The 288,358-nt window shown below is 36.5% G+C and overlaps 2 protein-coding genes across 14 annotated transcripts; one reads left to right on the top strand and one right to left on the bottom strand.

Annotated features, from left to right (window-relative positions):
- Window positions 1-47,694: 47,694 nt before the first annotated feature.
- On the bottom strand, window positions 47,695-126,369 carry PUDP (pseudouridine 5'-phosphatase). Its single transcript, XM_068921607.1, has 4 exons — window positions 126,079-126,369; window positions 98,077-98,295; window positions 81,218-81,447; window positions 47,695-48,702 (listed from the first exon to the last, which is right to left on the bottom strand). Exons 1-4 carry the CDS (start codon window positions 126,164-126,166, stop codon window positions 48,526-48,528), a joined length of 714 nt encoding a protein of 237 aa, XP_068777708.1. The 5' UTR covers window positions 126,167-126,369; the 3' UTR covers window positions 47,695-48,525.
- STS (steroid sulfatase) lies at window positions 125,872-241,077 on the top strand. 13 transcript variants are annotated; one of them, XM_068921491.1, is made up of 14 exons: window positions 125,872-126,109; window positions 126,751-126,789; window positions 126,912-127,059; window positions 137,170-137,278; window positions 147,845-147,991; window positions 150,976-151,128; window positions 153,101-153,222; window positions 155,877-155,999; window positions 161,737-162,160; window positions 170,649-170,785; window positions 194,913-195,050; window positions 206,226-206,385; window positions 209,304-209,425; window positions 237,568-241,077. In XM_068921491.1, the coding sequence occupies exons 5-14, from the start codon at window positions 147,945-147,947 to the stop codon at window positions 237,948-237,950; spliced, it is 1,809 nt and encodes a 602-aa protein (XP_068777592.1). In that variant the 5' UTR covers window positions 125,872-126,109; window positions 126,751-126,789; window positions 126,912-127,059; window positions 137,170-137,278; window positions 147,845-147,944; the 3' UTR covers window positions 237,951-241,077. The 13 variants fall into 13 exon arrangements, with proteins under 13 accessions (XP_068777592.1, XP_068777628.1, XP_068777635.1 ...); XM_068921527.1 differs by lacking the exon at window positions 126,751-126,789 and adding an exon at window positions 148,631-148,708 and having other exon boundaries at window positions 125,921-126,109; XM_068921534.1 differs by lacking the exons at window positions 126,751-126,789; window positions 147,845-147,991 and adding an exon at window positions 148,631-148,708 and having other exon boundaries at window positions 125,921-126,109.
- The last annotated feature ends 47,281 nt before the right edge of the window (window positions 241,078-288,358 follow it).

Genomic DNA, 288,358 nt, shown 5'->3' with positions numbered 1-288,358 from the left:
GATGCATCTTATTAACTTATAATTTGTTGTTTTAATGCACTTTGCTAAATCTTGGTAACTAGAATTACTTCCGATCATATTCTTAGCCATGGTGAACTCTGTATGAGAATCAAAGATAACTTGAGTTCTCAAAGTCAGATAAATGAAGGAACAGCTACTTCATACACTCATAATATTACAGGTTGCTCAAAGAGTTAGGAAGAAAAGAAAAAGAAAGATAACCTTATCCCATTCACTTCAAGATAAGGTGCTCTGGAATGCAGTATGTTTCTCTGGCCTCCATTTAAGCTTTAAGAGTACTCACCATTCAGAAAGTAGCTCTGTTTCAGACATGTAATAATAATTAAAATAGCTAGTGCCCTTGTAATACACATCAGATAATTTGCATGTTTTCACTTTTTGATCCAAATCTTTATCTGATGTAAACTCGTACAGATAATAGAATTGATTGACTTCCTTTGACCTTGGACTTGCTTGTCACCATGGACCTGTCCAGGGATCACTGGACTGTGGTTGACCCTGGTTATCATTAGTGGCCCTGCTCTGCTTTTTTTCGCTTGAGTACGGCTGGGGGCTTGTTGCTGAGACCACTGCCCTGCCTGCCTTGCTGTTGCCCTCAGCTCTCCATTCACTTTCCCCTGTGGCCCTCACTGCTTTCTGGCAGAGATCCACAGAGGAAGCCCTCGCAGAACTGCAACTAGGAATTGTACTAGTGAGAGTTAGTTGAAGCAGGCCAAGACAGCAACAGGAAATAACAACCGGGTAGTGTGGGTAATCACCATTCAAGTAATCCAGCTCATTCCCTGGCCCTCTTTTGTACAGCAAGGCTTCACGGTGTGTGACTCTGCCTTGCTTCACATCAGAGAGCCCTTCGAGCCCTCCAGCAGGAGCTCTCTGCAGCACAGACAGCACTGGCAGCTTGCAACTCCTTATTGTGCTGGCTCCAGCCACAGCAGTTTCCATCTCCACAGCAAATAACCTGGAAATGCTAGGCCCATGCCTTGAACACACACAAGAGAGGTGTCTCCCTAGACCTTGCCTGAAGCCCTCCAGGGCAGAGACCTGGCCTGAATGTGGCATCTCCTGTCTGGACCAGATTTTCTGAGAAAACTAGAATGCAGGAATAAAGGAGTTGATAGTGTGGATTAAATCTCACCTTGACATAGGGTTAAGATGCCGCTAGTCTTATCTATGTCTAGCATTTTCAAGCTATCAGTTCCTGGATGTACACCAAGGAACCTAGGAGCCACGAGAGCCCAGATCTGCATTAGGGCTTTCAGGGCTTCTAATTTTTAATTGTTAATTTGGAGACCTGTGGGTCTAGATTCCCAAGGGTCGAAGGTTTTCCAAATAATTGTGGAGCCCCAAACTATTCATCTCCAGTGCTTCTTCATTTTGCTAGTGCTGACATTGAGACAGGAGTCTGGAAAGTTGTGAATGAACTGAAAACTACTCTGAGAACTTCCCTGGTACCCACTGAATGCTTCCTTGTAATACAGAAGACAGCTTGTACAAAGAAAAACGCTGGATGAATGCCACACATCAGGGTATCTTATCATCATACGTGATTGCTAGATAGGTAAAATTGGGTTTGACTGTATAGGGCTGTGGATGATCTAGGAATAAATGCATAAAATAGCATGCCAATTTGTTTCTTAAATAAAAAGTGATTAATTCTTTTAAAAAAAAATTGGAAAACATTATTCCTACATTTCTAGATAAAGTTATAGAGATTTTTCAGTGAACTATTTCTTTCTTTTTGGCTAATGGGTATTTTTATTCAGATGAGAATAATTTTGGTTTGAAAACTTAAAAAAAATGAAAATAGATAGGAACAGCTCACAGGGTCTCAAATTAAAATGTTTTAAAGTTGAAATCTAAAATCTGCTTTTTGTTCCCCAATAACAGAGCACGAGAAAACATTTCATAACACATCTTTGAGGACTTCTGCATTATTTAATGTTTAATTTACAAAAGCTGTAGAAATGTTCAGCATCGTATTTCTGTTTTTAAGTGTGTTTGATTTCGAAAACTACAATTACTAATTGTCTCACCACAAGTTTTCTTAATTGGCATGTAAGTAACACTTTAATAATAGTAATTTAATTTAAAATGACATTTTTAAACAGTTACTAGAAGGCACCCTATCATTCAAAGAAATTTTTTTAAAGCCTGGCACATATAATTCCAGCTACAGTAAAGAAGCAATTGGCTAATGAGCTAATACTAGCAACCTTCATGGTGAATAGTCTTGAGTGTCCTGAATATATGCTGAAGTAATACGCTGAGTAAAGATACCTGCAGTTTAACCAGGTAGCTAAACTAATTGCATGTTTCTGGATTTGACACTGACATGATTATGGGTACAATCTGATGATAACGAAGGCTTAATCTTTATTTTTCTATCAGTCTAAAAGAATACTGAAAAGCAAAAGATGAGGAACAGAATTCACTTAACAGTTCAACAGATAGTGAGGCTTATGCAGGAGTCTTGCTGATGCTGATGACAACTTTCAGTGGGGTTGATTGTTGGGCATCAGGGTTATCAGGAGTTCGACTGATGGTGTTTTTAAGGGCTTTCCAAGATGCATCAACCAGAATGCTCTATAATGATCCTTATTGTATGGAGGTCTATATATTTTTCATTTTATTTGCAATACACAGAAAAGCAAAGATTTATAATGTATTAGGCCCATTGCCCCTCTGTACTCGGAATAAAGCATCTCTATTTCCATTTTTAGGCAACAAAGTAAAAAAAAGTGGTGAAAATAACAGGATAGTATTATATCCCAGGCACCTTAACGTGGTTAAAAGCCATACAGTAATGGATAACATTTACAATTTGTGGAAAGTGCTTGAAATTTAACAAGGGGAGAACAGAAGTGCTACCTTTCAGCCTTGGATCAGGCTACAGCTTTTTGCAGAATGAACCTACTTTGCTTGTTGCTAGTTCCCACTCAATATTTTATTCCCCTTCAGTTCATTAGCTGGCTATAGATGTTGCATGCTCTGGTCTAAGCAAACCTCTAGAAAATGGACGGTGAGGAAGCTACGGTTCTCAACTCTGGAGGCCAAAGTAGGCTTATTTCACTATATTTCTTTGGTTCCTTTTCCTGTGAACAGGATGCATGATAGCAAAGGATATCTGGTTTAAGGACAACTGACCAGATGGTAGGAAGATTTTTTCCCTGTCCATGAACATTTTTGAATACATGACTAATATCACAGCACTAGGGGAAAGGCCAGGAAGTAGGGCCCTTTTCTGACACATAATTTTTATTTATAGCTGAAGCAATGTTTCTGTATCAAACGAGAAAAAGACTTTATAGCTGGAAATTTCAGGGACTTTTTTGTCCTGACAAAGAATTGTGAAAAAACTCCTAGGAGGTTATAGATATTTTAGGACGAGCATCACATTAGCATCAGTTCAGTAGCTGAACTGACACAGGAAAAATGTTTGGCTACTGCCATATTTAATTGACAAAGTAGAAGAGATGGACCATGATGTTGGCAATTAGTATGAGGTTAATTAACAAAAACTTTCTTTCTATTATTTCTTCGCCTTCATGTAGCATATGTGTTTCCTGTCCTTTGAAAATTACTGTTTAAGTTAACATGGCAACTTTCTATAGATGATCTGGGGCAATAAATGTAACTTAGTACAGAAAGTGGTAGTTAAAGAAAAGGGTTTGCAGATAGGGGACCTTAAAGTTTTCTTCCGGAGTGCCTGGTTTTTGTTTTCTTGTTTTATCTTTTCATAGGAAAAGGAATAGCATTCATTTTTTTTTAGGAATTACAGGGGAATCCACTAGGAAAGAAATGGAGAAAATAATGTGAAAAAATTTTTTTTTCTTCCCTTCCTCTCTTTTCAGAACCCCTCCTGGAAGTAATGAATTGTCCAGAATATTGTCTAGGACATTTGTGGTGCTTCAAACTAAGATTTTCCTTTGTCAACATACACAAAAAAAGAACACTAGTTATATGGAGGGGGGGGGAGATTAAAGAGGGGGAGAGTATTTACATGTTTGCATGTGTATGCAAGTGCAAATATCCCTGTCTTCTTCAGTAGTAGTTGAAATCATAGTTCTTTCAGATGAAATTAGAAAAAAGTAAGATGTCTCAGTGGTATTAATTTCCTTTAGATTTCATTAAAATAGACAAAGGGCAAAAGATCTGTTACTGGCAGCACTGAGAAAAAGACTCCAGGAAGAGCATAATAACTTCCAGGTTCAAGAGAATCTTTTTGCAGAGGGGGAGACCTCAAATACAGATCCATAGGAAATCAGGTTTCTTAGTTTTGCTGCTTACAGAGTGTTTTAAAGAATGAAACCTGTCTAAAAGAATTCTACACAGTACAAAGCCAGAAATGATTTGACAGTCCAAGGATGATCTACCTATAAATAAAGAAAAATAGATTATAAGACTATATAATGAACCATTATTTCTTCATCAAATAAAGACACTTCAATACAATTTGTAGTCCACCTGCAAAAGATCCATGCCTCCACCTTGGCAAAGACAGCATAGCTGAGTGTCTCTTCTGTCAGCCAAAAGGATCACTAGCAGCAATGAAAGATCCTATCAGTATTTAAGAAGGGAAGCAGAAGAATGTGACTTTATACTTGGCATGTCACGGAAAACTTCCAAGATCAGAGGACTGAAAGTATATGGCTGCTTTTGGGGTGCAACATTTCATATATATCTGGCCTAAGTTTAAGTCTAGTTCACTGTGGATTGTATGTGTCAGTTGGTGAAAATCCTTACAGCAGAGATAAGATGCTACAGAGGTGATTCACAAAAAGGTCTATGTGGATACCATAAATGCTGACACCTTGAACACAGACAGCCTTAAGTAATGAGTGGCAGAGGGTAGCAAAAACATAACACTTGTAATTGAACAAACCTAGCTATACTTGCAGTCTTCCAAATGATGGTGAAAGTAGCTGTGTGAAAGATGCATGTTTCAGAAGTATGAAAGTGTGTTAATAATATCAGCAAACCGCTTAGGAAATTGGACAATATGTCAGGCAATCTAAAGCAAGTAGCTTGAGAAAGAGGGGAACCTGGGTTTATAGCCTCCAGGCTTCCAAGTGCTTGCAGCTATGTTTCACACGTTGCTGTCTACCCAGCACCACTTGCCAGACAGAAAAAAGGCAACCTGAGTGACAATTCTGGCACCAAATCAAATTCACATCTAGTGATCTTGGGGTCAGTGTCCTCTTTGGTGCATGAGGGACACTTGCAAGAAGAGAAATGAGATAGGTAATAAAGAGAAGCAAAACAACACTCTAAAGTAAAAAGTCTCTGTGGATATAACCTGAAAACTACTGGAGTATACAATTACGGTGGTTTAGTCAAGTTCCCCTAAATAAAGGAGTCATAATATATTAAAATACACCACCTCAAATTAAGATTTAACTTTGAAAGGGCTAATTTCTCAGAAAGTAATGGGCGTATGCACCAGGATTTCTCTTTACCATGTGATATATAAACTTTTCCAGGCTCCTCAAAACTGGCACAAAGTAATTTGTTTCTTGGTTAAAGATTTCAAATGGAAAGCGTGTAAAAAGGCAGTACAAGGAACTTCAGTACTGTTGTTCATACTGGTAATTAAACACTGTTTCAAGATCCCTGGACAGTTTTCTAGCCCTATTGATTTCTGGTTCCCTCTCCTTTTTTTTCTCAGTGGAGATGTAGACAATTTCAGAAGTTTTATGTGTAGACTGCATCACATTTATGAATTTGCTTTTCTCAATCACCTTTCATGGAACCCTTTGAAAGAGTCTATACAAACCCTAGATTTAAAATCACTGAATATTAAGCAAATATTCACTGAAGGCAACAGTAATGTACTCCATAAACAACTCTTTTTACAGGTTTTGCTATTTTCCTTAGAATGTGAGCTTTCATATAAAAATAAATTCTCACATCCTCTGGCTGTGGAAATAGCCTTCAGTCTCTAAATCAACAGATTTCTGTCTTGTTCATCCTGCAGTCAAGACACACCAAACAATTTAACACCTGGAGAGGTGTGGATGTCTTTCATTTCGGTAGGATTTTAACCTCAGTCTTTCGCTCTTCAGATTAGGGCTGAATTTTCAGTTTGTTATAAAAGTGGAGACAGCTTGTGACTAAGTTACAGTATAGTTTCCCATTACCCCTGTTCCAGCAGGAGTGAGCCTCGTTGCTTCCCCATGTACTTGTAGGGGACCACAGGTTAGCTGTCTTTGCTAATAGGCCACCTCGATAAGCAATAGCCTCAGGGAGCTGCTTTCTGCACAGTGTGCGCTGCAACTTCGGTGTGGACAGTCTGCCAGGGGAGAAAGCGGGTTACTCCCACCTCTTTGTTGTGCAAGTCTCTTGAGGGTGTTTCAGCCTTGCCCCAAGGTACGCAAGGGAATTTAATAAACATGGCCGTTCTGCAAACCTTCATTTTTTCACATGACATCCGACACAAACATAGGATATTATACAATCTCACTCGGGGGAACTGGAAGAACAAATGGCAGAATGTCTTTTGTTGCTTTACACGGGTATATAAATGAAAACTAAATGAAAGAACTGCATGCAGACAAATTTTGTCCTTTGTTATGTGAAATCTTTACGTCTCAGCCATAATTACAAACATTTTTATAGTGTTAAGGACTCTCTGACTTCTCATGGAAAATATTGACAAACATTCATTCCACTTTCCCCTGGTGGAAATACTGATCAAAACAATTTTGCTTATGTTTCACAATTAGGAAAAAATCATTTGTATGGATTTTCTTGTAAAAGAAGAGAAGTTATATTGACAGACATATGAGTGTATCTAATATTATTGGAAGACATTGAAAGCAGATTAGGCGCTTAAATTTTTTTTATGTAAAAAACATGTGAGGAAAAAAAACAACTAAACATAGTACTAAACTATAAGGAAACTTTCTGAAAACATTGCAAAAGAAGATAAAGGTGAGTTTGTCTCTTGGATTCCCAATGATTCATGTTAAATACCTCAAGTGTAATCCAACACCGCAAAACTTAGCATATGCTGATATGTAAGTGCTTTCTCATTTATTCCTTTTCCATTGCTCATGTCTCATGGCACGTAAGTTCTTTGAACACCCCTATTTAACCTGACAATAAACTGGCCTCATCATCCAGGCAGACTCAGAGTGCTCCTGCTCTAAGGAGACAGCCATGTACCTCCTCATTACAATACTCATACGGGTCAGCTTGCTGAAGCCTCTGAGGAAATGTTAGATGCAGGGGTACTTTCACACAGGATATGAGCAACCTGAGCACTAGATTTTGCTTAGCCTGAGGAGGACTGAACACGCATTTCCAAAGGACCACCAGACTATGAGTTATCCTTGGCAAAGACAGAAAGAGCCACTTTTTGGTCAAGATAGATATTTCTGTAACTGTGAAATGTGTTATTTAGCTTTTTCACCCTTTATACAATGCGAGAAACCATAAAGTAGGACTGTAACACTTTTTAAAAACATGTAACTTAAATAAAAATGGATATTTAACATATATTTCTGAGTAACTTCCAAAAATTACCTCCTAAACTTCACTAGAAGCCTTATAAAGTCCTCAGAAGGATAATGTCTGTTAATTAAATTCACCCGTTTATTTAAGTGTGATTAGCAACCATTTCAGGAGGGTCTCGGTATCAGACAGGAAGTACAGAATAGGACAATAAGGCTGTATGAATACAGCCTGATATCAAAGCATTTCAGCTTAAATCTACAGCAAGAAATGAATACTGCAAAATTTCATGCCTGTGATTTGATCACTGTGATTGAAATAGCACTCTTCTAATTAGCAATTTGAACAGCTTGAGTATTTTATATATAAAAATTCATATAAAATAATGCATTTCATAATAGTAATAGAACTAGTCTTCACAGAAGATGATGCTTTCAGCTAAATGAAGGTATTTTTGTTTCAAGAATTTCATAGCAGGTATGTGCTTTTTTGAAAAAATCTATTTTTGTTGCAAAAAAATCTGACACCTCCTTCCCAAAAAATATAATCTAGTTTTCAACTAACATTTTCACTTATTCAGTGCAAAAAATTCAAAGAAATAAGTGAGCTGTTTCTATATTACAGTGAAACTTTCCTCCCCCCTTGCGTTTTAATGCTCACAAGATTGCCTTTTTATTTCTCCATTTGCCAAAAAAAAGGCAGATGTTTTCCTGTCTCTGATTAAAAGGAGCATAAAATCATAGCTTTAAAAAATTCATGAGTTCTAATTGTATTCTGCAACTGTTTCTAGTTAATTTACTGGCTAAAGAGGTGAGGTACGTATTAATAAAAGATATGGCCTTTTTGTCATTGTTTTCTTAATTAGAGGTCAGAAATCTTTGCAATAATACCAAATCAGAATCTAATGTACAGGACTTGCACTCAAGGTGCAAGAAGCATAAAATTCATAGCCATTGGATCTTATGGGTGTCAAAAATCTACATTATTTTTTTTTAAAATGGATTCATAAAAGAAAAGATTATTAGAGGCTATTAGAAACAACAATGCAATTTCTGGCTCTATCAGCACAATTCTAGTGGCACATAACTCCTTTTCTCTAAGTACAAGAACAATTAATAGCTTAAGATAGAACAGAAAATGAAGAGTACCTTCCCTTTCCCTCCCTTGGCAAGCAATCAACTCTATTACCTCCTGGGTAGATTAACTATGGTGCTGGTTTGCTTATTCCTGTGACACCTGTAACTCCACAAGTAAGCCATCTTTGCAACGCCATAACTCTGGTACACACTGTGTTGCTATTTGAGTAATTAGTACAACTAATCTCAGTAGAAAATGATTCCAAAACTAACTGTTCTCCAGAACAGGAAGAAGGAAGAGCAAATGTATTCATCAGGAACAGAAAAGTAGGGACTGGTGAGGGAAGAGTTTAAAAATGACAGACACGTGTAAAAAAAATCACCCTGCTGTCTTTTCCTGTGCCTGATGGTGCGTTTCAGGTTGTGTGTTCAGAGGTGAAGAGTTGCAGCAGTTGACCCTGAAGACCTAAAGAAAAGCCGTATCAGTTTTCCCTTCAACCATGTGTCAGATAGGATCAGTTCCTAATTCCAGACAAGGTGAGAAAGTTTTTTTGGTATACAGAGAGTCAGTTATTTGGGAAGAAATGATATCATTTGTTCTTTATTTTTAGAATATCTGGAAGACTGCACAAAGGAGCCCAAGACTATTGCTGCAGCCCCTTCCGTAATAATGCAGCTAATTAATAGCAATCTATTATATCATTTATACTATATAAAACTTAACTTTTCTTTCAGGAACCAGATGCGCCGCCGTTCAGTACTCACTCCGCAAAAAGGTTTTACATTTTTAAATCACAATGCCTGAGTTCTAGCTGATCAGCATTGTATGACTTCAACATCTGTGCACTCCAACTGGTTCCAAATGCATCATGAAAAAGCCTTCTTAAAAAGGTTGACTTTTTCTAACTGTGTTTATTTAATTGGACTTCTTGAGGCAATTTAGCAGCAACATTATGCTGCTACTTTTAGTCCTACTTTAGATTAAAACTAACCTCCTTGCTCATTCAAGCAAAACTACATCACTAGATTGATTATAAATTGGATTGGTGACAGTAGTCACTGTTTTACTGGCAGTGCTGAAGAACTAGGAAGGCACAAAGGGCAAGATTTACAAAGTGTGCTCGGACATGCAGTTGTCTTGTTAGGTGCCACTGGCAATTACAAAATCCAGATTGTCTGTCACCTGCAGTCCTAAATTTCTGTTCACATGGTGAATAATACCGAACGAATTTCATGATTAGCTTACAGCTAAGTCTGAAAGTGATTTACAAAACCATTCTTATTTCACTTATATACATAGCCTGATTCAGCAGGTTCGCTCAGAGTTTCTGACTCTGCATCAATAACAACAAGAAAATACTTCTTGATAAGTAATTAGGTTTTGAATCTGAAATATGGAAGATCAGATGAAATTCCTTTCTATAATATGGACTAGTAATTCATACTTTGATTTCCCACTTGCAAAGCACTCCCCTTCCTTGTAGGTAGGGCAGCACAGGTGGTAGGTTCCTTATTTCTTCTTCTTACTCTGATTCACTTTATGCATGCTAAAATACTTCCTTTACTAGAAAATAACAGTGACTCTGTAGACAGATGATTAGGACAATCACCAGGCTCCAGTTCTTTATCAACATCCTCCTCGTTGCAGAGAAGTTTAACAAGAAAGACTTACCCATGCTGTAATATACCTCAAAGAGACGTCTAGAGTCAACCCAGGCATGAAATCACGCTTTTCCAGCTCAAGAGGGGATTAAATTAACAGACTATGGTAAATAAAATTTTTATTTAGGAGAAAGGTCTGGCTTGGCTGTCTAGCTTCAGGAGCAGGAGTACTGTTATGTTGTCAGAAAGACTGCTGTCTAAAAGTTAGATGTCTAGTTATTTAAGTAATCAAACTCTGTCCCTGGTATTTATTAGTTGTTAGCTTAGGTGACTCCCTAGTAAACACATTGATTTACTTGAGCCTCATATTAGATGTCTACTTCCTCCCATGCTCATCCCTGGATATTTAGGGACCTTACACATGCATCCTTAAACACATATCATCCAGGCCCTGAGGGCGCTAATAGGCCTTACCGTCCCTGGCCACCTCCCTGGGTGGAGGGCCTGGGCCACCCCTGCCCAGCCCCAGCCCCCCTTTTTGGCCCAGCCCGGGGCCACCAATCCCTGCCCCATGACACCACATCCGTGCCACAGTCCTGCCTCTTGGGGGGACCTTGGCCCTATGCCCTCAGCAGCTTGTCTCCTGGATGGACTTTAGATAGTTTGCTGTAGCTCGTCTCCAGCCCTATCCCTGGTCGCCTCCTCTTACCCCTGGCTGGAGCCCCTGGAGTGATACTGTACCCAATTCATCGCTCATGGTGTGTGTTAATGAACCCCACTACCAGCCCCGGCTCTGTCACCGTGTGCAAACCCTGAGGGACTGAACTCCATTGGCGAGGGCATGGCCTGCACTGTGGGCACTCTCACTTCCCACTTCCCCATCCTTGGGGAGCAGCTGGACCTCACTGAACCCTGACATATACAGCCTATGAGCTTAATTCAGGATTGTGTATTTCACGAAGTACATGAGCGTGGTGCAATGACACTTAGTAACCTCAGACTAAATTCCTGTTTGAAACATAGATCCAGTTACCTGCAGAGCAGTAAGTACACTGATGTTCCTCAGAGAGGGCAGAAGAAATCAAGAGTGAACCCAGGCTTTGGGAAAGAGGGTAGCAGGAAGCAGATGTTTGATATCTGAAATGAAATTCTTAGGAGCTTATGGGAACAATTCACCAACGCGGAACATGTCAGCGAATCCTCATTTGGAGAAAACTGAGATAAAAAAGTCCTCAGTCTTGAACTGACAGAGAAAAGCTTGGTATCCAAAGAGGATTGTTTGCATACTCCTGAAACATATTTATAAAAGATAGGCAGTTCTAGGCTGCTTTCAGAGTGTACAGAAACTTGTTCACTGTATTTCCTCACTTCTTAGGTACCTGAATATTTTAAAGCTATCACTGACTTATCCCCAAATTGCTTCTTGCCTACACTTTTATGACTGAAAAGAGCATTTTGGGGAAAAAAAAAACTGTATGCGTGAACATTAGTCTTCAGCTGAATTTGGGATTTGTAGTCAGCTAACAATAGCCAGGGCTCAGGGGTTCTGCATCCTGAGTTCACCTAAAGAACCACTGTGGGGTTCCTATAGCTGTTGCTGAAGCCTGGCAGCCAACTCTGAAAATCTTTTTGTTTTATATTCCCCCAGGAGTTGATAGTCAATCATACGCTTCACACAACCTATTTTTATTTTCAGATGTGGCATTAAAATGGTTCTTTTAGAATAATGACTTGGACTGATCATTCTGATTTTCTAAGCCTCTATTTCATGAAATGTGCATTCTTCTTCAGTACAGGCAGCAGAATTGCCTGTTAAACAAGCAGCCATTTCTACTGTACTTGGTTGTTCTGTGAATAAGTAACTTATATCAGCATATTCACTGAGTAAGGCAACAACCTCCCTTATAAACTCTGTAGCAATATCAATCAAGTCCCTAGAAGTACCAAAAAGCACCAAGTTAGAGAAAATATCGCCCAAGGACTAGAATTTCGGAAGTACTCAGATATATGCCCAACTGCATGAGTATCAAGTTTCTACTAAGATACCTAAAATCAGTGCCACTTACTTCTACCTTAAATCATGTTTCTGCTGCTGGACGTATGCAGAACTAGTTCTCCTTTTAAGTCAATAAGCTGCTCAGAGCCCTACCCCAATTTGAAGCTTACAGGATCCTCCAAAACACTTTGGCAAAAGTGGCCTGAATCTATAGCTTTGAATACCCCTGAAGATAGAACCTGTCTAAAGGATTGCTGGACATCTGTTTGCCTTACCCCAGCAAAGTTTTATAGTTTAAAATAGTCTACATATTTGGGGGAGGGGATATAAATGAAAGCATAATGATCTTCGATGGTAATTGTAAAACACAAGGGCAGAGGAAGGCTTCTGTCTAAGCCAACCTAGATATGTGAGACTTGTTCTTTCCCCTGCAATTGAACCCTGCCTTGCCGAAGGCTGTTGCCTTTTCAGTCGCATTCTGAAAATCCTTTGCTAAGGCATACGCCTCATGGCAGGACGACGCCTAGGAAATGGGCATTGCAAAGACAAAATGCTTGTAAGGACTTGGGTCTATGAAATTATTTCCCTTAGATTTCTTATCTTCTTTAGAAATGCATTTCAGTATCCCCTGATGGATTTCTGAGTTTCAGTTGGGAGTACACGAAATTTCCATTCTCAGTGATTGTTTGGACTTACCTTTGATACAATCTGGACCACTATGTTTTTCATAAATACTCTCTGTGCCCTCCATTGGTCATAAATTGTACTCTGCCTGACAAATGGAATAGCTGCTTATTCAAAATGTTTTAAAAGTCTCTATCATTCTGCTTTTGCAGTTTGAGCAGGCCTGCAGATCTGTCTTTTGGTTCAGAGCAACTCCCCTTCTACTCAAATACAAAACTTGATAAGTATTTCCTGATGCTAAAGCATATTGTAGGTTAATATACCACTCCAATAAGGTAGAGTGATCCTTTTTCACATCTATTGCTATTTCTTTGAAAGTCTCCTGGCATTTTACAGGCAATAAAGAGAGAAATGAAGCTTCTTTTTTGACAGATGTGTGGTTTCAGGGGCTTTGTTTGTTTAAAATAAAGGTTTGTCCTTTGGAAAATAAATTAGAATTACACTCCTTTCCTATTCTTTTCTGGCTGTTGATTCTAATACGCACAGTGAAGAATCCAGACCCTTGGCAGAATCTTGCAAGCGACTAAGATTTTTCTTTACCTTTAAACCTTGCATTTTAATAGATCTCTCCTTGATGAAACTCAGGAACTGCTGGCCAGTTCATAAATCTATCATATCAAACATCACTATAGAGAACAGGAAAAGTTTTAGGCAATTCTATACATTATTATAGGAAAAGTTTCCAAAAGGGATCTGGACCAGAAAAAAAAAAATGCTGTTCTCCAACCAAGTGTTAAAACAGTCTTAACTTTTCTACCAGATGTCCTCCAAGATTCCTGGATATTTAAAACTCCTTTAGAAACAAAGGTTTGTTCAACAGGAAACTGATGATGATGTCTTCAGTGTACGATATGATCAGACAATTCCATCTTTTAAAAATTATTTGGTAAACTGACAATCACAAATTGGAAAATACTTTGCCTCAAAACTGGAAGAAAACACATTTGCTTAAAAAGGCAGAGAATATCAGAAAAGGGAGTGGAAGAGTGACAAAGCTAACCAGGTACAGTTCAGTTTTGATGCTGTGTTAAATAGCACTATCAGCTATTAAATTCTGGCAACCAAAGTATCTACATATAAGTCAATTGTGATCTTCAGCATTAGCAAATATAAATAGGACAAGGTCTAAGTTCAAAAGTAGATCATTACTGTTTACTTGGAGCCAGCAGAAAATGGCATCAATAAATTTTATACTTCAGTTGACTTAGAATGATGGCTTTCTTTGTGTCAAAATGAAATGAGCTTTGTGCGCTACTTGGGTTTTAAGGTATTTGAACATAATTTTTTTTTTCCTCTTGTTGTTTTGTCTTGAAAAAGAAATTTTATTGTGTGTGTGAGTGTCTCCATATGAATCTAGTCAGGCAGAAAGAACAAGCCAGTGACTCTGAAACAGCAGCAGCCTCTCCTGAAAATGACAGGATATGGGAACATATAGGTTTCTAAAGACACACAGGTATCTTTAAGCACTGCACAGAATTCTTTAATGATTGTTCACCGCAGTTATCTACTTGATATGATTACTCAAAAGAATGAGCTGGTGAATGGCAGAATAGACTCGTTCAACAGAATGATAACATCAAAAAATCATAAGAAGTTCCAAGGCAGCATATCTAAAACCAGCTAGAGAGTTATTTGACATGGTTTCTATACACTCATGTCAGTTATTAAAGAAATTAAAACAGGGAGGATAATTCATAAAATAGATTGTGAGTTAAAAAAAATCACAGAGTGGTTGGGATGCTTGACATTGTGGAATCAATGTAAGCTATTTCAACCTCAGAACTGCCCCAAACCTTTCAAACTCAGGCTTTTTTGTGGGTGTTCCTAGAGCATTCAATGAGTTTTTCTCTCCCAATAAATTGGAATGTTGTCAGAGCTACACTAATTATCTGCATACTTTCACTTGCATGTGATTATATTCTTATAAGCAAAACAGCGAGAAGGATGCTTTGCTGCGTCAAGGTAATAAAGTCTTTATTGCACTGAACTCTAGTCCAATTTTTCTTCTTCCTCTTTTTTTTTTTTTTTTTTTAATGAGGAAAGCTATAGCAATCTTTGCTCATGTTAATAGGTAGCTGAGAGACTTAAAATGAGTATATACCCTACAGATATGCATTAAAGAACAAGCTCGTGCATTTTTTTACCCTGGAGGAGGTGTTAAGTTTGTGGGTCACCAATTCAGTGAGACTGAGATAGAAGCAGGTGACCTCAACACTGACTCTTGCAATAGCTGGAGAGATAGGTTAAAGTCAAGTTGGTTAACCTTTACAACACTAACTACTAAATACAAATTGCTTTAACAAAACTCTGTCTCCTATTCCTAATAGCATTCAGTGCCTCTCCCATACTAGGGCATTCTCCTTCCCTGAAAAGCTGGGATTTTGGTCTCTAACAATGACTCAGACCTATTTCTTTTTTTTCTGCCTGAGGGCTGGTTGAAAAGGCTAACAAGAGAGAACAACTGCCACAGCACTGCCGAGAATATTAATTGACTTCCTGGGGCTGCAGCAAGCAGTGGGGGCTTCATGTCCCGGGAATACTTCCCACATCTATCCACTGTTCCCTAGGGGAAAATGTGGGGTTGTATTCACAAATGCTTCCAGCACTTCTTCAGATTCCAGTGAGCGATCTTTCTGCCCCCTTTTAAGTTAAGTTGCCTTTCCATTTTGGAAATTGGCATTTCTTCCCTTGTCCATTAACTTCCTCAGGTTTCTGAAAAGTTGCTAGTGGAAATAGCAATAGTGGAAATAAGCTCTTATTCCATTCCCTTACGGCCTCATGCGATACGTAAGCAAGGATGTGGTTGGTCTTGTGAGATATTCCTTCCTTAAAAACTCTGTTTTAGGGACAGGCAGCCAATAAAGAAAATCCAAAGCTATTTATAGCTGTTGCAGGTTCCTGGAGCCTCCGGATCAAGATATGTAATGATCTAGCCAATGTTTTTTAAATAGAATAAAAATGGGCTACTTACTCCTTATGATGTTCATTTTTTCAGAGGGGAAAAATGGCAGAAAAATGAATGAAGCAAAAACTTCCTGTCATTTTCTGATCTTGTCATCATGCTACTGGGGGTGGTAACTTACCTCTTCCATAGTAAAAAACAATGGTGAAGGTAGCATTTCAGATCTTATTCTGAAAGGTATTGAAATTTTCTTTAAAGAATCAATAGGCCTGAGACTCAGAAGCTCTTAAGAACAGTGATCAGTAACTTACTGGCAGGGTGTATACTGGAAAAAGTGAAATTCTGCTGGTTATGAAGAATTCAAGCATTAGTTTTGGATGACTATAAGATGAAAGGGAAAAAATGAAATATTGGAACAGTTTGCTAGGGTGGTTCCAAAACAGAGTTCATTCGTGTAGGAGTTAAATGATGCTGATAAACAGAATTATCCCTAGAAAATCTAGTTAGGCATTCCAGTCTCATCCACTCAAACATGTCATTTGACCAACTTTTATCACTATCTATCTATCTCATTGACTTTTAATTTATTATGCTGTAAATAATTTTACATGAAGTAAATCAGTTTCAAAATAAGAGATGGCAAACAACTCAGTATCTCCTATAGCCCAGCTGGTAATTGCTGTACGAAAGGAGGAAGCTTCAGAGATTGAGTCAGGAATGTAAAATTTGTACGGAGTCTCCCGTATCCCGTTCTAATACTGTAACCTCTTGGCTGAAGGTGGAAAGGGAGATCAGCTGGTATTTCTGGAATATGTTGGAAGTCTAGAGCACGAAAACTTAACCATGTGGATCTAACTTTTTGCTTTTGCTATAAATGCCTAAAAAATAAATGTATAGCAAACCACTAGTTTTTAAATGAGATGATAATTAAGAAAAAAAGGTTGGAGTGAACATGAATTGGCCAATTGTTTTTCATTTCATTCTCTTTGGGACTTCTTGAAAATTTTTTACCACAAAAGCAATTTATATCACCAATAGTCTCCATTCGTGTTTTCCAGAGGGAAGTTTACATAATTTTCCTTAGAAAATTAACATATTTTAAATCTGATTTTTTATATTGCTTTTATTTAAGCATTGATATACCTTGAACTTGTTTGAGTGTAGGGAAGCTCAGAGCACTGGGCTTTGTATTTGGACTAGAAAGTCTCATGGTCTTTCTCAGTTCTTTCAAGCAGTGAATTCTATTGTCTCATTCTAAGCTCTAAAATGTGATGTCTCTCTGCCTTTATTATGGAGACACGTAGTTACATTCTGAAGGTCACAGTAATCCAGGCCCTGCTCAATCAGTGACTGGAAAATAAAAAGTGAAACATTAAATGTGACTCAGTGTGCTGTAAGAAGCTAGTGCAGATAGCAGAACAGTGGGTGCAAGTACTTACTGTATTCAGGCATCAGTAAGCTTCATCATGATAATTAATTCGTGAGGTAAGGAAGTTATACATGATTAAGGTCATTTTGTCACCAAACAAATAATGAGAAGTCTTTTAGTCCCAGTGTTCTTGTATAGGTTGCTATTTTTAAGTTCAGGTTCAGAGAGGAGTCTAGAAACTAAGGCTGTTCTGATGATTTGTGCGACATGTCTTCAAATGAAGAGGAGAATATGATGGAAAGCTCCCCAGGGGTTTTCTTCTGCCTACAGGCATAACCTCTGTCTTACCTGGATTTAGTTTGAATTAACTCCTCATCAGCTATTGCTGATCTCAGTCAGGCACCAGATCAGAGACCCTGATAAGGGACAAACAAACCAATTTGTATATAATCTGCCTCTGTTCCTGAGTCCATAATATATCTCAGCCTTTCTTGGATATTTGGTAACTAACTGTAGTACCTTGATTCATCATTACTCTGCATTTTTTCTGCAGTTTTTTATACTCCAACACGGCGGCTGTAAAGAGCTACCTTTTCTCATCTGATCATATTTTGCATCTTTTTTTGCAGTGGCAATGAATGGATCTTTAGACATTTTGTTTATAAGTGTTTATGGCCTACATTGTTTTACTTTTTACCTGTCTTTAGATCTGTCAAGTAGCATCTAAATCAGTGTATCCCCAAAACATGTAAATCACCAGTAAAGTCAGCAACTACATCTATATTTATTATAGTAAAAAGGCTTCACCCAGGTGAGCAATTTAAATGCAACCGCAAAAAAATGTATATCCAGAACAAGCTACGCCTTATATATACTTTATGCTTTTGAAAACTGCGTGCAAACGGACCTGACAAAAGGAACTTCTTTAAATGTTACCTTCTGGTCACGAGCAGGTATTAAAATACCTTTTATTTACTACTACTTGAAAGCCAGCTTCTGCTTTACTTTCATAGGGTTGTTTGGCATGTCAGAAACTGTGATAAAAGACACTGCCTAGTTTGTCTGACAAAAAATTCAGTGTCTCTTTCAGGAGGAGCATGATGCTGAGATAAAAAAATAAGTCCAACACACTAATCATGTGAGCACTTTGGTAAACCAGACTGATTCCAGCTGCTTAATGAAGTGGGAACCTAGAGAGAGATTCATAGCGCAGGAAAGAGTTCTGTCCCAGAAATTATTTCAGAAGTCCTTGAATATACCTAGCATATTCCTAAGGATAATGTCTGTTCATAAATGTTGCATAATCTTCCATAAATCTAGGATAAGTCATTACAGAATCCCTCAGTAAATGTAGGCTTGTTTTTCTTTTACTGTGTAACATAGGAGAAAATCATAACGAAACTAAGTGGTGTCCAGTTTCTGTTTACTTATGGAATATGATGCAGGCAAGCTGCTGAGATAGTTGCAGCGGCCTTAGCATACAAAAAATAGTTCTCAGGAAAATCAGAATGGGAGATAAGAATAATATCTCTTCATCCAACAACCCCTTTATTTTGGTAAGTAGTCTAAGATAACTTTTTCCTCCAATTGGTATATTCTTCTTGCTGTACTTATTACAGAAATTAATATCAACCTAGTATTGTAATATTGCTAACCATCTCCATATAGGAAAAACATTAAGCGTGTTAATGCTACAAGCAGCATTTTGCACCTTCCTGGGTTTTACAGAAGAACATAAAAGAGTGAGGACTGAGTTCTTTATTAGCTTTTGTCTGGCACAGAAGTGAGGATATAGACTGATGAAATGTGGTTTAGGAAGTCAGTAAAGCAAGTACTGAATTTTTTGGCTTCTCTTGGAGAATCCATACAGATGAGGGGACATCCCAGATGCCTGGACAAAGCTCCAAGCCTAAAAGGAGGATCCCCATTGATATCCCCAGATAATGATTAAATGGTCAATTTGTAAGCACTGTGTTATGATGTAGCCAGACCATCATGTAGCCAGAACACTATCAATGAAAGTTGAAGGACACCTCCAAGAAGGAAATGAACAAGTTTTAGATCTGCATGCAATTCTTACCTGAATGATGAGTCATGCTGAATCTAGCAGGGACACAGGAAGAGGATGCAGAGAGAGAGAAAGTATGTTTGAGTCCTGAGTTCATTCACTCCCATGATGAAAGGAATAAAACAACCCCTTTTCAACAAATTAAAAAAGAGATTCTTACAAAGGTAGGAGCAATAAAAGCCATTTGCTTCCTTATATCAGCTTGGTCACATAGTAAGATAACTCACCTGATCTTTTTAATTCAGAGGAAGACTGATTCACACTGTCCTAGAAAATTTTGCTGTTACCTCTTTTTAAGTTTCTACATATCAAAAAAGAGAATAATTTGATTACAGTTACTTTGCTAATACTTGTAAAATATTTTCTATAGTGATTTGAATGTTGCTTTAAATAGATTCCAATGTATTTATAACGCAGGGACAATGAAAAAGTTTGCGTTCCACTATTCTGATATCTATACCACTGACTTACTTATTCCAAAAGACGTATAGTGCAAGTCGTAGGGTATTTGTTGCATAAAACTAGGCTGCTGAATAAAGAGATAGGTGAAATGACCATCAAAAGGTAAGACATGAAAGAAATTATCATAAACTCAAGAGAAAAGAGAACAGAAGATCTGAGTAGTAAATGGCTGTCACGAGAACTCTGCAGAGGTGAGGTTAGAAGCATCTAGTATTTCTACCTCAGTTACTTCAGATAGGAATGTATATTCAGGTTACAGGAAAGGAAGACTCGTCAACATAATGAAAGGAAGAGAAAGTATTCAGGTAATATAACTAAGTATGAGACTTATGGAAGTTAGCATCACAATAATTGCAAGATAAAAAACATGACAAGCGAATATACATTCTCTCAAATGTGAGCAGATCAGCAAAAAATCACAAATCTAGGGAAGAATGTTAATGCGTTCCATGGGCATATGAACTAAAATATTTTCCATAATCTATCCAAACCACAGAAGATAATATAAAGTATTCACTTATACATTGCATAAACTGAAGTCAGTGGCAATTCTCCCTTCTTCTCTAACAAAAGGCTATTAAAGCCTCATGTGGAATATAGTACTCAATTTCCATTTTCCTGCATTAAAAATGACAAAGATATCCTCCAGTTAAAGCATCCCGAATGATCTGGATAGTCTAAGAGCTTACAGTCTAAGAGCTTACTTAGACCGAGAGTTCAGAGAAATTGTAGGCTTGAATTCTACGACTGAAAAATTTATAGGGTTAAAAAAAAAATCAGGAACAGAAATCTCTGTATTTGGAAAGTCAGGACCTGAATAAATTTGGGAAGAATACTTACATCATGTGGAACACTGCTGAAAACACTGGCATTCAGAGAAGTGAGTGAAACAATACAGAAAGTAGACAAGCACAAGTACTTTGAGTTCAACAGTACTCTGAACATTAGACAGTGTAGGCTGACAGGTGTCATTAAAGCTATGATAATTTATAAGACCACTTTAAATATTTTCCATATCACATTGGCAAGTATAACTATAAGGAAATAGACAGTCCCTACCATGATCTACCTCTGAATAAATAATAATAATAAAAAAAAATCTTGATTAAAAAAAATCTATGATTAATATCATAGTTTGAAATCATTGGATAAAACTTTTTAAAATCTATTTTGAATTTGTTTCCCAGATACATACTACTCACAATTCATACTTTGGAAAAAAAACACCCTGAAATAACAGAAACTAAACTGATAATGCTTCTGTTACTTAACTACATTTTGTGAAATACAGTCTTTGTAACTTTTTCTCCTCTGATGGGGTGCTTGTTTGAGTTCACAGGCCCAGCTTTCCTTTTATCGTGTTATAACTGTGACATTTTAAGGACCGTGTTACATTTTAAGGAACTGTAGCTATGTCTTAACATTCATCGTTCTTTTATCGTTTCAGAAAATAAACCCAATGTAGAGCTTAAATTTTCAGTTGAGCAGAAAGAACTAATTAGTACACACTCAATAAAGAAACAACATCCTCAGAGACATTGCTGCAAACTGCAAAAGGGAAGGAAATTTAGAAAAAAAACGTCCAATTAATTTTGGTTATCCAAATTGAGAAACTGCAGTATGTTGCTAATAAAAAAAGTGCTTGGCACTTTCTGGAACACCTTTTAAAATGTCTTTATTTGAGCATCAAAAAAATACTAATTGCTTTTGAGTTTTGAAAGAAAAACTGACACTTCTCCCTATCAAGTTTAAACACGTTTTATAAGAAGTCCTTGAGGACCCATCTACAACACCATAGCATTTCATCTATATGAGCTGAGTTCATCAGTTTACCTTGATTTCAGAAGTCTCATCGATTTACACCAACTCAGCTCCAGAAAATAATTTAAATACACTTAAACAAACCACAATCGTGCATTTTTTTATTTCTACTGTAAAATCTTGTATTTTTTATTTATTCTACCTATTACTAGGACTAGATCACCACTGTTACTCCCCTGACAAGCTATACATTATAAACTGGAAGTATTTAAGAGCAATCTGATGCCATTGTTGCTTATTCATACAGGTATTCTGTCAATATGAATTTCAACGTTTCCATGTTCTCAATGTTGTCCTTTCGTTACTTAATATCACTGAAATTCAATACGTAAATGAAAGGTTTTAGCCAGAGGAGAAAAGATGAAATCAGCCAAAGATGAACTTAATGCTTCAAGGAAAGAACAGGAAAAAAATGCATTTTGTGCATCTATAGGGCCTTACATGTTCAAAGTGTTGTATGAACATTCATTAGTGAAAAATGTCTCCTTTCATCCTGCCATGCTAATTACTGCTAGAAGTAGCAAAATGTTTGCAGTGTTAATGTGCACATGCCCTGCACAATATAGTACTCTGTCATGCATTAATTAGCATGAGAGAAGGAAAGGAAACTTTTACCGGAAATACTCCAGAAAAGTAGAAGCAGCAGCAGCAGAAAAACTGTTCCAAAGCATTTGAAGGTAATAAGATATCAAAGATAAAGAAAAAAAGTAAATCTAAAGAAAATAGCTAGCTGTGACGCATTCTTTTAATTGTCATAGTGAAAAAGGAAGTATTTTTTTTAACGATGAATCTCCATTCATTCTCATTCAACTTGCTGCCTGTATTTAGAGAAAAGAGTAACTGTCTGCTGACTCAATTTCAATTAAACATTATTAGTAAGTCATTTTCCAGTATAACTCTGTTTGTCCCCCATAGTGAGCTTCTAAATCACACAAGTTGAGCACTGTGCAGGGTGAGGACTGTGATCTCTGAAACGTTTCTTGGAATTTTCCTCTTCCCCCAGGCAGTGCCTAACTGGAATGCTAATGTATTCCACTGGTTTATTTTATTTTAGAATAAAATCTGTGGTAACCTTTCATTTTCATTTAAATCAATTTTCTTTTAAATAATTTTTTTCACACTAATTTTATTTTTCAGTGAGAAATGCAAAACTTTTAAATATTTTTAAGACTAATATCTGTTCATTTCCATGGGAAAAATCTTATTTTGCCTGTTATTTTCTCATTTCTGTTGGTAACATGGGAGTAAGAAAAATGGTTCTTCTGAGGGGGGAACAAGGATGATTTTTTTTCCTATAGGTATCACTTTAAAAGTTATATAATTGTTCAAATTCTACAAGAAAAATTGTATTTCAATACTTTTGTAAAAAAATGAAACTATGACTGTTCAAAGAAAATAATCTAATTACTGCCAAATATTTTGTTTCAAAACAAACATTTTCATTAACAAAAGATATCAATTTCTGTTCGTCAGCCTTATGTCCTTGAAAGACACAAGTAGAAAATACATATACATTTGTCAATAAATTCACACTCCAGTAGGAGGTGGCTTCCCCCCACCACCTCCTTTGAGGTTTGAAATCTTCATGCATTGGATACTATTAAAAATGTAACTCACATCTGGCTTCTGAATTTTTTACTTACATGAGGAAACACAGAATATCCTAGCAAAAGTCAGAGTTGATTAAGATAAGAATGCAGCCATACGAAAAAATCTTATTCCCACATGTGATTAAAAACATAGATGAGGACTTAACAAAATGGTCTGATAATTTAGTGTTTAGTCACACACAGGCGCAAGGGTATGCCCAACAGTACAAACTGACCTTTTTCATTCAGTGAACTAATATACCATAGACATTAGTCATGCACATTGCGTCTTACTATTTGTCACAATGCTTCCTCCTCGACAAAGAAACTTTCTTTTTTTTTTTCCCCAACAGAGTAATTCGACTTCAACCTCCTTCATGTCTTTGCTGAAAAAAGGGTTATTTGTTGCCAGTTAGTCTGGTATATTTTTTTCCATAAGTACTTCATACTCAGTGTCTTATGGGCTATCCTAACATCACAAACATGTGGTATATATTCGATAACTCAAGAGGTAACAAGCCCAGTCAGTTCTCTCTAAAGCACCATACACATCTATGATACTACATAGACAACCGATAAAAAAAACGAATACCACTAATAAACGGTGCTGACTCCTAATCAATATCTCAATGGGTTTCAAGTGACTGCGTTTAGGATGAAGGACTCTATGTTCTATAATGAATCTCCAGGGCATGGAAATAGCTATGGTAGTTTTACTGTTTGTTTTCCCTGCCAATTATCTGTCTTTCCTAAGGGAACCAAAAATTCATCACCACTGCATAAAAATATCAGATTAAATAGAAAACAATATGATGAATTTATAACTTAATTTTAGGCTTTCCATCACACAAGTCCATACACATTTTGCATTCACTAATTGGAAAAAGAAAAGTTCCATTAAGCACGCTTCTAGCATTGCAGGTGGCAAATACTGAACTATATTTGAATGTAGAACAAAAAATCTCAATACCAAAAAAAATTCAGTTATGTGTCTTTGTTTAATCATTTTTTCCATATAAGTACTTGAAATTGTGATTCAGAATCTTTCTATATTTTACTCTGAGAGTTTAAAAAATAATTATAACCTTCTAAAATCTCAATTTTGTAATTTACCATCTTCTGCTTGCTAAATGTACTGGCATACTGCACTGAGCTCTCCTACTACTGTAGCAGAGTCGTGTTTTGCATGCAAGTGAAATTATTTATTTACAACATTTCACTCACTTTGTCAACAGTGAACACTTAATGAAGAGCTTGGAAGGCAGCAAAAGAAACAAACAAATGGAAATATTTATAGGATAAATTCTTCTGGTTTTATATCATATATCACCTACTCACTTATCTATGCTGCTAGTATGACCAAGCTCCAAATCATTTTCTTGCCTGAAAGAGGACATTAAAATGTGTCAGTCATAAATTTGGTGAAACGCTAAGGATTTCTTTCTTGTTCAGGATATATTCAAATAAGAGGACTATGCAACGCATTTCAGCTAAAGCAACAAATCTTTCTTCTTTTATGGAACAAAACCTGTTGCGGAGTTTTCTTTTTTTTTTCTTTTACTACAAGAACATTATTGCAAAAAAAACTCCTAATGGAATAGTAAAATAGGAAGATACCTTTTCTTCTCTGGCATTTTCAGAAAAGTTTATTTAAAAATATATACATACCGTGAGAATATGCATGCTATTTAAAAAAAGAGAATTCAAGAGACACATTTAGGGCCTTATGCTACTATTAATCTTACCGCCTGAAGTATTAAACATTGGGTACTTTTATCTTTTGAAGGTGGTTTTACTTTTATCATTTCCATACTGAATTTCTTAGACTACAGTACTTACTTATTCTATATGGAAGAGTGTCCAAAATACCACAATTTTAACTAAACATAGATAAGGCATAGATAAGCAGATACAGCAGATGCCATCTAAAACAAGCATCACTCATAAGAAATTGTGTGACAAGATATGCACTGGAAACTCTCATAAGAAAAATTCACATAAATTATATCACAAAGCCTTTGAGATCTTGTGTGCACCAGCCTTGGGTTCCAAGCACTTCAAATAAAGTCAATGAAAAAAAATAGATTCAAATATAATTGATATATTTTCTATTACTGGAGACATTAGCTAGCAGTAACTTTGCTATAGTTCTGTGCTGTGCACGGTGCCACAGTTTCTTAGCTCTGTTTATCAAGGTAGCTACACAGGCAACGTTAACTGTGGCATTGCAATTCTGTTTGGGGCCAGAATTTGGCTGTTCCCTTCAAAAGGCAATGCTAGGAAAGTGGCAGCACACTGATCATCTCTAAATAACTCTCCGTCCAAATTTCCACAAGAAATGCAAGGGGAGGAAGGGAACTTTTCAGCTAATAGCCAATCCTGTGAATCCACCATCAAACCTGATAAAACCAGGCTTTGGTTCAGTTTAGTTCTCATCAACTTTTAACCTGGAGGATTTCTGGGTCCTATGTGATGAGGTGACTAGGAAGCAGCAGCAATGGAAAGCAGCCTGTGCAGTGAGGAGGTGGAGGCGGAAAACAACAAGGAGGCCAGGGTCCTAGAAACAAAACCCTCCATATCTTTGTATCATGCAACTGTGCAGGGGACTAATGGGTTGCTCAGAATCCACTTAATCCACTACAGGCACGAGCAGTAGCTTATTTAGGTTTGCAGAAAGAAACGATACTGGAATGTCATCTAACCCTTTCCCTTGGCTTGGAGGCAGAGCTGATGCTGGCAATATCAAGCTGCAGCCAGCCTAACATGTCGATATCTACTTTGATACAAAGAACATCAAAGGATACAAAGAGACATCAAGGCCTAATCAACAAAAAAAAAATCATTCCTGATTTTCCTATGATCTGTTCCTTCTTCAGAATTCCAGGCTTTTAGTATATTGGTGAAACCCATCCTCATAGCAGTTTATCACTGGTTACATCTGTACTAGCAAATGAAGTCTGGCTAAGGCATGTTCTTAAGTACGGGCATGTGAGAATCCATGCTGTTCATCCATCCATTCTGTTCAGTCGTTAACTGGCTTTCAGGCATGGCTGTGGCTTGATCTTGTGCCAAACAACCTTCTCCCAAACACTGTTCAGGAAAGAGCATAAGCCAGAAACTCTTCCCAACAGACAAACAGAAGGCTGTGTGGAAAAATAAGAGTTTAGTTGCATAGACAAGCTGTCCTGTGCCAGTGCCTTAGAAGAGAATGAGACCTTCCCCCCTCCCCCCCTTTTTTTTTTATAGTAGTGCAGTTCTAGTCACTAGAAAAAGGAGCCACAAATCTAAATTTCCCTCAGCTTTTCTTACTCTTGAAGTGATCAATCACTTTTAGGTTCATTTTTGGCTCAGATCTGCAGATTTCCCATTGCAGAAGCAAGCAAATATATTTTGGCCATCTGCAAATTCATATTTCCAGCATCATATAATTCAGCATTCATGGATTTTCAGTATTGAGACTAGATACAGAGGAAGTCTACAGCAGAACCTGAATCTGGGTCCATATTTTTGAAATTTGGAATTTTGGAATAACTGAACCTCAGGGCTCGCCTTCTTTATGCTGCCTGTCAGCTGTTTACTCCTTGACCCTGGGGAGGAATAACCCCCTGCACCAGTACAGGCTGGGGGCTGACCTGCTATAAAGCAGCTCTGTGGAGAAGGACCCGGGAGTCCTAGTGGATAACAAGTTGACCATGAGTCAGCAATGTGTCCTTGCGGCCAAGAAGGCCAATGGGATCCTGGGGTGCATTAGGTAGAGCATCACCAGCAGGTCGAGAGAGGTGATCCTGCCCCTCTCCTCAGCCCTGGGGAGGCCTCACCCGGAGTATTGTGCTCAGTTCTGGGTTCCCCAGTGCAAGAGAGACATGGAGCTACTGGAGCGAGAGCCACATTCATGGCACTTCACCACCAACTCAAGGCAGCTTGACTGCATGAATTACATGTCAAAAAGGCACAATACCACAATGGGAATACAATAACATTCCCATAATTGAGATAATTAGAGGCAAGTATAGAAAGGTGCTTATTTCTTTTTCAGGGATTGCTTAAGGAACTTGTGTGTTACATTTAGTTGTGCAGTGACTAAATTTTGCAATCATTATTAACCATTTCTATTCTGTTCTGAGCAGTTCCATATCGTGCTTCCTTTGAAGTCTGTCAAAGGCTCTCAGAATACTTCATGATGTTGACTTCTTCCCACTCAACAATCACATGAACCATCCCACTGTCAATCTGCATTTATGTAACATCCCTATGGCAACCACAGCGACTGCTTACATGGAAAATTAATATTAAGAGAATAACATATTTTTAAACATCTTTTAACATAATTTTGCAGCTGGAAATCTCAGGGGAATGGCATTACTATGAGATAGCACAGCTCCTTGTGGAAAATCAACAAGTGCTCCTTGAAACTGCTTTTTGAGAATTGCTGTGTTAAGTGGCCACTTGGAGCCTAATTTACATTTTGACTTAATACCGTTCTAATCTCAGAGCCAAGTCAGATTTGTATTCCAAGGCTTTGGTTCCAAAACAATATATCTAAATGAAATATTCCTTGGCCATCTTCCAACAAGCTGCTAACTGCTAGTTAGCCTCCAAAAAGTAGAAATCAGCATTCAGCAATTCTCAATGGAGAAAAAAAAAAACATACACACACCCCCAATAATAAAGCATAACCTATTCTGTGAGTATATTATCTCTACTCATCTTCATTCACCCATCTGCCTTACTTTATCAGATCATTTGCAAATGTTCTAAATCACTGCAGAAGGACTAGAGAGAGCTGAAGATCTCCAGTAATCCTAATTAAAAAATTCGCTATTTTTTGCAGTGATTTCAAGACCTTAGTCCCCACAGAAAGCGCTGTCAGAGCAAAAAGTTAGATGCTCTAGGTGCTGATTGGGTTGTGTTACGTCATTTTACATCCAGTGATATTTGGTACCTTATATTTTGCAAACTTTAGTTGCAAAGTTCTGTTGAACATTAGCCCTACTTTTGATTAGGCAAATATATGGTCCATGTGTCAAAACTGCTGGCTACCTGCATTATTTTTTTCTTACCTATTAGCTTGATAGGTCAAAAACTTGAGCATCATATCAAAACATATCATATCAAAACAGTTTCTGAATTTGCTACAGTCCCTAGAGGATTTTGGATCTTCTAAACTAATTAAGGACTTTATGAGACATAAATACTGTATTATATCTGTGGCAGGTTAATTTTCTTCCTTAACAATGATCCCTCTGGCCAGTCTAAACACTGAAGAATCCTGTTGGATGAAAAACAGATGTTGCCTGGAGGGAGTTATATCAGAGAGAAATGAGGGAGGACCTTCTCCGTGTGTGGTCATACAAATGTAAAATATACATATGTTTAAATATAATCTAAAAATGTGATTGTGATGGTCTCTTTGTTTTCAATATTATTTGGATTTTAATGAATATTACAGCATTTTATATTCAGTAACTTTCTGTTAACTGCACAGAATTCCATGTTGCACAGAACATGTAAGGAAATAAGAGCTTAAGTTAATAAAAAAGTAGAGTTCCATTGGCATGAATGGAATTGCAGTGGTTTATATCAACTGAGAATCTACCACAAATTGAGATCTGGCTAATAGCTGTAAAGTGCACTTCTTTTTGTAAAGCGTGGAAGACAAAAATGAGGTATTTTTAGGAGCAATATTGTAAGAGACAACTTAAGCATACATGACATTAACGGTATAAGACATTAAGCTCCAAATTATTGCTTTTCTTTGCTTCTGCACCACCGTTTTTTTTTTTTTTAATTTAACTGATATCTCGGGTGGGTATCTGTTCTTTCATCTCCATTATTTATGTAAGACATTTTCTCCTTTTTCTCTTTTTCACACATTTTATTTGTTTGCCTTGATATTTTTAGGGTCTGTGCATTTATTCTGGGAATAGTTTTTGTTTGTCAGGATGAGTCATGCCCACCTACTTTCCCTCATACATACTAACACACAAGCAGACCCTGAAATGTCCTTTATTTCTTCAGAGCAGGAAGCCATTCTCCTGATACCATGTAATTTGTTTCATCTAATAGGCCTCTTCTCATACAGAGTACAATAAGCAAGAGCTACTTCTGACTCCCTTACAGGTATTTTTTTTTAACCACATTGGAGATTGCATCGCTATATTCACATTTCTTTTACGACTTGTGGGCTAATGCAAAACAGTAAAGTAGTGGAATCTTTACTGTTTAGTAAAAAGAAATAAGTACATCTTTTACTGTTCAGTAAATATAATTTTACATAATTTTTCCTCACTTCTCAGACTGACCGAGCTTAATATTCAGTTCATGATCATACATTGCTTTTTAGATAGTGTGTTATGTGTAGGAAAGTTTTTAGTACTATTGAGCATTTATTGTGGACATAAGTAATATTCTGTTCAGTTTTACCTCTTTGTATAAGAACTTGAGCTGAAATGTATGCCTGATCACATAGCATAACTGTAATCCCTCATGTACTTATGACAGTGATGCTTTTGCTTCCTTGATACATATGTGTGCATGTGATTCACACGCTAGTGGACAGGAAAGTGGCAGTTCCTAAAAACAATACATGCATCTTATTTTGTAAGTACATGCAACTGTCTCAATTAGCATTTTTGCTTTTCTTTTCAGAGATATATTTCTAGATAAACCTCAGATAAAAACTGTAGCAGTTGTCTAGAAATAGAAACTAGGTTTCTTTGGATAATTAAATCAGCCACAGTAAACATAACTTACTATATTTTTCTGTTTCAGTTCTGGTCACAATACGTAAGATAGCCTTTTTGTTCCACTTTCAACTCCCACGCTTCACTCAGTTTTTCTTCTTAAATTGGATTAGAATCTCCTGACTGGAAGCAATTACCTTGATTCCTTAAATTCTCTGTCAAAGAAAGGAGGTCTCCGAAACAGAGTGGAAGGAACCATTTTCAGGTTTATCTGTCCTTTGTTGTGCCAATCATTTTCCAGAGAGGACATGAAAGAAAGGAGGAGGAGATGAAGAAGGAAACAAAAACCACGTTAGAGAAAAATACACATACTGTTATCTATATTTTACTTTTTAGCTTCATAGTCACAAGATCAAAACTATAATTATTTTAAATTGGTGTAATTTGCAGTCTTTTAGTTCTTGCAGTTTGTCTGCACTGCTGTTTGACAGACAGACTCACAAGAACATATCTTCAGCTGGCGTAAATCATTGCAGCCCCATAGTGGATCTACGGAGATTGAAATCCATTGTATTTTTAAACCCTCAGAGTCACAGGCATCTACTGAAATCACAGGCATACACTGAAAAGTAACCTGAAGCCATCTAATCATCTCCACACTTGGCAATTGATTCTAACTGAACTTGAGAGACTAAGCTTGCATAAATTACATGTGGAAGGATCAAGAGAGAGAAATGTAGAAGGAAAAGCAAATGTATAATGCATATGCATCAGTTCAATGCACAAAAGTGATCTAATGAATACTTTATAAGTGTACTTTATAAGAGTATCCTGACTCCCTTAGTGCATATTGTTTAAATTCAAAGTTTGCATATCCTGCATGGCATATTCAGATTGGATTAACACTTCTGAATGGTGTCTCTCATTCCTAGCACTGGAATATTTACTATTATAACTTTCTGCAGTGTAAAATCAGCCCAGATGCTAAAGTACACAAAAGAAGAAGTTTGTTTCTATGATCTTACAAAGTATGTTGTCTCATTTCCTTCCATTCTCCTTCTCATTGTTTAAAAGCCTAATATACACAAGATTTTTTTATTAGCTTAGTTAGAATTTTACTGCTAATCACTTGATGAAAAAGTTGCAGATCTCATGCACAGCTGATATAGGTCAAGACAGAGCAACTCAGTTATGAGAATTACAGCAGTGGATCTATTACAATTAACATCTCTGCTGTCTTCTTGAATCGATGTTCCCGGAAAAATAAGCAGAAGGATGGAGCTAAGTTACTTTCCACAAGAAATGACAGCGAGTACATGTCTGTATTGCAGAGTGACACTGCCAAAAGCATGCCATCAAAATAGCTTCCTTGGAAATGATACCTTCTAAACACAGAGGAAGCGATACTTCCTCATTCACAGATTACCTAAACAAAAGTGCATAAATAGTGCCTAAAAGCTTACAGATACAAAACCTTTAGCAGGCATGAAATTCTTCACTGAATCGGCTGAATTAATTCTCAGGTCCAAAGGATTAACTATATGTTGAGAAGGATTCTTGGCTTCTAACATGATAGCTAGCTGATTCCTAGCTACCATGCTCACAAATGCAGAAAATGTTTAAAGTTAAGGATATAAAATATTATGAGCCTACAAGTCTGTGGAACTGCATATGTTTGCCTAATTTCTGATTTTAGCTCTAGACATACGATGAAGGGAAAAAGAACCATAAAAACAAAGAGACTAGCATTAAAGAAGATAAGTAGCATATATGCAAAAACATGAATCCTGATATGTATCATTAATGAAACAAACCTGAAAGAACTACCAACAGAAGATATTCCTTTTTCGAATTGAAAATTTTTTCCCCCATATCTTTTTCAAATCTAATATACTCTTGTAATTTATTTTAGATTTATTTTTTTTTCTTCTTTCAGCTTGGATATATTGAAAAACTAATTTCATTTAGATTTCTAGTCAAATTACTTTAAAAAGTTTTCATGCTTTAGCACTGTCAAGCTTTTGCTGAAAATTCTGCAAGGAAATTGTTATCATTTTTATCTTATGAAAACCCCAAACTCCAGTTTATCATTTTTACATTATTAAAATAACTTTTGCAGCAGTTTTCCCCCCGCCCCCTGGCAATATCTAAGTTTGCACTGAAATTTGGTTTTATGGTCTCTTATTTAAGGATACATGAACAATGCAATGCTTAATGGACAGAGCACTGCAAAGAATTATATAAAATCAAGCTTACATAATTACAATAAGGTATACTTGATTGTAAATCTGTACTGTTTCCGTCGTGAAGCACTTGGACAATTGTCCAGAAAAAAATAATTGAAATGAGGCTGCTAACATTCATGAATCATTTAAAGAGTACAAAATTATGATAGCTATACCAGCTGCTATGTCTTATAAACATAACAATGGTCTTCTATGGCCATTTCTTCCCTTTTAAAAAATGAATAGCATTCCAGCAAAGGGATATGTGATTGCTTACAAAATGTGACATGAGGCTCTGGTATAATGATTTGAATCACTGAAACTCTGTCTAACTGCTGGAGATTTAACTGAAGTTTTAATTAAATTCGAAGCATCAGGATCTACATCCTTCAGTAAAGGTGAATTTAGTGGCAGCATAACTATGGTGCTTTAAGTATATGAGCAGAGTAATATTTGTAGGGAAAATAGACAACAAACAAGAGGCAAACATAAGGACATTTGCTACCAAATTAACACAGCCTATTCAAAGAGAGATTTGATGATACTCTTTAGTCATTTTTTACATAACAGGATGAATGAAATAAATCCAGAGCACCAAGTCTGAAAAACTCATACCCAGTAAAGGCATTGTGTGGATCCTCGTGCACGTGTAGGGTAGCTTACATGATTGTCAGCACTGAGCTTCACATCTCAACTCTATCTCAGTTTAGGGACTTGCCAGCAATGAAAATCATGCAACTGTTTTGGATCTATGAAAATTCAAAGTACACAATCAAGTATCTAAAAAACATGTTCTTGTTGATCTTAGAACATGCACTGCAGAAGATTACATTTTCAGTTTATACTATTAAGGTGAGAAATAATGCTTTCTATTCTCTTAAAATGAGGAGAATAAAATCTCTCTGTAGAATCTTTTGGAGTCTTTTGAGGTTCGTAGCCTGCTGGAGGAGAATGACTTTTTCCATGGAATAACTGTGCTATACTATTAGCAGAACACACAGATTAAAATACACAAGGCAGGTACATATTCAAGGATGTAATATATGCATGATGGAATAAAAGAGAAATGTCACTGCAGCGCAAAGAAGTAAGCAGAGGTGATTCTCATAAAATATGTCAGATCTGGGGGTGGGGGTGAAGGTTTCTTTAATATCAGAAGGTCAATTCGGTTTAGCAGTCTGTGGCTATTCTGCCAGTCAACCTGTTTTGCCCTCTATGTTTCTTCCATTCTTTCAAGTCAATGTCTTTTGCCTTCAAAACCAGGCAGAAAGTAATGTTGACTTTGGAATGTTAACAGAATGGATTATTATTCTTTTTCTAACCAAAAACAAACAAACAAACAAACAAACATGTAAAATAGATATATTATGAACACACACATGTATATAATATGTACAATATACACATGTATGGATATAGCATTTCTGATATTGCATTATGAACTGGTTAAAATGATGATATATTAACTTGATTAGTTTGAATATGACACGGTGAGCTTGATAAAGTTTAGAAATGGTAGTCCATTCATCACACTTTTATACATTATCACATACAAGCTAGACAAAATATGTTCCCCTACTTTTAATCTGTAGCATATGTATGGAATGCATTTTTAAAATCATACCTAGTTTAATAGAAAAAAGAAAAGGTTAAGGGGATTTTTTTTAAACAAAACAAGAAAATTCTCCCTTGAATCCTTGAGGCCTTTTTTCCCCTTCTAGGTTACACTTTTCTCTTTCTGTTAGTATTCTATTAAAAGCAACTGCAAAAGGATTAATATTTTAATGGAGCTTTTACATCAGTGCTTCCAGGAGATCACTATGGGGCTGACCCTTTGATTCACCTTAGGATTTTCGTCTTCAAATTGAAAAACCATATTGTTTGTTTTTCTTGAAGGAAGCAAAGTTGATGGTTATATTGCTACCACTACTTTCAGCATTCTTGGGGGCAGAGCCATTTCTGAAATTCCTGTTAGGTCAAAAAAAAGAAGAAAAAAACTCTTGGCAAATCTTTCTGGAGGCATCTCCTGAGGTACTGTATTTCACATGTTATACTTTCTATCCTAAGAGTTTTAAAGCTGAATCTAATTTGGAAAATGGAGATTTTATTTTAAAGGGAAAAGTTAACAGAGTCAAATGTCTCTAATGCTCATAAAGAACAATGACTGTCCAGCCAGCAATAATTTTTTGTTTTAAATTTCTGAATTGCTCTTGTGATTAATTGGCATATCTGATACTGCATGAAAGAGTATGTCGGTCTGTTTTTTTTGTTACTGACTTCACTTAGCAGACATTGCCATGAGTTAAAAGGATGTTTCAACTCAATGTTTCAATGCCTTGAAAGACTAGCTAAAATTTTCATCAAGGAATAAGCAGCACTTAAAACCCATTTGCACAGACTATAAGGCAGAGTAAAATTATTGTGATCTTCGAATCTGACCTTCTGCTTCACAGAGAGTGAAATATTACCCTGAACTAGTTGTTGCAGGAATTACAGCATATATTTTAGGAAAAATAAATCTATTTAGTTCTGATTTCAATATTTCAAGAAATAGTGGATCCAATACATCCGTTAGTAAGTTGCCCCAGCAACATGCTCTTCCAAACATGCCTCATTTATAAACTTTATTCACCTAGCTTCAAGTTTTAGATTTTTATATTATGAAAACCCTGCCTAATTGAAGAGCTTCTCCAAGTTTCCTTTCTCATTTTTGCATTTTTCACTATGGTCAGGTACTGATTTTAACCTCCCATTTATTAAAGTGAGAACGTTCTTTTAATCTTTTACTAAAAGATGTGTTTTCCAGTACCTTTATCAGCTCCTTCATTTTTCAGCTATGCTCCTTGGGCTGTAGACTGGACATAGTACTGCAATAACAATTGCATCAGTACCAAGTCCAGACTCTATTCTGTACTTTTGCTTGATACTTCTCTGGGTGTGCTCACAAGGCTGGCTCTAATCTTTCTTTTCACAGTGGCTCTGCCTCTCGCAGAAGGAAGAGGTGCATAAGGGTATCCCCAGCACTACCGGTGTCTTTCTGGAGAGTGGGAGAGGGCACGGCAGCTCCAAGTGCTGCATGTCCCTTCCAGCCTGTACCAAGGATGCCCCTCCACAAAAATGACGGCACATGGGACAGTGTGTGCCTGGGCCTTGCCCTAAAACAGAAGCATTGCTGGGTCCCGAAGTTTAGATATGCCCAACTCCTCCCTGGAAATTCATTTTCTGCTCACCCATCCACTGTGATCCCAGGCCTTTTCAGTGCTGTAGCTCACCTGAATAGCGTTCTCCGTCCTGTAGGAATGAACTGCATCCAGAAATGCTTTGTGGAAAGGCCTAACTAGTAACTTGTGGAGATTTTTCTGAACCAGTACCCTTCACTCTTCTGACCCACCTTCATTCTTTTGCTTTCCCTCCTTCTGCAATTTGTGTATTGTTCAAAGATTGTGTCAGTAATTATTTTCCCCAAGTCACCCATAAATACGTTAAATAGCTTACAGTCACAAAATGATCCCAGTGAGTCAACTTCCATAGCCAGGTAACAATGAGTCCTTCTTATAATTACACTGAGCCACCATTTAGATAACTTTTAATTGACTTTATGTATGCCATGTTTCAGGTTATTTATCAAGATGAGGCACAGAACCAGGTCAGTATAGAAATCTAAGAATATTACAACAACAACACCATTATAAGTAAAATTTAGAGTTTTAAGAAAACACCTCAGTTACTTTAATAAGATCTGTTTTCCAGAAAAAAATGTGTTGATTTGCATCAAATTACTCTCCTTTAATTATTTATAAAAAGACTCTCATATTAAATGTTTCATTATTTCTCCTCAGACTGATTTTAAGATGATAGGCTTATTATTAAATGGATTATTCTATTTATTCTTTTTTAAATATTAGCACAACATTCATTTTTCTTTCAGATGTTTCTCAAATGTCCTCCATGTTGCAAGACTTTTGAAAATTAATCCTGATAGTTTACAGAATTCCTCTGACACTTCTGTTATAACTCTTTGATGCAAATTACATAGACTTGCTGATAGTATATATAAGTGAGAGGGAAAAGGAGTTGATCCTTAACATCCTTCTACGTAACTTCTGCAATGGACATTTTGTTATCATCATCTATGATGGGACAATATGATACTAAAGGAACACTTTCACTTTGTCCAATGATAATTATTGTGAATTCATTATAATTCATTTTCTTCCTTGTTTGAACACAAGGAGGCCCTCCCAAAACAGAACTGGCCACATACTTTCTTTGTTGTTTGGCTAACCTGGAATCTATCCACAGCGTGCAAAGACAGCTTTGATTACAGTTACTCTGGCTTTATGTAGGCAAAGTATTGTATTTCCAGCAGTCCCAGTGTACTAGTTTTAATCTTCAAAATGAAAAGTGATTTGGGTTCAGGTTCTAGGGATAACTGTGTCACCACGCTGTGCTGTAAACAGAGAAATCTGAGGATGAGATGCACTGTAAAATAAAGAACTAAGTGGTATTTACCAGAAACACACCATGACGTGGCGACAGATTTTACCTCTTGATCAACAAGGCTAGGTTCTTTTCCTTTTAACTAGTAGAATTCATTTTTTCCCTTTTCACATTTGTCATGGCTTGTGTTCTCCATGGGTATCATTTAAGTCACAACCTGATTTCAAAGATAAGGACTCTGTTTAATGCATACATGCAAACAAACTGTGGTTACTTGGAGTTCTTTAAGTTTTGAATGGGTTGTGTAAAGTTCTGTTAGATATTACTTTGGATGTTTTAGACACCAAATGAACACAACAGGTAAAGACAATACATTTTTACTTTTTATACAGGTATAAACTTCAAATATAAAAATGATTTAATTTGATAAGAGCTAATCAAAATTCTCTAAAAATTATGAAGGTATGTAGGATATTTACTTAAATGGACAACCACACATCTGAAGACAGCACTTATCTTATACTTCTGACTTAATCTTAACAGAAGTGAAAAATAGTGTACCAAGAATGATACTTCAATTGTGGAACCCATAAGGGAAGACGCTATTTAAACACCTGAATAAGAATCATGTCTATATTGACATTTTCTTTCACGCTAATGAAGAATTCATATGGACCACAGTGTTTAATCAAATCAAAAATATTGATCTACTGTTAGGAATTTAAAACTTATATTTTAAACCTTGCATTTAACTTTTAGCACTTTAAAAACAAATATGTGTATATGGCAGGGGGAGGCTAAGAAGAAGGTAAAGGGAGGGAGGGAGATGGACTAGAAAGGAAATTGCCTGCATATACTTTTTTGATATATAACCCATTTAATAGAGGATTTTATGAGCTGCAATTACCTGTACTTCTCATGAGAGATATTTTTCTTTCATTCTAGTCATCACAGTCAAACAAGAAATGTGGCACCCTTTTAGTCTTATTACTACCACTGAATCAGGTAGGAAGATGGTATCATGATTTGTCATAAATCATCATAGTCTGAAGTACTCTTTTTACATTTTCTATAAGATTGCATGAACAATGATACATTACATGTTAATTTACATCAATTAAACGGTGATTAAATTTACCTAGCTTCATGGCATGAGGTGGATTGGACATTCAACTACGGAACAAATTAAATGCAAGCAACATCAGAAGTCTTTCCAGTATGACCTAATTCGTCTGGAGTTAGGCTTGCTTAGTCTCTAATGTTCATTTACTTCTAATTAGGTCTTAGAAAAAGTGTATCTGAGTCAATATACTTTACTGGCACTTCTCTGAAGCTACTACTTTATTCCTCAGCTACTTAGCTGTTATTAAAAAACAAACAAACAAGCAAACAAAAAGGTTCAACTGCTATTATTATGAAACAGACATCTGTAATAAGAACCAACATGGCCAATTTTGGGATGGTAACCACAGATGGGTTAATGGAAGGAAGGTTCTAAGCAGAAAAGGTTTGTAAACTAATGAACTAAGAATGCAGATAATTTTATAAAAGGTCACAGATAGCCTAGAACAAATATCTCTGGTAGTCTCAGATGGATGGTCCCAGCCAGCTTTTTGAGAGAATAGCTCAGCTACTCAGCATGTAATCACTCACAGATACACTCTTTCAACTGTGCAGTCTTTGTTGTGGTCATAATACCAATTAGAATTGGTATTAGAATACCAATTCCGTAATACCATTATAATGCATGTCCAGATTATCTACAGAATAACTGCACTGGGTACCACTACTACCATGGAACCACAGAGGTAAACGTAGTTATAAAGCTTAGATCAGAAATGAGCTAAATATTAATGTCCTTACCTTACTCTGAAAACAAACAAACAAACAAACAAACTACTATATATTAGGCAGTTACTTGCTAACGACTAGGTAGTTTACATATAGTCCAGTATCTTCAGAAAAGGGAATGTAAACCAGGTGCTCAAACTAAGTATTTAGTCCTTTAAACATTTTTTTCTGCCTTTCTCTTAAAAGCAGAATTCTAAAGCATAATTTACGGTGATTAGGTTTTACATCATTTCCTGGGGTAGGCTGGTAACCTAAGTAAATGCCATTTGAGAAATGTCCTCTATTTCTAAACCCCTTGGATTCTTAGCACTGGCGGAGAAGAGTCAAACTGACCTCATAATCAGATATATGTTCCATGTTCAAAGTGATGGCTTGCTTGACTGAGAAGGCTTGGTGGGCAGGGCAGAGCTCCACTCTTCTTTTTGCTTTCTTTCTCATTTTGACCTCTGGATCTGTTATATTTTACTCTTTTTACCTTTGTGACCTCTGTAACTACCAGACAAAATCAGAGTTAAAGAAAATCCAAAGCCACACATTTTTTATTTCTCCAGGATCTCAATGATTAGCAGGTGAGGTTATAAAATGACTGTCACCTCCCTTACTATAAGACTTGTATAAGAGCTAGAGTCACTGTTGCCATACGAATCGATCGTATAAGCAGGCATAATTCTTCCCTCACCTCTTCAGTTCTCTGGAATAGGTACAATCTTATCAGACTTTGAAAAGTAAAGGGTATCTAGGTTCTTATTAGCTAAAGTCTTTGTAATATAGTGCTGCAACATGCTGAAGAAACACAAGAGTCACTCATCCACGTGAGCTTTAGTGGATAGGACAAACACTCTTGAGTCCTGGATCCATCTTTCTTCATGCAGTTATGTTTAGCAATGGGTACGGATAGATTCTATACTCTAATGAATATAAGTAAAACATAGTTGCAGTGACTGGGAGCTGCACATGAGTTTCCTTGCCACTGGAACGCATCAGAAGGTGTACCTTACCTCTCTGGTAGTACGTCCAATAGGCGGGGTGAATTTAGCTCAATTGCTAAATTGCTCACTGCCTTGAACAACTTGGTCAAATTAGTCACTGTAGTCTTCTAACTGATAAACAGAACTTCTAGGAGCAGTTAGTCAGAGCTAATATCCCAACTGAACGCAATATACTCAGTCTTTAAAGAGATTAAAATGAGGTCTCCAATCTGCTTTCCTTCAGACTTGGGTCATAATAGATGAAGGTAGTAAAGAGCAGCTTTATGAGATTGGCGTATTGATGCAATACAACATTATAAACCTGCAGTTTCTCATTTAATTAACAGAATAGTACTGAAGTCAGAGGAAACAAGACAGAATGCTGAGAGTTTTAAACCTGTGCAGTCAGGGTGACAGAAGTGGGTGCTGTTTGTCTCATACAGCCAGTAGTTTTGGCTGTTAGCTTTCTCCAGGAAGATTTCGTACAGGTACGAACTTCACTAAAGATAAAGCACTCTCTTGTGAATTTGTAAGAAGTATTTCACATCAGGCACAGCAATGGTTTTAAGAAGTGCACAGAAGATAGCTGTGCACCAATTCCTTTCCCCTAGATTTCAAGGAGTCCTTCTTATAAGAAGGGCTTGTAAGCTATATTAATGTTAATATGGTTGAGTCTTTACTAGAAAATGCTGAAAGAGAGAGCTGAAAGGCATGCTCTGAAATCAGAGCATACACAGTTTCACAAACCATCTCCCTTCAACCATATCTCAGAAAAATGTATCAATAACTTGATAAGATAGCCATAGATTATATTTAGTGCATTACAGATAATAGATACAGCCACCAACTTCAAAGTTGTTATACATGTCCTATAATTTTGTAAAATAATTATTAATAAGAGTTACATAGGCTAAGGAACTATACCAGGACGAAATTATGATTAACAGATTTCCTTAAAGTCAAATGCGACTCAGAGATGAGAAGAAAACTCGCAATATTTTCCTGCCTCATATTGCGCTGAAAAAATAAAGTTATTTTCTTAATGTGTTTGGTCTGAAGAAAGTGAACGTCATGGGTTTTACAGCGTTTAGGATGCAGTCATCAATAAGAACAACGTTGAGGGCCGTAATCAATAACTTTACAAGCCTGCAGTCATAGGCCACCATGAAATCCATCTTGATTTAATCAGCTTTCCTATTTTTCAGGCAAAATATAGCACTTCTGGATTATATCCAAGCAGTGAAGATACAGCAATAAAATGGTTCAATACAGCTTGCACAGTCTTCACAATTTTTAAATCAAGATGGTATTTTAACAAAGATTAGCATTCAGTTTTCTATTTTCTCCCATCTTATGTATTCCCCTTGCCCCCTCCCTTTTTTTTTTTTGGTACTGCAGTGAAAACTGTGCTCTCCCTAATTAAAACTAGGTTATGAAATCCATGACTATATAGGCAGTTTGCAGCAGGTTAACCATGAAATATTCCTACATGTTAAAACTACTTTTTGCTGATTTTACATTCTGCTACAAAGACATTTCACAAGGTACAATAAAGTTCTGAACTGAATATCTTTCGGATTTTCTGAAAAGGAGAAACATTCTTTTTTTTCCTTAGTGTACCACTTACCTGCTCTTTCTTGAGCTTAACAACCATGGCCCAATGCTTGAGGTGCTGAGTGTCTTAACTGGGTAATTAAAGAGCATAAGAAGCTGCAAGTGGGGCAACCACTGAGAATGGGAATCAAGTTTTTGTATGTTTTGCTAGGTATGTCAAACAGATGCTTGTTTGCACTTCTGGCAATGTATAAAGAGAGTTCTCTGCAAATGAAGCCCAACTGTATTTGACATATTTTTGTTTACTTTTGAAGTCTGCATGCAATTGATAAAGCTGTGAGAATAGAGATAAAAATTGTGTATCTGAAATACTCAGGATATTTGTTTTGCCAAAGCAGTACTTTGGCTAATAGCTAGGATAACTCTATCTCCCTTTTCCTTGGTCTCATGCACCTCCTCCTGGAGAGTCAAAGGAGGCTCAGCACAGTTGATCCATATGTCTCCTCCTCTTGCCTGTTCACATTCCTGCCTTTTTGGAAAAAGCCATTAGGAACAAAACTATTCTGCGAAACTATCATATTTCATTCTTTTCCCAACAAACTGCATCTTGGTATGAGGAACCCATGGTGAGCGTATTTTTATGACAACCAACAATAGCATTACATGATCCCCTACTGAACACTTCCTTATAGAAGGATCACAGTTCACAAGAGGATAAATTGTACAATGAATCACTAGGCTGAAGTTCCTAATTCTCTGAGTTTAAAATATTTGAGTGTCATTTATCAATTTTATCTACCTGCAGTCATTCAATGATTTAGATTGGATAATGCTACTGTTTAAACACACTGCTCATTCTCCAGGTATACAAGCTAGTGATAAACAATTAAATGACTTATAAGATGTCCAGATGATACAGTGAAAACTGCTATGTATGAATCTATAAGTATTCAGTTAAACCTGTATTCTCCAATGTCCAAAGTCCTCTAAACACAGGAGAGTTGCTGGCTATATAGTGGCACTTCTTTTTGTGAAATGAGGAGTAAAAGGCAGCGCAACAATACGCTTTTCAAAGCAACTATGATATCAAAGATGAAAGACAGACAAAAGTGTTATTCTAATATCCTTTTCTACAAGCAAACTGCTCTAGTTGCCATAGGGATGTTGTTAAACTTGAAGAAATGAAGAATTCACCTGATTAATATGCAGTTTGAGCTAAAGATGATGGAGAAGGCTGGTATGCGGCAGTTTTCTTTCAGATGCTGCCTTCAAGCTGATGACATACTCTTTCTTCCATTTTTTACTTGCTCAACCAATTCAAAATGTTATAGTCAAAACTGAAAAGATTTTTCACAGTCTACCTATATCAGAATTGACAAATCTACTGTTATATTTCTATATTTATTTGTGCCTTGATGCTTGTCAAAGTTGATTCATACATCTTTAATTCTAGATTTCAACTGCTTCACTTGCTCTTGAGCTTGGTTCTGAGAAACAAGCTTCAGAAAGTTGCTTCTTATAGTTACAATCACAGGGTCTTATATTACAGTGCCTTTGAATATGTTTTTGACCTCAGTTTTGCTTCTGTTAATGCAAAGATCTTACGTCCATAGATAGTTAACTGCTTTTATATTTTTGCTAAGGATAAATGTGAGGCTTGACTATTCTATGTCCTTTTTGTTTACTTCATTAAAGTCTTCGGTTCTCAATGGTTTACATCATGGGTTACTTCTTTGTCTGTGGGAAGTCTCTAGCTCCTTTCTTATGTAGTTTTATTCTTCTCCATTAAATGATGCTCTCTCTGCTATTTTTTTGAATCTGAAGAACCATGTTTATTCACAATGATCTCTTTTAATATTTGGCTTAATGCTCCAGTTTATATTGCAGATATTCTGAGGAAAGGGCTGTGAAGAGAGGGGTGAGAGCTGAAATCCCTTCTCCAGGCTGAGGCTCTCTGCTTGGTTTAACTGCATGAGAGAGAGCCAACTGCTAACATTTTGGATATGATGGCTTAGAATCTATAAGTCAAAGAGCTGAAGAACAGAAGAGACCAACAGCCTTCCTAAGAATACTTTGATAACCCCTTTCCTTTAAAAGCAATTTTTATGTTGCACTGAAATATCTGGTACGGACATGGACACCAACATACTCAGTGAGCACCTGCTGTTGGTTTAGGATCCTCATCCATTGCAAGTTCTCGTCACATCTTTAGTATAAGTCCTCTCCCCATCTCTATTTTCCAAAAGGATCTCTTCCACCACTTTAGTAAGCAGAGATTAAACTCATAATTTATGAGGCATCTGCCAAAGGAAAGGTTAACATAATGTGAGAATGACAGTCATTTTTTCTTTGGCAGAGAGGAGTGTTCTGAGAGACCTCCTTTTCCTCCATTTCAGTATTTTTTTCTACTAATTCACCACAAATCTGTTCTATCTTATCAATGTCAAAACACAAGAAGTTCATTGAAATTACAAAGTGGCAAATTAGAAACAAATAAATGGAAATATTTTTCACATAGCTCATGGAATTGTGGCATTTACTGCCAAGGGAATGTTCTTGGGGTCCAAACTTATCAAGATTAAAAAAATAAATGAACTTCTATATCGATAACCAATATCTAGAGCTCGTAATAAAGCACTAAATCTTAAGCTTCAGTTAAGCTAATCTCTAATTATTAAAGATAAGTCCTAATACAGTGGAAAATTAGTTCATGTCTTCTTAATACGAAGTTTCTTGCATTTTTCTTCTGATTTATCTAGTTTGGTTTCTACTAAAGACAATGTTTTCAACATGTGGCACAGAAGCTTGATTCTGCACAGAAGTTTCTATGGTTTAACTATAGCATTCTTTAGAAAGACATCTAATCTAAATGAGAATGAACATCTAAAGCCTTTTCTGATCTTTATTTGTAAATGCAAATTCCAAGCTTCACAGAAGTCAGATTATGTTTTGAAATTATTCCCTTTCCAACGCTATGGCTTTTCATCTAAATACATTAAACGAAGCTCCTTTTCAAACCTGTCTTTGTAACCTAGAATGATGAGAAATTTTGCCATGATGAATCCCAGTAGAGTTCAAGTAAACGGAAAACTTACTTAATTCACTTGTGAGAGAGGAGAAAGTTTAAGTTCCAGTACAACACTTCATATATCATTGACCTGCTTTTTTAATTACTTACTTGAATTTGGCTCTTGTTGCACACATCTTATTCTCTGTACTTCGGTGACAAAAACTCGGCCACAAAATTTTGCCTTTAGTCTGTTGAGGCTGGAATTTATTTGTTTAAGTCTACAAGGATTACAAGTAAGAGTTTACACCAAACAGCTGCTTACTGTTCCATTAGCACAATTCAGGAAATATTTGACAATGCCAAAGAAATAGAGAGCATCACTAAGATCCAATAATGATGTATGCGATGCCTCTCATTTACCTGTCATAACTCTTTTCTTCTTTTATTTGTTTGTTCGATACAGAAGCAGAAGTATCCTAAACCCATAATCTGAGAATATGGCCTTCTGGCCACAGTATTAAGTTCTATATTCCAGAGAAATCTTTTCAGGACATGTCTGAAACACAAATCAAATAAAGCTAAATGTATCCTTAAAATTAAGCATGTGCTTATTTGAGACGCTTAATAAAAAATGACTTATCCACGTGCTTAAGTACTCTTCTGGATTGAGTCTTCTTGCTGAATTACAGAGTATAGATTTTGTGCATTACTTTTTAACAGTCCTCTTCATAGAAACACAGATGGAACATTCAAATGTCCTGATTGCTCAGATGTCCTGATGATCTGTAGCCAGGATCTGGTATGGATTTTTTTAGTCCAGTCAAAACAGGACTTCATCTGGAGGGTAGCAGATGGAAGGAAGGGAAAGAATCCAAGTTTTTGATCTTTTTTTGTCCAAACAGATGTTGTTGAGATGACTGAGCTACGGAGCCACAAAATGAACCAAAAAGGGGGTAAAGAAATATATACTAACATATGTTGATATTTGGTATATAGTTAATGAGGCAGACTACAGTCACCTAGGGCTGCCATGAATATCTGCCTCTCATCTGGTGGAGATGACAAGATTTTTCAGATTATTGTAACTGAGCAATTTTATTTTGTTTAATTTTTTTGACTTCTCTTTCAGTCAAGAGAAGAGCTAATTGCAATACAGTACTTGCTTTAGTAAGAGTAAGTTGAGACATGTCCAGGAGGTAGGTAACAAGTAGTAAAACAGCGGAATGGAATTTTACTAAAAGGAGGTGAAGGACATATCATACGGCTCTGTTTGACAGATTTCAGTTTCGGGCAATAACTTCACAAAAAACTGTTAGTTGGGATATTAAATGCAGGAAAGAATACATGTGTGGGACAGGATTTACTGTGGAGCTAAAAGAAAGCTTTCTGACTCTTAATTCTTAGCAAAAAATGAGATTATTATATTAGAACGGAAGGGTACACTGATCACATGATTGGCATGATAACATAATTCTAATATTGTCAGTGACATTTGATATTTATTAGTGCTTCTGAATCTTTAAAAAGCAAATGCAAGACTTTGATGGTGGTTCCTCGGAAGTATACTCTAAATGAGACACATGCTTCATTTTTATTTTCTTGTAGAACTCCCAAGTTAAATTCAATATATGCAAAACTTTGAAAAAGTTCCTAATTACAACTTACTAAAGCTTGTTCTACCTAGTACTTCCCTGCTGGAATTCAGTAATTATGAACGAAGGGGATCCCAACAGGCACTTGTTTTACACTTGAAAGCTCAGAATTATTGCTCTACGGTAACACTTTGTGTTACGGAACTTAAGTTACGGAAGGAATTACATAGCAGCAAATCTTGATTGGAAGAAACAGAAATGGAATTTACAGTAGGTGGGCTGTTTTTTTTTGCCACTGTATGAATACTGGGGCTACAACCTTCATGGGCTTAAAGAAATTATGGAATATGCAAAAAAACTACACAGAAACAATGTTTACCCTTTCAAAAAATTGTATGTGCTAAAAATCTTCTGGTACCATATAGATCATATTCGGCTGACAGGAGGGAATAAAATTTTCTTAATTTTTTGAGGCAGGAATAGATTACAGTAGCAGAAAACAGTAAATCTACTTCTAAGATGAAAAAGCAATTGTTTCTTTTCTTTTTTTTTTTTTTTACTTTTGGAGGAAAAAATATCACAAGGAAACTCATGCACAATACTGAAGCCTCTAAGATTCACTTATTTTTGTTCCTGATCAAAACAACCATCCATCCAAAATAGTAAACACCAGAAATGCCTGAAAATGATTTTACCTGTAAATTAAAGAATTAATGGAGTTACTATTTGGAATCTTACAGTAGCTCGATCCTAAAAAGCATGGATACCAGCCACTTGACTCTTCTCATACATAACTTATCTTTTGTGAGGATGACCACAGATAAACACACAATATTGAAAACCTACAATGAGTTCAGAGATATCTTCTCATAAAAAATAGAAATTCTCTTACCATCACACTCATTACGGAGGTAGGTATTTTACTGCAATTTTCGTGTACCTTGTAGCCCCTCAAATAGAAATTTATTTTTTAAACGTTGAATGTTGCCATTCGTTTTATAAAATAGTCATGAAGTCTGCACAGTACAGCTTTTCCAGACCTAAAGATTAAGGTAAAACAGGGATATCCAAGTGACGAAAAAATAAGGAAAAGACATTATTTCCACCACTCAATACATACATATATGTGGATTCCACCAAAACCCGCCTAAGTATTTTTGAAAAAGACACTCACCCTTGTCCTGACGAGCTGCTAGAAACAGACGGAGGTAAGAAGGAAAGGCTACAAGATAAATTTTGCGTGATAATTACGGTAGCTGGGCAAAATAAATTTAAGGTACTTACTTAAATACACTATAACTTTTGCTAAAAATCGACAGTAAAACTGTCTACAGGGAACTTTTTAAGAAAAAGGCTTGAGAAAGTGATAACAATGGAAAAGTACGGATGACCCTGTGAGATGGTTCCTCCTCCTCTCCCATAGAATGTGCTGGGTAGACCTGATAGCCTTGGAGCTGCCCTGTGATTGACCCCAATGAGGGAGACTTACTGTTTGATATTTTCCCGCTGACAAGATCAACAGGAATTGGAGGAACGAACTCATGTGAAAAGACTACCTGGTACCTGTCAATTAAGAGAACGCTTGAGACTATGCTGGAACCAACGCAGCCTTGCTGGAGTCATCTCGTAATACTAGATGACCGCACTCCCAATTTGACCGTGACTAGAAAAGCGACCGCAAGCATCCGGGCTTTGAGATTGCCCGAACGGAAGCAGCCAGCGCATGGAAGCGATGGAATACTCCTCTTGGACAGGAACGCCGCCAAGGAACAACCCTGTCAGGATCCAGCTACTGCAGTTTCATCCCATGAGTGGCCTTTAATGTGTCATTCCCTTCGGTATTGGGTGTGTCATTCCCATCGGGTATTCCCTTCCCCACTCCCTTCTCTAGGGTCTCAGACCCGATTCTGATACGTATATCCAGGGCCCCAGACCCGATGTGGGTCTTGGGGGGTCTCTATAAGGGTTTCGTACCCGCCTATGTGCGCAACACAGTAATTTATTTGTCTAACTTTCTGTTGCATAAAATTCATCGGCTATTCCCTTTCGAACTGTGTAATCAGAGCGATCCTATACATTAACTGCAATAGTTGGACTCTGTAAATAGCGCAACTCGCTATTCGTTTGCATTTGTTTACTCGGGTTATTGTATTTGTGCATTCTTGTTACTGTTATCTGTTATTGCAAATCCATCCACTATCAGCAGGAACCCCTACACCGACACCCTCAAACCTGTTTTAGATATTGTTACGGTTAATACATTTTTTGTTATACCTTTCAACTGGTTTGGCCGTGATGATTCAAACCGTGACAGACCAGAGAAAGCAACTTAGATATCAAGGAGTTAAAGCTTTATCAGAAACTTCATCAGAATGAAAACAGGGAGAAAAGATGGATTCATTTCCTAGGAATGAAAGGCAACACAGCAAAATGGAAAACAAGAAGAATATAAAGAGAGGAAAGAATGCAAAGCACTGGTTAAAGGGTAGAATCACACAACCTTGCATAGCTCCTAGCAGGCATTCACCATGGTCAAAAAAGATAATCACAGAATTACAGAATAACATAGGTTTTAAGGGGCCTCTGGAAGTTATCTCATTCAACCCCCAAGAAAATAAAACAAGAAAACACAGCAAGTACAACAAACGAAGAGAATAATTGCCAAAAAAATGACAAGGGAATACAAGGGGGAATACATGGGCAAGTCTAGGAAGAGGAAGTGGATAAACATGTTGATAGCAATAACTGGATCAAAAACTATGTAATGGGACAACAGCCAGCCCAGAACAGATTTCTGGTTAAGAGCTAAACAACAAGGCATTCAAGAGGAAACAGAACAGGAAGCTTCAAGTGCAGTTTCAATAAATTGTCTAAATAGTTTCATAGCATTCCCAGAAAACATTATGACGTGCAGAGAACAAAGCTGGATTCACTTCACAAGAAGAAACACTGCTTTAACTTAGCATGCATCGTGATGACAATTGATAAATGTTACCAATCAACTTTAATTGTACAGTGTGGAAGACTTGGTGTTAACAGGATTTCTGTGCTCTAGTTTTGAGGAATGGAGGGAAAGGTGCAAAACAATCATAACATCTTAACAAGATTTCATTCCACTTTCCCGATCTCCAGTCAAGTGCAAGTTCATAGACTTGAGGCATTAATCATATGCCGGTAAACCAAACAGTTCTGGTCTGAAGTCCTCCATAGAGTTCAGCACCAGAGTTGCTTCCTTTTTAAGATCTGGATTTAAATTTTCATCTGGAATCATAACCACTTGCATTCCTGCAGCCAGTGCTCCTTTGACTCCAAGTGGTGAATCTTCAAACACAAGGCACTGAGAAACAAGGAGGTGAGGGGAATGAAGAAAAAGAAGAATTATGTTATTACAAACTTTTTATTGTTTGTTTTACCAAAGAGAGAATGACCCTGCATACAAGTTAGCAGGAGAGCTAAATTCAATTCCTGGCTCAGACACCACTAATGAGAACAAGTGCAAACCTCTCAATTTGAACATCTGCATGGTAATTAACCTTAAATTCATTTCACTTCAAAAAAAGCATCTACACATGTACTTAAACCCGAACAACTGATTATCCAGATGCTCCTAAGTGATTTGTTTTATTGGGATGGATTTAAGGATAAGTTTAAAATAAACTTATGCATGTGCTGAAATATCTTGATAAGAAGCTAATTTAACCCTTCAAGACCTGTTTTACAACTTGTAAAATGGCAAAAGCAGTGACATTTCTTAAATACGTGAGAGGGAACACGACTACAATATCTAGGTCAATATTAGGATTTTGGTGGAGTGCAGAAAGTAAGACAGAAGTTAATTGTGAGACTAGTGTTGTCAAATTCATGTTCTGATTTGCTTAATTTCTTCCAAAGTCATGCTGACAAAGAAAATTAGCAATTATACCGAAAGGCAGTAGCCTTAGAGATGAGAGAGTTTAATCAGTAAAAGTTCCATGTCCTACATAGTCACAGGCATTCCAAATCTCAGTTTAGAAGCAAGTTTTTAAAAATAATTAATGTTGTATTTATGCAAATTTTGTAGTTTAACAGTATAATATAGAATAATAAATATATAACATACTATTTGTCAAAGACTCCATAGTTTTTCCGTCTTCCAGCATTTAATACTAATGTGGATAAATTATCGTAGTGTTTGATTACAGGACTAGAAATTGATTTTTCTGATCCAAAGAGTTAAAATTAATAATCTATTTAAAAATCTTTATTTAAAAATATTGTTCACTATTCCAGTTTGAGGGCAAATGTAAAAATTGAAATTTTATAAATAAAATCAAAATAGCAGAGGTGTGTCATCCTAACATTTTATATCTATAAGGTATGAATTATTCATGTAGGTATACATTTATAACAAATAAAAAAAGGTTGCAAAAACTTTGAAGAAAACAATCAAAGGAATATTCTTTCTTAGGTGTCTTTTAGGGCTACAAATTACATATATTCATGGGAAAAAAACTATTTATGGATGCTTTGAGAAAATAATCATGAGCTCAGTCGACTACTTAATAAACTTCAGCGCATACAACAGGAAACATTTACTAAAATTAAGTGTGACTATACCAAAGGTAAGGTTAAAATCCCACCTTCAGTAATGTTTGGTTTGCCTAATTCCTGGTGAGTTTTGGAAATCTAGAAAGCTACTTTCAACATCTGGCTTACAGTGAGGCTTGACCCACATCTCTTCTTTATCCTGCCCACTGCTGGAATATTTTATAGCATATCTAAGAGTTCAAATCTGAAAAATATAAACAGATATGAAGAACTAAAATGCTGAGAAAGCTTGCCCTTTTACTACCTCTCAACTTTTATGTATATATTTACATAATACTAGGGCTTGAGCAATTGGGCTGTTCTGTAAATCATTTTACAGAACTGAACTATTCCTTTTTTTTGTAGCTAAGATACATTTCAGTAAAATATAAACATTTTTGAAACATTAAGTAGATTAACTTTATTGCATTGTCAAATAGCATCCTGAGAACGCTTCCAAGGCTGTTATATGTTTCAAGGGGAATAATCTTAAGCAAATTGAAAAGTACAGGTAGGTTTTGTGAATTGTCATTGGTATTAAATTAATCCTTAGAAATTATTATTATTAAATGTTGGTAGCTAAAGCAAAAAAAAATCAAAAAATGAAATGACTTATTTAGTACCCTGGTACTTTTACAGACATGTGACAGACGTAAGTGTTCTCTGTAAGGAGAAGGAGAAAGAAATATAATTGAATCTTCCAGTTTGCATATTTCAGATTGTGTTGCAATGGTAGAGTGAACTTTTTTTTTAATTGGTTAGTTATCAGTAACATTGAAGATAAAATTTTGCTTTTCAACATAAAGAGTATGAAAGATGTCATCAAGCATGCATAGCAAGAAAATGTATCAGTTCTGAGGTAGCACAAGCTGAGGATCAAAGTAAATATATGAAACAGGCCAAAGAGCTGAAGACAGCCACATGGTGAAAACACAAGATCCTAGAAATTTTACAAACACAAACAAATTGCAACTGGATTTTCAACAATTTATATAAAATCAGGCAGATCATCTAGTCTGATCTTTTATATAATATGAGATGAATCTTCCGGAATTCATTCCTGTATAAAATAAAACATCTCTTCTTGACATTACACAGTCTGAAGTTTGAATTTTTGGTCATGGATAATCCAGAGCAACTTTTGGCATGGCCAAGCATCTGAAAATTCTGATGCACACTAAGTGGTTTCTAACACCTCTGCAGTTCAGATTGCAGTTATTATCATTTTTATTAGCTGTGCTACTACTATTCATATTAAGTTTATTAACATAAGTCATTTTGGTAATTCAAAGTAGATTTAGGATGGTTTGTACAATTTTCCTCCCACACTTCAGACAGTGCAGCTTGGCTCTGTCTTATCACACATCTCTCTTATGCATTAGGCCCTTTGCTATAGTCACTATCAATGTGTTAAATCCTTTCCTACACACTCAAGATGAGTTTTCTTGTCCTTTTCTTCACAACGCAATGGACATGGCAACCAATAGCGAATGAGGGTAACAGCAATGAATTGCTAAACTTAGTTTAACTTTTGACTGAATCCAGATGTGAAGCAGTGGGAGAATATACAGCAGAATACTACATCTTTTAGGTTCCCCAACACACAGCTCCTTCACCAGGAAAAACTAGTGATGCACGCACTCATTTTAGTGATTCCCTGTTTGGTTGTTTCTTCTAAGAGAATCATGTTGCAACCTGCCAAAACTTTATTTCATTCAAAGAAAACATTTTTGCAAGACATTTAATGGCTGCACTACATATACTTATTTACATCACAGACTGTAGACTAGAAAGAAGGAACGTATCCTTTCTTCCTGTTTTCTTTTTTTTTTTTTTTTAAAAACGTTCATCAAGATCTCAACTTGGAGTAAGTCAAGGGAAAGTAAGAGGTGCTTTCTACAATGCAACTGCTTTCATGCTTAGAGAACAATGGAAGAAACTAATCTCTCTTGTGCTAATTTCCTTTATTCAGTCAATAAATTGCTTTTTTTCCCCACTCCAATTTTAACACTGACATTTTCAATCTGTTGATCATTATCACTATTACTAACTACAAATACATATCCAGATGATCCTGCAAAGCTTAGAACAATTGCTATCTGAATTGAAGCACAGTGCTGCCTATTGGTTTTGCTCTTAACAATGTATTGCTTTGTGACCTAAATCCCTAGTCTCTAAGCTCTCTGTGCATTTCAAAATAGTAAATGAAACCCTGTCTTGCTCTGCCTTTTAAAGAGTAAGCTTAAACGCTGCACAAACAGCATTATCAAGGCTTTTCAGAAACTTTTTTCTAATCCACTCTGTACAAAGAAATGTACTTCACCGTTCTGCCTTGAAAGACCTAATTGACTTCCGTGATGTCACTAAGCTTGCTGTACGAGAGAAGTCGATGATTATGGAAGGCAATATGCATAATGAAAAGCTTAACTAATTCCCTGGAACTAGAAGCAATTAAAACTCTTAATTACCGAAGAAGCCAGGCAAATGACCCATAATTATAGTAGCTTTAATGTTACAGGAAATAAGTGTACTAGGTCTTCCTCCAGTCTTTCTTGCTACATTGTCAACACCACAGCAACATTTTTAATGGATGACGAAAGGTCACATACAAAATGGATTTATTAACTTGGCTGTACAGAGATGGGCAGAAACTGTCCGCTGCCCACCCACATACTAAATTTAGAGATATGAAAGCAGCCAAGTTCTTCCCTTTTTTGCATAAATATTGCAACATTAGCATCACTCCAATTGAGAGAGACAGATGAGATTTATACAGACTTTAGCTGTGAGATTTTGGCTCCTTCTCTGCATTATTTCTACAACTTGTGTCACTGATCAATACTGCTGACATGAAACCTCTCAAATGGTAATATTAATGTAGGACAGTTTTTAATCTGGAATGAACTAGATGCTTAAAAGAAAATAAAGCAATAAAGCACATTAATTTATATTTCACTGGACATGTATATGAAAAATCGTTTAACTGAAGAAAAAAATATATAGTTTTGATATTAAGACCTTGACAAACCTGTGTAGATAATATGAATGAGCCAGAGGTGAGGAACAAGGAATCCTTATTAAACAAATATCCTCAATCATAGATGGCATTATCATATCAATTCTAAAATAGGAGAAAAATGAGACTAAAGACGGGATCATTTACACACAAGTGACTTGTTCGCAAATTAAACCACTACCTTCTACTCCTCTGTAAAGAATTTTGTATTTTGGTGAGAAAAATGTTCTGTTTGCAGGTTCTGGTCTCAATTTAGGCTCTTTATCTCATAGAACTCAAAATATTTGCAGACACTGGGACTAAAACATACATTTCAGCACTTTGCGTTGGAACCAGGCTCTTGCTGGTAAGAGTATCAAGTATTTCATTTTCCTTTGATTAAAAAGTGAGAAGACCAGGAACTGAGTACTTGTTATCGCCAACCTTTTACTCCCCAAATATCTTCCTTTAATTTATTATTATTACTTTGTATTTACTATATACTCCCTGGGAAACAGCTACTATGGAAAATAATGGGAAAACATTTAACTTCAGTTTTCTTTTTCCTGCTCTCAGTTACTCTTATCTGGCCTTGTGGTCTGTTCAAACTGACACTAACGTGGTTAAGTCTTTCACACTGGGAAATCGTACCTCAGAGATCTTCTATACTGTTGAGGCCTAAACAGAACTAAATTAATATTAGCCTGCCTTCTGAGGGCCTAGTGTCAGAATGACTGTCCCTGTACCCATAAAAACCATGTTATAACCACTGCAGGTCTGGAGAAAAACCGCACTCTGACCAGAAAAAAAAAAAAAAAAGAAAAGGAAAATAAAAAAGATTAATAATTTGATTCCTGCTGAATCAAAGCAAAAGGGGAAAATAGTAGAATTTTGAGGCTTCAAAGTATATAAAGAAAAAATAACTACTGAAATTTCAAAACATCAGTTCACTTGCTAATCTAAATCCTAAATGGGAAGTAGCCTTACAGAGGTCCCATGAAAAGTGAGGTAAAGTGGAAGAGATGATTTCTGCCTCATTAATCAAATGACTGATAAACTATTGCTGCTGTCCTTTTTTTTTTCCCCCCTCACATATGGAACATGCATAGATGACCATATGGCAGCCACAGCTAGAAAAACATTTTAGAGTAACTGAATCATAAAAAAAAAAGGGGGCTAGTAAGACCTTTGAGAGGTTGTCCTATGCCATTCTCAACTTCTAAACAGGATTAGTCTCCTTCTGTGCTTGGTAATAAGGCACCATAGAAGCCTAATACACCTTCTGTCCTCAAATGACACAGAAACAAAAGGTATCAGAACGTGACATGTTACATTTGGTGCTTCTTATGGATTGCATCTTATACTTCTGTAATTTCACTGTTTATCATCACAGATTATTCTCCTTCATTATTAAATCAACTGCACAAAAAGGTGACAAATGCTAGTTGTAAATTTTGCCGTCTGGAAACATTTGGTAATATTATACTGGAAACATTTTCTTCCATAATCTTCTCCACATAATCTGCAGTTTCCCTTTAGAACACCTTGATTCAAAAGTTACTTGATTGGAAAAAAAGTTTAGATAACATTATAAACACCAACAGTTGTTTGTTTTGGTTTGGTTTGTTTTTTCTGTTTCTGTTTTGGAGAGCTCTGTGAAGATCCTACTACTGTACAAAATCTCAGACTATTATTCACCTTACAACTTTATCTGTGTGCTTTTCATTGGTTTTACAGGGTTTACTGGAGACATTCTAAACACAAACACTGTAGCTTTCAAGCACCTTTGTGTACCCACACTTCCGTCTCTGAGCCAAAAATATATAGGTCAATTGTGATGTTACATTCATTTATGTATACATGCAAAATGAAATCTTCTGTAAATATGAAAATTCAAATCCCATCATATCACCAAAAAAAAAAAAAATCCGCATTGACTTCACTGGGCTTTGAAGTGAGCCCACCAAAGAGCCTCAGGAAGAAATCCAACAAGCACAGCTAGCTCAGGATTTTTAAATCTTCATGATTTTGGTTACCAAATTGCTTTCAGAATTAGGTTTTTCATCTCTAAAAGGCTGTTGTTTAACTATTCAGGCCTTTCATTTTTAAATATAACTCCTAGACTTTTCTATGCCAAACATGTATTTTTATTTACTCTAGCTCATAGCCTGTGGTCACAATTCAGAACTAAGTAGCATCTAAGAAATAAATTATTAGTCTGAAAGGTATACTAGTGTCATTACACCTTTTGTTTTGTTCAACAATTTTTAATTCTCTTCCTTGCTGACTCAACTTCTTCCAACTTCTAAAAGAGCTCCCCTACTGATGAACTGTTACCAGTGTGAGTGATCTAGAGATTTCTGTCAACCACAGCATAATGCAGAAGACACTGCAGACCCATCTACATCCCTTACTAAATGGTGGGATGCTGAAAAGTCTGTTTATCATTTATGCTTGGTGGTGGAAACTCACAAAAAGAGAGAAAGAGCACAGCAACTTCACTAATATGTCATAGCATAGCTGCTGGGCTATTGTTTAGGTTATGAATGTTTTCTTTTTTCCCACTCTTTGTTATACAAAATATCTAGGAACAAGGGAAAACTGGATTTCTGGGTGACGCATTTACCAGAAGATTTATTTAAATATTATTGAATGAATGTATTCTAAGTAGCTATAGGTATTTGCAATTTTGGCCTCCCATTGTGTTAACTGTCTAAATAATTAACCACAAAAATAATGAAATAATTTGATTAATGATTCTATCCTATCTTTTGATTTCTGCTCTTTCCAGAAATACCTGGAAAAAGTTTCAGTAGCAGTAATGAATTAATTACATTTTACTTTAAGGTTATATGCGAATTTAACTAGTCATGGATAACGGAATCATATTAAATATATTGCCTAAAGAAGTTATGCAGCTTACAGTCTCCCAGGTTAGTTCTATTAAGGAAAATAAGCACTACGCTAAGATGCTTTTAAATGTTATACAAATGAACAAACAAGCTGGGAACTTATTTGCAATCAAATGAATTAAGCATCAGAGTATCCAGAATACTAACTACCAGCCACCGTTCTTCATGACTCAAAGATTCATATTAAGAACTGTTTGGAAAATATATAAACATTTTTTTTAATTCAGCTTTTTATTATCTTATTACTAGGAGTGACAGTGCAGGTCAGTACAAGAATCAACTTAGTTACCACAAGAGGTACAAGTTTAAAACAAAAATCACAAGCAGGATTCTAAAGGGGAAAAAAAAACCCAGTGTGTTACATCTACCCATCTTAAATGCCTTTCAGTGGGTTGGTAAAGTACTCCACATTTCTTGTGTAAATGCCAGTTTACCTTTACGCTCACATCAGCAGCTACTCTCTCACAAATCAGCTCATAGGACATTATCCTAAGGTGGGCCAGAAGGAGTAAAACAGTTTGGAAAAGGAAGAACATGGAGAAATTTCAAGTTTCTTGCTTCTATTCAAGATTCAATCAAGGGAAAGAAAGTGCTTCTGTGACTGACAGCTGGACCCAGACACTGCGACTCTGTGAAGCACAGAGAAGGTCACATTTACATGCGGGGTTATTCTGATCATTCCGGATGGCTGGAGCATTCTTTTTATAGAGGATTGTGTGTTTAGAGGACAACACACTAAGAACTTTGTAAGGCATCTTGTGTTACAGGCCTCAAGAAATTCCCAGGCATTTCTGAAACAGTGTCCAATTATCTCAACAGCAGAAATCTAACTCAATCAACTGTAGCTTGGAATAGTAATAGAAGAGTATTGTTCATTTATGGAGGACACAAGGCAAATACTCAACATGCTCTGTATTGAGGGCTACTGATACTATTTAACACACTTTTTTTTAATGTGTCACTTATCTCTAAAAGTAGCCTAATAAAGGAATTCTGTGCAACGAAATAGTTAATATCTATGTTGCCTTTCCTTTCACATAAAAGTACACTTTATAAATTTTTTAAAACCACCGAATTTTTGTGGCAAGTAATACACAAGACATACATGTAACTGCACCTTGAATGCCAAGCTCAGAAACACAGAATAATTTACACTGGAAGGGATCACTGGAGGTCATCTAGTCCTACCCTCTACGCAAAGCATTTCCAGCTAGAGCAGCTGAGTTTTTAGTACCTCCAAGGATGGAGGTTCCACACCCCTGCTCAGCACCCTGCTCCCATATTTCACTGCCCTCTTGATGAAAACAGCTTTCCTAATATTCAACCAGAACTTCCTGTGTTCCAGCTCAGATCTGTTCCTTACTATCGCTATCACTTTGCACCTTTGAGGAGAGTCTGACCTCATCTCCTCTATAACTTCTAATGATAACTGCAGACACCAGTAAGATCTCCCCACAGCCATCTCTTTTTAAGGCTTCCCCATAGCCATTTCTTTTTAAGGCTGAACAAACCCAATTCTCCCAGTCTCTGCTTGAGGCCCCAATCTTATTGGTAGCCTTCCACTTGTGCAGAGCTAGAGCCAGTTACATGCATCATGCCTCATGAACAAACACGTCAGAGATGCAAACCAGGTAAGGTCAAAGAAGGAGCCATTTTGATGAATCCAAACTCTAAGTCTCAAACTGAAGCTGGGAGTAGGTATCGAAAGTATTTCCTGAAAAAACACAAATCTTTTTGTCCTAGAGAATATCTACAAGCTCACAGTCACAGCACAAATGGCTGACAATGACTAGGTACCCTGCTCATTTTCTGTAACTGGACATTACCACTTGTCTACAATAAACCTAGCAGGAGCTGCAGAATTTCTGGCAGCTGATCCACATGGAGCTATCCAGAACTACACCTCATGCAGACTCAGATGATTTCTCCAGAAGGAAGACGCTCAGCTCAGGATGGGAACATTACTCTAAACAAGGGGCAGACAAAGCACTAGTTTGCACCTGTATCCCTTAGATTTCGATTCCTCCTCACATACATACTCAAGTATCTTTTAACAAGTGCATTTGGGACTTTTCTGTGTTTATTGTTGTATTATTCCTATTGCAGAACTTCTGAATAAATAGTTGTGTTGGTTTTGTCTTAAGAGAGCATTATATTCTGTCCTGGCAGATTTCAGTTTTATTACTGAAAAGCTTACTTATTGACCTTTTTTTTTTTGTCTTTAAAAAGGACTGCTCTGCTCTAGCGGTTATTAAATTCTTATTCTGCTTTACAGAGTACTTCTGTTTCATTTCTCACTTCATCTAATTCAAAACCAGTGAGAAACTGTTAAAGCCTTATTTGTAGATGAAAATAATTTGACATGGTGAAAAAACCAGGTAACCCTATATGTATAGCAAACAATAAAATTTCCATCAAAGTAATAATACAACGTATTTAAATTACAGAGAGTCTTTTTTAATGCATGTGAAACAAAAGTGTTTTATTTTTAAGTGGCAACATTCTATGGATGTAAACATGAAGGTAATGCACAAATTAGAAAAAGAAAAAAAAAATCAAAAAGCATGCCAGCATAGGAGCACAAATAAAACTTGTTCAAAACAGCAAACAAGCTCAAGATTTGAAAGAGTAACATATCTGTCAGATGTGTGCTTGGGAAAAGATTTTTCTATCCCAATTTTTTCAAGCTACATATTTTTTTGGCAATAATCTCATTTTGTTTTATGATCTCTTCTTAACTAGTGTTCCCCCCGAAAAATGAGTTTGCATACTGAAATGTACATTAAGGTGATTTAAACATCATCTGTAATGTTTAATTATTCTATAATCTTTGACACAAATTTTAAAAATGACCTGTGAGTACCACGCATGCTTCAAACAAAGTCATTTCCTAATTTCTTCAATAAAGAAAGAAAGGCTGAAAAGAAGCATCCACCTTTAGACAGGCTCATTAGGTGCAGAAAAAGCCACGAAAAAGGACTTCTTTTCCTTTCCAGTACAGCCTTCTCAGTGAACCGTACACTACACAGTGCCAGTGGTCTACAGAGAATCAGGGAGATGTAGCTGTGATACATTTTAATCCTTTGCGCTCCTGAAGAAAATCAGTTTCTTTCAAACTTCAAACATCTTAAAGGAACTTTTAGAGAATATTTAAGCTCAACAGACTAAAGTTCCAAACATGAATACAGCAACTAGCAAAGGGCAGCTCGGTCTGTAAAATAACAAAACACTAATAAAAGTTTAATTACAATTATATATGTGTTTCAATAATAGGAAATAAATAATTTTACTTAAAAGAAGAGTAACAATTGCCTGTTCTGAATATAGATTTTAGAAGAGGAAGGAGGACAAGAAGGAATAAAAATAAATCAAGCTGGAAAAAAAAATGAACTCCCAATTTGTTCAGTTTGGGTAAACACCTTAACATTAAAGATCTTCCATTGGAAACTGGTATCTTTTTAATTTTTTATAGAAGAAACTAAGCCAATTTTTAATGACATTGCTTGCAAGAATAATATAATAGCACTAGTTTCACAACAAACAACAGAATGAATCTAGGAAATTCAAAGCACGTAATCTCCTACTCCAGTACAAACCAACGCAAAAACAACTCCTAAAATCTTAAAAATGCAGTAATATCTTGGAGAGAGTCACCTCTCTTACGAGGATTAGAAAAATGAGATATGGAAAAGCTAAAGAAGAGGAATAAACTTAAGATAATCACCACCTAAATGACATATTAGAATTAGAAATAAACATACAATTTCAAAAAAGAAAAAGAGTTAACACATTAAAGAAACACAAATCTTAAAGTGTCAGAATTTGAAACACAACGGTATGAAGGTTCAACTCTGGGTCATTTGGGGGACATTTGCTGAAACAGAATTACTTCAATGTTTTCTTTGGAAATTAGTTATATTCACAGAACTATTTCTACTAAAGTACTAACTTCCAAAAGAGGAGGAGGAGGAGGAGGAGGAGTAATAATAGTAATAATTGTAGAAGTAGAGTGTTATATCTATGCAAAGGATAACGTAAGTTCCAATTCAATATATTTACATCACACACAATTAGATTAAACTCCATGCGCACGGTTAAAAGAAATGTCAGCAAAGGTCCTTAGACAATTTTCTCCTAGCTACTTCTTGGGAGGTAGTTTCAAAAGTAGCTGAGCCAACCTAATGGTTTGTTGCCAGCAAAAGGTAGAGACATTCCTTCCTTCCTTCTCTTTCTTTAATCTCTGTTAACAGATATGTGTTTCCATCTTTTCCCTTGTGATATATGTTGTGCTTGTGTGCTCTTCTGTATTTTTTTCTCCTTGATCCTACCAGTGAGGATGAGGAATGTGTGGAGGAGTGGAAGGATACCATGAGTCAACAGTTGGCTATGCAGCTGGTGTTGGCAACAGGGCCTTGGTTTCTATGATCATGGGACTCTGAAGATCAACATCTACTTGGGGGAGACAGGATGCACCTCACTAAGCAGAGTATAAGTGTCATTGCCTACAGGATAGCCAACCTGGTAAAGAGGGCTTTAAACTAGGCAAGACAGGGGAAGGGAAGAGTTCTAGGGTCCATGCAATCAGCAAAATAGGGCTTAAGTGGGGGTACCTCAAGTATTTGCATGCAGGCAAGGAAGTGCCTAAAAGACAACACTATGGGGAAACCTCTTCCAACCCTTCTGGGAAATCGTCACGCTCAGATGCTTCTCTGAAGTGCCTGTACACAAAGGGGGGATAAAGAGGAGGAACTGAAGTTCTGTGTGCAGTTGCAGGGCTATGATCTCATTGAGACTACAGAGACATGGTGGGATAGCTCGCATGACTGGAATGCTGTCATGGATGGCTATGTGCTTTTCAGGAAAGACAGGCTGGGAAGGTGAGGAAAGGCAGTTGCCCTTTATGTGAGACAGCAGCTGGAATGTGTAGAGCTCTGCCTAGGGGTGGGCAATGGGCTGGCTGAGAGCTTATGGGTAGGGATTAAGGGGCACACTAACATGGATGACACTGATGTGGCTGTTTGCTGCAGGCCACCTGATCAAGAAAAAGCAGATAAGGCCTTCTACAGACAGTTGAAAGTAGCCTCACAATCACAGGCCCTGGTCCTTTTGGGGGACTTTAACCATGTCGATATCTGCTGGAGGGACCTCACAGCAGGGCACAAGCAATCCAGGAGGTTCCTGCAGAGCATCGATGACGCCTTCCTGATAGAGGTGACAAAGCAGCTAATGAGAAGAGATGCTCTGCTGGACCTTGTACTTACAAACAAGGAAGGGCTAGTTGGAGATGTGAAGGTTGGGGGCAATCTTGGCTGCAGTAAACTCTGTAATATTGCTGAAACTGTTACTGTAAAGCTGCTGCTACATTACTGTGCTGTTATGTTATGGCACACAGATGCTCCTACATAGTGTATGTATACATGAACACACAAAATAGACATGAAACAAAAATCTCCTATGGACTCACTAAAAGGTATCTTGTTTATACCTATTCTTCACCCTTTTCCTATAGCTATTAAGATAATAAAATTCAGCTTAACTATGTACAGACGGTAAGAGAAAAGGGAAGGTGTCTTCAGACTATTCAGGGGCACTGAACTTGCAATGAAGTGTCTTCTTTGGAGAAAATAAAACAAAATAAAGTATAACAGCTATCATGCATATCCTTCTCAAGAGTATAGGATCAATTATTTTCTGCATTTTTCTGTTCAAAAAGTGTGCAGCCACACTCAGTGGTGTAGAAACAGATGGCACTGTAATGGAACTTCCTACATTTACAGGTTAGAATGACAAATGAGCAAAAATAAAGACAAAATATATTGCTAAGTGGCTATTATAGAACCTATGATGAGGGGATAAACCATTCCTTTAGGAAGTGGCTCAATCACCTCAATGCCCATATAAGGACATTACATTTCCTCACAGTTAAGTCAACAGCAAATTCACTTCCCTATAAATTCTTGTGTCAGCCTAACTAAGTATATGAATAAAACTACTGAAGTCAACTGCCAGTTACATCAAGCTGTAGTCGACTTTAAGCAAGCACCTGAATAAAGGTTAACATGACTACAACACGCATGTTTTGAGGGAAAACCTAAGTATTCTCTCTGAGGCCGTGCCAGCCCCCCTTTTTTCCTTTTTATTAAAATCAAATTATGCCCATTTATATACTAGGAAGACTACACTGGCGTACTGCCAACAGTGATTTTATATCATTCTAACGATCGTAACACACGAACTGAAGGGAACCACCTCTATTACAGCAATATGATCAGTCCTGAAATAGACACTGCCACAGGTATTGCCAAGAATCTGGATAAACTGACAGGCAGCTGAGTGGTATGAGCGCCGCATTTTGCTGATAACTTGGAAGCTTCAGTTCTCAGACAGAATATAAGGATTCCCAGGGGAAACCAGACTGCAGCATGTATGTCAAGGTGACAAAGTATCACTGCCACACAAAGAAATGTTCTGGCTACTAGAAAAAAAATAAATGGAGCAACTATAAAAAAAGAGGAGGATAGGCAGTAAAAGAAAATCTCAAACATAGCATGACTCGGTATACATGATATATCTCAAGTGATTTTTTTTCCAATTGCTTCTGATTAGAAGTGGTAGTGTTTGCTCTCTGTCTTATTTTAAAACTTTGCTAATTTATTCCAGCTTTTCTAGTGAGATGCAGGTAAGGTTAATTATTGACTAGAGAAAAATTATAAATCAGATGACAAATATAATACCTAAAGAGTGAGGACTGAAATTTCTCTCACATATGTTATCTTGGAGATACCTGCTTCCGGTCTGTCTCTCCTCAATGACAAGTAAAGGAGTAAGAGTTTTATGGAATATAAAGAGATAATGGATTAAAGCCAGAAAGAAACAATTATACTTTCTAGAATTACATTTCTGATAATCTCACCTAGGTAAAGTTTTAGCCCTGTTACCAAAAGACTCAAAAAGAGAATCTTACAGAATCAAGTGAAAATTCCATCATTCTGAGTTCCTTTAGATCTCCAGGATCTTACATATAGATGGAAAGCAAGAAGTTTGCTCATGACACTCTACTTTTCTCAATCAGATGTTCTTGTTGTGTTAAGCAGCGGCAGTTTCTCATTCCATGTCCACGTACTGCAGAGTGTCAGTTAAAGCGTTCTTCATTCCAGTGTTATTCCCTACTTTCCTTAACCTCTAAAAGAGTTCTTCTCCCTGCTTTGGGTGTCTTCCCAATCATCCTTCCTGGACAGAAGATGCAGAGTTTGGGTGGACAGTTTTTAATTAATGAAAAGCCTTCTTTCCAAATCTTTTATGGTTATGAAACATAACATTACTAACAGCAAGCCCAAAGATGAATTATGGAACATTAAGCAGTCAAAATTGTTCCTACACAGGGAGATATACACATTTTCATATATACAAATATATACGCATACACATATACACACACGTACACTATGTGATGTTAGGCTATGTGATGAAAAGCTTGTCTCCACACATGCAGAGGAGCACAGAGAGACAACAGCAGAAGGGGAACCCAAATAATACCTGGCTCTGGCTACTCCCAGGTCCCTCACAGGAGAGGCACCAGCCCATGAAGGCTCAACAGTGGAGCTCCTCCCAGGGCATCACAGGAACCCCCAGGCCCAGGGGACACTCCTCATCTTGCATCAGTGGGAGAGGCTCTCCCTAAGGTGCTGCACTGAATATCTAAGCCCAGTTACTGGCAGGATCCACATTTCACGCTAATAAGACCTTAATCCTCATCAGCCAGATAGGGGAACAGGAAGAAGCCACAGGTGCTGTTTGCGTTTGCATGGTGCTGTATTTTCTGTTTGTTTTGTTCTGTGTGGCTGGTCATGTGTATGTGTGTATATGACTATTGCAAACATGCATTTGTTTGTGTGACTACTGGGAGCACCTGCTCACCCTCACTGCCAGCTGGACCTGGGGCCATGGAGCTGTAGCAGCCTCACCTTTGCTGGAATATCAGGTTCAGCAGCTCCCTAAAAACACATACTTGTATGTAAAAGGTATATATATTTTATGCTATATACTGAATGTATATATAAAAACATATGTTTTATATATCTAACAAGCAAATGCAATAAGATGCCAATAGTAATAATAATTCAGGAAGGGCTGGGGAGAAAAAGGCTTCTTCTATGATACTTTGTAAGGACTGAAATGAAACCCCAAGGTGACGGGAATTTGGCAGGAACTAAAAATGCTGTTCCTCAGTTTAGTGTAAAAGTACCACCAGGACAGCATCTAGCATTGTTGGGAGGGCATTAGTAAACAGACGTTAGAATGCAAAAAACTTAATTCTACATTATCTAATATTCTCAATATTAGTAAGTTTTCATTGTCACTAAATGTTCAATGTAAGTCAAACATATGCAGTGACACTTTGCCTGCCTGATTGATTTAGAATAGCAAAATGCAATGGGTGAGCTCCCTGACAAATTTCCTAACAGACTCAACAAAGTAAGTAGTAATTCACATTCCATATTTCTGTGCAACAGTGCTGATTCATGCTAGCATGTCTCCAATATGACTGAATTTTATGTATCAGACAAAGTATAGTGTATCAGACAAAATACAGTGATATTTGTACCTGCTGCCTGTTTCTTTCTCCAAATGCTTCCATCCTAGAAACTGTGGCTGAATCTGAAGAGGGTATCCAGGAAAAACTGGCAGATTTCTGCTTTTGTTGTTTTAAGCGTCTTTCCATAGTCTATTAAAATCTATTTCTGAACAATTAACTGAGGAATTGGAGGAATTACTTTGGACCCAAATAATTTTCCACACTTTTTAACTGATGATTACATCAGTAGACAAGCTCTAAATACTTTTACAATGTTGCTTCCTGACCCCTTTATCTAAAAAAATCCTAGTCAATTTTGTTGTTCCAGTTGGAATATAGGGCAGATCTGTTCTGTGTACCTGTGCGTGAAGGTGACAAAACAAACACATTCACAAGATCAACCCAGGTGAGAGTTTGAAAGTGGTAGATTTAAGTTCTCTGAAATTCATAAGCTAATTTATACTAGCAAAAGCTTACGAAGTCAACAGAAGCTTTGGCACTTTACTGTCTGCACCATGAAAACGTGCACTTGCTGAAAAATCACAGCATTTTTAGCTTTTTGCCAATTAAGGTGATTTTTGTTTGTACTGTCCACCAAAAAAAAAAAGTAAACTCTGCAAAAGATCCATAAATAAAGGCATTTGCAAATAAAATGAGAGAGACGCTCAAGTGGAATGGCACTGAGCTCTATGCTGTGTTTATAAATAATTGCAAAAAGGTGAGTTATTTTGTTTTGTTTTGTAAGGCGACACAAGCTTTTAATATCTCTACTCATTCAGACCATCGATTGAGATTTATTAACCTGTCAAACAAAAGCAATTTTACAGCACATACAATTGCAGTTCATTTCAAAACATTTATTGCTCTGTAAACAGAAAATCCAGGATCTCCTTAAATAGTCTGTCCCCTTTTTTCTCCTTGAAACAGAAAGGAAAACGTGTTAGACATAAGGAAATCTTAAGTGACACAGAAACAGAAAGGAAGAAGTATTCATGAATCTATATACATCTTTTAAGATATGAAAAGCATAAAGTTAAAACAGATTTTCATACTGATTACCTCTATTAAGAAAAAAAAAATCTTTGGCATCTATAACTTACGTCAAACAACTCAAACAGGGACAGAGATGTTTATGAGAAATGGTTTAGCTTAAAGGTGGTCACAATACTGAGGAGAGGATGACATCTGCCCCAGCAGGTGATGTAAAACACCCTCCCAGATTGGACAATACCAATGGAAGGGGAAAGGGAGACAGAAAAGGGCTATAGTTCCTTGTTTACTTTGTGTATCCAAGCTATGCAACTCCCTAGCCACGAGTTAAAGCTAAAACAAGTGTTAGGTTTCTGTACATTCTATAAATCTTTAAACACAAAACAAAGTAACTCCTCCAAGGAAATCTAAGTAATTGTGGAAGGCTAGTTGGTTCATAATTCAAGTATACAACATATCTGTTGAGAAAAAGCTTGTTTATGAAATTCTGTTACTATTTAGTATTATAATTGCTAATACTTCTCAAATATGCAAGGAGTACGCTTGAAAAGTTCATCACGCGTTAAAATTATGAAAGAAGAAAACAGAAGAATGTTAATGAACTTCAGCAAGTGCAGTGCAGGGTCACCAAGGGGGCTGGAACACATGCCTTATGAGGAGACGCTGAGAAAGCTAGGCTTGTTCAGCCCAGAGAATGGAAGACTTCAGGAAGCCCTGACAGCAGCTGCCCAATGCCTCTGAAGAGGTTACTGAGAAGACGGAGCCAGGCTCTTTACTGAGGTGCACATTAGGAACATGTAGAGATGGTCACAAATTGAAACAAGAGAGGTCATGACTAGATCGAAGGAAAAATAAATATATAAAGAAATCACAAAGATGGTTAAGCACTGGAACTGGTTGCCCAGAGAAGTCGTGCAGTCCATCCTCCATCCTTGGAGGTCTTTAAGACCTGACTAGACAAAGCACTGAGCAACCTGGTTTGAATTCAGCATTGACCTGCTATTAGGGGGTTGGACTAGACACTTTGTGAGGGCCATTCCAGCCAGAATGACTCTACGGAAGAGTAAAACATAATGTGTTCAGTATCCTTAAGCATCCCTCTGCTTCACTTTCCAACCCCTCAAAGCATTAGAATAATTCCCAGAATAACATCAGTACATTGGATAATGGTCCTTCATATCTATTGTATGTTCGATCAATCAATATCTAAAGAAGGCCTGACTGTAGGCCAAAGGGAAATGCTTTCTTTCTTGTACACTCCATTTCCTGGAATCTCTGCAACACAAGGGGAAAAAAAAATCAATAAATATTTGAAGAACTAAAAGATTTTTCTAGCATAGCTCTATCCTAAAAGAAGACGATCCTATGACATTACAATCAATATTAATTTTAGACATCTTTTGATCTCTTAGTCTATGCCTAGACTGTAGGCACATCCTATTTCCTGAGTCGTGGGGTAGGGAAAGTAGTGATGGTAAGGCGATGCTCCCAGAAGCCAAACGGGGCAAAGACTTGTTTCCAAAGAACTGCATTAGAAAACATGGGAGAAGGTACTGTAGATCAAACCCTATGACCTGCGAGAAAATTGGACTGGCAAACTTAAATGGTTCTGACATGCTTAGAAGGAAGGTTTTTATTAAAAGACTGGATCAGAAGGACTAAGATACCCACAAAGCTTGAACTAGCCATCTAGTCTGTCTTTAGGGATAGAAACATGCAATCCTAGGGAAAGAGCCACTGCATCCTGTGGCAGATCTTTATGATCTATCTAATTCTTTTCAAGTTTAGGTATCAAATGCTGCTTGCTTCCTAACAAGCAAGACCAGGCATTCAAGTAGTTTCTTTCAGAGATCTTTGTGAGACTGGGGCCGTGCACACCATACACTAAATATAGAAATCAACAAAAAAAAAAAAAAAAAAAAAAGAAAGAAAGGTGGGACTCAATTCAGACATCCTATTTTTTCTTTTTTTTCTATGCTGCTGTTGTTCCAATGTTCAGTCTGATCCTAAAGCAATACAGCACAGCACGTCACAAGTGCTATTATATCTTTGTACTGCTGAGTAACTGAAATCCTTTTATTAAAATATAGCATTCTATGATGGATTTCTCCATCCTCAGAGTGACATTGAGCCCAAAGCTCTTACTAGTAATCACTTTACAGAAAGCCAGATCACATATTCAACTCAGACAGGGAAGCTAAGGACTCAATTCACAGATTTTGAAAATGTTGTGAAAGCTGGTGAGACTGACTAGCTCCTTCAAAGAATGGATCCATTTCCAAATTCCTGGGAGAAACTATGTTGAGGGTTTTTTTCTAAATAGCCCACTTACTGAATATTTTAATTTATATTCATCCTTCATTAGTATCATCTTATTAAAACAAAATCAGTCCCAACAACATCAGAGAAACAAAAAGATAGATATTACACACAATTTTAACCATATTAAGGAAATTTAAGGCTAGCAGCACAGTCCTAAGCAGCAGCTGTAAAACAACATAAAAAATTAGGCTTACAACAAAATATCAGTAAAATAGTCTTCCATCAGCTTATTCAAAGTAACCATCATCTTTCAAGCACACTTGCTCTTCATCTGATTTTAAAATAAGATGAAAAATTAAGTGACAGGAGAGAGAGAAAAGGACAGTAATATATTGTCCAAATGCCCTAGAATTACTATTTAAATGCAAGGTAGAGCAGAAGATAAAACTCCAACATCAGTGCTCCTAAAGAAAACCTCTTTGCTTTGAGACATGCCAAAGCATACATTTGCAGCTGACTCTTCTTTCCACTATCTTCATGAGATTTTAAATTTAGACATGTAACAACCTAAATGTTTGAAGAGTTTATCGCTGTGATGTTAGCCCTGTCACATCATCCACCAATCCTCTGGAGACAGAAAGCTTAGCCTCAAAAAAGTCAATGCTTTTACTATTTTAGTATGTACGTCATTAACTCATCTACTGTTTCCTGACTCCTCATCTGCACTCCCTAAAAAATGGTTGGGAAAGCATTAAGAACAAATGGGCTACCGCGCACTATTAACTCTTCATAAATTATAATGAAGCTATATAGATTATTTTAATGCAGTCACAAATTCAAGTTTTTCATTTTCACCTTCAAGGCTCTATATTATCTTACCCACAATTACTGTATGTCTTGCTTTTATTTCCTTCTACTCCCTAGGCATCTTCTATCCTTTCACTTAATTGCGTTCTTTATCTCCTTCTCCCACTTTCAGCTGTGTGTCTTATATCATGCTGACCTCTGGTGCCTCGTACAATCTCCCTGCATACACTCTTCACCCTTCTTCAGCAGTATCTTTAAAAATACACTCTTTCAGGAATCACTGGTACATTCTCTTCTTCCTCCCCCCCTTCTTGTTGCTGAGCTATTAACTGAAATTTGTTTCGCTTAAACCACTTTTGCTCCTTGCTGGACCAGGGCAGCAGAGAACACAGCTGAAAGCTAATGCAGAGCTGGCTGATTCAGTTCTTGATTCTATCAAAAATGACCTCTGTTAACACTTTAACCCTGAGGAAAATTGAGGGACGATACTTGCCTGTCTTCTAAAATAAGAACTTGGAAACTTGTTCACTAAGAAAAGGCGTGAAGTTCATTAAACACATACCAATCAGCAGAAAAAAGTGATTAGCTTCCACAAGCTGCATCTGTACTTCTTATAATCTTATACGATTAGGCATACCATACTGCTCTGCCAAATGACCAGACCAGGTTCCATGACTCTCATTCAGCTTATGTGACCACATTTGCTGTCTTTTTTTTTCTTCACAGGTTAATGTGCACTTAAATATCAATATGACGTGCACAATGCATATCAATACAATAAAGAATCAGTGATCAGGCAGGGTGCAAACAAAAATCAGAAAACTCAGAGGCATTCCCAGGTCTAGTAACGATTACAGTATGATAAGAGTCATGGTATCCTTCCTGGCTTCTAGAACACCTGACTTCAGGACTCCCAGCTTCCCAAATTAAATACCTTCCCTTGTAAATACTTGCTCCACTTGCTCGCTCTCTACATATAAATTATCTGATTACTGTTGTAGTAGTTATTAGCAAAAGTAGAAAAGGTAACTATTTTCTGAGAAAAACATTAACAAATTCAAGTGCTAACACTGTTTTTTTTGCTGAAGATAACCCCTTATCTTTCACTGAAAATTTTATGCCTGAACAATTGAAAGTTGCAACTGAAAGCAGACTCTTCAAAGGATATATCGAAGCTACTCAAAACTGCAAATGCATTCAACGTAAAACACACAATCATTCTTTGTAGAATAAAAGGTTTTGTTGGCATTCTCTTGGGAAAACCACATTATTGCAAGAAGAGAGCAATCAGATAAGTTACATACTATTATATTTTTTGCCCAGGGCACTTTTTTGAATCAGCAATATTTTGAGTCTATAAGAGCTATGAAGCTCAGGACAATAGGATGTAACTTCTAGTGCTTCCACTCTTTAGTCTGGAGCTGCAGGATGGTCACTGTGACCAGATTTCTGTGTAGGAGGAAGAGGACAGTTTCCTAATGGAGGAAGGTATTTTCTGCAGCAGAAGACATTTTCAGTAATGGCTGAAATCTCATCAGCTAGTCTTAGCTAGTCAGGCAGGCCCTGAGGCTTTGAAATAACTTAAGTATGAAGTGAAGGAGTTACTAAAAATTAAAAAACATTTGTCATTAAAATGCAACTGTTTCAGAAAGCAGTTGTAGAAGCATTTTCAAAGGATTCTAGCGTTACCTAGGGAATTATTGACTACTAAGCCTTACATCTATACTTGGTAAGATCTGCTAATGACGCAAAGTTATGTAGGTTAGCTAGGGTAAGAAATGCCTGTAAGAAACATAAAGTGGCAAGGTAGTTTACTGTGCAGTGAAGTGGCAAATGAAATACAATGGTCAATAAATGTAAGTAATATACATTAGCTGGAAAAAAAACGAATTACTTGTACATCTTGTAACATTTGGTTTAAGTACTAGACATCACCTGTAGACAGCTCCGCGAAAATCAGTACTTAATGTAAAAGACAATAACAAATATACAAGATGATATAAATCAGGAAAGTAAATAATATGGTTCATATTGTATACTTCCACAGAGCAATATAATGCAGTCTCATCTGGAATACTCTATGCTGTAAATAGTATTTTATCTTAAAATTCTTTTGTTAGGAAGAGACTAACAAAATGCAGTCAGAATGGGGGGAAAAACCTAAATGCAACTGCTTCATACAGTGACAGTCTGAAAAGACTGCAAAATGTTTACTTATGCAGAAAGAAATAAAAAGGGATGTAATAAGAAGTACTTAAAATACTGAGTGGCAGTTCACTTCTTGTCTTTTTAATCTAGAACATTAAACAAAGTTGAAATGCAAGGAATTTAAAAGGTGAGAAATTCAGAATTTATGTAAAATATATACAGAACTCTTTATCCCAGAAAGTCATCAGTATCCAAAAAACCCCCCAAAGATTATGAAATGTATACTGAAAGTTTGTTTGTTTGTTTGTTTGTTTGTTTTGGCAAAAACTAGTCTCCTGGATAAGAGAATGAGCGAATTCAAGCGGTTAAATTAATCCTCTCTATCTAATAGGGGATTCTTAAACATCTGGTATTAGTTGCTGTCAGCAATGGTCGTGAATAAGACGGACATTGAATCTAAGCATGAACAACAATTTTTATATTCTGTACTATTTTAAGTGACAAGAAACAAAAGATATCTTTGATAGAATAGGAGGACAGCATTTCTACCGTTACTTGGAAGTGCTTGCTACTTCAAATCAGAATCTCTTCAGCCTTACTGAGGCTTAACTTGAACCATTTCCTTCTTGACTTTGAATCGTGCTATTCTTCTAAGATAAAGAGATGCTGGAATGGAAATGTTAAGTATGCTTTTTTAGCAGACAAAGCTGTCACTTCTTCAGCTTCTCTGTGCGCTACAAGGTCTTTTATCTTTATAATACCAGTCTATCACAGTAATAACGATAAAACAAAATTCCCAAACACATTGCTTTACGGGGTACACTTTGTAATCATCTTGTAAGTGCACTTATTTTGCAATACAGCAATCAACCTGAACAAAATACCTCGCCCTATTCAGACCATAAATAATTTGTCAGTGCTAATTGGTGGTCCTGTATGTAGCTTTTCTGCAATCACGCCAAAAAACACAGACTTTTACAAATTCTTTACTGCATAACTGAATAAGCAGAATCCAGCCTCAAATGCTATCTCTGTGAACACTACCTGCAACTGAATCTCCACAAACAGGAAGACAGAAACTTACAGAAGAAAAAGAAACAAATAAACACACTCCCCTCCTCCACCGCTTCCCCAGCTGTAGTGCAATGAAACAACACATACTTAGCCTTTCAAAGGTTTCCAGAGGTCTCTCTATGATAATAAGTTACAAAGAAGCAACAAAAAATGCTGCTAACAATGCAAGTCCTTGTTTCAGTCTTCATTCTTTGTTCTGAAACTGTGGAAAAGCATTGTTACAACAAGCTCTGGGGTGATTACAAAAGTAACTGGAGACACAGAGAGGATCAGTGCACTAGATCTTTTTGAAAGAGGATTTATTCATGCTTGTTATAACCCAAAAGACATTAAAAAAACATTTTTATGAAAATTCTTGTTAATTAAAACCTAATTATTCAATGATTGCTCTGTTTGTCATCTCCAAAAAAAAACCTCAAGGTCTTGAAAGAAAGAAAAGATAACTCAGTGAGTAATTTATCATAAAAGAAGGATTTTTTTACCCCTCTTTTTTGCTACTTACCATACATAATTAACATGTGATAATATCCATAATGAGTTGCCTAAAATAATTCATAATACATCTCCAGTGACCTGCTAATCTGTATATAATGCTTTTAAAATTTGGAGGTGTACCGATCTCTTTTTGCTTACACACTCACCTCACGTAGAAGCAAAGAAGGCTGCAGAACATAATTTATTATTCTGCATCGCATTTCATCAAGTCCCTTAGCAGCTCCTTGATACATTATCAAGACAAATGCAAGGAAAAAAAAAAAAATCCTTCTCCCTTCCCCCACAGGGTACCCCAAAGACTAAGAACCAATTATAATTCTTCTTTCTTCTTCCAGGTACACTAAGTAAAAACAAGCCTTGACCAAGTTATTTTTTCTACAGAGTCTAAATGACTTTCTTCATCTCCGTAAGACAAATATATCCATAAATAAACATGCAGTGCAGTAACAAGGGCAATATCTGGAACACTTAAGAGCTAAATTACTTTCAAGCCACGCAACATCTCATTTTTCTTCTACAAATATATAATAAACACTGGCGGTATAGTGTGTCTGTCTATGAGTACATATGTCTCAGGACAGGGGAAAGGAAGAAAATAAACCCTTGTGAACTGAGGGCATGATGACTGAAAGAAACTTTGTAACTGTTGCTTTCCTTTAATTGCTTTGTAAGTATAAAACACAGTTTTGTTGCATATTTAGGGGAAAGGAGCATGTTTACAGCATATCTTTAGAAGTTCTCCACCGCTAGATGTGCTCAAGTATCTAGCATTCCTCTCCCTATATCCATGCCCGCTGCACTTACAAAACTGGAAAGTGACCTTCATAATCACAGACTTCACCATCTCATCTGGGAGACACAAATAACGGCTACATGCTCAGACTATTTAGAAAGCTGAGGCTGGTACAGGATTCAGTCATCAGGTTGTTCAGCACCATATCACATAAAAAGGGCATACCACGAGGCTGCTGTGATCTTCACATCCCAAGCTGTAAGCTTCCACTAGTATTTCAAGATGGCGGCTTTAACGCACAAAATCCTACATCGTTCAATACCCACTGACTTTAAATTGCCTTCCTTCATGATACAATAATTTGTAGGTAAGTAGAGCATTATAGCTAAAGTTTTTTTCTGATTTCTAACACTGAAAACTGGACATAGGGCTTTCTGTTTGCTTGTTTGGCGGCTTTTTTTTTTGACAAACAGGCATCAGGCTTAGAATTAATTCCCACTAGGACAAGATTAGCACAGTTTAAACAAAACAAAACAGGGTGAGAGGATTTGGGGAAAAAAAGAAGAGAGAGGGAGAGAGGGATGATTCTGCTGGATCTTACTGCCACCTGGAAGACTACATGTTTCTGAGAGATTACAGAAGAAGTAGTAAGTTACATATGTGCCTAGAGCTTTTGATAAACAGAATAAGGACTATGTTTTAATGAAGCATCTTCCATTAACATTTTAAAGGAAGACTAACTGAATCATGAGGAAGAAATAATTACATTTGCTTTATTTCTACCAATTAAACATTTTCAGCTAATACACAGTAACTTCTCTTGTAACCCATTCACAGATATACTCTGACACCTTGTAGGCTAAGTTGAACAGGACAAGAGGCAATGGACAGAAACTGATACACAGGAAGTTCCACCTAAACCTGAGAAAAAACTTCTTCACTGTGAGGGTGACTGAGCATTGGGACAGGTTGCCCAGAGAGGTAGTGGAGTCTCCTTCGCTGGAGATATTCAAACCCCGTCTGGATGTGATCCTGGGCAATATGCTCTAGAGGATCCTGCTTGAGCAGGGAGGTTGGACTAGATGACCTCCAGAGGTCCCTTCCAACCTCAACCATTCTGTGATTCTGTGATTCATCCTACAACCTTGACAGTTAAGCTACCTCCTGCTAGAGTACGGAAGAATCATGCTGTACCGTAGCTTAAATTTAAAAAAAAAAAAAAAAAAAGAAGAAAAAGCAATTCTGCGCCTGTGGACTTCTAGTTCGGGCTTCTGAATGTCATACCCATATGCTTTTCACAGTTCTTGAAACACCAGGTATATCTTGCTCACAAGGTATAAGAAAAGGCCAGTAATTTATTCCTGTAAATTTCTCCAGTGCCTGTCTGAAATCAGTCGCTTCTTTTGAACAGGAATAAAACATTTTAAAGCTATACTACTTATTATGTTAAGTTGCCCGTAACAGAGGAAATTCAAGAGCTACGCCAGCAAAACTTACTCAAACGCTTTCTAGAAATAAGTCTTCAGCCGTACTGCAGAGCAAGAAAAGTACATGAAAAAAGTTCTAATCAAGAGCCTTCCTGAGAAAACATTAGGCAGCTGATGTAATGTGTGATACCTAGGACACTCCTCTGGGACAAGTAAGAACTGAAAGTCTGACCTCAGGTTGAAGAGAGCTAAAAAAGCTGGTTTACCAATTTTTTTGAGCAAGTATTCTATACAATAGACAAGATAAGTACAACCCTCTCCCCTCCAGTCTGCTTTAAAAACAAAACAAAAATCCCAGGTTGCTGCTGCATTCTTTATGGAGTCTATTTTTCTTGATGTTTCAGGAGTGCTCTGGGACTACTTTTCAAATTATTCTTTACAAAAGATTATCCGGAAGAGATGTTTTGTCCCTGAGAAACAGACATAAACTGTTCAGATTGGACAACACTGGACACTCAAGAAAGTAAAGAACTAGTTTCTCAGAACATTTTAAAGTCAGAAAAGGAGGCCTCTACTGAGTTTGGCATCTCCACTTGCTTAGAGGGCAGACAAGTATAAATGTCCTGATCTCAAGTCAATACCCTCTATTTATCATTGTCATCACTAAAGGGTATGTCTGCATGGAACAACTAAACTCATGTGAGTATGCATCAGTAATGTGATGTACTTCGCTCACCTCTCTCACTAACAGTAAAATCTGCCACATGTAAAATAAACTTGCCAAGGGAGTGGACTTGGCTCTCATTACAAACCTGAGCATACCACATGCACAGGACTAGTACAAGGGCTGAGTGCAAGTAGTGATTAAATGATCATCAAATAAAATAAACCAAAAAAATAACCCAAACAAACAAAAAAACACCACTGAACTAGTTTCTTCAGAGACCAGAACCCAGCTGCCCGATACGTTCATTGAATGTACTAACCATCTAGCTACACACGAGTCAGCACCAACAACTCAGATGACACAGTAAGTTCTTTACTAGCTACAACCCATTAATGGTCTAACTTGAATACAATAATGAAACACAATTAGATCAGTACAGAGAGGAAAGACAAATTTCTTCAAAAAAGAAACCCTGCTGAAACCCTGTGATCTACCTCAAAATGTATACTGACAGCTAGGAAGAGTTGTGGAATAATATTGTTCTCTCTCCACTCAGAGCATTTGCTTATGTACAGAACACAATGTATGTAAAGAAAAGCGATCCTTCCTTTACATACAAACTTTGTTTTGTGTGTGCCACGGATTGCAGCCTAACACTTTAAAAATCAGGTGTAACAGGACTACTACGATCACAGGCTATATCACTGGAAAGATGAATATCTAACAATAAAATGAGTGGTAAAAAAGATGAGTTCAAAGAGACAAAATAGCAGAGCACAGGTACATCAAAATTGTTTATACTATGAACACCTGTTTAGAAGAGCGCTTCAGCTAGGTAAAAATCAGTAATGCATGCCAAGAACAGCCTACAGCCAAGGCTGACAAGACTGCCATTGATACAAGTTTGAACCGTAAGTTGAAAAATATCTATGGGTTTTTCCATTTAATGCTTTTGAGATTTCTATAATAAAATGTCTAATTTTTGGATTGTAAACATTCAGGAAAGCGTAGAAGTCAATTTATTTACAAAATGGAAAGGGATAGACTTATGATGACTAAAACGTATGATTTCGACAGCAGGCATTCCAATTCACAGCTCAGTGCATCACTCAGAAAAGTGGTTCATGCCTTTGCAATTTCTGTACCTTATCTAAAGCACTCTTAACAAATATAACCTCCAGGTGTACACAAGGAAGAACAGAAATACCTCCAAAAATAATCGCTTATCTCAAAACCATAAAAAGTACATATAGCACATATATTAAAAGTGGTGAAGCTGGGGGTAGGGGGAGGAGAGGAGAAAAACGTAAAGAAAACTGCATGGAAGAGATTAGAAATAAAAATCAGGTTTTGGCGACCATTTTTACACAAGTTGACAATAATGATGTTCACATTACGTGCTGAATCTGCCTCCTTCGCCTTATCTTTTCAATATAAACTAATATTACCACCTAGTTACAATGTTCTGAATTTCTATTACTCTTTTGCAACATCTTTTGTAGCAAAACGTCTCCAGAAACTCATCTTTGAACTTCTTCTTTTTAATGACACAAAAAGTCCACAAAGACTCATAAATCCTAACATTGTTTATTCACTCCAAAAATTTCTAATGAACTCTCACTAGACTTAGTAGAGAGATTATTTGTAACTATGGGATTCATTAATTAATTAGAAATGGAAGAAACTGTAAAGAGAGAGTTTTAAATTAAGGCAATAACTTAAAATCACTTGGAATTTTTTAAATAGTTATGATAGATCATATAGATTATTTCATATAACAGTAGAGACTATATAGATTATAAAAGTTATAATAGATTTATTATTCATAAGATAATTATAAACATTTGCATTACTGCAACCTTATTTTCTTTTATACAATTGATATAAATGGTATTTGCTTGTTTTTAAAGTCCATCATCAGTCAGGTCCTTTATTTTACAGAAAAGTTATAGGTAAAACCACCAAAATACTGTAAAGAAAGGCCTTGACCCTCTAGATCTTCATGTAGGTATATAATTAACCCACCTGTACATACTGATAAAAGTATATCGGAGGTATATATTTAAAAACTTGCATGTGAATGGCTGAAACTCTCTGGAATAGAACTGTATTTGAAATGCACGTGGCAATATGATGTTTTTGTCACTATGAAACAAAATTGCTTACAGAATGCACTGAAAAGTTACAGTTGATATACATACTTTATATACATGCATACACATACACGCACAGAGCAATTTCTTATGAAATCTTAAAATATGCTCATTAAAAACAAAGATCAACATTCTAAAATCATATTTATAAATTCCTAAAGCATGTTTTAAAATAATTTAAGCCCTTTAATTCAGAATCCAACAGAGAAGTATTATTTGGTGAAAGCACTTTTGTTTCCTTATTTTTTCTACAGATCAGATTTATGAAGCATATAGCTGAATTTATCAAATTTCACAGACACTTCATCAATGAAATTCTGATTCTGCCTTTGCAGCACATTTTAAAGGATCCATTTCACAGCAGGGAAGAGGAATTCCCTTTATAAAAAACTGAAATATAGTAAAATACTAAGTAATTAATTCTAGAAAAATATGAAAAAGCTTACTTTCCAAATTATGATCATATCAAGGCAGGAAAATAACAAAGCATAGGCAAAAATAATAATCTTTGTACTTTTTTTCCCCAATTATCTAAATAAAATACACGAAAAGAACATAATGCTTTCAACATTAGGGAATGAAACCTCAACAATATGCAGGCACAAATTGTTTCTCCAGCTGGTTTTGATAAGAGCTGTGTTTGTGCATCTGAGAGCAGAATTTGGCACATATTTCCCCTCAGAATTGTTAACGTTATTTGAGTTTAAGACAAAACTGCTAGGATTTAAACTACTGATCACATTTTAATTACTTGACTGATTTAATTAATTGCTCATATCACAGTGCAGATATTATTAGTGTTGGAAGCTCATATGAAACTTTGCAGATCATAAGACAATAAGATTTATGCTGAATTTACAGGGTGTATCTCGTTTCAAATTCCTGCTCTCTGATGAGTTTCACCTTTATGCTTACTAAACTTCTAGTTCAACAGATACTGTAAATCAAAAGGTCAATATTTAAGGTATTTCCCAATGGACAATTATGACACCCTTCAATGATTAAAGCAGACATCATAGTCATTTTTATACGATTTTAGAACTGCCCTCCTGTAGATATATGTCTCTGCAGCAAGAGTCAGAGGCTGATAATGCCACTACTGCCAAGTTCTGGATTTGGCCTTCTACGGCTTCATAATATTTTGGTTTGGAGCAGTAGTGAAGTTTTGAAGCAAATGTCCTGACAGTCCTCAGTTGTTACGTGATGGTTTGTTTCACAGAGCAGTTTTGCTGTGCACTTGCCTGTTTTGTAGGAAGCTAAACTGGAAGTCCCCTCCAGGTGCACATCAAACAATCTCCAGCCCTAAAGGGGGCACAGAGATCCAAAGAACCTTCAGCCACTTTTGTTCAGTCCAGGGATCAGACTGAACTTAATGGAAAGAAAAACACCCAAATCATATCCAGCACAGATATATGAGCCTGAGTATCAAATATTTTGATTTAATAATCAGATCCTCTTGAGCTCAACTATCTGCTTATGCAGACGTTGCCTGTACATCCTGGCATACTGCCGCAAACTTGCATGATACTCACTTTCAGCATGAACTCCCAACTCTGCAACTCTGTCAGTTTACCACGTGGAGCTAGACACTGCACGTGGCATCACTAAACTGCAGTTTGGTCATGAATATTTCATGAATGTTTTAGATTGTTTTGCCTGTACTGTTTTGATTCTGTTAGTCTTGGAATTTTGTCCTTATGTAAAATCCCCAAGCTCTGACATTTATGACTTTTGTAGATGTGACCATCAAAAAAAAAAAAATCTGAAAATATCTAAAAAAAAAAAAAAAACTCCAGCTGAATTATTTGCACCGAGGGGAATCTCAGCTGACGGAACTCAACTTCATGTGATGAAGAAGCATAGGTTCAAACATTCAGCCACAGCTTTAATTCTGCTCTTCTTCAAGGAAAGGTTAAAGAAAAAAAAGAACTATACAAAACTACTGCGAACACTTATTTTTTGTTTATCCAACATATTGTTAAAGTTTAAAATCATTGAGAGTAATATAGGTACTACTGCATTTAAATATTTTCACTGTAAACACAGTTATAGCTACTTGCAGCTGAATAAATAAAAATATTCACCACAGCGTTTTTTATGATTTTTGTCCTTTTAAATAATGATCACCTGCTGACTTTTCCGAAATAGAGCCAAATAAACTACGATCTTCAGGAAAGCCGTCCCTCTAGATACTTCTATTAGGATCCCCGCACGAAATAAAAACATTTAATCTGGCACCAATACAATCGACATTCCGTCTCCTTATTCCTTTAGATATGATACCGGATATGACTCAGCTTCTATTAATTCTCAATGCCTTCTGCTCTTGTTTTCTGAATTATAGAACATCTTAGACACACTTATATCAAAATGAAAAGTATACACTAAACATCTCTGTGATCCTGTTTCACCCAAAAACACACCATATAACACTGCATATCCTGGTTTTATATTCCCTGGACATACAGTTACGCAAGAAAGAATAATTTTATATCATAGCAACATTAAACTTCGGTTTCCAGATCGAGCAAAAACAAGCAAACGAATAGTTTAACAAAATCTGCTCCTTGTTTTCTACCATCCTCTCACTCCCCCCAAAACATTCTTCTCCCAATATTTGCTCTAATTAACATAATCAAAATTCATAGTTATTGGACTCAGTAAGCTGAGTTTACCACTCAGTGCTTTGCTACTCAGATTCCTCAACATTTAGAGCGTATCATACAAAGCCTACTCACACAAGAACTTAACACATCTACACAACAGCCATATGCATATGACGATGCAAATTTAGGGTATCTTTTCTGAACATCTAGTGGTGACAAGAAAACGTGACAGCACGCTTCCATAATTTCCCAAGAGTTAAAATAAATCACAACATAGATTTTATATAATCCATTTACACACATTTATGCACATTATTTTTCCCTAGACAAACTTTAGATGATAAATAAGGTACAGATGATAAAAATGGTACAGTTTCTTTATTTCATTGTTCACCTTAAGCGTCTAAGTTTCCAAACAAAGTTGGCGAATACACAAAGAATGACAAGAGGACAACAGAAAAAGAGTAGTTTGCCTAACACTGTTCATACTATGCCAGTCTGCATCAAGCTTACATCACTTCATATTCCCAGCCAACAAAAATACCACATAGATTCAGGATCAGAACTTGAAGAAGTATGAAAGGCTGAAGGATCTTACTGAACCATTCCAGATATATTTGTATATCTATTTTTTCTTGACAAGTGCATTGAGGAAACAATATTTGCAGTTTAATCCACTTAAAGGTGTTGCTTAAAAATTTGTATGTAATGTGTTTCTCTGAAACAATTAAACTCCAAAACTTAAGAACTTCTGTTTCGCACAAGATAAGCAAGAAGTGAAAAAAATATTTCAAGGAGAAAGGGAACTTAATTTAAATAGAAGTGAACTATCAATTTATCTTTCAGATATTCTCTCTACAGATTTCCATCCCAGAAGGAAGTTTTACAAATTATATATCAGAGACAGAAAGAAAACACCTCTACTTGTTTAGAAAGATTTCTCAAACTGATAGGTTTTAAATCAGAAAACAAAAATCATTACCTCAGAGATTTAGAATGCAAGAGGAAAGAGACAGAAAAAATACATGCCCTCTTTATAAAAAAGTTATCTTTAACGTTTAGACAATTAAGAGGTAAATCAGCCACAAATGTAAGAAAAGTGAACTGATCTATGCTTAAATATTTTTTTCTAAACTTTGAGTAGGCAAGTAAAGCTTTCAGATTTACGCATAGAATGGAAATTATTAAACTTTCCTATTACTCCACAGTGGCATATAGTAAATAAGAGCAATCTGCACTACAAACATTGTGTACAGTGAAGGAAAATGATATGTTCAGTGATCTCTTGCTTCAAGAGTATAAATATTTTTGAAAACAGGTTGATGTTTTTTTTAAATGTTGGTATTAATTCCTAACTGAAATAATTATCATGTTAAAAAAATAATTAAATGTAACCTGGACAGTTCATTGATAACTTTTCAGCAAATCTGTTCCCTCCTTACCGTCTCCGGAGGCGCAGGCGGGTCAAACCTCTTTGCACAAACTACAAATGCATCAGGCTGTGGCTTGCCATGCTTCACCTCAGGGTCATCTCCCAACACAATGTGATGAAAAAGACCAAAGAAATCTTTGTGTCTAGCTGTTTTCATCTGAAATGTCACTTCAGCTGAGCTAGTGGCAACAGCCATGGGTATGCTGTGTTTGTGTAAATGTCGGATCAGCTTATCAACCCCTGCAAGAAAAAAATACATATAGATATAGATATATATATACATACACATATACACACACACACATACATACATATACAGATGTATTAATATTTATGCTTACTTACAATACATTTAGCAGTACCTTAACAATGCCATCTTATTGAACATAGCAACATATTTTAATCAGTGTGGAAAAGAATTCTTGTTTTATCTGAAATGTCCCCATTACACACACACACACACACACACACACACACACACACACACACACACACGGTCACAGAATGTTCCTCAAGCTACATCCTTATTCTGGAATTAAATGATACTTATCTCAAAATAAATCAAAATGAGTTCAACATCATTGCATCTGTGCACCTACCAGAAGCTCATTAAGCAATATCTCTAACATCATACATGTTTACTCTTTCAAACTCTCAGTAAGTGGGAATGTTTTATTTTATAAACACATGCACGAAGCTATGCTTCTGCTAGAAAAAAACCAAGATCAAAGAAATATGCTCTTCTCACTGAGAAGTATGGTCTTTAATTTCTATAGAAGGTATCCAAATGCCTTAAAGCAGCCCCTAAGAGAGCTCAGTATCTCTCTTGTGCAATAACCAAATAAAGTAACACTGGGCAGAGAAGGAGAGCTGTCAATCACAGTTAATAGCAGAGCTTTAGCTACTGATGCTATGAACCTAAAGTAATGAACACCTCAAACTTAATGGTTAGAAACCTTCAACCTGATCCAATCTTCTATGGACGGTTAATGCAGGGAGGGAACCGTGAAAACACAGCAGCCTGTGTAAGAAGGAAACACACTTCATTACCCTGTCCAAGTTTGAGCTCCCTATGCAAAGGATTTGATCCTTTTTCACTGCAGCACTCCAAATGCAGGATATCTCTCCCAGACAATAGAGAATGAGAATGGATGCCTGTTCTTTACCGATTCACAGGAGAACACCCCTCCATGTCTGTAACATCGTTTTCAGCTCTATTTTGTAGCATGAATACAGACTGTGTACACAGCACATAGGGTATTGGTTTCAGGTAGATAACCTTCCAACTGACTTTTGTCTCAGTTTTCCAAATTTGCTTAGGAATAGCTGTCAGCAGGCAACAATCAACTAACACTGCATACGTTTTGCTTCTTTTCATTGCTTTTCATTTGCAAGAAAATAAAAAACAATAACGATGATGATTCTTTCCTTAATGGGCTGATTTCACAAAACAAAAATGAACGACAGAAACTCTTTCAAGAGGTCAAAAACTTAGTACTGCATGAGCAAATGCAGCAAATTTTAGTTCAAAGGGAGCAGAATTCCCCCTCTTTTCTTCCCAATGCAATACATTCCATAATAACCTATACAATTCGACACAGACACCAATACTGTGTAATAATTTTTAACTCATAAGTTTTAAAGAGATACCAGAGTTAAGTTTTTTTGTCCAGTCTTGCCTTGTTCCTTTTCTTTACCCTGCACTTGCATATACATGGTGCCACAGAATTCTGCCACGGAATTCCCACGTGATTTAAGGTATACATAGACTCCACAATGAAGCAAAGGAGCAGAGTGAGTTAGCATCGGGAGAGAGCTGTGCTGGTGTGTTTATATTGCTTTTATTAGTAGTAACAGATTTTACAATAATGTTTTGAAGTAATCACGTATACCTGATTTTCTAGGTTGCTAAATTCAGATTTCCAAAATGCAACTAGAAGATAAGAACATGTAAACTGTATTAAACCACTTGAAAAATCAAGTTCCAAATTAGGCATACATAATGAGAAAGCACATAACTTTAATCTCCTGAATCTCACTGCCCACTATGCAATAGGTATAATACTCAATTACCCTAGAGATGTAGCAAAACAATAAGTTATTCCGTTTTTGCAAAACACTCAAATACCATAGCGATCAGCATCTCAGAATAGCACATTACAAAATTAAGAAGCTATTCCAGACTACACACAAGGGGATAATTAAAACCATATCATGATCCCACTTTCCTATTTCTTTACTTTGTACGTGCAGTTTTCTAGAAAAACAAACTAGAAGAAACAAAATCCGTTGCATGACATCCTACAGACTCTCACAAGACCACCAGTAGTTCCAGAATTTTTAAAACATGTAAAATGAAACTACTATAGCTAATGTATCAAAGCTGATAACAGAAGCTAGTTCATTTCTTTCATTTCAACTAATATTAAAGAATGAGAAGACGCAAACTGCTAGTGAGCTTCATGGATATACGCTGACAGCAAAGGAAATGGATTCTTAGTGACAGAAAGTCCCAGAAAGGAGTGTGTCACATACACAAATTCTCTTCTCTGTTCCCCGTTCAGTGTGATGCTTTCCGATTCAAAATCTTGAGCCAAATTTTTATCCCAGTTCCACCTCTTTTTGCTGTCCTAGCTCTAGTCTCATTCTTTCTGGCCACGTAGCGTGACTCTGTTCCTGCCCTTTCCCATACCAGTCCTTGTGCCCTTGCACAGCCATTCCCAATGCCTTAATTGTCATTTTGGTTGCTTACCACAGACTTAAGTACCTTGCAGACATTCTCCTCTACTCCCTCTCTGTGTTTTCAACTGTTTGGCCACTATTCCTAAAATTGTCTATACTGAACACTTAAGCTACTTTTTAAAGCATGTTAGTTAACTCTGATAAAAACTGACTAGCTGCAGTAGCATAGAGTTGCTTGAAGAACCTTGCTTTTCATAAAAATGAAAACGCATTTAGCTTTTACTACCTGAAGCAGCACAAGTGTGTGTCAAGACAGTATCACATCATGTAGTAGAGATAAAAATACAAGTTTGCACATGCTTCGTTCAAGTTGCTATCTCAGTTTCTCTATAATGTGTTCAGTTCTTTGTTCTTATTTTCCAACTGCTTGAATCCTTACCCTACTTTCCATGCCTGGCTACTTTGAAGTAACCTTAGTCCCTGCATCCTGAATACCTGTGTCTGGTCTCCTGTTCCTAAAAAAAAAATTCCTAATCCAACTTTTCTTTGCCACCTCAACTTCTCTGATTTGCATTTTCCACATGAACGCGCCTTTTTGCTCCACTGACTCCAAGCAACGGTCTCAGGCAAATTAGACTCCTTGCTCCAGTGTAGTCACTTCTGGCTCCCATCTCAGAGGAGGAAAAGGCAAAGTAAAAGGCAGACACGTTACTTGTGTCAGTTATAGGTTGTACCAGGACAGAATATCCTACAATATAAATTTAAAGTCCAAGTTACTATAAGCCACAATAACTAAAAGGGTCATATAACGATAGTTTTATCAAGTAGGTAATGGAATTAGGAATAGTAGGATAATATAATAATATAAATTAGGATAATTATGGAATACATGACCGCATGATATAGGCAGTTGACTAACACATTTGTACATACGTACAGTACAAATATACTGCTCAATGTTTAGGCTGAAACATGTTTGGAGGGAAATGTCTGATCACCATAAAAGATGCATTCTAATTAAGTTTTTGCTTATGATTTTTTAATTTGTAACGTATATGAAGCTGGCAATAGCAAGGCTCTATTGTTAGCTAATCTCATGGGAATGTCAAAAAACACTTCTAGCCATTTGACCTTCTCTTCTGCACATGAGAAATATAACCAAACCCTCTACAGTCTACAACTGAAAAAAAATATTAACTAAAACTTGGAAACAGTCAAGCAAACAAACACATTTAATATGGCTTTAATATGTATAATACTGATAACTGCAAGGTCCACTGCTTCAGGCACTCTTAGAGCTGCAGAGAAGTGCTTTGTACACTGCTGGCCAGCAGGGAATCAATTGCTTTCTAATCAGCACAACATTTCTTTTAGTTTGATTCCAACTTTTCTCCTTGTCCTGGCTTTGGTATATTTTTATTATAGTTTCTTTTTTTGCCCTTTTACTAAAATGACACTTTAGTGAAATTGCCAAACATACTCCCCACCTCCAAGGTTAACCTGAGTAACAGGTATGACAGGACAGAAAATATTAAAGAAGAAGAAGAAGAAGAAAAAAGCACAAAGTGCAGAGGAAAAGAATAGCAGGGATAACAGGCTGGCTATGTGAAGAAGTTCCTGCTAGGAAAAAAAGTGGGGTTGTGGAAAAAAGTACTTCATGTATGGGCAACAGCAGCCACTTGACAAATTGCCAGAAATGATAAATACTCTGCTGACCAGTTTTTCTTCTCTAGCAGTAATATATCTCATTGATATTTTATTTGTTTCTTTCAGGAATTAATCTGAATGAATAACTTCATAACAACCAGCTAGGAAACGCTTAAAACACAGGCAGGCTCAAGATACAGATTTAAGGCCAATAACTTATGAAGGATGAGATCAAAAAGTGAGAAATTTTCCAGAGACAAAAATTCATATAATAAGTTTATTTCTAGCTTCAGTCCATAGCCAACTTAATCTTTCAGATATTTTTTCTTAGTACAATTAATAAAATAAAGAGAAGAAGAAAACGTCTTGTATGTTTTTGCTATCGCTTGTATCATTATCTCCAAATATTCCCACACTCATTGACACTGTTAGAATAATAGTTGTTTTACCGTGACTTCAGGTGCAAACATAAAAAAAATGACGTTTTGGCTTTGGAAACTTGCTCTATTTCACCCCACATGCTGAGTTCAGGGATTTTTTTTTCTTTGTGCATCAATATTATTCCTCAATGGACAAGTTTCGACAATGATGTACAATGCAAGAAGTCTGACATATTTTGCTTGTTGCATCTTAACAGAGCATTCACAGCTGTCTCAGCTGTTTTGACAATCTCTGTAAACAGCAGTCTCATGTGTAGTATATTTTTTTCCAAGTGGAGTCACATGCCCAACTTTGAAGAAGTAGAATTATGGCTGCTAATAACATGTGTAGATTAGTGAATAGGTGTATCAACTAACCCATCCATCTGGAACCATGATCAATCTGTAGATGTGCCCCCGCACAGATTTCTGCTCTATTCTGCAGAATCTAGTCAGCCAACTGAAAGCTGAAGTTCCACTATTTTTGAAGACAGTCTTTAAAACGTATACACATGCACTCCTGTCTTGTTACATTTCCAGTTGGACAGCAATACCAGCAGTGTAAACCTCCTTCTCTAATGTCAATGCATCACTCATTTAAAAGCTATCTTATGCCCCCTTAAATGTTTATACTAATAAGCAAGTGCATTTTCCTCCCTAGAAGTGCTAACCCGTTCTATCATTGAAATGAGATTCTAAATACAGGTTAACTTTTTATTCCAGGTAAAAATTTTTTGATTCTGAAAACATCTAAAGTAAGGCCATATTAAACTAATGGAAATACTAAGAGCTGTTAGCATAAAGTAGCAGTTTAAATGTCTTTTTCAATAAAATGCATTCCTTCAAAGGAATTTAATGTAAATAATCTGCAGCATTTAGCAGAAGTAGCATATCATGCGTGAGTAGAAACGTGAAAAAAAGTCTAAAGATTACACAGCTAAGAAGACTTTCCTTATGTATCTCCTATGCCCTTCCTATGATATGGTTAGTTTTCCCGCAAACTGTGCTCTCTTCAAATAGCTTATTTTCTTCAGTACCACTGCATCAGAGCTTCAGTTCATTTGTCACAGGCTATGTTTACTCTAAGTTTTTATTGGAGGTAGCCAGCTATGGAAAAGCACTGTTGTGGAAAGGTTATTTCTTCAGAGTTTTCTCTTATATTCCCCTGGCACATGTCATGATTTCAGTGTGTGAATACTTGTGTGTGTTTGCGTTCTCTTGTCTTTTTGGCTTCCCTAGCTATAAGGGAGCTAGAATGCAGCTATACCTCCAGAGAGCAAAAATTTACATTTTTCAGAAAACTTCCTTTAATATTTATTTTTTAAAATGATTATTTGCATATGTAAAAATGTAGCAAGGTAGGATGGAAAAAACAAATATACATTGTGGAAATCAGCTATGTAGGAAAAAATAAAACTGCATATTGAAAGAAGAGCATGACTTAAGATGCTCAACACACTAGCACTTGAAAAATGTTTTCATTCAAGGGTTTTTTGGTTGTTGTTATTTCTTTGTAAAAGCTCTAGATCAACAAAATCCATTTTCGTTTGAATCATCTACCATCACATTAGCTCTAGAAACTTTGCTACCACATCTGATTACTAATATTTTCCTAATTCTGCATACAGTCCTTTACTAGGAAGACAGTATCTTTCTTGTAATTTTTTCTGGAGAAAAAGACAACAGATGGGGAAGTGAGGAACTGATTTAAAGGAGACCTGGAAGAAGCTTCTACTGAGCTGCGCTTCGTTGTTATATCCTCCACAGCTACAAAGACTTCAATCGAGTGAAGACTTCAATGACATCGAAAACAACCAACTGAAAACACCATAGGCACGAAGATACGCAGTGAAAATCCCTATGAACTCATTAACTTAACTTCTACCTCACTTGCAACTTACCACTGTGTAAGGGATCCAGGCCCACCTCTCACAGAGTGACATACCTGGCAGGCTTATTTGGACCACCCCTCATTCCTCCTACTGAAAGCTAGCCCACACACAGCTTTTTTTTTCTTTTTGTCACGAAGCAGTCATCAATTAAGCAAAAAAAAGAGAAAAAAAAAAAACATCAAAAGAAATTACATTCTCTGTTCTTCCAGCATGAGGATATATTCCTCATGTGGTATACATACAACAGCAGTACATCATCATTTCTTCAGGTAATCATACAAAAATTTAAAAAAATCACGAAAATGAGGAGGAAATAACTAAAATTGCTACATTTTATTTTCAAATGCACTCTATTCAAATAATGAAAAAGGTAAATAATGTTTATTTCCTCCATCTCCTTCAATGTCAAAATTTAAGACAGACAGAAGCTTAGTGCACTCTACATGTACTACATTGCTGGCTAACGGAAAGAAAATTAAGTGAAAAAAATTAAAACTTAAGCTGAATTTAGTTAAGTAAGAAAAAAAAAGGATTAACTTTAAACATCAGCAACTTTAAAACTCGATTAATCACAAATGTCAATGAAGTTAACAACTTTCAAAAGAAAAAGGGAAAAAAAAACTGACTAAACCAACAGAAAACAGTTATTGCTTCTGAGACCACAGAGGCTTTTTCAAGGAAGAGATCAGCGCTTTTGTTCTGAAAGTTTCAGAAAAAAATACACAAAATTAAAAAAAAAAAAAGAAGTATTTTTCTTCCATTATTCTACCAGTGTTCTCCTCATCTTTGGATTCAGGTGAAACCAAGCAGATTAATAAACTGAATCAGCTGACAAACTAAAAGTAAGATTTGTACTTAACAACAAAAACCCTTGTGCTAACTCTGGCCTTTTCTTTTTCATTGACCAATAACAAACATACACAGTAGAAGTTCAGGAAAACAAAAGAATGCTATGCTAAAATAATTTTCTAAAGATAGTCCCTTTCTAATTACTTATGTGCTACTATGACACTGTTTTCTATAGGAATTTTTAAGTTGTCACATTTTATAATCAAATGGCATTATTCATTATGAAGTGAAACTTAATAATTAACATTCAAAACTGCTGAAAGCTTATTATATGTGATAGAAAACAATGGGAATTTTGATTTTCCTTTTTATACTTCAGAATGGTGAACAATGTATGTATGTATGTGTTTTTGCTACATTTTGCTATACTTTCCTATTTTCATGTCTTCATTTTTCCTCTGTTTGCCCATCACTGAGCAGAATACTGTATTCTTAACTTGTACTATTTTGGGAATTTCAGATTCAAACTTATTTCTTGGGGAACGCCTTCAGATTAATACAGAGATAATACTAAAACTGTTCTATTTTTTCTAATGTATGTCACCAACCAAACTTTTACCTTGTAAAGTTTGATTTCATTTGATTTTTCTCTTTAAGTGAAGTTTCTATGAACATGTCATAGTAGACTTTAACAAAGTTGTTCACAATAAAAAATAAAATGATCTCTATATAAAATAGGCAAACATATGAGATAGGGAAGGGGATTTTTTTTTATGCTACTTTGGTAATGAAACCATAATTTCAGTTCTCTCTGTTCACCAACCGAATTATTTCTGGTTTTCACTTTTCTGCTTGCAGTTTATTCATTTCATGGCATATCTATGTAGCGTCAAGTAGCGAAGGAAATCAGGTTATATACTGGGGACTTTTCAAAGATTCTGCCAGCTTGTTTTCAGATTGAGATGAAAGTTAAAGCTAAGTTATTACAAAAAGCTAGAGGTTACATGTATGAAAAATGATAAAAGCTTCAGATTTACTTAAAATGAGCATACTTTTTGTCGTCTTCTTGTTTCTTTTCATAATGCAAATACATGTGAACTCCTAAAAACCCTGAAAGGTCAATGGGTATTTTATAGCTGGTCCGTAGCAGAGCTTCCAAGTCCAAAAGCGTCTCCAAAATTTTTAGTCAGTTCCGTTGATTTAATGAAAGATTACTTCTTCTTTCAAACTTTCTCTTTCATATGTTCCAGATTATGATACAGATAGTAACATCACTGCTATTTACAACCGCCAATTACCCTTTGACAGAGGTTTGAGGACTACAAAAATATTTTAGAAAAAGTGAATTATTTATGACAGTTTACTCATGAAATTGTTTTCTCTCCTTCCTCCCAAAGCAGCTATTGATTATTTCATTATTTATCCAGTTAGCTTCCCTGGCTGCTCTTATCTTCTGTTTGTACTTCCTAATCACAGTATATACCTGTCTCCAGTTGATTGTAATTGTTACAAAAAAGACACCTTCTCCTCACTTCAATAAGCCACACTCATTCAGCCATTTAAGTATGAGTGTTATTAGTCATATCCATTTTACTGTCAACAGTAAGCATAAGCCAAAGGAATTATCCTCTCTCCAAATATTTTGGTAAGAAATGTGCTTCTTTTTACTTTCAAATTGCTTAAACAACTGAAATTTTGGAGGATGAGATACTGAAACAGAAAAAACATCTCACACAGTTCTTTTCAATGGAGGAAAAATTCTTTGTGTCATTGGCAACCAAATATTTTCCTGCGTATGTAATGTTATATCTACACACAATTGGGTTTTCTCACTTTTTTTTTTTTAACCCAAACTACTCATTCTCTTCCAAACATCTTCATTTTCTTTTTCCTTTTTGTGTCATGCTTGACCACTTAATCTACTAGCTCTTTTACCACTTCCTTTTCCCTCACTGGCATATACATCTGCATCTGTTTTGTTCCTTTTTCTCCGCTATACTTTTGGAGTGCGTCTACACAGTGTAGCCTGTGCTAATATAATTATGCTTGCAAAGTCTTGCAGCGGAGATGCAGCATATACTGCAGAAGAAATAGCACACCTACAGACTTTATTCTAGAGAACACTGTCTCAATCAACAGACTTCTGTCTTGTGCATTCGAATTTTTATTGGAAGAACTATGTTGGCCACTATGTGGTTTCTTCCCGGGGCTTGACAGCAAGTTATGAACCCAAATACTCCTCATACTCCTTTCCCAGACTTTCAGTATTCCTTCTAAGGACTTCATACGCATCTGCCACTGTGCTGCTCCTCATTCACTCTGCTTCTCTCCAGTCATACAGCTAGCTTTTTACACGTGCAAAAAGCATGAGAGCAGAGGACACCTGACCCCTGGAACACGAAACCAAGGCTGTTCAGAGACCCGTATTCAAGTTCACTTCATTTTACTATACCAACGTGTTACTTAAAACAAGCAGTGTGTGAGCCTTCTGCGTATATTTGAAAGAAAAGACTTACTGCCGAGAAAAAAACTGAAGGAAACTAAAATACTCCGTGCATTGTTTAAATTAACTACACCCACGTATTATGCATATCTTGTAGGATTTATGTCCAGTTGTGAATAGATGTAAATTATAAGGATAAATATAACCTCCGTATGAAGAGACTGCTCCTCTCTTTCAAAATCATTTATAGTCCCAACATTGAATCTGATGTCAGACCAAACTTAAAGCTCTTCAAGATTTCATCACTCCTTTTAATCAAAGAAAAGCTAACATTAGCATTCGGAGCTTTGTCAACTTGATTAGATTTCTAGCTGATTCTATTATAATCCTTTAAGATCATAAAAGCAATTCTACAGTAAAAACTTTATCAGTTTTTGAACACAGAAAAGTATCCAATAAAGAAAAATAAAATCTCACAACACAAGGAGAAACTGTCTATTCACTTAAGCCACAAACTGATTTCAAAAATATTTCTGATGTAGCCTGGTATGCTACAACACTTGCAAGCCCAGCAGCACAGAGCTATTCATTATCTGCACATGCTCTCAGTCCTCAAGTGAAGTCAGCATTGCTGCTGTGATGGTGACAGAATGACAGAGGTGGGGCCATCTACCACTTGGTGTAATTGCTGAGTCTTGTGAGACCTTAGAAACTCTCGTATCCATCTGTTTCTTTTTTGTTCTGAGATACTGTTTAAAGAAGTTATCTGCAATGGGGTGTTATCTTTCATGGAGCTACAAAAGTGGAGGTGGAAACTAATAACTTACTCCCCAACTTGGAAGATAATTGGCTACTAGCAAAAAATTTAGCTTTCTCACTTTCCTGCTCTAAATTTAGAGTATTCAAGAACTTCCTGGTGGCACAGCACCTGCTTCATTATCGAATCAATAATCCCACCTTTGTCTGGACATCCTGACCCATTTGGCCATGGCAAAAATAAAAGTGCAAAAAGTATTCTGCATAATTCAGAACCTCTGCCAATTGCAATGATAATTTTCTAATAAAATGGGTTGCTATCCTTTATGACTTACTACAGAGGGCAAATGGTTAAAATCAGCCAAACTTGGACAGGAGCATTCCAAGTCTGTAGCTGACTGACTGATCTCTAGGGATTACAGACTCACAGAGCCCAGCATGGATTCACTGGAGTTTCCTTCCATTAAAACAACAATAGCAAGGAATAGTAAAGATAACATGGTAGGAAGTCTTTTTAACTGTTAGGGGCAGAAACATGAATCAAGGAAACAGCAGTTCAAGGGAGTACAAACTAGACTGGTGTTTGACCGGAAAAGCTCAAGAAAAGAATCACAGAATCACAGAGTGGTTTAGGTTGGAAGGGACCTCTGGAGATCATCTAGTCCAACCTCCCTGCTCAAGTAGGGTCCTCTAGAGCATATTGCCCAATATCACATCCAGACGGCTTTTGAATATCTCCAGCGAAGGAGACTCCACTACCTCTCTGGGCAACCTGTTCCAATGCTCTGTCACCCTCACAGTGAAGAAGTTTTTTCTCAGGTTCAGATGGAAATTCCTGTGGTTCAGTTTGTGCCCGTTGCCCCTTGTCCTGTTGCTGGGAACCACGGAGAAGAGGCTGGCCTCATCCTCTTGACACCCTCCCTTCAGATACTTGTACACGTTTATGAGATCGCCTCTCAGTCTTCTCTTCTCCAGGCTGAACAGGCCCAGCTCTCTCAGCCTTTCTTCATGGGAGAGGTGCTCCAGCCCTCTAATCATCTTTGTAGCCCTCTGCTGGACTCTCTCCAGGAGTGCCATGTCTCTCTTGTACTGGGAAGCCCAGAACCGGACACAGGACTCCAGGTGAGGCCTCACCAGGGTTGAGGAGAGGGGCAGGATCACCTCCCTCCACCTGCTGGCAACACTCTGCCTAATGCACCCCAGGAGACCATTGGCCTTCTTGGCCACAAGGGCACACTGCTGGCTCACGGTCAACTTCTTGTCCACCAGCACTCCCAAGTCCTTCTCTGCAGAGCTGCTTCCCAGCAGGTCAACCCCCAGGCTGTCCTGCTCCAGGGGGTTATTCCTCCCTAGGTGCAGGACCCTGCACTTGCCTTTGTGGAACTTCATGAGGTTCCTCTCCGCCCAGCTCTCCAGCCTGTCCAGGTCCCTCTGAAGGGCAGCACAGTCTTCTGGTGTGTCAGCCTCTCCCCCCAGTTTAGGATCATCAGCCAACTTGCTGAGGGTGCACTCTGTCCCTTCCTCCAGGTCAATGATGAATACGTTGAACAAGACTGGACCCAGGACTGACCCCTGGGGAACACCACTAGCCACAGGCCTCCAACTTGACTCTGCGCCACTCACCACAACCCTCTGAGCTCGGCCATCCAGCCAGTTCTCAAGCCACCTCACCGTCCACTCATCTAGCCCACACTTCCTGAGCTTACCTAGGAGGATGTGATGGGAGGCAGTGTCAAAAGCCTTGCTGAAGTCTAGGCAGACAACATCCACTGCTCTGCCCTCATCTACCCAGCCAGTCATTCCGTCAGAGAAGGCTATCAGATTGGTCAAGCATGATTTCCCTTTGGTGAATCCATGCTGACTCCTCCTGATCACCTTCTTGTCCTCCACATGCTTAGTGAGGACCTTCAGGATGAGCTGTTCCATCACCTTTCCAGGGATGGAGGTGAGGCTGACAGGCCTGGAGTTCCCTGGCTCCTCCTTCTTGCCCTTTTGGAAGACTGGGGTGACATTGGCTTTCTTCCAGTCCTCAGGCACCTCTCTTGATCTCCAGGACCTTTCCAAGATGATGGAGAGTGGCCTAGCGATAACATCCACCCCTCAGCACTCGTGGGTGCATCCCGTCAGGGCCCATGGATTTGTGGATGTCAAGTTTGGACAAAAGATCTCTAACCCGATCCTCCTCAACCAAGGGAGAGTCTTCCTTTCTCCAGACCTCCTCTCTTGTCTCCAAGGTCTGGAATTCCTGAGGACTGGCCTTAGCAGTGAAGACTGAAGCAAAGGCAGCATTCAATAACTCTGCCTTCTCTGTATCCTTTGTCACCAGGGCACCCGCCCCATTCAGCAGCGGGCCCACGTTTTCTCTAGTCTTCCTTTTGCTATTGATGTATTGGAAGAACCCCTTCTTGTTGTCCTTGACATCCCTTGCCAGATTTAATTCCAGCTGGGCCTTAGCCTTCCTTGTCGCATCCCTGCACACTCTGACAACGTCCCTGTATTCCTCCCAAGTGGCCTGTCCCCTTTTCCACATTCTGTAGACCTCTTTCCTCTGTTGGAGTTTTGCCCAGGAGTTCCTTGCTCATCCAGGCAGGTCTCCTGTCCACTTTGCTGGACTTCCCACTCAGAGGGATGCACTGCTCTTGAGCCTGGAGGAGGTGATGCTTGAATATTAACCAGCTTTCTTGGACCCCTCTTCCTTCTAGGGCCCTACCCCAGGAGATTCCCCTAAGTAGGTCCCTGAAGAGGCCAAAGTTAGCTCTCCTCAAGTCCAGGGTTGCAATCCTACTCATTGCCCTGCTCCCTCCTCGTAGGATCCTCAACTCCACCATCTCACGGTCACTGCAGCCAAGGCTGCCCCCAACCTTCACATCTCCAACTAGTCCTTCTTTGTTTGTTAGTACAAGGTCTAGCATTGCACCTCTCCTCATTGGCGTCTCCACCACCTGGGTCAAGAAACTATCATCAATGCTCTGCAGGAACCTCTTGGACTGTTTGTGCCTAGCTGTGCTGTCTTGCCAACAGATGTCAGGGTGGTATCATCAAGAAGATATCAAGAAGATATATTATTGTATCAAGAAGATATAAGGCTTTACAGTGAGTTTCCACTGGAACTTCAACTGTTCTTCTTTTTTATCTTTTTCTTAATTTCTGACTGGTTGCAGTTGGTACTAAAATTAAGCTACGACATTACCCTCTTGTGTCTGCAAGAAACAATCAGCAGTACTTGAACTTGAAAACAGCATGCACATCAAATTCTGCGCTGGCTGAACAGGAACTGTGACAATGAAATTTCAGCTATCCCACAGATCTCCCAGGAGTGGAAACTTCTGGAAGGTGCACAGTCCCTGGACCACACGATCCTTAAGCATCTGAGCTCTGTAATGATATGAGTGGAAAAACAGAGACTGCTATGAAAGAATGGCATTAATTTCATAACCCAGACATGATTATAGGAGTTGATGACAGCTGTGTAACTCAACAAGTTTTTTGGGGGCTGTGTGTATATTCTGGATGTTTGTTAACCACAAGCACATCTATACATGCATAGGCAGAGGTACACAGGCAGTTTTCTTATGTTCCACCCTTATTCTTCCTTCCTTTCCAGTCCTCATTCTTCTGACAATCCATTTCATTGCAATGTAACACTTTGCAGAAACAGAAAGCCTGCTACATTATCCTTGCAGATGACAACAACTGTACTCTGAGAGCACTATTTATATAAGCAGCACAAGTGGCAGCCGTGTCACTGGCAGCACTGTCTTGGATAATTCCTTACTACATTGTATCAAACCTAGCCTACCTTATGATTCATTCAGAAACAAAATGAAATCTAATAGTGAAAAACCCTCAAAGAGTTGCTGGAAATTCCAAATGAGAAATAGATATATACTCTTCAAAGATGAAACCTGTATTGTGACCACAGCTTGATGTACTGAAATGTACTGCCAGTCTCTTCAGCCATACAGATATCTTCAAACTTGTGTCTTCAACCACTAAGATCTGAAGTCTGTTGCATAGTAGCCGATACAGCTCCAACACAAGACTCTCAGACGAAGAATTGCTCTCGCAAGTGTATGCTCATGTAACTTCTATCCCATCCTTAACCAGTACTCACATAACAGTCAATTACTTGACTTGGAAATTAACAGAGTTATCAGTGCTGTAACCGGCATGACCATTCATTCTCTGCCCTCCCTGCAAAGAAATAAGTGCTGGTCTGCTTCAGTAACATTTTAAACTTCATTGGTTGTCATTCAGCACTGCTCTACATTAATCCAATTTTGAATCTTATTTTTTGGGAAAACTGTAGAAATTGTTTGAATGTAGAACCTCATCTGCCTATTATCTGTCAAAGGAGGTTTAGCATGTGAAAGTCAGCTTACATCATTAATAAATATATCAAGATAATTAACTTTCACTTTCCTGCCTTTACACACAACTAATCTGAAACATTAGTCTAGTCAGAGAATATTCTAAGCCCAAAATGTTAGCATTGTTTCTTCACATCCTTGGAGGCCTCATGTTTTACACAACCTCTGCTTGAAGTTCATTCTTAATTAAAGAACAACAAAAGGCTGTAGAATAAGTCTACAAAGATTATATTAATCAACATCTGCAGAAGATATGAGAGTCAGGGGAAAGTTATCAAACAAAAAAATCTAGTTATCAGATTTAAGCTTAGGTCAATCACTAAAGAAACTAAATAATAAATAACTAGTGCCATTTCAGATTGCCAGCTGACATCAAGCTGGTTCTCTCAAAATACACGGCAATTCAACTTGTATCTTCTGTGTTACTATCACGTAAAGATCCCATTACTTCAGTGACCAAGGCTGCCTTTGCTGCCCGCAATGGCCAATAAGCATAAAGTGTATAAATTCAAACAAACTCTGCATTAGAAAACAGCCAGAAGAAAATTATTGTACATATTTAGCTGAATTGTAAGGATAATCTGTTGACTAATTCTGGCTATGATAAAAGTGTTTACATGCTTGTCCCAGTAAAAAAATGTTGCTTGCTTCATGCATAGTAGTTCAGCTTCAGCAAGCCTAGAATTCACTTTTTGAAGGCAGTAAAAGTTCAAACTTAATGTTTTATTTGGCTATCCTGTTCTATCACCTCTCTGATTTTCTGCTCAAGTCCGCTCAGCCACTTTATCACAACCTTCAGCAGACACAGGATATCTGCTTAACGACCACTATTATCTGTGCTGTTCCATTACTGTGACTCTTCTCTGTGCTTCATAACACTTCCCCAGTCTGTCCATCTGGCATTTTCTCAGCCCAGACTAAGGTGTTTTGTTTATCTTGCAAAAGAAATATCTGCAAAGTTAATCTCAGAAGTCTGACAGAAAAATGAAAAACAATTCCTCCCATTTTTCTTGCTTCCCTACAGAGTTTAACCAAGCTTACAGCTTTATGCAGATCTGTAAGTAGGAAAGATACAATTTCAAAAAACTAGCCTATAAAAGATAGCAGAGAAATATCTAGATAAGTTGGCTGCACGAGATTCTTGAGTTTTTAAACTGCCTACACAAATTATACCTTTTATTTTTGTTTCTTTTTATTTGTTCCTAGCATATTATATATTTTTAGCTTTCATCCTCTTAATGCATTATGAAACTAGATATAAACACGCATCCAAAAGAATTAAAACATTATCATTAATGCATTGTAGAGATCGCCAGAACAAAAATCTTCAGAAGGTAATCAAGCTCACCTGTCAGGACAACCTGAGCAACCTTCTCCATTGACAAACACCTAGCTCAGATGCCATGCCTAATTTTCAGTGTTCAATTTAAGTCAGATAAATCCCACCTGAAAAAAACATATGCCCACATACATTTGCTTGTACACGTACAGGTGTGCTTGTGCTAAACATAAAGACAGATTACACATGCAACCACAGAAAACTAACTTGCTAAGTTACACAGCTGCCAATAACCATTTCAAAGCATGTCTGGATTATGAAACGAAGGGTAGTCATGCATATTTATCCAGTATTTGTTCTTTTTTTCTTTAAAAGATGTATAAAAAGCAGCTGTTCTTCAAGTGTACTAGAAAAGTTTTCCAATTAACTCCTTAAAGAGTTAGCAAGTAGATTTCAGTAAAAGTTGCTAAACCAAGACTGATAAAACTGAATTTGTAAGAGAAACTTATGTGAAAGGCTGTTTAAAACTTCTACCCTGGATAGTACTTCAGTATCTATAAACTGCTTATGAAATTACTTAAGAGAAGCATACCTGGCATCAATTCAGCAGTATGGAATATTTTCTCCTGCTTCATTTTGCTTTCACATAATAACTCTTCTTTGGTTATTGGAAGATCTAGAACATCTCGAATAATCTGTGCCCCTTCTAGGGCTTTTTTACCCATGACCAAAGATTTCACATCCCAGGTATAGGTCTTTCCAAAGCGCCCACAGATTTCTTGGAACACCACCGTATAGAGCCGTTCAGTATCTGCCAAAGAATAATAATAAAAACAGATCAGAAACATGCAGCCAGCTGAACAGACAATCTTCCAAGGAAGACCACATAAATGGCCACAGGATTATCTACCAAGAGCTAGAGGTTATATCAAAGTAGACAAAACTGCCTCCCCCTATGTGCAGAGGCGAAGGCAGGCTTCCTCAGATTACCTCAGAGGTACCCCGTTTTTCAAGCTGTCACTTCTATGTTAAGAGAAGGCTACTGAAGGTCACAACAAAGAACTATCTGGACGTGTTCTCTTGTCATCTCTGTTTCGCGTTGGCAATGTCTTAATTAAAATATTCTATTTATTCTTTGACTCAGAAAGAAAAGTAGGAAAGAAAATCTAGTACTCGGGAGATGTCATTATATATTCCCACGTAAACTGTAAAAAAAAAAAAAAAAGTTAAATATTTAAGAATGTCTTTGAACAGAAGCTTCACAGTGCCTTCAAAAGACGCTACAGTCATTATTACAGTGCTGCTGGCACTTCTGCATTTACATGTGATTATTTAAACAGAATGCACCCACCTGTATTTCGGGGGGGGAGGGGGGAGCGGGGGGGGTCTGGCAAGACTAAATTTCAGGATGAATTTTGCCAATGAAACTCTCAGTTTTTATGTGAAAGGTGTTTTTGTCTTTTAAATTCATTTAATTTTTAAAAATATAAGCCAACAATCGTTCCTCTCTTCCCAGCAGACAAATCTTTAAATAAGAAGGTCAGTAAAATCTGATTTGATATCAAAAGCGGGGAGGCAAGGGAGAAGTCCTTTCATCTTTGACCTTTCCGTCTGGCTTCATTTTGGCAAATGAACAGTAGCTTTCTCCACCACTATCATTTTTTACGTGGCGTCTCCCTACTGCACTTAACCAACCTAAAGAGGGCATTTTTTTTGCCTTCTGTATCTTTAAAGGTAACAGTAATATTATCACTTTAGCAATAAAAGTAAAAAATGAGGAAACAAGGTAATCTTTCTTAACCGGATCTGTTTAAAGAGATTGGGGACTTAACTTATCAACACATTCCTTTGCCTTGGAAAAATTATTTTATTAGAGGGAAAATAAAAATTGAAATTATACATGAGCATTTCCTGAATACGTAAGAACTATGCAACAGAGGGTTTAAACTGTAAGCTTTAACATAGATACTACAAAGACAAAAGACTGAAGAAAGAAGATTAGAGCCCATGATTACAATGTACGTGAAGATCTTCCCCACACTGACAAACGCTCGTTCCTTAACTGCAGTAATCTGCTTGTCCTCAGATCAGAAGACGGTTCTGATTTGAAATCGCATGAGAAACATATGGGCTGTTTCCCATCATCTCACCTAGCGCTGCGCGAACACACAACGGTGCAGAAGACACACTGCTGCCTGCCAGAACGCTCCTGCCAACGTTCCACTCCAGTAACTAGAAGAGAAGTTGAGCTAAAGCAACTGCTAAAGATCCAACTTACTTGTCTGAACTGTTTAACAGGCCAGCAACCTGGTCACAACAATCAACTTAAAAATGAAAGAAAAAAAATAATAGCACCTGTGCTACTGTTTGCAGATGCTCCTCAAACAGATATACTCAAGAAAAAAAGTTAAGAGTAATCCTGGGGACCTGTAAAGCACAGGAAATGTATCACAGTACTGTTCTGAATCAGCAGAAACACAAGACTTGGCTCTGGAAAATGCCAAGCTGCCAAGAAGAAGAGAAGAGAGGGAGAAAAAAAAAAGCCTGTTTGCTTGACACTGCCAGCTGATACTCTCAGTAAGCTGAGGCGAATTGACAGTGCAATGCTTGAAATTTCACAGTTCTCTCCTTCCTTGTTTCTGATGCATTTTGGATTTCACATTCACTAGGGGAAGGACACAAACCTCTTTTCTGAAGCTGAAAATTAATCCTCATCCTATACAGTAGTAAATATCCAACTAAGTAGAAATAAAACAAAACAAGGAATCAAAAAGCATAATTGTAGAACATGAAACTGCTAGAGTTCTAAAATAATTACTTGTTAATCTATGCAGAAGTGAACGATTCAACTGTGTAGCTAAAGACATTCAACTAAATAGCCTGCTGCATTTTAAATACCACACAGCAGACTTGTGTACTGAGTTTTCCTTTTCTTCTTAAAGAAATGCTTAATAATGTTCAAATTGCTGACAAAAAATAATCTGCTATGTAATGCAGTTTGCAAACTGAACAGCACTCATGAACAATCCTGAGTAAAATCTGTTAAGATAATTAATTTTATTATTATCACATTTACATTGTCTGAACTTAGATCTCAGTGCTGAACAAAAAAAAACTGAATTAAATGTAAGCTCGTCTACTGATACTACTCACGTGCTTAAAATGAGGGAAATGCTTAGAAAAATAAGATCTCAAAATGCTTCTTTCCTTCCCTTTCCTCAATAATTATCTGCTAAAAGCATTTGCTTACAAAAATCAAGATTTTTGTTTCAGAGAGATCACTTTTTCCACTCTGCCTGAACTTCTAACATTTGGACTCCGTACACCAACTGAGTTGCAATGAAAATTATCACCATCCCGAGTTTAATGACCTCCTGCAACATTTTAGGTATTTAATTCTTGAGAAAAAAGAGATTTTCATTCTCGTGATTTGATGATAAAAGATTTTTCGAGCCTTACTGCTCTATTACTAAGGAGTGTGTAACTCTTACTGTGCCTAAAGCTATAGTTTGGAAAAAATCTTCATAGTTATGGAGACTTGCTCGAGCAGACACGTCCCACTACAGCACATCAACAAAAGTAGAAACCAGGGGTGGAGAGGTGGGGTGGACTGAAAAAGCCATGCTTTCTGCATACATGTATAGCAGAAAAGGACCTATATTCCTTTTGGCTAAAGAATAGGTAAAATCCGTATGTTCCCCTTATAGCAGTAGCTAACTACTAAATACCAATATAACTTCAAGATTTCTTATTCCTATTGAAATGGGGGAACTCAAAAAAGTGCTGAACAAGTGAGAGCTAGGCTAGCTTTTTTCCTCCTTGATAATATGAAATAAACTATAGTACAACTGACTATACACTGTTAAGTATAACAAGCAATCATATTTTCAAACTAATATAAAACTGTAATACAAAGAAAAATTAAATCTAACACTCAGAGAAAAATATAAAATATAAAATATAAATATAATAAAACAACCAAGAGGAACTAGAGGCTCAATTCAAATGCCTAAATCTAATGATATCTTAGACACCCTAGTAGGCCCAAGAAATCCACACACAGCTGACATTCAAAATAGGAACTGTGTGAGACCCACACCTTATTGCAGAAGCAGCTGGAGGCTTGGCTGAATGCCCTACAGTATCTCAAATGCTAATAAGCACATACATTTAAGCCTAAAGGTAACTTGGCATCAGATCATAGTGTAAAACTTGAATGTTTAAGATCTGCCCAAAGCACTGCAGTTAGAATTAGAAGTGCAAATCTATCTGGGTTAGGACTACAGCAATCAAAGTCTGAGGTGAGATCTAAATCTCACCTTTATCAACCTCTTGCACATCAAGAAGTTGGCTTAAGATAGAAATTATGATCTTATGAATGAATCAGGAACTTGATTTTTAGTTATTTACATGTCTATTGAATTTATTATGATAAATTTATTATAATTTTAAAATAATTTCCAGCTTATCAAGGACTTGAAGCTAGTAGGCATGAAAGCGCATCTTAGCTATTGCTTCTAAATTCTTCGTTTGAATCATCTACCCTATCTTTACTCCAAGCTTCCCTAAAGAAATATACCAATGATTTAATTCTCTGCTAAAAAATCTAAATAGAATTTCAATCATATGCATTCAGCATTTTCTAAAAAGCCAAAATCAGATCCTGGATGTCTAAAGTCAACAAGATTTTTATTTTGGTGGAGGACAAAGAGATGGTTATATAAGAGAAGATGTTAAAATCAAACAATAGGTTTCTCGCGACTATAGCTCTGAAGCAGATTTCTGTCCAGAAGTGGAAGGGAAATGTCTTTGATATTCAATTCAGAAAATTCAAACACAGTCATTCTTAACAAGATTGTGGCCCAAAAATGAGAAAAATCTCATTAGATTTTGTCACTGTCAATACTGAATCAAACACAGATTACTATGACTTTTTGTTTTATTATCAGTCTCTGACAAAGTTCCTTTAATCCCCTTGGGATATGTAACAGTGTAAGAAGGTACACAAACTATTGAAATGCTCATTTGGGGCACTAAGAGATAAATATGATTATAAACCAGAATATAAATAGATAACTGGATGATTTTGTGTTGCTTTTTGCAATTGAATTGGTGACGTTAAGCATTTCCCACAGGGCGCGTGGGCTCTTCACTTGTTTGATCACACAGAGAGTTGAAAGGTCCATATAACAGAGGACACAAGCAAAGAACAGCACCCTCATCACGTTTCCAAACGGTACGTAGGCTACCACAGACTTTAGGAAATGCCACTGCCAAGATAAAACCCACAAGAATTAGCCACAAAACTCACCATGAGCACCAGCCTCCAGCAGATTCTTGTATGTGGAGAAAACACACAAACAAACAAACAAAGACTGGGAACACAATGGCTTTTCCACAGCAAACTCTGAATGGAAAAAGAACATCTTCTTAACCCAGAAAACTATTCAAGATATTACTATCCAGAAAAAGTGCATCAATTACAGCTCCAACTCAAACAATTAAGTAAAGAAGGGAATTATACATTATGATAAAGTAAAAAATCCAAAAGAGTTGTAAAAAATGGTCACTGAAGGAAAAATAGTCTATTTCATTCAATAAAGCATGGCACATAATTCATTTCCCACTCTTTTTCTATCTTTATGATTTATTTCAGTGAGAATCTGGCATGCTTATCCTATAAAACAATGAGGCCCAGATTAAAGCATTCTGGCATTTGAATATTATCCTCCTTTAACTGTGCTTCTCTTCCAATTTTTAAATATGTAGATAATATATATCATTGATAATATGACCATTCAATAACATTAGGGTCAGATCTGAATACTCATCTACTTATACCAGATATAAACAAATAGCTTCTTCCTTTGACTTCTCTACATATTCCTACAAAACAAATAGGCTTTAGGTATTAGACTACCAGCATGTTTCACCTCCAGAGGCTTAAGCATAGCTTCATGAACTCCTTTTCGGGTTCTAACATACAAGATAATGTCAAACAATGTTGCAAACTTATGATGACATTTCTTGTGCTATTTGCTTTTAGAACAATTATGTAAATAAAAGTTCCAACTGGTGGAATCAAGCTATTGCAAGAGAACTTTGGCATTCATCACAGGCAAAAAAAAAGAAAAAAACAACAAACCTATTCCAATTCAACCGACAAAACGCTGCTGTTTTGACCCTCACAGACAAAATTTGCTGAAAATAGAAACAAATCATAAGAATCTAAGGTTTTTTCTTTAATTGCATTACTTTTAGACTTGTCAGATTAGCTATACTGCACCTTCTTGTGACTAGCTCACCTATATGTGTTCTTAGAACCTTATCCCAGTTAAAAATAAGATAGAAAGACTGGCTAAGAAACGTTTCACATATATGCAAGCACTGCCTGTTCCTACCTTAAAAAAAAAAAAAAAACACTTCTACATTGCCAAATTACAGCCAACTACATAAATAATAACCAAATTTGCATTTTTAACAGGTAAAAGCAAGCAATGAATGCATGCGAGGCTTTTCAAAGTTGTCGAGGTTGTTGTCTATTTGCAATAAGTGAGAGAGAGAACCCTGGGCAGTTAAGGGATCAAAGGTTGTCCATGAAGCACAGAAAAAAGGCACAGCTGGACTAGCCTCTCCACTTAAGATCCCAGCACTCAAACATGACCAACAAAAATAGTGTAAACAATGCAAAACACTATTAAACATCTATATAGCTGTCACTGTAGCAGGTCTGAAACTGCAAAAATAATCCTAAACCACCTAGAACAACTGAAGAATTAGAAGAGAAAGCTTATGAGTTAGCAAAACAATCAGGAAGAGGAAAAGAGAATTTTAAGCCTTTTTGAAATAAGCCATCTTTAGTAGACCACTATCTTGCAGCTTGTGGTAAGAGGTCTTAATCTTGCAGTTCCCTCCTAATACACTCCCATTCACCCTTTCAGTACTCTGAAAGCCAGGTTAAAATTGCATGGCTCTATTAACCTATGACGACTAAGAGCGGAACAAAGCCAGCAGTTTAACAGCTGACCTCAGAATCACTTAAAGCAGTGAGGATGAGGAATCACTTAGAGTGGGGACGAGGAAGAAAGGCAACATAAATTACCTTTTGCAGAATAGCCTAACAGTTACAGCAGCAGTACAGAAAATGATACTTGGCTTCTAATCTCCCTTTAGGGTCTAAGCCTACTTTAACATCCCAAGAGATTTTTTATTCTGCATATGTTTTCTTCTTTTTGTTTTGTATTTTAAATGGACTAGGCAGTCCTTGACACTGGGATGAGTGATGAACAGTGAATCCAAACCAGCCTGGAGATGGCTGGCTTAAGGGCTCACTCCTGAGATGAACTCAAACACCTTAGCAGAGAGGACATCCTGAGATGAGGAACAGGAATGTTATTCTTTGCTACAATATTCTCCCTATTCCTTCCAAATATATTTGCTTATGAAAGAAAATGAATTCTAAATCTGAATACCTTATAGAGACACCCATTTCACTAACTGACAATGACGGCAATCTAGACATATTGCTTATCCATGCTCAAGCAATCTGGTCATACTTCAGTCTCAAGGCATGCGGTGTCTAATGCTGTCTCCAGCCAGGCAGGCTGAACCTATAAGCAGGCCAGTCTATGAAAGCAATCAACTAAAACTCAATTGCAGTATTCATGTTTTCTCTCTTGTACTAACCTACTTTCATAACCTCGACCAAATACATTCATGTTACTCTTACCTGAAAGTTCAGGAAGGTTAAGACTACATTAAAATAATTAGCAAGAACCAAATAATTGCTGCTTCAGAATCATAAGCCAGTTATCAGAGCAAGTTATTTGGTAAATCACTTTATGTGATTGATAAACCATAACTTCTGAAAGGTAAAAAAAACAAAACAAAACAAAACAAAACAAACAAAAAAACCACTATAATTGCTAAAAATTAAAATTACTGCTTACAATTTGAGAAATGATGTTCAAATTGGTCTGATCAATACATATATAAGTATTTGAACAGGTGTCAAGAGGATGGGGCCAGGCTTCTCAGAGGTGCCCAGAAACAGAATGAGAGGCAACAGGCACAAACTAAAACACAGGAAGTTCCCTCTGAACATGAGGAAAAATGTCTTTGCCGTGAGGGTGACCGAGCACTGGAGCAGGTTGCCCAGAGAGGTTGTGGAGTCTCCTTCCCTGGAGATATTCAAAACCCATCTGGACGTGATCCTGGGCAACGTGCTCTAGGTGACCCTTCTCGAGCAGGGCAGTTGGACCAGGTGATCTCCAGAAGCCCTTTAAACCTCAACCATTCTGTGATTCTGTGATATTTTTGACTAGCATTTAGAATAATTTACTAAAATGATCCATTATTCATTTTCGTAAGGAATACGTAGAAGTCTGTTTTGATACTTTAATTTTTGCAAATCTATTTTTTTATCTGTTGTACTAGAATGTTAATATAAGTGCACTCCAAGACATATTAATATGCTATGCAGTGATTACTTTAGAAAGTCCAGAGAAACACTGCCACTGGCTAACACATCCAAAGCACTGTCAGTATGCTTGCTCTTCTCTGATACGAGACATAGTATCACGTATTCCAATTACTGCTAAGAGGCTTAAAAGGAAAAAAAGTTTAGTGCTGAAAAAATAATAGCTGCATAGAATTGTTCCCAAAGGGTCATCACATATTTGCCCCTTTGGGCTTATACTACCAGGAGAACTCTTCTATGGCAGATATATTGGAAGCTGATTTCTCCTTTTATATGCAAAGAAACATTTTACTGCCATGGGGAAGGTGAAGAAGCATCTCAACAAATTCAAATGCCTTCTTCAACCTTCCTTCTCCCTCCAAAAAAGCCCCAAATGAGACTGAAAAGAAAAATCTCTTTAGCACATCATAGTTCTCTTCAAATACTGATTTGTTTAATATTAGCAAGTTTTTGCTTGCCCAGAAGGAGACTACGTGTATATATTTTAAAGACTTAGGTTACATGTTTCTAAACCACTTCCTGGAATACTGTCCAAATAGATCAGTCAGTTTTCTAAACACTGGATATATTTCAAAAGATAGAGTGAGTTTTAAGAGAAAATAGAAATATTATTTTTCCAATGTGGCCTTGGATAATGTTCTAAACTTAATTGCAGTAATCTGTCAAATATTTACTACCACAAAGGAAGCATAAAAAACTAGCGATTAATAGAGCTAATATCCTCCTTCTCTATCAGAAGTGTTTAGAAATTTGAAGTAAATCTGTTGATGCAGTAATTTCTCTGTGGTGGAAGAGAAAATCAAATGTAGGAAGTGCGCACTTGATTTTCTAGGAAAGAGAAAATTGCATGTTGACTGACTGCCTACATTCAGAGGGAAATGTTCAGAAACACTGCAAGACCTTATGACAGTATCTCTTTAATTGTATACTAAGAACTCCTAACTACAACCAAAAAACTAAAACAGTAGAAAGAGTCAGACCTTTCAGGTTCATGGGGCATGTATGATAGAGCAAACTGAAAATTATTTCTTATGAGTGCAATCACCCTTTATGTGAAAGCAGTGTTTAAAATCTCAAAACTATTGGATAGATACCAAATTTAAGGTACTTCCAACACCATATGCTGCGTGTGGACCTTGACCCAGGCAATCCATAGAGCTCTCTGAAGTTAGGTGACCACAACCCTCTCCTCTTACGTGGAGCCGAGTTTCAGAGTATACAGTATTTCCAAAAGGGCAGGGGAAAACCTCACGCTGTGTCAGCGAGGATTCTTCCCCATTCTCCCTTCTCCAGACTCTGCAGGAAGCAATTCAGAACTGACTCCCAGGTCAGATACAGTTGCAGCCTAGAGTGGGACCACTCAAAGCTAAATAATGGACTACCACCTATCATGCCCGAACAGCATATGCTGTGCGCAGGTATCTCTGTGCCTGCTACGGCAGAGAACCACCCTTCCTACTTTCAGGAAACGAAGCCAATCTGTAACTGCTACTCAACAGCAGTCAGACCGTATCAGTAGCAGATCTTTCTGTTAATATTCCCAAATAGACTGCCTCCTACAGAGTCCAGTATGCAACAACAGTTGTTTAATAGGATTCCTTTTATTATCTTCACAAATATTTACACATTAGTTATCAGGACAGCCCGTGCCCTGCTGCTAAACAGCTGTACAGTCTTCTTCCAAATACATATTTAAAATTTTGCAGGAAATCTTCAGAATATCCAGACATATAATGAACTCTACCTACTAATACAGTATTATCCAAATAATACCAGTAATAGAGCCTCTATTAACTGGAAAAATTTACCAGTGTATTTTGAGCTAGGTTTCTGTTGTGAAAGTTTATGCATGAAGTTATGCAACTTGTCCAAGAATTCCATCTCCCATCATACAAAAATCTCTGCTTACTATGGCAGATGACTGCTCAGGGAGCCGGAACAACAAAAGTAAATATAAGGCATCTACTACAACTCCTGTAATACATGGAGGAGACATTTCAAAATAAAACATTTGATCCAAAACACTTGTGAGAGGGAGTCAAACCTCAGTTTGAAATCACCTGAGGGATTTCCATCTGGAGGCCTGAAAAAGTATCAACCTGTCTTCGCTGCCCACAAAAAAGGACTTTATTTTAGGAGGACTGCTAAAAATACCACCTAAAAATTGGGTGCACATCAGATACCTAGAAGTATCTGGTAATGGATCCAGTCCCAATTTTCAAACACATACTTTAGTTTCTCATTCTTTTCCAAGAGTAGCATATCCTGACAGGCAGGCAGGCAGGAGATTGAGAACAGGTCTACCCCTCAGTCCCATGCTTGGATCAAACTAACATAGTATTATTTTGGCGCATTACGACAATTCTACACTAGCGTAAGGCTTTCAACCATCCAAACGCATGTAACCTAAACTACTATCTGTTCAAAACATAGGAAAAACAACAAAATAGTACCGGAGATGTTTTTTAAGACAATATAAAACTTCTCCACACTACAATCCCGAATGATTACAAGAGGTTTAGAAAGAGAACCTCATTTTTGACTTGAAAAAAATTCATGTTAGTGAAACCAAATCACATGAGGATTGCAGGAGAAATACAAAGCTGGAAGACACTCTGACAGTAGCTATTAAGGTTGTATTTTTAGCTATCTCAAAGGGGACAAATTGAGTCTTATTCTGCTAGAGAGCTGTTCTGGACATAATTGAAATGTTATGACTGTGTATTGAATGACAGCTTAGAGGTAGAAGAAACACTGCTGTGTATCCTATTTATGAAATAAAAAATTTTTGTTCAGAGACTCAAAGAGAAAAGAAACTTTATTCCATCATTTCATTCTTCCATGTGATTAGCGTGCTAAAAACAAAAACAGATACTATGAACTAAATCAGGTGTCATTCCCTTTTCACTCAATCTTTCTGCTTACAGAACTAAGGTAGGAAGGAAAAGGTCAAAGTTTACGCCTTGAGACACAAGTGGCTTCCTAAGTCTGACACAGGAGCAACTTTGCTGTGGTGTGCTTAGTTCTTCTGCAACAAGACCTGCAAAGGACTGACTGGTAAAATACATGGTCAATAAGGACATGAAAGCAGCATTTTTGCTTTATTTCCAAAGGAGCCCCAACTTCCTTCCCTCCAATCAAAAGCTAAAGCAACTTATAATAACGGCCAGCGGTCTTTCTCTCACTAGCAAGAATGAGGAACAAATCCACTGAAATCAATTAAGTGACAATGGTGCAAGAAAGATGATCAAGCCCATTGTTTCTAAACATAAATGCGTTTAATAAGATATGCATTACAAAAATTATTTTTGAAGGTGAATCTCAGGCAGCGTCATAGTTGGAGATGGGTGAGAAGCTTCAGGAAATGAGGAAGAAAATTAGTCTCTTTGATGAGCACCTGCTAAGGTGTGGCAGAAGTAACAGCTGCAGACCATTAAAATAATCTATGTAACTTTATAGCATTCTTTCCTTAAAAATTGCCTTTTTGTCATTCCAATGACAAAAACGGAATAACTGCACAGAAAGTTCTTTTAGTTTCTTATTACAGGAAACTTCAGATGGTCTAAAATATATAAGTAAATAAAAAGTGTAATTAATGTTTTCCAGACCTTTTGTATTAGTCTTCTCTACCCACACAGGTAGTAGTTTCCAAATAGCATGGTCTTAAACCTAGTCAGAGTTGCATTATAATTTCCTGTTACAGTACTGAACAGCAGTTCCAAGAAAGATCCGATGTCTGCTATTATAGGCTTGAACCCTGCAGATACGCAACGTATTATCAAATATAAGTGAGCTCCAAGGCCGGGCTATAGATTTCTTATCAATTAAATATTCAGTCTCAAATATCTTTGTGCCTGCTCACCATATAAAGCTTCCTTACTTTAATCTGGAGATAAGAACGCACACTGGCAGTGGCTGTGGAGTAGCTAGCATTTCTAAATCCTAATTAGTTCTAGATATTTGTACTTCTACTCACAGATTTCCTCCAGAACTATCAATTGTTTGTTTGCGTGTTGTCTCCATCTTTTTGTGTTGTTTTCTTCCTCTGTTTTCTAAAAACCTAACAATAACATTCTTTGCATGATTTAAAATCAAGCTTACAATCAACAAAATAAAATGTGGATATTTCATTTGCTGAATAAACTGAACTGCGCTGACGTTCAAAAGAATGAAGGCCGAAGGCTACACCTTTTGACCCACCGTGTTTTGAGACTGTTAAGATACAACTGCATGTCCTAGATATACTCTGATTTAGTCAGGATAACTCACATGTTTTATATTATCAAAGAAAAAAAAAGAATTAGAAAGTATACAAGTTGCAAAAATAATAAAACAGCAGGTCACCAGGGACCTTTTCTGGTTTGAAAAGAGGCAAATCCTATAGGCTATCCCTTTCTGAAGGCCTCTGGATAGGAGTTTTCAGAGAGATGGAAAACTCTGCACAGAAATACAAATCTATTCTTCCATCAACAAGCTGAAATGGCTTTTTTTTTCTTTTTTGTTACTTTTCTGAAGAGCAAATCTAACTATTAATATATTTTACAGAATCCAATTGTATGAAATGTTACCATCAAAGAAAACACAGCTGAACATTGTAAAACATGGCTACAGAGCCCACCCTTTAAGTGACAATTTTAGTCACTGAGCTTGTCATAAGCTAAAAGGTTGGAGGTTTTTTCTTTTAGCAGGTTGACACTTTTCATGCTGGTACTACTGCAGGTCTGTCAGCCTGTCACTGTTTCTATTACAAATTCATTGTATTTTTTAGATCTTTAAAACTTAGCTGGTAGAAAATAAATGAAATGAAACAAATATTAAGTAACTTCCTTTAGAAAGTTGATTTCTTCTGAGAGCACCCTCTTTTTTACTATTATTATTTTTCCTAATTGAAAATCTGGCATATCTCTTGAGAATTTAATTTTCTCCTATCGACCATCAGATGAGCTGAAGCAAGTTCTGAACTGGGAATTGGCAGCAGCTAAATTGTCCCCATTGAAGCTATTAAAACGCATCACCATCAGCTTGCGAAACAGTTTCTCTGGTAGTCTACAGATGTCTAAAAGGCTTCATTATAGGCAATTCAAGTGAATAATATATTTTTCAAATCTAGGCTACTATTAAGTACAGTTATCCAATACCTGCAATCATTGCTGGAAATTGTTTGTTGAATATTTGATTTACCCTTCTGGGCCTATAGTCTCAATTAAAAAAAAAAAAAACCAAACTTTTCATGGCTTGAAAGAAAGGAGCGTGCACTGTCATTTAAACAGAAGCTTAGTATTTTGTAATATGTCTGTCAACTCCTTTACTTCCAGTCAACAAAAAAGTGACCTCTCCGAGGTATACCGTACTACACTTTTGATATGGTACAACACCTATGTATTGGGCACCTTGCAACCACCCTGAGTATAACAGTAATCTTTTTGAACGGTATATTTCCATGCTGTGTGTTAACCTCTGAAAAAGAAAGCAAGAAAGAACAAAGTTTCCGGGGAAAGTTATAAGCACTGTCAAAATCAGCAGTCAAGTCAAGAAGGCTCAGACAGGATGAGGATTTCAAGACTTTAGTGAGAACATGAGTGAAATTTAATTCCCCATATATACAATTAGAATATAAAGCAGAGAATGGAAGCTCGCAATTTCAGTAGGTAAGATACAACGAGAAATGTATGTGAAAGGTAAGCTAAGTATCTACTGAAAAGTAAACAAGGTAATAAATTTATTTTCCTTTCTTTTCTTTATATATAAAAACACAAATGTTTGCCTCAAACAGCAGCACATGTTTTAGTCCTCTCAAAGCTGCAATTATGATGGAAGGAAGAAAAATAACATGTGAATCCATTCTTTATTAGAACTACCATATTAGAGAAAGGTATGAATGAAGAGGAGAATCACTTCCATGGTTTTGCAAGAAAGCTCAGAATATGATTCTTCTTTTTTCTCCACTAAGTAGAAACTTTTTCTAAGAACATACAGCAGTTTGCAATTAACCAGGGTATTGAGAAGGAAAGGAAAAACACTATTTAACACAGTACTTAATCCCCTTGTACAACAACTTAAGGAGGAAAATGCAGAAATTTTCTATGGAGAGCAGATTTTAACACTCTAAGGTAGATGTGACTTGTACCAGGAACACAGATTCTGAAATGTAAACTCTTGAAGCCAAGAGCTATGATTAGTGAAAAATAAAACCTAGTTAATTCATAAACTCATATAATCCAGTTTTATTGTTAACTTTCAATTATGGATAAAACGCTTCTTCATAAAAATCTAAATGTACTTTTAAGGCATTTTCAGAGTTACTGAAAAGCCACTCATTATCTTAATACTTATTCTAAATTGAAGTATTCTCTCTTTTGAACACATACAGGGAATATCTTTTCATGTGTGTATCTCTAAAGCTTTATCTAGGAATTGTACGCTTTTGTAGAAAATTCTGGAAATGTATCTAGTGGAAAAATCTATGTGGAAATTTCAAACCTAAAAAAATGATATTTGAAAGATCAAGTTCATGAAACAAGTTTACAATGGATAGCTATACAAAAACGTACCTAATATGGAAAACCCAAACTCTGAAAAACTATGACGAACACTTCACAGACTTTCTTCTGTTTGTAAAATTAATTTGTGATAAAAGCAATATTGTCATACTTTATCCAAGCAATTCCAATTGTACAGTTCAGAGAACAGTATGGAAGAACATGTTAAACAAAAATAAATATAAAACAAGAAAAATACCAATTTTACGGCACTTCCTAAGATGCCATCAAAACACAAAAGTTTTCTCAGAGCCCAAGTTGTCACATGAAGACCGCTAAACTTCACAAAACATATCTGAAACTATATATATACACACACATACCTGAACTATGGGATGAACTCTCCTGTGCTGTCAACGCTGCCATTACTAACTACAGTTACTCCTATAAGTCCAATGTACACATTTTAAACTCACAGGCTACTTCTAAACTCTGGTGGGCTATTCTAAACCCAGAAGCACTCTGGCCATATCTGACTTCAAGTCTTGTCCCAACGTAGACCATCTCCCCCTCCACCAACCTGCTTTCCATAGGAAAACCATCTCCCTGTGCAGCAACGGCTATGCTGTAGGAGCTTCCAGAAAGACTTCTCATCAGGACAGCTCAGGGACCAGAGTGGGGTGGTCCACCACGGACTATAGCTGCCCTGAAAATCAGTAGTGGTATAACATGAGATTTTTTAGGCATTGCAGCTCTTTCTAAAGGTATGAAGACTCAACTAATAAGCAGCTAAAAAAAAAAAATGCAGTAGAAGTTTCTTAAAACTTGGAATACAAAGAGCAGGTGAAATTAAAAATGTTTTTATGTCTAAGGGAGAACTCAGTTTTTAAAGAAAAAACATTCCTAGAACTTGTATCGATATACCATGAGGTATAAAGAGACTTTTTTTTTTAAATCTAGCCCATCAGACAAAAAAAAAAAAATCAGTAAAAACTGAAAAATCTTTAAAAAGCAAAGCCATAAACAAACTACACAAAATCAATGAGTCAATGGTTAAATATTTCAAAAAATGAAATTTTAAAATATTGTACAATTTACAATTAACTGTTACGTAAAACATTTAGATTTCTAGAACACAAAAATAAATGTAGCAAAACAGCAACACTTCTTCTTGCTCTATTTTTCCTTATATGTCTTCACTCATGCAAAATGAAGCAGCTTAAAAATGGGAGAAGAACAAATATCATAAAAATATGATCTATGACAATAATAACAATGGAAGTTATTAGGCAGTAGAGTAATGACTGGATATATTACAATACCTCAGTGGCCCAAATATTTTCATTTTCCTGACATACGTTTCCCATAAAACATTGTTTTTAATTTTTAAAGACTAGCAGTTTATTGTAATGTGATACACTCTTTGCTGCTCTGTATCCCCTGAACCACAAAGCAATGAACTTTTTGTTGGCCCATTAATAATACAATGCTATAGAGAAGGATTCATTCCTAGTACGAAAAGATCCACAGCCTTATGCAGCGTAACTCTTTGTAACAACGGCCTTGTAGCAGAAACATGACATTATCCAAGGTTATGGCACCTTACAGGCATACAGAGGTCTACTCTCTCACCCTGAAGAGACAGGTCAAGGCAGCTTTCTCTATGTAAATTACAAACACTGTCTTAGTTATCTGTCCAAAAAAAAAAAAAAAAAAAAAAGCCTTTACTGCAAAACAAATTATTTACTGAAATTAAATTATATCTCAGTACACCCATGCTTCATGTTGACAGTGGTAATTTCTCCCACTTCAGCTCTTCTGATAAACTGCAATCCCCACTATTTCACAAAACATACGTCATCTTTAGCTTTCCTCCTCTCCCAATACCAGTGCATAATTTTGTTCTTCCTTAGAAATGTTCTTGAATCAACAGTACCAGTTTCAAATTCGGAAAACAACGGAATCGAATTTCAAATAGGCTTCCTCCGATCAGTAATCAAACAACGATCAGTCTGAATACGTACTCCGCGGCATTTTACGTTACACTCAAATGGAACGATGAAGACGGAGCACAACTTCAAAGCTATGGCAACCCAGAAGGTGCCCAGCGCAAGAGGGCCATTCATAGTGCACAGCCAGGCTCGGAAAGAGAACCTGAACAGGCATATGCACAAATAGCAGAGGGAAAAAACTAAAACGTGAAGTGATTATACATAGCTGGTGCCCAAAGGAATGCTTCCAAGAACAAGAAATAGAGAGTATGGATGCCTGTTCCATCAGAGACAGTAAGTACACTAAGAGTAAGACTTATATGGTGACTTTCACAAAAAATACTTCCAACATCTCAAAAGTGGAGGAGAAAGAAAAATAAAAATGTATTTTTAAAAAGAAACCATCTGTTATATCTGGCAACACCAAAACCAAGTCAGGAAAGCGCAGCCTCCTCTGAGATGTACAGCAGCGAATGCTAAAAGTATCTACACCTTGCAAAAGAAAATTAGCTGTCCATAAGTAAAGCAATAGATAACAAGTTTGGATAAAGAGGATAGTTAGTTTAGTATTTTTTGTGTGGTTATTTATCATAGATACTGGTCTTTAAAAGAGCAAAGATGATCTTGCTAAAACTAAAATCACCATTAAAGGTCGGTTGCCAATCAAAAAAATATCCAAAATAACAACCACCAAATCCTAAAAAAGCACATTCAGAATATGAAAGTAAGTATTTAAGAACAAGATCATCTCCAGGAGAAAGTTTACCAGCAGAACTGAAGAAGCAGAATTTTGCCAGTAAACTGTTCTACACCTAAATTAAGGTGTCCTTAAAAATTCCACTCTCAGGAGTTCAAGTAGACATCTCACAACAAGACTACCTGAACGAATTACAGCTAGTCAGTAACAAAGAGTTGGGCCCAGGACGGATTGCTGTTTAACTATTGCCAGCATGCAGAACAATAAATTCACGGTTGTTAATGCTGTTTTTTCTTTCTTACGTAAAAAGAAAACGGGAATACAGCAGGTGGAAATAGTGTATAATAAGGGAAAATTCTATGCATTTTTTCTCCATGTGAAATTCTGTTCCATTTACAGCACCTTATTCTTTACATTCAAAGCAAAATAATTGCAACTTTACACACAAAACAGTGTGCATAGCTGACACACAAAACCTTATCACCTACCAACAGATTCCAGCATCTCCATTTAGGCACATAAAAAGTCTAAATTTTATAAATCAGCAAACTCCTGTATGCTTCTTTAAAAACATTAAACCAAACCTTTAAACTCTTAGCACCCTCAAAACATACCTCTTGACTTGCTAAAGACCATCTGAATAATTGGATTTGTGCAACAGGCAGAAAACAAAATGATGAGCACTAGAAATCTGAAATTACTTCAGATTCATTTATTTAGCAGATTTTTTCCCCCCTCTCCTTTTTTTTTTTTTTTTTAAATGCTTTGGGTCTGGTGTAATTAATAAATACATAAGCAAGCATCAAAAGTGCATTGTATTTGTGTGTAACTTATGCATAGTATTAAGACTAAATCATGTATCTTTCAGTTTGGGAGCACTGCTCTCTAAATTCCCCAGGGAGAAAAGAACATTGCTAATGCTGCCCACGGCATTTTGAAATGTGTTAACTGTTACAGAAATAAAGAAAATTATTCAACAGATGCTTGAATAAAGTTCCAATTCTGGATTATTCTACCCTCAAACAACAGGATGGACAATTTGCAAACCAGTCAGAGGAACAGTAAAAGCTGGATTGTAGATTACTACAAGTTGTTATTTCCTAGGCAAAATTCTCCTTGTTGTTATATTAAAATGTTAGCTTTCAGGCCTATGACAAATCTTATGTATTCTATTTATGATTAGTTAATTCTCAATGAGGAGCTATTTTACCTATCTCCAAGATTTGCTCTAAAAGCGTATCACAAATATTTTAATCTAATAAAAAATTTAACCTCTTTGTTTCGCGCCAAGATGCAAGTACAGAACACAGGGGCAAGACTATTTTTGTTTCCTCCTTTTTTCCCCCAAATCACATAGAAATGTAGAATGGCAAGAGAGTAAGTTTCCACCACCTAGGAAACAGAAAATGGGCTTACAAGATTGCCACTTTAAAGCCTAAGAAGATTAATTCCTGCACTCAGGCCATAATAGAGGACAATCTAGAGAGGACTGATGTTTAGCTGAATTGGTGCTATTTCCTCTCGTGCAGAAGAAATAGGAGACTGCTTTAACCTCCCGTTCACACTGTAAAATAAAGATAACATGCACAGAAGCAAACTTCAGCATGGAGCTTTCATCAGTTTGCTTTTAACAGCAATCTCCTAGGCAACTTGTGCAATGAAATGAAAATAAGAGTAAATTCTTCAGTCCTGACCTTGTAACAATCAGTAGGTAACACTAGAGAGAAAGAAAACATGCAAAAATGTTTGTGAATCTCACAACACTACAATGAATGTGTTAATTCCTTCCATAATACAGACCAGAGATTCCCTGTGCAACTAGTAATGCATGAGTTGTTCAGAAGTGGCACACAAGAATCCATCTATTCTCTCTACGAAAATGAGATGGTGGCTGCAAATGCACTAAACTTCTGATTCGAGTTGCCCAAACTACTCCTCCTCCGCCTTCAAAGGGCTAGAACAAGCTGGCACTCCTGCACCTGTACAGTACAACATGATCCTCAGTCATGGTGATAGTATCTGGTAAAAATAAGTTTGGAAATTTCTGCTTTATAAACCACTTCTTTAGATCTGCGTCAGATTGACTTATCTGATGTAAAGAAGTCACTTCATAATGCTAAGGGACACAAGCAGAGGTAATAATTTACATAAAACTGTCACTACTCTTAAGAAAATAAACAAAAATAACAAATATAATAAACAATAATAACAAAAATAAATACATTTTCTACATCACAACGTCATTTCTGTGTATGTTAATTTAACTTTAGGTCAGCTTTAAGCATAACACTAAAAAATATCTTATGTTTGAAGTAGTTTTCCTAGGTTGGTTTGTCAGTCAAGAAAGGTTAACGTTACACACTCTCAGTCTATACAGAATACAGTATAACACTACAGCAGTATAATATTAATTTATATATTTCCAGCCTCCTACAAATTTAGACCCATATCAACAAAGGTGACATAAAAACCCATCTATGTTCCGGCATCCCAAAAGTTCAACTCAGAGACCCGCAGGAGCACTCTGCTACTCTTTTCAAGTGCATACACCTGGGTTTCTTTTCTGTTGAAACAGGGCCTGTCAGAGACTGCTGCCAGGTTCCTCTCCAGCACAAGTCATAGCATAGTCCAGGCTTGCAGTTAAGTCTCCCAGCTTAGACGGAGCCAAAGAGATTTCAGGTCTAGAGCATCAGAAATGTCTATACAGAATAGCCAGTATCCACCCAACATTCTCAGGAAGGAGAAAAAGAAGAACTGTGTGTAAAATATCAAGCAGCAGGCATTCTAAAAATCTTTTTCTCCCCCCAAATTAGGCATGTCCACACAGCACCGAAATAGGCATTTCTATGAAATGCAGATTTATAGCCTGAATCTTTCTCTTGAACTTAAGTATCTATTCCATCAGTTCTGATTCCTTTATTCTGAATAAATGTTCACTTTCCACATAATTGAAATGGTTAGAGAACTTGTCTCTAACTATAGAGACAAGTAGAGAACTGACAAGCCTTGAGCTGAAAGCCCTTCCAACTCAAAAGCATTTGCACCTGCATTTCCCTCCCAGGACAGTAGCCAAAGCCCAGGACACCATCTCTTATTTGTTGAACACTGACTAGGAATTCAAGATTCAGAACACAGAAAAGGAGAAGCCTTCTAATCAGGTTATATTGCTTGCATGCGCACATAAACACACACACACACACCCCTCTTCATCATTCACCATTCTCCTCGTTTTCACCTATTTTATTTTGTGTCTTTGTTAAACAAAAACAACAATAAAAACAGCCTGAAATATATCTGCAGGGCTCTACTAAAAACAGGTCCTTAATGACTGCTCTTAACATTTTAAGTCCATAGTGAACTTACATCCTTCAAGCTTATTAATCAAAGTATTGTGAAGTGCCCTGTAACATACCATATAGAAGCATACTGTACGAATCACCTGTTGCATGACATTTTAAATGTTGTCAACAAAACTTGTAATCTCATTTGGGAAAAAAAAGATCAAAATGGTTAGACAAGATCTAGTTTCTGTAATAGCATGTTCATTTGGTATTAATTATATAAACCCCCTTTAATTTTTGATTAATCAAATCCTTTGTCAGTTATTTTATTACCTGGGATTAAAGTCAGGCTCACTATCCTGTGGTTACCTGGCTTTCTGGATGTACATATATACATACAACATTTATTTATTTATTTGAGAAGTAAAGGCTCTGTCAATATTTTTAAGTCTTCTGAAATATGCCCAGTGTGAGTCTGCTACCAAATATCAACGGTTCAGTGATCTCTACTTGCACTTCTTTTAAAGCTCCAGTATTCATATCAGTTGGTCCTAAGCATTTTACAATGTCTATTATAGTCATTGTTAATTATTTTTCTAAATTACTCCTCTAATATGTTTCCTCGTGACTCAATAATAGAGCTACCTCATCTGTTTTTTCCCCAAATGGAGGTAGTAGCATAGCTCTCTTTCGAACTGCCCTAGTAAATGTGTCATTCCTATTTAATTTCAATGTAATTATTACAGTATTTTAGGAACAAAAATAGTACAATTCCTTACTAAGGTAATGTAGATTTCTCCTCATACCTTTTTCTGTTGAATATTAGCTTCTACACGAGGTATAACCATGCATACAGTGGGGTTGGTTGGTTTGGTCATTCTAATCCCAAGTTATCCAATCACAAGGTTTCAGTAATGCTAACTAAATCATATTTATGTTTAAAAGGCAATTTTGATTCCTTTTATTTATTATCAAAGCTTACAGCATTGATGTATTGACAACTAAAGATCTTGCTTGGTGTCTTGCTTATTTTTCCACTCCTAAGCGTCCTGCATTCATTCACGATTTTTTCCAATCTCCCCTATGCCGTTAGTTCAACATTCCTCTAACTCTTCCATGAGCCTGTCTTCCAAAGTGCAACTCGCTTTCCCCTGAAGCAGAGGACCTATACACTCCTTAGCTCCTCTCCACAAGGAAGGTGGGCCAGTGTTCCATGAGAAGAAAACCCGTTAAAACTACTTAGCTAGGCAGTGGTTTATTTCCATAGTCTCTCATGGTCATCCTATGCTTATACGGCAGAAGAGATTTAAAAAAAAAAAAAAAATACAAAACAAAAACAAACACACACCCTTGCAGTTTCTCCTCCTTTTGCACTAAATTCAGGGAAGTTACCTTTCAATTTGAGGTACCTCACAATAAAGTGTTATTACTCGTATGCACGCTATGATCAGCAGGCTCCTGCTTATAAATTTTAAAAGTTCACACAAGGTATCTTTTCCCTTGACAAACATTCTTCCTATTTTTCTTATTAATTAATTCCTAACATGAATAAACTGTTTTGGTTTTTTTTGCGTTACTGAAGACGTTAAGAGTTTTGAAAGACTGTTTACATGCGTGTCCTGCGTAATTTTCCATTCCAAACTGCTAGCTGTGTTTTCAGAACTGTCTGCTTGTGGTTCCCTTAAAATCTAGGTCACCTTAGTTTTTCATTTTACCACAATTCCACATGATGTTCTTCTGTCAGTTAGCTATAGCTAGTCATTTTTGCTTACTTTCAGCAGCATAGAGCAATGTTTTGCCCTCAGATCTGGCAGTTACAGTGCTACGTATTTTCTGACTGTCGCCTTCAAATTCCTCTGCAGCCAAAATAGGGTAATTTTTACCAAACCTGGTTGTCTAAGAACTTTAATTCCTCCTTTATGCCGCATGGCACCTATATTCATTCTTCTACAGGATTTTTTTTTAAAGGTCGCACATGCGTTTCATGCACCACATAGAGAATATCTCTCTGGCATCAGAAAAGAAAAAGGAATAACAAAGCAAACAAAAACACAGCATATAACTAACTTCATTGCTGACAATCATGAGATTTCAGCATAAAACCACATCTGATGAGGAAATTGCTCACATTCCCTTTTGAAATGCTACTTATTGCTCATTAATTTACCCAGCAACTGACTTCCAGCTGAAACATCCTATCTACTAAAAGGGAATGATTAACTACTCAGACTTCAAACAGAATGGTTAATCTAAGACCCATGAGTTGCAGCCATGTAATGCTTCTAAGGACATCAGCAATTTCAGATTATTCAGAGGTGTACACCATTGCTGCACAATACAGATGTAGTGTTACCATTCAAAAACTCACTGATCAAAAATTTCATTCAAGCCCCCCTTCTTTGATTTCCAAACACAGGTTCTGGAGAGGGATTTTCCAAAAACTGTTTTACCGCACCTGTTTCATGCTATGTCTATAGTTCCATCTGTTCAACATTCCAACTAGAAAATCTGTTTTGCCTATCAGCATCACCATAGGACCTATTTCAGTCATTATTCAAGAAGCTCTAATCAAAGGGATGTTTACAGTTCAGGAACTCTATAGAACTATATTGGCCCAATTCTCTTCCCACGTATACCCAAAGGAATTCATGGAAATTCATTAACTTGTGCTGATTAAAACTGGCAATAGAGAGAATCAGACTCTGTGCAGCTGAGAACTGATTCTTCTAAACAAGGATCTTCCAGGAGCTGCTAGAATCCTTTCAGCGTGCATTGTACCTTTATACAGTATTTTCTTTTTAATTAAGTCTACTTTATACTTTAACATAATGCTTTCCCAAACCCTTACCAAACATCCGAGATTGTTGGCCAGTGACTTAAGTAGCCCGAATGACGATTTCACAAAGGTATTTCTAATTGTATTTGGTCACCAAATACACGGGACCAGATGTTAGTTACTTTTCTCGTCATTTTCTTTTATCTGTACATTCAAACATCAAATAATTCTATTAAAAGACAAAACAGTAACAACTCCACTTCAGGTACTGAAGACAGATAATCACACCAGCGAGCTGAAAAACTAATGGGATGGAAGGTGGGGGTGGCAAAAACAGGCAAAATTCTTTTCTCTAACACAGACTAGGCACTCAGTTTTAAGAAATTCCAAATGCATCTTCACCCTTTGGAGTCACTGGATGATAATGAACACTCGACACTGAAAAGCTATCATCTACAATTACAGAACACTTGTCACGGCTCAAAGGACAACATATGAGCTACGTTGAGAATAGATCTTAGATCTTACCCTAGCTGCACATTTTGTACAAACTCAACAATTCTCTCTTTCATACCTTCAGTGCTATTTTTGTATGTTTTTACATACAAAGATGCCAGGATCAAATATGAAACATCATGCTCTCAGTAGTACAACTGTATCAACAGTATTTAGGTATTTAAGATCTCCAGCTTTTTATGTTTATTATTATTATTTAATTTTTATTATTATTTTAACCCTGTACAGTATGTGCAGGGTAAATATATATATATAGGTAGTTTTAATTATACTATAAACTAGCAGTTAGAAAAGTATACTTCTCTAGGCAAAGACTAAAGCATTATAAGAATAAGCTACTATATAAGTTCTGAGCATTTATTGTTAGGATTCAACTCTTTTTCCCTAGGAAAGCATGTAGCAATTTTATACTGTGAAAACACTGGTTAAAAGTGTGTATGTGTATATACACACAAACACATATATACGTATACACATATAAATTTAGCAGCACAAAAAAAAAAATCAAAATTGTTATTCCTGCCTCTCCGGGGTAATACTGTATAGTGAAGTGTGCACCACTTTTAAACTACCTAAGTAAATCTTGCTGCATATGCGTAATATGACAGGATGTTACTGCAATATACTAGCACAGTTTATTCCATTGTAGTTCATGAACTGCGGCGTTTTCAACAAAAAAACCCATCTATTAATTTTACCTGTTCAGTGACAAATCATCTACAGGTGCTGTGTGCGCATTTTATTTACTAAATGAGGGCACTATTTTCCAGTGTGCTGATTTCCTGGCAACTGGAAAGATGGACAAAAAACTCAGATTTCATCCAACAGCTCAAGGGCAAAATGAAGGTAATACAAAAGTGGAAAATTGCAGAGGGGGAACCACATTGCTTTTAAGTGCTGAACAAAAAGGTGTTAGATAACGCTTCAGATAATGATACAGCAGGACTCCAACAGAAAGGGATGAAGCGGTCCCACTGGCAGTTCAGGGGCAAGAACCTCCCCGGTGAGTTTAAGATGATGTATGAAGGTGGAACTCAAGGGCAACTTAATCAGACTCAATTATGTTAAAGAGATGGGGCAAGATAAAGTCACAAGAGATCAGACTCAGCAACACTTTCCTAAGGCCTTAGTTGTATCCACGTGAAGTTTATGGATGTAGGTTCTATAGGATAACACTTAGACCACTTGCAAAGTCAAGAACGTGGTAAGTGCCTCCGCCCTCTTTCAAGGATTTTACACTCACCATGATAAAGTATTCATAAATGCCTTCAAATCTTCTTATGTTATATTTTTAATCAGGAGCAAATATGGCAGCTATGGGGAAAAAGTTCAAAGCACATTACATAAGATCAATTTAAACTTCAGGTTTTCATCATTTATAGATCAATTAATATTTCTTCTACAAAATTGGCAAGGAGAAGGGAAAAACTTTCAAAATCAGTTGCATATATTTTTACACAGTGCTTAGGAGTGAAAATTATCACAATGCCTAAAGGTTCTGATTCTGAAAAATATACCCAGTTATAGAATTACTTTAAAAAGTTATAAAAGCGGGGTTTTAGACATCCACTGCTGAAAACTTAGTTTCTTCTTTCAAAAAAGTAGTTTTATGCAGATTTATATGGCTTATAGAAACACAACTGTAATTCATTTTATCATCTTCCGCAAGCACTATGTGATACATTAAAAAAATTCATAAGAAAATTAAGAATCAGAATAAGAAATTAAGAATCAGAATCTCTAATGGAGGTTTATAGGTTTACATTAATATAAGTATTTGTCCCATTCAGAACATCTACAGCAGATGTGTAGGACAGAAAATACCAGGTACATGTCCCTTATTTCACTCCCTCCCCAAAATTACTGCAAATTTCACAGAGCATTTAGGAATCTAAGGGACTTCCAAACAGTCCCAACAGTCTTTTTTCCTCCCAAGACTCACAAGTTGCCATGAAACAGATTCATCAAAAATGATGTTAAAGTTGTAACACAACTCCAAGCTTTCAGAGGCTGAAACATAGCGCAAGTCCTCCAAAACGAGGTGTACCTTACAAAAGTCATAAGATGGCATCCCTTTATGACCCTGCAGTAGAAGACATTTAAGAGCATTTTAAATTTAATTACATATAATTATGGCTTTCATCACAACTGTAAAATTACTGAAATATAACACTTTCTTTCAATGCAACTTTTTAAATAGAAGAAATCATTTCCATGTTTTAGTATAAGAGTAACCAGGCTAATGGAACTACGACACAACAAATACTTTATCAGTCTCATATATATCAGCCTCATATATAAGGAGAAAAATAAATTACCCTTGCAAGCATAAACTCTTCACTTAAGTACATTTATATATATATCTATATATACATATATATACACACACACACATACAAGTATGTATGTGTGTGTGTGTGTGTGTATATATACGCACATAAAATGTCATAATTTGTGTCTGGTATTTTATTTGAACAAATCCAGAAAGTGACACAGAATTTACCTGTAGCTGTCCTTTACAGTAGATAAATTTAATAATAGCAATGAGTAGGTTTATACCTTGAGTACTGCAATCTTGGCAAGCCTAGGTCCAAGAACTATGGATCCTTTACAGCTACTTGCCGAGCATGATGTACAGTTCATAAGCTAGAGCATTTTTAATGCTCCTTCACTGTATGAACCCCAGGAGTTTGGAGAATTAAACATGACTCAAAATCTACTTTTTTTCTTCCTGTTAAAGTATCTGCTTTAAGTGAACTTATCGCGCACAAGTATGTATTACTACCATCAAGGCCTAAATACTCATGTTGCTCAGTCAGACTCTCCTGCTCACGTCAGTGAGTACTCAGTATGAAGGAGGTTTTCATATTATGCCTACAATATGAGTAGTAACTAAAAAGACTTTCCTGAAAATAGAAAATGTCTAAATAATAATTAAATTAAAATAATTGGCTCTGGATAACCCAGCATAACCTCGGACTATTTGAGACTCCAGTACGGAAACAGAAAATGAAATTGAAAGGAAATAGTTCACCTTAGTATCACTGTTTTGCATAGTGTGTTGAGAGCACAGCTGAAGCAAACAGAAAGAACTCAGAGGCCCCAAATGCTTTAAACTATTCCTGATAACATAGGTAAACCCATTTTTGCTTTAAAATACAGTATCCTAATTTCTTTCACCCTGCTATAGATGTGAATGAGGGAAGAGAACACGTTTCTTAGAAGCAGAATAATTCCCTTACTCCTTTACGCACGTGAAGGAGAGGAAAACAGACGTTTCTTGGAAACAGAATAATTCCTCAGTCTTTACAAGCAGTCTTCCCAGAAAGTGCAACAATCTGAGTTTTGCAGAAGGAAGGCACACACATCAAGTTCACATCTTCTAAGAATTTACCCAAATCAAAAGCTGTTTCTGGTACTAACATACAAGTAGATTATTTCAAAGACCAAGCCACATTAAAAAAAAAATACTTCCTTATACTATAGGAGGCAGGGAGCAGAACGCCCTGGTCCAGCAAATAAGAACAGGCTGAAACACTCCTCTAGTCACACTGACTACTCAGACACCACGATCCAATCTACGTGCAGCACAGGGCAGATGGGTATCAGGATATCCCTGTCAGGATAAAAGTCAAACACAAAAATTGGGAATGACTTTACCAGTTTCCAACCTTCTCAGATGGAAGCTGTACCTCTTTAAAATATTTCAGACCGTCAGATTGTTTCATATACCCCGTATAGCAAAAGCAACCCTCCTGATATCGGACTTCTCTCAGTTGTCTTCCACAGGTCTCCACAGAGCCAGGACAGTCTCATGGCTCACAAACCTCTCATTTCCTGGAAACTTATGCTCTGTACCCAAGTGTTCGGCCTAAATTTTAACAGCGCTCAATCCCCTCTCCTCCCCCCAACGGCCGCCCGCCTCTCATTCACCGCACTACCGCTAAGGGCAAGCCCCTCTTTTAACCTCGTCCCCGGCTCTGTTACTTCAGGCGAGATTTGCCCGCGAATCGGAGGCTGGGGACGGGGGGGAAAGGCGTATTTTCCTGGTGTTTTGTGCCCTTTAGTCCAGCTTAAATAACGTCGCCCCGCGGGGGACCGGCTGGCTGCCAGGGCGCCGCCGCCGAGTGCGCGGCCGGGCCGGTGCGGCCTCCGCTCCCCCGGCCCGGGAGGCGCCTCGGCGGCGGGGCGGCGCGCAGGCACCTTCCTTCCTCCCCGCTCCCCCCCGCCAGCGGCGGCTCCAGCTCCAGCTCCGGCCCCTGCGCCGTGGCCACTCCGTTGCCCTCCCCTCCTCTCCTCTCACAGCGCCGGCGGCGCGGCCAGCACGGGGCAGAGGTGAGGCGAGGCGGCGGAAGAGAAGGCGAAGGCTACACACCCAGCAGCAGGCCGTCCATGTCAAAGATGAGGTGAGTGACCGGCCGCAGCGCGGCCGGGGAAGAGGAGAAGGAGGAGGAAGTGGACATGGCGAGGCGGCCGCAGCCGAGAGCCCCTGTGGCGGCGGCGCAAGCGCGCTCCGCCGCGGCGGCCCCAGCCCAGCGGGAGCCGGGCGGCGGTTGCGAGCGGCGGTTGGTGGCAGGAAGGGCGTTGGGCGGGCCCGGCCCGAGCCAGCCTGGGCGAGGCGGGAGGCCTGGGCAGTCCGCCGTGCGGAGGAGCGCTGTTACGCTGTTTTACTGTTGTTGCTTGTTTCTCTCTCTCCCCTTCCCCCACCCCCCCCCGGCTATTTGCTTCCGTGAGCGTCTTCTTGTGAAGGATTTTTCCTTTTTTTTAAATCCGCTTGCTGCTCTTTATAGGAGTGGGTGTGGAGTTGCTCTCGGTTTAGCATCTTAGGCACCGTTTTCTTCCAATGCTTGGCGTGCCTAGAGTTACTGAGATTTACAAGTATAAAGTTACTGGTGGCGTAGTTGCCTTGTAAGCCATGAACAAAAGGGCTCAAGCCTACGTGAAACGTCTTATGAGGAAGGCATAAAGTAATCCTCTTACCGGTTGTTGAGTGTGTGAATCGTTATGGGTTTTGTTGTTTTTTTCCCCCCCTCCCCCCTCCTCTAAGACTGTTGAAGTTCAAGAAGCAAACGGCGGTGTTCCCGAGGTGAGGGAAATTCTCGCTGCATAGACCCACCTACTGGTTCTTGACTCAGCAGTCCTGAAGAGGCCGAGGTAGCAGCCCTCATCGGTCTTTCCTTTTTTGCTTGTCTCTTTTTTTTCATGCAGGTAACTCGCCTTTGGGCATAGAGACCATCAGTCACGGGCCAAAATGTCAGCTGCAGAAGCAGACACGAAAACAGCTATATCAAGACTCCCAAGGTGACATGGTGACCTGAAGATTTATACGGCTTTGCAGTTCTGTGCAAAACCAGTGGTTAGTTGTGGCTTCTCCTAACTGAAGACCTCTCTCTTTTCTCTGTAGTTGGGCTTCTTCGGCAGTTTGTTTTCTGGCACGTTGCTTTCATTTGAGTTGGCAACGTTTCAATATTTTAGCAAGTTATTGGTATTTTTCAAGGTGTTAAACAATTTATTAGAATTTATATGAGAACTCTAATTTAACCTTCTTATGTATCTTATCTTCCCCCTCCCCCCCAAAAAAAACTTACAATACATTTTTGAGAACTCTCCTGGAGGGAAAATCTTTGTACCTCCTTTAGTCTTGAAAATAAGAAAACAGATAAAACATCTGTGACCTTTACTTTTTTAATAATAAAACTTTTCTTTCAACCAAAATTTTTTGAGTTTGGGGTTTTTCTAATGTAACATGTCTATCACTGCAATGATTGTGTTTGATAGTGCTGCTTAGGCCCTACCTGGCCAGGTTGGGAAAAAGGCTATTCACAATGTCTTAAACGTCTCTAAAAGTGTCATGGATAATTGTTTATTAGTCCTCATACAGAGTTAAGAGAATAGGTCTTATACTTCCAGATCAAGTTTTTCTTTGTAACTGTCTGACCTTACGATATGGATGTTAAGAATACCCACAGCAATTTTGCTTCTGCAGTAAATACTGTGCAACAACATAATGTTCAAACTTTGTTTCGCATTGAACATATGTTAGTTGCTCTAGTAAGTCAGTTAACTGGGAAGTAGAGCTAGAGTCAAAAAAGTGCAAATGCCAAATACAGTATGTCCAAAAGAAGTGCAAGTCTTTTGTGAAGAAAGATTCCTTACAGTCATTTCAATATTTAGAATAGTAGTACTCAGGTAGAGTATCTTTCTGCTGTAAGAGTGTAAGTTGTTGTGGCAAGGGTTTCTTAGACAGTAGGTTGTAGGTCAGTTGTACATGTAGTGGATGCATTCATTTTCAAATTATAAGATATTCTTAAAAACTCTAGCTTAATTGTATTTGTTAGCACAGTAATATCTGTACTTGTTGACAAGAAAAAGCTACATCAGTCAGACAGATATCTTGAGTGACTGGCCTAGTTAGAAAAAAGCACAAAGCTCTTCCTCCTTCCCGCCCCCCAGAAGAGGGGTGACACCATACCATTTTTAGAATGTGAACAACCAATGCATGTATAAAATGTCAGGCACATGCAAAGCTTTTGAGTATTTAAAAGGCAAATAAATCCTGAAGACAGCCTATTTTAAAAAAATGCATACAAAATGGAACTGTCCTACATGACATGAACCCTTTTAGTGTTAAGTGGCCTGTGTTACAAATTGTATTGTGCACATTTGAGCACAGTCAGGTTATCTGACATGCTGATGACCTCATTTGCCTTGCTTTACTCTAGCTCATCAGTCGTCGTCAGTGTAATGCTAGTTTAGTTGATTCTTCAAAGATACATTCAAACACAAGAAAATCTTTCCAATATAGACAAACTGTTTACTTTTATTCAGTGTGCCTAAGTCTACTTACTAAAAGAACAAAATAGAGTGAAAGTCAGAAATTCTAACGCACGGTGGACCATAGTGTCAGATGGACAAATAAGTGACACTGCTGATCTACGTTTTATTGGAGCTCACTTAAATATTTGTCTCAAAGATCTGAGCGGTACTATTTGTTTTTCCTTTTTTAAGAAGGAACGGAAACAAGTTGAAACGTGGGAATGGTGAAATTGCCTTTTATGTTTGCTACTTTGATTTTGTTTATTTTAAACTTTTTCAAGTGATAAGGATCCTATTTTAGTAACTTCTGGGTTGTGGAAAACATTGTGCAGTGGAGGTACAACGACCAGTAAAACCAATAGTAAGTTGTGCCTCTTAACCTGGTATCTGCTGATTGAGGAGGGTGAACCTGGGTTGCTGAATGCAATTATGCATGTAGGCTTGAATTCTGCAAAGTCTGAAGGACACAGTTAAATTCAGGTATGTCTTTTAATGAATCCAACTTTCTCTCTGGGCATATATCAAAGCAGACAAGAAAATCTTTCCTGAGTTTTAAGTTCTATGATGTTAAGTGGTAGGTATGCCTGCTGGATGTTCAGTTCTTTTTAATGACCGAACATTTACTGTTCAGACCCCAAACACCTATTTTATTTGACTTTCTAATAGTATGTTAAAATTATTTTATTTTTATTACTCTTGCATGTGACGTCAGTTGAAAATATTCAGGTGCCTGTTCATGACGTTAGGTATACAACGCAGCATTTTTGGTACACAGTCCAAGTAACTTTTTTTTTAACCATACTATGTTTGTCATTTTCTTTCTCCTGAAGCTAAAAACTTTTCCACATCACTGAAATTTAAGCTAATAAATTCTTTTGCTGGAGAGTAAAAGCTTCAGAATATGCACAAGTGTTTTCCTAAGTAATGTACCTGACTCAAAAATTTCAATTTCCTATTTCAGTACTCTACAGTGTTCCTGGAGCATGGCTTTGCTTAAAATATTCTTTATAGCATTGATAGGAAAAATCATGCATTATATGTTTCATGCTGAAATGACTGATTTTATTTTTCTTATTCTGCAGGCACCTTGGCAAACAGGATAAACAGATTATAGCCCATTTTGATTTGAATATTAAAAAAAAATCTAAAGCCTTGAATAAATCAAGTAATTTAAAAGCTTTCACAATGATTTTCATGAACAGCTTTTAAACCCACTACTAGTAACAAATTACTTGGAGTGATTTATAGTTAAATGTAGTTTAATTCAGGTATCAGCTGTGATTCACAACAATTGCTGTAGTTGAGCCTGATAAGCCTTTAGAAAATGAAACATCTCCCAGTGCTGGATGTCACCGAACAAGAGCTTTTCACCTTTAGAATCTGAATTAAATGAATTTTATTGTTTCAGTTCATCCTTTTACTGTTGAAAAAGGGAGAATGAACATATGGCTTAAGACAATGAAGTAACAGCTAAACCTCTGCTAATCTACATCATGTTTTATTGGTTATGTAGTTAGTCAAAGAGGATTATATTCTCCTGCCCTCATGAGTAATGTGGGTCTTCTATGTGGTCAAGCATGCAAGCCATCTCTTTTCTGGATCTTGGTACTTGCCACCAGGTGCAAGTGAGTTACTTACAATGGAAGGAAACATGATGTATTATGCCACAGAAGAACACTTTAAAAAAGATATACATAGGTCATTAATAAATTTAGATGAGGCACTATAATAAAGTTCTTAAGCAGTGATGAAGGTTGAAATTCAAGAAGAGCCAACCAAGCACACAAGAGAGAATAAGAGATCTAAGATGTTTTTAGGTGGAAGTTGGTAAATTTATTGATGGCGTTGTACAACAGAATGAACAGTTTCTGAAGTCGGGAAATTAAGGCTTAATGTCATGCTTCACGGTCATCCTTTGTTGCCATTAAAGACAGCAACAATCATTTTCTCTTCTCTGTGCTATATGGCTTGTGAATTCGCTTTTAAACATTATTTTTAGCCTTCCAGTAAAATATTGGGTGTACACAGGCTGTGGGAAGGAACGTGCAGATGATTAGCAGTGTTGTCATTGAAATCCTGAAGTGCTTAATGGGTGGGTCCTGTTTAGCTGTAAACAATCAGAAGGATTAGGCCAGAAGGGGATGCACCCCCAGGTGAGATTTGAAGTGTTATATCTTGTTTTGCTTTTTCTTTATGATAAGGACTTCTTTTGGAGGGCTGACTTTCAATTATTGCAGGAGCCTAAAATACTAGTTTTGCTTTTAGTTTTCTTTGTTGTCTGCATGTGAATGTTATTTGTGTTGTTTTTTTCCGTAGCTCTGTTGTTACAGATCATAGGAAGCATTTTGTGTTTGTATTGCCCCATGGAATGCATGTTCTGTCAACCTTTCTGAGCTAGACATCTATCACTTCTTTGCCTGCAAGAGGGGTGGAGCTGAATGCAGTGACCCTTCAGTGGCTCATTTCAGTCTTGTGTTCCTAAGCTCAACCCCTTCAAAGGTTGCAGTAATTATATCTCCAGAACAAGAAGAAGGAGAAAGACTTGGGACTCTCTGAGTCACAAGCCATCTAAGGCACTAATCTGTGCTGCTCCAGGTTCAGGTTTTATATGCATGTTCCCCATTCAGCATGCGGCAAGCTGGAGAGTTGAGTACACAGATCTCAGTGTTTGCGTTCTGTGTGCTTTATGTGCGTAATATGAAGTAGTTGTATCTACCCTGAGCAGTGGAGCTGAGACAAGTGAGATAGCTGACACTCAGGCTGGTATGTCTATGCGACTAGGGATAAACGTGCCATCAACCTGGGTAGCGTAGGGAGGCTGCTGGAAGCCACGTGTTGTACGTTAGCACATCACAAGATCTTTTTCTGCATTGATTCTCACAGTCTGAGTAGCTAGATCTATCTAGCCGTAGAAGCCGTAACACCGCACCAGAACATACGAAGTAGCAACTTGGGCTTGGGATCAGAAATAGTGCGAAAGGCAGAGTTAAAGGGGGCAATGCCAAGCAGAGTTAGCTAGCTTCTTGAGCCTGTTTGCTGCTGAGTTATATTCTATCTGCAGGCAGTTCTTGACTAGGAAACTTGTAATTTTTCTTTAGCTACTGGAGTTAGTGTACCTCCTACCTGTGTCTTAATTCCCTGTTGGAAATTTCTCTCTTCCCTCCTGAAGCTGCTGCTGTCTCTTCTTCCCTACACATTCACGCACACAAACGTACACTGGTAGTATACTGCCAAACAGTGGTGCTGCTGAGAGCCAGCATCAAATATATTTTGTGAGTACCAGCACGTAGGGCATGGATGTATATGACTAATTTGGGGGTGAGGAAAGAATGCCTTCATTATGTTGCCTACCAACTTTAAATTAAGCATATACTTACATGCCTTGAGGAATTGTATTTACTATGTTGTAACACCATGTATGAAAAAAATAGTATGAACTTATTTCCTATTGCATACTTTCAGCTGAAACAGTTGTTATTTAGCAGGAGATTGATTAAAAGTACTTCCTTTCATTAAGTGATTTTTAAAACAGGAAACACACAAACACCAAAACGCACTTGTGGATACTGATACAGCCAAATATTAGGGATACCTAAAAGGAAGTAATGTTGTCCCAGTGCTGCCAAGGCAGTGAGAGCCTTTTTTTTTGTTTTCTTGTTTGTTTGTTTTGGAAAGCCAGCTAGCTCCACCTTTTAAGGGCCTCGCAGACATTTCCTCTGGGGTTCTGTAAAGTGAATGCTCGCAATGACACTACAGGATTGAAAGATTCCTAGATTTCCACTTCTTGTGATTATCCATAGGTAAGACCACAAGAGACTTTCGACATCTAGATGACTTCTTTTCACTGAGACAGAACTATATATGCTTAAAATGACCAAGAAAGTATTCACTGAATCTTTTACTCTATCTGGATAGCCTGTATTCTTTCTCTATTTTCTTTTTGGATTTAACAAACTCCATTCCTGTAATTGTTCCTCATAATTTATGCTTTTTAAATGTGTTAGCGTTTGGTTGCTCTTCAGGACTCTAGTTTTCCAGTTCCTAGGAAGTCTAGCATTCAGGTAAAGTTTTGTAGCCACTCATTTCAGAAGTGACAAGTAGAAAAGCCAGATACAGCATTGCTTTTAGTTAACTTAAGAAATGAATTACCATTTTGCCATAATCTAATTTGGTTCACTACTGAGTGACTTGTATTTTCTGTGGATTATTTGTCACTACTACTGCTTAGTGAGGTTTTTTCTCTGTTTTATACTGAGCCAAATGCTTTGACCAACCATTTCCTCCCCCTCTTATACCTTTGACCCTGTTCTCTTCAAAGCGGAGTTTATTGTGGCAGCAAAAACCAAGTTGGCACCAGAAGATTCTTTGAGACAAAAAAAACAGAGTATGGGAATTGTAGTTCACAGGAGGAAAAATTGCTTGTAGGAGTTAAAAGATGAAGAAATGGGGCAGATGTTGGAGCCTTTCTCTGTGTTACGGGAAGGCTGTTTTGAGGTCAGTCAAATTACCAGCTGTGTGTTCTGTGAATATTACTGCATATGTAGATTACTGAAAAATATCCCTGGACTCTTATCACAGCAGTGTATTTTAGCGAAGGGGAGGGAAGAAGCTACCAGCTTATTATTTATTGAACACCTAACAAACGCATTATGGACTGGAAATGATATCAAGCCGTTGATGCCATTACAGTCAGAGAGAAAATGAATTTTAAAGCCTCGTATATCTGATTGTATTTTACTACAGACATAGTTCAGAATTCAAGCAAACTTATTTTATCAATACATTCTGTACCTCAACCATATATTTCTTTTTGTTTCTGTCAGTATGTACTGTTTCCTTTCGAAAGCTGAAAACTATTTTCATGTCACTTGTCCAAATTAAAATTTTCTTTGTGGATCATTTCTATCTAGATCTGCATTAATTATGAGTAGTTAATGTTGCACTCTATTGAAAGAGATAAGTGGCAACATATCTAACCTTTGAAGAGCTTACTATCTCTTAATACAGTTTAAAAGGTCTTTTGTGCATTTTTTTCTTTTTTAAGTATAAAAAACTTAAATTTTCTTGCAAGGCTAATGAGGCAGCTCTCTACAAGAAATCATTACAAAATTAATTGATTTATCATTATTCCAAAAGTGTCGCGTGCACTATTCAGACCAGTGGCTGCTACAAGCTATAAGGAATGAGTATAAAGTATTAACAGCTAAGTTTGATAGCCTGGCTTCATAATCTATTTTATTAGTTTTTAACTGAGGGTTTTTTTGTTTTTTGTTTTGTTTTGTTTTTTGGTTTTGGTCTACAACTGTGCCCTCATCTGGAAAATCTGGAAAAATTAGACTAATGCAACTTTCAAAAAGCTGTTAAGATTTCTAATACTAAAATGGCTCTGTATCTTAGTTAAGTAGCATGAGCCATCTTGTCCTGCGATCATGAAATGAGGTAAGGTTAGACTGTGTCTTACAGTTGTAGAACTCCCAAGGAAGCCCTAAGTGTTCCAGGAAGCATAGAGCTTCAGTCAATAGGTGGCACTTTTGTCAAGGAATCTCTACCAGCGTCTTCTGTGGTGCTGTCTACGCTAAAGCTGTTTAAAACTAGTGGAAAAATGATAGTAAGCCAGCTGCAATTGTCAAATATTTAATTCAGCTAGGAGCTTGTAGCTTCCTGAAAGACCTGACAGACTGTGGGGACCTGCATGGTCATCTACTTTTTCCAACTACATCGCATCTAGGAACTACACTAAAGTACATTATGTAGTTGATCCAATGAAATGTGTTTTTCCTGTCTTGTTGAGCCCTTCTTTCTTTAAAGATCTTGTTTTGTGTGTGACTTCAGGTAACCTGAACAAACGTTATTTGACAGGCAGAAACTATGGCTAATAGTGGCTACAAAACTTGACTCTTTCTCCTTGTAAGGACATAGTCAATATGTTCTTCTTACAGTTAAACTTCTATAATTAACTCTAACTAAAGTTAAGAACAAGCATTATATAAAATGCCCCCCTCAAAAAAATCTGATTTGATGTACAGAGTCCCTAGGAACAGCAAAACTGTCTTTTCATTCTAGGTGTCTGTGACTTTCTCAACTATCTTCAGAAATTAGTCATCTATGCTCCTTGGATTTCAGGAGGAAAGAAATTAAAATAGTGCAGATATATGAGAAGTTAACAAATACCCTTCTCTCAATTTTTAGCTCTGTTATCAAGGTATTTCATTTGTATTCTGTGAAATACAAGCTGTCATTAATAAATCTATGTGGGAAAATTGTAAGCATTTAGATGTGGTGCACCATCATTCTGGCAGTCCTAGGTAACAGTGTTCTTTATCGTATTTTGTTTTCATGAGGATTTATGTACTACCCCAGGTAGGCGAACATTTACTCGTGTGATTATATATAAGCCTAAACATTTAAAGCATCAGCAGAGATGTTTTGATGAACTGAGGCAAAAGGTCTACCCCACTGCAGCTCTCCACTAGATAACAGGATCCTGATCATGGATCTTTCTATCCTTTTCCCAAACACTATTCCAAAAATAATTTCCTCTACCCATTCCAAGAGTTGAATTCTTCTGTATATGAGGATGTTCATATATGAACTAGTGGATGCCAAGTCCCAGCTAGTGACCTGAAGATCAAAGTATCTTAAAAAAAACGTTTGTAACGAATATGAAAATCAAACCAGAAGAGGGCTCTGCGTTCATATCTATATGAAAAAAAAAAATGTCAGGCACGACAAGTAATATAATTCATTAAGTATTATATTCAGTATCATTAGAGACTATGTTACTGGGATAACCACAGCTTAAATGCCTTTCTGTTAGCACCTAAGTTTTCAATCCTACTACTTCTTTGAAGCCATTCAGTAATTGTCACTTTAGCACCCCTCAGTGATTTCTAATCAAATGTGGAGAATAAACTCAAGTGAAAAAAACTTGCCATTCAATCTTCATTCAGTGCTCAGGTTTGCGTGGGAAAAGGAGGAGAATATTTGTTTTTTCTCTCAGTATCTGTAATATATATATATACTGTGTTGATTAGAAGGAATTGATTCTTTTTATGCTGCATTTTTGGTTTTCCATATCAAGTGGCTTGAATTGTCACATTAATTAGGCCATACAGGTCTGCATTTCATTTCATGACTAGATCTGTGATCTTGTGCCTATTGTTCGTTCAATCCATCTATATTAGGCAAACATATATTTGTTTTATTTTTACTTTCTTCTAATTTACATCACCACAAGTTCTTGAATTACTAATATTATTTAATAAATTATTTTAATAAAATGTATTACAAATAATATACACTATAAATAAAATTAATTTTAATTTAAATAATAATATGCATTTCTGAAGAATTTCAGTAAATGTAGATAAGAAAATTGGTAAAGTATCATGTTTTTGTGTTTCCTCAATGGATGTTGCATCTCTTCTGTTGCATCTCTTGTTCTGCTTCCTAAGTCTATATGAAGTGATTTTTTTTCTGTACTTTCTAAAAATTTGGTTTATCATAGATAAAAATTGGCTGTTCGTTTATTTGTGGAAAATTGACAAGATTATTTAAATTTGGTTGATTTAATTTACTCTTTTTAATGCTTTTAACAACTGCAAGACAGTAGCTACAGTTTTATGAAGGTGTAATATAGAGCTAGTGTTTCAGATTTGTATCTGAGACAGAAAAAAGACTGGCAATTGAAAATGGTTTCAGAGATGTTAGCGTATATCACAATGAAATAGAGGAGAAAATCACAGGAAAAAAAAAACTCTAAACAAGCTGTTTTGATTTCTCAAAGCAAAGCAAAGTTTAACCTAAGCTTTGTATTTAGATAGCTCTTAAAAGTATTGATTCAGTTTTATTTCCCCCAGTCATTCATTTAGATTCAATATCATACCTGGAAGAAAAATGAAATTTTATATTTATTTTGTATTTAGTGTGTAAGACTTGGATTCTGTTAACTTTCATTGGTGCTAGCTGTCTACTCATCTTTGGGCATCTTTCTTTTTCTTCTTCAGTTTCCTTGTTAAAAATAAATACATAGGCTGGAGAGGTGCGGTGGGAAGCAGAGAAGGGTAATAATACGTAAGTTAGCTAGCACTTGGCAAAGTTAAGTGAATGAATTTTCATCTTGGAGTCCTTGGACTTCCTAGGAGCAATCCATGTATAGTTTCTAACAGAATACATAGTGAGAAAAACGGGATTGTGTGTGGTGTACAATATTAATGTAGAGAGAATTTCTCAATCAGTCTGTACCTCCAGTGGAATAGTTTGAAAACAGTTGATGTGAAATTATGCTCACAAAAGGTGTCTTAAACACAGTTTCTCAGAAGTTAATATATAGGTATTCTGCAGGAATGCTTGATGTGTACAGAAGGCAGACATGTACTTGATGCTCTTGCACCTTGTTTTCCAAGAACATGATGCAAAGTCATTAGCATTTGAAAAGCCTAACAGACGATCTTGAGCAACAAATTAAAACTAGTTTCTTGGTTAATCATTTATATTCATTATGAAATCAGGTCTGTATTATTTCCTCATGTGAAGTAAGTAAGTGGGTTTTTTTGGTTTTTTTTTTTTTTTTTTTTTTTTTTTTAAGAAAGAGTAGCAGTCGTATATCAAGAAGAAATATTTTTCAGTGTTGTCCTTTCTCCCCCTCCAGGTTTCTGTTTCAGTTCATGTGAATGGACTTTCTACCTATATACTGATAAGTGCAGAGCCATCTTGTGTGACAGCTAGAGGCAGAAACTGAAACAATTCCGTGTGTCAAGGTAAAACACCCTCCTGCCCCTGCAGCTGTCTTTATATAGCTTTATTCTGAATGCTGAGGTCATGTATAGTGGAGGTTGTATTCTTTCACAGCTCAAAGCCAATTCTTCATGACAGGAAATTAGCATTATGAGAAGTGATAACATATGCAGTGTTGTCTTTTCCTTATTAACTTAATGCATTGTATATTTTATAAACAAGAGAAAAGGGGTGCTAAGAATTACTGTCTTCTCTTGTCTATAGGATATTACCAACTGTAGGGGCATCATTTTTTAAACAAAAGTCTTACAATGTATTGGAACATTCCCTGCCTACAATGGGTTAAAAGGAGTATAAAGTCTTGTGAGAGCAGTTAGAATAAACAAGAAAGCAGTGAGTTTGTGATTAGAACATTTTCCTAGTACGCAACAGTGGGTTTTTTCTCACCACTTAAGCTCTGTATGTTCAGAAAGGAGTACTAAAAGCATATGTCATTTTCATTACAAACTCTGTTTCAAGAGTCGAATGAGAATGAATAGTTAAATAGCTTTTTTGCAGGGTGAGAGGGATAGGTTCTGAACTAACCTTGTAGTTTTGAAGTGAGTCAGGGTTACGTGCAGTGCAACAAAATCCCTTTGATTCAAAGGTGGAAACAGGCAAAACAGATCTTTTTAAGTTATATTAAATAAATCTAATCTCTTCCTTTGTAATCTCACACGCATCTATCCTGCTAACTGGAGGTAAACCCAGATGCTGAGGGGACAGTATCCATTAGAGGAAGCACTGAGGTAGAGAGGATTGCAAGGTATGGTAGAGAAACAGAGAAAGTAAGGAAAAATTTGTTGCTTCTGAATAGGTTATGTCTGCCAGTTTTATACCAAAAGTCTACATTTTAGCAACCACTCTGAGACAAGAAAAAGGAAGGGAAATGAAAGAGGTGAGGCCTGTTTAACCAAAACATGTATTGAACAGAATCTGACCACACATATTCCTGCACACGTTTTTGTAATGAGTCAGTAATAATATATATTCCATACATCCTGTTTCCTCACAAGCCTGTTTTCTGCCTTCTGCCCTTAGGGTGCTCTCTAGGCAGAGTTTGGTAAATGCAGACCTGTATCTAGGTTTTAAATCCTGTCAGACCAGCAACTAAGGCAGTTCTAATGCTGGGAAAGCCGCAGTAGCCAGTAGGAAGCCCTATGTACCACTCATCAGTGGAAGAGCATGTGTGGGGGTGAGAAAAGTCATGGAGGAGGCAAGCAGAAAGAAGCAGCCGCATCAATAGCAGTAATGCTGGAGTTGCAGTGGTAATCGCAGTGCGTGGGCAAGCAGAGTTGGAGGAGTCAAGTGCTACATCCAAGAGGAAGTCATTCTGTGAGTTTGGATGGATGGCACAGTAATGTGGGAATCTTGAGTGGGAAGGGATTTGGAGTATGGTTTAGCAAGATTAGAATTACAGAAGGTAGAACTTGTGGGGTGGCTTCTTGATTGTACAAGCGGAAATTTGGGGATGAGGAGAAGTGGAAGTTTATTTAGGGTGAGAAAGGGATAGGAGGAAGTCAGAACATTTGAGATGAGTTGCAAGGAAGTGCTTAACAAGAATTGGTGGCTATGACACTCTGAAAATGCAAGTTTGAACTGCTTCACATTCAGAACATTAGTGATTTTGGATTTTCCACTTCCTGGATGAACCTTTTAAATTAAAAGGCAATGGTATAATAGTGGACTGTTCTTTTTCCCACTGGGTTAAAGAGTCAGTTAATCAGTCATATTTGGAAAGAAATCTTGGGGCACAGAGCAGAGGACAGACCTGAATTCCTGTGACATTGTCTTAAAGGAGTCAGACTGGTGGTTACATGGTGTCATAGGCAAACATACTTTCTGTAGAAATCACCAATGTTATGAAATGTATTTAATTAGAAGTTAAAGTCAATAAACCATAGAGCTACTTTATCTTCTTTTGTTCATAATGTTTATGTTCTGCAGTGGCTGACAGAACTGGAAATTATGATGAAGAAATTTAGAACCCGATGACATTTACAAAAGTTATTCTTGGCTATGTAAGAAGCATCGTATATGCAGTTAATGCAAGTTATTATGTAAAGGATGGCTGGGTATGTGAAACCTATCACCAGTCGAGTGTTAGTCCTGAAAAAAGCATGTAGATGCAAAGAGCCATACATTCTTTCTCACTAATAAATAGAATCTATCCTTTAAAAACACAAGTATCCATGGTATCTAAAGACACAGGAAGGGTAATATCCTTTTTTTTGAAAACTTGTTCAAAGGCATTCTGAATATGATTAAAAAAGCAGATTATTCATTTCAAGCGTACTTGCAGCATGTTCTAGTCCAGGTCAAAAGATAATTGTGCTTGGAGATCCCTGGAGCTATTGCTGAGAAACTGCTCAAATGTTAAAAGAAAGTGGATACTGTTGTACCACAAGAAAATGGAAAAAAATCTTTTTGGAGTACTTTTTATTCTTATATTTCTTAATACTATGTAAATGTCACACAACATAGAATGACAATGAAGCGAAATGAATGTAGTCTTCAGCTAATGATAAATTTCATTCATTTATGGTATTGGGACTTTGCCTGTTAGCTCATACATGCAAAGAGATGATGTCCCGTTTTAACAGCAAGAACTTAAAAGTTTCCTGTAGTCCCCATGAAAGAGAGGCAACGAGAGAAGGAAGAGGGAGCAGAAGGGACAAGCATATTCTGCTCAGACAGAGCAGAAGGAATTTCTTAATAATTTGTGGTTTAGATTGCTGTTTTTCCTGGATTACTCTAACACAATATACATAATCTACACTTTTTTTAATTCTGTCAGGCCCTTACGGGCCTCCTTTGCCTCTTCTTGTACTGTAGGCAGATACTTTTAGAATTATTTACTGTTTCCAATATCATTCTTTTTAAAGAGTTGAATTCTACTTGTTACTTAATCCTATTAGGTTTAAATTGCATCCTTGAAGTATTTTGCCAAGTTAAGTATAGTCACAATTAATTCTTTTTTTTGATGGCTAGATAGATCAGCTGTTCTTTTTTTTAAGCTCACTGAAATTAATAAATGATGAAGACTTTGGTACTGGCATAAAAAATTGGCTAATATGCAAGTATATGGTGATATCTTTGCCCCTTGGCTTGCACATTTCTCAGGAGAAGTTTCTGGTCTATATAATTTGCAATTAGACAGTAATTGCACAGGTGTTCTTTCCACGGTAAATATCTTCCTGTTTTTTAAGACCACCTTAATTCATGATCCTTGCCTTTTGTTTCCAGATGTGATTTCCAGTAATTGTATTTGATTTTAAAACTGATGTGTGCTTTTAGTGGTTGCAATGACTATGCAAGTGGAGTCCATCTGTATTAGAACTAGTTAGGAAAAGGTTTCCTATCTTACTAATTTTTTTAATCTTTCTGAAAGTTTTTTCTACTATATTAACTGGGGCAGAGTAAAAATTGTGGATGGATAATTCTGTTCACTTTGTTCTAATTTTGCATTAGGTCAGTGAAAAACACTTAAGAAGAGCTACAGAAAAACTTTTGTCTTGAACTCTTTCAACTATCTTTAACCTGTTCAATAAGAATATCTCCTTGCCCAAAAGAATAACAAAAAAGTGGTTTGGTTTCACTTTGTAAATTCCAGGTGTAATTTTTCAGGTGTGAAAATAAGAGAGAAATGTCTTTTTTAATTAGAGATATTTTTTTTTAAAATTTGCATTATTACTTTTTTTTTCTCTCTCTCTAAAATTTATCTTGGTAAAAAAATTCCAGTTTTTCTTGAGACACATTCATGAGTATTTGCAGAACAAGAACACATCATTGCCTAAAAATTCTGGCTAGTGGAAACTGGTGGAAGTAGTTCAATATTGAATTCATCTAGCACTTCTCATTCTTAAATAAAGAGGCAGAGCAGTGCTGATTTCAGTAGCCTGGTAAACTGAGATAATCCAAATGCAGGCACAAGTGATAATTGTGCTGCAATAGGAAGAACACAACGGGGTTGTTTCTTGTTTTTTCTGTTACTCTTTCTGGCAAAGAGTGCGAACTTTCAAAGTAGATGGTATTCCTGACAGCCATTTCCTCTTGATTAGTTTACTTAACTTCTTAACACAACAGTGCTCAGTCTTTACAATGGGGCAGACTGAACAGCTCCTTATGGAGGGACTTGAGGGCTATTTGCAGCAATCGGCTGATCAGAGTATACTGTGTGATAGACACACCGCTGCTCTCTCTTTTCCTGCCGCTTATGTGAGAGGACAAGCGTGTATAATGCCATCACATGAGCAGAATGAATGCAACCCACATCGTGTGATGGAGGTCGGGGACGTGTGTGATCTGTGGGCATGTGAATAGATGCATTCCAGTGAAATAAGCTGAATGTCCACTTCCCATATAACTGGACAGTGCAGATGCAAATTAACAGACTTGCTGTCATATGTGAGGAGCCTCAATGTTTGTGCGTGTGTGTGTGTGCAAGGACTGCATGAAATAAGGTAATAAGTTCAAAGTGGCTGGCAGGTCACAGGGTGTCCAGTGTCAGCATCAGTTTTTAAACAAAACAGCAGGAGGGAGGAGGCCATGGACCAGAGTTAGTCTGAGCTCATAGCCTGTTTGTTGGTCACTTCTGACAGCAGCTTCCTTGAAATAACATTTTGGTCAGGTAGCAGTGAGGAATGTAATTTCTGTTCTGTCAGAGATAAAATTTATTTGGCTGATCACATTTGTGCTTACAGGCTAAATACAGGGTTGGCTATAGCTTACTTCATTGAGAGACCTGATGACTATTATTACCATAATCTTTGCTGTTGGATGTTATCACTCTTATATCAAACGTTTTTTGATTAAGACTAATGAAAAAATGAGGTATTTTTATTTGAGACAGAATATATACCTGATTGCTGTACAATCTGGAAACTCGGAATACTTATATACTTGGAGCAATACTTGGAGCAAAATTTTGCAACTTAAATTGATGAAGAATTGTCCCTAGTTCTCAGAGTTCAGTAGGATTACTCAAGAGAGTAAAAAATTGTTACACCAGTAAGGTTAGTAGAGCATATTCTACTATTTGCAAAGTTATAGTGGCTGTTTATCACACAAAGTTGCTTGGTCACATTATGCACCCAACACAAGTGGACAGATACCCACCATCAAGGTGGCTGCCTTTCATATGTATCTAGTTTAACCTAGGTGTTTAGTCTCTCTTTCTAGTCTGTGGAAAAAGATCGTGATCATCACTTCCAACACTTCATCACAGCAATCTTGAGAAGAGATGACTCATCCTCTTAAAGTGCCTGTCTCTATTAATTAGAAAGGAAGCCTAGATAATTAGCTCAGACTAAACGCATAACTTAAAGATGAATAAATTCAGATGGTTGGATTGCACCGTTAATGCCAAGTCTATGTGGGCCATCTAGGCATTTACTTCTATGTGGGTAAAATTATACTGGGTGTATGCATCCTTTTCTCCATTTTTGTGACTGGGAGTGAGCTCTCTTGAGAGCCCTTGAGTGCTGTCATAATGGAGGTATAAATAACAATACAGCTGTATTAAAATAATAATTTCACATTTGGAGAACAAACTAATGCAAATGCAACTTCTTTCGTCTTTAAATGGAACGTGCTTTTGGAAATAATATAAAATATGGATCATTATATTCACTGATGTGCTCCTTGCTAGCCTTATATAGCAAAGCAATATTAGCTAGCTGTTTCACTGCAAGTTCTCCAGGAAACAACTTTGACTGGAAAAGTAGTTGTGGATATAGGAAACGCAATGATGTTATGTTAAAAGAATTCAAAGCTTTGGTCTTAATGGACTCCAGAGGATGCTAGTGAGTAACTCAGGGCAGGGATATGTGTGGTTGCTTTTTTTAATTTTTTTTGTTATTATTATGGGTTTCATATCTTCTCCTCTAACACGCATTTGAAGAATACCATTCCAGCAGAAAAAGGCCTAGAAACTGCTTTCAAATTGGATGCAATTGAACTTCAATATAAAGTGGTTAGCCATTTGTCTTACGGTCCCTTCAAAGAACGCAACTTATATGTTAACCTTCAGTGCTGTCCACTGTCCCTGAGAAGACAGTGTATTAGTGGAATTTACTACTTTAGTCCACTACATTGCCAGTAATTAGACAATTTTTGTCTCCTTTTTAAATATTTTGTGGTCTGTTGTTTTGAATATGAATGAAAATCTGGGAGGCACCAATTTGATTCTTTTTAGGTGAAAATAAGTACAGTGTGATCAGTCACAGAGATGGAGCTTATGGTATATTTGTTGGTCCAATTCAAAAAGATATAACCGAATTCTGTTAATTCCATGTGTGAAACTCACCATCCTGTAGAACTGTCCAGTCTTCGTCTGCTTGCTTATCATAAAAGCAGAGATACAAAAATAATTTTTATCACACAAGTTCTTCTTCCTCATGTCCGTTTGACACTCCTGAAAAAGGCAGTATCAAAACCAGACATTTCACAAATTTGGCTTTGGTATATAACAAAAACATGAGTTGATAGCTTTTAAAACTATTAATGAAACTACAAATCGTGGGAAGGTGTTAGTTAAGCCCTCAAAGTACATAAGCAAGTGTCATGTTAGGCTGGTTCATATAGCATTATAAAGTTCTTATTCTAATAGGCTCCCATATTAAAACAGATATTTAATAACAGTATATGTCAACAGCTTCTGCATATTTTGTCAGTCAGCATCTTGTAATATTTATTGAAGTTGATAAGGTTTTCAGAAAGGAGTCTCTCATCTCTCTCATATTTATGTTCTATAAACATCTAATGGTAATTTAGTATATATTTCAGCTAAACACTAAATGTGTGCTCAGAGGCACTCACCTAAAATTCCTCTGAAGGGGTGGAGTACAAAGATAGAGCAGAGATGCATCCTTCACATGTGCTCAGACATTTTAGTAATGTGCAATTATTGAATTTGAAAGATTTCTTTTAAATTTGTTAGAACACTTTTCCCTGGTTTCAAGGAAGTGATATGACACAATCAGCAGTTACTCATGATTAACTTTTTTTTTTTTTTCCTTTTTTAAATAAATTCTCTTTCCCAGGAGGGTGGATAACTGGCAGATAGGATGACTACCTGTATCATCTTGTGATTCTTTATTATACTACTGACCAGAGTCCACACTGAAAATTAAATTGTTCTAAATGTTTGGCTAACAGATGGAATGTTGTGAAACAGTAACCATAGAAAAAAGTATATTTGCTGATACATGTATGTAGTTGCACAGTTTTTGTATCACAAATAAAATAATGCTGGTACATCCATCACAAAAGATAATCTAATCTTCTATTCATGTTATAATTTACTACTAGAAATAGTGTTTATTATTTATTAATATTGCCATTAATTCTGTTGAGATTTAGTTGAGATTAAACTAGCAAACTCTTGAGAGACCATTTTAAAAAGATACCTAAATTAGACTTGTATTTGGTGAAAACTTTGTGATTTTGTCTAGATATCATTCAGTCCTGGTTAGTAATCATTATTAAGCAAGAAATAAGTTTTTTGTTACTGTGTTTTTCCCAGCTCACACTAAGTGAAATGTATATGTTACATGAAATGTGTATGTATGTGGTGTTTTAATGACTTAAATACAGATTTTCATTTATGTACATAATTACCTAAAGATGCATGTTGAAGTCTAATGGAACTTTTCAGAAAAGCGTTCCAGTATGTGTATATGCAAACTGCTACGCCCAGCCCTGCCTGCCCACGCTATGAGAGGGCTGGATGCAAATCGCTTCCAAGCTAGAAAACAAATAGTCATTTTAGTCTGGCACTGACTCTAAAGTGCCTAACCTATAGGTAAGATGTAAGATGCCTATGTCACTTGTACTTTTTGTGGGGGAGGAGGGGAAACATGGAAAAAACATGTCAAATGTGCCTGGGCATGAGAAGTGTTTATTGGAACAAGCAGAAAGTCTGGCTGCAGAGGGTTGGAGGGTATTCTAAGGTGTCTTACAATGAAGGAGGAGAAATAACAAAATTTTTAAAAATCACCATTAAGAAATAGTGAGCTTACACGCAAAGATTAGAAGCAATCATATTATTCAGACTGAGCTACTACTGGTCCCTTCGGATGTCGTGACTGATTTAGTGCATGAATTTAGCCCACTACAAATACAAAGTAATATTTGTCTAAATGAATTAGCATTAGGAGCAAGCTAGAAGTGTATAATTTTCTTTCTCTCTTCAAGGCCATATGACCCAAAAAAATGCAACAGATATGACTGACTCAAAGAGAGGAATTATTTGAATGAGTTTTAAGGTGATACTAGGAAATTTTTGCTTAATAGTATATATTACTTTGCCATCTGTTACAGTTTAAAAGCTTACATTTCTGATTCTCCTGAAAGTAAGAAATTTTCTTTTTGCGGAGTCTTATTAGGGGAGAGGAGGGCCGCCTTTCACTTTGTCAACAGTGTAATTTTTAGTGACTTAAGGAAACCAAATTGGGGTTCTGACATTCCTTTAAGCCAAGTAAAATCTTTTTTTGCATAAAGCGCAGTATTTTTTAATGAGGTGAATATCTTCAAATGTTGCTTATTTCATCAAAATATAGTTTCAAGGATAAAGTATATTAAGCATTTTCTCAAAGGATTCTGCAGACATATATTAAAAGAATAGTTTACAGATAAATTGATTAATCAAACTGAATAAAACAGTTGGGAAGGTTCAATTGGGAAGATGTATTTGAAGGAGTTTCTCTAATAATCACAATTTTTGTAAAAGATGCATGTGTGTAATAATCGGGTTAGGGTGTGTAGCTAATTGATGAAAAAACTAGCCATAATTCTAATCCGCTTGAGGAAAAAAAGAAAAAAAAAGTCTTCAGTTTCTTTATGATTTGCCAATATTTTTTATGCAGAAAACTAAAACACAAAATGAGAAGTGTTTGATAAATCCATGTGAAATAAGGAAAAATATTGGATAATTTCTATTATTTGTTTGTATCCATTTTATCTTACACATTTATTTTACACTGAATTTGTTTGAACACAAGTAACCAACGTATACTAGAATGCCAATACTGTAATGTGAAAATAAGTAGAAAAAGTAGACTATGTTGGTGTATACACCCACATACATGTGCAGATATGTATATGGACGCATTTATCTGTGTATGCTTGTATATGTGTTCATATATATTGATTATATTTTTGTAGATTGAAATAGCATAATTCTCTGCAAGGAACTGAAATACTTATGTGACTCTCATTGCTGTAGGAATTTAAGCACCATCTGAAATAGTCTCAAGCTAGCTACCACCTTAGGAGGAAAAGATGTATTATTAGTCCTGTTTTACCATAGCAAAAGTGAAGCAGGGATTCAAAATAGCACTTGCATGTCTAACCAGGCAGTTAAGGAAATGTGTTGACACCTGAATCTAGAGCGTAATCCTCCAAAGTTGAAGCCTGTGTAGGATGTTGTGGAGGTCAAAAAAGTGCAAATTGGTTCAAAATGGTCTAAAACAAATTCATGCAGGAAAAGAGGTCCGTGAGTAGCTATTGGGTAATGTGCTGTTCGTATGTCTTCCACCCTTCAATACTCATTCCAAAAGTTGGAAGGATACACAAGTAGAAGAATGTATTTGCCAAGTTTCTTAACATTCTTTCCTTAAGCATTTGGTTTGGCCTCTGTTGGAAAGCGGGTACTAGGCTAAGTAAACACTTTGTCTGATTGAGTATAATCATTTTCATGTTAAGTGTCTATATGCCTAACTATTCACCATTAAATACTCTGATGTGTCATAGATATAAGAGCATGCTAAGAGCTTTGTTCTTGTTACGTGCTTCCTCTTATACTGCTCTGTATTTCTTTGCTGTTGCCTGTTCCACTCAATTTTGTCCATCCCATTTGTCTTGTTTTCCAAGCACATCCCTTCAAGATGCATGACAGTCTGCTGTGCAGAGAGTAGGCCATGGAAATCAGAATTGTTAGGATTTTGTATTTTCATGTTTCCTTGTTGCTTTCACTTTATGGATCTCATATCAGATGAAGATGAACAGCCAAAAGCCTGAGTGTGCCTACAGATGTGCCTTCAGGTTGGTCCCATCAGTACTGCATCACAGTCATCTTTCAATAACATTTTTACTCATTTGCAAAATGAGAACAGGAGCTGCTAGGACGCTAACGTTTCTGGAGATAGTCTCAGACAATAAAACAGTTTCAGTGACTTTGCAAATCACAGAATCACAGAATGGTTTAGGTTGGCAGGGACCTCTGGAGATCATCTAGTCCAACCTCCCTGCTCAAGCAGGGTCCTCTAGAGCATATTGCCCAGGATCACATCCAGACGGGTTTTGAATCTCTCCAGCGAAGGAGACTCCACTACCTCTGTGGGCAACCTGTCCCAATGCTCTGTCACCCTCACAGTGAAGAAGTTTTTTCTCAGGTTCAGATGGAAATTCCTGTGGTTCAGTTTGTGCCCGTTGCCCCTTGTCCTGTTGCTGGGAACCACGGAGAAGAGGCTGGCCTCATCCTCTTGACACCCTCCCTTCAGATACTTGTACACGTTGATGAGATCCCCTCTCAGTCTTCTCTTCTCCAGGCTGAACAGGACCAGCTCTCGCAGTCTTTCTTCGTAGGACAGATGCTCCAGTCCCCTGATCATCTCTGTAGCCCTCCGCTGGACTCTCTCCAGTAGTGCCATGTTTCTCTTGTACTGGGGAGCCCAGAACTGGACACAGTACTCCAGGTGAGGCCTCCCCAGGGTTGAGTAGAGGGGCAGGATCACCTCCCTCGACCTGCTGGCAACACTCTGCCTAATGCATCCCTAATGACAATGTTGTAATTGATCTTAGGAACAGCTATCTTAGCTTAGCTTTGGAGATTATGTCAAAACATTATATGAAGAGGTTCTACAACATTAGCAGTGGAAGATTTTAAAGTTTGTCCATGGTAATTAATTTCTTCCATATTGCAATGAGTAAACTGCTTATTTCATCTTACTGATGCTACTCTCTTTTAAAAAGATTTGAGAACTCTTTAAAATTCACATGAACAGTACTCAGTTAATGTCTAAAATATTTATACTTGTATTACATTTCTTTCATTCTGGAAAACAGTACTGTCTCTACTAAGGTTTCCAACAATACCTTCGCTCTGTTAAAGACCAATGAGTTTGCTCTCTTTAGTGGCTAAAGCCTTTTCATGTATTCAAAGACCTCTCCACAGCTCCATACCTTCTAAAGAATATAGAGAATGTTCTGTTTTTACTGGTTATATTAAACCTTGGAATTACTGTTTGTAAAACCTAGCAAAACCAGCTGGCTCAAAGCCTGCAAAATGACGGTTTTCTTAATGGCAGGAGTGTATATTTTTATATTTTATTCAGAGGTAACCAGAGACAACGTGAAGCCTACAACAAGACTGAAAGTACTCAGTGATTCTGTGAAATAAACGTGCAGATCCTGTGAGTGTCCGTGTAATTCTATATATGTCACCAATATATATTTTCAACCTCCCTATTATCATGACCCTTAAGACCCTTACAGTACAGTAGGAACATAAAATGCTGCAGCAAGTTGTTCCTATCTTGTAAGGGTCAGTGTGTTGGTTGCTATCCTGCAACACGTGGGAGGCAATTCAAAGGAAGAAAAGTAAACCTCCTGCACAGATTAAAAGTCTGCACTGTGGCAGGCACTACATAACATCATTAGTGTGATAATTTGATGAGGGGTTGATCAGAGGCATCCAGCCAAGCAGAACTGTGTTTGAAGTTTTAATATTAACATTTGTATACATTTTTTTCATGTCTGAGACAAAGTACATTGCTTTCCATGAAATGAGCCATGTAACATTTTGTTGACAATAATAATACTGGAACCTTTAGATGTTCTTAATAGAGGTCTACATTGGAACCTCAGTCACCAAGGTGAGGAAAGTTCAATAGGTTATAAAGTGTACATTCAACACTAAAAATTAGCTAGTATACTTATTAGCATTTTACGCAGTATGTGAACCAGCACTAAAAGAGTTAAAATCCTGCTTGCATGTGCATTTTCTCGTAGAATGGTAATAATGGAAGTTGGGAATCTCAAGTCTTGATCCCCACTATCTGGTTCTCTTCTCACTTTTATCAGTCCTGAGCCTTTTCTACCCTACCCATGCTTTCTTTTCCAATCATTTCACTTCATCTTTCTTAATCATGACTCCTCTTTTCTTTCATCCTAGCTGCTCCAAGTTCTCTCACCTCTTTTCCTCAATTTCTTTGCCTGTCCAGTGTCATATTATCCCTTCCAGCTTCTTAAACCATCTGTCAGTCCTCATTTCTACCCCTAATTTCTGATTCCAGCTGGCTCCCGGTTTCCCTCCTTGCTCTTTATTCTAGTCAGTACAAGCTCTTCCAGTTCTGGCTACTTTGTCTTTTCTAGAGCTACTTTTTTCCACCACGTCTCACTGATCTATGAGTCTGTCTTCCTTGATGTCTAATCTCTTTGTATGAACTCTTCCTTTTCTATCTACTTTATCTTCTGTCTAGTTACTTTTATCTATCATAACTCACTGATGTATAGCTTCTTCTTTCTTGACCTGTCCTTAGTCTCTCCTGAAATTGTTGTTTCCAGTTCCTTTTTCTACTCTCACTTCCGAATTTCTACCTGTCTTGCTTTCCTCTTCTTTCCTTCCTGTCCCAGCGTAAGCCAGTGCCCAGATCTGACTCTTGCTTCATCTGCATTTGAAAAAGGCTGCGTACATCTGGAAAAGATGTGAGTGTTGCTAGGGGCAGAAAAGAGATAGTCTCTCTATTTTTTGGTGCATATACCTGGCACAGTCCATCACAGCCTAAAAGGAGTTAAGTTCAGTTGAAACATAGTCAATGCAGATTAAAATAGAGATTTGGTAATCCCCGTTTATGTAAAGTAGTATTCATGCTATTAACATGGGCTAAGAAACTCTACTTTTGTCATAAAAGAATATAATGGTATGTACTATTGTATGCAATACATTTTTCCTCTTACTTTAAGTTGGATATAGTATCATCACTGTTGATAGATCATTGTGATTTGCTACCACATACTTTTACATAACTTTGCTGTCGGCCCTGATGTTTAAAAGATTTGTGAACAGCTTTTTTTTTCCAAAAAAAAGAATCACTTCAGTAATTTGCTAGCGCATCTTTTCGTAACCTTTACCACAATGTTTATTCTTGTCAAGAAACTCTAGATAGATTTTTTTTTTTTTTTTCCGTGTTGAAGAGAAGTTCAATCATTTACTTCAGTGGCAGAGTTTGAACTTTTTTTTCTTAAGTGAACTTTGAAAATTGTGGTCCTAAATGGTTTCAGTTTTCATGTTCCTCGAAATGAATTTAAGCTCAAAAGAAAAAAAAGACTTTTTTGCTATCATGATTTATTGATAGCACATCTGTATATACAAAAGTACTGTCACTGAGGTTGTTGCTGTTTGCTTGTTTTTATTTAAGTAAGTACTTCGTCTCTGGGTGGAAGGGATCGAAAGGGACATCAGATATATATTAAATGTGTTTTTAATTTAAAAAAATGTGAGAGAAAGAAAATAAAGTTAAAAAAATCTATTGAGAAAAAAAAGTCAAAAAATTGACAATCTAATTTTCTCTTCTACTGTGGAATCCAAATCAATAATAGGACTAAATTACAGGAACAGTCAAATAACAAAAAGTTATAGTCTTTATCTATAATGTTTCCACCTGTTCTCAAACACCAGGAAGAAGATGAGACTTCTTTTATTTCTAATAATTTGCCAACGTGCCATAAAGAATATCAGTAGTCACAGTGCTTCAAATCCCAATGTCATTTTACTAATGGCTGATGATCTTGGTATTGGAGACCTGGGATGTTACGGGAACAGAACCTTACGGTATGATGATATATTTGGGGGAATCATGGTTTTATATGTATTTTTCCTAAAGATTGTAAAATTGAAAACCAACAGTATTGAGAGCTCTTATAAGGTTCTTTATATGGAATCAGTCTTGCTACAGGATAGAAAATTTAATCTTTACTTTTTTTTTTTCTTTAGTAATAAGAAAAGTCTTAGCTGCTGTACTTTATCCACCCAAAGCATTGCATTGTAAACAGATCACTGAGCAACCAAAATAACATTAAGATTCAGAGAAGTAAAACATAATCAATAATTTTCTTTAAAAATTAATTTGGCACAAGTATGAATTAAACATATTTTGAAGAAGTCTTGTGATTTGAGAAGAACTTATCACTAACTATTTAGGAAAAAAGTGCTAATTTTTTTTTATGTCACTTGTCTTTATACCGTAGTAATTTAAATTTATTAAAACCAGTGTTAATATACCTGACTAATTCGGTAATGTTCCCCAGAATGATCATTACTGCTAAGTTAGGTATGATGCTTGTGTGAAAAGCACAACAAGTTGAGCTTACTCATTGTGTTTCAGTGGTGCAAAATGAAGCTGTGATCAAGTTAAATAGACCATTCAGGCTAAAAGCACTGTCTTTTTGAATGTTACGTTCCCTTGTTCCTGTTGAAGGTAGCTGGAAGTGAAAGCTCCTTGTAACTCACAAAAACAACTCATCTTACAGCCTCTGATTTTAAACAAGAAAAAAAGATATATAGCACAGATGTTTGTATCACCCCTTCTTCCCCCACAAAGGATCAGAAACACTAAAAGAATTGTATTCTTAGATGTGAAAATCCAGGATTAAATTTTAGAGTATGAAGAAAATGCATCACACTGCTTGTTGTCTATAGGTGATGTTATAGCAAAAAAAGTTTCTTGGAAAATTAATGTTTCTGACTATATTCACCCTTAACGGTGGGAGGAGTAGTGTGCCTTGAGGTCATGATCATTAGTCTCCCAGGTCAGGAACTCACTAGAGCATGCTGTAGTTCCTGGCTAGTCTGCATGCGTAGGTGGTTTGTTTTTTTTTTTTTTTTTCCAGTAGAGCCAAGGGCACAAAATTTCACCGTGCAAAAAACAATTTTCATATGTATGAGGACAAGGTTCACGTGCAGATATGGAAACTTGGAAGTGGCCCTGGTCTAATATTACAGATGTAGTCTGTAAACATCATTAATATAGAGATTAATATAGAAGCATGACCATTTGAATCTCTCCTAATAAGTTATACCATCCATCTTCTTCTCTGCTCCTCCCCCCCAAAAAACGCATATCCCTTTTTGAAAAGGGATCAATGGAATTTTGATTTTCTCTGGGTAGACACTTTCCATTTCTCCCTGTAACCCCTTGTTCTTCAGCTAATGTAATTTTATTGGTGAGCCAATGGCAGTAACACTGAGAGGGCTGTATCCATCTTCCTTATCTCAGAGATTTTCATCTCACTATCCAGGGCAACCAATACTCTCACTCTCTTTCTGGGACAATCAGATCCCAATGGACCTCGTTATTGTCTCTATTCTTCTTCGAAATTTTGTTGAGGAAAGGGAGAAGCACCTCCAAGTAGGGAGTAAGCAAACAGCACCTTTCTGCAGTCTCTCCCCTCCCTATGGCTGAAGCAGAAAGGCCATGTAAGTAGCAGAGTTACAGTTTGAGGTCTAGGAATGCATAAAAAGGGGTTGAAATACAACAACCAAGTGTCACAGTTTAATATTGTCCATGACAAGTGGATGAAAGTGGGGAAAAAGATTTTTAGCACAGTACCACAAAGTCATTTTTGGTATTGACACCTAATAAATATAAAGTTATTTACTATAATTGTATTTAGACTTGCAATATCACTATGGTTTTGATAATTTGCATACACTGGTCTTGATATTTTTGATAATTTTTGCTTCATATGCTTTGATCTCACCATGCCTAGTTCTAAATAATTTTTTTTCAATTATATTTTTCTAGAACCCCTAATATTGACAGACTAGCTAAGGAAGGTGTGACACTTACTCAGCATATAGCAGCATCTCCACTGTGTACTCCAAGCAGGGCAGCTTTCCTGACAGGACGATATCCTATCAGATCAGGTAAAATCCCATTTTTCTATTAATATATATATCACATTTAATTTTCAATAAGCCATATTCTTTTTTCTCTCTGTCCTTTGTTGATGTCTTTGGTTAGGTATTCAGGTCAGTACTTAATCGAGCTCAGTAGAGTTGGTCAACATTTGAAATCTTCCATAGATGGGAAATTCTCAGGTTTCAGAAGAGTTCATACAAAAATAAAGCCTTTTTTTTTTTTTAAAAAAGAGAATATATTTTTTTAAATACCAGGGCAAACATCTGATTGTGGTTATTTAAAGTGGAAGTAGCAACCAGTTTTCATGGATTGCCTCCACTATCTAAATGATTGCCTTCACGAGGCCTCTTTTGCTTCCCTAGTTGCCTTCAGGCTGCTCCTAAAGTGATGAGGGCAGCCTGAGCATTCAGCATCGCAGAGGATTCCATGGGGCCTCAAATTGAGCCATATTTCTTATGTGTTCCTGTAGAAACATGAAAACTAGCGTTTGAGAGCAACATCTAAAGGAGAACATTGAAAGCCCATTGTTCAAATCAGCACTGATTTACTCAGTGAGCATCTAGGAAGACACAAGGCAGAACTCAGTTTAAACTCTCTTGCTGAGATATTTCTGTTCCTTCAAAACGTTTTGGCTTAGGCAAATTAATTTTTTTTCTGATGAAATTTCATTAAGATATTCCAACAGCTCTTAAAACTGAGGAGAAGAAAGCAAAAATCCCCCTTTCCTCGTAAGTATTGTTGCTGTATATCTTCCCATTCACAATGCTAAGAATCCTGAAAGTACCTGTAACTTGAATAATTTTTGTTATGTTTAAAGGGTCTGATCCAAAGACCATTTAAGACAATAAAGATTCATATGTTTACTTTAATGGGCTGGGACTAAGCCCCTCAGTGCTTAACTGTGCAGCTTTAACATTCCCTTAACATAATTTTTAGCAAGGATCATTATACATTAATCAAATCACTTGTTCATTAGTGATAAAACATCCTGTCCTTGCTTCTGGGAATGAAAGCAAAGCAAGACTCTGGAGCCTACTTGATGTGTTCGTGTTCATTCAAATCAAGTAACAAGCTGCTGCAGAAGTGCCAACTAATATAGCTTGCTAAATTTTCCATTACGTTCTGCTGAAAGGAAAATTGTATATATCTGTTATAGCTACACTGCTATTAATATTTGCTGTAGGTAAAGCCACAGGTCACGTTGCATTGTGATCCTTGTTCTTATTTCTGAAAAACTGGTATTTGACCTGATTTTTTTATCGATTGATCTGCTCCCAGTCACTAATCCTGATCGTTTCCTTGTATCTACAAAAATTGAACTTTGTCGTAATTAAATTAGGAATTACTAAATATAGATGACTTCCAAACGTCAGTGAGGAGCTAATACAGGATTATTATGGAAGATACTAGAATCACAATGAGGAAAAAAAAAAGAAATTTTAAAATCTTGCTAATGGAGATGAAAAATATTCCAAAATGCAGTAATTTGATGAAACATCTCAGAGAAAGGTAATGATGAAAAAAAATTGTTCTGTACCTTACTTTGATTCTGGTAACTTAGTGGAATTACACTGATTTCAATTATGAGAGATGAAAGTACACCTTCAAAAAAGTACAGACATAGGTGACTGAAACTACTTAAAGTGTTACTCAGTAAAATTGAGCATGTTGAATAAGGGTGAAAAACTGAAGGTAGCATTTGAAAAGTAGGTGGAGCTGTCTTTAATAAGCTAGTCTAACAGGTCTTTTTCTCTTCTAACCACAATAGATGCCTAAGAGAAGATTCTGGTCGCCTATATTAGGCATGTAATTTTGGCAGTGCAATCATCAAGTTGCATAATTCAGATTTCTTGAAGATATATCTTCACAGATTTGCATAGATATTTCATTGTTTTGTCTATATTCTGAGCCAACTCTCATTTGGAATCCCGGTAACCTAATTTTCATGAACCTGAGCTCCCAAATTCCTCATACTGACAGCAGAGTTTATAAGCTCAGATTTGTTTTTTTTCAGATTCTCGGTATTGAAATTACTGTTCCTTATTTAAATATTTTATTATTAGCTCATACATGATGCTGCTTTAATGCACCCAGGCTGGAACTTAAGAAAGTCTGTTCATGCCATTTGAGCAGGGGCCCTCTCCCACCAAATCTGAGTGAATACCTTAGCCAGTAGGTTCCAGATTCAGATTCTTTCCTGCTCTTTTTTAATGATGATATTTTATGTGCCTGCCTGTAAAATTTCCCTGCTTCAACTGCCTTCTCTCAAATAGCCTGACAGAGTTGTAGAAAGCAACGTATAAGGAAAGTGGACGTTCTGAGAATAAAACTTGGGAGTGCTCACACTTAATCCCTAGCTTCATTCCTTCCCTTTACAGAAGAAAAATGAATTATGTAAGCTCAAGTTCTTTCAGATATGTTGTACCTCAGAATGCCCACAGAAAGGGCTGCAGCTGTTTATGTGATAGCTGTCCGCACAGTTATTAGTAGAGAGTTTTCTTTCTTTTTTTTTTTTTTTGCATCTCAATTTCTGGTGAATGGACTAGTGGCAATATGTCATTTAAGTGATACCACTTAAAGAAGAAAGTGCATGCAGAAGAAATGGATGAAAACTATTTTACTGCATTATCCAGGTTTCATTCACTTTCATGGTGTTTAGGAATGGCTGCCTTCTCGAGAGTTGGTGTCTTCTTATTTTCTGCCTCTTCTGGAGGGCTTCCTTCTGAAGAAATAACTTTTTCCAAACTCCTGAGGCAGAGAGGTTATTCAACAGCTCTAATAGGTAAAATTACTGAAATATGCAATGTTATTTTTCCTTCATTTGAATCAAAAGTGCCTTAACTTTCCATATAAAGTGTTAAATGTCTTCATTAAGCTTTTTTCCCCACAGCATAATGAGTTTTTTTTTCTAATACAAAGCTGAGCACATTCCCGTTCATATGTGAAACTGATCATGTAAGTATGTCTAATTCACTTGTATAGTTATAGTCTCATTGTGCAAAGTACTGAACAAATGCATGCCAAATTTAAAATCAGTCCATCTCATTAAAAGTTTTCTGTATAAGTTCAAAATAGAAGTCTGATTGCAGCAGAGAACAGTGAGGGATTAGGGTACAGATCAGGGCAACAATGGGATTCATTTCACCTCTCTTCAGATATCTTCATAATGCAGATAATTAGTACCTGAGCTAACCATGTGGATTCTACTCTTAGTCATTGGAGGGAAGCGCTCATTTCTAGGAATTTTGTTTCACCCTGTGGTAGATGTTTAATATAAAAATGTATTTTTTTCTTTCATTATAAATATAGTCTGGATAAGCAACTTGCACAGAAACGTCCAATGATGGGTAAGAGAGACCCCACTGGATAACTACTAAAGAGAGTTGAAATGAATGTAGTAAAGGTATAGCATTTAAATAATGAGAAAGTTTTTCTTCCTAATTTGGCCCCTGAGGTTCCACCTGAAATGCAAGGTTTGCTTGCATTTCAGCAGATGCTTGTGAAATACAGCTTATATTAAGTAATATAAATTGTCTTTCTGTACACAAATTGTCAGGATATAGTTCTTTAGAAATCATCATACAGGTATGTTACTGTGTTCTTTTAAAAGCTTGATGCACCCAAGTTGATTCATAAATGTAACAAAAGCTTGCAATTTTGGACGTAATTCTTATTTAAAAATCAATCTATTTAACAAGGCTAGCAATTCACATCACCATTAAAAAAAATATCCATACCATATGGATACCTCAGTGTTGATGTTCCTAACTAAGCAAGTCTACTTAGCTATACGCCAGTCTTTGAAAGTATAAAATACCATCATGTCCTAACAGATTCAAAACAGAAAAACAGAAGATCTTAATAGAAGGATATTTGTGCAGGTGTATCTGAGCCTTAGTGCAACAAAGCCATTCACAGAACTATTTGTCGTATTCATCATGGAATTACTTCCTATTGCTCCATATTCAATTAAAGACTGCAGGAAGTTCATTTTTCTGTTTGTAACAAGCACTATAATTTGACTCATTTTCTGGGGGCTGACCTAGTTAATGTTCTTTTTTTAACTACTTTCACTGCAACATGACAGCTTGCCACTTAGATCTCCAGAAGTTATCTCCGTGATGCTTAATGAACAGTTCTTCCAAGTGGCCTGAAATGATAACTAAGAAACCTTAAAATGTAATATTACCATACCCTTAGAGTATAACGAAGCCTTCCAAAAAATCAAGAAGAGTATTAAAATTAAGTGTAGAGCATATGTAAATGACAAAAAGAAAAATTATGTAGATTTGAAGAAGAGAAAGGCAGGCTCTCATTCCCAGCCTGCCCGTTTTCTGCCTCTGCTGGTATTCTTATCACATCTTCTTGGTCTAGGTCAGGGAGTCATTGCTTCGTTCAGTCTAACTCAGCAATTCCCAAACAATTAGTTGTCAGATCCTGCACCTGTGATGGATTGGCGTAAGGATAATTTGAAGCTTTTCTGTTCTGCAAGCCTGTACTGTCACTTCTTTTTTAGCCAAGTTGCTCTCCCCTTTAGTCTCTAAGGGCATTCTTTTCTTCTCTAAATGAAGTTTCCTTCTTTTTCCTTTTTTATTCCTCCTCTGAATATGTACTTTCTTATGCTTGCTATGTCCCTAAGTATATTTTAGCTATAAATCTATTTTATACATGCACTTTTTTACCTCATTGTCTTTCTCCTGTGGCACAAAGAAGGTGACATGCAGTAGATCTGGCAGGAAGAGACCTAGTTGGAAAATCTGCAAGAAAACCAAGTTTTCTCAAAAATACAGATGCATTGAATTTGAAATATTTCACTAATTTAGGATCCTGGAGGGTAGAAAGAAATGTCAGTGTTTTGGGGGAAACAGCTATGTCAGACTCTTAATCCAAAAGAACCTGTGAAAGTAGGTCCATATTGTTTTGACTACTGCTATAAATGCAGGATCACAGTTGGGAAAAGGTCAGCTTTTCCTCACCACTGCTATCCAGCATGGTGTTTAGCATCCAGAGGAATGTAAGGTCTACCTATGTAGCCTGTCTCCAAAGTCAAAAACACTAATGCATAAATTGGGAATTGTGCCTTGTCTCTAGAATGAGAAATATAATACTTGGACACACTGTGGCTGTAGTGTAAAATGCAAGATCAGCTGAGTCGATGAAGTAGTATTAACAGAACAGTGAACTGGGAGAGATTAGGAGGTGACAGAATTTCAGTTGGAAAGAGCTTAAATTTTTACCATGTTAATAATGAATGCACATATACTGTAAATTACTAATATTACTATGCATGTCATATAAATATATTTCTTTGAATGCATAAAACATATTTTCCTGCATCTTGCACTGCAGGCCCTTACCATTTATTTAAAGCACAAAACCATATTAAAAGAAATAAACTGAGTCTTCAAATTGTTCTCTTTTCAGCTATGTGAGGGATCTATAGAGGAAAAGCATGAATTTTTGTACCCTTCCCAGAATTACCACTTCTGGAGTACCAAGAAGAGACGTGAATTCCAAATGAAGTTTCTTAGGTGGAGAGGACTTGCTTCTCATTTACCTTTCATTACATTACTTTTGCTCTGCAGATTTCTTAATTGTGGCATGAGAGTGAAAAAACTTGGATCCAAAACTATTAAGGTGTTCATAATATGCCATTAACAGTTTAAATTTCACTCAAAAGCTTTGTAGAATCTACTGAAAATTGTATGATGCTTATCTAAAGAGTCCATAATATGTATCTGGACTTAGTAAAGACATGAGAGCATTTTGCACTATTCCCAGATTTAGAAAAGTTCTGGAATGTAAAGCACATTACAATAATCTCTTGAAAAGCTAATTCAGAACAGGACTTACTGTGACAAAGAATGGTGTAGAAGTCAAAGAAACTAATAAAAAATATGTATTGTGAGCGCAAACATCACTTGTCTTCTCAGAGCAGTTCAAGATCTATCAGAACTCTCTACCTCATTGTCGATTTAAAATTGTATCTTTCACAATTGTGTCTTTCAGAGTTACCTACATAACTTGCATCAGTGCTTCTGTTGCTTTATCTGAATTAAGTTGCTTCCAAACAAATCTTTTTTGAGGCCTCAGATCGTTTTAACACTGACAAATTTGTGTTTGCTAAAAGCCTTTTCATAAAAATAGGTCCTATATTTTGCCCTTTCCTTAACTTCTTGTTGCAAAATTCTTCTGCCCTGGCTTGTGTTTAATTTTATGTTTAGTTTAATTGTTTAAATGTTTTAGTTTTATGTTAGTTTAATGTTTAGTTTTATTGAGATCCAGTTTAAACAAACTTTTTTATAAGTAATAAATGACTTTGTAAATGTATTTAAGTGGTTTTGGTTTTTTCACAAATTTTAATTGCTGCTATGAGATTGAAAAATCAAAGTACAAATTTAAAAGTTAAAACTTTAAGATTATTTATGTCCATGATTATAAGTCTTTACCTTTATTTCAGTTATCCAGCTTCATGAGAATAGCTTAATGCTCAATTTCCCACACATCTGACTTTAAAATTATTTCATAAAGATAGTCACCAAAATCTAAAGGAAAACACTGAAGCATTTATTTTCCAAAATATCTCTCTCTTATAGCTGGGAGTGAAATTCAGTTTCAGTCTTAGCCTGTTATGGCACCATGTTAACATCTGAAAATCCAGAACAGAGGTCTGCATTGCTATTTTTTGTAATCAATCACAATACTATTCACTGGACCATTTCAAAAGTAGTGATTAGAGCCATTCTATCTGTGGAAAACAGAATACCCTTTGAGGTCAGGGTGGCCGTCTTGACAGTAAATGATAAAACTTCTGATCGAATGAGAGCAAAACCAGGCCTCCATTTCACTGACATATATAAGCACGCTAGCAAATGCTGTTAAGCCTCTTTCTGTGATGTACTGAAGATGTTTCTAGAAGCACTAATCCAAGGTCATCAAGTGATGTACCAGGAGAACTAGACTCTCACCATGTTTATGGATTGGAAAATCAAACATTCAATTAGACTCACGGCTTCTATGTTTTTTCCCCATTTTTGCTGATGAGTGAACTTAAGACGAATATCTTTCCATTCCATGTCTTAGTTCTGCTATCTATGAAAGAGAAATACTGACATCGAACCCATTTGGTAGGTACTGTTGCTTAAAATCAGAGCTGACCCTCATCTTCACCCTCTTTGATACTGTGGTGTCCGTATTTATCATTTCCAAAGGCAGGAGTGCAGGATGTATATGCTGCTCAACGTCCTGGAGATGCTCAGGAATGCCTGCATCTGGATTCCTGCTTACAGTTGTGTAAAACTGTGATGGTTAGGGAAAGGGAAAAATTCCATATGTGTTTTATTCCATTTTATATGTTTTCTACCAATTCTATACTGGAAGCTTATAGAACAAAATATTTCAGATTTCTTTCGGCTTTGTTATGGGGATGAAGGTTTACTGGGTTTTGGAGGGTTTTTTTGTTTATTTCTTTTAAGATCACAACCCTTGTCATCATATTTAGTTATTGAGGTCATAATTATGTCATAGAGATATAGAAAGCATAAATAATTTGATATAGAAAGTAGAAATAAAATTTGGCCTGGCAATATAAATTGTCATCTATTTTATCAAGGATGACACTGAAAGTTTTTGTCAAGTATTTGACACATGTCCTTTCTGAGACTAGAAAGCATTGATCCAAGCGTAATTTATGTCAGTAGGCTTAACTACAATCTATTACATTAAGTCAAGATGAATTTGTAGGTTTTGTTAATTATGCATTTGAAATAAAACAGAAATAGAATTTTTTCCCACTGTGACAAAATGCTATGAGAGGCAATATTTGGTGGTAATTTACTTCTTAGTGTTTTTTTTTCTTTTTGTATACAAATATATTTATTTATTTATTTGTATTTATATATCTGTCTTACCTCCTTCCCCTGCTTCTACCCACCCAAAGTAAGAAGAAGCAATAATTAGTGCTGATAATGTCAATTGGCAATTTTGGATATTTTGCAATCATCAGAGTAATAAATGCTTTGGTAATTTCAATGTTCTTGTTTTACTTCCTCTTTGTTACAGTTTTCTTTTTTAAAGCCAGTCAAATGTGAATGATTTGCCTGATAAATTTCAGAAATATGGATAATTCCATATTGGCTCTTCCTAAGAAAGTAATAGCTGGTACAAAACTGTATTTTATTATGACTACTTAACTACACATGCAGGAGGGCTTCATTTTCAAAGTTAACTATCTGTTAGAGCTCTGTTGCTCTGCAGTGACCTGCTAGCCCGCTCAGAATTTAATGGTCTCTGTCAGGAGCTATGCCAAGCTATTTCTAACTGAAAAGAAGAGCAAACTTGAAAAAAAGTCTTTGATGAAGGTATAAAGAAAGGGTTGGGAATAAAATAGACATGCACACAATAAATGTTGGGGGTGGGGAACATCAATCAGATAGTGACAGTTTCATATTTGGAAGGGTGCACATTGTAAGTCTGATGATTTAACTACAAAAATACTCTCTGTCCCTATCTCTTTGTAGGAAAGTGGCATCTTGGGATGAGCTGTGAAAGCAGTAATGACTTCTGTCACCACCCCCTCAGTCATGGATTTGATTACTTCTACGGACTTACCGTGACCAATCTTAGAGACTGCAAAGCTGGGCAAGGCAGCGTATTTTTGAAAGGAACTGAAAAATCCATTGTTGCCTCCATCCAAATCATTGGAGTCACTCTAGTCTCTTTGGCAACAGTGCATTTTATTGGTATCCTCAAAGTACCTTTCCAAGCATTGGGCTATTGCTTTTTAATAATTGCTATTTCACTTGTGATTTTGCTTTTTTTCTTTCATAATTTTCGATACCTGAACTGCTTCTTAATGAGGAACCATCAAATTATCCAGCAGCCACTATCCTATGAGAACCTTACTCAGAGACTGACAAAAGAAGCTGTACAGTTTATAGGAAGGTAGGTTTTTGACTGCACTGGACGTTAATGCTGGCATTTCACAATAATAGCATCTCTTCAAAAGTATAAAATGTGAACTGGTGTGCAAGAGGAAGATGTCTTTATACGTTATCATGATTTTTTTCTTTAAAATATGACTGAAGGTGGTAGTTAACCTACTTAGTGAAAGCGACCATTTTACAGTAGAAAGTATGTATACATCAGGGAAAACCATAACTTCGTCTTTTTCTTAATCTCTGGTGTTTTCTGTGGGGTACTAATTATTTTTTCTAGAAAAATTACAAACTAGTTATGTTTACTTGTTTCAGAATGTCTTCTTAAAAATATTAAACTTTTAACATTTTTTAGGATTTCCATTCTTGAGAATTTCGTATAACTTAAAATATGAAATATCTTCTGTAGTATGACTTAATTATATAAAAGTTAGCACAATGTAGGGTCATAATTTATGAGTTTTCTGCAGTAAGAAACTGTTCTTCGTCACTGATTTGATGCATCCATTAAATGGCATTCATAAAGCCAATTTCTTAAAATTACTGTGATTTTGGGTGCACAATTTTCATACTACATTCATTTTGAAAAGATCTGATTTACAGAAGTTTGGAAATCAATGTTTTTTTGAAAGCAGTATTTTTTTAATATGAGTCATACTGAGTGACCCCAACATTGGGTGTACAAGGCTATCCCAAATAAATAAAAAAATAAAAAGTTAATCAAAGATAAAATCATATTTTAAGACATAAGAAGTCCTTTAATTCCTGTTCTGTAAAGCAGGTAGCAGATAGTAACGTGAATATATTCACATAGTATCATTACTGAATGAAAACTTATAGCAAAGAATATGAGGATAATTTCACTAGACTTAATGACCGCATGGAGTAGTGATGAAGGCTTTTAGCTAGAAAAGTTGCTCATCTAAAATACTGATCTTTTACTGCAAATTTTCTATTTTTTCAGTCATTACAAATATCTGATGTAGCCATCTGTACTCACGATACCAAAACAAAATGTTTCTTGAATCAAATTTTTTTTTCGAAGTCAAAGTATTCCCAACAATCAACATTCTTACGAGTATTTACAAATGAATTCATGCTTCATTGCTTCCCTCTAGCAATGCTGATAGGCAAAGGTGCTTTCTAATCTGTTCTATTTATTTTAACAATAAAATATTTTATTTACTACAAACATACACAGACACAAACACACGCACATCTCTTTGGAAATTGCTGGGCAGAAGTTATTTGCTTAGTGACCAAGCACTTGATGATTTGTAAAAGATTCTTCCAAGAACACGTTAACTGTACGCTGGTAGATTCTCCCATGATTTACAAGCATATAATGTGCCTGCACTGGTTAATAATGTTCTGGATATATCTGAATGTTTCATTGATTTCAATGTAATGGCAATAAATTGATAGACCCAAAACAGATGAGTTCAAGATTAGGAATGGATGCTGGGAAACTAGTAACTTTCTTAACTTTGCTAATACTCATAATGTGCACAATATTATTGCACAGCTTAATGTTTCGGGCTGGCAAAAAGCATATAATCTAACTCAACATAGCTCAGTTGACTCAACTAGAGATAAATGGATTTAGATCAGCTGGGCACTTGCCCCCAGTTCTCAATGTAGTTTCCAGACAAAAATTATGTTAAATTGAAGCAAAGGTTAATAGCACATATTGGTAATTTACAGTAAACTACTTTCAGGAATGCTGCAATTATATTGAGTGTTATAACCCAGAGAATTCAGTCAATGCTAAATTAAAAAATATCCAAGCATATTACAGTATTGAGAAACAATTAGGCAATCCAAGCAGTCTTAACTGTGCCCTGTAGTGAATTCATGTGCAAAGCATATGGCCATAAAACTTGCTCCCGGGGAAAAGAGTAAATAGACTAATATACACTGAACTGACCTCTCCCATATAATGGTATGAACAGCATCAGTACTTGTTTTCACACACAGTCCATTTGTAGGGGAATAGCAGTATACAGGCAATCAGGCTGCAGCAGCAGATATCCAGCACACTTAAGCAAATAGCCGTTATGTTTTTGGAAGCCACAGTTGCTTGATCCAAAGTGTTTTTGTGGTTCCACTCCTTTCATGGAGCAGGCTCGCTCTGCCCTTGTGTCTAGCCACATGTTCAACTCAACACTGGATTTCTCACAGCGGTTTCTTTTGTTTGAGTAACATGGTAAGTAGCTTGCTACTTGCCAAGCAAGCAGTACTGTACAGCACTAATCCATGTACACAGGTATACCAGTTCAAAGAATCCTGAATTCAGAGAATTCAGACAGTCATTCCCCTTAACCAGTTGCTAATACATTCTGTCACCCAATTAAAAATCGTCAGTTTTCATGCCTATTGTAATTGATTAATTATCTTTACAATAAATATATGGTAAATCTCTGATCTTCAGCAGCTCTGGTGCATCCTATATAGCCTAATGTGCCATGTTTTCTGATCTGCATGCCCCTACCATACCACACATATTCTATAGACCTTTGTAAATTCTTTGGAGTGTAGTCAATGGACTTCCTGTGTGTTAGTTTTTTGTCTAGTTACTTCTCCATCATATTGCTAGCTGTGTGACTTCATAACATTGGATCTCAACTGGATTTCAAGCCCTCTTAGAATTTCTTCCTAGCAGATAGCTGTTATACTTACTATTCCTGGTCTACTTTTGGGGAGGGGATACTGTATTTGTTTTCCCTTAGTCTACTATGTGTGTATTACTATTTTAATGTGCTTATAGGCAGACTGAAAGACAGGAAATACAATATTTAATGCTCGGAAACTACGATGGAAAAGAATAGGTACAGTTACAAGTGTCAGATCCAATGTGTGAAAACAAATACTAATTTAGTTGTTCACACTCATTGTATGTGGACAGGTCAGCTCAGTGTATGTTAATTCTAATTACTTCTCCCCAAGAGCAAGTCTGTATACATATTGTAAATCTATTAGAATACTCTGTAGACATTACAGTATATTTGAAAGTCAAATGGAGGCTAATTATTTTATGTTAAGTTCAGTTTGGTTACCACTTATGTCTCTTCAGCATGTCCTTTAGTAAATGACCTGCTGCATAAGCAATTCAAATTTTGAAAATGCCAAAGACTTATTTTTAACTTCTTAGAAATTAGCAAGGGGAAAGTACCACTCTGTACTACCACATACCTCCCTAACAAACAAAGACAACTGACCACCATTAATAATTATAATTAAAAAAAAAAAAAACTAATGAAGTCTGACTTCTGGGGAAAATATTTGCATATCAACATATATTTATAATTGAAATTTATGATGAAAGTGATACTTGAACAATTTTCTTGCAGATTTATTGTTTTCAGTGATAGATTATCTTGCCATAATACTCAAAAGTTAGTGATGATAGTTAATAAATTTATGATTTTTAAATCTATTCTATTTCAGTCTTTGAAACAGTGATGCAAAATGTATCCATTTTTATTTTCATCTTCTGTAACAGACCTGTGATTTAGAGTTTTGCCATCTATCCATAGGTGTTAAGATTAGGCAGTTGGCATGTTGTTCAGGTCTCATTTGGAACCAAAGAATTAATAGGAGTTAGAGCTCTGAAATCAGGTAACTTTATGACTCCCACAAGAATATTCCTTATAGTTTATAGCAAAATAACAAATTATAGAGAGTTGTTCCTGTATCTTCATATACATACAATGTATATGTATAGGTATATTTTTAAAAGTTAGTAACTTCTAAGCTGTAACAACTTTATTGGAACTTCATCCCTTTTTCTCAGACCTGCGCTCCTTACCTTTAAAGAGAAGACCTAGCAGGAGGAAACTGTAAATTTTATATGCTTTAGGGCCATCTGAGAATGAAGAAAAACAGTTTAAGAATGATAAAGGACATAACTAGGTCTGTAATAATTTGGTAAGTGACAGACTACATTGTGAATGGAACACTTTTCATAAGCAGTAGATCAGCATACTGAGTTCCAAGTGTTTACGTGGGAGAGGGATTTAGTAATGAATAATAATTGTAGTAGGTGAGAAATTTCATTTTTAGCGTGCTTACAAGAACATACTTTTTGAAGAGGAGAAACAGGATTATATACAAAGGACATAAAAACATATATGAATTGTGTACCTCAAGCATTTAAAGGTTCAAATTGGCAAGGAAATATAGATATCAAAGATATCTTGGCAATTTGCATGGAAGAATCATTTCACATATATCGAGATAATGGAGGGCAATCCGCCATTGAGTTATCTTCTATGAAGAGTCCGATTTTGCATATTTTTACATTTTTTCCCTTTCTCAGTACTTTTCTACACATTTTCTAGTTCTGATAAGTTATTCCCAAGTGGTCAAGAGTTCTTTTTTTGTGATTAGAATTTTGAAAATACGAAGAGATTCTTGTTTTAAGGTGAATCCTTTAAAAGAGTGAGACACAAGTATTCATTCATGGATAGAAAAAATGCTTTTATCTCTGTTAGCAAACAGAGCAAAGTAAAATCCAGACTGAAGTCCTTCTTCAGTAAACCTAAGACAAGGTTTACTCTATCTCTTCTACAGCAACAAAGCCTAATGAAGTGCATTCAACCACTCTAGTCGCAAAGAGTCCTCTCAAATTGGTGATATCTAATCTGGAAGTAGAGGAGGGAGCCAATAAGCATATCCACTGACTGGATGTTAGACTTGAATAATAATGTTTTTAGCAAAATTTTAGTACAAGTTACAGGGAAGGAAAAGTTAGGCTTGCATCTGTGTATGCTGAAAATATTTAATCAGACTATATACATCAATGTTTTTGTTTTCTTTCATTGTCAGCATTTTAACTGTGTCTTTGGTATACTATGATTATGTGAAAAGGACACATTGTCATTCAATAACTCAAATCTTATCTACATACCTTTATAAGAAAAATATGTTTCGCTTCAATAGCTATTTCAGATAGTGCTTTTCAAACTACACTGTTATGGAGTGTATAAGACTTCAGAGATTACAGAAAAATTTTTTAGCAAACTTTCAACGCAGCACAGTGTTCACCTAACACAGGCAGAATCACGTATACCTGCTCTGATAGTCAGCTGCTATGAATCAGAGCGTCTTCACCGGTACAGGTGTGTAATTGTCTAATGGGTAGAAAATATGTACTTTACGACGGAATTTGAAGATAATTTCCCATCTAGCAATAAGATAATTTTCAGAAGGACCATACTTATCCATTATATTAGGCATTAATTTAGAGCTTATTGTGGAAAAGTAATATGGAGCCCTGTAATGTCACGTTTACATCTAATGTCCAGAATAGAATCATTTTTGAAATGTCAGCTTGATTTGAGAACCACAGGTCTATAAAATCTGAGACTCATTTATTGATCTGCGGCAGAGGCCTTAGATTATCATTAATGCACAGAAATGCAAACAAAAAAGCACAGGGAGATTTCAAAGCAGCAAGTATTTAGAACAAAATGCTGGAAGAAGTTACGGATCTGTATGTGAAGAGGGGCCTTATATTAGTTGTAACTTACTCTTTCATCCACTTTAAAGCTGTGTTGCACAGCTCAAGTCTAAACTAAATCCTTGAATATTGTGAAGAGTCCTCACACGAAATAACAAGAACCCAGTGCTATGCAATATAGAGAAGTCAGCAATAAAAAGAACAAAGGATACATTTAGAAGTTATCTAGATCAGTTAAGTATGCATTAAAGAATGTCTTATGTGTGTAATCGCTCTGACTGTGTGAGTCATGTTAGGATAAAAATTCCATGCTACATTTGAGCAAGCAAATCTCAGATCTTTTGAAAATGAAATTCCAAGTGTTTAAACTGTGTAAAAGATGATGGCACTAAATTTTCGAAGGAGCTGTTTACTGAAGTGCTTCAGTTAATAAAAGGAGAATTAAGCTGTTATTGTCAAATTTCTCTCCCACCTACTAGCTGATATTGTCATTCCATTTTCAAGGTCACAGTAAAAGTAGTCAGTTATGATTCTCCTCAGATAGTTTTGGCAGGAGATAAATAGGTGCTTCAGATCTTTTTATAGGATATTAAAAGGTGAGACACTTCTCCACCTGACAGTGAACTGTCAATCAGAACCTGTCAATTTCAGTTCCAAAGAAGAGAATGATTTAGTGCCCCTTCCATTATCGATCATTGATTAGATGACTTTTCATGAAAGTTAAATCTTTGTGTCAGTTCCATTAAAAAAAAAAAAAAGGATTATTATCTCTTTAAAATAACATTTATAATAGACACTTTTGACACTCACCTTTAACGATACTTGTATACATTTAGAAGTATACAGTATACAGTATGTGGCATTAGAAAAAGGCAGTTTGCGTGAAAAAATAAATTATGCCTGCATTACCGTAGGTGTCTACTAAATTTCTGTGGTGTTTTACCCCAGAACATATGCGTTAGTATCAATTCAGTTAACTGCTTTTAAGGAAGAAATCAAACATAATCTCATACTGGAAAGATAAAATACTGTAAAAAAATGTAAATTGAAAAAAAAAATCAACTGCCTTGTAGAAATGTTATTTAATGAAAGGTCAGTGTCATATCAATACCCATATTAAATAGTAAACTTATGAAATGATTGTATGTCTTTTTGACTTAAAATACTGACATGTTTTCAATTTATTTGACACGGAAGTCTACTGTATTATTTGTTGCTACAGTAATGAAAGGTTCTTTACATATATGACCTAGCTTGTATTCTACCAACTTTCAACAAATACAGCCTTGCAATATCTTTTATGAAAATGTTTCACTTTATTTTTTAGAAACTGTAGTTCATGATATTAATGTTTATCAATACTAAGATAATACAGTATTTATGCAGAAACATATGAAGAAAATTCAAATAATTTTGTTTTAATTTTTCATATAGAAGTGTTCTATTTGTTCTGTGAATATTAGAGCAATTTTCTAAAGCAGGAGAAACAGTTTATGAAGAAAAAGTCTCAGTCAGAAACACACTTATCAAGTGAATAATCTGGATAGAACTCTCCTGTTTTGTGTGTAAGCATGGCTGCCTATGCTGGTAAAACGGAAAGCTTTAACCATGCAGCTTCCACAAAAACGCATTCAACCAAAGAGACAGGAAAAAAATCATGAATATACTAGATTAAACTTACTCATTTTAATTTGAGAATAAAAAGGTGATATTATATAAATCCCTTTTATTAAAAGACTTTTATTTTTGAGATTCTTGATTGCTAAAGGTTAGGGTTTTTTTTTTTTTTTCATTCCAAAGGAACAGTTTGTGCATACATATGTTGTTCCCGGCCTTTAAAACATGTATGAATCAACTGTATGAGGAAACATATAGTATCCCTTTTGACTTTGACATGAATTGCAGATATTACCCACTACAAAGATGGCGAGGGGTAATATGGTCAATAAAACTAAAATTATTCTGTAATTACCTCTGTGTTTTAAGGTGAGATTCAGACAGGTTTTCTGCGTAGTGCTTTTCTGATTCAACTGAAATTTACAATTTGCGTAATGTACTACAAATGCTGTTACAGTGTGTAGCAGTAAATTTGGCTAGCGCTCAGCACTTTTTCTTATGCATTATTTATAGAACTTTACTTAAAAGTTCTCATCTGAGTTGTGCTTTCACAGCCTGCTGGAGCTAATCATAAGTATCATGTTGACAGATCACATGAACAACAAAATTTACAGAGAATCTATTTATTGCACTCTGATTTTCTTTTTTCTCAGTTAGGAAGCAGACTGAAGACAATGGAGCGTGTTCGTTACTGTGAGAGGGAAAACAATCTTTATATTAGCATATATTTCAAGATTATTATTTGTGCTTTGGTACAGCATGTTTATAAGTGTTATGTACTAATCACTTGCATACACATACATCACTAAATTATAAGATTTTGTCATCAGCTTTCTTCCAGAGTGAAGACAGAGAAAAAATTCTAGTATGCTGGGTTTGACATTCTCAGAGATATTACTGATATCAGCATATTTGCAGGCTTATTTGATCCTGGTCCTCATAAAAGTCTAATTAATTGATAAGCTTCCATAAAATGACCTTGCAAGGAAGATAGTTAAGTTTCACAGTATATGTAATTCTGAAGGGTATATGTTTTTGAACACTTATTGCTGCGCTTTTTATATGTGTAATTGTAAAATGAAGAAAGAGAACACTGCTAGATTCTTGGCTGTAACCAACTCCTCTTTCAGTATATATAACAAACAGTACTTAGTTACATTTCTTTATTGATTTTTACTTTCAATTCAATACACGCTTAAGAATGACTTTTTTTTACTCTGTGTGTTCAGTTTACCCAGTAATCAGTTACTTTATCCTACCTGGTATTCCTTTATTCCTTTTCCTCCTTTTTTTTTTTCTTTTTTTTTTTTTTGAGCTCCACTGTAGAAAGATTTGTTTGTAGAAATGTTATTATAAAATCCACTAAGTATTTCTTTTGATTTTATTTTGGTTTTTATGCGTTTTTTTTTTTTTCCAGGAACACTGATGCACCATTTCTTCTTGTCCTGTCTTATCTTCATGTCCATACTGCTCTATATGCATCAAAAAATTTCACAGGAAAAAGCAAGCATGGCTTATATGGGGATGCGGTGGAGGAAATGGACTGGAGTGTAGGTATGTTGCATATGCTTCTGACATTGATGGAGGGAATTCCTGGTAGAGTCTCACTCATGTCCACTGAATGTAGACTTCTGCAAACTGGATGCGTACAGTATATCTGAGCTACTTGCCCTTTATACTTAGGGGAAAGAAATGCATGATTAGAGGCATCATTAATCTCACCTCTTGCAGTATCTATTTTAGGGTCAACTTAATTGTTTCCTAGAAATGCCTGTCCTTTTTTAACTATGAAACTAGCTTGTGTGGACTTATTAGAGATGTAGACATCTTAACTATGGACATTTAAAGCAAAGAAAGTTGAATCCAACCCCAAGAGTTTCTGGGTTCTTCTGGGTGTCAGCTGGTCTTGAAGATATTGTGACTCTGCAGGTTATCTTCATTAATGGGTATGCTAACTCAAAAAGTGATCATATGGTACTGATATTAAAATAATTTCAAATAAAGTGACTACAGTCAAAACAATTTGCTAATTATTTTAGTGACTTTTCTGAATCAGTGAAGTCAGTCAGGTAAGAGCCGCTTCTGTTCATTAAAAATAGTCAAATAATTTGCCCTGCAGAGCCTTCCATTCTCTCTCAGGCTTGCGAGCAGCCAGTCATTAGAACTTTGAACAGGCTTCCTTTATCTCTAGACATCTTGTAACGACTTTCTGATGCCAGAAGTATCACCTCTGAAAACAATTCCAAGTTCATGTTTGAAATAATCATAATAGACCATAGCAGTATAAGGAGCTAAAGATCAACTTGCTTTCCTCCTTCCCACGTACCCCAAGCCAATTCTGTTTTTGGTGCAAACCACTACAAAATGGTTTTCTTCAAGAAAACAGTTCTTGTTTATTAGATTGCTATAAACAGATACCTAACTTTGAGGCACACATGTTTTTAAACTGTGCAAGCATATACAGGTAAAATTATGTATATTTCTTTTCATATTTTACGTCAAGAGATTCAGGCTACAGAAGATGGAGGAAGAATGAGCAGCACAGTACATTTAGTGGTTGCTAATATGTTTTAAGTTTAGTGCAATATTAGCAAAAATTAACAAATGTTGAAAAACTTTGTGTGAAACTCTGAGATGCTTAAGAGGAAAATCTGTCAGTGTGGGAGATAATTAGATTAAATAGAAAGACTGTTCCATAGATAGATTTTTTAAAAGAGAGAATGACTTTCATTCAAGCTGTATTACCCCCTGAAACTTTATTACTCTTGGGTGTGGCCATCAGCATGTAGTCAACCAAGTGCTTGCATTAGGTTCGTGTATGCACACAGTCTATCACTTCTGTTTGCATCTGCTATGTAGTAAGCTACTGAGCATTAGCTGGTCTTTACTCTCTGATATTTTTTTTTCACTATTTCACAGTAGTAAGTTTATTCTAGCCTAATTGATTATTTCCTGCTGTCATTAGGTTTTGCTGCCTCCTTCAGGAGAGGGTTTAAACAACAGGTGGAGATTTAGTTAATGGTGCAGGAGTGATATCATATTGAAAGCCACTACTTTCTTCCAAAATGACAAGAAGCGCTTAGGAGATGTGTCACACATACCAAACTGTAAGCCAGCAATGTATTATTAAAAAAGCTTGGGGTAAGTCAGAGATCTAAATCTAGTAATAGCATAAGAATTTCAAATTTTGTGTAATGTGGATTAGGTAGATACAATGTTAAAGAGGAGATGCATGAGTTTCCTTGTGTATTGTCCTTTACAGTTGGATACAGGAGCATCGGGGGCAGCAGAGCTATTTCATCAGGAAAGATATCTTCATCTCGTAGAAAACAGTGTACAAGCTTTGAATTTTGCTTCAGCTGAGGGTCTGGTTATTCAGTTTGGCCTATGTCTTGTGAGACTCTTGTGTTGACAAGTGGCGTATTTGCTCCAGGACGCAGAAAATGTGTTTAGGTCCTCTGTTACTTTCTCCTCCTTTATTAGAATGATGAAAAAGAGTTATGGCTGACATTTCCAAAGGACACTGAGGGAATAATGTAGCTTTTCTTTTTTCAGTTGAAGGGAGTACTTCCATTAACCTCCACTGAAAATTCCAATCTTAATGCATTCAAGTATGTCAGACAAAGTAGATTTATTCACCGTACTGGTGATGTCAGTTACAAATATTTTCTTGAAATGCCTCTGTCATTTACATTAGGAAAGTCAAACAACAGTGTCTAGAAAAGCTGAAAAAGTGAAAACTATACGCTTTCCCCAAAGGGAGGTTTTGTCATTTGTTAAACTGAAATGAGTATTTATGTGTAGATTTAATGTAATTTACAAAGATAATAAGACAAAACAGCCCGGATATAACAATAGGCTACAAAATCCTCTAATTAAAGACAACCTAGGCATAGGAAATAAAAACAAATCTATGGAAAAACACATCATAGCACAACATCAAAAATGTTGGACAACTGGTAGGAAAAGAAGCACCAACATCAACTCAGTTCTAAAAGAAACTTACAGTGGATGATCTGCAGAGTGGGAAATATTGTGGAAAACCCTTATGCAATGTAAAAAACAAAGGGAGGAGAGAAAAGCAGAACCAAAGCTATAACTCTCAGGTACTAGTGAAGAAAAAGTTATATCAAGATTGGAACCGTGAATGCAATGAAAAATTGTCCCTGATTTGAGAGAACAACTTGAATCACAAAGAAGGCTTTAGCTTCCACTTGCAAGAGAAAAAGCAACGCCATTTCTAAAAGTAAGACAGAAAAATTTACTCAGACTGATCTTAATAAATCTTAAAGAAAATTGTTCATTTTCATATATTTCTTTATTTAGAAACAATCACCTAATTGAGCAATAATTTATTTAAAAAACTGTCTCAATGCTAGCAGGAGAACAAACCTAAAGACAAATGAATGAAATACTCCTTTAAATGTTTCATGTTTGTGACTCGTTAAACCAATATTGAAGAGTATGATTACAGCCCATGTCAAAAATACTAAATACAAAGTCTCTGGATAATCTTTGGGGCTACGTATTTCTACTGCTTTTGCATACTTATGTGTGTTTAACAGAATTCAATATTTAAAGCATTTACAGTCATAATGTCACTGCATGTGACAGGCTTTAGAGAGTTATTCTCTGGCTAATAACATTAATTTTGTTTCAATGTAGGCTAAGTACCTTATTATTGCTATTAATTATAACTCATATGAGAGCAAATGAAATAACCTTTCAGTCTAAAAACAGAAAAAGAAATGATGAATGAATGGAATATTATCTTTTTCTTCCTTCCATTCTTCTTTCCTTCCTTCCTTCCTTCTGCTCTTCCTTCTATCCTTTAGAAATCCTTCCATCCTTTTAGAAATTATTTATACCGTAAGTTGCATTACATTAAGCTCTGCAGAGAAGCACCTGGGAGTGCTGGTGGACAACAAGTTAAGCATGAGGCAGCAGTGTGCCCTTGTGGCCAAGAAGGCCAATAGGATCCTGGGGTGCATTAGGGAGAATGTTGCCAGCAGGTGGAGGGAGGTGATCCTGCCCCTCTCCTCAGCCCTGGGGAGGCCTCACCTGGAGTCCTGTGTCCAGTGCTGGGCTCCCCAGTACAAGAGAGACATGGCACTCCTGGAGAGAGTCCAGCGGAGGGCTACAGAGATGATCAGGGGACTGGAGCATCTGTCCTACGAAGAAAGACTGCGGGAGCTGGTCCTGTTCAGCCTGGAGAAGAGAAGACTGAGAGGGGATCTCATCAATGTCTAAAAGTATCTGAAGGGAGGGTGTCAAGAGGATGGGGCCGGTCTCTTCTTTGTGGTGCCTAGTGACAGGACAAGAGGCAATGGGCAGAAACTGGAACACAGGAAGTTCCATCTGAACATGAGGAAAAATTTGTTTCCTGTGAGGGTCACAGGGTGTTCTGTGAGCAGTGGCACAGGTTGCCCAGAGAGGTTGTGGAGTCTCTTTCCCTGGAGGTATTCAATACCCGTCTGGACGTGATCCTGTGCAGAGTGCTCTAGAGGACCCTGCTTGAGCAGGGAGATTGGACTAGATGATCTCTAGAGGTCCCTTCCAACCTCAACCATTTTGTGATTCTGTAATTTAATCTAAAACAGATCACTGAAAAGAGTTTTGGAGCCCGCTGTAGACTTGCATGCAAGCTGTTTGAAGATACGCTGTTTCAACATCATTTTCACAAACAGATGTTTCTTGTTCTGTTCCTGTTAAGAGTAGCGAGACTATGAACACGTTTTTAATCCTTTGTTGAGCAATCACAAATATATGGCTCAAGCACGAAAAAGTCTCAGAAATTGTAGTCTGGCACAAGCTATGTGCAATGATCTAAATATTGATCTTTTTCTTGTAAAGAAGAGCATATATGTTTAACTTTTTGCAGAAATTCATAAAGTAGAGTTGTATTAAATTTCTGTCTTTTGTCTCTCCTGATTATACATTGTTTTATGGCATTGGATATAATCTGAGTTCCTGTTTAACAAAGGCTTCTGTAGTTCATGTAGTTTCTCCTCTCCTGACTCATAGACTTTCTTTTACCGAAAAAATAAACTAGAAAGACATCCAGACTTTATATGCAAATGGAGAGAAGGAGACTGTGCCGTTGCTTTGTCTGATAGGGTTTTTTTTTTTTCTTTTTCTGATTTTTGGTCACAATTAGAAAATAGGGATGACAACTATAAGAGTCATACAGAGTTCACTTGTTAGCATAGATGACCATCACTATTTTGAACTCTTGGTTTTTTCTTCTAGTTTCTTAGGAGGCTTAATTTATTTTTTTCAGATTGTTATTAAAACCAGCCCAAACAATCATCATTTTCAGGTCAGATCTTTTTAAATTTCTGACCTTAATCCTCAATAAAGCTCCATTGACTTAGTTGACTTCAAACCACTTGTTGATCTAGCCCAAATTGCTCTGAAGGCAAAAGCAACAGTGCAAAATTTGATAAACTGTTGCCTTGACTGAGTTAGCAGCGCAGAAGTCTCTAACACCTGAATCCCTGTACTGGATCACTGTCTGTCATTGTGAGTGATGGGCCTAACTTTTTAACTAGCAGTACTTCTCTAGCTAAAACTTTGGATATCTGAATAAATAGAACCTTACCTGAAGGAACAACTAAGACTTGTCAAAGCATTTGTGATACTTTGTAGCATAGAGACAAAATGTATGGGGAGAATGGGGCCTGCAATGAACATAGCAAGGGAGAAGTAAAATATTGCTCATTGAGAAAGGCTAGCTAGGTCATAATTTAGTATGGCCACTCTTCACACTGTATTTATTGCTTTGATTCAGTTGTCATCACAATAAGAATTATATCTATAAACAGCTGTGGCTTCACACAGAGTTTTCAAAGAGGAGGGGAAGACAAAAGCTCTACCACGTCAAATTCAGATCTTTGTTCACGAATCTCTTTACTTATTCAGTAATTAGTCTTCACAGTTTTGTAATAGAGATTATATCAATGCATATGTTCAGGTATGGGTTTATTTTCTGCAGTGCCTAAACGTGACAAGGAAAAAAGGAAATCCTGATAGGCCTTTCATCTGATGAATATGCACATATTTAAATAGATAATATATATATTGTATGTATTAATCATTTCCTCTGCCACTGACTACTGCTGTCACTCTAGCTCTGAAGTGATATGTATCAAAGGTCTAAGTGGAAACCCTTCCAATTTATTATAAACCATTTTTATCTTCTCCTGTGGCTTTTTTCTTGGACCCCACTGTTTTATTAAGAGATGGTAAGAACGTTTTCAGACATAAACTGACAGCTACTTATGGAAAATTGTATGATAATATTTTGGAGGCAGAAAACTGAAATTTGCCCACGAAACACTCAGTAAAATTCTTCCTCTGAAGAAGATGTCGTAAAATCTAAAGAACTCATCAAAAAAAAAAAAAAAGGAGGATCTAAATTTTATAGCCAAAGAGTTCTCGAGGTGCTGACATAGTACATTCCCTCAACTTCTTAGTTTTTATATGCCTTCATAACAGCATATATGATGTATCTTGAGCTCCTTAGTAGAAATATTTTCTTTCTTATTTTAAAATAAGTATTTTAAACTTATATTCCTATGAACTCTTAAACTTGACTCGTTATATTTAATTACAAAGTAATTAAAATATTTTTATTTCAAGTTATTTTACCCTGAAATTGCATTCTTAGATAATTTTTTTAATGCTAACTGTTATGAGCGTGACATAAATTTAGCTGAGCCTGATAACTTAAAGATGGAACTAAAAGTCTAGGGGATAGCGCCTGATACAAAAGATGGATTCCTTGACCTTGCCTTCCTGAATTTATGCTGATGTATGCCACAAGTCTAGCAGGTTTATTTTTAAGTTGTTTAGATTATCATGAAAGATGTTGAGCCAGCATCCCTGAGGTAGAAGGTATCCAGCCAGTATTCAGGTACATTAGGACTAGAACAGCATTTTCCCACTCTGTTGTGCCAGCCTGATGTTACGTTAACATTAAGAGACTGTTTCTTCAGCTAAGACAGTAGTTAAGCTCTTGAAGCACATTAAGTCTTTAGGTCAGACCTGGGAAAACTGTCAATAAGGGTGCAGATTAAAGACGTTTGTGGTTCTGCCTTTTATGATGTGGATGCTTTCCAGTTAGGATCTGGGCTAAAACCCAAACTCATTTCATATGTCACTAAGCAGTAATGACTTTCAGTTGCCGCTGAACAGAGCTGAATTTAAGAGGTGACTGTATGATGAAAGACTCTCATTTCCACTATGATAAGCCTCCTGAGCTATCTAATCCTCCTTAAATGCAGTTTTCTTTTTCTATATTACATCTCTGTACACAGCAAAGCTCCTTCTTAGAACATTGTTTACAAGATTACAAAGCACATCTTTAAGGAGCCATTCCTGCAGCATTTTTTTAATCAGTGAAGTTTAAATAACGTCTTAGTTAATGTGCTCTCCATAGTGGAAAACTCCATTGCAATGTCTCTTGCAGTAGTAGCTCTGTGTTGTTCAAAATTTGTTGCCAGCTCCTGAATGTATTTCATTTGCAGCTGATATTGAAGGTGTTAAATTTTCAACACAAAGCATTTTAGTACATGTATTTTGCTTTATAAATATTTAGTTCATATAACTTCCTAAATTGCAAAGTTTTTCTGCTAATTATGAAAACTGGGCCTACAAAAACAGGGAAATGGCATCTAGCACTGTGATCAAAATGCTCTAATCAATAAGAAAATTAGCATTGCTCTCAAGCTAATTTTCATTAGTGGGAAAAGGCTCATAACATGTCTTAGATCACCTGGGGATAAAAGAATGCCAGCAACTTTGTGGATGCCTCTACAGAACAATAAGGATATGGAGTTCTGTAATGAAATATACTATCAACTTTTTGCCTAACCTTTCCTCCTACAGCTGTTTAACTGAATATATAAAAGGTATGTTTGGATTTTGCTGCTTGCTTTAAGGTGGATGGGGAAAGTCATTATCCATGAGATTAAGAACACAGTAAAAGCTTAAGCCAAAACCAGCCTGTAGGAATACAGTGATTTTTATGTGTACTTGGATAAAGTTTGCATATAAAAAGGCAGAGCTGAAAAGAAGGGAGAAATTAGGAGGTTGGATGGGGCTAGCTTTATCCAAAATGTAGATAATTTCCAAAATACAGACCGGGAAATGAGCCTAACTGAAGCTACTGGGGAATGCATTGATGGAGTGCCTCTGCTTAACAGCCTTTTTAGTATGGATGCTCTGAAGCTGCTGAGAGGAATTACATTTACCCTGTCCCAAAGAAAAAGTATAGGAATATAGTAAGTCACTCATCCAGACAGAGCATAGGACCAGGATGGCATAGAGAGACATGATTTACAACTTCCTTTGCCCACTCTGGTGAATGTATCCCTGTTGTGAACCTGAAACCTTCAGTATTGACTTATGAACATGATTTTACCATGCTTTTTCTTCAACGCTTGGATACAGAAAGTAGTATCTGTCTAGGTATTTATAGAGCATGTAATCATTGTTGTAATAAAGAATGCAATTGAGCTAGTAGGTGAAGGATGATGCTGGTATAACTTTTATCTCTATGAAAGAAACCTAAATGTGAAACAAAGGAGCAGAGAAAAAAAGATGCCCAGACTTTTTAATCTGGGCGTTTAAGCCACCCCCTCTTGTATGTTAAGGTAGTTTTGTAGAGGATTACCCTGTACCTTAATATAGCTGACACATTCCACGAATAATTATACATTCATACAGACACACAAAATGCACAAATTTACATATTAGGCTATAAAGTCAAACACTCAAAAGGTAGGAAAAATCAATCCCCTATGTCTCTTATGATGTAGGCTTTAATAGTATCAGTACATGCCGTTTCTTTTTCTAACGGAACCCTATCCCTTCATTACAAAGTGCCTTCTTAATGAACAGCTATTCAACAGTAGGTGTATTCTTCACTGTTAAGTATGAATTCTCATGTTTTATTTAACGTACACTCTTCAAATTCTGTTTTGAAGACAGATTTTTTTTATCTCTCTCTGATGTGCCATCACCATCTCTCTCTGCTGCATTACGTCACTAGAGTATATAACAGATTCACAAATGAACATTTCTGCAATGCCTTTGCAAGATAAGGATCTCATTAATCTCTCTACAGATGAAAAAATGAGGCACAGAGATGATGTTCAGATTTACCTACTGCGATACAGCTTTGCTGCCAGTCACCCACTAATCCAGCTCTGGATCTGTAGCAAAGCTTTAGGACTTCCATTCAGCTGGCGTACGGGTTTCCTTTCTGTGCAAACGAGTGCATAAAAGCAGAGAAGAGGAGGAGTAAAGCCATTTTGCCTTCCAGGTCTTGATACATGTTGGAGCTGGAATATGTTTAGAGTGTACAGCTGGACTCAGAAACACAGTATTACTTCTGGTCTCGAGAATTAAGTAGTATTTTCTTTTAAAGATAAATATCTTCACCAGTGTATGAACTAAAATTATATGAACAGTTTCTGTGATAATTCAGGAAACGCCTTTCAGTCTTTTACCCTTTATTCGTAGCTGGCTGCATCTCATTTGACTTAGAAAATAAACCAAACTGACCATGTGCGTTTCAGTGTCAGAGGTAATTCTGAGAAGCCCAAGGGAACTTTTAAAATCATCACTGTTGTTTTTTGGATAGGGAGATACAGGTTTTTTATGCTTCTTTTGAAAAGTGTGTTAGTTATTTTGAGACCATACTGTCAAAAATGTGGGAAACTAATTCTCAGTGAAAACGGTTATCACACAATAAAGCTTATAACAGTACTTATTCTGTGTTGTAGAGTCTAGTTTATCAGCAGGCTCGTTCATGGTAGGGAATTGCCATGCAAAAATTTCAAACTTCTGAATCACAGGGTTCAAATTTGAGGTGGTAATCAGCTGTTATTGATGAGGTTGATAAAAATGATATTTTATTTTTTGTTTGTTTGTCTCCCCCCACCCCCTAGTATATCTGAATGCTAAAAGAACGACACTACTTAAGGGCGGGCTAGCAATACTACCAAAGATCATTATTCTAGGAGAAACCAATTATATATCTTGCATTACAGAAAGCTTTTTATCACACCAGCAGAGAAGCAATGAGGTTTTTAAGGTTAGGGGAAACATTAGAGAAATGATGCCCTGATTAGTGAAAGGCAGGCTGGTAAAGTTCAACTTTGGTGTTCTCTAGCTCTTTCCCTCTCTGCTTGATTTTAAAATAGGGTATTTTTGTATCATTTTAGAGTACTATTTAAGAAAAAAAAGATACTGAATATTTTTATTGTATTTTCTTATCTGTTATTTGTTAATTTACTTTTAGTTTTTCCTGTATATTTCGTTTAATGTACGCAGGATATGTTGAATGCTTTGCTTTTGTTTTCTCTTTCTTTTGGTTTAGTTGTATACAAATATGTTGTTGTTATATGTTGTATACAGAAGCTTCTCTTTTTAAATGATTCCCTCTCCCTGTCTATCACTCCCCACCAGTTTCTTCATAGTGTATCCTCCTGGAGAGTACAGCATACTAACCCAAAAAACACCCAGCAGATTTTTAGGTTACAGTATTAAGCTCAATATCCAAAGGAACACCTGACCTCCAAGTGATTAGTTGCTTGCTTAAGATGATAAAAAAGAGACTCAAGGATAATCAAAGCCCTGTCATAGACCAGCATGGAGTTATAGTCTACAGCTTCAGCTGATCTAGCAGCTTGTTTTTACCAAAAGGGAGAAGAGAGCACTTCCTGTACCTCCTTTCCGCTAGACAGCTTGCGGGGGGGAAGGATGGCAGAGCTAGAAGGAAAAGAAAGAGGAGAAGCATCTTCTGCTTTCAAGGAGCCTCCTTTTAGAAAGCTACTAAAAGGGCTCATGTATAACTTCATACTTAGTCTGCTTAAAATTAGGTGTGATTAACCTGGCCCTTTTAGGGGTTAAAATTAGGTGTGATTAACCTAGCTGCCTCAGTCTGCATGTCTTTAAAGCTATCATTTCTATGTTACCGAGGATAAAAGCTTTAGGCTCTTAGATTGTACTTTAGTGGCAGAGGCATGTTAGAAGTTGATTTAATTCTTACTTCTTAAGCAGACTGGAATTTAAAAACAAAGCAGGCAAATAAGGGCCTGAATACAAAATGTAAATGTGCTTTAATCTGGAAAAAAAAAGAATGGCCTTGCCCCAAAAGGCAGTGTAAGTTTTGTCCTCCTGCAATCCCCAAAGATAACTTAATTCTGGATGTTTGGAATAAAATGAGGGAATCAGGATATCTCAGCCTTTCTAGCAAAGACATGCAAGATATTAACTTGGGCTGTGTGAAACAGCATACTGGCAGGTGTAAAAGTGCTTCTAATTCAGAATGGAATAGATTTTGCCATCAGAGAGCAGTAGACATTAAGCAAGTAATCAATCAATATTTGTTTCCTTATTTACAAAGTAATGTGAATAGATACAATTTATCTTAGTCTGTAAGATCATCAGGTCATACAAAGACTTTCAGAACAGTTTAGTAATGTGTAATTAATCTGAAAGTACAAAAGAGCTATTGTCATCACATGATGATCAGTGATCAGTTTGTAAAATTCTGTGATTTCTTAGCTCTGAAGTTTGTGAACCTGAAGTTAGAATTTCCTTGTCAGCTCAGTAAGCCTGTGATTCAATTTCTTGCTGACAAGTTGCATCAATAAGGAACTTGAATTCAAAAGTTTGCTTTGGAGGGCTAGATAGCTAGTAAATAGCATTTTTTTTAGAACAGAAAGAAGGAATAGAAAAACAAAATAAAATACACTACCTTGACAATACCAAAAGCTTTGATAACTGACTTTTGAGAACATATCTGTTCTGTTTAAATGCATATATAATTTGATTGTTTGAGCTACTTGAATGGCAGTCGGGAAGTGGATTTTAACAAAGTGTCTGTAGTAGGTCTGCTGATCTCTCTGAAGATGAGATTTCTTTCCCTTTTGGTAGATTCTTCTCTTTCTCTAGATGGCAAAAGCAATCTTGGTAGTATGCATATAGAAATATGATTATGATACAGTGTTTCAAAACTAGAACTTTAACACCAGGTTCCTCCTTCCCATATTGTTATCAGAAATCCCATTGACCTCAATGGACAGCTTTAATATAGCTCCATACCTGTAATACTAATTTTATCTTCCTTTAAAGAATTTTCTGCCTTCCCGATATGAGAGATGTGCACTTTCATCTTTGAGTAGAATCTAGCCTTCATTCTTGTCAGCTCCTCAGATACCATGAGCAGACAATTTATTCCTTTTCTTTGCAGATCTTCTTTTCTGGTTCTTCCTGATGGATTGTCACAGTAGATCACACTATATTTTTTCCACTCCATTTGACTGTTTTTCATTATCTAATGTCTTCTACTATGCTCAGTCCCTATTGATAATAGCTTATCAGGTAAGAGAGAGGAACAAAACTGTAATACAATTCAGATGAAAAGGGAGATATCAATTTGACATACTTTAATACTGTACCTCCTTTATGAAGGCATCTCTTTTTAGATGAACTAAAATAACTGTTTGTATTTAAATTAACCTTTCCTTTTATATATAAACATTGCTCAGTTCCATGCAACTCAGTTATTCTTCTTGAAGAGTTATAGAAGGCATCCTACTGAATCCATAGAGAGTGAGATGAGATTAAGAATACTTCAAGATTTTTATGTAGCAATATAGAAGTCTTTCTAGTTGGCAGATACCCAGGTCCTTCTAACTATTAATAAATAAATAAATAAATAAGAGCTTTTTTTAAGGACTTGGTTGGAAAAGAAGAAAATGGTCATTCAAGTAAGCAAGAGGATTATCCTGATAAATATCCATTCCTTTTAACCATGTTCGCATGGAATGATATAGCTGCATTGAACTCAATGGAACGAGCCTGATTAGAAATTAATAGAACCACAGTATGGAAAGGCTGTGGTTCTTCTTTTCAAAACAAGCATCACAACTTTCCAAACAAGTTGTATATGCTTGGAATTTGTTTTTAATAAGACAAAAAAATACAAATAAAGTGAAGACCTTCTAGCTGAAGAAAAGTATACTTTGTTTGAAAGTTTAGCTATACTGCCAGAAAGGTAGCAAACAAACAATGCATCCTTCTAGTATGTGCAAGACAGTGCAAAGTATGTGGCTGGCAGTTTTTGGCAAAGAAGAGAAGGAAAGCAGAGGTGGCAGCCAGCAGCTGGCGGGCAGGGAGCAATAACATACAAGTGTCAAACGTTTGTTGGTAGGAAATTAGAGAGAAAACCCAAGCCAAAGGTAAGGATGATATCTGTGCAGCTGAAAGTGGGATGAAATATCCCATCTGTCTCTTAAAGTCCTGCCTGGGGCAGAAGTCTCCAACCACATAAAAAGCCATGGTTCAGAACAGCATGACGTTAAGGGTGATGTTCTGCTGTGATGGCCCTTTTATCAATAGTATTTTGATAAGGCACAAAAATGGTAGATGCCTTTAAAAAAAGAAATCACTAAAGCATTTCTATTGGATACTATGCTAGGTGTTCTTGCCAGTTTAGAGCTGAGGTAGTCAAGCCCCATATCCCAAGTTTCTTGATCAATTCTGAATTTAAACTTTTATTTTTGCTGTAGTATGTCAACCAGTTGTTGCAGTAACCCACAGGTGCTGCTCATAAATAGTAGACGGTTCATTTAAGCGGTTAAAGAGAATTTTGAGGTCTGTCACATTTCTCAGAATGTATGCTGACTTTCTGATGTGACGTTTGATTTCTTCCTGTGTTCCATATTATCTTTAGGAATCTACAGTAAGAAAGTAGAAAAGAGAATTGTTTTAAACAGGAGATACTAGTGTAGTAAATATGCTATATCTGGAAATAAGAATGCCAATGCTCTGTCCAGCTGTTTTCATATTTAGCTGTTGGATCTTGATATGGCTACAGTGAGTTATTGGGTGTAGCTAGTCATGCTTTTCTAGTGTTTTTGAGAACAGAAAACTGCTCACTGCTATGTACTTACTTCTCTCTGTATGTGATACTGAAACACCAATCTGTTGTGGAAACATTCATGTGAAGTGGAGAGATTTCAAACCTTTCCTGTTCAGGGTTGTCTAATCTGTATACAACTTCCATAGATTTGGTAATATAGGTTCAGAATGAAGAAAGTCCTTTAAAAAAAGATTAATGGCGGGGGCGGGGAAGGGCGAAGGCAGTTAATCCTCTGCCTGCCTCTTTGTCCATAGGACTAGTGCTATTCACACAAGCAAGAAACATGCTAAGTGAAGCTTTCCAGTGGCTGTTTCCCACATATATACTGAGGAGTATACCTTGGCAAGGATCCCCTTTTTTTCTCCCAAATACTACATATTTACAGTTAGATTAATTTATCCCTTATATCCACATTAATATTTGAGGTGATCCTTGGTGTTCCTATTTCAGTGATCCTTCCTCATCTCAAATTTACCTTCAGGTTTACCCTAAAATACACACCTCACTGAGATCCTTTTAAACAAAGCAGAGCCCTTCTAGGAATCTGTCCTCACGCAAGAAAGCCTCGTAACTCAGTGTTTTGTAGCTTTCCCTTGCAGGCCAAATGACATATAGTATTCATGTTATTGTTGAACCTTTGTAAACTCACATTAATAACTATGTTAGTAGTTTAATGGATGTCACATCTTTGATTTTTTCATATGCAAGAATTAGGTAGAGAAAAGACAAAGAGATGGGCTTAATGATTTCAAGGCCCTCATTCTGCCGTGTCTGGGGGCAGCAAAAACATCATGATCTAAGCTGAGACCTCAAGTACTTCCAAACAAATTTAAGACGAGACTGGTGTATTTCTCTTTCGCAGGCCTCAGACCAGACAAAGGTAGAATTTTTCTTTTCTTGTAGGCATCTTCTGAATGCTGCTCTGAAACTTCAAAAGCAGTTATTTCAGAACAGGCTGAGCATGTAGATGACTTAAGGAATCAAAGTCCCATTCCATAAGCTAGCGAGCATGTTTCTGAGTCACCTATGATCAACCAGGATGACCTAAAAAAACATTTTTCTTCCCTTTTGAAAGTATCCTTTGGAGCTTAAATCAGTTTAGATACTGTCACGCTGAACACGTACACGCATAGACACATACACAAACACACACACACAGAAGAGAGAATAAGTTGAAAAAAGCTAAATCAGAAGAGAGATTTTTGACCTTAAATTTATTTCCTCCTGTTGTTTCCTAAATTCAGAATGTTATCTCAAGAAGACGAATTGGAGTTTACCATAATTGGTGGTAAACCTCCTTAAGGACAGTTTTCACACTTAGGCTTTCTCTCATGTAGGTATTAATAACGTCTGTATAGAGATTTATTTACAGCTTGCCTGGTCTGTAGATGGTAATTGCATTGTAGGCTTCAAGTATCTGGCAGTACTAGCAGACACAAAAGCCACTGAGTTTCCCAGTAGCAATTAGCGATGTAAGTGAAGTAGCAAATGTGCGTGGTGACAGTCACATTATGAGAAAAACAAAAGGAATCTTCTGTTTTGGGGTCAGTTAATGCAACCTAAGCTACATTCATGTAAGATTAGATTCATCTAGTTAAAATTAGAAAGCTGGGAAATGAAAAGAATTAAGATTTTATGAGGAATATTAATTCCATCTTGATAAAAATCCTCTTTATTTTATGATGTATGATTTGTAGCAAAAGTCTAAGCCCTGCTCCCAAATTCGGCAAAGATGAAAAGACTGACTCTTGAAAGACAACAAATGTCTAGGCTCTGATGTCACTCTATTATATGCCAGTTCCAATTTTGTTTAATAAAAGTTATAAAAATGAAACAAGCGTTAACAAATACTTTGAAATTTTGAAAAAAGTGCAGAACATTAAAATATGGAGTTACATTTTTTATCTAGTTTTGAGTGCTTTAGCCTTTAATCTGACAAAATGTGGATATTATGCATTCGGATCTAAGAGCATATATATATTCAGTTTAAAATCAACTGCAAAATAGACCTTCTGACACTAATAAAAGTTTAAACCTTTTAAGATCTAGAGAAAAGTTTTTTTAACACTCCCCAGTTATTGTATGAATCAGCGTATATTGGAATGATCAAATATCTGAAGCCTCCACCTGAAAGTCTAGTTCAAAAGTGAATATCATCCTTTGATTGTCATTACAGTTTGCCTAGGTGCTGCCCAAAGGAAGCATTTCCAAAATTTGGTTGGAAAATATGGGAGACTTCAGAGTGGGGAAGTACACAGTGTCTTTTGCATTATGCTTTTTACTTGTTTGTGTGAAATGGCATCTTTTTCTCAGATGTGTGCAGAATGAAGATGTAAATTTACCTAAAAAGTTATCACAGCTGTCATGGAAAATGCAAATGCAATAGACCTTTCTGAAATTGCATGACCGTATCTCATACTTTAGCATTTTAAGCAGGCAAAAAATTAGGCTTTACATTAGAAATACATAGCCTTATGTTGAACAGATGTAAGGTCTAAAAGTGAATTTCAAACAACACATTTATTAGTTAATTTAAATACTAATAAGCAGATAGCCACCAAATACTTATACTTTTGACCTTTAATGATCCCAGAAACTTTATCTTTGCAGTGGTATAGTAGTCCTGTAATTATGGAACCCTTACCATCCTGCATTGTCTATATTGCAGCTACATTAAGAGTTCGTCACAACCTTCATAACCTCATCTTAACTCTGTATTTATAATCCACTAGCAGATGAAAAGTACTATTTATATACATGTAAAATATCATTCCAGGTTGCAGGTTTACAAGATAATTTAAATCTTATATGATTTTGAAAATAAGAGATGTGGTACTCATTTCTGGGAAAAACTTATGCATAATTGTAAGTCAAAATTTGGTTGATATATGCATAGCTGCTAAGCAGTGCATGTCTAATCTGCTGTGCACTATGCTGAAAATTTATCCTGAGGGTCTGAAAGGCATGTTATACTTATAAGACTGTAAAAACAGCCACAAGCCAATTGCAAGTTTAAGATTACAGGGCAATCCAAATCCAAACACAAAGCAAATTCATACTAATAGCTTAACTGACCAGACATCAAAGTTAGCGTTGTTTTTTGTAGAAAACTGCCCTTCTCCAAGCCCTTAGGCTAATTTGATTTGTCTAACCCTTAATTTAGTGTAATCTAAGAAGAGAAAGTAGTATGACATTCTGCAGACTATCTAAACCTCCCAGCTACTGGTTTCAATGGTAATTTATCCTACATTGTAGATACTTAAACTCGAGGCAATTATCCTTACCTTCTCTCAGCATTTGGGGGGAGGGGGAATTTCATTCATCTTGAGGGATGTCAGCTGCATATAAAAACGTGTATTTTGTTTCATCAGCTGTGAAGGGTGTCTATAGCAACTATCTCAGATAAGATGTGTCCATCGTAGGTAAATCCCACCTACTATATATCTACAATGTGGTGTCCTTGTGCACATGTGGAGATCATTTGTATTAGCACCACAGTTTCAATGTGGGATACATCAGTCCTGCCACTTTTTGAATTGCCAACACTGGCAGGTCTGGATTGTCTTTCAAGCTGGAGAGCTAATGCGGAGAGTAGATCAAGACGACTTTCCTTTGTATGTTCTTTCTTTCCCATTTTCCTCTTTCTACTTTCCTATCCCAGAAAAGCTGCAAGGTACTCCATGGAATTGGCTAAGTTAAAAAGAATCAGAAATTAGCTTTTAAAATGAGTTGATAGATAAGGAACTGTTATTAAGATAAGCAGTGAGCATATTGGTAGTGTATTAATACGGTAGATTTTACAGCCAGTATCCCATAGCCAAGGAAAGCATCAAATGAATTATTGTATTGTATATAAATATTGTTATATATTTTGGAATAAGTAATACATATGTAATGCATACATTATGATATATCACTCATGTAGGAGTCATATAATCATAATTTATGTATTACTTAATTCCTCAGTTGTTCAGGGGTACTGGGAAGTACATTCTCAGGTAGTATAAGCTAGTATTATTCAAATGTCTTTGCAGTGACTGCATTTATATATTTTTGCTCCTACTGCTGTAGTTTCCAAATATTGTACAGATCATCTAAATCTTATCTGTTTGAGAAGAAGGAGAGGAATGCACTTGGGAGGAATGCCACTGAAATGAACCTATAAATAGGTCTCTGGTTCCCTGTAGCTGAGTCTCTAGAAGCAACAGCAGCTGTATGTATTCCTGCGTCCGGATCTGCAGAAGAGACATTTTGGCCAACTTCAGCAGAAAATGCTGTTGAAGAATTATCACACAAACTCCACTCCTTTTGGTCCTATCCCCTTTGCTGCAGCTACTCCTCCTATGCTTGACTCCATGGCTGACTTTTTCTCACTCTGCTACCTGATTTGACTCATACCCACAAAACCCTCTCCTGATGTGGAGAGAAGCCAATGCCTACCAGCTCTAAGGCCCTGATCTGTGACCAGCTGGTACTGAGGCTTCAGTGTCCAGACTTTCAGCGTATCAGTAGAAATATGAAATCTTATTACCTCAGACCAGTTCAACTCTGGTCCTAGGGACTAAATGACCACCAGCAGTTGGAGTGCATTAGGTGTACTCCTGGAGTCCATCCTTCAGTTTAGTTTAATTTGAAAGGAATCCAGTTCACAGAATGCAGGAGTGCTTTGCTCTGCAAACGGTAGTATCTTAAGTGGCGATGATCAGATTTACTTTGAATGTGCACTTCTGATCCTAATTAAAACACTAATGTTGGTGTGCTTTTTCAAAACCAGATGCTACTTGTTTGGCAGAATGTCCTGTTGACACTGAAGATCCCACTAACCTGTAGTATTAGGAACTCAGCACATTTGAAAAATCCAGCTTTGTACTTTTGAGAAGACTTCATTACATGGGCTGTTTCCACAGCATAAATTTAAAAATAATGGTAGCATAGTAGAACTGATCCAAGACTTCCCACTGAATCTACACTTCACTTTCTTTCTGCAGGAATTATTATATGTTGTATGGATTGATTTTTCTGCTCGAGTCCAAGTTATATTAATTATTAAAGTTATATTAGTTATTACTCACTATCACCTTTGAGCTTCATATGCTTATTCTGCCTGTATACAGAATCACCTGTCTCCTTAGGTTTCTGTGCTATGTTGACTGGCTAAATGATGTGCCATCACATCAATCTATTGCTTTTTCCGAGAATTTACACTTTCCAGTGGTTGTATTCTAGCTCTGAATGTTAAACAAGTTGCATGCAGAGTTTATGTACTGTTCACCATATGTGCAGCAACTTCTTGTCTTCCTGTCAATGATTTTATTATTTTCCATCTTTACCTCAAGTGTTGTGCTCAATGACTAGATCTGAAAGTGATAATTACTTCCCCACTGATGAGACAAACTGATTTACATATTTATCAAGGGGAAACTGGATAGCTCTGAGCATACCACGGAAGCATTTGCATATTTATAACCTGAAATGTACAAAAGCTAAAATTAAGATATGGATGTCTTGGTCTTAGTTACTGAGCTTGTTTTTATACAAAGGTTTTAGTCAGTGGATTTTTGTAATCAGATCAGTGCATTAAAGAGTGAATGGTTTCTGAAAAATCAAGCTAAGAGAGTTTAAATTGATTGTTAGCTTGTGGATGATGGTTTGCAGAAATTGCAACATTAAGTTTATGGCCTTTGAGCCTTGAGGATATGATGAATGGTGAAATTATCTTAATTTAACACCTGTAGCAGGAGGAAAGTTCCAAGGGATTTACTAGGTAGTGTCTATATAGTTGAATGGCATCATTGTCTTTTCTGTGCGGAATATGGGCTTCCAGATGATTATGCATGCACAAATAATTTCTGGAAGTTTATGCACATATTCATAACATTCCTAGCTTGCCAGTGTCGGAACTAAGCCCCTTCAGTCAATGACAAGTTAATTGTTATTCTGGTTAGCAGTGCTACCCAAAAGCAGATATTAGTATCATCAGGCAGTTCTGAAACAGAGAGGTTAACCAAAATATTATGTCACCACTAGGCAGCTAGAGATCTCATCGCTGGTCTTCCCAAATTACTCTTTGTCTCCTAATTGTCTCAGGATTCCTGTAATCCTCCAGGTACAATAGTGTCATGTGAAAGGCTGCTGGAATAGGATAAGAATGTTATGTTTTCTGGAACTCCCTTTGTCATCAACTGTCATGTCCTGAGACGTTCTGTTAGAACTGATCCTTAGCCCTCCTTCGGTATACTGTTGTTTCTTTGAATCACACAAACTGCTATATAGTTGTCCTGAGTGAGAGTATAGAGACTATTTTGTCCTACTGCCTAGATTAGACAGAGGTTTTCTAGGTTCTAGAGCTTTTTTCTCATAATTTCAGCAAGACTCTAAATTATTTCAAGTTAATACATTTAACACTTCTCTCTTATTGATTTCAAATGACAGTAAGCTAATTTATTAAGCAAAAACATTATTTCATATGCTTGCTTGCTTAAATCTTTGAACAGATTTCCAAGTCACTAACAAATTTGTAAACACTTCATTGTTTTTCTATGTTTGTACATTGTTTTCTCAAATGAATTTTCATCATTTATAATCCTTATATCCTAAGCTGGATAAATATAGTAGGAGTTTTATGTAGTTCAAAACCCCAGAAATTATGTTCAGCACTAGAGAGGCTTGTTCAGCTAGCATTTATATAGTGTTAGGCAAGCTGAACAATGTCATGGTGCTCTCTGTTTCCTCCTAAAGAGTACAATCAATGGCTCATCAGTTTCCCATGGCTTTCGCTCCGTAGAAATTGGTACCATCACTTTAAGAAAGAACAAACTCTGTATAATTCAACATACCTTGAAGGAAGAGTGGACAGCAGAACGTAGGGAGCTGCATGTTTTGGAGGAAGCTTTGCCTAAGTTTTGAAACATTGTTTTATTAAATAAAATGATCAACATCCTAATGCTCTCATTAATATATTTTATATTTTTAAAAATGCAAATGAAAAAAAAGCATCCAGTGATCTAATTCCTTTGTCTTCTGCAATGTTAGCCACGTAAGTTTGGGCTTGGTTGGGTATACCTTCCTAGAATGGCAATATTAGGAGAAATTTAATCTGAAATTTTAATTGCTCAATAGTTTCAGAGATTGTATAGCTCTTTCAGTGTTGAATTGACTTTGCTGTTCAGAACGTTAACTTTCAAAATCTTTTTTGCTTAAACCATAAAAAGTATGTGAGCAGTGGTATCCACAGAAATTAGTAGAGCTGTTACTTTTTTAGAATATAAGTTTAAAGTGAGTCTTTGCAATCAAGACCCCTTCCATTTTATTAATAATTTCAGACGTTGAGGATAACAAACCATTATTGCTTTAACAGACCTATAATTTTCCTAGTGTTTTGGCTTTTTCCTCCTACAGTTTGCTAAGCTGTGTAAGCTCTTTGCTTCCACAAAATTCTTTTAATTTTTTATTGCTCTCTGCAACCAGAAATGGTTTTAAAGGGAAGGCTAAGCCAGCTGAAGCCCTATTCTTGTAATTCAAGAGCACACAATGTATAATACACTTCCAGTCATATTTTTTGGTTGAAGCAATACAGTTTTACCCTCTTCTCTTACTGAGACGTCATTTTTCAACACTATTAGCATGAGCTAAAGCTCACGCAATTGCATTTCCAGCACTTTGGGTGGCACTCACCTTACCTTCTCTGATGTCTAATATAAAGGTATTTATTTTTGAGCCAGTTGCCCATCTTCCCTTTTTTTAGCAACAGAGGAAAAAAGGCCATTTCACAGTTGTGATTCACCTCATCCAAGGGTGGATAGCTACAGTAGGTTAGATAAATCTCCTTGTTCATTGACTAACATTTCCTAGGACCGGTTATACATCAGACAGCTTAATTCTGAAGTCTCACAGAAATCTGTAGAAATAACAATAATGGAAGAGTTAGGGTCAAAAAGAAGTTTAAAATATTAAAAGAAAATGGTAAAAGAAGTATTTTGCTGGTTTTGTAGTGTTTTGTAGTTTTCCAAAATTGATATAATACTCTATGTATGAGACCTATCTATTCACAGAGATTCACAATACGTGCTTTGTATTTTTATTCTGTTTTGGTTAGCATTTAGAAATGCTGATAGGTTAATATATTGCTTGTGTCAATGATAACCACATCATTCAAATGCACTTTAATGAGTCTTATCTCAGGGTAGCACACACTTTAGTGCTTATTTAAAAAGTGTTCATTCTAAAAGATGTTAGTGTTCAAGATGAAAACAGAAATGGAAGTTTTACTTCATTTCTGTGAGTTCATTGTATGTCCATTCTCTGATAGCAGTGTGTGTTATTTGAATTACCACTATTAGTCATCTTTACTGAAAAATATTGTTACTAAAATAAGTTATCATTTTAATATTTATTAATTAACTCTAACATAGCTGAATCACCTTCTGTTAAAAAAAAACACACATGAAGTAAATGGAAATTGTGCCACTGAAATCAACAACCTTTAGATGAGATTGTCTCTGCATTTTTTTCTGAAATAGATCCCCGTTGAGCGTTAGAATTATTCATTCTTTTTTCAGCCCAAGTCAAGCTACTCAACTTTGTTTTGTTAAGAAAAAAAGATAATGACTATTTTATTTAATTAATTGTGATAGTGAGACATTTTTCATTGCCTCTCATTTTTCCTAGATTAATTAGGAAATCAAAATGGCCATTATTGAATGACATCAGATTTCCCTGATCACCAGAGACATTGAGTAGCCTTTTATCATATGTTTATTTTAATATAATGTAATTTGAGTGGAATTCTTGTTTCATTTTCATTTTATTTTATATTCTGGATGAACTAAAAAATCCAGGTTCTTCAATTAAAACTGTACAGATAAAAAATTTATTTGTGCATGTTATTACACATTTATTTCTTTGTACAATCTCATTTATTTTATCATCATAGCATCATGAAATCAGAAAATTATATACTTTGAAAGGGAATTCTGGAGGTTATATAGCCCAATACCTGCATGTAATGTCCTAACTTAACACTATGCACTACTTTTTTCTCATTAATGCTACCTTCCCAAGTGACATCATAACCACTTAGGAAGTACAAAAGTACAACGTCCAAACAATTTCAGAAATCAGTGACGAATTGCCTCTTTCTTTTCTGGCACTTAGTCCATCTGCTACAGCAAGCAAATGACTTGTCAGATGGATATGCATGAGCTGTTACCCAAATTTCCCTCAAACCCACCAGCTTTAAAATGTCAGCCTTTGAAACAGATTTTCCTCAACTCTGTTGGGAAATTTCAACTCCCACAAGGTTTCAAAAGTTACATAAACAAATTCTCCTACTCTTAAATTTCTTCTTTGCTCCTAGTTTACAAACAATAACAATAAGTATCACTTATTTAACTGCAGACGTTCCTTTATTGAGGGCCCAGTCATTTGCGCTGATAAGAAATGAAGGCAGTCAACCTTTTTTGTAGAAAGGCAATTTTAGGATACTATAGCATTAGTAGACAAGTGATTAGAAATGGGGTGAGATAACTACTCCTTATCCAGAAGAGGAGCAACATCAAAATGATGGTCTGAAAATAGTTGAAGAAGGCTACTTCTGTATGAAACAAGCTTTGTAGTTCTAAGTTCTTATCAGTAATTATGTATCACACACTAATTAATTCTTAGTGGACATATGAGCAAATCAAAATTAACATTCAAATTGGACCATTCTTGGATGTTTAAGTAAAAAGGATAAGGAGAAAATGGTTGTGAAGACAGAATTATCTGTATACACTCTGGGATATCTGAAGGACAAGGTTAAAGCTCATTTACAAGGTGATACGGAGTATATTCTTATATTTTGGTCATTTTCCAGGACCAATAATTGACATTCCTAATCAGTATAAAATTCATTGGAGCGAGTTACAAAGAGTGGCTTTACTCTCATTCATACAGAAGCCCTCTTAAAAGAACTCGGACACTCTAAATAGGTTTAAAAGTAATTTATGTGCACTGCAAGGCTCCTCTACAGTGCCAAAGTAGTGTAAGGAGCCTTTTGTGTAAATGAAATGCGAGCCCACCATGCCTTGGAATCTCACACCATATCCATATGGAGTCTTCTTTGAAATATGCACACATGTGTGTGTTTATTTTGTACATTTTGAGCTTAGTGGGCGTCTATTCATATATGACCAGAAATTAGTGACTGATTACTAGGTTAGATAATGAAACCGCGAGGCTTCCGGAGGCACTGCATATATTAATTCACTTGTCTTTTGGAATATCTATTCTAGCATTTACACTGAGATATTTGCCATGCCGCCTCTATAGGTTGCTAGGCAGCAAAGCTTTACCCCCCAGCTTCACCCCCGCCTCTGTTCTGCATACTGTGACTCTTTCACATGTGCTCAACAGTTTGAATCTTCTTGCTGTGGGGTTCCCTTGATTGAGAACAACTGCTTCCAAAGGTCACTGGCTCTGTGTGGATCAGCTCTTTTCTCTGATGTGCACAAATCTTCTCATTTTATACTTCCGGAAACCCCGCAGCAATGGAACCATAGTCTTGGCTGCAACAGACTTTGTGCGGTTGTCCCATACTGTATGTTGCATGCTGCCACTTGCTATGTATAATAATATTTTGGTTTAAACTAAAAAGGCACGAGGACAAAAGATATTTGTACGTACCGCAGTTACCCAGAAAAGCCACCCAAAGACATTAAAGCTATGCTTTTTCTTTTTTTTTTTCTTTTTTCTTTTTTTTTTTAGGACAGATTCTGGATGTTTTGGAGAAAAGTAAACTGAGCAATAAAACTCTTGTATACTTTACGTCTGACCAAGGGGCTCACATTGAAGAAATCTCTAGTTCTGGAGAAGTCCATGGAGGGTATAACGGCATTTATAAAGGTGAATATTCTCTGCCTATTTTTAAAATGTATACCAGAAAATACTTATTTTTACTGCAAATTTTAATATAGTTTGTGGCTAAAAAATTGCAAACTCTGTTTTTTAATAGTAAGCTTCTCATGACTGTCATTCTAAATCTAAACAGAGCCAAAGGCTTTCTTGTCAGGTGTACTAACTCAACCAGAGTAGGCATTCACTAGACCTTTGTTGGGTTTTAACACTAAAAAGAATACTGTTAAACTGACTAGAGTTCCAGCTTTGCAAAGATGTTAGTTCATAGTACTTTAATATCACGACTGGATAATAGAATAAAAAGGAAAAATAGAAAGTTTGTGAGTTCGTGAGTTATCAGCGGTCATCAAAGGGAGCTAAATACTGTGGAGTGATTGGGATCACACAAAGAGAGCGTGTAAAGAGAGAAGACAGCAGAAGCAATGACAGAGTCCAGTGTATTCTTTATAAAAGATGCAGAAAAGAAAAGTTAAATTGAAGAAGAAAAATGAAGAATTGGATTGAGTCTGGGATGGGCAAGCACCACAACAGCCAGAAGAGGACGGGTTTTGAAGTAGAAGAGTGTGAGCTGGACAGACAGTTTCCAAAATGATGTGTAGCAAACCAATTAAATAGAAGACTGATTTGAAGATGGGGAGACTTTAGTTAAAAGGAGATAGTTTAGTTGTTTTCCTTCAGTGCAGGTCATAAGAAAATTAATACTCCAAATTCTGATTATTCTGTGGAGGCTTCAAACATGTTTAAAGTCTACCTTATTTTAACACTTTATATCTGATAAATGTTGTTGAATGATAACATCGAAAGATATTGTTTTATTGCAGAATGGTGATCTTGTAGAAAAGAAATTCTAGCTTATAAATAACCTTTCTCATTTTGTCCATACCCATACACAATCCCTGGTGTTATGGTCCTTTAAGTTAGCGGGACTGTAAACATAATATGTAATATTGGATACCTTTGAGAACGTGGTTCCAAGATAGAAATGACCATAATTGTTGACAAGAACATATTTTTGAGAACAGTAAAACAAGAAGAGATATTAATGGGATGAAAGAATGACAGATGTGGAGACTGAGGAATTCTGTTTGATAGCATAGTTACAACATTCAGTCATGGACTGCTCATAATAAAAGACAGAGAGACAACACTGTCAAATACAAAATAAAGAGTTCACTGCGACAAACTACAGAAGACTGTTTTTGAGTGTGGAAAAGTGCCCAGCGTGAGCATACAGCATCTGGAAAATGAACCTCAAAATGCTCTTAATAACCTTCAATCTTATTGAAATAGGAAAGGAATGCTTGGTTTTAATATTTTTGGTAATGCAGTGAATATTCTTGCCTTTTACTAGAGATAACGTTTCTTTCGTTCTGTGACCAGGAAGTGATTGTGTAATTTCTTTTTTCCTAATATTTCATGGGACAAAACCTAAGAAACCCAACAATTTTTGTAAAGTCATTTACCAAACTTCCAACTTTTAGTTGTTTAGAAAAAGAAGCAAATTTTCTTTAGGTATAATTTCAAAAAAAAAAAGAAAGAAAGAAAGAAAGAAAAAGCCTATTGCAGAATCACAGAATAGGTGAGGTCAGAAGGTACCTCTGGAGATCATCTAGTCAAACTCCTCTACTCAAAGCAGGGCCAGCTAGAGCAGGTTACTTAGGGCTGTGTCCAGTCAGGTTTTGAATAGCTCCAGAGTTGGAGATTCTACAAGCTCTCTGGGCAACCCATTCCAGTGTTTGACTACTCTCAAATTAAAAAGTTTTTTCTTATGTTTATTTCAAATTTCTTGTACTTCCGTTTCTCCCCTGAGCCCTCTCTTCTCCAGCCTGCACACAGCCCAACAGTGGACACAACACTCCAGATATGACCTCACCTTCTAAGGTGAGAAGGGAAGGACCTCACCTTCTAAGCAGAAGGGAAGGATCACTTCTCTCGAATTGCTGGTGTTGCGCTTCATAATGCATCCTAGGATGTTTGTGGCCTTCTTTGCTGCAAGGGTACATTGCTGGCTCATGGTCAACTTGGTGTCCACCAACACCCCAGGTCCTCTTTCTTCTTCAAAGCTGCTTTCCAGCAGGTCAGCCCCCAGCCTGTACTGGTGCCTGGGGTTATCCCTCCCCAGGTGCAGGACCCTGCACTTGCTTTTGTTGCACTACATGAGGTTCCTCTCTGCCCACCTCTCCAGCCTGTCAAGGTCCCTCTGAATGGCAGCACAGCCCTCTGATATATCAGCCGCTCCCCCCAGTTTTGTATCATCTGCAAAACTGCAGAAGGGAAAAAAGGTAGAGAGATATATAGCAAGCAATAACAGTATAGTGAGGTTTTCAAGTGAAAAGGGTCCATAGCTTTCATCAGTCTGTAGGTATTTTTCTAGGAAGTGACCCTTAGATTTTCAGGGAGTTAATTACAAGGGAATTGCTACACAAGCAAAGCAAGCAATGCCAAAGCTGTGAGGTTACAAACTATCAGACGGGTCTCCTTGGGCTACAGAGCCTAACACCTGAGAGAAAATGTGTCTTAAACGTTAGCACTTAGGCCTTGCATATTGCTTTATGCAATTAAGAAACCATATGGTTACATATTTGTAGCTGTAGGCTAAGCCTGAGGTATTTTAGAAGCTCTAAAAAGTATTTGCATTGCAGAATGTCAGACATGAGACACAGAATAAATGATGAGGAAGAGAAAAGAAGACACAAGCAGAAGGAATGCGCTTTCCTGAGGAGCTTTGATTGGCTGGAGTCTTTTCTATCAACCCTTGCAAAATTTGGTATTTATGGAGAACAATTTGAAATAGATCTGAGCTGAATTAATGAAAAGCTGATCAATAGGGTTAGCTATGGAGAAAAAAAAAAACTTTTTAAAATGAATTATGGCATGATTTACAGTTGTTACTTAAACTGTGCCGGTAAATACTGTAATATACTTCAGGAAAGAAAAGAATCAACACATACATAAGAAACAAAATAATTATAATATCAATAATAATTATTGTATTGTGAGACAATCTTAATGAAATTAAAAAAAAAAAAAAGGCCCATACAATCAGTTGAATTTACTTTTACTATTTAAAAATACAGTAAATTCCATTTTATCTTCCACTCTCTCTGTCTCCAAATCAGTCCTCAATTTCATAGGTATGCTGTGCATCCTTTTCAAAAGAGCAGAAGTGGAAGTGTTCCAATTAATAACATAATTAGCAATTTTCATTTTAATACATAAGGATTTATTTATATTAGGAGTCATGTACACTGAGATTTATTAAATCTGTATACATCTCTGACCAATCTAATGAAAAACAGGCCTGTGAAATTCTAAAGTCTCAGGCAGTGAAATAACAATTTGCACAAAAGAGCAGTAGGACAATCTTTACATTGCTTGTGCTCATTTGTACGTGCATTGGGAATTTGCTTCATCTGATAAGTAGTTCGCAAATCTGGGAGACGTGTATCCTTTTCTCCCTGCTTCTGCTAGACAATCTCAATTACTTACTTTTGTGTGTATGAGCTCTCTATGAATGCAAATACGAATCAAGGCACTTAACCCTCTTGTCGGAACTGGAGCGGTATACTCAGCAATAATTGGCTCTGTCCTAAATCAAAAGCTCTCAACAGATCTCCATAATTCACACTGACTAATTTGTCTTGATATCCAGACAAATCAGCACCAATAATAAAACGAGGAGTTTGGAGAGTTCGGCTAGTACTGCAAAACTGAATGCAAAAAAATGGACATTTCTGTTTGTGGTTTTTACTACTCTTGATTGTAACTGTGGAACAGTTACAGTAAATTTGCATATCACTTGAAATTAAAAACTAGAGTTAACATAGTGTTTAACTAGTTGCCATCAGTACTGAGTTTGCCTTATCTCTTCAGTATCCCTTTTTGTAAGATGTTATATAGTAATATAGAAGTGTAAGGATTGCCTTGATGGATTGAAATCATGGCCTTTTTTCCTGTGTCCTTTTTCTGACAGTTGTCAGGATCAGAAGCCTCAGTGAATAAAGAAGAAGATCCCTAAAAAGACTTTCTCCTAATCTTAAATAATATGACCTTGGTTTAAGATGCATCCTGACAGTTTAGAATCTACAAAGAGTTTTAGCCTTAGTTATTATAACTTTTCTTCTTAAATATCAAAGCCCACTAAGTCTATCAAAGTTATTAGCATAGCCTGATTTCTTTAGCAGTTAATTCCATAATATACATGAGAAGGTTCTTTCATTTAATATTTTAAAGTAGGGCTCTTGTAAATTTCATTGACCATCTCCTTAAAGTTCAGTATTCTTTCCTCACTGAGGTAGGAAAGTAGGTATAACTTATTATACCTTCCCCACCTAACTTTTGTTTTTTATACTTTTATTGTGCCCCCATTCCATCTAATGCCTCATTCAGAAAAGAACTGTCTCTTCAGTCTCTCTCCGCCACTAATTTCTTGTTCTTTTTATTTTTCTCCTGAACTATTTCTACTATTGCAATATATCATTTTAAAATGGCTTGACAAGTACTACTGTTCAGTGTTTGTCATGAAGTATCACTATGCATTTATACAATTGCATTTTAAAGTTGCTCATGTCATTCTACATACTGCCTGTAATCTTTGTATCTTATTGATTATAGATGTGCATTAAGCATAAGTCTTCACCTAGCTTATTTTTCTTAAATGCACAGTTAATTTTATAGTATGAAGGTATAGACTCCAGTTCAGTTATTTTTACCTCTAATGTGCATTACCTTGCAAACGTTTATACAGAATTTGAACCTACTTCTTATTACCCATTCATCCAGCTTGGTATGAAGTCCATTATCTTTTCTTCATAGTGTGTTCAACCTATGTAACTGTATGTCATCCACAGATTTGAATTTCATAATGCACTCTTCTTCCAAAATTGAAGTAAATATATTAAAATAACAAGAGACTTAGTACAGAGTAGCATCAACGTAACTTGCTATTAACTGTTTTGCCAAGCGACATACACAGGCTGTTTATTTTGTCTCTTAGTTTCCTCTCTGTTAGTCAGATTTTGATTCATGACAACCTTCTGTCTCCTATCTCATGGTTAATGTTCCGGAAACTTTTCCTGAAGGTCCTTGTCAAAGAACTTTCAAAGGTCTAAATGTAGATACAGCATCAAAACCAAAAACACAGTAGCTATTTTCGGTAAGAATTTCTTCTCAACAACTCAAGTGCCTCTTTCTTGAGTTCCTGAAGGACTTTTTGGTGTATACATGCTAATATAATTTTTTCTGGTTACTCAGTGGTTTTAAGTGACCATTTTCTCTCAGAAAACTGCTTCTGATAGTCACTACCTGAGGCTACATCAACTTCATTATCCAAAGAAGAAAAAAAGTCCTGGACCTATTAGTTCATTTAGAAGTTTCCAGGCATGAGTTATATATTTTTTAGATCTTCTCTGTTCCAATCATGAGTTATATATTTTTAAAATCTCTGTTTCTATGCATTTTCCTATTTAGCTCTTTGTAGTACATATCAGATCACTTAGTGTTCTTTCATGTACTGGCATATGTTATATATAACTTACATACATTACATTATATATATATATTTTTACATATATATTAATATATTAATATATTATATTATATAATATTATATTATAATATAATATTATAATATTATAATATTATATTATATTATATATATATTATATATATTATAACTTACACACATATATATAACTTACATATGTTATATATAAATATTTACTAATAACATCTAATTTATTGTAACCTATAACATATAAATTATACTCTTATTTATACTCTTAAAATAGACATTTCCAGACTGATATATGAAAAGGGTTGTGTTTAATTGAGGGCTCTTCCTAAAAGAGACTATGTCCTTTTTCTGTTAAGAAATATGGAACTTTGAGACATTATTTTCTTATATGTTATCCAGAATATCTGCACTGACTTCTTTTTAGGTCTTTTTCTCTAGCTTTCTCATTTGTATGACATCTGCAATTTAAATATCTCCATTTGAGCTAATCACCATAGCTTCCTTTAGGAGTAGAAATAGGGTTAGTTTTTCTGAACTACTTTAGATATGTACTCTAGGATAAAATGAATAGAATAGCAGATGTACCTATTTCTCTTCACTGAATAAGCAGGCAGCTTAAGGTGACAAGTCTAAAGGATGTCTGCCTTTATTTTGATGAATCTCAACCATTATATTCTTATTTGGTACTCCTGAGATATTGAATCAAATTATATTGTGGTCATTTTTATTTAGTTCCTCAGTGACTTGTTTCTTGAATTAGCTTCTGTATGTTATCAAGTACGTCTCTCCTTTTGTATACTTCATAGCAGCAAGCACTGAATGCACTGAAAACTTTTCTCTTGGCTTGGCCTCATTATGCCATTTCACAACTTTATATGCAGACAGTGGAAGTCCTCCCTCATTATCACTTGCTGACATTATCTAACTCTGTTACTAATGAGGTTTTCCACTGAGTGCCCTTGTATCTCTTGTTATTCTTATTGCCAGTTTCTTTTAGATACATAGGTACATATATATTAAATGTGCCTTGAACCGCCAAATTAGGAACACTGTCTGTCTTTCTTTGAATTTATGAAGCATTTAGCACAAGGGATACAGATCCTACCTGAGGCACTTGGCTCCTATTATGCTACTAAATTGGGTCAGGAGTTCTAATGCTAATGGAAATGGAGTGAAACATTGATAATGGCAAACCATTTAAACAACACTAATTTCCGTAAGTGCTTTGTGCCTTAGAAATAAATATATTCATAATTATTTTATTTGTTAATATCAATGGAAAGTAATAAATCAATGTTTCTTAAGGACTTTGGCCCTGATTTTTTAAATCAGATCTGTTACAGATCTGTGAGAGCTAAACAAGGGCTAGAAGAATCATTTACCTAGTATTTTAGTGAAATGTATTATTTTTATTCAACTTAATGCACTATGGAGATAAGTTTATTCATCAATGTTTTTCAAAGTCATTAGTAAGTCTTTACCTATCTGTAAGTAACAGGAAAATCAAATTGATCACTATTTTTGTCTATGCTAATGCATATTAAGTGATATTAGTGAGTTTCCCTTTTTGAGAGAAGCAGGAATTGTCCCTTGTTTCCAATGCACTGTATTTTTATATTCTTTGAAATGATCTGAATTTTCTGAATAATCAACCCATCTTGTAATTTTGAATGAAGCAGAAAACATCCTGAGAGATAATGCCATTTGATTGAAAGAAAAATCATATGAGAAGATATCTGCTATGTTTATCAGATTCACCTGCATGAGAACAGTTCAGGTTGAAAATTTTAAAAAGTACATGAGAAGGATTGAAAATCTATAAAGTAAAGAGGCTAGTAAGTGGATTTGCTGTTAAAAATGAATTATTGTTTGACAGTTTTATAAGACATGCAATAGTAACCAGTTTTGATTCTCAATATTTGTAGCTGAAAGTCCACTACATGTGGGCAGAGTAATTATTTTTTTCATCCAAGGGAATAAATAGGTGCTGGAGTCCTTGTTTTTATAGGAATAGGAAAGAAGAAGAAGGGGTGGTATGATTATAATACAAGTGAGCTAAGAAAGTCCTTTTAAATAGTCTTCATCATTCATCATTCAAAATATTAATAGGGTTATACCACAGAGTTCTCCTTTAGTTCATCTTTTGTACAAGCTCTATCCCCAGAATTAGGTAATAGCAGTCAATTTAAACCAGAGGGAGGGAAAAAAAAAAAAAAAAGATATTCTTTTAACTGTGATTTGAAGTGAGGTGAAAATGGAACTTTGAGATTATGTTGTGGATAACTACAGAGAGTTATGTCTGTACTTTGCCTGCTCCTGCAGTTTTTTCAGGAAAGGTGAACATAAGCTATTGTTAAATATAAGACTGAAAGGTGCAACTACTCAGAAAACATAGATGGCTAAGAATAAAAATGCAGCCTGGGGTGTTCTATTCTGTTTTGAAAACATTCTTAGAAGAATTTTAAGAGAACAAAAGTAATATGTAGCTATGCTGCCTAGGGGCTGCAGGCGTACAGACTGCCAAGTTGCTGCCTTTTCTCTCTTTTCAGTGTTGTCAAGTCCAAGCAAAATACAGAACTAATGAGTCAAATCTTAAAATATCTTGGGATTTTATTTTTAAATAATAACCATTTGTGGAATTTTTATTTGTCTTCTAGTTTTTCACCCGTTTATATTTTTGTTTTATGTTTCAAGCATTTCTCTGAAACCATGGTTTATTTTTTAAGGAAAGAAGTAGACAAGAGAGATTGAACAATGTTTATTAAACATAGCTAGGCTTTTAAAGACAGTATATCAAAGGGTTCATAATCATATCACGGGATTAAGCAGCTCTAGTGATGACAGTAGACACAGTTCTAAGAGAGATGAAAACCATGTAGGTGCAGATAATAGAAGAGAGTCTTCCGCAGTGGCCTGTAATTCCTGCCCTCATTCCCTGATCTCTCCTAACTTTGAGAGATATCAAACAATTATGCTCCAATTAGTCTTTCAAAGGGAAAATAGCAGTCACTTCTTTGTAGACATAAGTAAGGAGAGAGCCTTGCTGTGAAATTAGTTTTTCTTTTTGTACCTCACAGCGGAAGTAAGGTGGAAGTTTTCTACTGGCATGCTGTGTCACGGTTCAGTAAAAATGTTTTGTGAACCTAGGAGCTGTGAAAGTGATCCAATATCTAGGTTTTAAGAACTGGTACACATAAGGGAATGGGATTCACCACTTACCTTGAAATTACTCCATCTTTAGATTACACAGGACAGAGATCAAGGCAGAAGTGAAGAGCGAGTTTATTTAAACAATCCAATCTGGACAACACTATTACTAGGTAGAGACAGGTGTACAGGAATAAATGGAACCCTGCACTTAAAGCTCCCTATGGTTTAGGTCAGCTCTTTGAGCTTTCTGTCTGTCTGTATTATCCAGCCAACAAGCTGTGGGAAATTTACACAGAACTGGTATCCAGCTCATTAACTAATCCTCTCTCTGGCTTAATTTTTCACAAAAAAGAGTATCTTAGTTTGAGGATATCTGTACTGTTATATCGTTATACTTTTCTCAGAATTTTATTCAGACTTAAATATTCCCCCTCAGCAGGATTTTCTGTGATCCATAACTCAGCTGGGATATTAACCTCGACACTTTCCTGCTGGGTAATGCATAATCCCTACCTACCTTTTTAAATGGTAGTGGCTGTTGTACATGGATAGGTAGAGTTATCTTTTCTGCAGAAGATGCACAGTCTCTTGACATCTGCTCTGGTCTTTAGCTAGCAGTATTAACAACCAATTAGTGTACTGTTAGGTGAACACTTCTGTCTACTAGGTGGTGTGAATTTCAAACCTCACTGAATAACAGCTTGATAAAATTAACTCTGCATTTGGTTTATATATTTATATTGAAAATCACATTTTAACAATAACACAAAAACAAAAATTATCCATGCAGCCTATTACTTTGAGGAAAGGTATGATAGTAACCAGATGCTTCCTGGTGAGAATGGAATTGCATTTGATGCTATGACAGGAGTCAGTTGTTAAGATTGCTCTAAAAGGCTGATAGTCTTGTTAAAATCTGAACTTGGCACTGCTTTCCAAGAGCACCTTAAGCAAGAATTATTGCCTGGCATAATGTTCTATATTAGAAATCCTTGGTATTCTAATGTCAGACAACATAATTATGCACCCTTGACTATTCCATATTATGAATTACGATAAAACATGTTAAAAAGGTAAGCAAAGAATCATGAGCTAAAGGTTTTCCAGCCACAAGACTCTGTATATATAATGGGTAAAGATTTATGCCAAATATGTGTGTCTCTCTTGAAGTTGCCCTTTACCCTTATGAACTGTCACTGACCAGTGAAATACCTCTATAGGAGGAAAAATAAAAAAGGTGGATTCTGAGTCCCCCAACTCTGAAATAGAAAAGATTGTGGAGGAATTGGTAAGTAAGAGAGCATATCTGGAAAGGCCAGGGCTTGACACTGAAGAGATTAAAATCTGTGTTGTGCTTTGAAGATCTAAGATGCAAAGGAGACAGAACTATTCAGGTACTTTGTTGTAATATTTTGTTCTTTTGTGTTTTTTTTTTTTTTTAACTTGGAAGGGTATGATACAGGAAAAGCAGGCTTATAATATTTCTGTTTGAGCTAGGAATTGCTGTTGGATTCCGTTGGTAGCAGGGGTTCAACGCACAGATTTCTCTTCTTTCAAGCATTTCTATTATTATATGGAACAGTCTCAATGTAGTTATAAGTGCATGGCCCAGAGCTATGCTTAACCACATCCCCAAACCCTCCTTTGACCAGATTTTTTTCCCCAAGTGATATATTAATTTTTAAAACAACCTGGAGTGCTCTACACAATCACATTACTGTGAAGACATTAATTATAGTATTTGTGATTGATAGTTTTTCATACAGAGTTGTCTCAATTACATATTAAGTAATCGTAGAGATGTTTTCAATATGGTAAACTTCATCCTTCTCCAAAGACATCTGGAGGACTGGGCAGTGATGAATGTTGTAGAAGCAAAGGAATTGGTTGCAATTAATATTGAGTGCAACGAGCTGATAATGCATTTGATATAACTGTGTTGATTTAGAAATAGAAAAGGTCTTCATTAGCATCCTAAGATCCAACATCATTGTAGCAGATTTCTTCTTAATGCATTTAATTAGAGTTCAGTAACATAGTTAAAACAGTCTAATACTTCTTTCCTTTATTTTTAATAAAAAATCATATATCTTTTCTGGGTTCATACCTCAGACCTCTGGACACACCTCAAGTTATTTTTGATTCCTGGTTTTAGGTAAATATTCACATATATATGTCACACATTATCCAGACCAAATTTTTCTTATGAAGACTCCTGCAATATGCCTTTTTATCTCCTGCAGCAGTTATCTAATTTTGTTTGCAAGCTAAATATACTCTGCTAGCTCTGCTTAATGTAAATTAGTAGACTTGCTATGAGAATGATACTGATTGTACATGGAAAATTTAGTTGAGTAAACGTAGCTGATTTAAAAAAAAATACATTTAATGATTCTAGCCAGGTAACATGCTCAGTATTTGTAAATGGAATCCTAGAGGGGGATTTATGTCTAAAAAGAAAGTGTTAACTTTTATCAAACAGCACTTCCATTTTTCAGGCGGAAAATCAATGAACTGGGAAGGAGGTATTCGTGTGCCTGGGCTTCTCCTTTGGCCTGGAGTGATACAGGCTGGTGCCTATATTGACGAGCCAACAAGTAACATGGATGTATTTCCTACTGTCATCAAACTTGCAGGAGCGCAGTTGCCCTACGACAGGTGTGGTCTGTACTTGTGTTCTATAGAAAGTTTCATGAGCGGTTTCTATATTCTGGTCATGTCTATTAAGATAGATGTAAGCATGGAAAGAAAACCTGGATTTTAATCATTATTTTTTTGCTGCTTACAGTAGTATGCTGTCTGTTTTCGTATTGACATTCTGATACACTTTACAATACATTGTGCGTAAAGACAGCTGAGCCTGTAGGACAGCCGTTTTGAGCTAGTTCATACCAGTTAATTTAGTGGGTTTATTCTGTTCATGTTAAGTGAAGACTTAAAAGTCCTTTCCCCCTACATCTCCTCCTCAATCCTTACTCCAAATTCTTTTCTATCACTTGGTCTAATATCAAAATAGTCAGTCAAAGGGAACAGCGCATCTAAAAGACAGACCATAAAGCTGGACACCAGCAGTGAGCCTGCCGTTGACAAGATGAATGGCAATTAAGACATATATATCTCTTCTACACTTTCTGCTTCTTTCCTGTTAAATAAATGCAAAAATGCTTGAAACCTACTGTTTCATAAAGAGCTATATATTAGCTGGTGCTGAACAGAGTATCAAGCAGTATTACTAGTTCATATTGCCTATCAAGGATTACTAACCCTTACTTTCTCAGTACCCTTTAATTTTGACAAAAGCTATTCCTTCTCTCCACCAGCTGTTCCTTTTTTTTCTATTTTTTGACATTTTTAATAAAGATCAGTTCTGTGGTCGTTCAGAGCATGGCAACACAAACTGTTGTGTCATCACAAGGATAGGTGTGGCGAGACTGCAGGGGAGGGGAGAAGCAGCAGGCAACAAGAGGAGAATTTCATCAAAAGGAACATACTGCCAAATCGTGGCCTAAAATTATTTATTGAAATTAAGATGAACACATCAAAAAAGATACTATTCTGCATAAGTGAATATTGTGGAAACAGGACCACTAAGTATAAATTGTTTTAAACCTTACGAGTTAAACCTTAGCATGTGTAGTCAAACTTTTATGTGGTAATAAAACATATGCTAGCTGGGCTTTTCTGCTAGGATTTATTCTCCCTACCACGCTGATGAAATTAATCCCTTACAGAGTTTTACAGACTAATAAGAAAACCCACTAGTCTTTAAAATTCATAAGATGATTTACTGACATTCTCACAGACACCTGTTTGGCTTGTTCAGGGGCTTCCCAAACTTAGAAGCAAGTTGCAAAAGTCTCAGCTAAACTCTGTTGTGATCCAAGCCCAATATCTGGAGGAACCTGCCGCTGTGCATATGCTTTGAACACATCTAGTACACACAAAAAATTGTTGAGCACAAAACATTCTGAGTCCCTGAAGAAACAACGGGGAGCAGAGACACTGTGCTGATGATGATTCATTGAACGCTTGAAGGAAATGGCAGGGCAGGACAGGTGTAGAACATGAAAAATTAGTCAGGCTTGTCCTGAGACATGCCCTGCAAGTAGTAACTCTGTCAGACCTAAGATGTTCAAATAGTTCTAACATGAGCAAATCTTGTGCACTTTATTTTCATATTCCTTGAGTGAAGGCTAAACACTGATGTTATGTTTTGATCTCAGTAGAAATCTCAATACGTTTCTGTAACCTTCACCTACAAGTTGTTCTGCTCTGATTCTTCTGTGTAACTAGATACCATAATCACTGCTTCAGGGTAGATCGGAGTGGGTTTTCATGGACTATCCTGAAGCATCTTTCATCTAGCAGCTGAATTGTGCCATTCCAGGCCACTGAATTCTTCCTGAGAAATCAGAGAAATAATTAGGGTTAAGGCTCAGTCACTGGGAGGGGTAGTAAAGGAGGGAAAGAGGAGGTACTCCTGGTTAAAGACGAGAAATAGGTCATCAGAAAGAAAAAGCTCAGATTTCCCCTGTAATTAGCAAATGAGGGAAGGCAAAAATGCTGAAGACAGATAACTGGAGACACCCTTTTCCCCTTGAAGAGGCTGAAGAGGAGAGTGAATGCAATAGGCCTGCACCTGTCCAACTCTCAATGTGATAGTGACTAAGGTTATAGGTATGATACAAAAGGGCATTACTCAGGCAAGAGAACAAGCAAATTGAAAGTGGGAAAGTTCCTAATTTAATCAGCCCCACAAACAGGGATCAATCCTAAAAACACAACCAGAAATCAGAATTATTAGACAACAGTGCTTTAGGTTTATCAGCATGTTTTCCTGCCCATCCTTTGAGAAGAACATTACTCAAAATAGTTGTGTTGCATCCACTTGCTGCCAAGAACTGCATATTCATACCTGGCTTATAACTTAAAAAAGTAAAGAAAGTACCTATCTTGCAATGTTTTTAAAAAATAGGTACAGTAATGTGAAAATGTTTTCATGTGATAATGAAAATTAATATTGATATTTAAGGGTTTGCACATTGCAACAATATTTATATAAGATGTTGCTCAAAATGCTTAAAAAATAATAATCTACTGATCCATAAATCAGAAAAAGACAATTTCCTCTAAAACGTCTTGTAAAAATTGTAATTCACACCATGTCAAAATTGTAGGTTACAATTTGCCTTCCTGTCAGTTGATTCCAGCTATTCAATGGCTTAATTAATGGACATATTTACGGCATTTATTATGGAATGCCTTTCTTATTTTATAACTCCATTTTGATGTAGATTAGATTGACTGATTCCTTCAAAGCATGATCATAATTGCCCAGCAGCAGTTAGAGAGTTTCTCTCACACACACGCACATATATATGTATGTATGTATGTATATATAGTGTAGAAATCAAAGGCCTGAAGGTTTTTCTCCAACTTGACTGGCTGGAGGTGGCCCTTCAGATCATCAGAGGAAGATTTATTTTTTTAAGAAGTGAAAATGCACAGTTATAATATATTCTCAGTAAGAGGAGGTTTGGGTTATTCTTCTGACTCTGAAATGCTGTCTTATGCAGAATTATTGATGGACATGATCTGATGCCCTTGCTTCAAGGAAAAATTATCCAATCCAAGCATGAATTTCTCTTCCATTACTGTAATGCATATTTAAATGCAGTGCGCTGGCATCCAAGAAATAGTAAGTAAACTTACCTGTTTGCATTTTAAATATTTCACATAATTTTTATTGCAACTAGAAAAGAATCAGGAAAAAGCCTTGGGCTGTAGTAACAAATAAATTTTTTAAAACGCTTAGCCATTTTCCCCTTCTTTTTCATGTTTCTTTTTGCTAGAACACACCTATTAACAGAGCCAGTTTACTATTTGATATTAATTTGTAGCAATGCATTGATGTTACCTATCTCTCAATACTGAGATCTATGATATATGAAACTATTTTTTAAAAACTTGCCTGACACATAGTCTCTTTTGCAAAATGAAATATTTAAGGCTAACCATTACATCTTCCTAAAAACATACAGATAATAGAATAGTTTACTGAATAACAGCATAGGTGTTATGCAAACCTAGCAGTTTTTATTATTGAGATAGCAGAGTACAGAAATGCAAATGAGTCAAAGTCTTGGTTTTCCAAGAAATTGTACAGCCTTATAATGAGGCCTGTTCATATTTTTTATGAACAACATAACTGCACTTATAGGCCAAGGACAAAAACATTGCCCACTGATCTGCTTCTATTTAACCAAAAGCTTACCGCTTCTGATAGCCACTCGTAGATTAGCAAAAACAGATTGCACTTTCTATAAAAATCTCTCTACCGAAGGAAGTCAAATACACATTTGTCTCATCTCAGCTGACACACAAAGTGACAAATTATGAAACAGCTTCAAAATCTTAATCCAAGACAAGCTTTTGGTGTAGCATTTTTTATTTTAAATCCTTTGTGAAAAGACTTGATAATTAGATTTGCAAACCTAAAATAAGTTGGAAACTTGCTCTTCTGGCTTGTATGGGTGCTCACTGTCTACCTATCTCATAGCTGAAATCAGGTAAAGAGAAGGCAAGATATTAGATATAATATTTATTTACCACAACTTTTCCATGTATCTTGCATTTGATAAATAATCATAATGACGAACGCAGAAATCTGAAGATGTGGTTATTTAATACCATTTTCTATCCGAGATTGGATGAAATTAATTCTGCTTCATGGTGAGGAGAGAAGTAAGCAGAGCTCCCAGCAGGCAGAAAGGATGTTTTTGTCACTACCACACCTTTTGCAAGATGAAGTACCACTTCTCTGAGCAGTGGGTCAACTTTGTTATTCACTGAATGGGAGGTTAATGGGAAATGAAGGGTAACAATGATGAGGGAGAAGTGTTTTCTGTTTACTGGCGGGGCAGCAATTTAGACTGTGATTCTCCTTTTGTCCTCCCTCTGAAACAAGCAAGATAGAAAGCCCAATCAAAATCTGGCAATAATATTTCCATTACACTGAGGGGGATTTTTTTGTACCTTGTCAGCCTACTATATAGGGGAGAGAAGGAAAGCAATGGCTAAATATTACCTCTTTTCTCTTGTGTATCAGTCCCCTAGGAGCGTTTTTTGTCCAATTTCAGATCTACAAAAATGTCTTTTCTGTGTAGATAATACAATCATATTTGCAAATATATTTGCTGAAGTCAGCAAAAAGTTTTCTTCTGGTTCTCTCTCTCCTATGTGGTATTGTTGTGTTGAGATAAACGTGCTTGCACCACGGCTGTATGCTCCTGATATTATCAGTATTGCTATGGATACTCATGTGGAAAAATGACTATTTTTTTTTCTCTTCTGGTTTCTCAGTAGCTCTATGTGAAGCAACTGCTAAGTTCACAGTATGTTGTATTACTAGTATTATTGTCCTCCAGCCTCCCCATCTCAGCTTTCTTTATAGCTAATCTCAGAGTCCATTCAGAGTCACTTCTGTTACTATTAAATGATATTTTAGTGTATGAAAACAACCATCAGTAAAATAGAAATGTAACACAATGCACTTTTTTTCCTTGCACAAGCAATTAATTCAATCATTTAATTCAAAACATAGCAGGGATTTTGCCTAGCAGCAAAGAAGTAGATTAGAAGTATCCTATGGCAAAAGTTAATTCCCTGTACTGACACAGGAATACATTCAAGAAAGTGAATGAGGCCATGTCCACTAAAGACAGATGAAAAAGCTGGAAAACTATACAGCTTTCACTTAAGCTCAGCACGCTAGTATTACCAGTTGCAAGGCAGTAAGTGTTCAGAGTTTTGAAAGAGACTGAGCACAGTTCCTACCTCTATGTGTATCCCTGTCTTACACACCGTATGGCCTAAATAAGTACCATGTTCCTTCATGAGCACACACACGTTTCCCAGTATCCAGAAATGGCTGTGGCTTCTCTCATTTTCTATCTATATCCCGCCAGTGATGGCAGTCAGGCAAGTAGCACTTAATTCACAGGGGACCTCCAGAACCAGACAGTAAATACTCCTAAGGATATAATACTCTTAAAGTGATATCCATTGTGTAAGGAAAATTAGGAAAAAGAAAACACCTCAGGAAGCTTTTTCTCTGCTGTGTACTGTGCTTGATCTTTTAGACCAGAAAAGGCCTGTGCTGTTCTTGATCTACATTTAGAAGACATTTCCCCAGATAGTTAACTAGACTGGCAACAGCTACTTTAGTATTTTGTAAAAACATGGAACATACAGACTGTGCCTGCACATATAGGCCAAATGCTGAACAGCTTTGCCTCTCACGAGATCTCAAGACTTAGTGAAGACAATTGAGATAATGTGACTGAATAAGATCCAGTACTGATCAGCATCTTCTGCACTACTCTGGTGACAGACTCTTACTCTGGGCCCATATTAGAAGGATGCAGTAATCCCAACTACTGTAAGCCTGCCTTCTAGACTGCTGATCTCTTCCTCAGACATGGAACTTCTACTAATTTTAAAGATGCACTTTTTGAATCACAAAGCAGCAACAGCCAGAAAAAGAGAAAGGAGAAAATTTACAGCTGCTAAGGAAAAAGTGATTTGTTAATTAACCAAAGTACCATCTATTCTAAATAAAGGGTGAAAGTTTCCATACATAAATTTTCTTCTTTCTTATTATCTTTCTTTTCTGGGAAGTCTTAGTGTATACATCTGCTCCAGCTTGTGTATTCCACTTTCTTCCCAAGATACTCAAGATGTTAGATTAGCTTTAATCCTAAGGAAAAGCATACTCCAGTGGAGTGAGAGGGAAGCAAAAGTTTTCTTAGTAACTTTCTCTGCCATTGCCATCATGCTTCTGTCTGAAAAGCCTTTATCTTGGTTTAGTTATGGGGACACTTAGGTCATATAATAAGAAACAAATAAATTTAGTGTATGTAGCACTGGCACAGCTTTCTCTAGCTTGCATGCTTTTAACGTCTGACTTAAGAAGGAGTGTTTCTCACATCATCCAGGGAAGGTCAGAAACTTCCAAGTGAGCAATTATCACTGTTGAATATTTGAAAAGGTATATATTTAGAGGTTAAGCATTCCTCATAACCAAATCAATGGACACCTTCATTAAAACATATTTATTAGAACAGTAACTACATTCACGGTATATCCACCCCTTCATCAGCCCTTGGAAGGAGCATTCAGAGGGTGTGTGCCACATAATGCTTTTCTCAACCTACTTCTTACAGTTTAGGCCTTATCCTTTCTAGAGAGAGACCTCAGGAAAAGGATTTGTCCCTTTTTTCTACTCTCCTCCTTTCTCACCTACAGAGAGACCAACACTGTTTTCTTCTTCCTCTCTCTTAGATTCACTTACGTTTTGCCTGATACTAAAATGTAATGCATATCATCATTAGTCTTCATATCCCAAATGAAAAAGGAATGAAATATCAGACAATTTCTTTGTGCATGATTTGTGTGTCTCTCACAGACATATTCATGGTGACATGTGCTATCAGATCCTTGGAAATGATAAAGGTATACAGTCCAAGACTTTGGAGTATGGTTTCCTGTTATTTCTGAAACCTTATAAGTATGTGTAATTTACTGATCTGTTATGTATACAGAATATAAGAAATGCTAAAACAACTTCAGCAAAGCTCTGTGATTTCCTATATATCAGCGCACGTTCTCCAAGGCTGCCCAGTGTCCCATATAAGTACTGATATACGAAAGCAACACTTCTGGGAAATTTTTTTTTTTTTTTTTTTTTTTGCCCAGTCAGATGATAGTTTAGGGTTTTGAACCATTCTTTTGAAACATTTAACATTTTTTAAGGGGAGGCAGTGATAATATAGGTTCTCCCTTGTCCTTCTTAAGCTAAGCTACTAAAGCTTTTATGTAATGTTAGCTTTGGTGTAATTTAACTCTGATCACTTGTTCCTCTACTAGTGCAAGTAGACTGGTACTTGTGTATTTGCTAAAGTTGTTATTGAACATAACTGAACACTGGAAAGATATCAGGAGCTCCAACTCTAGAACATTACTGGCCTATGAATCAGTACTGTTAAAAATGCATTACTATGACAACATAATTATAAGGAAACTTTGAAAGGTAAGTTTCCAAACAGCTCTGCTTTTAACTAGGTACCTTAGTAAGCATAGCTATCTGAATTTCAGAATAGAAAATTTCTACTCTCTCTAACTTAAAAAATGTGATACATTTCAATTAGTGTTTATTCTGAGTTTTTGTATCTTGCCATCTACTGCAATTATTGAAAAGAATTCCATAAAATTCACTGAAAAGGAATTCTATATTATTCTGTTCTTTCTATATTATTTTAGAATTCATAACTATTTCAGTGTCCTCCAGCATCCAATTTCCTATGGTATTTCATGAGAGATATTTTGTGTTTTAGAAAAGTCTGAGGGGATATTCCCTGTCATGTGTTTAACTTTTTATGCAGTATCAGCTGTTAGAGGTTAAAAACAAACAATAAAGATGAGCGACGGATATTTTGTGTTTTGCGGTTTTCAGGCAGGATATGTAGGAGTAATTTACAGAACAGATTTTTTTAAAGAAGAGGTTCATCCAGCTTCAGTAGGACTAAAGACATTACAGTCATAGAGAAGACAAAATAGAAAAGATGTATTCAGAAGTGCCATTTTAAAACAACATCTGATTTGGATTGATATAGCCTTTTGTGTGAGATAGAATTAAAATAAGACTCATTTCTGAAAAAGAAAGAAATTAAGACGAGGAATAACTTGTACTCTTCCTTGCATTTCAAAAGGACTATGATTTCCCTACCTTAACCTGTGAATTATTTAACAGGGATTGCATTGTTTACAGTACCATTGCTTAGCTTCATTTTTAGTAATCTTAACAGATTAAAATCTGTGAGTCTTAACAGTTAAAATCTGTATACAGAATTCATGTGCTTAAAGAATGCCAACTAGTGAACATAATGTTGTCTGGAAAGAGTGTACAGGAGGTTAAGACCAGGCAGATACTAAAATCTGGGAAATATCTATGAATTTCTATAGAACCAGTCTGAAACTCTTCTTTTACTATGAAGGTATCAGTGAAAAAGTAGGTGAGGCTAGCAGCTGTCAGTAGTAAATGTAAATATGTTAGTTTGCATATCACATGTTGTGGAGTGTAAGTAGTGACATTATGTATATATGTGAAAGTCCCCCCCCCCCTTCTTATTCAGTCCTCTTAGAACATTAAAGAAACATAATCATCAAGACATCCACAAAGTAAATTAAAAGTTCTATTTTCTCTAAAATAGAAAATATCTCTAGAATATCTCTAGAATATCTCTAAAGTTTTAGAGATATTTCTAAACATTTGATATTTTAGAGACATTTCTAAATATTTGTTCTATCTTCTTTAAAATAAGAAAGACATTTCAATTCATACATCCAATGATGCCTCATAGACAGGTTTCCCACCCTCTTTCTCATTACTTTCCTCGCAATAGGAGGGTGATTTGCTCATTGTTTTCTTTGCCATAAGGTGAATAAATGCTATGGTAGCTTCCTATGTAAAATGTCAGGTATGGTTGTCATACCCAGCAGATCCACTTACAGAACCAATACCCGTGCTTAGCTTTTTACTATTCTTTTTCTTGTTTTCCTGAAGAACTTTTTCTGTTTAGGATTTATTTCCCTTTTCTGTAGCGAATAAAGGATTTACAGGATGCTATTACAGATTAGTAAGGATTCGCATTGATCCTGCGATTGCCAGCAGTTATAGTATCTTGCTTTCATTGCATAACAATACAAAGGAAGATAAACTTAATAGAAATTTGATCCAGGAAGGGACCATCTTCTTTTGCACAGCATACTTCAATAGGACAGATAATAATACTGTGTGACTATAACTGTTGTCAGGGAACCATTTTGTTTTCTTATAATAACCAATCTTTTTTTAATCAACTCTTATCATACCAACCTCATATCTTTTCTCAGAAAAGAACAGAAGGGAGAGGATGAGAAAGAAAGCAAAAGCATTTGAAGGAATAAGATTTTTCCTATTTTTACTTAAAAAATTTAGCTTTATAGTTAGAAAGAACAGACTGCTTTAGTTCTAGTAAATTTGATGTAGGAACACTTTTGTCTCAGAGAGCCATTTCCCCAGTGAAAGACAGTGGTAAATGTCCTCTGACATTGACATTATACACGCAGCCTTTCTCTCAGTGTTCATATCATACTGCTTTTTCGTATAAAAATAGCAACCATAACATACTCGTCCTTTGAATACAAGATATCCTGACATAAATTAGTAATGTTCTTATTGAACAGAGAAAGGTTGACAGGTTTCAGTGAGCACATAAAGGCGAAGGCATTTAAAAGAGGTAATTCAGTATTATTTAAACTCCGGCATGAATGGCTTGCTGTCAGATACTGTATCGTGCACTTGTGGCAGTAAAAAAAAGAATTAAAAAAAGAAAAATCTTATGGCTTTTATTCTATATCCTCAGCAGCTAAAATTTAAAGAGAAAAAAGATTTGAGTTAGAACAGCTGTCTGTGTATTAAAATTAATGAACTATTTAGAAAGTTATCAGTAGTCAAAAGAAACATAAATAATAACAACTACATAAAAGAGTAGATAAAACACATGTTGCAACTATCAGAAATGAGTTTCAGCTTACCAAGGAACATAAAAAGTGGGTCTTTAACAATTTCTGGAGCATTGCACTTCCAAAAATATGTTTCGTTCAGTGTTGGATTTAAGCCTGCAGCATTCTGCATGTTACATTCAGAACATAGCACTGATTCATCCTAATTTCAAAACTGGATTCAAATGACACATATTTTCTTAGGCAATGTTCTTCAAGGGAAGTACTTAATGCATACACAGCCTACATAGTGTGTTCTGTGTGCCACAGCCTCTGACATCCTCATACTCCTGGAAAACAAGCAAAATATATATATTTTTAGAGAAATTCCCTGGAAACTTGACTGTCAAGAGCTGGATAATTTGTCAGTATGTCATAGGAGACTGTGTCATGAGGGAGAGAAGAAATAATTACAGATGAAAATATCGGATGCTCAGAGGGTGGGTGCACATGGACAGCGTTATGCTGGAGGTCAGTGTGTGTGTCTGTGGACAATGTGTACTCTTGTGTACTCTCTACAGTACAGGTGTTCTCTCAGTATAAGTCCTGATTAGTATTTTGGAAAGCCAACACATCCAGAAATCTTTTATCATCAATGTAATGCCCTTAGCCTGAGAAAAGCTCATATCCTAATACAGTGAGCTTCCTGTTGACTTCAGAGCTTTGTATTTGGTCTCGAATAGGAGAAGAGACACATAAAACATTAATTTTTTTTTCCAATATCTTTTGTTAAAATATCTAAAATGTCCCGAAACTGAAAGGAGGAAAAACAAAATCCAGCTTTTTTTTTTTATCAGTTCCTTGTTTTGTGTAAAAATCATTTCAAACAGAAGGAGACTTTATTGCAGTAATAAATTGATTGTAATAGCTGTTTCAATGAACTCTTAGTAGAAATGCAAAGTCCATGAACTAATAAAGTACAAGCCCCTACAAACGGATTGTGACATTTTTCAAATTCATCCATTGCCCAAAGTTTTACCCAATGATTTCTTGGAAATAACTCTTCAGCAGCAAATCAGTCAGAAGCTATGAAGCAGAATAAGAAGTATAATGCAGTTATGCATTTATTTTTATTGGCTCAGTGGTCTCCTAGATGTGGGACTGAAATGCAAACACATGAGAGACTCACTCTTTCACTCCTCTTCAACTTTTTCAGCATTCACTTAAAGATCACTGTTGTATCACTTTCTGTATTATGTGATGTCATGAGAATGTGTTCACAGTTCAAAATAAAATAACATTGTCACTAATGCTTATATTTTTGAGGTAAGATCCATGATATTTAATTGTTTACACTTTCCCCCAAAGTCCCTGCTCCAGGAGTCAACAAGATTCATTAAGAATCTCATTTAAAAGCAAATCTCATTTTGTAAAGCAAAATAGGTTTCTCGCACTGCTAGTAGGAAGGGGAAGTTAGAAATTATAGTGCAGTTACAGCATTAAAACTCAACAAGACCATAAAAAGGAGCATGAAGATTTTTTACTACTTAGAATTAGCACTAGTGCAATGAAGAAAGGCTAGATCTTTTATTATTAGGAGGTAATAGCCCTCCATGTATACCTTAAGATAATTCTGTCCTTACCAGGTATGTGCAATAATTTTTCATTTACAACCTGTTATCTGTCTATTGTACATTAATTTTTAAACAATATGAAATGAAGCAAGCTTCTCAATCTCACTTGAGTGAGACTTCAGTAGAGTCTTCAAGATTAACTTAATTTTATTATCTGGACTCTCTTCAGTGCCATAGGACAATGTGCAGGCAGTGTTTCACTACATAGCTCTGACCGTACAGTTCTGTTCGGTGATATGAAAATACAAGCTCAATCCTAAAAGTTTTATAGCTGCCTCAACATAGATTCATGTCCTCAGTAATAAACCTAGTTAGCCAGCAAAGCGTTATAAGTTGGTCTATATACTGTCTGTGCTGTTTCTGATTCCAAACCAAATGAAGTTCTCTGCTTTTCCTTTCTTTATAGAATTGACATATTGGAAGTTTGAGTTAATTTGCACATTATTTTCCTGAACAAATGTAATCCCAAACCAAAAATCTCAGACTCTGCAAATAATTAATCTTCCTGTAAGCAATCACTGTTATGTAATCATTTGCTGAAGCTGCTAAAACAATAGCATGATACATATATGCAAGGGTAAAACATACAATTGGAATAGGAAAAATACATGGTCACATGACAATTTTGAGTCTAGCTCTACAAAGATAAAAATATGAGATAAAAATGCTAGATAGAAACTGTAAGTAAAGAAATCTAGCTAAGGGTAGAATTTCTTATTCATTTTTCCAAAAAAATAAAGTATCTCAAAGCTTTGTGCAGTTTCTTTTGGATATATTTTTCTCCAACTTTAGCATGCTATGAAAAACATTAAAATATGGACATATTAGTTCCTGATAACCACAGTGTCTTAGAATTTCAAATCCTTTAGTCCAGCAAGGGCTTTGGTTCACTTTTTTCGTACGTTTGGCCACAGAAGCACCTTCTTGCCCTTTCTCCTCTTCTTCTCTAAAATAATCCCAACCTTCAGCCTAGCTAACTGGGATTCGTTACAACCACACTGTTCTGAGTTTTTAAACAACTGCTACTTTTCATCCTAGAGGTGGCTATATTTCGTTGCAGGAATAAACAGTCCCTGTCTACAGTATGTAGGCTGTGGAGATATAGCAAGTCCCTTAGGAATCCTAAGAATGCAAGACATTTATATAAATAATGGATTTTTCTGTAGCATTTATCTCTTTGGTTTATGCAGCATACCTAACTCTAATAATAACCTAACTTAAAGCTAAAATGATAGTTTTAGCATGAAAACTCCTCCCGTTTTTTGTCTGAGACTGCAGCAGGTGCACTATAAGAAATCACGTTTTTATTGTCTGATTTCTCAATGCCTAATCTGCAAGCTTAATTTTGGTTCAAAAGCGTTATATGCAGGTTTAAAGTTATGAGTTTCAACTACAGTAGATGATGCTGACAGTTCTATAATACTTACAGAAACGTGGAAACGTGCTTGTAGTATTTATAGAGTCCAAAAACAATGCAATTGCTACTAAAGCCCGTTTTCAGCTTTGGCAAGAGGCTCTAAGAGCACAAACCTTTATGACTCAGAAGCAACTGTAGCCCATGAGAGTTTGAATCAGTTTTTGAATAGAAACGTAGAAGGTAAAGTTAAACAAAACTCCTTTTTTTCAGCCAAAATCAGTTTCAGTAATTAGGGACATTTTTACTTATGCTGTGAAGGCATGAGGATGTATGTAAGTATTAGGATAAATGTATGTTTCACAGAGGTGAAGAAGGTTTGAACTGTTCTGTGAGAATGAAATCTTGCAGTAACAGCTTTGAATTTGCTGTAAAAACTAAAAATCGTCTGGAAGAATCCAGCATAACGGAGTTGATCAGCATAAAAAGTCCAAAGCTAGAATCAAGGAAAAGAGAGGGAGAAGAAAATGTAGCCACTGTGTCATGCTGAAGCCTAGGGTTTGAATAGCTGACTTTTTTTTTTAATCAGGTAAAAATAGAAATCATATAAAATTCTGTTTGAAGTCTTCTTTGGAGTCTTTTAAACTTTGAAAGAATACTCTGAGACTCTCTTCAGATTGAAAAAGAGGCTAGTTACCAGATGCATCAGTTAGGTATAGAAAATGAATTATGATACTTGAAATATGATGGGTGTATCAAAATTGGCATCGTTTACAATTGTTTATACAAGTAAAATTTGTTAACTTGAATATCATCCTTTGACAGTTTGCAGGTTTTACCTTTCCAAACATTTTGCAAAGTGCATCATTAACCTTATTTTAGCACAAGAATAAGTGCTGAACACCAATGTCTCAGTTTAGAGGCATGTCAATGGAAATGTAATCAGTCAGCGTATAGAAAAGCAACAGGGAATTGCAAAAAATTGTACAAAAATACAGGTTGTGCATTCTTCTGCTTCAGTTCATACAGCTCTGCCCTAGCAGAGTTGCTAAGTCATTTTAGAAGTTCTGATGATCTCAAGAATAACAAGTAGCTCCAAAGAGCAGGGCTATACAGTAACAATACAGATGTTGACTTAGATAAACCGTGCTGGTGTTCACACTGAGGCTATAACGATTAAGAAGAGGTGCTGAGAAATGCTTTAACTGGATTCTGGAACTTGATGCTTATTATGCATTGTCTGTAACTCTTGGACATTATCAAAAGCCTCATCTTTTTTTGTTTTTTTTTTTTTTTTCCTTTCATATGCCAAAATATTTCAGGTCTCCATTTAGCAAGTGTTTAATTTGTGCCAGTGCTTTTAAATAAAGCTATGACGTATTGATTTTTGGCAAAAAATGAATATAAAAATGAATTAAAAAAGAATAAAAAATTAATAAGACTAAGTTCTGAGACGTATATTTAAATACTTAGCAACTAGTAGGCTGAACTAAAGAAAAATGTGTTACTAGCTTTTGGCACAATATTTTTGAGTATATATCTTTCAAAGTATTTAACCTAATTTTAAGGTCGTAACACCTTAGTATTTTGGAGATAGAAAATGTGGAAAAGTCAGCGTTTTACTGTGTCTCTTTAACAAAGCTTAAGCTGATAAAAGTTTATAAATTGTCTCCCAGTGAAGTGAAAAAAAGAAATTAAAATTATTTGAATGTTGCAAAGGATTATTCCAATAGTGGATTCTCAAGTTTAGGATGTGGGCAAATGATTATAACTAACAAGGACAGTGTCTACATGCATAACTGCTTGTGTATTCCCCCCTTAAGTATTTCATCTTATTAGCAAAGCATGATAAATCCCTAAATAAATCATACTACTTCTCTCAGGGAAAGGGCTATTGCCAAGGCAAGAAAGTGTCAGCAAAAGATTTTGTACCTCATTTATATGTGAACCTCAGTGCTAGACTGAGCCAGTCAGTGCTGTCTCTGTCTAGATACAGGAGAAGAAGTTCCCATGGGGATTATACTTCATCTTTCTGAGCCAGTTTCAAGCAATTTGTTCAGTTTGTGAACTAAATAAACTCAAAATATATCCTTACCCCTACTCTTTGTTATATTTCATATTTCATTTGTTATATATCATTGCAATATGTCTAAGAACATGTTATGACTCAGGAAGGGACAGGAGAACATTTACAAGGGCATTAAGCACCAATGTTCTTTGGTCATCCATGGATCTACCTAACAGTATTTCTTCTCTGATATACTTTGACCTATTCTTGGAAAGACAGTTGTGGAAGCAGAGAATCTTTTTTTACATTTAGAGTCTTTTTTTGTTTTTGTTCTTTTTTTTAGGATAGACAAGAAAGTAGTGGTCCAAAACTATGAAGTTAAAGCTAGATAAACCTATGATAATTAGCAAGGTGGGAAGACTTTTGGAAAGGGAGGTGGTGATTTGAGTAATGTGGAAATTACTAAGTCTGTCTGCACGGCCTGACTTTCATTTGAATACAGTTTTATTGAGAGATTTCCTAATCTCTAATCCTAACTGAAATCCAGATTCCTTTTTATGTCTACACCCTTTATGTGCTGAGACTTTGGTTTAGAACACTGACTCAGTGTTAATAAAGAAAATGAGCTTAAACATGGACATGTTTAGTGTGAATGAAAGTCTGACAGAGGCATGTTGGGAAGTGTTAGGAGAAAATTAAGCAACCTTGTAGACACTACCTGAGTTCAAATATTTTAGTCACTAGACCCTAACCTGAGACTGTAGCAAACACCGCTCAATGTGCAATTCACTATAATATGAAATAAAACGGGTTACTGCATGCCACTGCTGAATGTTTAAACAAACCTGTTTTTCGCTTGAAAATCATGTATGGAGTCCGTTTTCCTTTCCGTTGCAGCAGCTGAGGGATATGTTTGCCTTGTGGAGAATAGCATAGAAAAAATGTGTAGAAGGAGGAGCCAGGCCAGTGAGTACAATAGGATGATAGCTTTCATAAAAATATTTTCTAGTGTTTCCTGTTACCGTTACTATTATCATAGATCTTTAGAGAGTATTTTGGGAAAGTAACCTGCTACAGCTGAGAGATGTGGACAGAGTTTGCTGAGCTATGGTTTAAAAATTGAATGTCAACTTGAAAAGCCGGAAAGCAACTGCCAGTATACAGATGTTTATGTTTCATAATATCCTTTGAGTGCTGTCATTACTCATAACTACAGTGGGGAAGAAGGGCATGTATAAAATTTATATCTTGTCATGTAATGCCAAACACTCTTTCAATAGTTTGGAGGAAGTACAATGTATATCTGTGGATGACTTCAGATCGAAAGCTGTTATGTATTCTGTTTACATGTATTACTTCCTAAAATGATAGTTAAAGGCCCTTATCCTAAACATAATCTACATGATCATATTCTTAGACCAGTAAAATGACCCAGCATTTCATGCTCAAGGATGAGCCTGCCTTTGTTTAATTCAACTTTGTAGCTGTCCTGTATAATTGAGCCTGATCTTCTTAGTGCTGCAATAAATAATAACTCTTGAATTAGGTTTGAGATGTAAGTACTTTCCTCAAAGACATTCTAAGGCATGCTAGAATTATTACAATGAATGATATAAGTTCTTTAAAATTGGAAGAGCAAGCCAAACAGAAGAAGGAGAATAAGTGTGATAAGTGCTCATCAGAATCTGCTCCTAATAGGAAGAGATCAAACAGTTGCCAAAGTAGTCACGGAGAGAGACTGGTTTGCAGTCTTATTGCATCTCAGCTGAAAAAAACCCAATGTGCCTGTAAACGCAAGATACTTCACAAGTATTTACTCTGGGATGCATATGTTTTCATTTACAGAGAATTGAGTATGATAGACTCCATTAGTGCAAATTAAACAAAGTTCAGAAATTCTTGGCCAGAATTCTGAGAGAATCTTTAAACTTATACAAATTAATTCTTACTTTCATAATATTTGAGGTTAGAAACAAAACCTTAAATGATTCATTCTGGACTCCTATATCTCATGCACCATTGCATTTTGCAAGATAATCTCATATTATTGATATTAAAGCATTTTAGTCTGTAAGAAATTAATCTATGTGTCAAAAACAGGTCGTAGAAGACCAAAAAGCCATCAATTGTCCAGATTCTAAAAATGATAGGAAAAGTTGAAGGGTACTCTGTATGACCCAAAAGGAGAATTATCCCTGATGCTGTAAGGGAAAGAGGTTTCTGCTCAGCTGTAAACTTGGCAAACATGTCTTGGAATATGTGAGCAAGGCACATTGGTTAAGACAGATTATCTCTGCCACCTCTTTCACAGCAGTAGTCTACCCACTAGAAAGTCTTACAACTGTACTTCAGAGATTGGTGGAAAAAGTGATCAGAATTCATTTTGCCACTCGCACATTGTGGAAAGGAAATCCTTACTGACCCATGAAAACGATTAACTAAAAGTCTTAAATTAGAATATAGAATATAGTCATTTTTAAGGGAAAATAATCATCCGAAGGACTGAAATGCTAGCAATTTTTTTCTCTTTTACATATAAAAGTGTAAGGAGTTGTAAACGTAGAAGGTGAAGGACAACTGCTAGGGAAGCAAGAATTCTGGAATTTGCTGACTTGCTTCTTATTTCCAGTTTTGGATGAAAGCTCTTCAGTGTTAGTTACGTCTCAGCTGAGCTCTCTGGCCATTATATTAGACTATTCTATGTTGCCACATCTCTCTAGCCTCGTTCTGTTGGTGGCAGGTCCGAGAGATCGGAAAGTCTTTGTTCAGATATTATACCAAGGCTTATGCAACATGTAGCTCAGTAAAACCTGCACTTCCCTGGATATAGCTATATATATCCATGTATACCCCAGAAGGAGAAAAGGCCAGAAGATTTTGCAGATGGGAGCTTGGACAACCAAGGAAATTATCTTAAATTAGGCATCAATGAATATTTTAAGGATTTTGGTATATGAAAGTGACAGATTCACTTCTGAATCATTTTCATTTCCCGCCATGTTTCTCTGATTCACCGTAGTCTTCAGATCCATTAATGCATATCCATGGCAGAACAAGGGTTGGCAATTTATTGAGGACAGGACGTAATTTCCTAGAGGCTGATATATTTGCTTGTTTGACTTTCAAGTGTGTGCAGGCATATAATAAAAACATTATTTTCCCCAGAATTACTTACCCAAAAGCTCTAATACAGCACTACCTTTAAACAATAATTTTGTCTCAGTAACCAAATTACATTATCTGGTTTACTCAGTTCTTAGTATTCTTTGATGCTCAACTATTGTTTAATAATCTAAGGCGACTTGTATATAACTCCTTATAAGAGATTCAGGGTCAAATAAGTCTGCTGTATTTTCAGCTGAAAGTACTTGAAGTTGTAGGTCACTTTCAGGCAATTTAAATTTTGATTGATACCCTCAGCAGGTGGAGACTGATAGATTTTAGGCCATCCAGATATGACCTTTTGTCTCCAGACTATACCAACAAAAATTGATAGAGGATGTTGCTGAGCAGACATGAGTTCAGTCTTCAGAGAGCTAGGATTTGAATGCTGAACACTGATTTTCTAAAAGGAAGAGTTGCCCAGAGTGCAGGACACTTGCCTTAGACTTGGTAAAACTGGATTCAGGTTTTTTCTTCCTCCAGATTCTGAGACATTAAATAAATCACTCAGGGTGTATCTGTCAGTATCAGCGTAGCGAAGAAAAGTTTTAAGCAAGCAGCAGCACAGATCCCCTTAAACATAAATTTACTCAAATTTTTCACTAGTTTTTTTCCTAAGGTACTCAAAATAGGAGATATGATGGGACTTGAGCATATTTAGATCCTTGCGTAAACTATTAGCTAAGCACACGAGTAGCTTCAGTCGCAGCTTGCATTGTACTTTGCTAAAGTATAAGCATGAGAGTATTACTTGAATGCCTAAACTAAGATACAAATACTTTTCTTTACTGAAAGCAAATAGAATGTAGAAGACGAAATCACCCTGTCAGTAAATTCAGGGGAATTTCAGCATTCACTTCAGTGAACCACAGCGTTAGAGATGGTATAGAAACGGAATTTGAATAGACGATGCAACAGGTGTATGAGGGAATGGGGCAATCCAAATGAACTCTGAGATAATTACCTCTGCCAAAATCTTTATTTAAACTGCAGCAGGAATTCATGAAGATGAGGATATGTATTTGAAAAAGTTGCTACATAAAAAACTAAGTGAAAGGAGTGTGCCAATAAAATGTGTCTTTATCTTCTCCAAGAAAGGAAATGAATGATAGTAGCACAGAAGTTACAATAGAAGACACCATCTATCAAGACAGCTCTAAAAAAATACACTGTAGGGAACAGTCATGCAGTGGCAGGGGGATGAACTAGATGACAAAAAGAAAATTAATTTGAAGTATCTGAGATGAGTTTTTTTATTCTTATTTGTTACAATTAGTACAGAGTAAAGTGCATATATTTATATGAGAAAGAGAAGCACATTGCATAAGCAAAGTAACTTTGTATGTACTCAGCATAGCACAGAGTGGACTTTAGCTTGTGACCGTATTTCAAAGGTCTTTGAGTGATTCTTAAGGGTGAGTGAGACTCATTAAGAAAGTGTACAGAAGTAATCCATATGAAAAAGGAACTTTTATTTAAAAGTTCACAAACCTCCCTCTGTATTTTCTGGCCTCCTCAGTTAAATACGTAGACTGTGCATATACTTGAAAGGAGGAGGTATTTGACACACAGTCTATGAACACTGGGATCTTTCACAAGTGGCAGCACCTTGTAAATAGATATTTGGTCTTAGAAGTTAAGTTAAAGGTGGATTAGAGGACGCTGGAGTTACAGGAAGTTTGACACACTGATTTGGGGTGGTGTCTCACTCTAAAAGTGATCTGAAAGACCGTGAGAGTAATACTCTTCACCGGAACTGCTCTAATGTTTTATTTCTGCAGTATAAAGAGATAGCTAAGGAGAAAAAGATTTAACTTTATGTTTGAGTCATAACGGGCACTGGACAATAATTACATAGAGAGCTGACAAGAAAGAAAACAAACCGTATCTTTTTAAAAACATCGTTAGTTCTGATGCCTGAAAAAAAGCATGTTTCAAGGAAATCTTTGAAGAAAATTATGTACGGGTACTTGTAATATGGATGACAGCAGTCTGTAGCTGGTTACCTCGTGTCAGGGAGAAGCAGGAGCGGGGCTGCTCCTTGATGGGGAGCGAGCCAGGAACCACTGGTGACCCCAGCAGCAGCAGTGCCCTTGCTGATCAGGGCTCAGTCCTGCAGCACCCAAGAGGGGCAGGCAGAGCTGGGTGCTGGTGACAGGGTCCATCAATGGTCCCTGACAGGGTGAGGTGATGATACAGGTCCAAGGTGTCTCCACAGATTCCAGTCAGGAGCAGCAGGGGATGAGACTGAAGACAGAGCTGGAAGCAAGGCTACAATCTAGGCCTATCCAGGGAGAGGGCTGGAAGCTGGTACTTCTACAGCATTGTGGAGCAGGGACTGACAGCCTCAGGCTGGGCTGAAATGGGGGCCTGGGCCCGGGGGGTGGAGGGAAGCCCAGGGGGAGGCTGGGCAGGGGCAGTCAGTGCTGTCACGGCCAAGACACCTCAGTTTTCTTGCAAAACCTGAGGATGGTGATGATGACATGTAGATGTCTACAGTGTAAACAAACAGCTACATCTGAGCTAATCACCATAGGCAACAGAGAAACGCACAGATTTCCTCTAACCCTAAAGCAAACTTTTAACAAAGAAGCAGACTCAATATAGGGTGGTAACTAGCTTATACAAAGAACTCCACATTGCAGATATCAAAAAATAGATGAGATGACCAAATTGTCAGGTTGCATACTAAGTAGCAGCATACTAATGAGCAGTAAATCCTACTGAATTCGTTGAACTGAGAATTAGAAGCACCTTACCACCTTCTCACAATGTATCAAACGTGAATATTTTGCTAAGTATCAGGAGTGATACTGTAAGAGTCTTGTTCCTTTTCAAGTTTGAATTTTCTGACTGGGAACTTCAAGATCGCGTAATTTAATTCATGTCATTTTTTCTTGTAAATTAGCAGAGGTTCAGTTAAGGGTATGTCTACAAATATGTAAGAAATAGTTAGGTTAGACTAGGTAGCGAAATATAAATAATGTTTTGTTTTTGCAGTATAGAACAGCATTTTATCCTGATAAGATCCTGATAAGAACTGATAAGAATGATGAGAAAAGAAAAAGGTGAATTAGATCCAATTTCTGATATGAGTTACACTGGCAAAAAGATACTTAAAATGTAATTAAGAAAGAGCCACTGGCTTTATAAACTCAATGTTCCTTTTAACACAAAGCTAAAACAGGACATTTACTATAGCCATTAGCTATCAGCACCTTGAGAATCTTTTTATTCTTTCTTTCTTACAAAAAAGTGCTACTGGTGATTAGGGCAGCGCTTACTGCAGAGATATTGGTGTCCTTCCCCAGAAATACTTTATAAACTTCATAAAACCTCATTCTTTGTCATCAACCTTTGTTTTGCTACCAATATGCAGTGGCACTGTAATTTAACAGAGACAAAAAGTAGAAACTTGTAACAACACACGACAAGTTTCCATAAATACGTAGACATATACTTTACTGTTGCTTATATATTTACGTGTTATAGTCCACTGCAAAATTTTTGCTTGAGATTTCCTGAATGGTAGAAGACAAGTTCTCCAGACCACTTTTCTGATTTTGAGGGTCACCGTACATGCTAAAGCTTAAAGTGTTGGTGTGATGTGGAATTACGTCTGTTCTCCATAGCTTCATCTACACAATCACATCAGGAGAGGAATTAAATAGCAAGAAATATCGAATTGAAAATGTTTAGGCCATGGAAGAAAATTCACTCTTCATTCAGTTGTAATTCATGAGTCTTCAGCTCACTTATGTCACATTTTTTGATGGACAAAGGCCAGCCCCTTTCTCCCCTCTGAGCTATGCCTTTTCCCATCTGTTTTTTCTTCCTTCCTTCCTTCCTTCTTTCTCTTCCTTTTTCTGTCCTTCTAGTTTCACTTAAGGTGGACCTTTTTTTGATCGTCTTAAATAGATCAAATCCTTATGTTAGTCTTTCTGCAAGCACAGAAACTGTAATAAACACTTTGACCTTCATGAGAATTTTCCTGTCATGTGGCTTTTCTCTTTCCTAGTTCCATAAGTCTATTCATTTCCAATATGCTAAGAGATTTCTTTTCTTTTCCAATAGTTTTCTTCAGTTTTTTTGTTGTTGTTGCTGCTCCTGGTTTTCTTTTTTGATGACATCAAGAAGATATTTCTTTTTGCATCTGAGTTACTCGTTGTTTCCTGCTGAAGTCCATTAAGATCTTTTCATCTTATTCTTGATTTTGGAAGATATTTTGTTTCTCCTGCTTCTTAACTTGCTTTCTGAGAATCCTCTTCACTCCTTGTTTGCCTGCTTGTTTTTTTTTTTTTCCTTTCCACCTAATCTTGCCCATTTCCTTCATTCATGGAGGCACCACAAACAAGAAGAGCCTCAAAAAATCCCAAATGCGAGTGCCTAGTTTGTATTTGACTCACCAAACACAACAGCTGGGAGAAACAGATCAGTCCGCAAGTGTTGTTTACCTAAGTTATCTTATTATGTATTTTAATTTGCTATCTGAGCCTCACGTCAGAGCAGCTGCAGATGAATTTGGGTGACATAGTATGGGCTTCTTGTTTGGTAAGTGTGAAATAATGTAACTGAGAAGGGAAGAAGAACATTTCTAGCTTGAACAGGCACCATAAAACTGTTTATATCCAGCTCAAGAAAATTGACTTAATCAACTGATGCACATCTCTGCAAACAATATTTTAGGTAGGAAGGCATTTCCTCTGACAAGCATGACAAACACAGTTATTGTTAGGCTATCAGTTACAGCTATTTATAGAGCTGACTTAGGCTGCTCCGTTCTGTAACAGTATTCACCTACCTAATCTGGGAGACAGCGCTAAGTAAAAGAAAAAAAAATGAATTAAATTCTACTCTTTTTTTTTTATATTTACCCTACTCCTAATCATAGTAAGAACACAGACCCAACTTCCTAGTTACCTGGGTTAAGTTGAAATGAAATAGAGACCTTCCTTACTGGAAAAGGTATGCTTTCTGCAACAAGGTAATTGTATGGATAGTTTTTGGTTTCTGGGAATCAGGAACCCTGGCCTAGCTGTGCCATTGGAAATTCACTGTCTCGGGGTCTGCATCATCAAGTAAAAGACACATTGCCCAATTTTTGTAAGTATACATTGTTTCTATTTTTAGATAACAGAAGTAAAGCAAAAGTAAAGTAAAAGTTTTATGAAGGTAAAAACTAATTTCTCTTTGCAACAGTTTTAGTTCTGGCTGGGTCAGTGCTACTGAGGAATACTTTTGAACCTTTTGTTTTATTTTCTGAGTGAATTTTTTGGAGCTTCTCAGGTTTTTAAAAGATTTTACAGTTTCTTGTACAGTAAGCTAGGTTAAAATGTCAAAACTTGATCTTAGTATTAACTGAGCTCTCAAGAGCTGGGAGACAATAACAGACTCTCAAAATATTTGTCCTTAAATGTAACAGTTTTTATGACACCTGACTAGTACCTTTTTAATTCCTTGATCATAAGGAATCCTTTGATTCCTTTAGTCCTTTTAATTCCTTGATCATAAGGAATGTTGAGGAAATAAAGTATCTGAATCAAAATATTTCAACTGGTGTTCTAAGTCTGAATAGATAGGATTGCCGTGAGTATGGCATTTTTAGAAGTATTAACTAAAGATAACACTTTCACCATAAAGAGGAGCTACTTTTTTTCCCTCTTTTTTCTCTTTCTTTTTTTCTTTGCACTCACCTTTCTCCTGGTTTAGATTACAAACTAAGGAGCAGGAATGGCCACTGTGTGAAAGTCACAAGCCAAACCCCACTGTACACAGCTCCAGTGTATCATTCCTCGTGAAGAAAATGATCTAAAAATTGCAAACTTTGCTTACGTAGATTGCTTCATGCATGACTGAACAAGGGTTCCCCAGACAGAAGGCTGTTTTAATAATTGAATGATAGACCTGAAGTAACCTTTCATCAAAGTGATGCTGAGCTTTCTTCCTTTACGTCCTAAGTAAGGAAGATTAAAATATATTAATCCCATTTAGAGCTCCAGGAGACCTTTCTCTGACCTCATTTTTATTAGGGAGGTAGATCACAGCACACAGGAGTGAAGCCTGTTTTTCCCTCTGCCGCACCCTTGCCTTTCTTTAGCTGGGAAGTACGACAGAGTCAAAACTGTTTACTTTTTCCACCCCTTACTGTGATCTGGAGAATATTTGAAGTTTACTGTCTGTGTCAAACCTGCATGCCACCTAAGGACAAAAAAAGATTCCCGTTGCTTTTCTTAAACAAGTTCTCATTTCAAGCTCAAGCTTTTATACTGTCTGGCGAACTGTAAAATAAACTTTTATTTTTGCGTAGAAGTCCACACTAGCAGGTTGCTGAGCTGCTGTGGATTATTTAAAGCTTGAACAGGTCCACAGGAGAACGGATAATAGAATTCTGGAAAACTTCCTAGGAAGTTTCCTAGCTTCTATTTTCCGTTTCTTCAAATGTATTGGTTTCAAATGACAGGCATGTACCACTCGAACTTTCTTTGCCCCCATCACACAATTTCCAGCTGAAGCTTGGGCCGCCCCCGCAACTGTCAGATAACCACCCTTATAGTCCTAAGTGGTTTAATACTCGCACAATTTTTTTCCTCATTTTCCAACTTTTCTTTCTAACAAAAAGAAGGGAATTGAATTGTCGTATATTTTTGGCTATGACATGCATTATCTCTCAATAGGACCAAAATTCATGTCATATATTTCAGATGCTAAATTACACGTACTATAATCTGTACAATATAAAAACAGAATTCATGCGTTCAGAATTATTTTCTGATATTTAGGATAGATACGGACATTTTTGCACCATATTATTTAGAAACATTACTTTTCTCTGATTCCAATTTTTTCAGTCTAACGAGAACAACAAAAAAATCTATGCTATGTTATCTTTCATGCATAACTGATGAAATTTTCAAAATAAAACAAAAACATTTGTAAGTATTCTAATAACTTTGATTAAGTAAAAATATTCAACTATTTGAGTCGCCTGTATAGAAGCTTAATTCATCTTTGTCCTGAACTTTTTAAAATAAACCAAATGAATGCTCTGTGTTCTTGGGCAGTGCATGCAACTCTGGGCTACTGACTTTAGGAAACTGCTACTTTTCGCTTTCATTTTGCATGGCTATTTCTTTATTTTTAGGTGTACTTCTTGCCATATAAAGGTCAAACTCACTTTCAATTTTCAGACTAAGACTTTGGAATACTTCATTAGTATGTTGTGTATCTTAAGGTTCTTTTTAACATCCAAATTTTGAAAAATGGATGGAGAGAGCCATTTATGAGCAAATTCCTGGGAATAGTTTTCTTTTTGGTTCGTTCAAACTTATCTGAAAATATTTGCAGAGGTTGCTTATAATTCCTTTGCATTTTGGTCTCTTATGTTTGCCTCAATATCAGGAAAACAGCTATCTGAATCTTTCAGATCTGTTCATTTCACTCAAGATGATTTCATCCACTTTATGTAGGAAAGGAATGATTGTCCTCCATTTGGTTTGTATTAAAAAAACGTGGTTTTTTGTAGGACAGAAAGGACAGAAGACAAAACACAATTCTGAATATATTTCTCTTTGTTTTTCGTCATCTTTGACAAGGTGCTTATGCTGTGTCACATTCTTTAGTGGGTTGCTCTCTCAGTTATTCCCTGTGTCTCATACTGACTCCACTGGAAAACCAGTACATGCAAATCAATACTATTTCTCTCACAAACAATAAAATAGAGCTTTTCAGTTTTCAAGGACCTTCAAATATAGCTTGGAAAATGACCAGTAATTTTGTTTGTGCCAGCATTATCTTCTGTCTCCAGTGTGACATCAACTGCTGCGTGGATGAACTGAAAATTACATGGAACATTCAACAAGTGAGGAGACTCTTGAACTAAATCTTCAGCAGGTGTCTGTATTAGGTCCATAAAATTACTATAGATGGAAAAATTTTCTAGGATAATGTATTCTTCCATGTTTCTGTTAACATAGTTCGAATACGTTTGGACTTCCAAATATGAGGTATGACATTGCATTAGTACCTCCTATTTTAGCAGCATTGTTTCTATAGCCAGTGATTTAATGCAGGAAAAGGATTCAAGTAGATTAAAATTACTGGAAATTCATCCCACTTGGGAGTTTCTTCAGCAATTAAAGAAAACTGTGCAAATGATCAAGCAATTCTTTTTGAAGATGATGAAGACTTCGGGAAGATTATTCTTTTTCAGCAGCTACTGTTCAGCAGCTAAACTTGACTTTTGAACAGAATTAAGTGGAACCTTTTCATACCACAGAACTTACTCAAAGTCACATATAACTCATACAAGAGCTCAGTCAAGAGATTTCTGTCTTGACTCGAGCAGCCTGAGCATGGTTTCACTGTGTCTTGTATTTTTCCTCCAGCGGTTGTTCAATATAACTATATATCCAGCACTCTGCAATTCTGTCTGTTTTAGCAGATACTTAACATTGCAGTTTCAAATTCATAAGGTTTGAACACCACTGCTATTACTATTTTGCTTCATATTTTTACCTCAAATACTTCATGTTCTGCACAGTGCTTTATGCAAGACTTTTCTAGCAACAAACCATTCTCATAAACTAACATTATGTCTTTGAATATCACTCAGTTATTTTCCACCTACATTGGGACATCGTGTGCTGTCTTGAGACTGATTTAACCACATAACACTGTAAGATACTGAGATACTTAATACAAGTATCTGCAAAATACAAATTTTTACCAAAAGAACAATAAAGCTAAAAATTTTAGCATACAAATAGCAGTTTTTTATTAGCTGTTTCAGGCAGGCACATACTCTTGAAAACATACCTTTTCTTTATTGTTACCATATTCTCAATATACTAGATATAGTTCTACAAGGATTTAGCAACCAAAACCTTTCTCAAATTGTTAAATTATTGAAGAGCTGAATGTATATACAGATCTATACACATTTGCAATACCTACATTATATAAGATCAATAGACAATCTGTTAATTCTAAATAACTAAAAATATATGAAACAGGAAGAAAGGAATCAACCTAACAATAAGTTATCTGAAGAAAATCATTTTAAAATGAGTTGCAGTATTCATCTGCTACTCTGTAAATATCCTTGAGAGCTGATATAAGTTAGAGCTTGAGAACTCACAATGGCTACATAGCACACTCAAAATACAGAAAATATCTTTAGGCAATTTACATGAGTATTCTAGGCCCAAAGGGCTGTGCTCAAAGCCGTCTAAGCCAAGGAGAGACCAACAAACACCCCAATTTATGTTGAAGAACACATTTTTTTAACAACATTACAGAAGAAGAAGCAAAATAATATGAACAAAGAAGAGGGCAGTAGCTGCAAACCTATAAAGTTGTTATAGATGAAGTACAATAAAAATAAGGTCTAAGCAATAACACAGCAGTAGCTTCTATTCACTTCAAGAACTGCTTATCAGAAAACAAGATTTAGCCGTGAATGATTAAGGATAGTACTACTATAACAGAAATGACATCCATATCCAGAGTGTCACTGCATCTGCATATTAATATATTTTACTGAGAGACTCTTACTTGATTCCACAGCTGCTACCTGTCTGTTGGAGCTACGGTTGTCCGTATGAGTAGAAGAGGATGAATAGTCTGCTGTTTAGTGGGTAAAGAATGAAACAGAAGAGGAGTCTGTCATGGAGATCAAACTTTTAGTGATTGTGTTCATGTATTTGCTTGAACTAACTGCAACCTATTTTCATTTGAGAATGTTTACATATACAACTTCTGTAGCTTTTGTTTTTCTAAATATGGGAGGATAGTGATATTCTGGCAGGTGACTAGGTGAAACTGTTGGACAATTCATAGAGCTGGAGCATTGCAGGAAAAATAGATGATAAGTAAAGTAGCTGGGAAGCATCCGGAAAGGGGCCTGAGGGGTGCTGCAGCATTAGGGCTTGCCTGCTTTGTTTTAAAAGGGACCTGATATACTTCATTTGGAGGGAGCCCTGGCAGTTTTCCTAATGATTTCGCCGAGGAAGAGACATATAGTTGTCTTTATATAAAAAGAGAGCTTACTATTCAGATGGTTTGCAGAGCACAGGTATTGTTAATTACCAAGAAATTAATTTGATCCTTTTGGTTAGCCCTCTGACAAAATGAGATTTTATACCAGTTGAGAGACACTGGGAAAGAACTCTGTCTTTTAAATATCCAGCCTTATACGGTTCATCAGCTTTACAGATTAGAAGTCTGACAGCTCTTTATGTCTCCTAGTACATTACACTAGCCGTTCTACAGCTACAGACACTGACAGATACGCTTTAGTTTTTATAAAGATTAGGAAATCAGTGGTTAAACTCTGTTCTGCTCTTCCTCCAGCATCACATGAAGTTCCAGACTCTCAGTGAAACATCACTGGAGTGCAACAGATGTTCATTGCACAGTAACAGACTTTGCTCTCCCAGAGCTTAGTGATAAATTACCATCAACTCTTTAAAAAACTGGGTATGTAATTCAGATACAATACAACATCACACATGTTCTGTCACCCACCTAAAACATGCATTTGCAATATTCTATATGTTCTGGATATAGGCAAATCTGAACAATTTTTTATTCTATGGGAAAAAAAATCATGATACAACTTAATTATTTTTTTCTTTCTTTTTCCTGTGTCTTTATACTTGCCTGTATGAGCTGATGATAATGACTTGCATTAACTCAGAATTCTCTGCTTAATCTTGCTATGTGAAAGCCATTGAACTGGCCCTGTAATATAGTGCCCAACACGGAAGAAGTTGACTGAAAAATTCTTTTTAATGTCATTCAGCACAAATGCACCCTCAAAGAAAGATATGTGGTAAGACAGCATCACCACAAAGTTTCCATATGGGAACTTACTGGAATTTCTGTTAGCTGACACTTTAATAGCTATATACTTTTTTTTTATGCTCTTCTTATGTCACAAGGTGATGATGTTGAGAATCAAATTTTCAGGTGAGGTAAATACTGCATGTCTGTGAAGGCATATAGTGCACTGATTAATAAAGCCCCTTGGCTTTTTATGTTTCTCATTGTCCATCTTGCCAATTAAACACTCTTAAAAAGCCTGAAGAACTATTTAGTATAGAATCATATACTTTATCAGAATGTAAAATCTAAATCTCAGGAAATGAGAGGCAATGTTCTGTGCTTAAGTCCAAAGAGATGTAAGAGGAGTGCTGGTGTTTGTTGTTTATTTTTAATTATGAGAAAACAGCAAAGAATTCAAGTCTCAAACCAACCCGGCAAAACGTTACTGGAAAAGTAGATGAAGGAACACATCCTTCCTTCCCCTTCGTCTTCCCTGCTCTCCCCAATATGAATGGGCCGTCACAGCAAGAGCCTTTGGTGCCTTTTAAAGAGTGCCATGTCCTATTGTCTGTGTCAGCAAGTCACTCAGCCTTTAAAACTCCTTCCCCTTTGCTAACTTCCAAGCAACGTTCAGAGGACTCTTCCAGTCTAACGTGTGTAACAACCTTCACCCCTCCGACCCGGATTTAAGTGCAGACTAAGTGAACTGGAAGTCTCCAGGTTCTATCACTGAATAGGTTTCTAAAGGTAAAATTTCTTATAAAGTGAAAAATGCTGTAGGATAGAAGAAGCTGTAAAGAATGTTAAGGTCACGTACTATCTTTTAAATTCATGCTATAGACTAGAACTACAGCCTGTGACTCCTTTTTTCTACTGAAACATGTCTTTCTTTCAACCTGTTTTTTATCTTTAAAAGTCAAGTACGAGGTAGTTACAGCATGTGATATACCAGTTATCTCTGCCTTTCCCACATTTTGTGGTGATTTCCATTCTGTTGAACTGGTGATTTGGTTAATGAATATTAACCACTGTAGCACATATCAATATATGGCATTTTTTAAATAGATTAACAAAGCTTTCTGTGAATTTAACAGAACTTTTGCCTCTGAGATTAATTTTACCTCTTTATATGGAGAAATACTAAAAAGAGTGTTTCCCCTAGTATTTAAAAAAATGAGAAATTAAGAAAATGATTTCAGCATTAAGGTGCTGAATGAGCCCTAATGAAAATGTACTTTTGATATCTGCATATATTCAAATGGATAGATAGTCAGACGTTATAGACCTAGTCTAGAGACCTCAGCTATTTAGTATCTCACTTTTATCAAGAATAAAGCATGGACTCTGACTCTTATTTGTTCTCTAGCCTGTTTCTGTAGGACTGTAGTTACATACTTCCCTTAAAATTATCATCTGCTCTGTGACACTTGAGCAAAATATTAGCCATTTTATTATTTGATTTCTTTCTTGATAAGCATTTCCGGGTTCTCCAATATATCTTCTCTTCAAGTCCACTTCTTGAATGAACCAATTCATATTTGCTTATTCTTAATCCAGGAATTAATTTGTATTTTTAAATAGTAAAAGTACTGAATGAAGTTATACAAGTACAGACAGTTCAGTTTCTGCACAAAACAAATTAAGCTAAGTGAGCTACTTAGAAATGAAAACATGTCTGATTCTCATATTAAAAAGCAGAGTTTCACCTCAAGATTACACCACCCTAATACTTATTTATTTTTTGCAAAAGCATCTAGAGGCCTGAGACAGGAGTTAGGATCAGCTCATGTCACCACATTTAATGAAATGAGAGTCTGTGTCTCAAGATTTTTTCAGTCTAAGCATATGACAGGAGGTATTGGGTTAATACAAAAAAGAGATGAGGAGAGAATAAGATTAACATGGAATTACTTTGATTTGCAAAACAAGCAGCAGTCATAGCCCGACAATGTCTAGATATGGTCAAGTGGTCCATTTTAATAAGTCTTGAAGAAAGTGCAGTGGCTTAGTAAATGTTTATGCAGATCTTCTTAGCACTGTTCATGTAAAAACATAAAGTTCTTTAAATCTTCTGTGATTTAATTAATCAGAATTCTTCCAAAGGAATGAAGTGGTCAGAATCATATATGTGTGTAGCACAACAACCACCATGTTTTGCTTAGTTTTGTTTTGCTGTTTCAGTATGTGGTAGTGCCTGTACACAGTGAAGCTGAACCAAAAGACCGATTTCCTATGGTATAAATTTGGTTTTCATAAGATTAGGGGACCTTTTGTTTGTCTGTTATCATCAGCTGTTTTATGTCTGTAAATTGCAGGTGAATCTATTTGGAAAGTCTTCTTCTTCACTCCCAACTTTAATCCTGAAGACTCCAATGGTTGCTATGATTCTCATGTTTGCTTTTGCTATGGAGGTTTTGTCACGCGCCATGATCCCCCACTACTCTTTGATCTCTCCCGAGACCCTGAAGAAAAAGTCCCACTGACTCCAGAAACGGAGAGTCGTTTTTATGAAATCCTCCATGTCATACTGCAAGCAGTAGATAACCATACCAAATCACTGCATGCTGTCCCTGACCAGTTATCATGGGACAACCTTCTGTGGAAGCCATGGCTCCAGCCGTGTTGCTCATCTCTCTTTCAGTCTTGTTATTGTGACTATGAGTCAGAAGATAACCTGCTGGAGGTGCATTCTGGATAAAGGAGCTGCAATTCTGTTTACAGAAATTGGAACAAGAAGAGTATCTAGGTGTCTGTACTAACTTTTGTAACTAAATTTCAAGGTTTTATTATGTATAACTCATCTTTAAATACATTATTGTGACAGAAGAAAATTTCAGTCAAGAGCCCCTGTGCCAAGAGGAGGTCAAGATACATCTTTTCTGTCTTTGCAAAATAAGAAAAGTGTGAAACATAAGTTGTCCTCCATATCTACAAATGGGTAAGCTGCAGGCATTTTCCAGAGGAGATTATTTTCTAGATCCTCAGCTCCAGCTTTGTTCACACCCAGCAAAGAATTTTCCTTTGCTTGAGTTGACTGTGACCATTATACACACACTCTCCTATCCTTTTTGGTAAGTATTATCCACCATTAGTAGGGCATTGCACTAAGAAATTAAAAACAGATATAGCAGTGGAAGTGTCCATCTGTGACTATAGTTTGATAAGTGATAGGCAGATAAAGAGTAGCTTTGTAGCAATATCTCTATCAACAAGCAGCACTGATCTAAAACAATAAATAGATTGCCAAAAATCTAACATTGCATATACCATGCAAACCTAGAGAGTTACACAGTGGGGGACCTTGTATGCACACTGAAAATGGTACTCCCTTGCTAACGCCCTGTTGTATGACATCAGTCTTTGTTTCAGAAAGAGAGAAACCACTGCAAGTGTATCAATGGCATGCTTCAGTGTGCATCAGAAGTCTCCAGGTATAGATGCAAGCCAAATTTGTGCAACCCTTGCACGCAGTCACCAACATAGACGCACTCTTAGGCTCTTAACCTAGTTGCCAAATGAAAGATTTGGTCCGTGCTTGAAATCTGAATTCCAAATTGACACTATTCTATAATAGTATCTTTCAGCATCTATATACCATACATATTCTTCCACTGATGAGTGCAAGTTGCACTCCAAATAAATAAAATTGAGAGGCTTACTTTAAACGTTTTTGCCATCTTTTAAGCTGTTCGAATAGGACCTACTATTTTCTGAGAGTAAACTTGGTCTTGAGCGCTTAAGTTTTCCTAAAGCCAAATATAACTGTCTCTGACTTCTTAGCAAGGCCTTGGAAAATCTACAGTACTTCAGGGCTAATTTCTATATCCGTTTTTATCTGCGTCTTATTCAGTCACATTTTCTTTCCACTCTGCAGCTAGGCTAACTGTTTTATTTGGCAGATTGTACAAGAAGGAGAACATATCAGCCAAATATTAAAATGATTTGATGCCTGATAATAGAAGGTGACTTGTTCCTTGTCAGAAAAAAAAATGGTTAATTCCAGCATTATGATGTATTAAAATCTATTTGGTGGTATTAACACATCCCTAATGTAAAAATGATCTTGGTTGATAGTAATGCAATAGCTTCAGTCAGACAGCATTAAGGTTGTGATCCAGTTCTTGGGAACTGTTGAAGCCTGTCCTGTAAAAATATATTGTGAGATATGGTATATTCCTCTCTCTGTAAAACCTGTGCTTTATTTGATTTTTGTGCTGCAGTTTCATTCAAAATTTCATTCTTGAAAGTATCCAAATGCCTGTCCTGGGAAATGATGCACTTTCCTTGAAGTCCTATTTTTGATGTTCTACCTTGTGTTTATGATTGTGTATCTTTACTTATGTATGTGCTCTGCAAGCTGTCTGAAGGTAGCAAAAGCATGTGTATGCTGAAAAGTTATACGATTTGGATGATATTTCCCTGATAACCAGTCAAGGCTATATATATTGTATCTGGAAAGCTGTCAGATGGCCATTCATTTAGCATAATTCCCCCTTTGCTTGATTTAATTACTGAATATAAAACATAAATTTAGAAAGAGAGATCCCTGCAGCATCACGGCAAGTACTCTTCTACAGAGTCTTCTAAGAAGACTTTCTGTGGCTGTCTCTCTCTTTCAAAGTAGAATCCATACCTCACAAATTTCTGGTCCCCACCGTTCAGACCAAGCAGCCACTGGAGCATAGTGCTGGTCCCTCCATGACTACAGCCCTCCTGCCCACGGCACCAGGAGACTGACGTGTGCTGCACCCTGGGGGCAGCCTGTGGTCAAGGTGCAGGTTGCCTGAACACTGAGCCCGGGAGCAGGGGGGCTTTCTCCAGGTCTCACAGTTCAAGTGCAGCTTGCATAAACTTTTCAGGCAAACATTCCTGCTGAATCATATGGGCAAAAATATGTTTGTTAATTATACAGCAGTAATTCAGATGACGTGTTTCATGTCGTTGGATCTTTTTTCCCTCCCACAGTTGCTTGGCTGTGACCTTGACAGGGATCTCAGTGGATATTCTTAAGAACATCCACATCTACTTCTTTTCCTTAGGAAACTGCTATGTTACTATTATTTCTTTCCTCTCTGCAGCTGCAATAATTGTTTGTTCTGTTAGGCACAGCAACTGATCGGTGCTGCCTGACTAAGATATAAAAAATGATACGTTTTCTACTGCTCTGATTTCTTCCTGACTGAATATGGCATTTCTTTTACGCTGTCCTTTGGTTTTGGCATCATCTATCTACTCTCCTTTCGAAAAACCTCCACACCCCTCAAATATTTTTTAACCTATTTCTTTCCCACTCAGTCTTACCACTTGCCTGTCATATTGATCACTATGACTATTTTGTTCCTAATCAATCACAGAATATTTTTTTTTTTTGTAAGAAGGTGTGATTTTTAGAGGTCCTTGGCTCTCCTAACCTCCTAATTATTCCTACTTGAGGTCTATGAAGGATCAACTGTGCATTATGGAACCAAAGATTTTAAAACACACCCAGGACACCATTAATAATACAAGTTATTTCTTTTTTATGGCACAAATTCATATTTACTAAAATCTAATTTAATGTAGTAATTAATATTTTGATGTAATCAATAAATCTTAACTCCATTTTGACAATTGCTCCTTCAGTAAAGATTCCATGAAGAATTAAACATTTTTCCTCATTCTCTATGCACATGCTTTTTAACGCCTAAAGAAATAATCCTTGGCAAATACATTGCAAATGTATTATACCTTCCAGTTCTGTACCTTCTGTTTTGGAGATGGCATGTCAGACCATAATAATTAAAGCTATCTTGTTTAACTGTAAAATAAAACAAGAAGAACAATATCCCATTTTTATAATAGTATTGCCTGGTTTAACAAGGAAAAAGTTTTGTTTTTCACAACATTTTATTGATGGTATACACATGAATCACAGTTTATTAACCAGAATGTCTCAAGGAGAATGTGCTGCTATTTTACTTGGAGACTGTGACTTTCAATCTATCCTTTAAGTAGCATCTATACTGTAACATATTCAGAGGGACCCTAACAGGCTGGAGAATTGGGCAGAGGGGAACCTCATGAAGTTCAGCAAAGGGAGCTGGGCCTGTTCAGCCTGGAGAAGAGAAGGCTGAGGGGGGATCTGATCAATGTGTAAATGTATTTGAAGGGGAGAGTGTCAAGAGGATGAGGCCAGACTTTTCTCAGGGGTGCCCAGCAGTAGGACGAGAGGCAACAGGAACCAACTGAAACACAGGAAGTTCCATCTGAACATGAGGGAAAATTTCTTTTCTGTGAGGGTGACTGAGCGCTGGCACAGGTTGGTCAGGGAGGTTGCGGAGTCTCCTTCCATGGAAGTATTCAAAAGCTGTCTGGATAGGGTCGTGGGCACTGTGCTGTAGGTGACCCTGGTTGAGCAGGAGTGTCGGACTAGGTGACCTCCAGAGGTCCCTTCCAACCTGAACCTTTCTGTGATTCTGTGATCCTGGAAACACTTCTGATATGGCTTTTTTAAAGCCTTTTTGTTTTCTTTCCAACTTTTATTCCTAATTTGCATTAAAATTAACAAGAACTTGCCTAAAACTTAATGTAGATAGCAGTCAAAGGATGCTACAAATTGGGCTTAAGACTACTCAAGATGGCTTAAATCTGCTAATTCTGAACCGAAAGCAGTGAGCTTGCACGAACAAAAGCTTCAATAACTCAGGACTTCTTATGCATAGGAACAGGCGATGAATTCCAGACTTTCACTGAAGTTTTCACTATCCTAGCTAGCAAGATAAAAGCTAGCTTAATTACCCTATGGTCAAATTTTTCATACATTGCAGACCTTAAGTTACCTGGATCATAAGAGTTGTAATGGTTACATAGCATCTCCTAAATACTTTAAAAAATGGAGTCATACTCCTTTAATACTAATCATGCTAGGTTCCCTGTGTACATTAATAGTAGTATTATCTGTAACAGAAAGGTTTCCCATGTCTTGTCCTTAAAAAGGGAAATTATATTTGAAGGACAGTTTCAGCCTATATGGCCAACTTAATTATAAAAAAAGTCCAATATCATTTATTCTACTGTTATCAAATAATACAATCTTTTTATGCAGATAAAAAGATATCTTTTTATTTTATTTTATTGCACCTGATTCATGTGAAAAGTATTGAGAATTAGTTGAAATTATAAGATAAAACACTGTTGTGACACGTGTTTTAACAGAATCTGATATGAAGTTGTTTTATTGGGGACAAAGCATCTGAGAAGCCTTTTGGACTCAAAGTGGGCTGCAAGAGAATAACCTTGGTTTAATGTGATCTTCATTGTTTGTCAATGAAACCAAGCTATGAAGCCCTACCCACCAGTCCCACCTTTAAAAATGGGTTGCTTGGAGAGAGAGTGATAAAAAGGTTACCAGAAGTTTGCCTTGTATGTAAGAACTTCTTTCATATTATTTTCTTATTATTATCTTCTGTGTAATTCTCCTCCCTTCAAAAAAGACAAAATAATCAGATTTAGGAAAATGTTCCAAGTGGTCTGTAACTGTCAATCTTATGCTATTGTTAAGTAATGCATTGGAAAGCAATTGATTAATGCCACTATCCATATAGCTGTTTAAGCTCCAGGGTATTGTTAGAATAGGAATTTTAGATCCTGACACCTTACTATCTGAAATATATGAAAAGCACAGTTATCCGGTGACATCTCATCACTCAGCAGGCTTTTAAAAAAAAATGTAGTATTCTGCAAAAGGATCAGCTTGGTGCTCCAGCCTTCTCTCCTGTGATGCTTATAAAAATAAAGGGAAATCCTCTTTGATACTAAGATTTATGCCACTGAATGACAACCGTCTTTGACTATCTTTCAACAAAATTCAGTTGTGAGAGGCCATCCCTAGCAGCTAGATGGCATTCTGCCCTTTCTGGAAATTAATGACAATGACAGAAATGTTTTGCTGGAGCTCAGGCAGCTGCTTCAATATGCACTATATGAATCCTGCAGATGATATTTGTTTTGCCCATCAATTTTTAAGCACTCAGTATCAGACTATGTAAAGGGGTACTACTCTTTATAGTTCTTTTTTTTTTAATTTAGGCTCAATTTCACACAACTCGTGTAATTCTCCTCTTTGCCATCCAGACCCATATTGAGGAATGTACTTTCTTTTAAACAGCTTGGATTGGCAGATTTGTAAAGACTGTTTTATGGATGCAAACCTTTTTTTGGGTGAAAGGAGGTTATTATATGATAAGATCAAGGAGACTGTCCATTAAGATACAGACTCTGGCCTTAATCTGTGAGGGGAGGGTAGAAAGGCAGCTGTGCAGTAGGAGCCTCCTGAGGAATTGTGTCTGATTAACGCCATGGTTCCTCTTATGTCTTGAAGGCAATGCAAACTGGAGCAGAATTTTTGCTACTCACTGAAATCCTGCTGTCAGTAAACCTCTTCTGATTAGTGCAGGGCAAATTGTAAGGCAACAGCCCTTTAACATACACTGTGGCTTAAATGGTCCCTGCCCTTTTTGTCTAATTGATTCTCAGGGTACTAAACCTTTAGGTTTCCTGAAAGGGCCTTTGTAGTTATGCTAATCTGACAAAGCAGAAGGAATAAGTAATCATAAAAGTATAATAATGATATTTTGCAGGGGACCTAGAGTATGCTTATGAATTGATGCCTTGGGCATGCTTTTCAGCTTCTGACACCAGTTTCAGGCCCCAGTCACAATATTATCCAATACTGGAAAGCCTTGCTATGCGAGGGAAAAAAAAGGACAAGAGTCCATGAACAGATGGGAGCTGTCACACATCCTGATGTGGTGCCTGATCTGAAAAAAATGAAGATTGTGGAGCTCATCAGAGAATGCGTCTGCAAGCCAGTTTAGAGGTGGCAAGAATATCATCAGGAAGTTGAGGGAAGAAGTCAAGATTTGTGAAAGTGTACAGGTTTGGAGGTAGGGAACAGGAAAAAAAAAATCACTCTTCATCTTCCTGTTGAAACTGTGCCACTGAGTAGTAAACAATTTATAATCCAGGGAGCCAGAAAGACGGTGAGATTCTCTACTGGTAAGGGCATTCACCTGGACTGTGATGACAGTTTGGTTACGAAACTTCAAGATTGATTAAATATTTTTAATCAAAGTACACTGATTGCCTCTGGAACAGAGCAAGACATAACCCTAAGGCTACATAGTCATTTTCTGTCTCGATTACTCGCTCCCTGACCCAATGAATCTATGTTTCTTTACTGCAGAACAGCAAAGCTTGCAGGGGCAGGGCAGAGAGAGCATGCACACTTCTCCTTGCCCACTCTCTTCTCACATCCAGCCAGTTGCTTCTGAGTGCTGTATTTTAATTGTGTGTCCCATCCAGAAAAATGTCAAGGAGGAAATGCACAGAAGAATCATCATCCTGATCCCAGGATTTGAAAGAAAACTGCATTTGTGCAGGAAGAACCTCATTCAGGTAGTGTGTTCGGAATATTCTAAAAATAAGATCAGAGTTCTCAGGTCGCACAACCTAATCCCTAGCTCCAGATGGATTTAAAAATGAGTCAAGGTATATATAGGCAGAAGTACAGTTTTAGGGCTGAGATTTATTTAGGGAGTTGCATCCCACTTCTGTCTCCTGGAATTGTTAAAATCAAAAAGTAAGGAATGTATGAAATTTAAATTCTTCCAGCAGTATCTTAGTGTAGATCCTCACAATCCAAATTTTTGCAATAAAATGCCTAAATTTTACTCCAATCCACTTTTAAGAGACTAAGTTTGTTCGTTTGAGTGTTTGTTTTTTGAATCTGACCTTTATTTATTTTTTTGTCTCCACTATGTTCTGCAAATCAGTGAGGAAAGATCATATTGAAAGTATTTAAAAGAAGTGCCATCATTATACAGGTCAAGCAATTTGTTTTTAAGGTCATATTAATCATTTTGTATGCCAACATTTTAATTATTGCACTAGGATGAGCTATTTCAATTAGAATAGAGTTTTGCCAACAGTAAATTAAGATCTTTTCCAATTTACATTTTCGGTTAACATCAATTATAATTGTGTTGAGTGAACGGGATGAGAAGAACCCTGCTCAACTGGAAAAGGTTATGCCCTTTAATATATAGCTGTTGATCTCTACTATACTATATGCTTAGCTAGCATATTAAAAATCTTACATTGTTATATACATATCCTACATTTTCCATGTTATTGTGTCTTCTGAAATATTTCTTAGCCAAGTAGATAAACTGCACTGAATTATACAGGAAAAAATATTTTGGGGTTCTATCCACGAAGCATTTATTATTATTTGTTTCTTAGGTTTAAAAGGTTTATCGTACATCATATCAGGCATAAAACTAGTTACAAAACCTTACTGGGTTATATTTCTTTAATAAACTGTATTATCATATGTCTGAGTACGTATCTAGAGAGATATGAGCAGCAAGATCCTAGTTCAGCAAGATACTTAAACATGTGAATGCAATTTAACAATTTTAGTCATTCCACTGTGTTCATGAACTTTGCTGGGTGAGACCCTTCCCCAACAAAAGATACAGGGACTGATTCATGTTTAACCATTTATACCTGTTAATATCTTTAATTTACTCTAAAGCAAACATCTAACAACTAATATGTTTTAAATATCAGATGTTTCCCTTTCCAGTCTTTCCTAGTCCATATTTGCAGGCTGTGTCCATCAGATATTTGTAATCTTGCCTGCAGCTTTTGTCTTTGTTGGAACTACAATGCAAACTAATATTTTTTTCTGAGTTCAACAGACAATTACTTCTGTTACTAGGATACTGTTTACCATAAATATCATGATGTAGAATGTACTGGCTAAAGAAAAAAATACAACAGAACAATGAAAAGTTTTCAGAAAGGATCAATCTGAATGCATGGAGGGTCAACCACTATCCAGCTATAAAATGTATCTTTTTCACATGGGTCACAAAAGGAACACTGAATCTATTAAATTAATCATCAGAGAAAAACAAATATTTAAATGAGAGATGAAAGATGCATTTTTCATGTAGAGCTAGAAACCAGCTAAGCCCAGCATTAACTACCTTCACATTGGCTTGTTGCTCCATAGAAATAAAACAGTGTTGTCAGGACAGGGAATAGGCTAAAAGATAGAAAAAAAAGGATGCAACTCTCAAGTGTATGAGTTAGATAAACAGCCAGAGAGAGGTACAAAAATACACATCAACTCTGCTGACCTTGATAAACAGAACAGAGGGGAAAACATGAAATTAAAAGATCTAGACCAGAATGAGAAAATACTAATGTGATTATTGATATGGGTGGGGCATTACAGAGAAAGATTTCTCTTTGCCATTGGTAGGGAAAGGCAAGTGCCTTGTAAATTATGTATAATCTTAATCTGCTCTGGGAAAGAGTCAGTTTCATTTAGACACCTATGCAGTTTTTTCATGAGGTGCCCAGTGGAGGCACCTCTTTTCAGTATTTTCAAATGACTGCTTTTCATACATGCATTTGCTGCAGAAATGGAAATGCTTGTGAAGGTTTCCAGAGGAAGATCGTATTTGCCTTAATTGTAAGCACCAAAGTTAAACACGTAGGTTCAGCACATAGATGTGCTGAAACAGAAGCTCTTTAGGCTAATTTTGGAGAAAGAAGCAATCTAGAAGTAGTGGTTTTGGAGTTACTAAAGATCTGGGACAGAAGACATCCTCCAGGGTCAGCAAGATATGTTATTTTCTTACTTTCTGAATAAAAGCAAATAAGCATTTAAACGTGATTTCATCCAGCTATTCTGGTGAATGTTAAAACAGGCTAATTAATTAGACAGAGAAAAAAAATACTATTGGGGCAGATAAAGCATCTTGATTTAAGAAACGTAATGAATGACTGTACAGATGAAGAAATTTTTCTCCATTTCACCTAATTTTAAACATATTATTTCTGGACAAGTGCCGTATTTTCATTTGCTTTTGTCTTTATCTGAATGACAGACATTGACAGTAACAGAATTAGATTTGCTGGACTAAATGCTCTAATTCAGAATTGCAAATGTAATTTATACATGTGTTTCTGAATTTGTTTAAAGAACACCTATGCTTAGGAACATGTAATTTTTTTTATATGCCTCTCTTAGTACTAATTCTATTTTCTCATTTCTCTCAAAATTTTATTGCAAGATTTTAAAACCTTTTAAAATATAGCTTCTTAAGAGAATAGTGAGTACCATTGCTTAGCAGCATAAATTAACCTTAGCTCACTTTTATGCTTTCAAAGTGTAATCAGTGGCTGAATTAGCTCAGTAAAAGCTACATTAACTACACTGAAGTAGATATTTCCCAAAGGTGAAGTAAACTGACGTTAGTAAAACATCTGACTCAGACCTATAACATACTTTCCTTTTGTTTTTTTTAACAAAAATACTACAAGCATGCACTTCCCCATGTATTTTCATGAATTATTGATACTACCTTCACTATAGAAGGCATATAATGTAACAAGGGACAACAATATATCCAAAGGATGATGCAGATCTTATTTGATGGAAGGACTAGATAACTATCTAATTGGGCTGTGATCCAGACTGTTTCTTTCTGTAGTATGCAATTCCTAATTCACAAAAAAGCACAATATAACATTTAGCAAGGGCTCCTCCCTAAAAACTGTGTACTTTTAGAACATACCTCAGTTTATTACAGGAGGAAGAAAAGAGCTGAGTAAAAATGTAATTTTTGTGCCTGCTTCCTTTGCATTGCTCTGTACATGTCTCACCACTAATATTATTCATATATGCATTGTAAGAGCATATAAGGATCTTGCATCATATCCCAATACATACAAAACTATGTATTTCTAAAGATGGTAGTGGGTGAATCTTCCTGAAAAATAAAATAGTGAAGGAGTTCAGGGTTGAAGCAGCACACTCTCCATTCTTATGCATTATTAATTATCTTAACAAAAATAACACGCACATGTGAACATTCATTAGCAATTTTAAACTATAATAATCTATTTAAGGGCTGTCATATAATGAAGACTGCCTAATGTAACTGATTGTTTAGAAAAGATAATTTACAATTTTTAGTGGACTCTCTACAAGTTCTGCTAATCATCTCAGATTAAAATCATATCTGATGATCACAGTCTCTGAGCATGGTTACTTTATCTGTGCTTCAATATTCATTTACGTTTGCTTTTGCCTAATTGAAATTAATTGGAATAAATGTGTGACAAACAGTTAAGGAGTCAGTAACCTAATTTCAGCAGAAAGATTCAATTCAGTCACACAGAAATGCCTGTCTATATTTTTCTTCCTCTATTTTTGCCCTGTGGTCTCATTTTACAATATGTGACAACCGTCATCTACCCATAAACCCTGATTGCAAAAGCCTGGAATACAGCAAAGAGAGGTTTTATTCCATCTTCATGTTTCAATAAGAGAAGTGATTAACATAATATTTATTTAAAATGTAAATTATTTATTTAAAATATAAATTATTTATAGCCGACCAATTTATAGTCACATACCATTGGCCATACAGTGTATATTGTGTGCTGTGCAGATACTGTCATTGCAGTGGTAAGAGAAGTCATAATGATTACGGTAAGTACTTTTTCAGTTCAACATATACCACATGAGCTGTAGGATTTCTAAATATCTTTCCATACGATTGCTAATTTCTGAAGAAAAGCACATGTGCTAAGTTTCCAAAAACCCCAGCAATTGATTTTTATTTGGGATATGATGCAAGATCTAATTCCATCTTTTCCTACAATAGGTCCTTCTTATGAAAGTCCTTATATGCTCTTACAGTGCATATATGAATAATATTAGTGGTGAGACATGTACAGAGCAATGCAAAGGAAGCAGGCACAAAAATTACATTTTTACTCAGCTCTTTTCTTCCTCCTGTAATAAATTGAGGTATGTTCTAAAAGTTACTGCAGCAACTGGTGGAAACGTCCAGTCCCAGTACGATAATCACTGCAGTGTCTAGTGTTTTTGAATATATTTATTTGGTCAGTTATGCAAACCTGACTGTTCAAATTCAGCAATTATTTGAATTGGATTTTTTTTTTTTCAGAATCCTTAGGTTCTACTTTGTCTAACAGTAATCCAGAATCAGTTTTCAAGCTCTTCCACGTTCAGATTCTCACCCAACCATGAACAATATAGATGATTGATGTTTCTTGAACTGAAGAGCTTTTTTGTCATTGTCACTTTGATTGGCCAGAAATGATTGCTAAGTGCAGTATATGAAAGGACTCTCAGCCTTCAAAGAAAAGTGTAGGAAGAGGTGAGAATGGCATGACAGAAAAGTCTTTACCATGTAAAAAATATGCATCAAACTTCTGTCCTCCTTATGCCATTGTGATTTTGCTCATTTTCATCATCAATGAGAAGCAGCATTTTCTAAAGAAGAAATAAATACTGTTACCAACTTTAAGAAACAAGTAACAGTTTCAGAGTGTTATATAGGGAATAGGGAAGTGCGGGAATGGGGTGCAGGAGTAAGGATTAATCTCTACTTCAGAAAATACACTAATGTAATTAAATGAATTTGCAGCTGAGCTGCCTTAACCAGTTGAAGCCCCTAACAAACACTCTAGGATCTGTGTCATTTCATATAAGCCTTTTCCTTCTTTTTCCTTTCTTTTTTTTCTTTTCTCTTTTTCTTCTTTCCTTTTTTTCTGGAGGCTTTAATCAGGTCAATTACTACCAAGTGTACATCTGTGTGGTGTTACTGATTGATTTAAAATCTGATAATACACTGACATTGCTCTGTAGATATTTCCCAGACCTAAGAAAGGGAAGATAAGGAAGCTAAAACTGAGGAGGCAAAGAGTCTGCCTGCAGAGGGAGGCTGGATGGCCATGAGCAGGAAGGTAGCTGACTGAGGGGAAGAGCGCCTGAGACTGGGAGGGAAGAATGACTTGAAGGTATGATCAAAACATCAGAACGAAATAGCAAATATGGAGGAGAAAGAAACCATAGTATTAACAAAGACACTTTTTCCACCAAACACAAAGATGGAGTCGTATCTCAGCCCTAGAAAGTAATGTGAATACTTGCATCAGTCCTTTGAATGCCATTTTTTATAAATAAACTTGGGTTACACAGTTTCCCTGGCTGCACAAGCTTTTTATCATTCAAGGGTATATAACCCTTACTATGCTTGAGGCTGAGCAATATCCCTCGATCAAGCTAAGAATGACATTAAAAAAACAAAAAAGTTCAAAACATACACACCCACAAGATCATACAGAAATGTGTATTAGAATATTTTGTGTGCAAATACTGGATCATGATAACTATATGCAATGTGAGCCATCAAACACTAAAAGTTCTGGAAGAAAAGCTCTGTATCTTTCCATGCAATGAAGTTTATGTAATGAGAAATAATCTTATAGATAATTGTCATTTATTTAAACATGTATTGCTAGGAGACCTTTTAGAGCAGGTACTAAGGCCATTGTGCAACATCTCCCCTCCAACTGCATTGTCTGTTCTCATCTCTTTCTCAGTGTTTTTGTTTCAGCAAGGAAAAATAAAACTTGACAGTTAAAAAAACTTGGTTTAACTTACATAGATACATCTGGAGATCTACACCAAACTCGAGTTCATTTAAGATGTTGCATGACAACCTGATCCTTTGAACTCAATCTATACTTGATCTTACACCTCTATGTTGCCATGACTCCCAGATGAAATAATTTAAATATTTTACCCTAAAGGCAAACCAACAATTAACATATTCCAAAGAGGTCTCCTTAGCTGTACCTTCAGTTTTGGAATACTGATACACAAACTCATTTCATGCATAGGTATGTACATCATTAAATTTTCTTTGTAAACTTTCAGCATAACTTTTAGAAAAGAAAAGAAAAAGAAAAAGAAAAAGAAAAGAAATCTTGAATCTCTAAAAGTCCATTAAAATAATTGTTATGATCTCTACCCTATTAACCTTTATAAAATCATTTTTCCACGTTTGGTGTTGAATTGCTTCCCACCAAGTGCCAGAACAGGTGACAATAACAGTATATTTTTTTGTTTTTCATTTTACCTACAGTATCTATAAGTAAAAATGATTCTCAGTTTTCATCAATAATTTTTTCATCAATAAAATACTGCCCTTATCTTTCTGTCAGATGCAAGAATGGTAAAGTCCATGCTATTGTCACACAGAATGAAGTGCTCTTTGAAATATCATAAACAAAATACAACAAAAATAAAATATATGTTATATGTTAGGAATTTAAGAGCATAAACTGATTCTAAATGCAAATAGCTTTCCTTTGTAGAAAAAAAATGAGAATGTAAAAATATCAGAAAAATATTTTTCTATGGAAGGCTGGAGCTGCAGGAGGTGATTGAAAGCTTTGTAATATCATGTGGTAATTTAAAGTCATGATTGCTAGTTATAGAGTAAATATTTTAAAGTCTTTTGCAAATGTTTACCATACTAGTTTAGACTCAAACTGTGGGATATGTGGTGGTGATGGCAAATATTTTCCAGCAATCACAATATTTTCAAAGAACTTTATGTAATGAAGCAGAATACTCATTTTCATGTGGATGAGATGTGAACATGACACTAGGGGGTTAGGTTGACTAAGTGTACTTTATTTTTATTATAAAGCCTTTGGCAGCCTAATCCTAGAGTAAAACAAGGTCAAATAAATTTGACTGGACTTTTTAATCTTAAATGAAATATTCTGACAAATTTATTCTTCCTTCTCGGGACTTTTTTCTCTTTTTCATTCTTTTCCCCTCTCCTCTCTCTTTATTTTGAGAGATTTATTTTTAAAATTATATTAATTTGGACTTTTTTCATCACCTTCTCTTTTTGAGATAAACATGAACATATTTTAATGAACACTTTACTTTTTGCCGAAAAGGCTTCTTCCATGAACGGAAAATATACAACCGAATTTGCTGGTAAGTCACTCAGGGTTGCTGTTCCCTTGTTTTCTGAGAGGCATTGCTATTGTGAATGCCCTGAAAGCATTACTTCAAGTTAAAAAGAAAGATGTACTGCTGGTGCCTACAATCAGACATATGAATTCATATATCAACTCATAAGTGGAGGGAATCGTTTTTCAGAGATCCTAAGTACTCACAGCTATCTGTGACTTAATTCTCAGAGCTACATACCATATGTTCTGCTACCAGATATAATGTTTACCTTAATGCAACATGGGGACATCGCTTAAAAAGGCATCTCTCAGCCAGTTTAGATTTCTCTTCTCCAAGGAATATAAAGTTTTGCCTCAGCCAAAAGATGAGGGATTTTTTGTAATATTTGTTACTGCTCAATGAGTATTCCCTGCCTTCTACACTTTACTTTTAAAAATATACTGTGGAGCATGCTCTTCTCTAAATGTTTTTGAAGCATGCATTATTTCAGTGTTTAAGATGCATTTTTGTTTCAGTCAACATTCAGTAGCGTGCTTGGTTACTGCCAGAGCACAGATAGGTCCCATTCAGTTCTGTGCTAGATAACAGATTCTCAAACAAGATTACAGAAGCGGAGCAAAAGTATATAGCTAAAAATTAGTCACTATCTTATGTAGTACTTTTACTACATCTGTCTCTCTGAATTTATAGGGTGTGCAAAGGCCCCTCACCTAAAATGTACAAGATACCAATCAGCTGTATTCTTCATTCTTGAGAAGTTCATCAGATACAAGACCAATTCCTAATGATGAGAAAGAAGGGACTGTGGGGGAGTTTTCCTGGGTTTTCTGGCCTTTTTTTATTTAAGGATTCAAGCCTTTTTGTTATAATAGTGAAATAACAGAGGTGAAGTTCCTAACTGAATAGTAACTATTGGGCATTACTGTGATGCAGCTGACTTTGTGAAGAACTCCTGAAAATCAATTATTTATCAGTTAGTATGAGTTCCTTGCCACCATATCTTCCATGTTATGTTGCTAGAGCTCTGAGTATCTTTCTTACTCACCACAATCTTCTTTGCAATCAGTCAAGCAATCATGCGATCATTTATATTTTCCCAGTAATTCAGATCTGATTAACAGGGTCCCCTTCTTATAAATGCAGCAATATGAACTCTGGAACTGCCCCAATGCTAGGCTCCCCCTAAAAGAAGAGACGCTTTACCACCCCAGCCATAAAGGTTTAAAAAACAAATAAACAAGGTGAAGTTGTAGGTTTGGCTTTTTTTAACATTTATTTATTTATTTAAACTCTCCTGACAGCCGCTTTCTGTCCATGACAATCACAATTGGCAGCTTTGTCATGTAGCAGATGATCAGTAATATGAGGCTGGGCTATCTCTCCAGCCTGAAAGTCAATGGTGAGATTTTCAGGCTTTTCACCCATCACTTTCTTCCCCCTGCCCTTCCTCCTCCTCTTCTGCTTTCTGGAGAGGGTCAGTTTTGGACCCACTCATTCCCTCCCCCTCAACCACCAGCTATGGTCCCTGGGAGGCTTCTGCACATCTTCTCCTCCCATCCGGCCCCAGAGCAGGCACCTCCAGGAGGTCTCCATCCCCAACCACTTTCCAAGCTTTTGGCTTCACACTCACCTGTTCCTTGTGAGGCCTCGTGACAGAGCTGCGAAATGGAGGGACGCAGGGGAGGAAGCAGAGGGCTCTGAAGCTAAGGGGGCTTTTTCTATTTGACTCTACTTACTGCATGAAAAAGGTGTTGGGATCATCTCCTGTACCTATACCTATTTGTCTCCTCCTCAGGGGAGGGAAAACACTTTGCGTCTCTCACTGGCTGCATGTCATTTACAGATTGGGGAGAGACCAAAATATTTCTCGCTAGCACGGTCTACAAGTTTTAGAGGTTGGAGTTTTTCCCATCACAAGCAAAAGGCCTGCAGAAGGAAGCAAAATGGCATTATTCCTTGTGATCAAACTCTAAGGAATGGTGAATCTGAAGCCTGGTGTTTTACCATATAGATGTGGGATATACTCCAGAGAGTATTTGGGTTGTTTTTTGAAACTTTGACCCTGTGCTTCAAGGGGGGATCAGACAGGTTAACTGTAGTGTGAAAGAAATCTGAAAATAAGGGTAGAGAAAGTGGGAAGTGGCTTAAACATAACAAAAAGAAGATGACAGAAAAATATTTCCTCAGGAACAAAGAAAAAATGCTTCTGAAATGCAAGACTAAAATGACAGCTGTATTTTCTTTCCAAAGTAGCAGGATGAATTCAGACAGTAAGAGAGGTAACCACTGCCTGTCGTAGTTTAGGAACCTTATATAGCAGCTGGTAGTTGTATTTAACTACCCTTTCCTCAAAAAGGCAGTGTGAAATAGAATCTGTGAGAATGAAAACTTTAATTAGTAACTGTTTGTTCGTTCAGTGGGATGCACCCAGCCCATTAAACTGGGATGACTGTGTTGTGAGGAAAAGTACATGTGCTGATAATTGCATTGATGGTAAACTTAATATCAGGGGAAAGAGCAACTTGATTTTCTGATAAAGATGCCAGAGAGAGAAGAATCAGCTTTCCAGTTATGTGAGGCGAGACTATTATCAATCAAATACAAATTTTAATGAAATTTGATCTCAGTGAGAATGAAGGATTTGTATGACAAACTGAGGAAGCAGCAAGCAAGGAGGAATTAACAAACATAAAATATTAAAATACTTTATTTAAAATAAACGGAGGCATGAAGCTTTGCTCTTCAATTGCATGGTTTGTCATTGCAGTTGCACAGACAAATTAACCAACCGAGTGCACAGCGTTACTGGTTAATTTGTCTGCACAAGGTGCTAGTTTGCATATAAAAGAGCAAAATGAAATGTTGTTTAAAAAAACAGACTCTTGAAGGGTAGGCTAGAAATGAATGGCAAACTGCAGATAGGAGAGTATGCTGAAACAGAATGCTTGGGTATTGTTAGTGTTTCCAATACTTTTGTCCTATTTAAACAGATTTGCTGAACAGTGGGAGATGCCTGTGATTTTGCAGCTCAGATTTCCAGAGGTTACAAAAGCTCCTGAAATGTGAGATGAATCTATAGCTTGACTATACTCAGAGAATAATGAACTCTATTTACCCATATATGTACTTCTGAAATGATCCTGCCAATCAAGTGCTTAGCCAGGGATCACAGCCTATGAGATCCCTCGACCTCTGGAGCTGGAAGCTAACCAGGGGTCACTGCACAGAGATGATTTTTCTGTATTGCCGCATTTCCTTCTCGCTACAAAGTGAGTTGCGTTTTACCAAAACCTTGTAAAAATCACCAAACAAGAACATAGATCTTTCTAAGAGAGAAGACATATTTGAAGCATAAAACGAAATAAGTTGGCGTTATGTGATGTTGCTTGCCGTGGTTCCTTCTGGCTGATGCCAGAAGTCAGTAACTGCAGTGAAGAATGGCTACATTAGTGTGGTGGTAGTTCCAGGTCTGCCTAGTGCTCTGTTATTTTTAAAAGTGAGTGATGAAACCTGGGTTGAGTATTGCTTAAAATAATACTCACCATATTTTGTTTTTCCCTCCAGCAGATATTCTACTCTGTATTCAGAATATGTCTTCAGGTTTTTATTCTCTTTCCCAGGCAAGGGATTACCCATCTGCAATAATATGCTTTTGTGCTGATTTGCTTGGATCTTCACAGAATCACAGAATCGTTTAGGTTGGAAGGGACCTCTGGAGATCATCTAGTCCAACCTCCCTGCTCAAGCAGGCTCACCTAGAGCATATTGCCCAGGATCACATCCAGACGGCTTTTGAATATCTCCAGGGAAGGAGACTCCACCACCTCTCTGGGCAACCTGTCCCAATGCTCTGTCACCCTCACAGTGAAGAAGTTTTTTCTCAGGTTCAGGTGGAACTTCCTGTGGTTCAGTTTCTGCCCATTGCCTCTTGTCCTGTTGCTGGGCACCACGGAGAAGAGGCTGGCCTCATCCTCTTGACACCCTCCCTTCAGATACTTGTACACATTGATGAGATCCCCTCTCAGTCTTCTCTTCTCCAGGCTGAACAGGCCCAGCTCTTGCAGTCTTTCTCCATAGGAGAGAAATGTCTTCTTCATAGAGAGTGTGCTGTAATTTGTGTTGTTTTCCCCCAAAGAAAGAGGTGCTTTCACATCTTGCAAAGAACATAATGAAGATTTTGACCTCTGTGTCTGACAGGTGTTTCATACCATCTAAAACTCTCTCTTCTTACTTATTTCACATGGCAAATTAATATAAAATACTTAAAAGATGTATCTAAGCAACAGTACTGTGCTGTGGGAATCTTCCTTTAATTATGCCGGATATATCCGATGTTCCCAAACTAGCAGTAGGACACAGTACACAATAACTTACAATAAAAGCTAAAAGAATGCTTTTAATGAATGAATATTGGCTGTATATTTGTGGAGATTAATCTAGAATTTATTAATTTTTTCCTATGAAATGTTAAATAGATATTAATATTGGTCTGCATGGTTGTGCTCATCTAATCTTGGTAATACAGTAGGACATACAGTACAGTCTTAACAAAACATTAAAAAGTCTCCCAGAATCCTGTGAGCTTTGGGAGCCAGATAAATTCAAGGAGGAGTTCATTTTGTTGTATTTTAGCTCACATTTTCTCTGGATTTTCTTGTTTTCTGTGCTTAGTTAATCTTTTTCTAATATAGAAATTCTCTTTACGGTGTTCAAGAAATGTTATATTGGAATTGGCTTAATTGAAGGAAAGTATGAATACAAAACTATGTATGCATTGACTGTATTACTTTAATTTCCAGTTATTTTTTTGATAACGAATGTATTCTTTTTGGAAGGTAGTAAGAGGAGGAAATTCTATTTTAAAAACAGTTATTCTAAGGTGATTTTTTTCATTTTGGTAACTTACAGAAGTCAGACAAAGTCAGTCATACAGCTCAAGAAAGAAGACATGTACGAAGGCAATTATGTAGTTGTGGACTTCTCCTGTTTGATATATTTCCCTATCACAGAGAGACATCCAAATGCCTTAGAGATATTCAGGCACTGCAAAGTCAGTTAATTTCAGTATAATCATAATTTCATTGATTTCAGTCCATGGAACTTTAGCAGCTAAATACCTTTGAGAATGTGGATCACTGTGACTCAACATATTTAAGAGTTACATTCAGCCACACAGATTAATACCTATAAAATGGCTCTGGGATAAACTTGCTCAACTGCAAAGGAGTCATAATTTTGCTCTGTAGCACTACTAGGGAAGTTGCTTATGTTAATTAAGCAAATAACTTCATTAAATCATAGAAAGAGAGACATTTATTTTGATCATGTGTGATTTACCGGTGCTATCTGCATATACACATATATTCTCACTCACATAAATATATATTTAAAGACACACATATACCCATAGTTATTATTGTCAGATTTATGTCTCCTGCTGCCTATCTTGTTTAGCAAATCACTATAATTCACCATTGTCTTAACTGGATGTTTCAGAAGTTTCAGAATGACAAGTATAAATGAAAATGAATTCTGTTTTTATGCTTGGATGCTTCATCTTTCCCCTTTCCTCTAAGTAATTTTTCCCTGTATAATATTCATTTTGATTCTGCGGATGTGTGCTGTAATTTGTGTTGTTTTCCCCCAAAGAAAGAGGTGCTTTCATTCTAGAGTAGCTGTTTTATAGTAGGATCAAGTTTGCCTCAATAGGTGCCAACTGAAGTGCTGCATCACATCTACTCTAGGAACTTGATTTGGTTCTTGGATTAGAAAGAACAATTCGGTTTGTATAACACAACCCCTATGTTCCCTATATAGATAATGAATTGAGAGTCAGGTGCCTCTAAATAATTGTACATAAATTCTTTCTTTTCTTTGAGATACTAAAATTCTAAAAATGTTGTTCACGATAAAATTAAATCTCTGTATTTTTTGCTTGGTGTTTCTGTGACTATAATGATTTGATTCCTGCTAGGAAATAACTGTCGCTCTTTTTTCTGCATCTTACCATGTACTGATCTCTGCAGGCATTTGTACGTCTGTTTACCGTAATGGTACCTGGGTGCATTATCTTTTGTCTGCACTGAATTTTATGGAACAAACTTTCGGTTGAAACGTGCACAGCAGAATTTCCATGGTGTATCAGTTTATACTTACATCTTTTTCATAAGCATCACTCATCCCAGGGATTAGTTTATATGTTGTGCTTTATGTCTTTAAGATGTTTGTGCTAAATTTGTCCTTCAGATTTCTATTCTATTTTCCATTGGTCCTGGAAGGAAGCGCTATGCAGAATAATATATAACAACAGCTGCAGTGGAAACAGCAGCAACAACAACAATGCAATTTTACTAGCCATGCCTATAATAATATATAAGATTGACACAGATGTGTTACTTACAAAGTGCCAGCTGCTAGCACTTCTTTTCTTATTGACTATAAGCAAACAAAAAAGAAATAAAACAGATAATTCCTATGGCACACCACTTACTTCATAAATATTTCGGCAAACATAAGGGCACATTTAGTAGCTGAACATATTTTACCCTTGGATACATTCAATTTGTATTCATTTTAGAATTTACCCTGTTAATTAGAAAAGGTTATAAGATTAATAACTAGTCATTGCTAATATATGCAATGAACTGTAAGCTTCAGCTGATGATTTTTTCCCAAAGAGGCATTAGAGATTAGTTCATACAAATCACAGTGAGCAATATATGCTATCTTTCAAAGCTGGTCTTCGTCTCTGTGTTGCTTTATAATCTTCAAATCATTTCTAAACTCCCTGCTAGAAAAGCAGATAAAAAGCCAACAAATACTATCCTATCAACAGATGATGATACATTGCAATTTCAAACATTCTCATAGAAAATAAATGATTTTTTAGGACTCTTTTGTAGATGTAAAATGAAATCTTTTAGAAACACTCAGAGAATACTACATCTTGTAAAAAGATCCTCTGTTGTTAGGAAAATGTAATACTAACCACTTGGGATCAGTGAACAGTCTATTTTTCTGGTTTCCAGGGCATTAGGCTGACCCTTGGCACATGTTCCAGCCCCAGACTGGAGCGTTTCTGAGATTCATGATTATGGACCAGAAGGACAAAGTCCTCTCTGCAACTGTGCAAAATCACTCTGCCCAAACACAAACTGAAGAAAAATAAGATCAGCCAGCATCCCCTTCTTCCTGGTCAGCTGGGGCAGGGGATTCACTGCAGTGTAGTGGCTGGGTGGCCTCTACATAAACAATTAATGACGTGCTTTTTTCTCACATGGACAGGTTTGCTTATCAGATCTCTCAGACATGAGAAGAGGCTACTAGGGCCAAACACCTCTAGGCAAAGCATCATCTATACCCTATATCCTGAATCATTTTACTACTGGCATAATGAACTAAGCAGTCTTCTTTCTGTGTGTTCTGTCCTTTCCCTTACTGAAATTTGGAGGAAAATATTCCAATGAGAGGCAGAACATCCATAAACTCTTAACCTACAATCTGTTTTAGGACACTAATACATCCAGACAAGTTCTGTCAAGATCTCAGCTCCTCACTTCCAGTGCATCTGCAGGGGACTTACTCAACCCACCCACTTTCTTTTGCTATGAACAGAAAAGTCAGATTTGAGGTTGGCCTGAAATCTTCTCACATCCTAGTGATAGTTTAGTCACTTTAAATCATTCTGGGATTTTCTCAGGCTACCAATATTGGAAGAAATCACAGCTTTTCTAAATCTTTATAAATACAGGGTTGGACGGGAGCTCATAAGATCAGCAGCCCCTTCTATTACTTATAATATGTCTGAAGATTTGTTTTGACAATTCTTTTAAGTTGAAAAATTCATCTAAACTTATCCTTTCCCACCAAAAGTATTGACTTCAGTATGCGAACCTAATACAAATTTTAAAAAAAGGAAATGTCCACATGTACACACTTAAATTTAGGTATCATAAATAAAAAGGTGAATCCCAACCCTCAGGTCAGCTGCTTCAGAAAATAAAGTACACATAGATATGTCATTCCGCATTTCTCCCTCAAAGCTCTGGTGCTATGTTGCTCTTGAGGGAGCATCTAAAAGGGCATCTCAAGAACTCAAGAACTGCAAGATTTAGGATTATAACATGTCCTGAAGTTTAGATGTATTTTTTTCAATTTAAAAAGTTGTCAGAGCAAATCTTCAGGTATTTTATAAGTAGCAGAGGGAGCTGATGACCTTCTGAGATCCTTTCCAGTTCTGTACTTACAAAGATCCAGAAAAGTAGTAATTTTTCGAATGGTTGCAATATAAATATTAAATATCTTACACAAAATTATGGATAACCTTAGGATTTTACTTGAAGAACATGCATGAGCTTCTATATTTTCAATTTTATTTGAAGAGAAAAATCTGTAGGAGTCTTAAGAAAATATATAGGGCAATAAAATTACTTTCTGCCTAACACAGGCTCTCTTCTCATTCCTTAAATGCTTAGACATCTCAGTTGAGGAAATTAACATTACTGACAACAAAGTCAAATAAATATTTATGTAATAAAGGGCATTCATAACACAGTTTAGCTCTTGTAATTGGCATACCCTATAATGAATAATAATAAATACAGGAATATTGAAATGCCACAGTGTCATGTAGTCAGAAGGCAACTGAAAGATTTTGAGGAGTGACAATTAAACTAGTGAACAATTTTTGTTGTACATCTACCCCATCTTTTAGTTTATCATCTTTTTTCACTGATAATGTTAAAAAAAAGTATTAACTGTAATTTTATCATTACTGTGCAATGTTGGCTCAGAAATATATGCACATATTTTCAGAAATTCAGACAATGATCCACATATAGTCACATGCTCCTTTCAAAACATAGCTTATTTTTTTAGGGCATGGATATCTACGTGCATTGTGATCCTGTAAGCATACCCTCAATTTCATTTGTAAAAATAGCCTATATTACAAATATAACATAGTTCTTTATTATACTGTAGCATCTTACTGCTTTATGTAAACACAGTTTATAAAACAGAAATCTTAGAAATTAAATATTAATAGACATTGTGCTTTCAAAATACAAGCCTCAAAATACAGTTCATATTTCACCTTTAATACTTGACTGACAATCCTCATAACTTGTCTGAATAAATCTGATTAGGAAGTATATATTCTGTTTATGGCTAAGTTTATCTACATTAGTCAGTACTGACATAACAGTTAATTGTCTGACTTTGCAGTATAGTTCTAAAGCATCCAAAAATATTATGACATGGTATATCTGTCTGCAACTGTGTATTAGAGGGGATATTTAATGAGAAAGGACAATTAACTTTTTAATTGAGGTCTAAACTTCCACAGGTTTCAGTGTGAGCTTGTAAAATTATCAGTTAGAAGTGGTTTTATACAATGTTTAAGGGTTTATTTGTACACTTGATTACAATGGCGTTACAAGGTAATTTAAATGAAAACTTTTTTTGGTTTTGTATTGCAAACCGTATGATTTCAGCTAACCAGAATATTAACTTGTGTATTAGCAGCTGAGATACATGGAGTTTTAAATCAGGCTTGCACAGTTATGAGTCGTAACGATATTATGCCCTCAACGTTGACTGACTGATTCGTTCTAAGAACCTTTATTTGTAGTAGACACCACTATACTGCTGTGCTACCTCTGTTTCCTTGTCCTTTTCTTCTCATACTCCCTTAAATACTTAAGGGAGTACTCGCTTACTTTTTTGTTAGATGTCTCCTCTCACTTCCTGCTGGATTGTCTTCCCTACAACAATCATATTCCCACCTCCTTCTTCTTAGCTGTTGCTGAATTGGCAAGGGAATTGTAAGTCTTCATGAAAGCAAACCCAACATTTCTCACAAAAGTTAAGTTTCAGAAAATAACATGTATTTATTGAGCTCAAGATGTTAAAAAGAAAAAAAAAGATCTTTTTCTGAGCTCAAGGCAGGGCTGCAAAGGGGACTCGCTGGGACTACTGGTAGTTCTGGCTGGGAACAGTAAGTTCAGGGAGCCTCTGGCAGCTCCCAGGTGACATTGATGGGCTTGACAGACCCCAATAGCAGGGACTAGTTTACTGCCTGGTCTGGATGCTTACTACCCAGTTGGTATTAATCCCAGATGTTTTCCAATCTGTCTCACAGAGTGGGTACAAGATAAGCCTAATACTCTTTGGTTTAATTCTTCTATAGTTCTATGGGTTTCAGTGGTTCTGCTCCTAAATTACATTTGGAAAAGAGGAGACTCAAACTATTTAGCTGTCGCTGAAGGCTTCAGAAGGAGCCTAGAGAAAGGACATCATTATACCCTACTTATTCATCAGCTTTAGGCAGCGTCAGTGTCAGGTCAGAGGAGCTCTGTTTTCGCTGAGATGATGGACTCGCTTTAATGGTCTTTCACAAATAGGCTCTGAAGAAGAGCATTACCAGGTCTCTATTTTTTCTAAATGTTAATGATCAACATGGTCACAAGCCATATTGTTGCAGAGGATTAAACTCTCATCCCAGATTATTTAAAAAAAAATTAGCCTAGAATATCTTGTTGCATAGCTCTGCTTGAAAATTAACATCTTTTTATAAAGCTCTGATATTAATGCTTTGAAAATAAAGGTGCTAAGCAGTGGATAGCTGCGAGAACCTACACATGAATGTGCTGATTATTTTCAGTGCTTATGGGTCACAGACAAAAGAACACAATCCTTACAAAGTGATCTTCCATTTCTGAAGGTTATACATATGTTTAGTGTCATCTGAAGAAACCACCTTCTTTCCCTCTGGTTTGACTGCATGCTTGTGCAAATCCTTACCTCCAGGGGAAGAACAGCCGATGTGGGACCATATAAAGTATAAAATGAGTTCCTTTCATTCTTCCCTTCAAGCAAAGGAGGAAAAAAAATTAAGCAGAAACCAGGGCTTTGCCGCTTTCTCCTCCTTCTATCTGTCTGGCAGCAACAGAAGAGCTCCTCAGCCATCGATACCCTTAATAAATGCTCATATACAGAAACACCACAAAAACAGAAAGAGGATGGAGCAGTAGGCCAGCTTCCCAGACTTAGAGACAATGTTAAAGAATCCCAGGTGCTACCTGAGAAACAAAAGTGAAGGAGGAACAGATTACTGGCTTGGTGCTGGGAAGAACGATATTGTTTCTGAGATTTAGGGGAAGAATTAATTTTTGGGCAAGGAATGAACAGATGAGGGTTCATTACAGATTTCTGTCTCAATACAGATTTTATTTTCTGACTTGCTCACACACATGCGTACACGCTGTTTAGATACTAGTTATTTCTATTTCGTATGCCTGTTTATTTTGCTGTTGCTCCAGCAGATGTTTAAGACAATGAAACACAGGAATTTGTCTTAAATTCTTTTTACATGAGCTCACTGAATCTTAATGTCTCAGATTTTTTATGTGATTAGAAAAGTGTTCTGATTGAAGAGAGTTCATCTCTAGGAATGACATAAAATAAAAGAAGTATCACCTGTATTTGTATAACAGAAAAGCATTACATATGCATATACTTATAGATGTATAAAATGTTTCTGCTAGATGCATTCAAATTTTTCATTTGTTCTTCACATTGATTTCATAATAATCTTTTCATGCAAACACGTTGTAAGCTTGTAAGTATATACTGACATTGAGGGCTTGTCTTGGGCCAGCATGAGGCAGTATGCTCTAGTAAGTATACTTGTTCTTGGGAATCTATAAATGTCAAGACTGTTAACTATTTCACTGTTCATCAAAGCATGTCAGAAAAGAGAGGCAGTTTTGTTCTCTGAAGAGGTGCTCAATCAACTGTGAGTGACAGCTCCTTTCCGTGCCCTGAATTTATCAGTTTGGGGAAAGTACTTTTGTTTATTTATTTTTGCATAGTTCAGGAGCCCAGCAGAGCTCTGTGAGGTATCTGGCAGGATATGCCTCTGCTGTCAAAAGGGCAAGTTTCAGAGAACCTCCCTGAAACTGTTACCCACTTGAGTTCAAATGTAGACATGTGCTGCCCCCCAGGAGGCACCCGCCTGGAGCTTGACAGCTGTTCATCTGCGGCAGCCCACAGCTGGTTGGAGTGCTTACACACACCCTTGTAGTTGCTGAAATAGCTATTCTTTTTTGCAGGGGAAGCCCAGCCAAGTGGGAAGCTGAACAAGGCTACACAGTTTTCTGGTATCAGTGTCAGGCATTTCAACTTTGGAAAAGTCAAGGCTGAAGAACCCAGGCAATGCATATAAACATACTGCAGATGCTACTGCAGTTCTCAGTCAGACAGACCTGATTTGGGAGGACTGTGAGTAATAATTGCCTTTTTCCCCTTGATCAATGACTTTATGCTAAACCAAAGTGCTAAAGGTCTGAAAAATATGACAGCTAATTATTGTGAGGAATTTGAAAATAAACAGGTGGACATAGTTGGGCATTCGTCTAATGAGCAGGATGTTGTACTTTGTTAAAGGACTAGCAAAGCTCTACACAAGAATCACGTGATATTTTATGGAGGAAGATCCTCAAATGTGTCATTGAAAGATATATGCTGTAAACTAAACAGAGTGATACTAATGGCTTGAGCGTATGCATATACTGAGCATACAAGTAGCATAATTAACTAATTAGAAAATGCATGTTGGAAGATGACAGCCAATGGGAAATGCATAGTGTAATGCCTAGGAGCTGCTCCCTTCTATAAAGAGAAATTATAGTCTTGTTTCTTTGCTTAGCAAGGAGATCCAATTTTGTGCTACTTGCAGAGCTATTTATAGGCTTGTAAAGAACCATAACTGACCCCAAATAAAGGAATCTGACAGATAAAAACTATGTCAAGCTAGTCAAAGTCTAAATGAATGTGTTCCCTTAAGGAAGTAGCACTAGAGATAAACTGTGAACCAGACGGCTGTGGCCTGCGGAAAAGCAGCTGCATCTGGGTTGGCCTGAGTAGGACAGAGCTGCTGAAATGTCCTGGAGTGCTGATGGGGAGGTGGGGGGAGTTTCCTTAGCAGCTGCTGGCTGGTAGCAGATTTGGGCCATGTAAGGCATAGCTAGGAGTAATGATTTTCCTTTAGTATTTTTCTTGTTTTTTAATGTTTTGGTACTTCACTGGCCTTTCCTTTTCTCTTGAGCAAACAAAATGTCCTTACACCAAGAGTCTGTGGCCTCTTATGGCTTTTCTTATTGAACAGTGCCCAAGGGTGAGTTCACACACTGATTATATGGAACAGAAGGAGTAAAGGTTCGCGCTGATTCTCTTACAAGGACCCATTTGTTCCTTCTGGTAGTATATTAGTGAAATACATGTTTAAACATTTTAAACAATGTGAATGCTAGCACTTCTCTTTGGAGGGTATGGCAGTCTTTTCTATGAGATTTATCTGGGAGCTTTTACACTGACCATCATTTTACACTGACCGTGTTAAGTCTTTTCTACACCCCCCCAAGATGATTCTTGCGATAGACCCTTTGCATAGTACCGCCCAGGCAAAATCCTTACACAATTGAAAGTACTGTTTCCATCTTCTGTTTCTGTCTTTGCCAGGGGCCATGAAAGAATATTAGGAACAGGTGGCTGTAGCCAAAGTCCTAGATTTTGCTTTATTGTTTGTGTGCATTTACAGCCTTCCTATGTGACAGTCTCATTTAGTCGGTGCTACAGGCAATCTCTGTCTGTACCTAAAAATATCTTTAACAGCTGCACACAGGGAACAATCACAGGGGAAGGAAAAGAAGTATACAAAAGGAAAAAGGCAACTTAGAAACGAATTGGAGCCAGAGGAATTCAAGACAGGGGTTCTTTTATTAGCTGAAAGGACACTTATTTTGAGGAGCATGCAGAGTTTGCTTTTACTGGTTCTATTTTTGTTGATATTTTGTCTGTTGCCATTGTTTGCTTAAAATAATTTCTCTGGAGAAACCTGGTGGCTGCAGGCAGGAAGTTATAGCAAAGTAGCTCTGAACATGAAAAATCAGTTTATTCTCTACAGAAGACCATTACTTTGCACAAACACAATGGAATATCTCAGGGTCTTGGCATTATTTATTGGAATGTGTGACAAGTTTCTATAAACTCACTGACTCAACCAAGAAATGGTATGAAGAAAATATTTTTCTTCTTCTTCAAACTTTCAGCTAGGAAGACTGGTGTATTATATCTTTTTTCTCTTTTTCTCATACTAACTGGAACATTCACACCTGAAAGTCCTTTCCTGTCCTTTCTTTTCAATGTCGTAGTAGCACAGGGTAAAGCTTTGGATATCATCTCACAAACTTTGCCTTATCCCCTTTCCTTACATCCTGTCCCCTCTTCAGAAATTGTTAAGCCAGGGCTGAGAAAAAACATTCTGTCTCTGTAATCCCAAACTGGACACCTTAAACTAGTAAAAGGAAACCAATCTATAACTATTTTAAGAACTGTTCCTCCATCCATTTCCTTTCTTCCTTGTGGGTTTCAGCTTCCTTATGAACTCTTGGGCTGAGTGATTAGACTGAAAGTGCAGTATAGACCAGTTCGCCATTGTACACCTCATCAGGACTAAGAGGTCATCTTGCCTATTTCTTAAAATCCTGATTAATTTCACTTCCCCCCCAGCTTTGAGATCATAATAGAAGCAGGTTTCAGGATGTCCTAGTTTCTTGTCAGATAAAATGAATCCTTATCCCCGAATGACATAGGATAGCGTGTAGTTTATAAGATTCATGCTGTCTCCACTTGCAAGGTGTTCGATGTTTTGGCTCCCAGAGGAACTATAATTGGAAGTGCATTAAACAGAAAGATCTACTCAAGAATACAAAGAATGATGTGGGGCTCCTAATATCCCATGTGAAAAAAATTCTTTCATAGTATCTGACATAGCAAACATGGCCATTTTCCTAGTCTCTTTAGTCTCCTATTATAATGGAAGAATAGCAGAATTCTGTGTAATGTGTCCCTGCACCATTACTAGAGTACTAAATATGACCACACATTTTTATCATCCTTTCCATATACATGTTATTTGAATTACAGGAGGCTTTTACTTTCTCTATACCCCAATTTATCCTAGACAAATATTTGTCTACCTTGTCAGAAAATCCTCCAGTGACTGGGCTTCTGCAACATAGCTAAGTACTCTTTTCTGGTGCCTCACTAAATGTTTCAAAATTTAAAAATGTTCTCCCAATTCTAAACAGAACCAAATTAGGAAAAAAAAAAAAAAAAAAGAAAACCCAAACAGGCATGAGTATCAGACTCCACTGGTTCAAAATCATCTTTAACTCATCTCTGACAAGATTCTTCTTACCTACATTTAGATAGCCATGATATGTATACCTACAGCTGAAGTGATTGTCATTGGGACCTTCTATGATCAATGTAGAAAAGCAGGAACTTCTAGGCTCTTATTAATTATTAATTATTAAGCCAGAGTTTTACACTTAGTTAGGTGAATCCCACCTATAAGGGAACACAAGGACAATACTACTACTAGGACCTTATTCATTCTTTCTGAATGAAGGTGAATCTTACCTATAGTGCCCAGAATTAGCCAATAGAATTGTAATAGCTGCTCAAACACTGGAGATTAATCTGTAATCTTAGAATCAGTTCACAGTATGCAAGAAAAAAAGAAAGATGAAGAACAGAAAAAAATAAATGAGAATAAATTAAAGTTGTTCAAGGGTTCTTTACAAATGCATCAAGACAAAAGATGTTATGAGACCAGAGAGTAGATTCATTAATAAGGGAGAAGGTGAATAGAAATAATTCAAATAATAACAGCAATAATGAATTCCTTTTGAAGAAACTAAGATTTAATTAAAAAATAAACTTAATGTAACTAAACTAAAATAAGAGGTTTCTAGCTGTTACAATAAATGTAGAGAAAACTTTCCAAATGTAAACAGAAGGTTTTCAGAGATTCAGCTGTGATGTAAGTGTCTCTGAAGGAATACTTACCCCTTCTGATTTACCCTTAGCTTTTACTCATCTAACTGTGCAGCAGTACTACAAGGAGTTCGATACACCAGAAAATAATGTGAAGACTTCAATCAAGTCACCCCCTGGGGAAGGTATAAGCCAATGATTGAAAGAAATAAGGAAAAAGAAGGGGCTTGCTTGGAAGTTTCCATTTCATGCTGTGATAAATTCATTTATATATTTACACAAACACAACGCAAAGTTAAAAAATGTTATAACTGTTAATCACGAAAACAGCATTCAAAGATTTTCCTTTTTTACATGAATGCTTGTAGTTTTTAAACTCATTTTCTGATGTTTTAAATTTATATTTTTTCCAGGATCCTGTCTCATTCAATACAAAAGAACAAAGTTGCTCACAGAATTAGCTAATTTTCAATATTTTTGTTTTAGCTGAGTTGTTGATTGTGTGGTTCATTGAAGAAGACAACTGTGATAATAAGCTAGATAAAGATCTCAAGATCCCATATGCGGTGGACCTCACATTTATGAAGACAAAAATCAGCAGTCCTCAAAGAGGTCTCCTGCAGCCCTCAGCAAGGTGAGCAGGGCCAGGCTGGGGACAGCTACGGGGGACAGCCCAGCACCCGCCACCACCCCCCCAGGTGCCTGGAAGGGGTGAGCCAAGGTCCAGCCTGCAGGTCAGGATAAGCAACGTGGCAAGCCAGGCCTAGGCACACCCATTGTGTAGCTCAGAAAAACACTGAGGGTGCTGAGGCACGCACCTCAGCTTAAGTGCACCTCGTGAGTTAAGGAGACCCCCAGCAAGGCATCTCCCAACTTTTTCTGCTCTAGCTCTTTCCCAGCAGCATGATCCCAGGTTACCTAACTGGCCTGAGCATGAGCAGCCAGCCCTGGCATCATGGGGAGGCTGCAGTCAGTGGGCCCCAGAAGGAACCACTACTTTTTATTGGTTTGACATAGCCAGCAGAGGGAAAGAAATACTTTGCTGTTAGTGGAAGAGAACCTGGCAGCCACCATCTTGATTTTCAAAGAAAACTTGAGGGGAAAACAGGCAAAAAATTGAAAATTGGATATTTATTAGTATTTGCATAGTTCCTGGGCTTACCAATAAAAGAAAATTCTGAAAAAAAATCCCAAAACCTGTTTGATGTTTTTAGCTTGATGCATCTTTGCTGTCATATGCTGTCATACCATGACTAAACACACCAATGAGTTCATACTGTATTGAAAAAATTTTTCCTTGGTATAGGTGTGTAGCCAATCTTTCAGTAAACCTCTCTGGAGGTTCTGCTTTGGAAATTTCTTCACAAGCGTGCATACTAAAAGAAGCAATGATGTTGAAAGGAAGGTATGGCTTAATTTGATTCTAAATTTAAATTAAGGGTGAGAGGGAAGAGATAATAGCTGATCACAAGTTAAAACATTTCTGGGAACTCTTTTAAGTACAATAAAATCAGATTTTTAGCATGTTTCTCTTTATATGAATAAGAATACGGTTATAGTGCACATCAAGCTGAATATCAGATAAGAATGAGCTCTTATTACAAAAAAGGCAAAGTAATACTGTACTGCATTAAGAGCAGGGTGGCCATCAGATTTAGGGAAATTATATCCTTCCACTCAGTGCTAGTGAAACTACAACTGGAATAATGTGCAGTTTGTGGTCTCCGATTAAAGAGAGATGTTGGAAAACTGAAGAGCTGCAAAGGCAGTCAGAGCCCTAGAGTTCATGATGTATGAGTACGTAGCGGGCTTGGGCTTGTTTTGTCTAGCGAAGAGGAGACTAAAGGCAGCCTAATAGTAGCCTGAAACTACTTGAAAGGGAGCTACAAAGATGTCAGGGATAAACTCCTGTTAGTAGTGGAAGAATATATAATGAGGGATAATGATAATGAATTGTAGCTTATCAAGTTGAAGTTGGACATTTGAGGGGAAAAAACTCCCTAGAAGGGAAGAACAGCATGAGAACAGATTACCCTGAGCAGCTGTGGGACCTTCATCCCTGGAGGTTTTCAAGATTTGGCTGGAATGAGAAGTGGAAAGCTTGTGCTGCGTCTTCTGAAAAGCTTAGGTGAGCAAATTTTTTCAAAGGAAATGAAAACCAATAATCAAAACAGAGATAATCACAGATGCTTGTGAAAGTTATACACATACATCAGACCTATGGTCACTGCAAGTGCTTTTTCACTTTTGTCAGCCCTGGTTTCACACAGCTTCATAATTGCAAAGTTCCATTCAGTCAGTTGATGCCAGATCTGAATCAATCAAATGGGTTCGAGGAGTTTTGGAGTAGGTTAATTTCTATTTCCCACATCTACAATAGAAATATGTAAATAAAAGGAAGGATGAAAAAAAAAAGGAAGTACAACATATAAGTCAGTAGAAAAGGTTGAGTTTTGAATGAAAAATATTTGCTGACTTTCTGATTGCCTAGGAGAAATTTGCATTGCAAATAAGTGACACTTTGAAAGGGTTACATTGCTTTTTGTATGTGTTTCAACACTGCTGAGGCTTAATTTATGTACTGTCATTGCAGAGAGGGAAGTATAATGGATTTTTAATTATTCCAAGTTACAAAGAGCAAATGGAAGGTAGTCCAGTTTCTGGATGAAGCAGGAAGAGAATTAGGAGTTATAAAGAACAAATTACACAGTCATGCCCTATTAAAGTTTTCTTGAGCACATGGCATTCCTCTTTTTTAAAAGGTATACATTGATTTCCTGATTCATTCTCAGGGTATAATATTTGATCACGTTTTTAAAATGATTAACAAGGTTGCATGCACCAAATTAACTCTGGTATATTTATATTCGTGCATACTTCTTTGCTCCTGAGTAAGAAGGTTGATGTACCATACAAAGGCAACCAAGGCCTGCTGATAGAGTTTTAAATTTGCTGGCTTTTCCACTTCCTTGACTTGAGAAGATGGGAAATTATTTGTATACTTTCATAAAGTCCTTTGTCCTCAGATCACGTAATAAAACACATAATTAATGATGCCTTGAAGCTTAAATTGTTTCAGTAACTGCTAATATGTGGCTGTTCTATTTCTAATGTTAAAAGGTAAAGGTCTCAAATTATCTGATGAGCTTTTTTTTTGAATTTTTTTTTACATCCATGTGGTTTTGCATCTTAAAAACACTTGTTCGCTGACAACCTTTTGCAAGGCAGATAGTAGAACTTTTCTGTATATCTTTCTATTTCTTCCTGTTCACCAAGAACTTGATTGAGCACCTGTTAAAGTCAGTAAGAATCTTATTAATTTCAATAGACGTAGGTTTAAACCACAACAATACACGGAGTAAGAGTTTTTCCCTCCCTATGTCTACTAGAACATTATGACTAAAGCTATGTTTCATTATTCTCACTTCTTCCCCTCCCCCCCCCTCAATTTTCTATGTCTTTTCACATCTCATTTTATTCATTTTTCCTGCTAGTTCCACTGGAAACACACTCAACATGGATTTTCATTAAAGTATGTCAAATTATAAATGTTGTGGTTTAGGTTCCATTCATCTAAATATGGTAAATTTTGATGAGTAGCCAGAGTTTATCTGAACTCTTTGGAATGTATGAACATTTAAAACAAATCTAGAGATCTCACAAGAAGAGATTTTTCTTGGGAAATAAACAGCTGTTCTTCTCTTGGTTCTGAAATATTGTAGCAACCCTTGTTGGTGTTTCATCATTTGCAGTTCCATCTGGAACCCAGAAGGAAAATTTGCATACATAAAAATAAAATGTTATCTGAATATTTCAGACCTTCATTAAAGGTTTGGTCTAATTTCTGGTCTAATCACAGATGAAACTCAAGTGGTGTTGGGGGACTTTTAGATTTGGACTGTTTTATATCTAATTTTCATCATCAGGATAACTACCTTCTCCAGGGAAAATGCAATAATTAAAAACTCTGCTGCTTTTTGTCAAGATTATCTTTATGAGAAAGTGGTACAAGAAATAAATCAAGTGGATTGAAACACCTGTGATGCCTTTTAAAAGGCTTTGGAGGACTGCAAGGAATGAATAGTAAAAATTTTAAGTCAAAAAGCTTGATGCACCTACTGTCAATACTTGATTCGATTTAGTGCTGAAACTTCCCCTTTAGAATGTAATACTGATTATGGACTTCCTAACCAATTCTCTGTATAGCAGTGACTGCTACTCTTGTACCTCAAAGGAAATGAAATATATTTTTATTAGTGTGTTAAAAAAATGGAAATACATTGGTTTCGTTGTTTCTAAGAACATTACTTTATTGTGTTTCACAGCAGAAAAGTTCTTAGTGGGGCCTTTTGAAGACCCATGGTGCCTGGGGAGCTTGGGTACAATTTAGAGGGCTTATAATTCAGCAGTCTGCGATTCCATGGAACAAATCCTACTATTTCCATTGAGTTATTAATGTGTTGGTGCTTTTATTTTTCTAATATATACACAATGTATGAAGCAATTGAGTTGATTTCTTTTCTCAAATTAGATTTAACAGTAAATGACAGCAATTTCTCCAGAAATGTCCCGTAAACCCTGTGGCCAACTTTGCCATCGATAACCTAAAGTAATACCTGAGACACTCCAGGGGCTGCTAAGAGAGGAAATAACATCTACAGTATCAAATCTTTAAACCAGAAAAATTTAAAATGGCAGCATCATAAAATCTACCACTTTGAGTAATGGGTGACACAGATACAAGTCTCTGGCCCAGGCTTAAATTTAATGTATCCCTTCTCCCACTCCTATGATGCCCTGCTCTCTGCTGGATGGAGTACACTAGCTACCAAAAACTCTTGTTTGATGCTGTTGGCAGACTATCTATGAGAGCAACAGATGTAAAAGGAAATAATGAAAATACTATCTGCTCAGATGGAAACTTTCTAGGAGGTGATTCAACCTGTGAACAGCAGCTTTGAGGGAAAAGTATTGGAAGACATTTACCACTTAGGAAATAGCGCTGGAGGCTCAGCCTGGCTAAGTTCTTCAGGGATGAAGAAAAAACGCAGTTGTTTGTAGGATTCAGGGTGACAGCAGATAAGTGTATAGAGGAAAAATTAATGAGAACCTTTGTCCACATTAGTGTGAAATGGCTGTCTAGCTAAAATGAATATTTTTGATCAGCTTGAATTGTTTCAAGCGAAATGACAGACCCAGAACATTAATGCATTTAACCTTACCTGTGACCCTTTTTGTCATTTCCTGCAACACCATTAATAAAAAATATAATAGAAAAATAAACAAACAAACAAAAACCAGAGAAAACTGAAAGCAAATAAACAATTCACCAAGGGGAACATGAGAACTCATCAACTGTTATAATGAATTTTGAGAAAAAAAAAATTGCTCTGGGAAAATTGCTTTATCACATTATTTTTAACACTCCTAAATTGGAATAACATCTAGAGTAGTATTACAGACAAATTATATTCTGGTGAACTATAGGCCTATTGCTGCTGAATGTGACAAACCTTTACCTTGCAGGTGCACAGAGACTAGAGATAAAGTAAGGGCCATATTAATACAGTAAGTATGGACTATTAAAGCCAGTAGCACCTCCTACATACATCTCAGCTAATGGGATGGAGTTGAGAATTGTATTTCCTTATACAAATATTTGTTGCTATGGAAATAAAATTGGGAGAGACCTGTGAATTAGATCGCAATCGTCCACAGGTTTTTAAATCAAAGCACTGCTGAGTAATGAGCAAGTTCCCTCAAGCCCTCTCTTGATGACTCTAAGCCTCTATGATACACAAAAAAAAAAGGATTGCCATTTTAAAATGATCCCCTCCCGCTTGCCCTGCTAAAATGTTAAAGCAGACTCTGTAGGTGCTAAACGTCATTCCCCATCAAGAGACTCTGATCTAGCTTGCAAACATGGGGTTAGTCTGCATGCAGAGAAGTAGCCAGCGAGGATTAGACATTAGAAATGCTGACATGGATCATCTGTAATCCAGATTAAGCAGGATTTCTGGAGCTATATAAGTATGGTGGACTTTCATCTGATTCCAGTTTCCTCTCCTGATTTGCTGTGTCTCAGGGGCTATGTGGCCTCTTGGCTGTTGTTTTTTCTGCAGTAAGGCTCTCCTTCTTCTTTGTAAACTTTGATAGGAAAAAGGCCTTTTAGCTGAATCTTCACATTCATTAGACATACTTAAAGAGTTGGCTTACTGGGTGATCTGTACTGAAGAGCTGTTCTAGTTCTACTTACAAATCATCCAGTCTAGATCGGAGAACCTTTTCAGTGACAGTCAATACAGTTCCACTGAGAGGTGTAGTTGTGAGAAATCAGGGTATTCTCAGCTATTTTCAGTGTTACATAATTCTCATGAGGAGGAAATTCTTCTCTTTTTCAAGAAGATTCTCTTTTTCAATATTCTCTTTTAATTCTTCTCAAGCAGACTAGTTATTCTATTCTAACTAATAAAGAGTTTTCTTAATGACTTCAAGAAAGTTGATATAAATGAAACAAGGAGCACCTAAGTAAACAGTAAATGAAATCCTTGTTCTAGTTAAATCCGTAGTTTTGTTGTTGGCTTTAGTAGGGTTAAGATGCTGTTATTGAAAAAAGTAGGTTACGGGAGTAAATTGGGAAAGAAGTCAAGTGAAAAATGTCTTTTTTTTTTTTTTTTTTTGTTAGTGGAATATTAACCACGGGCACAAAGAGAGCCTTATGACATTGACAGTTTTTTTGTCTTTCTGCCCTCATTGTCAGGAAAAGAAAAAAAATCAACTGAATATGTTAAGTTGGTTGCATTTGGCTAACTTTTCACCCTGATCAGAAAGAATTTTTGTAAATTAACCCAGAATGTTTGCTAACTGAAGTCCATATAGCTATCTGGATTCTTTTGCAGCTCTAAAGCTATTTTCAAAGTATGTTAGATGCAGTCATTGGGATTCAGTAGATTGGATTTAGATTCACAGTATGAACAGAGAGCAAAGTTTAAAGGTCCACTAACTGAAAACCTAAAAGAGCTAGATAATATACAGAAAATAATTATAACCAAAAATATAAAAGATTGTCAATCACCTCGATGTTTGATTGATTCTTTTTTTTTTTTTTTTTTTTCTGAAGAACTGAAAACCTCATGAGCCAAAATTCACAGAAAAGTAACTAACCTTCACTGGAACGTTGATAACGTACACACCAAAATGGAATTGCATTAGCTAAAGTGCCTTAGATGTCCCATTCTTTCTATAGAGAATGGAGGTGGACTTACTCCTTTGCGTACAACTTGGTCCACATCTGCAAGATAGACAGCCCTCTCTTCTCTGCAGTGTTGCATGAATGACAACATAAGAAGATGGTTACCCTCCTTGCAGCTCAGGAGGCAGGTGGCACCAGCCTTCTCCTGGCATAAAAGCACCAAAACTGACTGTGTCTGCTGCTGCCACCCACAGAGTGGGCTGATCCAACATTACTTTGGGGAACAGTGAGGAGTGGGGAGCGGAGATGGAAAAGGTGAGCTGTCAGCAGCCTGGATTTTAAATGACCGGGAGGCTTTAAGGCATGGGAGAAAGAAGTGTGGTGGTGGATCTGGGCAGCAGAGCTACTTGTTGAGGTGCTGCATAACCGTTTAACAACAGAGCCCAGGGAGGTCTCTTTAGTCAGCAAGATCTGTTCCTATTTCCACTAAGTGGAATTTCCACTAAATGACCTGAGGACAGCGAAAACAGCCACAGAACAGGTTTCCAGGTATTACTGTTCTGCCCTTCCGATGGTGCTCTCAGTGGCACTAAGCCACATATGGCTTAGTGGAATGAAAATTCAAAGTTATATGACAATAAAATATACTTAACTCAGAAAGTCTCTAAGAAGTTTCTTAAAATTAGGAACAACACATTTCCATTGCTTTAAAATGATCTGAAAATAGAATTCTGAATTAGGTTGAAAAATGGAGGAGATTAAACTGAGATATTAACAGCAACCTGGTTCTTGACAGTCAGCTGTGATTAAATAGATGTTAGGGAGCAAAGTCTTTGACAAATAACTCCGACAGCTAATTGTTATTTTCCTTAAAAGTTTCCTTTTTCCAAACAAAGTTAATTCAGAAAGATATATGAAGATGAATAGAGAGAATAAGCTGTCACTTTACAATGTCTTTCTTATAAAATTAACAATACATATTTATGCCAAGGTTATGACAATAAAAAAGTAACACATTATGTAAGCATCTTGGTTCATTTCATGTTAAACTTCACAGCAGAAACATCCAACCCCAAGTCCTAGACCATAACCTGCAAAAATGGGTAGCATTTATGTGCTTTAGAATGAAGAATGCATTGGATTAATGGCAGTAATGGGTTAACACATAATACAAAAGAAATAAGTTAGACACTGGTTATTTACCTTATATTACTGACACTTGTTATTTTAAAAATATTAAAATTTCTCATCAGCCTAATAAAGAGCCATGTTTTAAAAGAGATACAAAGAATAGAGTAAGGAAATATTTTACTTTTCCATTGGTCTTTAAAATTATATATGCATACATACCTGTAATTTCTTCTAAATGTGTCGTTTTAATTCTTTATTTTACAAGGGCATTAATTATTTTGCATTTATCTGTGTAAATTAGGTCAATATTTATCCATACAGTGTATAGGCTGCTTCATCAGCAACCTGAAGTAAAGAATAATACTGTTAATAGGTTGCAAACTTTGAATTATGTAAGTTTGTGAATTTTTGTACTACCATACATGCTGAAAAGGGAAATGTCATTATTAGTCCTATTAACAGAAAAGATTTTGTAGGAATGCCAAAAAATAAGATTTGGCAAGAATTCTCCACTTCACGGATGGTAACTATGTCTTCTCTTCCCATTAATCCTTTTTATTTAACAAGTGAAGATGTACTATAGAGTCTGACAGTGTCATACAAGAAATTAACAAAAGACATGATTTCAACCCAATAAAAAGATAAAGGTGCCTACCTTTAAAATAATATAAAATAGTCCTGACCAAGTGGCAGTTAAGCACTTTGAATCCTTTAAAATTGCATGTCTGACAAATACATCTCCATTTCATACTAAACAGATTGATAAAAAATTTATTTCAAACTAAATCTGATAAAATATTGATTGGTTTCACTAAAGGTTATTGCATCATATTACATAGAAATGTCAGAATGAATAGTTAAAAACATACTACTTATGAGTAAAGATTTTAGCTGCTGACCCACTGAACTAGCCCATCTACAAAGAATGCAAATCTTCCGGCATTGAATTTTTATGTGTGATATTGAGAGTGTCATCTTAATCTGTGTCCAGCTTACTTTAATGTGTGTCCAGTGTAGGTGTAACATCCCAGCTAAGTATCTAGACCTCCATTTTATTTAGTGTAAACTCATTCAGTGCTATCTATGGCCTGCAGAGATTTGTTCTTTTCACCGTGACATAAACATCTACATTTGGTAAGATGATTGTGTGCTAATCTCAGCTAACTGTGTCTGTTATAATGGAGACCTAGAGACCGTACTGACGTGTAGAGGTCTATTTTGTAAGCATTTAAAGCTAATAGGCCTACTACTCTTAAAGCAGGCATTGTAATATCCTTCAAAAACGGAGAAACGGGATGCAGAGCGGAGCAATCTTTTTCCTTTGTGATAGTAGCCAAATATCATTACATACTAATAATCAATCATGAAAGTGACAAAAAAATGAAAATCTAGATGTCACTTCATTTTAGTGCTAGTATGCAGCAACCTATTAAGGTAGGTCAACAGCAGCATTCTGACTTCAGATTGACAAATACAAGGAAGACAATAAAAAGAGCTCTGCATCTTGACTTGAAAAAAAAAAAAGCTCCAATAGAAAAAGCATGAGGAGAAGTTTCAATGTAGCACTGATTAAAATAAATATTACCCAAAACAGGTTTCAAGTAGAAGAGATCTTTGAAGAGCTTTGAATGGTGAACTTCCTCTCTTTTAAGTAGTGACAATGTTAAATTTAGGATAATATACTTTATATCTATCTGAGACAAAACACAACTGATATCATCAGCTAAAAAAATATGAGGCTGGGAGTATAAAGGTCTCTCTCTCTCAGGAAGAGCAACAAATTGGCTTTATGCTTGCTGCTCTGTGCTTAAAATAAAGGATTGTGCTAGAAACTGGATTATAATGCTATATTTTTAAATATTTGCAAAAATGATTCAACTTAAAAAGAGGGCAAATACAATAGATTGGGATTCTACCAAAAGCATGATTATCCTGCAGGAGCTGTTTATACTGAAAATAGCATATTATTTCTCTCTCTAAATGTCTTTGTTCTGAGAAGTCTATAGTACTAAGGGTAGAGAAATTAGTAGCAAAGAAGAGGGAATATAAAAAAGGAAGTATATGAAAAATCATTACTAACATATTTAGGAAACATATTTCGGGATTGAACACAATCACATCGTGTGCATGTTCTATGTAGGATTAAATATATATTCTTATTATGCATGTGCATGTTTATTGTCCTTTAGGCTGAACTAATATCCAACAAGTTTCACCCTTTTGTTTCAAGATACATAATTAAAGCAAGAAAGGAAATATGGAAGTAAATTCATGGAAGTTACATTCGTAGAAGTAAATTAAGCGCTGAATAGATCATACCTAGGCAATAATAAGTCATACTTCATGCTGAGATGGTAGTTTTTCCAATGGAAAAAACATCTGGTACTTACATAGCAGGGTTCTTAATGTTAACATACTTCTTCGGGCATCTCTAAATGATAGAAAACGAGCAAAAGTGGCATACTATTCAGAATCAATATATATTGTGTGTAATGAAAATGAACATAAATGAAATGGAAGGAGCCCTGCTACAGAGCAAGCAATGAAAACTCAGTTAAAGAAGTGATTGTAGGCTTTAATGTCTGCATTTGCATTTTGTCCACTCATGTAAAATCTCCTCCTGGCATCTTGTTCGATTTCTGGCAGGCAAAGTATTGATGATATCGGGACAGAAACAGAGTTACCTAGTTTGAAACCATAATACACCTCTTGAAAAAAAAGAGAACTCTTCATTGGCATAACCATATAGGACACATCTACAGCTATACTTCTTCAGCGTCCATTTCTTTGGTGTGAGGAAAGAGTCAGACAGAGAGAGAAGCAGATTTCTTAGCCCCCAAAACTACCTCCAATTATGGCTATTACAGTTTTCTTATAAAGAATCATTTGTGAACTGTATGGCTACATCTGCATTAGTTAAATAACTAGTGCCAAGAAGCCATCTTTTCAATTCTGTTATATTCTAGGAATAGTCTCCAAATAGAGTTTTTTGGTCTGAGATGGTTAGGAATGGAGAAAGATCAAGGTATAGTGAAATGATGCAAGTTCTTCTCAGCCCAAGGATACAGCTACACTAGTAAATTGAAAGTGCCTCAAACCATCTTCTAGGAGTGAGGCTAACAGTCCATGGAATAGTCTGTGTCCATACTAATATACTCCTGTAGCCTCCAAAACAGGGTAGCCATAACCAAACTGAGTATTTTGAATGGGCTTCAGCCCGTGCCAGTCAGTGTTCCTAGCCCTGGGAACTGTGGGGAACACCGTTACCAGGCAGTCTGTTCCAACAGCTAAAATGGATCCAATTTCCCAAGTCTGGGGAGAAAATTGTCCAAGGACTACTCACACAGTCATACCTGGAGGCAGCTTTCAGGACCTGGGTGTCTGCTCTGATTGCTTTGTCACCACCCCTTGCTCCATTATTGCTGCCTCCTTGACCTTCCTCCTAGCCTCTGGCTTGCACATTCCCTTTACCCGTCTACTCCCCTCCTCTCCTTCTCTTCAGCTGCCATTACAATTTCTTTGACTTCCCCTTTTGCATCTTCACCTTATCTACCTGGCTTTAATGTTGCTTCCCTTACCTACCTTTTGTCATCTCTTACCACTGATTTTTGCTACCTGTTCTTAGCAGAATTGCACAAAGAACAAGCTAATAACCATGTCAGGACCTGGCTGAACCCATCCTGAGCCACTCTCATGTCTGTGCTCTGTATGCATTAGCACTAGATCTTCTTCTTTGTCCCTCTACTCAGCCCTGGGGAGGCCTCACCTGGAGTACTGTGTCCAATTCTGGGCTCCCCAGGACAAGAGAGACATGGCGCTACTGGAGAGAGTCCAGCGGAGGGCTACCAAGATGATGAGGGGACTGGAGCATCTCTCCTATGAAGAAAGGCTGAGGGAGCTGGGCCTGTTGAGCCTGGAGAAGAGAAGACTGAGAGGGGGATCTCATCAACGTGTATAAGTATCTGAAGGGAGGGTGTCAAGAGGATGAGGCCAATCTCTTCTCCGTGGTGCCTAGCAACAGGACAAGAGGCAATGGGCAGAAACTGATACACAGGCAGTTCCATCTAAACCTGAGAAAAAACTTCTTGACTGCGAGGGTGACAGAGCTCTGACAGGTTGCCCAGAGAGGTAGTGGAATCTCCTTCGCTGGAGATATTCAAAACCCGTCTGGATGTGATCCTGGGCAATATGCTCTAGAGGATCCTGGTTGAGCAGGGAGGTTGGACTAGATGATCTCCAGAGGTCCCTTCTAACCTCAACCATTCTGTGATTCTGTGATTCCAAAGGGAAGAGATGCGTCACCTGGCCTGTGTGAAACCACTTTAGGTTTGACTAGTTGAGACTATTTTCTAAGGGCCTTACACTGTACCACACTTCATGCCATGGCTGGCATGGGTACACCTCAGTGGAATCCTTTGTCCTGGGAGATGAGTATTAAAAAATGAACATTCTAGTTCAAAGCAGCCTAAGCTGGATATCTGAGCACACCTAACAAATATGGTACTTTAAAAGTCATAGAAGAAAAAGAATACTTGCTTTCTGTTTCCCACAGTTTTTGACAGGAGACAGACCCCTAGTCAGCTCAGCCAAGAGCACGGGGCTGATGAGCATGCCAAGTAGTACAGTCATAGTTATTATCTGGAATTTTACATGCTGGAACTAGATGGTGTTTTCTAGAGTTGCTCTCTTGAAGAGAGGTGTCTAAATTCCACCGAAAGGGACCTTTGTGTTTTGCTGAATGCTTATTGCAGAGCACGACAGTTTGTATGTGGTCATGCTGAATTACGGAATTCTGCAGAAAATAGGAAAATATTTTGAAAACATGCATTGTGTATCATTTTATTTTTAAACCATGTTTATTGTTAGCAGATTAGAAGAAGGTTCACTGAGGAGCAAGAAGTATCTTCCTAATGAATAATGCTCTGCAACAATGTTCAAGCTACTCACTGCTGTCTGGATTTGAAAAAGAAAGAGAACAATGCAAAAGAACACTAAGAATCTGACTGACATACATGATATGAGATTTAAATATAATGTTATAAGCATTAAGGAGTTCTGTCTGGAGTTCAACAAGCTCTGCAAAGTCTTTAACATCAACCAGTGCAATGAATTTTTCATTTCTGGGGTTCTGCTTTCATGTAAAGTACAAATACAGAGTAGAGCCACGCAGTGATATTACTGTGGCATAGCAGATTATCCCATACCATAAAGAAGCAATGCTCACAGTTAGTGGCAAATATAGGGTAAAATATCTAGCAAATCCAATTCCAAAAATATCAGAACTCATTCCTTTGTGTCAGCTCCAGGTCTTATTTATGGTCTTATCCAGCAGCATGATTCAAGATCTCAGTTTTTTTCTATTGTTTTCAGTAGATTTTGGTCTGTAATTAGACTGTTAGATCTACCAGTTCATGTTGTGGAATCATGTGAGGTAGAAATAGTAACAAAGAAAAGGAACAGCAAAAATACCAAAAAACTCTATTAGATTGTACTAGTGAACCTAAACTGTACTGGGGATGCTGTTGAAATAGACTGCCATTTCTGCTCTGCCTCAGTAAAAATGAAAGCTTAAATGAAAATGTTTTCTTCATATAACTTACAGAATAATTTACATGAAATGACATAAAATGTTATAGTTACTCTTATCCACAGAAGTCCATCTTTACAACACAGCATATGGCAGAAATAGAAACTGAGAAGGCAAGGGAGAGAAAATATATTCGGAGAGCTCAGTGTGACCAGAAAAATTTGAATGTCTCTCTCTTTTTGCCCATTTCCCATCCAGCTCAAAAATCTCTCCTCTGTATCAACAGATATATAAAAATAGATGTCTGTCTACCACATCAGTGTTCATAAAGCAAGCCAGCTAGAGTAGTGCAGGCGAGCAATATAAAGTTCTGCCTCCTGGCTGCCTGGAAGGGAATAATTGATTTAATTGAGTGACTAAAAGCTCATTATTCTTCTCATTAGTATCATAAGGGTAGCTGAACAGGTTCTGTGCATTGGCTGGTTCATTTCTGTTGATTTTGAAATAATGTTGCACATGTCTGCTGGTCTTGTTTAAGCTGTACTGTTAATTGGACCCCTGGCTTGTTTAACACAGTTTTTCCCATCACATGTGGGTACAGACATAGGAATATAGAGTAAGATGGGACCTTCCAAAGCAGCCAGCCCAGCTTTCTTCCTCTGCATGCAACTGCTTCCTTAAAAGTCATAAGGAACCTGTTTACTGAGCTTCTAATACCAGAGGCCAGCACTAACTGTAGTATTTCTTGTTACCACAGACATATATCCTTAGAATAAGCTTGAGGAACTCCATCCTTTGCTAAAACACGACATTTTATGGTATCCTTTTGTACCTGGTACACACCCTGTAGATCCAATAACTCTCTTTCCTTTGATATTTCCTTTCCAGCGTATTATGGGAGCTGTCTCTTGAGTTTCACTCAGTGAAGTCAGCCCATGGATGCTTTTGTAAGTGGCTCTACAAGCGGCTGCAAGTTGGAGAAGACAAACTAAATGGTAAATTTGCATAAAAGCTTTTTTGGGTCCAATTGTCCATTTATTTAATTCTGCAGGTCAAAATGCAAGTCTTTTTTCTGTATGTTACAAAATGTTCTCTGATCACTGGGGTACTTGTAATTTCATTGCCAGAAGTAATAGTGAGGTACAAGCCATTAGGCAATTCATAGCAAAGAACATACAAAAAGGTATGGGAATGAGTGTCATTCTCATGGAACTGTTGGTTTTGTTTCTTGGGGGTTTTCTTCGTATGTATGGAGTATACATGATCATATCTTAACTGTTTAAAAACTCAAAGGATCGTTCTGGTCACAGGATCTTCAACTAATCCTTCCATAATAGCAGCTTATGTTTTGATTTTGACTTGAAATAAGCATTTCTTTTTGAGTTTGAAAACTAAATACAAATCTGTGCCTTCTTTCCTGCTGTGACTAGTTACCACATCAAGCATCTATTCACAACCCCCTGTACTTTACTCTGACATCAAATGGAGACCTTATGTTTAAATTACCTATTTCCTAGGAAACTTGTTTTATCTCATAATTTGAGTGCTTTCAAATCCCCACGCAAAATCTACAGTTTATACAATTTAGATTTCTGAAGAGTCTTGTGACCTTGAGGCAAATATGCATTGCTCTGTGTTGTTGTATTGCAAATGCTGGCAACTCTTAAATGCCTTAAATTCTGAGAAAAAAAAGAATTACATCTTTGTTAATGTTATAGTGCTTGATGTATTTATACTTAAATATAATGCCAATATTTGCTTTTCCAGGTGACTGCATGTGGTTAACTTAAAGATAGATCATACTCACTCTATTTTAGTAAAACAAATGCAACATGATAACTGAATAAGACAATGGTGAAACAGTATTATAGATTTTGTTGTAATTTTCAGTGTAACAAATTACATTCCTCAGTCCTGGAACAATATACTATCTGAGAAACAGAATTGTATCATTTTTCTAAAAACAAAAAAGAATTCAGAAACGTAAGATGAAATACCAAATAGTAAATTATATTTTTTGCTTAAACCTAGATGTTTTTTTCTTATTTTTTTGAAAATAATAGTAGGTGGGTTCACACTAAATAATACCTTGTGTCTGAGGAACCCATCTATTAGATTATTTGTAGATGAGCATACCTACCTACCTACCTATTACTCACTTATTCTTCTATTAACCATTATTTGATAACACTTTCCATATATTTCATTTTTAAATAATCAAAATCAAAAGTTAATAAGCTTATTCACAAAAATAGAGAAAGGTAGTTCTGGATAATTGTGTAAAGATCTTAGGAAAAATGAAAATGATGCTTTACTAGGAAATAATTTAGGATGTAGGAGATGAAAATATGAACAAAATTCTCCCAAAACAGCAGCTATAGACAAAATTTCCTGTTTTGTTTCCAGTTTTCCATTCTGAGCATTGACTTGGGACCAATTATTTCAGATTACAAAAATCAACTTTAAATGCATACAAGAAAAAACAAACACGGTCCCCTAGATATTTGTCTAATTGCTAAGGGTTTCTCTTAAGTAAGAACATACTCATGGAGTTAATCAGAGATAATTAACCTGAGATAGTTAATTCAGTTAATTACAAGTGTAGACAAGCCCTGAGAAGGGGACCCCACTTCAAGGTTTTACAAAAATCACCTTGTGCTCTGTCTACCACTTCATAAGCGCGTCTGAAGAACTACAAATCAGCTGAGGCCTATTTTTATTTGTTTATTTAGTTGAAAAGATAGTCCTAGCAACATTGCTTTAGATCAGACTTCACACTAATCATAGAGAAATTTTTATTCACTAATGTTTGTTATAAAAGTGGGTAAAAAAGGTCACCATTAGAAGAGGTATCTTTATAAATCATGTGAAAATGACCCTTTGTCTGCAACAAAGGCAAAAATAAAAATTGCTACTGAAAGCTTTCAGTAGCATTCAGATCTATCAAGACGGATTAATCTGGAAAAATATATGTATTTTTCAGCTGTTTTTCCTTTACTAGCAGTTATACAGTGCACAGAACTGTTCCTTTAATTACTTTCCATTTTTTGTAAATTTCTGAGCACTTTAGATGTCTTCTTTTATAATACGTTATCTAGTTTCATATTGAAAACTCAGATGCCTAACCTTATCCAAGGAAGATAGTTATGACCAGCTTTCCTCCTGGGTCTTAGGAAATGAACATATATTGCCTCAGTGTCAAAACTCTGACTGAATCATCAGCTGCCCACAGTCTGCATTTATCTAAAAGATCCAGAGTTTCAGAAAAAATATTTTGCTCACTCAAAATGTAGGACAAGGTGAACCGAGCAAAAGTTTTCAGCTAAAGCTAAATCACAGAGAGATCTCTGGAGAAACGGTTCTCTGCCGTGCTATCTTTGTACTGGTTTCCTGTTAGTGTTCGGTTAGTCCTCTACTGTCTGGATACCAATACCCCCTGATACAAGACAAGCAAACATGCTTGCTTATTTTGAGGAAGAAAATAAATGGTTTTTTTTTGATATTTTTGCCGTGGCAATATTTTTTGCTTGCTTCTTTATTTTTTAACTATTTATTACTTTAGCATAGAAATGACAGCAAAAATGAAATGGTGGGTAGTACCTAGGAGTTCACAGGTAGAAAAACAGCAGGACAGATATTATGAGGTGTGGGCAAAAAAATCCTGTATTTAATAGGAAGACTTTGATTAGCAAGGATTTTCCACAACATTTTCCTTGTCTAATTATTACTGTGTAGTTCAATGTATTCTTTAAATCAAAATCTTGAACATACAAGCCTCAGTTCCCAAACACTGTGGTAGTCTTTTTCTGGCTACAGTTTGTAGGACTTTTATGCTTCCTAGGATATTTGAAATCTTTTGCTAGGTTTCCCTACTCTGTAAACTTCCACCAAATTTAGTTGATTTGAAACTGTCGTGTAGAAGACATTTGTTTTTCAGAATTTCAGACCTCACTGAAGGGGGGAAATTCAAATTCCTAGTCATATTTTTCCAGTCAGTGTTCCTAGTAAAAATAGCTCTACAATAATTCTTATTATTTCTATCCAAACTTGTCCTGGTCAGCAATTTTTCGATCCTTATAATATTATCCCCACACTGTCTCTGGGATAATATCTCACATCGATCTTTTACGTATATAAGCATAAGCACAAACACGCACTCAGAGACTCAGTGAGGAGGGTAGCTAACCTTTTTCAGAATGAAAATATTTCTTTTTGCGAATCAGACTTTTTTTCCTAATTGCTGTTGAATACTTATGGAAGAGATGTCATTTTTGAGCCTCACTGCTGTGGTTATAAATGTTTTTGCCCCTTGGCTGCCACTGGAAGCAGATGGTAGGCTGACAAAATCTTTTTAAGATCTGAGTGCCTTGAAGGAAGTAAAAGCAGTAAAGACAGGTAATTTAAAGCATGGTGAGTGTAAATCATGCTTTCATTAGCATAAGTGTAAAACTAGGCTTTGATCTTAGAAGAGAAGTGTCTCACACAGGGCTCTGTATTCCATATCATAATATACGCTTATACCCCTATCACAAAGTCTCTAGTGCAGAGACTTTGTCAAAGACCCTTTGTGTCCCACATTTACTCTCTCATAGGAATAAAAAATATATTGGGTTAGACTAAAAATCTGTTCAGTCCAGTAGTCTGTCTTTGACAACAGCCAGAAATGGATGTTGAGGGAAAAGTATAAGAATGGGTGAATCATTTATGATTTTTTTCCCAATACTTCTCCAATCTTCAGTCATTTTCACCTCTGGCACCTGTGGTTTTACATATTTCTTAAATCTTTGTGGATTTTTCTTCCACGGACTTGGCAGGAACCTCTGCAATCTGCTGTTATGATTGTATGCATTTTGGGAGAATACTTATACCACCTCTTTTCAGCCCTTTGTTTTGTTGTATAGACAGTGAAGAGAAAGTATGTAAGATTTGAAAAGCTCTATAAAGGTACCCAGCTATCATCTTTGGCTGTAAAGAGAATGAGCTTTGGCTGGGTTCCACATGTAGGCACCCCAATTAATTGCCAGTAGATATGATCTTTGAAGCTGACATTTACTTTTAAAAGACAGATTACTGCCATGTATTGGTTAGGCTCACATGGGGCAGTCTACAGAGGAGATACGAACAATAGTATGTCTTGATGTTTACAAATAATAGGATTTATCTCCCCAAAAGGCTTTACAAAGAAACAAAACAGATTCTGTAGGATGTAACTGGCAGAATATGAAGTCCTGATTCATGTTTAAAGGGGTGATTACTGACAAGCTGGCTCAAACCTGAAATCAGAAATCTGAAAAGATTAACCAAAACTTTCCAGTGCTCAATGAGTAGCTTCTTGCCATTTCCAGACATTATTCAATTAGTTTGAAAAACATTATTTTCATTAAAAGGAGATAAATCCAGCAAGGTAAATAAACAGGATAACACACAATGCCTAATTCCTAAGAAATAAATATAATGATTTTAGAGCATAATTTGCCCTAGTGGGTCACCTGCTAAGCTAGCTGTTTGCTTCAGCACCTGAAGCAACCTTTCAGTTAGAGTTTAGGATTATCAGGTCTTGCTGGGTAGCAGACCCAATTTGAACCACACTGCTTTTATTCTGCAGTGAGCAGAATTACTTCTGCTCACTGCTCCTTACACTGCTAGCAGCTTGCTCCAGTCATACCTTTCTAGCCATTCCCTGCTCTACTCCATGATGCTAACCATGCTAGTTAGCCCAGCAGAGATTGAAATAGATTTTATTTCAGATCTGAGCAAACATGAGGTCCTGCTCAGTCATGAAGGACTGAGAACAAAACCTAGTCTTCCATGGCATACAAAATCCTTCAACATTTTTTCCTTGCTTTGAATCATGTGAACACACATAGACAAATCTTAATTTCTCTGCAAGTTCTAGCCTCTGAACCCTAATGCTGAAAGCTATTATTTTATGTGGCTACTTATTTCACATACTTTTAGGCATGATTAGTGGACTAGATTCCTGTGCAAAATTACAACTAGAAATTTTTCCCCATTTGATGATAGGATTCCCTTTTTAAGAGTATTACCTATCAATCATAATACAAAACAGAACATGCAATACAGACATTTCAGGCTGGTCCATTGGTCATCTCACCTTTCCCCCACCAGACATGCACAGAACTCTCTGGTTTTTTTTAGTTTCCTTTTGGAATTCTTATTGGGGAGGTGGAGGGAATCTGCAATTTTTGCTTTCATATTAGGCCACAGGTACCGGGCCTAGGCAATGATATCCTTTTTTGTTACTATTTCCTTATAACTTTCTAGATCAGATAACAAACTTATTTTATTCATTTGCTTTTGATATAGTTTGAAAACTGTAAACATTTATGATCAAAAAAAGAAAAATAATACTGGGAAGAAATAAATAAACATTATATTTTCTCACAAATTGAGCAAAAGCAGCAACCTATTTTCCTTGCACTGTGTCTATATTACAGATGCTACCCTAAACAAGACAAAATTTAACCTGAGATCAAATGTGCTGGGGAAATGGTCAATGTCATTTCAATCTGACCTAAGTAGAGG

The sequence above is a fragment of the Struthio camelus genome, chromosome 1 (assembly GCF_040807025.1).
Source record: "Struthio camelus isolate bStrCam1 chromosome 1, bStrCam1.hap1, whole genome shotgun sequence".
Lineage (NCBI taxonomy): Eukaryota > Metazoa > Chordata > Aves > Struthioniformes > Struthionidae > Struthio > Struthio camelus.
This window is presented reverse-complemented; position numbering and strand designations above follow the sequence as displayed.

Coding starts and splice junctions, on each gene's coding strand:
- PUDP (XM_068921607.1), bottom strand. CDS start 126,166: ATGTCCACTTCCTCCTCCTTCTCCTCTTCCCCGGCCGCGCTGCGGCCG. Junction 81,448..98,076: donor TACTGCTGAATTGATGCCAG/GTATGCTTCTCT, acceptor TTTTTCTTGCAG/GGGTTGATAAGCTGATCCGA. Junction 48,703..81,217: donor CGCCTGCGCCTCCGGAGACG/GTAAGGAGGGAA, acceptor CTTGTTTCTCAG/TGCCTTGTGTTTGAAGATTC.
- STS (XM_068921491.1), top strand. CDS start 147,945: ATGTTTCTCTTGTACTGGGGAGCCCAGAACTGGACACAGTACTCCAG. Junction 153,223..155,876: donor ACGATATCCTATCAGATCAG/GTAAAATCCCAT, acceptor CATGGTGTTTAG/GAATGGCTGCCTTCTCGAGA. Junction 206,386..209,303: donor GCGCAGTTGCCCTACGACAG/GTGTGGTCTGTA, acceptor TGTCTTATGCAG/AATTATTGATGGACATGATC.